The sequence below is a fragment of the Dermacentor variabilis genome, chromosome 11 (assembly GCF_050947875.1).
Source record: "Dermacentor variabilis isolate Ectoservices chromosome 11, ASM5094787v1, whole genome shotgun sequence".
NCBI lineage: Eukaryota > Metazoa > Arthropoda > Arachnida > Ixodida > Ixodidae > Dermacentor > Dermacentor variabilis.
The window spans coordinates 13,574,482-13,862,839 of NC_134578.1; the positions used below are offsets into that span (position 1 = coordinate 13,574,482).

The following is a 288,358-nucleotide window of genomic DNA, read 5'->3' on the forward strand; positions in this document are numbered from 1 at the left end:
CTCGACAACTATCTTCTTTATGCATCGTTGTCTCTCTTGTAAATATTCTGAATACATCTTTATGTGTGACTTCTGCAACGTAACAATATATTCGAAGGTAAAGTATCACAGGAGCAGGATCTGGAAGTATGACGCACAAATAAAAATATGTTTACTCCGAAGGCCACGGCGGAAACATCAGTTTAACAAAGAAAATTACTTTCGCTTGGGCTTCGCCCCCCCTTCTGTATATATATATATATATATATATATATATATATATATATATAGCCCTGAAGCTAAAGATTCCTTTTAAGCAGTAGCTTTACCTCCGAGGTAATTATTTATTTGATTTCAACATTCAACACTAAAACAGAATGAAAAGGTAAAGGACGGTTTAACTCAGGAGCTCCTATCGTAATACACGTGACTAGGGAGTCATTGTGCTCGGCAACTACTGCACCAAATTTAGAGGGGTTTGTAAAAAAATTTTCAAATCCACTCACCGTGGGAACATTTTTTTTATTGATGCCGCTATTTTTTTTACAGAACGCTATTGAGCATTAGAACAAATTCACAAAAGTTTTAGATGGGCGAGATTTGTCGGGTTTATATACTCTAAAAGCCGCAGTTTACAGAAATGAGACATCTTTTATTTGAGTCATGGATTTGACAACTTCTTGCCTCAAACAAATAGAAAACCTGTGTGAAGCTTACTGATGTTTGAGATATTTTTGCAGGAAATTCAGTGTTCTAAATGAAAGTCCTGCTTCCCACAGTTGCTACAATTCAACTCTCCACAACGCAACAAATGTCACTCAGATCGGTACAACGCTTGCAAAGGAAATCTTTTCTGCGTTTTACATGTATTAGAACGTACATGCTCAAAAATAAAGCAAACAAATAGGCGTAAATATATATTTTACACCGTGTGGACATGATGGTACGATGACATGCGAACGCTTTAGCGCAGTGCGTTTCAAGCTCGCGCATGTGCGCAATAACATGGTGACGTCACTGACGAAATAATAAGCAAAAGAAAAACGCTGATGAAGGAACACAAGAATTGGTTGACGAAGTCTTCTTGGAAGCCCCGAGCGTCCGGTGAGTCCCAGCATTGAAGCGTAGATCCGGCCCCTGAAAAAATAGAAACAGTGATTAGAAATTCGTGCTAACGTACTGTTGTGTTCTTAGCATTACGTCATCATTAGTAACAGCACTGCTACGAGAAAGAATAGCAGGGTGCACTTAATTCTTAAGGCATTTTTTTAAAAGTTAGTCTAGTAAAGACGGAGGAAATTGTTTTCTTTTTTGCTGTGCCTCGGTTTATAAGAGATGTTTTTCTAGTGAGCAAAGAGTCAGTAAATTCGCCTAGAATCGCCAAACGCGGGCGCTTCTTGTCGGCAGGATCGGCGCTCCATTTAAATGCGAATAAAGATTTATTTTTTAGAGTAAATCCAGCTTAGTTTGAGATTTCGTGTTCTCTTGTTTGATTATTTTGCCTGTCTCAGTCATAGAATCGTATCAAGCAGATCAGTGAAGCAAGACAATACAAGCAAAAGCAACCCTGCTTTCTACGGGTCTGCGCATGCGTGTCGTCATTAGTCAGCATAACGTGAAATTCCGAAACGTCTCCTTCAAAAGCGCAATATGGTGCAATGTGAACAGCGGCCCCAGAACGTCGGATAGAGAACTTGAGGGTCGAGGCCACCGTAGTTGCGGGTAGAATCGGCGATATGTCCGAAAACAGCATCAGCGCGAGAGTTGCAGCTCTGTGCGAGATAAAAATTTGTGGCTCCTACGTGGTTAGGATGCCGGTTGGAAGTTCTCGCGTTATTCCATTGCATTCGAAGGTATGTTTCTGCGCATATTAAAAAAATATTTATACATGTCTACTGCATGGTGCTGTTTCTTTGTAGCATTCCCCTAAAAAATTGAATGCAAATGACACCGATAGCGGCACAGAACTATGAAACAGTTTCCACGTGCAGGCTAAAAATGAACTATTCCTTTTCCCGAAAATAATGTGCGTCCAATCAATGCCTGCATTTATACTATTTCATACATCGTTCATTCCACCTGGTGATGCGGGTAAAACAAATTGAGCAAAGTTGTTTTCTACCGCATGATAACGTATCTAAGCTGAAAAATATGTTCAACTGCTGCAAAAACAGTATTTTGACTCTTTCCTTCAAAGAAAATGGACGTCGTAAGAAATTTTACTTAAGGAAATAGTGATTAATACTCAGAACAAGTGATTTCCTTTATTGTCCAGTCAGGGAATGCGCGTTTTAACATCTGCTGATTGGCGGACACTTTAAGAGATGACCCCAGCATACGTTGGGGATAGGAGTGGTCCAGTAATGTGGAAAGTTGAGCTAGTTGGTTATTTATCACCATACCTTGCTGGTGAAGCGGCGCACTCACACGGACACAGTGAAGACTGCGTGTCTTGTGTGTCTTCACTGTGCCCGAGTCAGTGCGCTGCTACACCAGCAAGGTATGATGATAGGAGAGGTCTGTTCTTTTTTACGTAAAGCCAACTCTATAAACACAATATCATTCAGAACAAGTGGAAGTAAGGTTAACATATCTAAAGAGTATCACGAGGGTCGATGCTGGCTTAGCAATTCTAGACGAATGCACTGACTCTTTGCTCAATGCAAAAAAAAACATCCTGTATAAACCGAGGCAGAACAAAAACGAAAAACAATTGCGACTACGACGCAAAAACTAGCAACGTTCTGTTTACTCGTCGAGGAAATAATATACAAAGGCTCTCAACATAGACGCCTTTAAATATGTGCCTGATTTTTTTAGGTTTGTCGAGTGGAATGCAAAAAACTACAGAACTTTTTGCATTTATCTCACTTTCAATAGCTCTGTGCTCAGCCTTCTCAGCCCTTAGAACGACAAGGCCCAAATGTCAACGCATTTAGCAAAGCAGCAAGCAGCGAAACAGCATTTTAAATTTCTGCTTTCGGTTTTCACTCCGCCGCCACCGGTGAATAGCCAGCGAGGTTCCGACGACGCCACGGACTGGAAACGACCACCACGACGCCGCCGGTCGAGACCGACACAACGCACGCCTCTGACGCCAACACCCACGGCCTCCGAGATTGGAGTGGTGCACTTTCGTGCACGCATCTCGGTTTCCAGGAGAAAAAAATAAAGCCTACGGCCCGTTCAAATACTGGCGCAGCCACGTCTACTAACTTCCATGGAAGACGCTGGCACGGCTCATAAGCATCACTCCACGTGCTCACGCACGTGCTGACGCCGATAAACGAGCAGGAAGAGAATAATTCTCTCGAAGAAAGGGAAAAAAGGTAAGTCTGTAGCCGATGAAAATATTCATTCCAGGAAGGTAAAATAGGTTCGCTCTAAAGCGCCGGTTCTTCGCATATATCACTACCCGCGCATGCGCTAAAGATAACTTACTCATTACCTAACCGAACGCGCACAGAAAAAAATTTGCGAAAGAAATGAAAAACGCCCACGAAAATATCCTTTTGCGACGAAAAATGAAGTGCCTCGAAAACGCAGGTTCTCCGCATATGTCAGCCCCCGGGCATGCTTAGACGCCGTTTAACGCGATAAATTAACTATTATGCACAGAATAATTTTCCCACAAATATTGAAAAGATAGTAAGCATATAGCCCATGAAAATATTTTTTTCGACGAAAAATAAAGTGTCTCGAAAGTGCCGGTTCTCCGCATATGTCAGTCCCCGGACATACGTAGACGCCGTTTAAAGCGATAAATAAACGATTGGGCATAGAATAATTTTCCCCCAAATATCGAAAAAATGGTAAGCCTATAGCACCTGAAAATATAATTTTTTCGACGAAAAATAAAGTGAGATGAAAGCGCCGGTACTCCGCAAATATCAGTTCCCGGGCATGCGTAGACGCCGTTTAACGCGATAAATAAACGATCAGGCAAAGAATAATTTTCTCCTCAAAATGGAAAAAAAACACTACGCCTATAGCCCATGAAAATATCACATTTTCGAGGAAAAATAAAGTGTCTTGAAAACGCCGGTACTGCGCATATATCAGTTCCCGGGCATGCGTAGACGCTGCTTAACGCGATAGAAAACGATCAGGCAAAGAACAATTTTCCACCAAAAATGAAAAAAAAAACACTAAGCCTATAGCCCATGAAAATATCACTTTTTCTACGAAAAATAAAGTGTCTTCAAAGCGCCCGTACTCCCCATATATCAGTCTTGAAAACGCTAGTACTGGGCATATATCAGTTCCCGGGCGTGCGTAGACGCCGTTTAAAGCGATAGATAAACGATCAGGCAAAGAATAATTTTCCCCCCAAAATGGAAAAAACACTAAGCCCATGAAAATATCATTTTTCCGAGGAAAAATAAAGTGTCTTGAAAACGCCGGTACTGCGCATATATCAGTTCCCGGGCATGCGTAGACGCCGTTAAACACGATAAAAAAACGGTCAGGCAAAGAATAATTTTCCCCCCAAAATGGAAAAAACGCTAAGCCTATAGCCCATGAAAATATAATTTTTTCGACAAAAAATAAAGTGTCTTCAACGCGTCGGTACTGCGCATATATCCGTTCCCGGGCATGCATAGACGCCGTTTAACGCGATAAATAAACAATCAGGCAAAGAATAATTTTCTCCCCAAATTTGAAAAAATACTAAGCCTATAGCCCATGAAAATGTCATTTTTTCGACGAAAAATAAAGTGTCTTCAAAGCGCCCGTACTCCCCATATATCAGTTCCCGGGCATGTGTAGACGCCGTTTAACGCGATAAAAAAACGGTCAGGCAAAGAATAATTTTCCCCCTAAAATGGAAAAAACGCTAAGCCTATAGCCCATGAAAATATAATTTTTTCGACGAAAAATAAAGTGTCTTCAAAGCGCCCGTACTCCCCATATATTAGTTCCCGGGCATGTTTAGACGCCGTTTATCGCGATAAAAAAACGGTCAGGCAAAGAATAATTTTCCCCCGAAAATGGAAAAAACACTAAGCCTATAGCCCATGAAAATATCATTTTTTCGACGCAAAATAAAGTGTCTAGAAAGCGCTGGTACTCCGCATATATAAGTTCCCGGGCATGCGTAGACGCCGTTTAAAGCGATAGATAAACGATCAGGCAAAGAATAATTTTCTCCCCAAAATGGAAAAAACACTAAGCCTATAGCCCATGAAAATATCATTTTTTCGACAAAAAATAAAGTGTCTTGAAAACGCCGGTACTGCGCATATATCCGTTCCCGGGCATGCATAGACGCCGTTTAACGAGATAAATAAACAATCAGGCAAAGAATAATTTTCTCCTCAAATTTGAAAAAATACTAAGCCTATAGCCCATGAAAATATCATTTTTTCGACGAAAAATAAAGTGTCTAGAAAGCGCCGGTACTCCGCATATATAAGTTCCCGGGCATGCGTAGACGCCGTTTAAAGCGATAAATAAACGATCAGGCAAAGAATAATTTTCCCCCGAAAATGGAAAAAACACTAAGCCTATAGCCCATGAAAATATCATTTTTTCGAGGAAAAATAAAGTGTCTTGAAAACGCCGGTACTGCGCATATATCAGTTCCCGGGCATGCGTAGACGCCGTTTAACGCGATAGATAAACGATCAGGCAAAGAATAATTTTCCCCCCAAAATTGAAAAAACACTCAGCCTATAGCCCATGAAAATATAATTTTTTCGACGAAAAATAAAGTGTCTTCAACGCGCCGTTACTGCGCATATATCCGTTCCCGGGCATGCGTAGACGCCGTTTAACGCGATAAATAAACGATCAGGCAAAGAATAATTTTCTCCCCAAAATGGAAAAAACACTAAGCCTATAGCCCATGAAAATATCATTTTTTCGACGAAAAATAAAGTGTCTTGAAAGCGCCGGTACTCCGCATATATAAGTTCCCGGGCATGCGTAGAGGCCGTTTAAAGCGATAAATAAACGAACAGGCAAAGAATAATTTTCCCCCGAAAATGGAAAAAACACTAAGCCTATAGCCCATGAAAATATCATTTTTTCGACAAAAAATAAAGTGTCTTGAAAACGCCGGTACTGCGCATATATCCGTTCCCGGGCATGCATAGACGCCGTTTAACGAGATAAATAAACAATCAGGCAAAGAATAATTTTCTCCTCAAATTTGAAAAAATACTAAGCCTATAGCCCATGAAAATATCATTTTTTCGACGAAAAATAAAGTGTCTAGAAAGCGCCGGTACTCCGCATATATAAGTTCCCGGGCATGCGTAGACGCCGTTTAAAGCGATAAATAAACGATCAGGCAAAGAATAATTTTCCCCCGAAAATGGAAAAAACACTAAGCCTATAGCCCATGAAAATATCATTTTTTCGAGGAAAAATAAAGTGTCTTGAAAACGCCGGTACTGCGCATATATCAGTTCCCGGGCATGCGTAGACGCCGTTTAACGCGATAGATAAACGATCAGGCAAAGAACAATTTTCCCCCCAAAAATGAAAGAACACTCAGCCTATAGCCCAAGAAAATATAATTTTTTCGACGAAAAATAAAGTGTCTTCAACGCGCCGTTACTGCGCATATATCCGTTCCCGGGCATGCGTAGACGCCGTTTAACGCGATAAATAAACGATCAGGCAAAGAATAATTTTCTCCCCAAAATGGAAAAAACACTAAGCCTATAGCCCATGAAAATATCATTTTTTCGACGAAAAATAAAGTGTCTTGAAAGCGCCGGTACTCCGCATATATAAGTTCCCGGGCATGCGTAGAGGCCGTTTAAAGCGATAAATAAACGAACAGGCAAAGAATAATTTTCCCCCGAAAATGGAAAAAACACTAAGCCTATAGCCCATGAAAATATCATTTTTTCGAGCAAAAATAAAGTGTCTTGAAAACGCCGGTACTGCGCATATATCAGTTCCCGGGCATGCGTAGACGCCGTTTAACGCGATAGATAAACGATCAGGCAAAGAATAATTTTCCCCCCAAAATGGAAAAAACACTAAGCCTATAGCCCATGAAAAGAAAATTTTTTCGACGAAAAATAAAGTGTCTGCAAAGCGCCCGTACTCCGCATATATAAGTTCCCGGGCATGCGTAGACGCCGTTTAACGCGATAAAAAAACTGTCAGGCCAAGAATAATTTTCCCCCCAAAATGGAAAAACGCTAAGCCTATAGCCCATGAAAATATCATTTTTTCGACGAAAAATAAAGTGTCTTGAAAGCGCCGGTACTCCGCATATATAAGTTCCCGGGAATGCGTAGACGCCGTTTAAAGCGATAAATAAACGATCAGGCAAAGAATAATTTTCCCCCGAAAATGGAAAAAAGCACTAAGCCTATACCCATGAAAATATCATTTTTTCGACGAAAAATAAAGTGTTTGAAAGCGCCGGTACTCCGCATATATAAGTTCCCGGGCATGCCTAGACGCCGTTTAAAGCGATAAATAAACGAACAGGCAAAGAATAATTTTCCCCCGAAAATGGAAAAAAACACTAATCCTATAGCCCATGAAAATATCATTTTTTCGAGGAAAAATAAAGTGTCTTGAAAACTCCGGTACTGCGCATATATCAATCAGTTCCCGGGCATGCGTAGACGCCGTTTAACGCGATAGATAAACGATCAGACAAAGAATAATTTTCCCCCCAAAATTGAAAAAACACTAAGCCTATAGCCCATGAAAATATCATTTTTTCGACGAAAAATAAAGTGTCTAGAAAGCGCCGGTACTCCGCATATATAAGTTCCCGGGCATGCGTAGACGCCGTTTAAAGCGATAAATAAACGATCAGGCAAAGAATAATTTTCCCCCGAAAATGGAAAAAACACTAGCCTAGCCCATGAAAATATCATTTTTTCGAGGAAAAATAAAGTGTCTTGAAAACGCCGGTACTGCGCATATATCAGTTCCCGGGCATGCGTAGACGCCGTTTAACGCGATAGATAAACGATCAGGCAAAGAATAATTTTCCCCCCAAAATTGAAAAAACACTCAGCCTATAGCCCATGAAAATATAATTTTTTCGACGAAAAATAAAGTGTCTTCAACGCGCCGTTACTGCGCATATATCCGTTCCCGGGCATGCGTAGACGCCGTTTAACGCGATAAATAAACGATCAGGCAAAGAATAATTTTCTCCCCAAAATGGAAAAAACACTAAGCCTATAGCCCATGAAAATATCATTTTTTCGACGAAAAATAAAGTGTCTTGAAAGCGCCGGTACTCCGCATATATAAGTTCCCGGGCATGCGTAGAGGCCGTTTAAAGCGATAAATAAACGAACAGGCAAAGAATTATTTTCCCCCGAAAATGGAAAAAACACTAAGCCTATAGCCCATGAAAATATCATTTTTTCGAGGAAAAATAAAGTGTCTTGAAAACGCCGGTACTGCGCATATATCAGTTCCCGGGCATGCGTAGACGCCGTTTAACGCGATAGATAAACGATCAGGCAAAGAATAATTTTCCCCCCAAAATTGAAAAAACACTAAGCCTATAGCCCATGAAAATATAATTTTTTCGAGGAAAAATAAAGTGTCTTGAAAACGCCGGTACTGTGCATATATCAGTTCCCGGGCATGCGTAGACGCCGTTTAACGCGATAGATAAACGATCAGGCAAAGAATAATTTTCTCCCCAAAATGGAAAAAACACTAAGCCTATAGCCCATGAAAATATCATTTTTTCGACGAAAAATAAAGTGTCTTGAAAGCGCCGGGACTCCGCATATATAAGTTCCCGGGCATGCGTAGACGCCGTTTAAAGCGATAAATAAACGATCAGGCAAAGAATAATTTTCCCCCGAAAATGGAAAAAACACTAAGCCTATAGCCCATGAAAATGTCATTTTTTCGAGCAAAAATAAAGTGTCTTGAAAACGCCGGTACTGCGCATATATCAGTTCCCGGGCATGCGTAGACGCCGTTTAACGCGATAGATAAACGACCAGGCAAAGAATAATTTTCCCCCCAAAATGGAAAAAACACTAAGCCTATAGCCCATGAAAAGAAAATTTTTTCGACGAAAAATAAAGTGTCTGCAAAGCGCCCGTACTCCGCATATATAAGTTCCCGGGCATGCGTAGACACCGTTTAACGCGATAAAAAAACTGTCAGGCAAAGAATAATTTTCCCCCCAAAATGGAAAAACGCTAAGCCTATAGCCCATGAAAATATCATTTTTTCGACGAAAAATAAAGTGTTTGAAAGCGCCGGTACTCCGCATATATAAGTTCCCGGGCTGCCTAGACGCCGTTTAAAGCGATAAATAAACGAACAGGCAAAGAATAATTTTCCCCCGAAAATGGAAAAAACACTAAGCCTATAGCCCATGAAAATATCATTTTTTCGAGGAAAAATAAAGTGTCTTGAAAGCGCCGGTACTCCGCATATATAAGTTCCCGGGAATGCGTAGACGCCGTTTAAAGCGATAAATAAACGATCAGGCAAAGAATAATTTTCCCCCGAAAATGGAAAAAACACTAAGCCTATAGCCCATGAAAATATCATTTTTCCGACGAAAAATAAAGTGTTTGCAAGCGCCGGTACTCCGCATATATAAGTTCCCGGGCATGCCTAGACGCCGTTTAAAGCGATAAATAAACGAACAGGCAAAGAATATTTGTCCCCCGAAAATGGAAAAAACACTAAGCTTATAGCCCATGAAAATGTCATTTTTTAGAGCAAAAATAAAGTGTCTTGAAAACGCCGGTACTGCGCATATATCAGTTCCCGGGCAAGTGTAGACGCCGTTTAACGCGATAAAAAAACGGTCAGGCAAAGAATAATTTTCCCCCCAAAATGGAAAAAACGCTAAGCCTATAGCCCATGAAAATATAATTTTTTCGACGAAAAATAAGGTGTCTTCAAAGCGCCCGTACTCCCCATATATTAGTTCCCGAGCAGGTTTAGACGCCGTTTATCGCGATAAAAAAACGGTCAGGCAAAGAATAATTTTCCCCCGAAAATGGAAAAAACACTAAGCCTATAGCCCATAAAATATCATTTTATCGGCAAAAAATAATGTGTCTTGAAAGCGCCGGTATTCCCCATAAATAAGTTCCCGGGCATGCGTAGACACCGTTTAACGCGATAAATAAACGATCAGGCAAAGAATAATTTTCCCCCCAAAATGGAAAAAACACTAAGCCTATAGCCCATGAAAATATCATTTTTTCGACGAAAAATAAAGTGTCTAGAAAGCGCTGGTACTCCGCATATGTAAGTTCCCGGGCATGCGTAGACGCCGTTTAAAGCGATAAATAAACGATCAGGCAAAGAATAATTTTCTCCCCAAAATGGAAAAAACACTAAGCCTATAGCCCATGAAAATATCATTTTTTCGAGGAAAAATAAAGTGTCTTGAAAACGCCGGTACTGCGCATATATCAGTTCCCGGGCATGCGTAGACGCCGTTTAACGCGATAGATAAACGATCAGGCAAAGAATAATTTTCCCCCCAAAATTGAAAAAACACTAAGCCTATAGCCCATGAAAATATAATTTTTTCGACGAAAAATAAAGTGTCTTGAAAACGCTGGTACTGCGCATATATCCGTTCCCGGGCATGCATAGACGCCGTTTAACGAGATAAATAAAAAATCAGGAAAAGAATAATTTTCTCCCCAAATTTGTAAAAATACTAAGCCTATAGCCCATGAAAATGTCATTTTTTCGAGCAAAAATAAAGTGTCTTGAAAACGCCGGTACTGAGCATATATTAGTTCCCGGGCATGCGTAGACGCCGTTTAACGCGATAGATAAACGATCAGGCAAAGAATAATTTTCCCCCCAAAATTGAAAAAACACTAAGTCTATAGCCCATGAAAATATAATTTTTTCGACGAAAAATAAAGTGTCTTCAAAGCCCCCGTACTCCCCATATATCAGTTCCCGGGCATGCGTAGACGCCGTTTAACGCGATAGATAAACGATCAGGCAAAGAATAATTTTCCCCCCAAAATTGAAAAAACACTAAGCCTATAGCCCATGAAAATATAATTTTTTCGACGAAAAATAAAGTGTTTTGAAAGCGCCGGTACTCCGCATATATAAGTTCCCGGACATGCATAGACGCCGTTTAACGCGATAAATAAACAATCAGGCAAAGAATAATTTTCTCCCCAAATTTGAAAAAATACTAAGCCTATAGCCCATGAAAATGTCATTTTTTCGAGCAAAAATAAAGTGTCTTGAAAACGCCGGTACTGCGCATATATCCGTTCCCGGGCATGCGTAGACGCCGTTTAACGCGATAGATAAACGATCAGGCAAAGAATAATTTTCCCCCCAAAATTGAAAAAACACTAAGCCTATAGCCCATGAAAATATAATTTTTTCGACGAAAAATAAAGTGTCTTGAAAGCGCCGGTACTCTGCATATATAAGTTCCCGGGCATGCGTACACGCCGTTTAAAGCGGTAAATAAACGATCAGGCAAAGAATAATTTTCACCCGAAAATGGAAAAAACACTAAGCCTATAGCCCATGAAAATATTTTTTCGACGAAAAATAAAGTGTCTTGAAAGCGCCGGTACTCCGCATATATAAGTTCCCGGGCATGCGTAGACGCCGTTTAAAGCGATAAATAAACGATCAGGCAAAGAATAATTTTCCCCCGAAAATGGAAAAAACACTAAGCCTATAGCCCATGAAAATGTCATTTTTTCGAGCAAAAATAAAGTGTCTTGAAAACGCCGGTACTGCGCATATATCAGTTCCCGGGCATGCGTAGACGCCGTTTAACGCGATAGATAAACGATCAGGCAGAGAATAATTTTCCCCCCAAAATGGAAAAAACACTAAGCCTATAGCCCATGAAAAGAAAATTTTTTCGACGAAAAATAAAGTGTCTGCAAAGCGCCCGTACTCCGCATATATAAGTTCCCGGGCATGCGTAGACGCCGTTTAACGCGATAAAAAAACTGTCAGGCAAAGAATAATTTTCCCCCCAAAATGGAAAAACGCTAAGCCTATAGCCCATGAAAATATCATTTTTTCGACGAAAAATAAAGTGTCTTGAAAGCGCCGGTACTCCGCATATATAAGTTCCCGGGAATGCGTAGACGCCGTTTAAAGCGATAAATAAACGATCAGGCAAAGAATAATCTTCCCCCGAAAATGGAAAAAACACTAAGCCTATAGCCCATGAAAATATCATTTTTTCGACGAAAAATAAAGTGTTTGAAAGCGCCGGTACTCCGCATATATAAGTTCCCGGGCATGCCTAGACGCCGTTTAAAGCGATAAATAAACGAACAGGCAAAGAATAATTTTCCCCCGAAAATGGAAAAAACACTAAGCCTATAGCCCATGAAAATATCATTTTTTCGAGGAAAAATAAAGTGTCTTGAAAACGCCGGTACTGCGCATATATCAATCAGTTCCCGGGCATGCGTAGACGCCGTTTAACGCGATAGATAAACGATCAGGCAAAGAATAATTTTCCCCCCAAAATTGAAAAAACACTAAGCCTATAGCCCATGAATATATCATTTTTTCGACGAAAAATAAAGTGTCTAGAAAGCGCCGGTACTCCGCATATATAAGTTCCCGGGCATGCGTAGACGCCGTTTAAAGCGATAAACAAACGATCAGGCAAAGAATAATTTTCCCCCGAAAATGGAAAAAACACTAAGCCTATAGCCCATGAAAATATCATTTTTTCGAAAAAAAATAAAGTGTCTTGAAAACGCCGGTACTGCGCATATATCAGTTCCCGGGCATGCGTAGACGCCGTTTAACGCGATAAATAAACGATCAGGCAAAGAATAATTTTCTCCCCAAAATGGAAAAAACACTAAGCCTATAGCCCATGAAAATATCATTTTTTCGACGAAAAATAAAGTGTCTTGAAAGCGCCGGTACTCCGCATATATAAGTTCCCGGGCATGCGTAGAGGCCGTTTAAAGCGATAAATAAACGAACAGGCAAAGAATAATTTTCCCCCCAAAATGGAAAAAACACTAAGCCTATAGCCCATGAAAATATCATTTTTTCGACGAAAAATAAAGTGTCTTGAAAGCGCCGGTACTCCGCATATATAAGTTCCCGGGCATGCGTAGAGGCCGTTTAAAGCGATAAATAAACGAACAGGCAAAGAATAATTTTCCCCCGAAAATGGAAAAAACACTAAGCCTATAGCCCATGAAAATATCATTTTTTCGAGGAAAAATAAAGTGTCTTGAAAACGCCGGTACTGCGCATATATCAGTTCCCGGGCATGCGTAGACGCCGTTTAACGCGATAGATAAACGATCAGGCAAAGAATAATTTTCCCCCCAAAATTGAAAAAACACTAAGCCTATAGCCCATGAAAATATAATTTTTTCGAGGAAAAATAAAGTGTCTTGAAAACGCCGGTACTGCGCATATATCAGTTCCCGGGCATGCGTAGACGCCGTTTAACGCGATAGATAAACGATCAGGCAAAGAATAATTTTCTCCCCAAAATGGAAAAAACACTAAGCCTATAGCCCATGAAAATATCATTTTTCCGACGAAAAATAAAGTGTTTGAAAGCGCCGGTACTCCGCATATATAAGTTCCCGGGCATGCCTAGACGCCGTTTAAAGCGATAAATAAACGAACAGGCAAAGAATAATTTTCCCCCGAAAATGGAAAAAACACTAAGCCTATAGCCCATGAAAATGTCATTTTTTAGAGCAAAAATAAAGTGTCTTGAAAACGCCGGTACTGCGCATATATCAGTTCCCGGGCAAGTGTAGACGCCGTTTAACGCGATAAAAAAACGGTCAGGCAAAGAATAATTTTCCCCCCAAAATGGAAAAAACGCTAAGCCTATAGCCCATGAAAATATAATTTTTTCGACGAAAAATAAGGTGTCTTCAAAGCGCCCGTACTCCCCATATATTAGTTCCCGAGCAGGTTTAGACGCCGTTTATCGCGAAAAAAAAACGGTCAGGCAAAGAATAATTTTCCCCCGAAAATGGAAAAAACACTAAGCCTATAGCCCATAAAATATCATTTTATCGGCAAAAAATAATGTGTCTTGAAAGCGCCGGTATTCCCCATAAATAAGTTCCCGGGCATGCGTAGACACCGTTTAACGCGATAAATAAACGATCAGGCAAAGAATAATTTTCTCCCCAAAATTGAAAAAACACTAAGCCTATAGCCCATGAATATATCATTTTTTCGACGAAAAATAAAGTGTCTAGAAAGCGCCGGTACTCCGCATATATAAGTTCCCGGGCATGCGTAGACGCCGTTTAAAGCGATAAACAAACGATCAGGCAAAGAATAATTTTCCCCCGAAAATGGAAAAAACACTAAGCCTTATAGCCCATGAAAATATCATTTTTTCGAAAAAAAATAAAGTGTCTTGAAAACGCCGGTACTGCGCATATATCAGTTCCCGGGCATGCGTAGACGCCGTTTAACGCGATAGATAAACGATCAGGCAAAGAATAATTTTCCCCCCAAAATTGAAAAAACACTCAGCCTATAGCCCATGAAAATATAATTTTTTCGACGAAAAATAAAGTGTCTTCAACGCGCCGTTACTGCGCATATATCCGTTCCCGGGCATGCGTAGACGCCGTTTAACGCGATAAATAAACGATCAGGCAAAGAATAATTTTCTCCCCAAAATGGAAAAAACACTAAGCCTATAGCCCATGAAAATATCATTTTTTCGACGAAAAATAAAGTGTCTTGAAAGCGCCGGTACTCCGCATATATAAGTTCCCGGGCATGCGTAGAGGCCGTTTAAAGCGATAAATAAACGAACAGGCAAAGAATAATTTTCCCCCGAAAATGGAAAAAACACTAAGCCTATAGCCCATGAAAATATCATTTTTTCGAGGAAAAATAAAGTGTCTTGAAAACGCCGGTACTGCGCATATATCAGTTCCCGGGCATGCGTAGACGCCGTTTAACGCGATAGATAAACGATCAGGCAAAGAATAATTTTCCCCCCAAAATTGAAAAAACACTAAGCCTATAGCCCATGAAAATATAATTTTTTCGAGGAAAAATAAAGTGTCTTGAAAACGCCGGTACTGCGCATATATCAGTTCCCGGGCATGCGTAGACGCCGTTTAACGCGATAGATAAACGATCAGGCAAAGAATAATTTTCTCCCCAAAATGGAAAAAACACTAAGCCTACAGCCCATGAAAATATCATTTTTCCGACGAAAAATAAAGTGTCTTGAAAGCGCCGGGACTCCGCATATATAAGTTCCCGGGCATGCGTAGACGCCGTTAAAGCGATAAATAAACGATCAGGCAAAGAATAATTTTCCCCCGAAAATGGAAAAAACACTAAGCCTATAGCCCATGAAAATGTCATTTTTTCGAGCAAAAATAAAGTGTCTTGAAAACGCCGGTACTGCGCATATATCAGTTCCCGGGCATGCGTAGACGCCGTTTAACGCGATAGATAAACGATCAGGCAAAGAATAATTTTCCCCCCAAAATGGAAAAAACACTAAGCCTATAGCCCATGAAAAGAAAATTTTTTCGACGAAAAATAAAGTGTCTGCAAAGCGCCCGTACTCCGCATATATAAGTTCCCGGGCATGCGTAGACGCCGTTTAACGCGATAAAAAAACTGTCAGGCAAAGAATAATTTTCCCCCCAAAATGGAAAAACGCTAAGCCTATAGCCCATGAAAATATCATTTTTTCGACGAAAAATAAAGTGTTTGAAAGCGCCGGTACTCCGCATATATAAGTTCCCGGGCTGCCTAGACGCCGTTTAAAGCGATAAATAAACGAACAGGCAAAGAATAATTTTCCCCCGAAAATGGAAAAAACACTAAGCCTATAGCCCATGAAAATATCATTTTTTCGAGGAAAAATAAAGTGTCTTGAAAGCGCCGGTACTCCGCATATATAAGTTCCCGGGAATGCGTAGACGCCGTTTAAAGCGATAAATAAACGATCAGGCAAAGAATAATTTTCCCCCGAAAATGGAAAAAACACTAAGCCTATAGCCCATGAAAATATCATTTTTTCGACGAAAAATAAAGTGTTTGAAAGCGCCGGTACTCCGCATATATAAGTTCCCGGGCATGCCTAGACGCCGTTTAAAGCGATAAATAAACGAACAGGCAAAGAATAATTTTCCCCCGAAAATGGAAAAAACACTAAGCCTATAGCCCATGAAAATGTCATTTTTTAGAGCAAAAATAAAGTGTCTTGAAAACGCCGGTACTGCGCATATATCAGTTCCCGGGCAAGTGTAGACGCCGTTTAACGCGATAAAAAAACGGTCAGGCAAAGAATAATTTTCCCCCCAAAATGGAAAAAACGCTAAGCCTATAGCCCATGAAAATATAATTTTTTCGACGAAAAATAAGGTGTCTTCAAAGCGCCCGTACTCCCCATATATTAGTTCCCGAGCAGGTTTAGACGCCGTTTATCGCGAAAAAAAAACGGTCAGGCAAAGAATAATTTTCCCCCGAAAATGGAAAAAACACTAAGCCTATAGCCCATAAAATATCATTTTATCGGCAAAAAATAATGTGTCTTGAAAGCGCCGGTATTCCCCATAAATAAGTTCCCGGGCATGCGTAGACACCGTTTAACGCGATAAATAAACGATCAGGCAAAGAATAATTTTCTCCCCAAAATGGAAAAAACACTAAGCCTATAGCCCATGAAAATATCATTTTTTCGACGAAAAATAAAGTGTCTTGAAAGCGCCGGTACTCCGCATATATAAGTTCCCGGGCATGCGTAGAGGCCGTTTAAAGCGATAAATAAACGAACAGGCAAAGAATAATTTTCCCCCGAAAATGGAAAAAACACTAAGCCTATAGCCCATGAAAATATCATTTTTTCGAGGAAAAATAAAGTGTCTTGAAAACGCCGGTACTGCGCATATATCAGTTCCCGGGCATGCGTAGACGCCGTTTAACGCGATAGATAAACGATCAGGCAAAGAATAATTTTCCCCCGAAAATAGAAAAAACACTAAGCCTATAGCCCATGAAAATGTCATTTTTTAGAGCAAAAATAAAGTGTCTTGAAAACGCCGGTACTGCGCATATATCAGTTCCCGGGCAAGTGTAGACGCCGTTTAACGCGATAAAAAAACGGTCAGGCAAAGAATAATTTTCCCCCGAAAATGGAAAAAACACTAAGCCTATAGCCCATGAAAATATCATTTTTTCGAGGAAAAATAAAGTGTCTTGAAAACGCCGGTACTGCGCATATATCAGTTCCCGGGCATGCGTAGACGCCGTTTAACGCGATAGATAAACGATCAGGCAAAGAATAATTTTCCCCCCAAAATTGAAAAAACACTAAGCCTATAGCCCATGAAAATATAATTTTTTCGAGGAAAAATAAAGTGTCTTGAAAACGCCGGTACTGCGCATATATCAGTTCCCGGGCATGCGTAGACGCCGTTTAACGCGATAGATAAACGATCAGGCAAAGAATAATTTTCTCCCCAAAATGGAAAAAACACTAAGCCTATAGCCCATGAAAATATCATTTTTCCGACGAAAAATAAAGTGTCTTGAATGCGCCGGGACTCCGCATATATAAGTTCCCGGGCATGCGTAGACGCCGTTTAAAGCGATAAATAAACGATCAGGCAAAAAATAATTTTCCCCCGAAAATGGAAAAAACACTAAGCCTATAGCCCATGAAAATGTCATTTTTTCGAGCAAAAATAAAGTGTCTTGAAAACGCCGGTACTACGCATATATCAGTTCCCGGGCATGCGTAGACGCCGTTTAACGCGATAGATAAACGATCAGGCAAAGAATAATTTTCCCCCGAAAATGGAAAAAACACTAAGCCTATAGCCCATGAAAAGAAAATTTTTTCGACGAAAAATAAAGTGTCTGCAAAGCGCCCGTACTCCGCATATATAAGTTCCCGGGCATGCGTAGACGCCGTTTAACGCGATAAAAAAACTGTCAGGCAAAGAATAATTTTCCCCCCAAAATGGAAAAACGCTAAGCCTATAGCCCATGAAAATATCATTTTTTCGACGAAAAATAAAGTGTTTGAAAGCGCCGGTACTCCGCATATATAAGTTCCCGGGCTGCCTAGACGCCGTTTAAAGCGATAAATAAACGAACAGGCAAAGAATAATTTTCCCCCGAAAATGGAAAAAACACTAAGCCTATAGCCCATGAAAATATCATTTTTTCGAGGAAAAATAAAGTGTCTTGAAAGCGCCGGTACTCCGCATATATAAGTTCCCGGGAATGCGTAGACGCCGTTTAAAGCGATAAATAAACGATCAGGCAAAGAATAATTTTCCCCCGAAAATGGAAAAGAACACTAAGCCTATAGCCCATGAAAATATCATTTTTTCGACGAAAAATAAAGTGTTTGAAAGCGCCGGTACTCCGCATATATAAGTTCCCGGGCATGCCTAGACGCCGTTTAAAGCGATAAATAAACGAACAGGCAAAGAATAATTTTCCCCCGAAAATGGAAAAAACACTAAGCCTATAGCCCATGAAAATGTCATTTTTTAGAGCAAAAATAAAGTGTCTTGAAAACGCCGGTACTGCGCATATATCAGTTCCCGGGCAAGTGTAGACGCCGTTTAACGCGATAAAAGAACGGTCAGGCAAAGAATAATTTTCCCCCCAAAATGGAAAAAACGCTAAGCCTATAGCCCATGAAAATATAATTTTTTCGACGAAAAATAAGGTGTCTTCAAAGCGCCCGTACTCCCCATATATTAGTTCCCGAGCAGGTTTAGACGCCGTTTATCGCGAAAAAAAACGGTCAGGCAAAGAATAATTTTCCCCCGAAAATGGAAAAAACACTAAGCCTATAGCCCATAAAATATCATTTTATCGGCAAAAAATAATGTGTCTTGAAAGCGCCGCTATTCCCCATAAATAAGTTCCCGGGCATGCGTAGACACCGTTTAACGCGATAAATAAACGATCAGGCAAAGAATAATTTTCCCCCCAAAATGGAAAAAACACTAAGCCTATAGCCCATGAAAATATCATTTTTTCGACGAAAAATAAAGTGTCTAGAAAGCGCTGGTACTCCGCATATGTAAGTTCCCGGGCATGCGTAGACGCCGTTTAAAGCGATAAATAAACGATCAGGCAAAGAATAATTTTCTCCCCAAAATGGAAAAAACACTAAGCCTATAGCCCATGAAAATATCATTTTTTCGACGAAAAATAAAGTGTCTAGAAAGCGCTGGTACTCCGCATATGTAAGTTCCCGGGCATGCGTAGACGCCGTTTAAAGCGATAAATAAACGATCAGGCAAAGAATAGTTTTCTCCCCAAAATGGAAAAAACACTAAGCCTATAGCCCATGAAAATATTTTTTCGAGGAAAAATAAAGTGTCTTGAAAACGCCGGTACTGCGCATATATCAGTTCCCGGGCATGCGTAGACGCCGTTTAACGCGATAGATAAACGATCAGGCAAAGAATAATTTTCCCCCCAAAATTGAAAAAACACTAAGCCTATAGCCCATGAAAATATAATTTTTTCGACGAAAAATAAAGTGTCTTGAAAACGCTGGTACTGCGCATATATCCGTTCCGGGGCATGCATAGACGCCGTTTAACGAGATAAATAAAAAATCAGGAAAAGAATAATTTTCTCCCCAAATTTGTAAAAATACTAAGCCTATAGCCCATGAAAATGTCATTTTTTCGAGCAAAAATAAAGTGTCTTGAAAACGCCGGTACTGAGCATATATCAGTTCCCGGGCATGCGTAGACGCCGTTTAACGCGATAGATAAACGATCAGGCAAAGAATAATTTTCCCCCCAAAATTGAAAAAACACTAAGTCTATAGCCCATGAAAATATAATTTTTTCGACGAAAAATAAAGTGTCTTCAAAGCCCCCGTACTCCCCATATATCAGTTCCCGGGCATGCGTAGACGCCGTTTAACGCGATAGATAAACGATCAGGCAAAGAATAATTTTCCCCCCTAAATTGAAAAAACACTAAGCCTATAGCCCATGAAAATATAATTTTTTCGACGAAAAATAATATGTTTTGAAAGCGCCGGTACTCCGCATATATAAGTTCCCGGACATGCATAGACGCCGTTTAACGCGATAAATAAACAATCAGGCAAAGAATAATTTTCTCCCCAAATTTGAAAAAATACTAAGCCTATACCCATGAAAATGTCATTTTTTCGAGCAAAAATAAAGTGTCTTGAAAACGCCGGTACTGCGCATATATCAGTTCCCGGGCATGTGTAGACGCCGTTTAACGCGATAAAAAAACGGTCAGGCAAAGAATAATTTTCCCCCCAAAATTGAAAAAACACTAAGCCTATAGCCCATGAAAATATAATTTTTTCGACGAAAAATAAAGTGTCTTCAAAGCGCCCGTACTCCCCATATATCAGTTCCCGGGCATGTGTAGACGCCGTTTAACACGGTAAAAGAACGGTCAGGCAAAGAATAATTTTCCCCCCAAAATGGAAAAAACGCTAAGCCCATGAAAATATCATTTTTTCGAGGAAAAATAAAGTGTCTTGAAAACTCCGGTACTGCGCATATATCAGTTCCCGGGCATGCGTAGACGCCGTTTAACGCGATAGATAAACGATCAGGCAAAGAATAATTTTCCCCCCAAAATTGAAAAAACACTAAGCCTATAGCCCATGAAAATATAATTTTTTCGACGAAAAATAAAGTGTTTTGCAAGCACCGGTACTCCGCATATATAAGTTCCCGGGCATGCATAGACGCCGTTTAACGCGATAAATAAACAATCAGGCAAAGAATAATTTTCTCCCCAAATTTGAAAAAATACAAAGCCTATAGCCCATGAAAATGTCATTTTTTCGAGCAAAAATAAAGTGTCTTGAAAACGCCGGTACTGCGCATATATCAGTTCCCGGGCATGTGTAGACGCCGTTTAACGCGATAAAAAAACGGTCAGGCAAAGAATAATTTTCCCCCCAAAATGGAAAAAACGCTAAGGCTATAGCCCATGAAAATATAATTTTTTCGACGAAAAATAAGGTGTCTTCAAAGCGCCCGTACTCCCCATATATTAGTTCCCGGGCAGGTTAGATGTCGTTTATCGCGATAAAAAAACGGTCAGGCAAAGAATAATTTTCCCCCGAAAATGGAAAAAACACTAAGCCTATAGCCCATAAAATATCATTTTTACGGCAAAAAATAATGTGTCTTGAAAGCGCCGGTATTCCCCATAAATAAGTTCCCGGGCATGCGTAGACACCGTTTAACGCGATAGATAAACGATCAGGCAAAGAATAATTTTCCCCCCCAAATGGAAAAAACACTAAGCCTATAGCCCATGAAAATATCATTTTTTTGAGAAAAAATAGAGTGTCTTGAAAACGCCTGTACTGCGCATATATCAGTTCCCGGGCATGCGTAGACGCCGTTTAACGCGATAGATAAACGATCAGGCAAAGAATAATTTTCTCCCCAAAATGGAAAAAACACTAAGCATATAGCCCATGAAAATTTCACTTTTTCGACAAAAAATAAAGTGTCTTGAAAACGCTGGTACTGCGCATATATCCGTTCCCGGGCATGCATAGACGCCGTTTAACGAGATAAATAAGAAATCAGGCAAAGAATAATTTTCTCCCCAAATTTGTAAAAATACTAAGCCTATAGCCCATGAAAATGTCATTTTTTCGAGCAAAAATAACGTGTCTTGAAAACGCCGGTACTGCGCATATATCAGTTCCCGGGCATGCGTAGACGCCGTTTAACGAGATAGATAAACGATCAGGCAAAGAATAATTTTCCCCCCAAAATTGAAAAAACACTAAGCCTATAGCCCATGAAAATATAATTTTTTCGACGAAAAATGAAGTGTCTTCAAAGCGCCCGTACTCCCCATATATCAGTTCCCGGGCATGTGTAGACGCCGTTTAACGCGGTAAAACAACGGTCAGGCAAAGAATAATTTCCCCCCCAAAATGGAAAAAACGCTAAGCCTATAGCCCATGAAAATATAATTTTTTCGACGAAAAATAAAGTGTCTTGAAAGCGCCGGTACTCCGCATATATAAGTTCCCGGGCATGCGTAGACGCCGTTTAAAGCGATAAATAAACGATCAGGCAAAGTATAATTTTCTCCCCAAAATGGAAAAAACACTGAGCCAATAGCCCATGAAAATATCATTTTTTCGAGGAAAAATAAAGTGTCTTGAAAACGCCGGCACTGCGCATATATCAGTTCCCGGGCATGCGTAGACGCCGTTTAACGCGATAGATAAACGATCAGGCAAAGAATAATTTTCCCCCCAAAATTGAAAAAACACAAAGTCTATAGCCCATGAAAATATAATTTTTTCGACGAAAAATAAAGTGTCTTCAAAGCGCCCGTACTCCCCATATATCAGTTCCCGGGCATGTGTAGACGCCGTTTAACACGGTAAAAGAACGGTCAGGCAAAGAATAATTTTCCCCCCAAAATGGAAAAAACGCTAAGCCCATGAAAATATCATTTTTTCGAGGAAAAATAAAGTGTCTTGAAAACTCCGGTACTGCGCATATATCAGTTCCCGGGCATGCGTAGACGCCGTTTAACGCGATAGATAAACGATCAGGCAAAGAATAATTTTCCCCCCAAAATTGAAAAAACACTAAGCCTATAGCCCATGAAAATATAATTTTTTCGACGAAAAATAAAGTGTTTTGCAAGCACCGGTACTCCGCATATATAAGTTCCCGGGCATGCATAGACGCCGTTTAACGCGATAAATAAACAATCAGGCAAAGAATAATTTTCTCCCCAAATTTGAAAAAATACAAAGCCTATAGCCCATGAAAATGTCATTTTTTCGAGCAAAAATAAAGTGTCTTGAAAACGCCGGTACTGCGCATATATCAGTTCCCGGGCATGTGTAGACGCCGTTTAACGCGATAAAAAAACGGTCAGGCAAAGAATAATTTTCCCCCCAAAATGGAAAAAACGCTAAGGCTATAGCCCATGAAAATATAATTTTTTCGACGAAAAATAAGGTGTCTTCAAAGCGCCCGTACTCCCCATATATTAGTTCCCGGGCAGGTTAGATGTCGTTTATCGCGATAAAAAAACGGTCAGGCAAAGAATAATTTTCCCCCGAAAATGGAAAAAACACTAAGCCTATAGCCCATAAAATATCATTTTTACGGCAAAAAATAATGTGTATTGAAAGCGCCGGTATTCCCCATAAATAAGTTCCCGGGCATGCGTAGACACCGTTTAACGCGATAGATAAACGATCAGGCAAAGAATAATTTTCCCCCCCAAATGGAAAAAACACTAAGCCTATAGCCCATGAAAATATCATTTTTTTGAGAAAAAATAGAGTGTCTTGAAAACGCCTGTACTGCGCATATATCAGTTCCCGGGCATGCGTAGACGCCGTTTAACGCGATAGATAAACGATCAGGCAAAGAATAATTTTCTCCCCAAAATGGAAAAAACACTAAGCATATAGCCCATGAAAATTTCACTTTTTCGACAAAAAATAAAGTGTCTTGAAAACGCTGGTACTGCGCATATATCCGTTCCCGGGCATGCATAGACGCCGTTTAACGAGATAAATAAGAAATCAGGCAAAGAATAATTTTCTCCCCAAATTTGTAAAAATACTAAGCCTATAGCCCATGAAAATGTCATTTTTTCGAGCAAAAATAACGTGTCTTGAAAACGCCGGTACTGCGCATATATCAGTTCCCGGGCATGCGTAGACGCCGTTTAACGAGATAGATAAACGATCAGGCAAAGAATAATTTTCCCCCCAAAATTGAAAAAACACTAAGCCTATAGCCCATGAAAATATAATTTTTTCGACGAAAAATGAAGTGTCTTCAAAGCGCCCGTACTCCCCATATATCAGTTCCCGGGCATGTGTAGACGCCGTTTAACGCGGTAAAACAACGGTCAGGCAAAGAATAATTTCCCCCCCAAAATGGAAAAAACGCTAAGCCTATAGCCCATGAAAATATAATTTTTTCGACGAAAAATAAAGTGTCTTGAAAGCGCCGGTACTCCGCATATATAAGTTCCCGGGCATGCGTAGACGCCGTTTAAAGCGATAAATAAACGATCAGGCAAAGTATAATTTTCTCCCCAAAATGGAAAAAACACTGAGCCAATAGCCCATGAAAATATCATTTTTTCGAGGAAAAATAAAGTGTCTTGAAAACGCCGGCACTGCGCATATATCAGTTCCCGGGCATGCGTAGACGCCGTTTAACGCGATAGATAAACGATCAGGCAAAGAATAATTTTCCCCCCAAAATTGAAAAAACACAAAGTCTATAGCCCATGAAAATATAATTTTTTCGACGAAAAATAAAGTGTCTTCAAAGCGCCCGTACTCCCCATATATCAGTTCCCGGGCATGTGTAGACGCCGTTTAACGCGGTAAAAAAACGGTCAGGCAAAGAATAATTTTCCCCCCAAAATGGAAAAAACGCTAAGCCTATAGCCCATGAAAATATCATTTTTTCGACGAAAAATAAAGTGTATAGAAAGCGCCGGTACTCCGCATATATAAGTTCCCGGGCATGCGTAGCCGCCGTTTAAAGCGATAAATAAACGATCAGGCAAAGAATAATTTTCTCCCCAAAATGGAAAAAACACTAAGCCTATAGCCCATGAAAATATCATTTTTTCGAGGAAAAATAAAGTGTCTTGAAATCGCCGGTACTGCGCATATATCAGTTCCCGGGCATGCCTAGACGCCGTTTAACGCGATAGATAAACGATCAGGCAAAGAATAATTTTCCCCCCAAAATTGAAAAAACACTAAGCCTATAGCCCATGAAAATATAATTTTTTCGACAAAAAATAAAGTGTTTTGAAAGCGCCGGTACTCCGCATATATAAGTTCCCGGGCATGCATAGACGCCGTTTAACGCGATAAATAAACAATCAGGCAAAGAATAATTTTCTCCCCAAATTTGAAAAAATACTAAGCCTATAGCCCATGAAAATGTCATTTTTTCGAGCAAAAATAAAGTGTCTTGAAAACGCCGGTACTGCGCATATATCAGTTCCCGGGCATGCGTAGACGCCGTTTAACGCGATAGATAAACGATCAGGCAAAGAATAATTTTCCCCCCAAAATTGAAAAAACACTAAGCCTATAGCCCATGAAAATATAATTTTTTCGACGAAAAATAAAGTGTCTTGAAAACGCTGGTACTGCGCATATATCCGTTCCCGGGCATGCATAGACGCCGTTTAACGAGATAAATAAAAAATCAGGAAAAGAATAATTTTCTCCCCAAATTTGTAAAAATACTAAGCCTATAGCCCATGAAAATGTCATTTTTTCGAGCAAAAATAAAGTGTCTTGAAAACGCCGGTACTGCGCATATATCAGTTCCCGGGCATGTGTAGACGCCGTTTAACGCGATAGATAAACGATCAGGCAAAGAATAATTTTCCCCCCAAAATTGAAAAAACACTAAGTCTATAGCCCATGAAAATATAATTTTTTCGACGAAAAATAAAGTGTCTTCAAAGCGCCCGTACTCCCCATATATCAGTTCCCGGGCATGCGTAGACGCCGTTTAACGCGATAGATAAACGATCAGGCAAAGAATAATTTTCCCCCGAAAATGGAAAAAACACTAAGCCTATAGCCCATGAAAATATCATTTTTTCGAGGAAAAATAAAGTGTCTTGAAAACGCCGGTACTGCGCATATATCAGTTCCCGGGCATGCGTAGACGCCGTTTAACGCGATAGATAAACGATCAGGCAAAGAATAATTTTCCCCCCAAAATTGAAAAAACACTAAGCCTATAGCCCATGAAAATATAATTTTTTCGAGGAAAAATAAAGTGTCTTGAAAACGCCGGTACTGCGCATATATCAGTTCCCGGGCATGCGTAGACGCCGTTTAACGCGATAGATAAACGATCAGGCAAAGAATAATTTTCTCCCCAAAATGGAAAAAACACTAAGCCTATAGCCCATGAAAATATCATTTTTCCGACGAAAAATAAAGTGTCTTGAAAGCGCCGGGACTCCGCATATATAAGTTCCCGGGCATGCGTAGACGCCGTTTAAAGCGATAAATAAACGATCAGGCAAAGAATAATTTTCCCCCGAAAATGGAAAAAACACTAAGCCTATAGCCCATGAAAATGTCATTTTTTCGAGCAAAAATAAAGTGTCTTGAAAACGCCGGTACTACGCATATATCAGTTCCCGGGCATGCGTAGACGCCGTTTAACGCGATAGATAAACGATCAGGCAAAGAATAATTTTCCCCCCAAAATGGAAAAAACACTAAGCCTATAGCCCATGAAAAGAAAATTTTTTCGACGAAAAATAAAGTGTCTGCAAAGCGCCCGTACTCCGCATATATAAGTTCCCGGGCATGCGTAGACGCCGTTTAACGCGATAAAAAAACTGTCAGGCAAAGAATAATTTTCCCCCCAAAATGGAAAAACGCTAAGCCTATAGCCCATGAAAATATCATTTTTTCGACGAAAAATAAAGTGTTTGAAAGCGCCGGTACTCCGCATATATAAGTTCCCGGGCTGCCTAGACGCCGTTTAAAGCGATAAATAAACGAACAGGCAAAGAATAATTTTCCCCCGAAAATGGAAAAAACACTAAGCCTATAGCCCATGAAAATATCATTTTTTCGAGGAAAAATAAAGTGTCTTGAAAGCGCCGGTACTCCGCATATATAAGTTCCCGGGAATGCGTAGACGCCGTTTAAAGCGATAAATAAACGATCAGGCAAAGAATAATTTTCCCCCGAAAATGGAAAAAACACTAAGCCTATAGCCCATGAAAATATCATTTTTTCGATGAAAAATAATGTGTTTGAAAGCGCCGGTACTCCGCATATATAAGTTCCCGGGCATGCCTAGACGCCGTTTAAAGCGATAAATAAACGAACAGGCAAAGAATAATTTTCCCCCGAAAATGGAAAAAACACTAAGCCTATAGCCCATGAAAATGTCATTTTTTAGAGCAAAAATAAAGTGTCTTGAAAACGCCGGTACTGCGCATATATCAGTTCCCGGGCAAGTGTAGACGCCGTTTAACGCGATAAAAGAACGGTCAGGCAAAGAATAATTTTCCCCCCAAAATGGAAAAAACGCTAAGCCTATAGCCCATGAAAATATAATTTTTTCGACGAAAAATAAGGTGTCTTCAAAGCGCCCGTACTCCCCATATATTAGTTCCCGAGCAGGTTTAGACGCCGTTTATCGCGAAAAAAAAACGGTCAGGCAAAGAATAATTTTCCCCCGAAAATGGAAAAAACACTAAGCCTATAGCCCATAAAATATCATTTTATCGGCAAAAAATAATGTGTCTTGAAAGCGCCGGTATTCCCCATAAATAAGTTCCCGGGCATGCGTAGACACCGTTTAACGCGATAAATAAACGATCAGGCAAAGAATAATTTTCCCCCCAAAATGGAAAAAACACTAAGCCTATAGCCCATGAAAATATCATTTTTTCGACGAAAAATAAAGTGTCTAGAAAGCGCTGGTACTCCGCATATGTAAGTTCCCGGGCATGCGTAGACGCCGTTTAAAGCGATAAATAAACGATCAGGCAAAGAATAATTTTCTCCCCAAAATGGAAAAAACACTAAGCCTATAGCCCATGAAAATATCATTTTTTCGACGAAAAATAAAGTGTCTAGAAAGCGCTGGTACTCCGCATATGTAAGTTCCCGGGCATGCGTAGACGCCGTTTAAAGCGATAAATAAACGATCAGGCAAAGAATAGTTTTCTCCCCAAAATGGAAAAAACACTAAGCCTATAGCCCATGAAAGTATCATTTTTTCGAGGAAAAATAAAGTGTCTTGAAAACGCCGGTACTGCGCATATATCAGTTCCCGGGCATGCGTAGACGCCGTTTAACGCGATAGATAAACGATCAGGCAAAGAATAATTTTCCCCCCAAAATTGAAAAAACACTAAGCCTATAGCCCATGAAAATATAATTTTTTCGACGAAAAATAAAGTGTCTTGAAAACGCTGGTACTGCGCATATATCCGTTCCCGGGCATGCATAGACGCCGTTTAACGAGATAAATAAAAAATCAGGAAAAGAATAATTTTCTCCCCAAATTTGTAAAAATACTAAGCCTATAGCCCATGAAAATGTCATTTTTTCGAGCAAAAATAAAGTGTCTTGAAAACGCCGGTACTGAGCATATATCAGTTCCCGGGCATGCGTAGACACCGTTTAACGCGATAGATAAACGATCAGGCAAAGAATAATTTTCCCCCAAAATTGAAAAAACACTAAGTCTATAGCCCATGAAAATATAATTTTTTCGACGAAAAATAAAGTGTCTTCAAAGCCCCCGTACTCCCCATATATCAGTTCCCGGGCATGCGTAGACGCCGTTTAACGCGATAGATAAACGATCAGGCAAAGAATAATTTTCCCCCCAAAATTGAAAAAACACTAAGCCTATAGCCCATGAAAATATAATTTTTTCGACGAAAAATAAAGTGTTTTGAAAGCGCCGGTACTCCGCATATATAAGTTCCCGGACATGCATAGACGCCGTTTAACGCGATAAATAAACAATCAGGCAAAGAATAATTTTCTCCCCAAATTTGAAAAAATACTAAGCCTATAGCCCATGAAAATGTCATTTTTTCGAGCAAAAATAAAGTGTCTTGAAAACGCCGGTACTGCGCATATATCAGTTCCCGGGCATGTGTAGACGCCGTTTAACGCGATAAAAAAACGGTCAGGCAAAGAATAATTTTCCCCCCAAAATTGAAAAAATACTAAGCCTATAGCCCACGAAAATATAATTTTTTCGACGAAAAATAAAGTGTCTTCAAAGCGCCCGTACTCCCCATATATCAGTTCCCGGGCATGTGTAGACGCCGTTTAACGCGGTAAAAGAACGGTCAGGCAAAGAATAATTTTCCCCCCAAAATGGAAAAAACGCTAAGCCTATAGCCCATGAAAATATAATTTTTTCGACGAAAAATAAAGTGTCTTGAAAGCGCCGGTACTCCGCATATATAAGTTCCCGGGCATGCGTAGACGCCGTTTAAAGCGATAAATAAACGATCAGGCAAAGAATAATTTTCTCCCCAAAATGGAAAAAACACTAAGCCTATAGCCCATGAAAATATCATTTTTTCGAGGAAAAATAAAGTGTCTTGAAAACGCCGGTACTGCGCATATATCAGTTCCCGGGCATGCGTAGACGCCGTTTAACGCGATAGATAAACGATCAGGCAAAGAATAATTTTCCCCCCAAAATTGAAAAAACACTAAGCCTATAGCCCATGAAAATATAATTTTTTCGACGAAAAATAAAGTGTTTTGCAAGCACCGGTACTCCGCATATATAAGTTCCCGGGCATGCATAGACGCCGTTTAACGCGATAAATAAACAATCAGGCAAAGAATAATTTTCTCCCCAAATTTGAAAAAATATATAGCCCATGAAAATGTCATTTTTTCGAGCAAAAATAAAGTGTCTTGAAAACGCCGGTACTGCGCATATATCAGTTCCCGGGCATGTGTAGACGCCGTTTAACGCGATAAAAAAAACGGTCAGGCAAAGAATAATTTTCCCCCCAAAATGGAAAAAACGCTAAGGCTATATATAGCCCATGAAAATATAATTTTTTCGACGAAAAATAAGGTGTCTTCAAAGCGCCCGTACTCCCCATATATTAGTTCCCGGGCAGGTTTAGACGCCGTTTATCGCGATAAAAAAACGGTCAGGCAAAGAATAATTTTCCCCCGAAAATGGAAAAAACACTAAGCCTATAGCCCATAAAATATCATTTTTTCGGCAAAAAATAATGTGTCTTGAAAGCGCCGGTATTCCCCATAAATAAGTTCCCGGGCATGCGTAGACACCGTTTAACGCGATAGATAAACGATCAGGCAAAGAATAATTTTCCCCCCCAAATGGAAAAAACACTAAGCCTATAGCCCATGAAAATATCATTTTTTTGAGGAAAAATAGAGTGTCTTGAAAACGCCTGTACTGCGCATATATCAGTTCCCGGGCATGCGTAGACGCCGTTTAACGCGATAGATAAACGATCAGGCAAAGAATAATTTTCTCCCCAAAATGGAAAAAACACTAAGCATATAGCCCATGAAAATATCACTTTTTCGACAAAAAATAAAGTGTCTTGAAAACGCTGTTACTGCGCATATATCCGTTCCCGGGCATGCATAGACGCCGTTTAACGAGATAAATAAAAAATCAGGCTAAGAATAATTTTCTCCCCAAATTTGTAAAAATACTAAGCCTATAGCCCATGAAAATGTCATTTTTTCGAGCAAAAATAACGTGTCTTGAAAACGCCGGTACTGCGCATATATCAGTTCCCGGGCATGCGTAGACGCCGTTTAACGAGATAGATAAACGATCAGGCAAAGAATAATTTTCCCCCCAAAATTGAAAAAACACTAAGCCTATAGCCCATGAAAATATAATTTTTTCGACGAAAAATGAAGTGTCTTCAAAGCGCCCGTACTCCCCATATATCAGTTCCCGGGCATGTGTAGACGCCGTTTAACGCGGTAAAACAACGGTCAGGCAAAGAATAATTTCCCCCCCAAAATGGAAAAAACGCTAAGCCTATAGCCCATGAAAATATAATTTTTTCGACGAAAAATAAAGTGTCTTGAAAGCGCCGGTACTCCGCATATATAAGTTCCCGGGCATGCGTAGACGCCGTTTAAAGCGATAAATAAACGATCAGGCAAAGTATAATTTTCTCCCCAAAATGGAAAAAACACTGAGCCAATAGCCCATGAAAATATCATTTTTTCGAGGAAAAATAAAGTGTCTTGAAATCGCCGGTACTGCGCATATATCAGTTCCCGGGCATGCCTAGACGCCGTTTAACGCGATAGATAAACGATCAGGCAAAGAATAATTTTCCCCCCAAAATTGAAAAAACACTAAGCCTATAGCCCATGAAAATATAATTTTTTCGACAAAAAATAAAGTGTTTTGAAAGCGCCGGTACTCCGCATATATAAGTTCCCGGGCATGCATAGACGCCGTTTAACGCGATAAATAAACAATCAGGCAAAGAATAATTTTCTCCCCAAATTTGAAAAAATACTAAGCCTATAGCCCATGAAAATGTCATTTCATTTTTTCGAGCAAAAATAAAGTGTCTTGAAAACGCCGGTACTGCGCATATATCAGTTCCCGGGCATGCGTAGACGCCATTTAACGCGATAGATAAACGATCAGGCAACGAATAATTTTCCCCCCAAAATTGAAAAAACACTAAGCCTATAGCCCATGTAAATATAATTTTTTCGACGAAAAATAAAGTGTCTTGAAAACGCTGGTACTGCGCATATATCCGTTCCCGGGCATGCATAGACGCCGTTTAACGAGATAAATAAAAAATCAGGAAAAGAATAATTTTCTCCCCAAATTTGTAAAAATACTAAGCCTATAGCCCATGAAAATGTCATTTTTTCGAGCAAAAATAAAGTGTCTTGAAAACGCCGGTACTGCGCATATATCAGTTCCCGGGCATGCGTAGACGCCGTTTAACGCGATAGATAAACGATCAGGCAAAGAATAATTTTCCCCCCAAAATTGAAAAAACACTAAGTCTATAGCCCATGAAAATATAATTTTTTCGACGAAAAATAAAGTGTCTTCAAAGCGCCCGTACTCCCCATATATCAGTTCCCGGGCATGCGTAGACGCCGTTTAACGCGATAGATAAACGATCAGGCAAAGAATAATTTTCCCCCCAAAATTGAAAAAACACTAAGCCTATAGCCCATGAAAATATAATTTTTTCGACGAAAAATAAAGTGTTTTCAAAGCGCCGGTACTCCGCATATATAAGTTCCCGGGCATGCATAGACGCCGTTTAACGCGATAAATAAACAATCAGGCGAAGAATAATTTTCTCCCCAAATTTGAAAAAATACTAAGCCTATAGCCCATGAAAATGTCATTTTTTCGAGCAAAAATAAAGTGTCTTGAAAACGCCGGTACTGCGCATATATCAGTTCCCGGGCATGTGTAGACGCCGTTTAACGCGATAAAAAAACGGTCAGGCAAAGAATAATTTTCCCCCCAAAATTGAAAAAACACTGAGCCTATAGCCCATGAAAATATAATTTTTTCGACGAAAAATAAAGTGTCTTCAAAGCGCCCGTACTCCCCATATATCAGTTCCCGGGCAGTTGTAGACGCCGTTTAACGCGGTAAAAAAACGGTCAGGCAAAGAATAATTTTCCCCCCAAAATGGAAAAAACGCTAAGCTTTTAGCCCATGAAAATATAATTTTTTCGACGAAAAATAACGTGTCTTGAAAGCGCCGGTACTCCGCATATATAAGTTCCCGGGCATGCGTAGACGCCGTTTAACGCGATAGATAAACGATCAGGCAAAGAATAATTTTCCCCCCAAAATTGAAAAAACACTAAGCCTATAGCCCATGAAAATATAATTTTTTCGACGAAAAATAAAGGGTCTTGAAAGCGCCGGTACTCCGCATATATAAGTTCCCGGGCATGCATAGACGCCGTTTAACGCGATAAATAAACAATCAGGCAAAGAATAATTTTCTCCCCAAATTTGAAAAAATACTAAGCCTATAGCCCATGAAAATGTCATTTTTTCGAGCAAAAATAAAGTGTCTTGAAAACGCCGGTACTGCGCATATATCAGTTCCCGGGCATGCGTAGACGCCGTTTAACGCGATAGATAAACGATCAGGCAAAGAATAATTTTCCCCCCAAAATTGAAAAAACACTGAGCCTATAGCCCATGAAAATATAATTTTTTCGACGAAAAATAAAGTGTCTTCAAAGCGCCCGTACTCCCCATATATCAGTTCCCGGGCATGTGTAAACGCCGTTTAACGCGATAAAAAAACGGTCAGGCAAAGAATAATTTTCCCCCCAAAATGGAAAAAACGCTAAGCTTTTAGCCCATGAAAATATCATTTTTACGAGGAAAAATAAAGTGTCTTGAAAACGCCGGCACTGCGCATATATCAGTTCCCGGGCATGCGTAGACGCCGTTTAACGCGATAGATAAACGATCAGGCAAAGAATAATTTTCCCCCCAAAATTGAAAAAACACTAAGCCTATAGCCCATGAAAATATAATTTTTTCGACGAAAAATAAAGGGTCTTGAAAGCGCCGGTACTCCGCATATATAAGTTCCCGGGCATGCATAGACGCCGTTTAACGCGATAAATAAACAATCAGGCAAAGAATAATTTTCTCCCCAAATTTGAAAAAATACTAAGCCTATAGCCCATGAAAATGTCATTTTTTCGAGCAAAAATAAAGTGTCTTGAAAACGCCGGTACTGCGCATATATCAGTTCCCGGGCATGCGTAGACGCCGTTTAACGCGATAGATAAACGATCAGGCAAAGAATAATTTTCCCCCCAAAATTGAAAAAACACTAAGCCTATAGCCCATGAAAATATAATTTTTTCGACGAAAAATAAAGTGTCTTCAAAGCGCCCGTACTCCCCATATATCAGTTCCCGGGCATGTGTAAACGCCGTTTAACGCGATAAAAAAACGGTCAGGCAAAGAATAATTTTCCCCCCAAAACGGAAAAAACGCTAAGCCTATAATAGCCCATGAAAATATAATTTATTCGACGAAAAATAAAGTGTCTTCAAAGCCCCCGTACTCCCCATATATTAGTTCCCGGGCATGTTTACACGCCGTTTATCGCGATAAAAAAAAACGGTCAGCCAAACAATAATTTTCCCCCCAAAATGGAAAAAAACACTAAGCCTATAGCCCATGAAAATATCATTTTTTCGACGAAAAATAAAGTGTCTGGAAAGCGCCGGTACTCCGCATACATAAGTTCCCGGGCATGCGTAGACGCCGTTTATCGCGATAAAAAAAACGGTCAGCCAAACAATAATTTTCCCCCCAAAATGGAAAAAAACACTAAGCCTATAGCCCATGAAAATATCATTTTTTCGACGAAAAATAAAGTGTCTAAAAAGCGCCGGTACTCCGCATATATAAGTTCCCGGGCATGCGTAGACGCTGTTTAAAGCGATAAATAAACGATCAGGCAAAGAATAATTTTCCCCCAAAAATGGAAAAAACACTAAGCCTATAGCCTATGAAAATATCATTTTTTCGACGAAAAATAAAGTGTCTAGAAAGCGCCGGTACCGCGCATATATCAGTTCCCGGGCATGCGTAGATGCCGTTTAACGCGATAAATAAATGATCAGGCAAAGAATAATTTTCTCTCCAAAATGGAAAAAACACTAAGCCTATACCCCATGAAAATATCATTTTTTCGGCAAAAAATAGAGTGTCTTGAAAGCGCCGGTACTTCGCATATATAAGTTCCCGGGCATGCGTAGACACCGTTTAACGCGATAAAAAAACGATCAGGCAAATAATAATTTTCCCCCAAAGTGGAAAAAATGGTAAGCATATATTGCCCACAAAAATACTGGTTTAAGACACGTTAAAAATATAAAGGAACAGGTTTTGAGTGCCATAACGGATTTCTTCTTATGGTGCACGCCGTAGCGGAGGACTCCGCAAATTGCGGCGACCTGGGGTTCTTAACGTGCACTTAATTCAATGTACACGGCTGTTTCCTCATTTTGCCCCCTTAGAAATGTGGCCGCCGTGGCCTGGATTCGATCCCGCAACCTCGTGCTCTGCAGCCCAATACCATAGCCACTCAGCAACCTCGGCGGTTTGTTAGAGACGGGTAAAATATGTTCTGTCGAATTCGCTAGTCCGTCTTGTATCTTACTCCCTACGCAAGCAGCCGGACGGCGGTTCCCGCGAAAAGTATACGATTAACCACAAATTTCTTTGCTAAAAAAAGGACGAACGGTAAGCCTACAGCCTGTGAAAATATTGGTTTCAAACGGTTAAAAAATTTAAGTATGGTGTTTTACGTGCCAAAACCACTTTCTGATTATGAGGCACACCGTAGTGGATGACTGCAGAAATTTCGGCCACCTGGGGTTCCTTCACGTGCACCTAAAGCTATGTACACAAAATTTTCCGCATTTTGCCCCCATTGAAATGTGGCCTCCATGGCCGGGATTCGATCCCGCACCTTCGCGCTCAGCAGCCCAACACCATAGCCACTGAGCAACCACGGCGGTTGGTTACAGACGGGTAAAATAAGTTCTCTGGAAAACGCTAGTCCGTCTTGTATCTTACTCCCTACGCAAGCACCCGGACGGCGGTTCCCGCGGAAAGTAAACGATTAACCACAAATTTATTTGATAAAAAGACGAACGGTAAGCCTACAGCCCATGAAAATATTGGTTTCAAACAGGTTAAAAAATTTAAGTATCGTGTTTTACGTGCCAAAACCACTTTCTGATAATGAGGCACGCCGTAGTGGATGACTGCAGAAATTTCGGCCACCTGGGGTTCCTTTTCCTGCACCTAAATCTATGTAGAAGGTTGTTCCCGCATTTTGCCCCCATCGAATTGTGGCCGCCGTGGCCGGGATTCGATCCCGCAACCTCGTGCTCTTCAGTCCAACATCATAACCACTGAGCAACCTCAGCTTTTTTTTCTATATTACCTTTTGATATACATTTTACAAATAACAACGGCAGACAAAATATAGGTCAATATCCCTGACCATTCCGCTAGTTCATATGTCTTAAGATGGCTTAATTTCGGCCAATTGATCAAAACAATAATCCGTTGCGGAGGATCATTTAGTGCTTTATAAAATCTCGTATATAGATAACCGCTTGTAGTAATAGTATCTTGCAGATTGTACATCCATTCTTGTTCTCTAGATGCTGTGCATGCACATCGCCATGAACATATCTCTGGGCATACCCTCTGGTTCAGCACAAGGTAAGTACCGAATTCCGAAAAGGCTTGAAGACAGGTCTTTTCTTAAAGTGTTTTGAAGTGTACCCCATAGGAACATGGCGTCACGGCAATCAACAAAAACATGTTGAATTGTTTCCAGTTTTTCACAAATTGGGCAGCTGTCAGACTATAGCACGAAGAGACATTTTCTCTGTAACCATGGCTTCACAGGGAGTGTACCGGTATGCAGTAGGAAAAAGGAAGATTTCATTGATGGTTTCACCGGCATTCGCTTAATACCCTTGAGGACGTGACGCTCAGGGCCTAGCTGGTACAACCCATGGTACACAGGAATCGGCAAAAGAACATCAAGCAGGTCTTTGAATAGACGCTTACGTGCCACAGTTCATTGGTACCTGGAGGAGACCTTTGACCTACAAATCTGCACAAGAGGATACAATTTCTCGTAGGTAGCGAGATAAGACTGCTGGTCTAAAAAAATCACTGATACTACGCAGTCTGGTACGGAGTCTTGTAATCGCTCTTCGATTACTGTTCGAAGAAAAGCGTCAGCCTGTTCACTCAAGAAGAAAAAGCTCGTCACAATCTGCTTGAAAAATAAATGGGATATTCCCGAGCAACCCGTTCCTGACTTTATGAAAAAGGCTGCAACGGCGCATGTGCTTCCAAGTGAACACCCAGATATAAATTGCAAGGACGCTACACAGTTCTTTGTACAGATACTCCAGTAATGCTTATGACCTGTAGGAAATAATACAACTTAGCAGTTAGAAGCATATTACAAACCGCAGCTCTTGATAACACAGAAAAATTGTCCTCCCTATTTTTCTGTTTATAATTTAACTCTTCTTGCTGCATCTGCCCAATAGTCCTCGCTATCCTGATAGTGTTTCAGTGGAACTCCCAAATAGCTATCAAGAGTGTTGCTCCATTGTATGTTGCATAACGTGTCTGGAGCGTGTTCCCAGTTGCCATGCCAGAAACCAAAACATTTTGGCCAGCTAATTACAGTTCCTATTGCTGTGCGAAAATCCTCAGCCTTTTCTACAACTTCACGCACGCTTTTTTCATCTGCGCAAAAGGCTGCTATATCGTCAGCATAAGCAGGGACCTTACCTTCACTGCTGAAATAAAGTGTAGCCACGAATACTCGGATTCGCAAGTACTTTTAAACAAAAGCGTTCGAGGTAAATATTAAAAAGGAGGGAGGATAAACAGCATTGTCTTGCAGATGTTTCAACGCAAATACTTCCTCTCAGTTTCTTGTTAATCACAAGCTTCGGGGCACATTTGTCATACACCATTTTCCCGTCATCCAGAATTACTGATCCTACATTGACGTGGTTCAGTGTAAGGTACAGTATTTCGTGCACGACTCTGTCGAATGCCTTATTCAAATCAAGTTGAAGCATAGCAACTCGATCCTGCATGGCATCGCAGCATTCAAGAACGGTTCTTGCTACGTGGATATTTCTAAAAATGGATCTTCCTTTAATTCCACAGGTCTAAGTGGACCTACAAGAGACGTGATTACACTTCGTAAACGGCGAGACAAAACTTTCATGAACACCTTGTAATCAGTATTTGCTAAACTCATCGGTCAGTATGCTTCTGCTGAAACCAGTTTCACCGGGTCATTAGTTTTCGGAATCAGTATGACGTGGGATGTCGGAAAGGATGGTGGTGTTAGTTTCTTTTCATAACAATCTTCTATAAGTCGGTGCAGAGATTCTGCCCTTTCACTCTTGAAGAACTTGTATACAGCTGCACCGAGACCATCTGGGCCAGGTGATTTACCAGGACTGAGATTGTCTATCGCCTGCTCAACTTCTGCGACTGTTATTGGCCTTTCAAGTGACTCTTTTGTCTCGTCATCAAGACTAGGCAAGAGTGGCAGAAAAACACATCGAAACCATTCAGTATCGCATGCTTTATGACTGAAAACTTTTCCGTAATATTCAACAAAGGCAAGCTCTAATATTTCACTCTCTCGAGTAACGTCGTTTCTAAAGCTGACTGTTAATTTCTTTCGACCTTGCATGTTTCTTCTCACCGCTGAGCAAGCGCTTCGTGGGCGTCTCACCCAACCATAGCCGCTCGCACCTCGACCTTATCATTGCGCCGTGATACTTTTCTGCTTCTATTTTCTCAAGCTTCGCCTTTCTTTCTTTTATTTCTTCCAAGAACAGCCCGGGCTTAGCATTCTCTGCGATAACAATGTAATCTGACGCGCTACGCAGCTCCTTTTCTTGTTGTTTTTCTTTTTGTCTTAAAATGCTTGCTCTTTCCAAAGAGGCGACTTTGAAGTCGCATTTGAACTGTTCCCACACCGGTATAAGATTACATGTTTGATTCCACTGTATAATTATTATATATTCTTCTATCTTTGCAGCAAAAATTTTGCAGTAATTTTCTGTTCAATTTCCACAACTCCCAGTTGAACTTCGACACTTTCTTCTTTGCGCCTATAGTAACCATGACTAAACAATGATCTCTAAAGCTAACATGCTGCGTATGGTACTGGGAACACAAAGGTACATTCTCAACAGGCACATAAATTCGGTCCAATCTAGCATGAGACACATTTTGAAAGTGAGTGTATTTTGCTTGGGTCTCATGCGTCAACACTAAGCCAAGATCTTCGAGTTCATTCTCCTCGATCATCACTCGTAATACTTCTGCCCTTTTATCGCAATATTTCTGTTATTGTATCGATCTTCAGGTCGACATACGCAATTGAAGTCACCAATCAGTAAAACACTCCTTTCGATTTCTGGACAAGGTCGCACGGTATGGAAAAAAGCTTTCCACTCATTGATTCTATTCGGTGCATAGACACAAACAACACGCCAGGCAATTTCAGCAAAAACAAAATCGCAAAACACTAACCGGTCATTTCCCCTACCAGACACTCATTCAATGACGCCAATGCTTTTTCGAATAAAGATACCACAACCACCGGACCTACCAACTGCACGACTCACGCATACATTATATCAGCTACGGAAGCCTTCAACCATTTTATCAGCAAGTTCCTCAGTCTTGATTTCGGTCTTTTGGACCACTAACAAGTCCATATCATTTTCTAAGAGAATGCGACTTAGTTGGCATTGCCGTCTCCGCGCAGATAGACCTCTTGACTTAAAGATTGGGATACGCAACGCATTTTTAAAGTTTACTGCCATAAGAAGTTGGGTTTATTGCCAATATTTTACTCTCATTTTTACTTCAAACATTTTTTGCTTCAAGTTTTTACTTCAATTTTTACTTCAAGTTGTTTGCACATACGCTTCCGTTCCAGGATATTAACGCGCGCGAGTACTCCGCGGACTGAGCGGGATCGTACAAGGGAAAGCAAGAAAAAGAAAACGCCGCCGCTGAGAAGGCGGCTGTGTTCAAATAGTCCGTCGGGCTGCCGCAAGGTCTGGAAGTTGGCTTGAAAGACTGCCGTCTGGACATTGCAGCTTTTGTGGGAAGTTCTCCTGTGCTTGTCCCATCACCTCTTGGAGAGGTGTGTCCAGTTTCCTCTCGTGTCCTCTTTGCAGGTCCGCTGCCAGACGCTGCCATGTCGACATCGGTAGAAATTTCCTCTGTGGCTTTCGTTTTGTCAGGAAAAGTATCGCTGGTGAGGTCTTGGGTGCTGCTTGATTCTTCTTTCGGTGCGTTTAGGCTCCCTACGGTAGCAAGAAGCCCAGGGTCTTCCTCGCGGCTCGGTTCCTTGGCGTCTTCGCCTGGGGTGTGCAGAGGCACTGCTGTCTCCGTCTTTCCCTCTTCGCCATGTCCTCTGGTAGCCTCTTCTGCGTCCATCACGTGCACGGAAACCAAATCCCTTCGGACCAGACCTGCTTGGCTGGCGTAAGAGTGCACGTACAGCGTCTCGTCGTAGCTGTAACGACGACTGAGCCAACAACGTGGAACATGGAACACGGCACTCGCGACGTATGTGGCCGATGCCTCGGCACCGGAGGCAGCCTGGAGCGTGGGCGAGTGCGACGTCTTCATCGACACGCACTTGACGGGGCAAATCCTCTACCGCAACGCCCACTTTCAGCTTCAACGTTACGGAGCGTGTTGTCGACCCTTTATCAATGCAGCCATTCACCCTCCATTTTTCTCTGGTGATTTCAGTCACCTTTCCAAAGGCCGCGAGAGCCGTTCGCACATCGTCGTCCGGTACGCCATGAAGTAGCCAGTAGAGCTTCACACGTACGCCATGGTCGCAGGGATCTATAACCACGCAGCGCTCGTTCTTGACATTGAAGGTGTCTGCAGCCGGTATCTTCTTTCCTTCCTCGCCCTTGAACCTCACTGCCCGCAGGTGATTCATTTGGCAGGCCCCGAGGGCAACCACCTCCGGCAGCAGTGAAAGACGGTCGACAGCGTCGCGGAAATGCTCTAAACGATACGGCCTTTCCTTTAGGCAATCGTGCAAAAAAAGCGATATTCAAAACAGAATCACCTGTGGGCAGATGCGGCAAAACAACCTGATAATTCTCAGCCGGCTTTTCACAAGACCTGATTCCGCGGCCATTGACCGCTGTAACCGCGGCGAGGGAGCACGTTCTTACACGACCATTCACTGTGGTGGCCGGAAGTGGAATATAAGTTCGCTCGAAAGCACCGGCTCTTCGCATATGTCACTCTCCGCGTATGCGCAGAAGCTAATTTACGCGCGATAAATAATCGAGCAGGAAGGGAATAATTTTCTAAAAAAAAACGAAAAAGAAGCGGTAAATCTACATATAGCCCATGAGTATATTAGTTTTAGCAAGGTAAAATAAGTTCGCTCGAAAGCGCCGGCTCTTCCCATATATCACTACCCGCGCATGCGCATAATCTAATTTACACGATAAATGATCGAACAGGCACAGAATGATTTTCTAAAGAAAAGAAGAAAAAACGGTAAGCATATATATACCCCACGAAAATATTCGTTTCAGGTATGTAAACTAAGTTCCCTCGAAAGCCTTAGTTCTCTGCTAAGGAAAGGTCGAATGCAGATAAGCCAAATGATATGATCGAGGATGTGCTCTTACTAAATCTCTACACACTCCTTACCTACCTACCGCTGATAGGAATTACTACCTGCTAGCGTACGGTAAAGGCTCGCTGTCACTTATGCATTTGCGCAGGACCCTCCAAGCCGAGCCGACTCTCGCATTGAGGGAGACCTTGGCAGCTTGGACGGCTCGCACAGCTCGATGGCCTCCCGAGAGGCCTCGCGGAAGCACGGAGTCATTCCGTGCGCGCTGTTGCATCGGGACTCTCTTTATTCTAGTCTTCCTGGCAGGGAGACGGACGTGTCTCTAATTTTGCACGCGCACTTACAGGAAAACACGTCACGTGTACGTTTCATGGACGGAATTGCGTGATACGGGGGCATCGCATGAATTGGGCAATTTTGCTAATGGTGATGCGGGGTGGTATCCACTTGGAAATTTTTAAATCTAATGCTGAGTATGCAAATGCGTAGCTACAGGCAACGTTATGGATAAAGTCGCCTTATATTTGTATTAAAGAAAGTTTGTGGGGTCTTACGTGCCAAAACTTAGTTTTCTTGCTGATTAAATCCTGCCTGCTTTGCATATGTATCTCTTGTAGGTTGTTACGATCGACCTGCGGGGGCTGGCGATCTTCGGAGAAACGACCTCCGAAGCCTTCCCACCCCACTGCAACAACTCGCTTTGCAAAGACGACAATGCGCCGCGTCAACAGCCGTACGGCGCCGGCATGTCTAGACGCGGTAGGCGGATAAATTATTGTTAGTGGATTTGCCGTCGCCTTCACGGTTTGTTTGGAGCGGGGGAACTACTGGAAGAAGGTGTTTTGCGGTGCGGTCTCACAGGCCCCAGAAGACGTCAGTCAATGGACAGACGCGGCGGCCACTGTCTGCGGGGCGAGCTCTGGGGTCAAAGAGGCGCCTGCTCGGGTCAAGACCTCTGTGTGCGAGAACCCACCCCCTCGGTGTGTTCATTGACACCTGTGCGGAAGTGAATATGAAAACCTTCTCTCTCAAAGGCGGGTCGGCTACGATGACTTTGTACGCTCCGATTGATCGAAGGTTGAACGGCCGTTTTACCTCACCTAGGATCTAGGGAGGACAGAGTGTATTTAAGCAGCCGCTGCCAGCTGATTCGGTGTGCATTCTCTTTCAGTAATGCTAGACTGATGAACTTTATCGTTCTCCAGCATTCATGTAGATATTGTAAATAAATCCCATATTCCTCGTTCTTGATGAGAACAAGTCTCTCCCTTCAACAACGTCCTCAGCGTGGATGAGTTGGACGACAGCATGGGCCAGCTACCATCTCTTTCATGCCAGACCCCAATCCTTACAAGGTGCGTATGACTTGTTCTAGGCCAAATGGCTAGTGCCTCCTATTGCTTTCTTCGAATTTCGAATAAAGACAAGCTCTGTGTTATTGGGAATGTAAAAGGTGTGATTTTACATCTTTTTCCTGTTGTAAAAGGTGAGCCCCACGCCAAGCGTATCTGGCTTTTCAGTATTACTCCTTCCATTAACCATACGCACTGCCTCAAGATTTCAAGTGTACCAGAGAGCTCGAGTAATGCGGACAATGTATTAATCAATAAGGAGGGAGACGTTAAAAATTGAATTTTAGGTCCATTAGCTTGCTTTCAATATTGTACATAGTATTCACCAAGATGACTTCTAATAGAATCAGGGAAACACTTGACTTAAGTCAACTTCAATCAATTCATGAGGCTGGCTTGAGGAAGGGATATTCCACAATGCATCACATTCATGTCGTCAATAAAGTAATCGAGAAATTTGCGAAGTACAATCAAGGCCTATATGTGACATTTCAGATTATGAAAATGCACTTTCTTCAGTGGAGATACCAGTAGTCACGGAGGAATAGCAGAATCAAGGAGCACGGGAGGCATACGCGAATAAATTGGGTGATATCAACAAAGATTCTACACTTACCGTAGTTCGCCACAAGAAAAGCGGAAAATCACCTATCAAAAAATGGATCTGGCCAGGAGACGCCATCTCTCTAACGCTATTCACTGCTTACTTAGAAGTACTCAAGCTAGTAGACTAAGAAGGCTTGGGGTGTGGAAAACGGCAAATATCTCAACAACCTTCGGTTTGCAGGTAACGTTGTTACAACTGATCTCCCGTGTTGCAGAACAGGACGAATGATTAAAGACCTTAACTGACAAAATGCTTGAGTGGGGTTGAAGATTAATGTGCAAAAGACAAATATAATGTTCAATAGCTTGGCAAGGAAAAAGAAATTCGTGATTGTCAGTCAACCTTTAGAACCAGTGCAGGCGTACGTTTATCTAGGTGAATTACTTACAGGATCCACTGATCACGGGAAGAATATTTACAGAAGAATAAAAATGAGTTGAAGTGCATACGCAGACACTGCCAAATCCTGACTGGGAGAATACAGGGACCAAGGTTAGGTCCACTGCAACAATGAGTCGGCGAATGAAAGACCTGAGAACCGTACAGATCAATATCAGGAGCAGAAGAAGCCCTCTTTTATTCTCCTCCCTTCCCTCTTTCTTTTTCTAATTTCACAGCTCGCACCACGAGGCACGAAACACGGGCGCCGGAGCACCGTATATAATAGGCAGCCGGCGAAGATGATGACGGCTGCCAGAGGAGCTTACTATTTTCTTTGAAAAGAAAAGTGCACAATAACTGCATTCATCCTTGCTAAAATATGCAACAGAAATATGGAGGTTAACAAAGAAGGCCGAGAGCAAGTTAAGGACTATGCAAAGACGGGAAAGCCTTAGGTGCCTATGTTTGCGGTGACCTTGGTGAAACAGCGCCGTGACGAAAAATTACCGACGCCGTAAAACACATCGAGAACACTCGGACTGACGTCACCCTTCTCAAGGCGGTTCTGGTAAACAAAGTAAATTAGTAGCTTCGAAAAAAGAATTCCAATGCAGTTCGGTCCGGATGGGAATCGAAGCCAGGCCTCTGGAGTGTGAAACGAGCACGTTTCTCAGTAGCCACGACTGCTGCACGGTTCTGGATCAATAAAGGTGTGCCTAGTGCGCGCCCGATTGCACACGCCACCACCGCAGCCATCTCCCTCACTGCGTACGTCATTGGGCGCACGTGACGTTGCGGCGGAGGTGGCGCCACGTCATGAGTTCATAAAGTTGAGTGCGTTGATGACGTTCAGATGTCTACAAACGGTATAATGCTTTCGCATTCCCACGCGTAAGTAGTCTGAAGTGTCTGTCGAATTTTAGGTTTAGTGACACCTGGTCGCGCCAGGCGCTGTTGCGCAGAAAAGCGGGAGCGCACGCTCTGCGCATTGACGTCACAGTCGGAGAAGCTGCTGCGGCGGCGGTTGCCGGCGGCGAGCGATGGAGGAGCGTGGACTCTACTCTGGCGTGCGAAGACGGCGGCGCATGCAAGTACGCCACTGCGAAGTAAGCGCGTGCCGCTGCGCCATAGTGAGGACGTCGCCTTAGTGCCTCACGTGCACTTCCCATAGTGGCTCGTTATGTCTTGCAAAGAAGTCCAGCCCGGATTGCATGACTCAATGCGCTACCAATGCGTCTGACAGTCTAACCCCGATTGCATAACTTCATGTGTTACATAATGTACAGCTGGCTTCGACCTTCTTGTGTTACGAGAGTGTAACACCTGCAGAACTTTTCTATTTCACATTAAGAGAAAAAAAATATGGAGCTTGGCAGGCCATGTAATGCGTGGGGCAGATAACCGATGAACCATGGGAGTCACGGAATGAGTGGCAAAGGAACGAAGTCGAGAATTGCAGAAAATTAGGTGGGTTGACGAGATCAGCGCAAGACAGGGGTAATTAGAAATCTCTGGGAGAAGCCTCCGTCCGGCAATGACTTAAATTGGGCTGATGGTGGACGTGTCTTGATGGGAAATAAATTTTATTATTGTTATTATTTTTACCAATTACTTAACACTCCGATCTGTTTATGAGGCGCGCCTTAGTGGGGCGCCTCATCTTGACCACTTCAGGTTCTGTTACGTGCTTTCTTAATTTCTGCACAGCCACATCACCGTATCACGTTTCGCGGCTTCGGAGATTAACGTGAAATTCAAGCGTGTATTACGATTCGGCGACACTAAGCAATGTCATGCTGGCCGACAGGTTGCACTTGCTGTGACGTAGTTACTAGCGCGAACAAGACTAACGAGAAAAAGTGGGACAGGACACAGCGCTAGTGGAGCGCTAGAGGCAGATTGAGCTGTGGGAACGTAAACCGCGATAACGGCCTAGCTGGCCAAGCTGCTGGCCAACGAATTGACTGCGGTTGCTGCATCGTTCCGGTAGCGGAAGGGGCAATGTGTTCAGGTCGTACCCATAAGGACGGTGGTCGGATGGCGGTGCCAGCATAGTTAGGAAAAAAATCACACCGATGGGTGTGACGAGGCCCGAACTATCGTTCATGAAGGGCGGACATAGTCAAGTGTTCGACGAAAACTCGTCTGGCGAGGAAACATATTGGCGCCAAGAAAACTTGCACTCGCCAAGAATAAAAGAAAAATAAAGAACGACGTTTCAGGCCCCGTACGGGTCCCTTGATCGAAATGAAGATCTAAGCATGGGCGCGCAGCTATTTATGGGCGAGGTGGCGCAGCGTGCGGGTGTATATCTCGGAAAGGTTACCCCGCGTCCTGTTTATCGTCCGTCTAGTTGATTGAATGTAAAATTATTCTAAAAGCACACTGGCAGATAAGTGTTTCTCCTTTCTGATGATGGCTGTCAAGTCCCAGTCAGCGCTGTGTCCGGTTAGTTCGTGATGTTCCGCCAGGGCGTTCGCGGTTATGTGGCCCTTGGAGACTTCATTGTGTTGTTTCAAGCGGCGTTTAAAATTTCCGCTCTCGCCGATGTACGACACGTCACACTCCTTGCATGGTATCTTGTAGAACACTCACCGGTAGTCCGTGTGCTTCAAGGAGTCTTTTGCGCGAACCAACTGTTGGCCAAGTTTTCGGGAAGGCACGTGGGCGATTTTAACACCGTAGCCCTTAAAAATTCGTGCAAGGGCTTCGCTTGTTCCCACTGTGTAGGGCACCACCGCGCGCTTCACTGTTTCTTTCGCCGTTTCACGGCGGGGCTTCGCTGATTTGCGCTACTGCGTTCTGAGCAGTTGTCGAGGGTAACCATTCTTCGACAGGTCCCTTTTCGCAACCTGTAGCTCTCGCTTACGTTTCGTGGGGCTGGAGCAGACGCGGAATGCCCGGGAAGAGAGTGCTGCTGCGACGGATCGCTTTTGCTCAATTGGGTGCGCCGAGTCGAAGCTCAGGTACTTTCCCGTGTGCGTTGGCTTTCTTTACACCCTATTCCTCAAGCCGCTTGAAGTCCTCTCTACGAGGACATCCAGGAAGGGAATTCGCCCATTGGTTTCCTCTTCAGCCGTGAACTGTATACTCGGCTTGAAGGAATTTAGGGGTTCCAGGAAATTTGTTGAGTGCCGGCGAGGGATAATGCAGAAGAAGTCGTCCATGCATCTTAGAAAGAGTTTTGGAGTCGTCCCGAATGAAGAAAAGGCGGCAATTTCCAGATCCTCCAGAGTAATGTTGGCGCAAACGACGGACACAGAGGCTCCCATCTCTGTGCCGAATACTTGCTTCTAATACTCCTTGTTAAAGACGAAGTAAGTATTCTCAAGGCAAAATTTTAGAAGGCGGCGAATTTCGTGGGTCTCGAATGGCGTGCGTTCGTGCAAAGAGGAGTCAGCCTCGAGAAATTTTCTGCAGCACTCGACCGCATAGTCAACAGGCAGTCACGTAAACATTGAGTTTACGCCAAAGGGGATCATCACTTCGTCATCGTCAATGCAGGGGCTTGTTATTTGCTCAATGAACTGAGCGGAGTATTTGACTAAAGTGGACGCGAGTCCTGCAAGTGGCCTAAGAATACGGTGCAGGTAGCCGGACAGCTCGTTCCTTTGCCACCGAAAGCACTGCGCGTCTCTTGATGCCTCTCAACCCTATACGCTCGAGTCGAGCATGCTTTGTTGATAGCAGGACAGCGCGGCGGCGCCGAGGGCGCCTCGAGTGTCCAATATGTGATTGCTAGAGCTATACAAACGCGCACAGTTACGCGGTGTCAGGCACAGAGGTTCCATGGCAACGTACCGCATCGCCGACGCACCAGGGGGCGGACCCGGCGAGGGCGCCGTCGTCAGCGGACGCTCGTCTTGCTCGGCGGCCGTCCGGCCGTGCTGCCTGAGCGGGTCTGGGGCAGCGGCAGCAGCGACGGCTTTCGCGCCCTCCACACGTGCCGTTTCTCGCAGAAGTCCGAGATCTCGGGCATCGGGAACTTGCTGCAAAGCGGCGGCGGTGGCAAACATGAACCAGAGGACCAGGTCATAGATCGCCAAGCTCTGCACTCGCTCGAGGTAGCAGCCATTGCTATAGCAAGTAAGAGTTTGCGCGACTACACATCTTGGAGGCACATATGACGCGCACTAGGCTTCACGAACCAATGTATGTATTGGTTCGTGACAGGGTTATACCGGGGTTTCTTTAACTTGAGCCAAGGAATAAAAAACAAAGATGCCGTTTATACCGGTGGTTGTAATCCATGTCTCAGGTTAATTTTGTTCTTTTTTCTTTTAATCCTTCGTTAGCTTGAGGCACGGCTCAGAGCGCTACAGTACGATAGCGCATGAGCACAGTGACGTTTCTTTTTTACATTTCGCGGGCTTTCTTTAAATGCCAGGAAAAAAAAGCAACACACATGATGTACGTTACCAAAACAAAATGGGTCGGTTGGTTCTGAAACCCCTTCTGCAACGTAAGAAATACAGTTGACCCTCAATAATATTTTTGTGTAATTCATATTAGTTAACTAATTAGGCGGTATAATAAACAAACGTTCTTAGGAGCGCCACATGAAGGAAAACAATAGGTCGTTGGTTTCACCCAACTAAAGTTTGCCGCTTTTCGTTATCACCTCCGCTCAAGTTATGTGAAACAACCGCTATAGTAACCGTATCCATCTAATGACGGGTCCGGCAAGCTCCAATGCGCTGAAGCGGTGGCTTAACGATGCGTAGCGTAGTACCGGTGTCAAACGGCCACTTACGATCGCGATGGAGCCCGCTATCAAGGACGTAATTCTCGACTTCGATTGGCTCTCTCTTGTAGTCTGCGCAAAGGAGCCAATCGTGCTTCCGAGAATTTCGATCCGAATCGGGCTCGATCGCCATCGAACGTGCGCCGTGCGACACCCGTATAAGAAACATCTTGAAACATATTCCAGTGCAAACAGACGACCACAAGAAAGGAGACACGTACACACAAGCGCTTGTGTGTACGTGTCTCCCTTCTTGTGGTCATCTGTTTGCGCTATGTACGTGTCTCCCTTCTTGTGGTCGTCTGTTTGCACTATGCTATGTACGTGTCTCCTTTGTTGTGGTCGTCTGTTCACGCTGTTATACCCATATGTCTCAAGATGCACCAACTCGCCCAAAAAGAAGTATTGATAAGAGACGTCGTCGTCGCGGCTGCTCACATGCTGCCGAATCGGCGGTTGATGGCGATGAACGCGAGGCCTAGCGCCACGCACAGGCACCCGACGCAGACGTAGGCGATCGCGATGAAGGGGTTGCGCGACCCCATCCACGACGCGTTGGACAGGATCAGCCGCTTGGTGCCACCAAACACGGTCACCGGGTACCCTAGCCGATGAGTTCAGGAAAGCGTCGAGAGCATATCGCCGGAAAAAAAAATATCGAGTTGTGGCTTAGACTGAACGTCACTGGTGTTATCATCATTGAACCGAACTCCGGATATTTTACCCGGAGGCTTTATTTAAGGCAATCGGGGAAGTAAAAGTATATTCGGATCCACGCACATATTGGAATCTCTGTGAAGCAAACGTTTCTTCAAGCAATTGATAAGATGCGTCAAAACTTTCTTCGAAAAGGCGCTTAGAACGAGGGACGATGTGAAGAAGGGACACTTGCAGAATACACGCGCCGGCTGCTGCACTGTAAAATAAGTTACACCCCTAAAAGTAAAAAGAAAGTTTAAATCAATCTATTACTCACACCTTTACACCCCTTTTGGGTGTAAGGGCGGAAGTTATAGACCTGATGTACACCCTTATTCAATTTTAAGAGAGTAATTTCTTTAAAGGTAAAAAAGAAGTGCAAATAGGTCTATAATTCGCACCCTCACACCCGTTTTAGGTATAAAGGTGTGAGTTATAGACTGATGTACACCCTTATTCAATTTTAAGAGCGTAGTTTTCTAAGTGTACTGAGCATCTACTGAAAAAACAAAGGACAGGTACAAAACAAACATACAAAACAGTGCGCCGGCGCCACACGGGTATACTCTTCACTTCCTGTACCTTACACACTATATTAACATGAAGTAGTACGTACTCGGCCAGTTTGCCACTACTGTGAGCTACATAACTGTAGTCGACGCGTACGGGTATGTTTATTATCATCATATGCAAAGTGGGATCTCATGAAACGTTTCAAAAATTAAATTCTGGAGGTTTGCGTTTCAGAACCACGATCTGATTGGGAGGCACGCCGCAGCAATGGACTAGGGATAATTTTTCCTCACTTGGAGATCTTTTACGTGCACCCAATGCACGGTACAAGGGCGTTTTTTGGCTTTCGCCCCCGTCGAAACGCGGCCTCCGTGGCCAGGATTTGATCCCACGACCTGGTACTTGGAAACGAAATTTTGGTGTTTATGCACAGCAGAAGTCCCACAGCTTTACAGTCATGCAGCGTTTGAGGCACTACTCCGTTCCTAAGACATTACGGAAATGCAAAAAGAAGTTCAAACAGATGCGCACTGCTAGACGTCGAAACAGAGATGTCACGAGGACGATGTTTGTCGCGGGCGTAATTGTGCGGAGAGGTAGGTTTTTACAGAACGAGGTGAATGAATGCAAAGTAAGAACAGTGGTGAGTTGGGCGACTATTGAGCCGCTTAATTCCTGCGTCTTTGGCCCAACATAAACTGGCAGGGGCGCTTCCGTACGCATCGAACATTTAATGGGGCACACAACGACAGTTCTTTGACAAGCACGCGAGTGAAGAACAATCGCTGTAAAGCAAAGCCGGCTCCGTAGTGCCAGGGCCAGTCGCCTACGCGTTACCACCCCACTTATACCCAACCCTACCCGGGAGGACTGGGACGCTGCCCTGCTTGGCTGCTCCCACCTACGCGTCCAAAAGGCCCTCGTTGAGCGCGCTCAGGCGGCGGCTATACCGCCACTGGGGTCCCGTGCTAGGGACTCCACCTAGTGTTTGTTAGGGGCGGCACCTTCGTGGTGCCGCCCCTAACAAACACTCCCTGCCCTCTTTGTGCGACCACTAAAAGTTTTTCACCCCCACCATTGCGTTACCAGACGCTGCGGCCAAAGCGAAACACATTGGCTCCGAGTGAAGACATCAGCGAAAGGATACGGTAGTGCACCTCGAGGTAGTACTCCCCTCGAGGCATCACCCGAGTGAACTCGCCCGTGCTGGCGATGCGACCGTACAGCTTTCGTAGCGATGGCAGCGCCGCCGTACGCATCCACACCATGAACGCCTCGTTCTGCAGGCCTCCGGGCAGCTGGTCCACGGGCAGCGGCCAGTTTGGAGGCTTGACCGTGCCAGACAGATTCCTGCCTGCACAAGGAGCGATTGATGCCCTTAGCCTCGAAAAAAAAAACACTTCGCAAGATTTTCCACGTTTATTCTATTGCCTTTTCATCGACAACTCGCACAGAAGGTTCAGGCTGTCAAGAAAATTTCCTCTGGCAGGAGCGAGCCAAGGTCCATTCGATTCAATACCTTTATATTTTTCCTTTACGTCAAGGGAAAGGAGCATTCATTGGCATTTACTAGAATTAGTAGCAAGACGAGGTGACTGCTCCTCCGACACAATGGCAATGGACATGACGGATATATAGCCACAATGAATAATGACATGCTGGTGAAGAGGTGCAATAAATGAAAAACAATTACTCTAACGTAAAGATATTAGACGCAACTTTCTATGCCTGAAAACAAGGCAAACAAGAAGAGTGCAGCCCACGCACAATATACATTACATTAGACGTCTGGCATCAGAGGACTGTTAAGAAAGCCTGCGCGAAAAATAACCCCGAAGAAACAGCACACTTTCCACTCAACACAGTAACCACAAAGATGTCTCGCAGAACGTTTACCCGTATCGTTGCTACAGACAGTACAAAGCTGCCCGTTTGACGGCTTGGCCATGGCCAAGTATTTTTGTCTACATCGGAAACTACAAATCTCTCAAAATAGCCACCTTTACAAGAAGAGCTCTTAATATTCTATTGAGTGGTATTGCGAACTTGCAGAAGCAAGAAGCAAGCTAGGAATCCACATTAAGCAGTTGTCAATTGGCCAGTTTGTTCGTGTGCGACAAGTACCTTCATGTGCGCGGCAAACCACTTCAAAGGACTGTGTATCGACATTGCATTGCGCTTCATTAGGGAGCCTAGAACAACACGCTTATTCTCAAACGAGACTCCTGCGATGTATGGAAGCGTGAAGCATGGGCATGTCGCAATTAAAAGCTCTACGACCACGCGATATCCACAATGAAATGGACAGCACACCTCAGGTTCATGTGTATCTTTATGTATTCATGTATCGAGATAACGAACTATTTAACCCTTTCTGTACCGCAGGAAATGAAAAGTGTACCAGATGCTTACAATAAATGACGCCTCACGAAGATTACACTTGTCAGTGGTAGAGCTAGGGTTAACAACGAAACAGAAGAATATGCAAGACTTCCTTGCATCTGCTGCTACTTTGTTGTGCGCACACAAATCCACGTTGAGACGGTGGGCTTTTTCGCATGTAAGTGCATCGCGTTTCCTCGCTCCTCAAGCACGAGTCCTTGCATCAGCAAAAGTGAAAAAAGTTGCCGTTTCAAAAAAAAAAAGAAAGAAAAAAGCCGGAGGGCTTACTTATCGGGTTTCTGAACTTCCGCTCGCGGTCCGAGGGCCAGGAGATGTTCTCGGTGGAGATCTCGACATCCCGGTAGTTGGATCCCGCTCTGTACCTGAGCTTGAACGTGTCTACGAAAAGCGCGCGAAAGAACGTCGTCGTTTTGAATGCGCGAAGTGTTGCCTTTTCAAAAAACCGGGCCGATCGCCCCTTTCTTTTCGGCCAGGGTTGTCCTCTCACCGTTGAAGAGGCTGTTCGCGATGGCGCCGCAGGGGAAGATGGTGTAGCCGGTCTTGGGGTCCACGTCGTACGGCTTGCACACGTAGCGCACGCTGTGTGGGAAACCCAGCAGCTGCTTCTCGTCCCGCGACTGGACGTAGAAACGGAAGTTCTGGTAGTAGCTGGTCAGGCCGTAGTACACGTTCACCGTTTGCTGCGCAGCACAGGAAACGGACAACGAGGGGCCTAAGTACGTCTACCAGTGTAATACTGCGAAGAGTGATAAAAGGAGATGCATTTCGTTGGCATAACCAGCAAGATTACTTTTATGCGTCAGTCTTGCGGTTTGAAAGTACTCAGCATTTGCGCATACTTTTTTGACAAGTCACAGTTTAACTTACTCCCACCGTTTCACCAGGCTGATGAGCATCTTATTGCCAGTCGATGGGTCCCTTCTACGAAAAAGTGCAGTCGAAAAAAAAAGACCTTCCTATTGTAGCGACAAATTGTTGTGTTGTATTTCATAACGTAAAGCTGTACACACGACAGAAAATGCTAATGCATCGATATGTATTTGTACGAAAATCTGTCAGGCTGGCGTTATAACAAAGGCGAGTCTGTCATAGCGGCAGTAGTTTTTTTCGTGAGAGAGATGTTTCCTTGTTACGATAGAGCGAGTTCTCGTCGCGACCGCAGAAATAATTGTCTTCGCTCCAATACGATAAGCGTGAACCCGAATTTGTTTTTTTCTAGACCCTTCTTCGTAGTTATTTTGAACCGGTTGGACATGTGTAGGTGATTACACCTTCTGCCGTGAAAGTCAATGAGGTGTCATGTTAAGCAGTAGGCATAATACGACGGGGTGCCCGTGTCTAAAAATATTGTGACGGGGATGAGGCTGGGCAAAACAAAAGAGAAAATGAATTTAGGTAATATATGCAGAGAGAAACGGCGGAACAGCAAGCGCACGAGCGCTTCTTCGATCCCCGTCTTCATATACTTGCTTGCGCCTTCTGCAATGTACGGGAATGACTTGTGGCAAGATGCCTGCTCGAGCTGTCGAAACTTATTGCAGACTCATTGTAACCTGTAGAGAATTTATTAGAACCTTCTTGATACTTGCTAAAATCAGTCGAAAACTCCACGCCGCAAGATGACACGAATGAATAGTACAATCACACTAACTTGAAAACTTGTTTGAAACTTAAAGTAATCTGCTTGAGACTTGTTGGAACCAGTTGAGAACTAGTTGGGACGCGTTGGAAACTTATTTTAACCTGCTTGAAATTTGTTGGAATCTCTTGAAAGCATTCCTTCATTTTGTTCTTCATCTCTCTTTATTTCACATAGAATTACTGAAGCTTGATACTTGTTGAAACTACTGACAAACTTTGCTGCCCCACAAGAAAGTATGAACAAACCAGCCCAGCAACGGTAAGCTGAAAATTATGTAGAACTTATTGGAACCGGCTTGAAACTTCCTGGAAGCTCTTATGAATTAATAAATTGTGATTGAAGCTTATTATAACGTCTTCTAACATTATTGGAATGTTGAAACTTGTCGGGACTTGTTTCACACTTCTCGATTGCGATTTGTTGCCATCTCGGATGACACGCGGAATGACAGCACGCGTTCGTTTCGGCTTTACGTTCAAGCTGTCGCCACTCACATGGAAGTCTTCTGGGAGCGTGATGATTTCGTAGCACACGCAGCTCTTGGTCGGCTCCTTGGCGATCACCGAGGCGCAAGTCTTATTGGTGTTCACCTGCCGGCACTCGGTGTAGTCGAACTGGTACTCCTGCAGCTGCGCCCAAGAGGAGCGCGCCGTGTGCAACATGCGTGAGGCGATTGCTCGAAGACGCTTGGAGCCTGGATACACTCATTACGCGGCTGCTTGAAAGAGCTCGCGTGATACGTTGTATCAACGAGGGGAAAATATCCGCTAGTGTGTGCAAAGCATCATTAAAGTGGCACACCGAGACCGTCGTTTCTCCAATTTCTTCCATCTTGTCTTAGCATGTTTCCGATGCCCTAATTTTCAAAAGCAACCAATAAAATTGCTTTGATACGCACAAATAAATTTAGCCTACGCATTGTTTAAAGACTTATTGCAGGCTTACTTGCCTTCTTGATGACTTGTCCTGATCGGTATACTGTACAAAAACGAAGGTTGTTAAGCAACCTATTTCCTTCCGTTCCATGTAGTTACCTTAAATAAGATGACTGAAAATGGTTGTCCAGTGAAACTGTTGACAACAGCTGCTGAGGCGGATATGCAATGCTTTATTGCTTTAGAGTAATGGTAGTTAATGTGGTATAATGGTAGTAATGGGAGTAAGGGTGATCTTGGCAGCACGCCCCCGCTGCTCATATTGCCGTTTGTTCTCCCTTTCCATTTCCTCACATTCACGCTGCTCCTCGGGAGTCCTAACTATGTGTTGCCTATATAAGTGCTGCAACAACAATGAAATCAATTTATAGGCTGGTTCTTTTATATATGAAAGGCTAGTGACGTCATTACCCATGTCCCAAGGTGTCGTCGACGTGGCAGCTTGCGCAACAGTAATTTTTACCGTGAAACGTATGCGGGGAACGCTACATGCTTCGCATTGTTATCAGGTTGCGCCTTGTCAATGATGATGTGGTTTAGGTGCTTGTTTTTGCTTGCTCTGTATTGAAACAAATTCTACGCTCTATGTTGTATGCGTAATACCAAAGTATGTATCTACTTTACGCTTCAGTCACAATAGGCTTCTCTAATTGCTGAAGGATTTTTTTCTGTAAGGACACGGCGCGAAAGATCCAGAGCAACTACAGGTTGACAGCCTCGCCATAAAACAAATTGCTTGCTACAGACATTAGATGACTGCTATTGATATTATTCGAAAAAAAGTAGACGCTCATAAGTCGACAGGGTGTCGAAAGGCAATATACAGATTTTTCAGAAGCACGTAAACGTCCGCAGATTTTCCACAGCATGACTAAAAAGTTGTGAGGAACTCGGAAGCGTGAAGCTCGGACGTCTGTAGCCTCGGCCCTCCGAACTGCAGCCTTGTCGTGACATCTAGTGGGCGCGGCACGAAACAGAAGCGTTTCGTCCGAATCGCTCGCTCACCCGACTCGTGGTCAGGAACACGGCCACACCGATCGGCACGAAGATGAACCCGGCCAGCAGGAAAGGCATTGCCGCGTTGCCGGCGTTTAACACTGGCGTCCAGCCGGGGAGCTTCTGCTGCCAGAAGGGGCGGTCTGTGCATGCGTACATCACACATAAATTTGAGGTCGCGCACAAGATGCTGCTTCATTGGTTGAAAGCCTTGTCTATACGCGTCGCATTTGGTTACCTACGAGTTTTTAGAGCGAAGCTCTTAGGCGCCCATTCCTGCTGCGAGAGTCGGCGTAACCGAGCGAACGAGCAGAGCGAAAGATGAAAAAGCGAACGTGGAGAGGGAGATGAAAAGACGCGAGCCGCGAACGGCGAAGACCAATGAGAGCGGCCCATTCAGTGACGTTCGCGCGGGTAACTGGTGTCATGCGAACCTGCTCGATGCGTACTCGCATCTGGTCTCAGCCGGACCACTCGTTTTGTAGTATCGTCTGCTCGGGTCAGCTCTCACTCCCGCGTGTTTGGTTTGCTTGGCTTGGTCTCGTTGGCGATTGCTTCGATTGTCATGGTTTGCGATTGTCTTGTAATCTTACTGTACGCGCGATACGCATTGTGTAGCACTTTCCGGAAGCGACGCGGCACCCACGATTACACTGTAACCTTCGACGAGTCATGTATAGAAACCGACACACTCGACCCGAAGATCTGATATTCGACGATTGCCGACACTGTTACGTGCCTCTCTCCAATTCTTTACCTCAATATATCGCGAAGTGAAAGCACGCATAGAGCTGCTCTCGAATCTTTTGGGATATTGTTAATGAATACTGTTGGGCTAGCCGACGGATTTTCGAAAGCTGGGACGTATAATTAGGTGCAATAAAATACAATGCATGAAAAGAAGGAGATAAAACAGAGCGCTCCGTCTTGTTTGTTACTTCTCGACTTTTGCTTTTTTTATGTCTCAGCATTGAATATTGAAAATGTGTGCTAGTGTGTGTCTTCTTATTAGGCACCTAGGCCATACATTGCGCCTGACTATGCCCAACCTTTCTGTTGTAGCTTATGTTGTGCGACTTCGGGCTTAGCATTGCCAAAGCCCCTCCACAGTACTTCCGCTAAAAGTCGTATGCCACTACGCCACCACGGCGCGTTAGGCGATTAACATTCTTGGACTATTTCAGCAACTGTCCGTCCGTCCATCTGTCTGTACGTTTGTCTGTTTGATGTCGGTCATTCTGTCTCAGACAGAGTGACCGACATCAAATATCCACCTCAACCCACCTTAATCCTCCTCCATCCACTTTATTCCATATTAACAAACCATAATCCACCTTAATCCTTCTTAATGCCCATTAATAACCTTAATCTACCCAATACACCCCAGTACACCTTAATCAAATTAATTATCGATAATTAACTTTCCTAATCATTATTATTCTATTATACGTGGCTGGACATGCTTTGGTTCGCTTCTGGCCTTCTTTGGGTCACATGATATTTTCTGTACCTCACAACCTTATTTTCGAACATTCAGATCGAAGGGTCTCGCCTTAAGAAAGGTAAATTAGGCTTATGGATCTAGCGTCCCAAACTTCAGTGCTGGTTTTGGTGGATGCCGTAGTGAAGGTCTGCGGATAGTTTTTGACCACATAGGATTCTTTAAAATGGAGTTAAGTGTAAACATACGAATTCTTTCTTCATAATGACTTTATTGACCTATGGCCTCGCAGCAGGGATTCAAACCAGAGACCTCGGGATCAGCAGCATAACGCCACAGCTTCTCACAGCCGCCGCGCCGCTCAAGCAGCAGAGTCGAACGGAGAGATCGATCTTAAAGGTCATTGAAACAAACTGGCCCTTTGTTTCGAATAAGCATGTCCTGGTTCGCCCAAACAGTTCATAGTTGGAGAATGAAATAACAGTAACAGGTTCTCCAACGGTTAAAAAGAAAGAAAAAGAAGACCGGCTGGCAAAAAAGCTCCTGTTGCACGCACTCAAAGCATGTATAGGCGTGCAATAGCACTTTGACATTTCTGACACAGAAGCATGCTTGTAGAAGCTCGTCGAAGTTGACGTTTGCTAAAGATGGGCTTTGAGAGATGAGAACGCTCCAGAAGGCGTCAACAATTAGTGTTATGATCTTCTGCATGTTCGACCGCAGTCAAAGCAAGCCGGTTCGAAACACCGACAGCGACTTACCAAACGAAGAAAAGTACCGTACATTTAATCTTTATTTACATAATCTTTTCCCTAGCCGCCCGCAGTCTGACGCAACTGTTCTCTTCTATCGATGATCTTTTGTAGAGTGCAGAGACTATATTGATGAATTTTGTATGCCACTTCTGAACTTTTACTTGTCAGTGTGTTTTCAGTATTGTGCAAGCGTTACTTCTTTACCCAGACGCATTTTGCCTATGACCCCGCGAACTCTGTTGCCAAATTTTAAACGTCCTTGTGTCACCGCTGTAAAGTATTTTAATTGCGGGGCAATACATAAGGAATCTGCCGATTCCAGCACAGTACAGGATGTAGAATTGTTAGGTAGGGTAAATGGCAGTGATCATAGGTTAGTGGAGTCTAGGTCTTCTCTTCATTCGAAGTGAAAAAGTGTGAAACTGGCTAACCTAGACGCTGTAAGGGCAAAAGCAGACGAATTCAGATTGGTGCTCGCAAACAAATATGCAACTTTATAACAGGAAGCTGAAGATAACATAGAGGTAATCAAAGAAACGTTAACTAGGCTGACTTCAGAAGCAGCAATTGAAGTGGGAGGTAAGACACCAAGGCAACCAATAGGTACATCATATCATATTGACCGCAAAAAAGACGGGGACACAGGGAGAGAACACATAAACAGCACGGTTCTCACCCTCTGTCCCCGTCATTTTTGCGGTCAATATGATATGCAGTAAATACCAACTAGGCCAAAGTGAAGTAGTTCTGAACCAATAGGTAAGCTGCCCCAAGTAACAAAGAACCTAATAAAGAAAGGACAAAGCATGAAAATGTAACTCAAGTGATCAGTTATAATTCGCTGAACTGTCAAAACTGATCAAGAAGTAGTAAGGGATATTCGAAATTGTAATGTGGGGAAAATTGAGCAAGCAGCAATAAACGCCAGGAGCATGAAATGAGCGGCAAAACTTGGCACAAAACAATGCAAGATGTATGCAGCGAAAGGTAAGCAGGCTAATCTATTCAGCAATTTCGTGGCTATAGTAAAAGCAGCTGAATAATATGATACTGACCTGTACAGTATACCCAGAGCAGCCACGCTACCTTCATTCGAAGCAGAGATGAATAGGTTACAGAGGTTCCTTATATAACTAGCGATGAAGTTTGAATGGCATTGCAAGGCATGTGACGGGGAAAAGCGGCAGGAGAAGATGTAATACCAATTAATTTAATCAAAGATGGAGGAGATATGCTTGAAAAGCTTGCGGCCCTTAATACACGATGGCTCACCACTTTATGTGCAACAGAGAGCTGGAAGTATGCCAACATTATACCAATTCAATACAAAGGAGACGTTACAGGATTGAAGAAGTTTAGGCCCATTAACTTTCTTCTAGTATTGTATAAAGTATTCACCAAGATAATTATCAATGGAATCAGTACAACACTTAAATCAACAAAAAGAACAGACTGACTTCAGGAAGGAACATTCTACAATGGATCTCATCCATATCATCAGTCACGTAATTGAGAAATCTGCGGATTACAGTCAACCTCTATTAACGGCTTTTATAGATTATGAAAAGGAATTTGATGCAGTAGAGATACCAGCAGTCACGAAGGCATTTTGAATGAAGGAGTACAGGAGGCGTACCTGAATATCTTAGAAAATATCTACAAAGATTCCACAGCTACCTTGGGTCTCCACAACAAAAGAAAATTGCCTATCGAGAAAGGGGTCAGGCAAGGCGACACAATCTCTTAAATCATATTCACAGCATGCTTGGAATAGAATGGAAAACTTTATTGACTTTTTTAAGGTTTTAGCGGGTCGAGGCCGAAGTCTTCATTCTTGAAGCTTGGGTCCTCTTCAGCCATGGATGGGCCCCTAGTCCAGGGCTCCACTGAGCCGGGCCGCCTCGCACGCATGCGCTATCTGAACACAGCATGCTTAGAATTTTTCAAACTATTAGAGTGGAAGGGCTTAGGAGTCGGGATCAATGGCAAATATCTGAGCAACCTTCCGTTTGCAGATGACATTGTACCATTCGACGATTGTACTGGAGATGAATTACAACAAATGTTTCAGGGCCCTAACCGAGAAAGTGCGAGAGTTATTGGGTTAAAGATTATCATGCAGAAGACAAAAAAGTATTGATCAATAGCCTGATAAGGAAGCAAGAATTCATGTTCGCTAGTCAGTCTTTAGAACCTGACGTTTATCTAGGTCAATTACTCGCAGGGGACCCGTAACATGAAAAGGAACTTTAAAAGAATGAAGATGGGCTATTAAAATGGGTTGCAGTGCATGTGGCAGACATTGCAAGATCCTGTCTGGAAGCTACCACTATCAGTGAAAAGAAAGATGTACAATCAATGCATTTTTGCTATGCTAACATGGGGCAGAAGCTTGGAGTTTAACAAAAAAAAAACTCAAGAACAATTTAGGGACCAAGAAAATGCGTAGGACGAAAAATATTAGGCGTAACGTTAAGAGACAGGAAAAGAGCGGTGTGGATCAGAGATCAAACGAGGATAGCTGATATCATGGTTGATATTAAGAGAAAAAAATTCAGCTGACCATGCCACGTAATGCGCAGGGTAGATAGCTGGTGGGCCATTAGAGTTACAAAATGGGTGGCAAGGGAACGGAACCGCAGTCTAGGACAGCAGTAAATTAGGTTCTGTCATGAAATTGCGGAATTTGCAGGCGTAAGTTGGAGTCAGCTAGCACAAGACATGGGTAATTGGAGATCGCTGGGAGAATGCTTCGTCCTGAAGTGGACATATAGGATAGCCTCCTGACGCTTCTTCTACTGATGATGAGAAATGAGTGGGGACTATGGCTGCTATGGAACGCTTCTATTTAACCTAACGTTATCAAAAGCTGGACAACTTGTTATAGTTTAGCGGAGCTGTCGAAAACAACGGGCGTCCATGTACTTTTTCTATCAGCCGTCCTCTTGGATGACGACTGACACCAAAATTTCAAGTTCGGAATCCGAAAGTTTGAAAAGGCAAGCTTTCTTTGCCTCTTCCTTTAACTTTTTCACTGCTGATGCTGCTGTCTTGCACGCCAAGTAAGGGGCGGGGGGGGGGCGGAGTTAGAGCGCGTTTAAAGACGGGAGGAGCGTGGCAGAGAGGAAAATTGACGCGAAAAACTCGTTTAGACTTTTCAGTCACGTTGCATGTGCACGATGTTCTTTGGAGCTGCCAGGGCGTTGCCACATTAGCATCTTGACAGCTGTAAATGTCTGTGACTCCTTGCAAATGCATTGCAGAAGCTGCAGCGCTTACTCTTCTACAAACGGGAACCGTCCAGATGGGAGGTAAATAGGATGATAGATAAAAGTTAGGGAGAACAGGCGGAGAATTTGTAGAACCAACGTAATAGCGGGCTTGGCGGAGCAACGGAATTTAAACACGCATGCGCAGAACGCTAAACGACCCAAAGCGTTGAACGTACGCACGCTATTTCTCATATTCTCACCATCCTTGCCTGCTTTGCGTAGTTTAAGTGCTCCGTCTAGCAATTTTCGCAGAAAATTCTGTGGGCTCTAGCTATGTGACTGCATAGGGGCTGCCTTACGGAAATGGAGCACCAAGGAATCTAAGTGCGGCTGAGCTAGGCTGCTTTATTAGCTGACGTAAGGCGGCATACCGCAATGAAGGCTCCGTTATGAAAGAAGGGCTTAGGGCGGAATGAAGCACTAAGGCAGCATTTAATCGAGGATTTCTTGGCGCTTCATTATCCTAACGCAGCCCTGAAGCCATATATTCTCTACACTTGGTGATCTTGACCTGCGCTGGTCCGACTTCGGACGTAGACAACAAGCAGATTAGAACAACGACAAGTTGCGCCCATCGTCAGACGCTAGAGGTAGGCGCCGTCTGCGCTCACCGATGGGCCTGTGACTCTTCTGCTGTGGGTTACTCATCGCTCTGGAATGGTTGTTCGCTTCTTCTTGATCTTCCTCTTCTTCGAGAACGGGCAATGCGTGCGCAAAGCGCGAGGCGTTTCCCACTCTTCTTTTTTCTTCGAACAGCCTCCTGAGTCTACATGCCCCTGTAGTGTTGGTCATTTTCTTTGTACTTGACCTTATAAAGTTTATAGCAGAATTTTTAAATCATATGAACAGAGAGCAACTGTACGGACGCTAGAGGTGTATTCACGCCGCCGTCACGTCGCCCCGCTCTCGACTGTATATAGGCCGCGCACGCAAAAAGTGTTAGGGGGTCTCCAGAGACGCGGAGCGCGTTTGAGTGCAAAAAAAAAGAAGAAAGATGTCGAAGCGAACTCAGTGCACCGACGAAGCTCCGCCCAATCCTCTCGGTAGTGGAGCTAGCACAGCGTTCAGCCGCCTGCTGTTGGCGGGAGAGCCCTGCTCATGCGCACTAACGTGCGTGCATTGACCAGAACGGAACGGACAATAAACGTCAAGCTAACGCTATATTGTTTCACTGAGCGCCGCCGAGCGCCATCGAAGTGTCACGCGCGCAACAGCACTCGTGGTGCTCCCCCTACACGCGTGCGTTTTGAGACGCCTGGTAGTAGTCGGGGAGCTGTTCGTTCTGCATAGAAGCAGTTGGCTAGCAGGCTGCATCGCGTCAATGTGTTGCACCCGAGTATCGTTATAACACATTACAAAAAGTCCAAACGCAGCGCTAAACCTGCTACCACCGTCGATGCTACCTAAACTAATGTTATAATAACTATAAATCTAACAACTAGTAATTGTAAAGAGTAGTTCGCAATCTAAAGGTAGCCTCACTTAGGGTTGACTGTATTCTCAGTTAGTTTTTACAACGCACTAAAACATGCTTCTGTGTGACTCGGTGGGAAACTTTCAATCAATTATTACAGTGGTCGGAGCTCCTCAGTGACTGGAAGACGGAGAAGGTGGTCCCAGTGCCCAAGCCGGGTAGTTGACACTAGCCTCACAACTACAGACCCGTTACCTTCACCAGTTCGCCGCCTCAAGGTCCAAGTACCAAGTTGTCGCACCAACATAGTACGCCAACTTATTCGTACTGATGGCTGCTTCGGAGTAGAAGCGCCTCCCTGGATTCGTTGCCAGACATATTGCCCACATTTTATTTAAAAGCGGTATCGCCAACACCGTGTAACTGCACATACTGGCCGGCCCAAGATAAACTGAACCCAACGGAAGTAGACTATGAAGTGGACACATGAACTTTATGGTGATATCATACGAGTGGGTGAATGTCAGTGAAAGACCATCGTCTCTACAGGTGTCTGCAGGTACTGCCGGAAATGTTGACGGCCAGGGTACTCGCCCAGTTTGACCCGTGTTCCTGCGTTCTCCATTTACTTTGTGTTCGGTTTATCTTGGACAACCCAGTAGACTGTACAATTTTTGCATGTGTGTGCTGAAAAATTTTTTACGGCTTTTCAATTTTGTTGAAGACAACTTCATAACGGACGAGCAAGAAGAGGCTCACATGACCTCCTGAACAAGGTCAGTCGTCTACTTCATTGCTCATGTTTGGACAAGGTGCCTTTTGAAGCCCGGAACAGCTCCCCTCCTGGTGGAACTCAACACCAGAAATCATGGACTCTAACAACGAATACACAACAGCCATCGGCCGCCGCATGAGGAAGAAGATGCGCTGAATGTCGAGCGAGCAGACTTGATATACATTTTCTTTATTTTATGTTGTATCAGAATGACTGTTTACTGAATCGTATTTCATTCGCATTAATTTATTCATCCGAATTTTTTTTCTAAATTGATTCCCTGAACACATAAAGTCTGCCCGACTCTTGGCCGATCCCGCAGAATGGGTGTGTGCCAATGACTTTATCATCATCATCATCATCATCATCATCATCATCATCATCATCATCATCATCATCATCATCATCATCATCATCTAACAAGATGAGCAGCAATCGTTCCTGGTTTCTCACGTGCCCGCATTCGGCGCCACACTACCTGAACTCACTAAGCAGGTAATTTTTATCACAAGAATTCAAAAGTGCGGCCCCTGAGCAGATCTACAAAAATACGGATCAACGTTCTAACAAACATCCTGACGGTAGACTAAAGAAATGTTCAGCTATACTATAAAAGTCAAAGATTATTCTGACATTAAGCGCGATCTCCGTCCTTTGCTCTGCGGACGGTGATTGTCTGTCTAATGAAATAATTAGGCTTTTCGCGTACAGTTTAATGCGGAAATCAGCGTTGTACCCGAAAGAAATCTAACACTTGAAGAAGGAAGAAACGAAGAAAAAAATACTAACATTGTTTACTGAAAGATTCTCGTTGCATCAATAAGTAATGCAACGCACCGTAACGCGCCACTGCCGAAACAAGAATGCTGAAGGGCCTGTTTCCATTGTTTCCGAGAGTCGTACGTCGTGTTTACTTGTAATCCTGAACAATCTACGTCGGAAAGGCAAACAACGCAGACACCGCAGATAGATCCTCTACCCAGTGCCTCTAAAATCAGGGAATAAGCCAAGTAAAATGAGCGGTGCAATATAAGTCCAGAGGCATGATAAATTTTCGACAGCGCATACCGTGGCGACAAGCGAGCCGAAGCGAAACCATTTTTTATGGTGATTTCTAGGAACGAGACGAAAACAATCGTCGCGAAAAACTGGGCCATTCGCTTGAAGGAACACTTTTACAAAGCTATATCATGCAAATCGTGTTTCTTTAATCTTGTAAAACACGGATGCTGGTACGGGCAGGAAGCACGAATCGGCAGCACTGGAACACTTGCGTAAGAACATCCCGTCTTGGCTCGCGTTGTTACTTACAGAACGTGTTCTTTGCTTGCACGATGTGTAAATACGAAGCAAAATGTCTTTTTTTATTAAAGCTTCTCTCGACCATGTTTATAGTGGCTAGGCCCAGATGACAACACGCACGCACAAATGTGCAGGATGAGAATTCCCGAGTCTGCCTGAACGCTTCATTGGGTAAGAATATGTGTTGAGGCTTCATTTGTTGCTTAAGGGGTGTGTTCTTCGTTCGCAGAAAATGTATATCTAAAAGAAATTGTTTTCTGAAGCCTTTGGAGCGTGTTTACACCGGGCCCAGATGTCTACACGCAGGCGCAGAAAAAGGTAGCACGGCTCGTGCATGCTTCATTACGTGAGAACCTACCTGCTAGTTTCACGTGTGCTTAGCTTGGCACGAATTGTAAATTCAGCGTTTAAAATTTTTTTTGAAGCTTCTTGGGCCGTGTTTACGGTGGTTAGGCCTAGATGGCTGCGCGCACGCACGGACCCCGAAAATGCAGGATGAGAATTCTCGAGTTTGAAATGATTTACTGCGTAAGAATGTCTGTGTTGAATTCATTTCTTGCTCACAGGATTTGCTCTTCGTTTCTACAAACCGTAAGTTAAAAGTAAAAAAGGTTGCTAAAGCTTTCGCCGCCTTGTTTACGCCGGTTAGGCCTAGTTAAAAGCGCGCACAAAGGAATACAGAGACAGAAAATGACTCGAGAAAAATTGATCGTACTTGGAAGCATATTAGCCTAAGCTTACATATGACAAAACAAAACCGCTTACGCCCCTGGGCTGCTGTGCGAAGCCTCCACAGTACTTCTTTGCATATTAACCTAACATGCATGAAAGAGGCCATTGAATAAACGGCACTGTTTTTTAAAGGTTTGCGCACCTCTTGAGGAGCTGTTTACACATTGTGCCGATTATCTAACGAGGACGATAAGGCGACTCAGTGACTGAATGTTTTGTTAGTCAAAACCTAACAAACAGCATATGGGGAAATTAACACTTTATTTAACAGAAATGTAGAAATTATAACGGAAAGGGTAATGAAAGTTGATAAAAACAAGTTTATTACGCTGCTGGGAGGAACAATGGGTGTCCGGCTACCGACGGCGGCAGGTTGTGTTTTCATCGACTTTAATTTGGCTTTTCCTTAACATTTTCAAAATTCCTTTAAAAGCAGCATCTATTTCTCCCTACGTTTTGCAGGGTTTCGTTGTCTCTCGGCTTCATGTTGTAGTAGATGGTTGCTGAACAGTCGAATGAATCTACTTTGAAAATCTTTTTTGAAGTTACAAATACGGGATGTTTTATTTTTTAATTAACATAGCTTTTAAATATCACCCGTGACTTTTATCACTATTCTACTTCTTGAGCTAGATTACTCTCTGAGGTAGAAAGAATTTGCTCAAAAATTTAAAGTGACCATTCATTAATTAAAGATGTTGCTAATTAACTTTTAACTTTTGAACTAATTACATTACGCCATATCTTGCAATTTGCGAATTGTAGCCGGCGACCAAATCATCTCCACTTCAAACGAATTCTGAGGATGACATCAGGCAGTTGTGTTCCAGTATATTTTGAATATCAGTGCATAAAGAGGCGTTTTGGTGAAAACAGTGAAATAGCGCATTCTTGACGCAAGTTTGAAAGCGCTTATCTTAAAACTGGTACCAGCTTCCAAATCCATTCCAAAGGGACATGGTTTGTGAAATAGCTGGATTTCAATTCGTGTGCTGCAATTGGTGCGATAAAGTAATTAGTTGAAACGCTAGCTGGGGAAGTTTTGGTAATCGGCGAATTATGAATGTTGATTTTCAGTGTAAGTAGTGTGTACCTCTTCGTGCATTCCAGCTCAATAAATATACTTGTTCTAAACGACATAGGCGACCTTTAAAAGAAATTTTTACGTTAAAATAAAACACACGGTATACACCTACACCTTCGCCCAAGTTACATAACCCCGAAAAAACATCTTTGGGAGGTGGTGGTGATAAACTTTACTGAAAGGGGGAAGGGTAAAGGGGGACGTGGCTGAGGGATAGGGCTCAAGTAAGGCCCTGGGCCTGCTTGGTGTTCTCCGCGCAGTCCACCAAGCTGTCGGTTGACGTCCCCGGAACTGAGCCAATTGTAACGCAAATAATACGAACACATATAACAGAAGACCGAACACAGTAGCGCCTGCGGTGTCTGGTCACGTGTTCTTTGTGTTAGTTTTATCTATGCTACAATGGGTTTATTAAGTATCAACGAACCATAGTCCAAGAAAAAGGTTACTTCTGTAGCTACAATTTCGCGACGAGACTTTTAGTAGAGCTTTCCGGATCGCCAACGCGAACTGGTTTGGCGCCACCTGACAGACAAAAAGTCAAATCACTTTCGTTGCCATGGTGACGTCTTTTGTTAAACCTTGCTCCGCCCCGCAGAAAAGCAACAGTTGAAGTTTCTAAGAATGGCAGAACATTGCCAGAAATTTGTCAGCAAAGCGACATAAAACTAAGCAATTCATTTTATTGCTAATTTGTTTACCAACATAGTTAAAAATTATTATTTTCGGGGCATATCAATGAAGCGCGAGCAGCAAGGGTCGAATACTAGTCGAAGTGAGTTGCATTGAAAATAGTCCTATTATTACCATAGTTACGAAAGCCATGCGATACCCGCAACGTGAGTAAAACCATTGACACCAAAACGTCTTAGTTTCGACGAGAGCCAACCAGAACACTTCATGCTGCTTTAGCATAAAAAAGGAGCAGCAAGGAAATCACGTCACCCTACTACTTAATTTCCGTATAACCTTCGGCGCATGTGCACATTTCGACCCGCCGTTTTATATCGTGGGCAACGGGCTTTCGTACACCACACTAAAGCTACATAAAACCGCAGTAAACCAGGTGACGTGTCTTTCACCTAGTTGCATCGGTAAAAAAAAAGAAAGAAGAAATAAAATCTCAAGGGAAAACATGTGATTGTGAAGTCGAATAAAATTTCCACACACTGTTTGAGAAAGGAAGCACGGTGACAACATTTATTTTCCTTCGACAAAAAGTGTTGGTTCCATTTCAACAGCTCGTTCGGGAACACGAAGAAAAGTCTTATTGACGAGACACATTTTTAACCACTCTCAGTCTCGCATCTTGCGAACTCATGCGTTATCAAGCCAGACAGAACAATGAACCTTTACAAGTGCACGAAACTGCTAAGAAGTCACTCTGCAACGCCACATCACAAAGGTTAAAGGGTGAAATATACGTTAACACTTTAACGTTGAACACATGAAAGGCTGGTATTGCGCTGTAAGTGAAAAACCCCTCATACGCAACACAAAAATTCACTCTCCCGCATCAAGAAATTGCAGCACACCTTTATTTATTATTCTGCCGTTGAAAACAACCTATCACTTGGTCATTCTGTATTCTTTCTAATCAAGTCCATCACAATTGCGTCATTTCTAAGATAGATTTAAGTAAGTTATTTTTACCAAAATATGTAGGCAAATGCCTTAAATCTCATCCTTATACCCACCATCTACAGACAACTCTGGCTTCAGTAAAGAACTGAAAGCACCGAGGGGGGGGGGGATAGTTTCAACTTGCGGAAGCGTTAAGAATTACTAGTGTAGCAAACAACGGCAGCATGTGCACAATAAAATATCCACCTTCAACAGCCAACTCGCGTTATCCTTTGCCGTAACTTTGCACTGGTTCAGCTATACATATACAGCTTTGTTGCGGGAATACCTATTAGAATATATTTTATTATTCTTTTCTGTTGCGAAATTCAAGTTGTGAACTTCAAGTTTCCTAATTTTTAAAATATAATATCCGTCAGGCAAGAATAATTTTGTTGATGTGCGATATGTTAAAATATAACAAGCTTAATATGTGTCAAAATATTCTGCCTAGTCAGTTTAAGGCCTATGCGAAAAAAATTTGCACCGTATCATCAGATCACAACAGGCATTGTATTGAACAATATGAAAAACTTCTTTCTTGGTAGGGCGCACAAAAACGCTAGAAATGTGTGCATAAAATATTTTCTGCAGGAAATTTAACCGTCTTTGATAGAATTGTCTACACAGAAAGATTTTCGAACTGCATTTAACACAACAATCTTACAATAATTAACAGTCTATCACTTCTGAATGTATAAAATACCAAGTCCCCGAGGGCAACATCTTTTTCACATCAACAGTTAACTTTTCTCATTATACATTTGCTTCTCAAAGTGTTGTTTCAATATGACGTAGCAACACGTAGAAATGTCATAGAAAGAATGCTACCACAAGTTGGGCACATTTCAGGACATTTCATGCCTTTCAGAATGTTTCTTATAAATATAGCGTTTATACTGTGTGTTTATGCTGTTCTCTGCTCGTTGATTTCACCTTTGTGCCTTAAAAAAGTGCAGCATCATAACCTGAAGTGTGAAGCTACTAATAAGTTTGTCGCGGTTTTTTCCACCTTCGGTTGTGCGCATGGCTTTAAGTAGTTGAACATCTCTTGCAGAATAAAACTCCACTGATCGGGCATTATGGGTGGCTATAAGCAAATATTTTTAACCAGATGCCCCTGTCACAGCAGACAATTGTTTTGTAACGTAAACGAGCAGAAATACACATTATGCATTTTACTGTCTCGAGATGTGCTATAGTGGGAACACTTTCGCTGGAACCCATAACAGAAAGCGTGGTAACCCGCCGTGGTTGCTTAGTGGCTATGGTGTTGGTGGTCTGCTAAGTACGAGGTCGCGGGATCGAATCTCGGCCACGGCAGCCGCATTTCGATGGGGGCAAAATGCGAAAACGCCCGTGCACTGAGATTTAGGTGCACCTTGTAGAACCCCAGGGGGTCTAAATTTCCGGAGTTCCCCATTACGGCATGCCTCACAATGAGGTCGCGCTTGTGGCACGTAAAACCTCGTAATTAAAAAAAAATCTTGCCCACAGATTTGTTCCTTTGGCTGTAACGTTCGCTTGTTAAAAAAACGCACCTGTTTACCGAAACAAGTACGCAGCAGCGCACGTGCTCCTTGCGCAGACTATGATTGAAAGAAAATATTACATGCGTTGGAACATGAGATTTGTAAGCGTAAAATAATGTTCTCAGTCTGAATACGAAGCGCACGAACGACGTAAACTAACCTGACCAGCATCAGTGTAGCAACGATGTGACAAAAAAAATTGTGCAATTCAGAGTTTACCGTAAGCAGTGCTTTCGCGTAAACGTGAGAACACACAAATCGGGGAAACTAGTTATGATCGGGCACCAAGGAAAGACGTTAGATGCTTCTAGACTCCTGAAATACTCTTTCAATGCTATTTCGTTAACTTTAAAAGAGTGCTAATAGGCACGATTGGATTTATTTGTGACAGTTTGACAGTCCTCTGCGTCATATAAAGCACATAGCTCAGTTACTTTTCATTTGGCTCCAGATACATTTCGCCACCGATGACGTCAATGTCACTTCACAGATTTCAGGCTATTTGGGCGTATTCGGGCTGGACCCTTTTGTGCTCGAAAAGCGCATCAAAGTTTCCTGTCTTAGCTCGCTTTTGACTGCTACAGGTAATGCACCTCTTCATAGCTAAAGATAGACCAGAACTGAGCAGTAGCTCTCGAAATCTCTGACGTCATGGGAAGCTCATCCGTAAAATTCAGGGAGACGTCGTCCTCGCGCTCTTGCTGGCGTACAAAGCCTCCTATGGTGAAAAGACTGATCCGTCAGCGATACCGTAGGTGCATCCTATCAGGCCACATTCACTTACTTTAAATTTTTATAAAAATTTTGTGTAGTTAACCGTGTAATGCCAAACGTACGTATCTATTATGTTAACATGAGTTGATACGTCAAAATTATTTATGCCCAAGAAATTTAACGCGTAGCCTGTAAGAGTGCTTTTCGATACGTGAAGAGCGGGTTTTCAGTTATACATAGTTCAGAAGTTCGCCAGACCAATAAGTAACTAATTAATAATTGTATCAAGTGAAATTTTATTCAAATGTTATTATTTTGTTTTTCATGCAATTTCACTCCCCATAGCCAGAGATAGCCATTAAAAATTGTTCTAATATTCGTTCATGTGGCACTGTGGTCACTACAGGGTTTGCAGTGTCCGTTTGCATACACGTGGTACAAGAAATACCAGGAACACTTCACCCGTCGCCGTCACCAATCTACTTGGGACATCTGGAGAACAAAAACAATGTGCAATTACCCAGCGATCTACAATTACTTTGCTCTTTTGTCAGACGTTTCAATCTCACCATTCCACATCACACCCTCTACTTCTGCCTTGAACTTCGTTTATCTCCCTTGGCACCCATTTTGTTATATTATTGGACTACTGAACATGTGCTCAATGCCCTGAGTGATGAATAGTGTCCGCTTACGTTCACAAGGCCAAGCGCAAGGACACAACTGACCCTGCAAGAAACCTTAATTGTTGCCATACGTGGGAATGTGTCGAACAAAGTTGTACTGAACACTATCACATTTTTTAAAAGAAAAAATATGCACAAAATACCAGAAAAAATACCATATGCACTATATCCAATAATTCTTATGAACATATGGGTATCTGGCATAAAAATCCGTATGTCCCCTTACAACATTTGGCACGCGTCTTATACGTTCCATGTCGTTATATAAACATATAAATCTCATATCAAAAGCCACGTGTTCTCATATATCACATAGGGCATGTTACGTGTGATTATACAGACTTAGAATCCCACATAAAAGCCGCATGTTCCCATATATGAAAAGACGTGTCCAGTGACGTAGCCAGAAATATTTTTCGTGGTGGGGGGGGCAACTTCTTGACCGGTGCCGAGAAGGGGAGGAAGACGTGGTGGGCTGGTAAGGCTGCATTCTAACGAAATAAATTATTTTGAAAGGGGAGGGGGAGTGGTTTGGGGCATGTTCCCGATGCACCACTACCTGGCTACACCACTGCATGTGGCTATATATGAAACATGTCTCATATATATGCGGTCCCATATGGCATATGGGAACATACGGGTTTTCCATGCCATCAGCTTATGTTTATATGGGTTATGGGGCACATGCGACTTTTTCACGGGGTCAGTCTTTGTGCCCGTTGGTGCCGTTTTGTGTTAGGCGGTACCCGTCATTAATGTGAGAACTCAGGGATTCAAAAGGGCGATGAAAAAGTCTACTTGGTTGCTGTAGCTCGTTTGTCCCTGTTTTTATGTCTCCGGCATTTTTTACAATGCGCCAGAAGAAAGCATGAACTTGGGCAGACCCGAATCTCGAGAATAATGTGCAAGATCACTCAAACGATGAATTCTGGCAATCAAAGCTGTTAGACACGCACAGGTCGCACAAAAGTCAGTAACAAATGACGAGACGAAAGGTGTACTGTGGAAACGCACGACCATAAACTGGAAACGAGAACCGGAGTACAAATGGTAGGTTTAATACGTTAGGTAAGGAGATCGGTGGTAGGCAAGTATAGCGAGCAGCGAATGGTGCCATGTGATCAAGCTCTTGTCTAAAATAATTACGCTTGCTCTGAGTTTACGCTACAACTGCACGTTAGGAGGCGTGAGTGCTGACAATATTAACTGTTGCGCGCAGTGGGTAGCTTCAGTATGGAAAAAAAATCGCAGTTTATTCCGAAAGGCGAAGCGTGCATTGCGATAACAACTTAGTAGACATCTTTAAAAGTCATACGAAGTAAGGATAGTAGTTTTATCAGCCGTACAAACTTGTAAACACTCACTTACTAAGTAAATTAACAAGTAAGATGCCGCGCGCGCACAGGAAAACGTGAAAACATCTCGCTGGATGACCACAGAAACCCGCTGTCAGAACGCTGCAGTGAGGAATCTCGGCAGCAGCAGCGAGCGAATTGACCTTCGTGCGGTCTCTCACCGTCAACGCGAACGAAATGTTGAAAGCACAGCGCATACGAAGCAACCGGCACTAGGTGCACTTTCTCAACATCGCAAATCGCTTTGAAGATGAGGCCTACGCGCGGGCGCGCACGTTTCCCACCTCGCAGATGGCTTTTGAGATACGGCGGCCGCGCCGTAACCAGCAACCGCCGGAGTAGATCCCCGTCCCTCCCTTCCCCCCTCGCCTCGCTCGCGACAGAAGAGGGGGCGTTGCCGTCCCGCCTTTTTTCCTTGGTGCACCCAAGATCGAGCCGCTATCGTCGGCTGACATTCGCAAGCTTTCCCTCGCACATACAGCGTACGGCACGCAGCGACGATGTTATCGTGTTTGCACTTTATAGGTAACATCACGGCGACGGCGACGGCAGAAATGCGCTTGGAGTGTCCGCAATAAAAATAAAATCTTAAGCATTTGCAGCGTGGAACCTTCAAATCAAGCTTATGTGAAAAGGAGGAACGCTTTATTTAGCAAAAGCTGAACGAAATATGAATTTGCTGCACGCGAGCGAAAAATTGCAATGCTGGTGATTGTTGCAAGAGTGAAAATTATTGGGTATTATACTGTACAATTTGACTTTTGCAACGCTACTCTCCGGAACTCCTGCCCCCACTTCACATGAGCAACTTGGCTATTTCTTCAAGCTAGCAGAAAGCTACAAAACCCGATTCTGCAAAACTACGAAACTACTAAAAATTTTATCTTCCCGCTTTGGACGCCGTTAACACATGCAGTCTTCTGTATTTTGGCATTTGTCCTTAGTAAGATTCAAATTTAAACCTCTCATAATTTGAAAAAGTTTACTGCTAATTTTCATCATCATCATCATCATAACTATTTTTATTTTCACCACTGGATACAAGTTGAAAAAGGGTGAGCCGGAAAAAAAGCCGAAATTTCTTCGGCTAATTATCAAACTTTGCGTAAAGATTCAGGATGTTTATCAACGTATGATTATAGCAGTCATTAAAACTAGTCGTGTTTAACACATTTGAGATGAATGTTCTGTTTAAGCAGTTATGCGTTTCGCATGTTTCTCACTGAGGAAATATAAGTTGCCTTCGGACCCTTTATGTTACGAAAACAAGCCTCGCAGAAAGTTGAAAGGTGTCAACTCCCAACGCTTGTGAAATCCGTAAAAGAAAGCAAGGAACAATTCGCTCCGACCACCACCGATATGAGGAATCAGCTTACGGCACCCGAACCTGGCAGTACCGCAGCTAGTGCGATCCAAATCACCTATATGCAACTTTGCATCGGACGCGCTATATTGACACTTCGCGGTTGACACACTCTGCATACGAAAAAGCGTAACATCAGTTTCCATTCCCTTCCGGGCCGCAGACGGCATTCTGTGCCAACCCCCAGAGACACTCGCAGCGCGCGCCGATTGGCTGAATGGGCAGAAACGGAACTGAAGTCGTCACCCCTGCCCCACGTTTTCTACGCTTTAGTTCACATGCGGACTTTCTGTCAAAATTTGTAACTAGTAATTGGAGGTTATAGTTGAGCTTGGACCACTCTGCCACGACGCAACGTACTGTAAGTTATTATGCGTCGAAACAAAAATTACGTGGAGTTTTACAGACACCTAGCAAAAAAAATCTGGAAGGAATATTTATACGATAACACAAAGGGCAGTGATTTGCTCGTCTGAGGCCCGAGCTGGCTGCCTGAAGACAAAGACCTACAGGTTGAGGCAAGGTTTTGCTGCAGAAAAACAATAAAGCGGAGACGACTCATCATATTGTAATCGAATGTCAAGATGCCTGGGACACTTTGAATGATGCTAGAGAGAAAAGGATCTCGCTGTACTTGCCATGATGCTGCAACGTCACAGTAACGTAACAGCTTACTTGTCCACAACGATGGGACACAAGAGGCAGTTCCAGTGACTCCCAGAAAAAGCAAACATTTGGAAACATACCACGAACTATGAAACGCCAACACAAGGAACATCATGTATAGGAGCACGAAAACACTTTTGTAGAACCTTTTACATTCGTGATAACGAAAAAGTGTGGTTAGAAAGCAAACATAAATGAATAAAGAGCGCCTGAGGATCGACGACGATTATTGACAGAGACATTGCTTTGACGTCAGCGAAAGCTGAGAAACGAGTCCTGATCGCCACTGGTTTTAAGACACGCATTTCGTGTAGTTGACACATACCTATATATATATACATATATACACCGCAGAATACTAGGCGCCTGGGAAGACTGTGTAATGGCTCTGGTCATTCGCTAACACGCAGTGATCCACATCACGAACTGCGTCCGTTATTTAAAAAGCATTGTATAGTAAAGCTGGGTAGTTGAATGCCTTTATATCCCAATAGCATTGCCATGAATGCTATGGAGTATTTCCTCTGTTGTTTGGCCTTTTCTTTTGATTTACATCTGCCGCCGACTCTCGTTACTGCATTTCTCTATTTTACTGCCGACTCACAGCAGTATTACTATGTGCCCTCGCAATTCCTTTGCATACTGTCACGGAGTTTCCTTGAAGGGTTGTGGACTCTGTCAAGCAGGTGGCTTTTCGTTTGTCACCTCAGCACCACTGTATTTTTTTTATGTCCAAAATAACTGCTCGAACTCTTTCAAGCGTCAAGAGTTACGTTGACACTTCAGGTACAGTAGGAACAGCCGCTACAAATTTGGTCGTTTACGCTTTGTGGCCACGTAACGTACGAGCCCGCTGTACGTCAAACACCATTAGGTAGCCGACCGAAGGAATTGCATTGTCTTCAACTTAATTTTCAAGCACGCATCTGCTAATGTCAAATGATGTCAAATCTTGTACTTTCGTAACATCGGAGTTATTCTCACAGACTGCAGGATTTTTCGACTAAAAGAAAAGCCATCGCAGATGTAGCGCAATACATCAAAGCCAGTAAAGATGCGTTTAATACTGTTCTCACACTTTTCAGAAGTTCTAGGTAACCATAAATTAGACTTTAGGCTTTAGACGATTGTATCTGCTCGAAATCTACTTCAGACTTTGTGAGCTCTTCGGTGCAAATCCTTCGTTATAACAGAATTTTCTTCAAACGTTTCGAGCGTTATTTCATTGTTAATGCTGAATATGGATGGCTAACGTCGCTTTCATTGACAACGAAATTAGAACTGAGGAAACCCATCATTCACGATTTAGTGTCAAATGCTGAAGGTGGTACTGTGGCAGGCGTTTCAAGTTTTTGCTGACTCCTCGAAATAGTTACACATTTCGAAGCCCAGGTGATGTTTGCCTAAAAATAGGGTTTTTTTCCAAAGAGCGGAGTTCCTGCTAGAAACGCCATTGCTTTGCCACTGTGTCGGCACTTGACCTTATACAGCAAATTAGTGTAGTAAGGTGGTAACAAAACGTCATACTTTCTCTCAAGCCGTGTAGCAGACACGTAATTTCACTACCGCTCGTTCAGAGAAGACAGTTGGGCTAGTTGCTAATTACAGACTTAAGACACCATTAACTATCGCGAAAAAGATATCGGACGACAGCAAAAAGCACATAGCACAGAACGCTAGACTTCAACTTGATGTTGAAGTATAGCGTTCTGTCCTGCATGCTTCTATCAGCGTGCTTACAGTGCGCTTACAAGTACAGCTGAGCTGCGCTACAATGGCCACATTGTAGGTGCAAGGCTCATGAGCTTGTTAACCTCGCATGCTGCTGTTTCACTTGCGATTGGTGTTGTTTCTGTGCAAAACTACAGTCTTCGCCAAAAGTTTTTAGCTCGAATAAGGAAGTGCCACAGTAGTATTTTGCGCTCTAAACAGCTCAAACGTTTCAGAGGCCTCAATGCAGGCGTGTAACTCTCATTATCAGTCCAAGGATAATATAGACTACTAGAAAAGTCTCATTTAGGGCTCTCCAGGCACCACTGGCATGCACTCACATCGGCAAGCTTATAATGAAGAACTCTTCCTCCTATTGTCACACCATCCAACTTTCTGCTACCAAACGTGGATGTTTTACATCTTTTGATAATAATTCTTTTATAAACGCTAAACAGACCACCGAACAGTCAGCTTCAGCACAGCTTGTCCTACTCGGTGTTACCGAATTCCTCATAAATATTTATTAAAACAATCTTTCTGAGCTAGCTTGTGCATGCTTTGGACCAGTATTGAGGTGCAGAATAGCGGACACGTACGATGACCATGTAATGGAAATTAATTTACAGGAGAGAGAACCTGCCACAGAGGGTAATTTAAAGGGAGCAGACAATGTTAGACAAATACATTTAGGAGACAGAATTGATGACAGAGCGATACATTTATTTTTATGGAAAGTCAGCTTTATCATACTCCGGTGGACACTCGATTGAATGTTATTTCTTGTCCACCTTAACATGTGGCGGATGTATATACTATCTATTTTCTTATAAGGTAGTTCTAGGCAATAAATTAGAAATTAGAAGTGTGCTCCGGCCTATGTCGTCTCTTTTACAGTCGGTGTGCTCTATGCGACATCTTTTATCTATGTGGCATTTACTTGCTGTCTGGCGTCATTCTCGTAAATGTTTGCTTGCTCACGTTACCATCCTCAGTTCACGTTCGAGATTTTTGTTTGTTTGTGTATTGGCTTGTGGTAACCTCAAACGTTTGAGTACATCCGCGAGTGGGGGCAAAGTACGTGGGTTGTATTTTGTTCCTCTTTACTATCATTATTATTCGCATCATCAGGATCTACAGCAACACAAATAAGTGTTCTGCATACTTTTGGCGAACATCGTACATTAGCTTCCAAGCCACGTATCCAAGTCAGGCAATGCAGGAGTAAATACATGGCTTTATGCCGCTAGGAAATGCATTGCTGTTTACCGAATACATGGACACCGGTGACGTCAATGACAGTAGCAGAGCTCGTGGCGTCACCTTGTGACAGTTTTTTTAACCTCAATGCTTTACAAACAATTTTGCGCTGCGTAGACATTCTTGCATAAGATGAAAAAGTCCACTGTACGCTATTGATTTTCCGGCTGACGTCTCTTTATCAAAACATAGACAAAGCATGGTCTACGCAATTATAGTTATGTGTGCTCATCTCAATGTCAGTGTAACAAGAAGGTGCCACGAGCGCTGCCGCTAATGTGCGCGTCCCTCGTGTTCCGGCATTCCTCAAAGTGTTAGAAAATAAAACTGCCTAGTCATGCCGTGCCTGCGGTTTGTGTTTTCTAATACTGCATGTGATTGTTAAAAACCAGGCAGTGTAGCTTTTTTTTTCATACAACGCAGAGCCGTTACAAGAACATTGGATCCTTCCTATGGCTATTTTCGGTATCGCACAATTCCTGTTCTGCTTTCTTTGGCTTCGAGTTGACAGCATCCTTCTCTACACAAATGAAAGTTAAATGGCAAATTATGTACACGTTAAAAACGTTTCACATTCACTGACGTGCGCAGATAGTCCCGTGCGCATTCGGACTGACACCCCGGTTGAACGCATCTGGCACTGCCAGCACTCATTCACTCATCAAACGTCGAGTGACTCCGGTGTCACACCGCGTGCTCTCTTTGAGTTCATTGCACGCTCACAACCAAGTGCGATCTTGCGATCGACGCTCCAAACGAGCCACAGCGCAGTTTGGTCGCTCAGAGTTCTTGTGCTTGGACAGCAATGACGACTACAAGACGAAGGCAGCATAGGTCTTCACTGGGCATAACACATACGCTTGCCTTCTAGACAGCACAAGGCCTAAATTCTCGAACCATCGAAATCACGCGTATATGCTGAAAGCAGTGTGTTTCAACATATTTTGTGATTGCATTTTGTTTGCCACGCGACGAGCAGTTGCCAGTGTCACATAAAGCTTTTCTTTAAAATCCTGTCAACAATAATCACAATTAAAAGAAACAAGCAAATTACATAGGTGACCATCCGGCAGTGTTTTATAACTGGAAAGCCCATATGCGTTAGAACCATCCGATTCGTATAGAACTATGTGTCGGAAACATGGCTCACTCCGACTTCTGCAAACAGCCGACGGCCAGTTCGAGACAAGCTGGAAACTTGTAGGGTGAATTTGCCGTTAGAATTACCACGCACTACAAATCCACACATCTGAGGGCGTAAACTTGTCGCTCAGCAGTTATCGGTATAATGCTTTTGTGCGTTTCGCTTTATGCGGCGTGCCTAGCAATTTCAGGAATGCGCCCCCAGTGTGATGACTCAGTGACTATGGCATTGTGCTGCTGAGCACGAGGTCGAGGGTTCGATTCCTGGCTGTGGTTTCCGCACTCTGATTTGTGCGAAACGTACAGGGTGCACTTTAACGAACCGCAAGTGGGCAAAATTAGGTCGGGGCCCTCCTCTACAGATGGCGTATACCACGCGGCTGCGAGGCACTAAAAACCTGATGATCTAATCGTGCAGCAATACCATGCGAGTCTCAGCGCTCGATAGCGCTTCCGACAGTGAACTACCGGAAGCACCGTGTTAAAGAAAGGAAACGCACGTAACATTGATAACGATTACCGTTGCGTGACCAAGTTACTTCCTGAAACCATCGGCCTAAAATATTTCAGAACGTAGTGTACTAAGTCGAATCGTATGGTTTTCGCGAACACGTGATTTCTTTTTCCGCGTTTCACGTTTGTGGCCACTTCGGAGGTCTGCAATGTGGCAACGTTTAACACGTGACGCCTCAGCTTAGGGCGTGTTGGCCTTGAGTGTCCAGAAGGTGTCCCACACAGTCACGCACTTCACGCAAGTCTGAAGCGAAATGCGAGCGAATAGCGCCTCCCAGGCGCACGCACTCCTTTCACACGTAACTGACAGGCCTCAGATCCATCATGATCAGTGTCCTGGTGCACGCCGAGCAGTCCGTTTCGAGCGGCGGCAACGTCGTGCTCGCACCGGCGGGCCTCAGCGTCGACGCCGTACCGCACCGACTCCGATGGAGAGCGCTGGGACTCTCCCCCAGGAAGTCGGCGGACATCCGAGGAAGCAGTTCCTTGAGCATGCGCAGAAGGGCGGCCCGGAACTCGGAGTTCCGGAAGCCGTACAGGAGCGGGTCCACTGCGCTGGCTCCTAGGCCTCCGAGACCCAGGTAGAAGGTGGTCTTCTGGTCGTACGGCTCTTCGGACGCCGCCTCGAGGACCATGAAGGCGACCACGGGCGTCCAGAGCATCGCGAACGTGGCCACAGTCAGAGTCAGGGTCCAGCCGTAGTGGCGATCGGGAGGCAGCGCCGTCCGCAAGTTGCCCTCCACCGAGTAGATGGCCCTGGCGTGCCTTCGGGCCACGACGTAGACGTAGACATAGCTGCTGGTCATTACGGCAAGACATGGCAGGTAGAGGGCGCACAAGAGGAAGATACGGACGGGGATGGACACGAGCTTGAAGCTGCACGGCGATTTGAGCGGCGGCAAAGTGAGCAGAGGCGTACCGGAAACCAGGATGGCGTAGGCCCAGATTGCTAGCACAGTGCGTCCGGCCGTTCGGTGGGTGATGAGGTTGTTGTAGGTGAGCGGTAGGGCCAGGGAAGTGCAGCGGTCTAGCGCCACGGCCGCCGAGCTGAGCATGGCCACGCCGCTGAACTGCACGAACAGGCAGTAGGGGAGAAGACAGAGTGCGGAACAGCGGATTCCGGGCCGGGAGAACTCGAAGTAGAGTCCCGGCGGAAGTAGGAGACCGATGCCGAAGTCGGCGCTAAAGAGAGCGACCAGGAAAAGGTTGCTGGGAGTTCGGAGTCTCTTGAAGCGGTACATGGAGAGAAGGAGAAGGGCGTTGCTGCAGAGGACGACGGGAGAGAGAAGGAAGACCAGCAGAGCGGCGAGCGCCACTTGAACGGGACTGGTCCATGCGTTGGGTTCCACCAGCTCGCCGGCGACGTCCCAGGGTGAGCCATCTGTGGTCGGCGTGGCATTCCATTCCATGGTTCGCTCCTTTTATATATTTTTCAGTCTCGGCCGTGCAGGACTTGCGGGCCCTTGCCGCCTCGATTCAACGACTCGGCGGGCATCGGCCTCTGGAGGAATGGCCCCTCATGGTATCTTGCACCGGAGGCCTGCGAACAACGAACGAAAAAGAATTGTGCCGTTATGTATTTAAATAAATTCGCTTACCAAGATTATGAAGGTTTGTACTAAGGTTAATTCCTAGAGAGAAATCTGGCGCTGCGACCATTCTTCTACCGTTGGAATCGTGGGTAGCACGTGGGTTTCTCTATTCATCGTGCACGTGTAGTTTGGATCTTTGTCGCGCTCGCACTAAATAAATTTCCAAGTAATCGCAGTTTGCCAACCACGGCAAGGCAACGAGTATCAATCAACACAAGTGTATATGTATATTGAGTGCGCGTATTTATAGCGAAACGTATTGTTGAAAATAACCAATTTGCAAAATGACAATGCCGTTTGACGCAACAATTACGACGTCTAGAGAAATCCACATGCTACCCATATCGTTCACATGCTGGCTGAACCGTCATAGTTTCAGCTCACGTAGACACTAGCTTCCGACCTCCCTCTTCTGGTCATGTTTATAGAAAACTATACAACCTAAACGCGTACAACTCAGTTTGTACAAAAAGAAAACAGAACAGTGAACGAGTGCTTATAAGTTCCATCAAGATGGAAAAGAAAGTTTCGAAAACGCCCAACGTGCGAGGTGCCTTACAGCTGACAAAATAATATTTCAGGCGGCAGAAAATATCGCGCAGTATGTGTCGCGGTTATCTTTCGCAAATGTCAGTGCGTAGCCGGCTTGAGAGCTGCCCAATGTTGCACAACCACTGCAAAATCTTAAAAATAATCTCAGCAGTCGCTGAATCTTCATTGCGCAAATGGCGAACCGCTCCTCCGTCCTGCCGAGAAAGCAGTACGTCTGCTGCGGAGAGCAGACGATGCTGCCACGCATGTATTTATACGTTTCAAAGAAATTCCATGCATTTGTATACGGCTGGCTCTCGCTGAACGATGCAAACTCTCCACTCTCCGTTGAGCAGAGCAGCTCATTTTTGTTGAGGTGTGTAGACTGCACAGTTGGCATTGAATCTCATACATCTTGCACACAAATTCTCAAAACGGAAACCCCCAGGACTAGAAGGCGTAGAGAGTACAGTCTCTGTATACCGGCTGTTGACAGAAAACGTTCCAACATAATAGTTACTATATCAGGTCACTAGGGTATCAAACCATTGATGCGTTTCCGTTCTGGTCAACCTACCTGTCGTTCGAATCTCATTTCGCTCAATCCTTTTCCAGGGTTGTGTAACACACGACTCACCTCAGGTTAGCTGCTGATTGTGTTGCCCCAGATTCTTTCGGAGAGTTCAGGGAAAAAAGAAGCAGCGGAGAAGAACCTATAGCGCCACTTCTGTACTAGCATAGACATCCAGACGATGTCTCGCCTACGCGCTTGCTCAACAACCATGGCCTTGACTTTCTGAAACCCGGAGACATATGGGCCGCTGCGAGTATGTGCAATTCATAGATAGGCAATGGCGTTATCAGGAGCGATCAATCACCGTAACTGGAGAGCATTTTCTCCTGTTTCGACTTGATTTTTAAGGCATCCGACGTTCGGCGTATACCCCTAGAAGAATTCGCTGCAGCAAAGAGCAGACGTAGTAGAGAAAAAAAATCTGAAGAAACAGTTCAGGAAGAAGGTTCACGCGTAGAACGTCAACTGCAGCGATCGGTGTCAGCCGGCAATTCATCGTAAGGCAAAGCACGCGGTGGCGTGGAGCCCGCAATTCCTGGAAAACTAAAGTGCTTGCTAGGGCAACTTGGGGCTTTGTTTTTGTAGCTCAGCAAAGTGCTCGGTGGTAACACCACTGTTACGTTTCTTGTTTTTTTTCTTCCATCGTGAAAGCTTAAACTTAAAGAATGTTATGAGAAGAATCAAAATAATGTGGGCGTTGAGATGATGGCACATTGAAAGAAAAAATATGCGTGGGTTTTATTTAACCCTTTACTGGGACTACTTTTTCAGATAGCAAGTTCTAATGTTCAGCATCTTCTACTTAATGAAATGCAGGTACTTCATCTACTGCTGCTTGTAGCCGTCCAATGTTTAGCGCACGGATACCACGCGGCGCGCAAAAATGAAGCCAGCACGTTCAGGGAAGCTCTGGAACGAAGTAGATGAACAAATAGCCTCAACGTCCCCTGAACATAAATACCGGCGCGAAGTTGTTGCTAGAACAGAGTGGTGCATGACATTGAAGAGAAGGGGTTTGCAATATGTTTTCTTTACCTTCCAAAATGAGATTCCGGCACAGTCCCCTTGTCGCGTTCAAATGCAATCGTTCCGAGAGATCCCAAACCAGAAGCATTTGCATTCAAGCAGTATCAGTGTCGCATCAACACATTCATCGCGGAATGCACCTTGACAGTGTAAAGCGAACAGTTGCAGGAGAAACATTTCGTAAACGTGCAGGCTGATTCGACTGACAAACTAGGGTGCTATTTCCGATTCGTTCGCAATAGCAAATATGTTCGTTTAAAAAAGAAAGGAAATGCCGTACATGGAGCCTGCTGATTTCAGTTGTCGGCGAGTGAAGAATGTTACAAACTATTTTTTTTTTCTCGGTGGCATTCCTACCAAATCAAGGCGGTGACGCCGAGCACGGCGGAAGTGTCTGGCGTGCTCGCTGCTTTCGTAAGGCTGTCGCTTCCCGTTTAATCTCGCTGGTATACGTTCGACTGCGTTACTCTTTCAGGAAGCATCCAGTAATATAAAGTTAAGGACCTTAAACTCTTCAACGCGACTACCTTTCTTTGGGAACGCAATTTGCGATGCGTGTGCGTGTGCGTGCGCGCGCGCGCGCGCGCGTGTGTGTGTGTGTGTGTGTGTGTGTGTGTGTGTGTGTGTGTGTGTGTGTGTGTGTGTGTGTGTGTGTGTGTGTGTGTGTGTGTGTGTGTGTGTGTGTGTGTGTGTGTGTGTGTGTGTGTGTGTGTGTGTGTGTGTGTGTGTGTGTGTGTGTGTGTGTGTGTGTGTGTGTGTGTGTGTGTGTGTGTGTGTGTGTGTGTGTGTGTGTGTGTGTGTGTGTGTGTGTGTGTGTGTGTGTGTGTGTGTGTGTGTGTGTGTGTGTGTGTGTGTGTGTGTGTGTGTGTGTGTGTGTGTGTGTGTGTGTGTGTGTGTGTGTGTGTGTGTGTGTGTGTGTGTGTGTGTGTGTGTGTGTGTGTGTGTGTGTGTGTGTGTGTGTGTGTGTGTGTGTGTGTGTGTGTGTGTGTGTGTGTGTGTGTGTGTGTGTGTGTGTGTGTGTGTGTGTGTGTGTGTGTGTGTGTGTGTGTGTGTGTGTGTGTGTGTGTGTGTGTGTGTGTGTGTGTGTGTGTGTGTGTGTGTGTGTGTGTGTGTGTGTGTGTGTGTGTGTGTGTGTGTGTGTGTGTGTGTGTGTGTGTGTGTGTGTGTGTGTGTGTGTGTGTGTGTGTGTGTGTGTGTGTGTGTGTGTGTGTGTGTGTGTGTGTGTGTGTGTGTGTGTGTGTGTGTGTGTGTGTGTGTGTGTGTGTGTGTGTGTGTGTGTGTGTGTGTGTGTGTGTGTGTGTGTGTGTGTGTGTGTGTGTGTGTGTGTGTGTGTGTGTGTGTGTGTGTGTGTGTGTGTGTGTGTGTGTGTGTGTGTGTGTGTGTGTGTGTGTGTGTGTGTGTGTGTGTGTGTGTGTGTGTGTGTGTGTGTGTGTGTGTGTGTGTGTGTGTGTGTGTGTGTGTGTGTGTGTGTGTGTGTGTGTGTGTGTCCACGCGCAACCTGCGTCACTACGTATTCCATGGCTACGCTGCTATGCTGAGGACACCGCGTTCAAAGCTAACCGTCGGGTTAACTAGGGTCACTGTGTACGTGACGAACCTCTCCGCTCTTTGACGAACCTCTTTCACGCCAGTTTTGGTGACTGGATATGTGACACTGGGTACGTCTGCTCTTCAATGAGCCTCTGTCACTAGAGGCTCATTCGCGTGGCCCCAATTCCCCGGAATATGCACCCTGACCGTCATAAAGGTCGACGAAAGGCAAGAGTGCAAGCCCTGGCTCACCTATTTGGCGATGACAAATCAAACACTCCAGTCCTATACACCGACGTGGCCCGCTACCCACAGAAACGTGCCCTATGTCTGGTCGTACTAGATAGTGCAGACATTCTGAGAGCTTCGGCCACGCTCAACACTGTGGAAAGTGGCACGGCGGAAGAGGCTGCTATTGCCCTAGCCATCGTACACGCTTCAACCATGCCGGCGCCGGATAGACCTATCACAGTGGACACTGATTATCAGACCGCCTGCAGGACTTTGGCACAAGGGAGGGTGACACCCTACACACACCGCATCCTTACATCATTACACCCCACAGCGTTACACAGGGCGCGTATCGTCTGGACACCTGGACACACCTCTCTCCATGGTAATGAACGCGCTAATGCGGTAGCCCGAGAGCTCGCTAACCGGGCGCCATTGGAAGAGCTGTCCAACCCAGACGACGCACCGACAGAACCACTGAACTACACTGAAACTCTACAATATTACAGAGATACCAGGAGACACTTCCTGCCGCCACATTATTCCCTTAATCGAGAAGATGCCGTCGTGTGGCGACAGCTTCAAACTAATTCATTTCCCTGCCTCTTTTATCTTCACCTCTTCCACCCCACACAATATCCCTCATACTGTCCCTAATTTTGGAGCAAAGCCCACAGTATATCATTGCACCTGGGAGTGCCCACAGCCTCCGGGCTACTCCTCTATTCCTCCACCTTCCCCTTCCTCCTGGGAGACTGCGCTGACCAGCTCAGACCTGCAAGAGCAGCGACGGCTGATCCGGCGGGCACGCGGAGTGGCGCGAGCCAATGGGGCCTTGAACTAAGGGCTCCACCCTGCGAGGAAGTCGCCCAACTTATGATAAATAAATGTTTTCTCTCTCTCTCTCTCTCTCTGTCACTATACATGTGATACTTTTCATAATAATCCTCATATAAAACAAACCATCGATAATGACGCGCTCTTTATAAGATGAATTGTTAATTGAATTAAAATGGCCAATAGTCTCCAAAGGATGAATGCGCCGCCAATTCTTCTGTTTCACGTTTTTGCCCCTACTTATTTTTCACAACTACTTTCCCCTCCAGCTTCTTGTCTAGAATTTCACATTTCCAGAAAATGGGCTTTCCTATTTCCTTCTTCATTTTACGTTCTTCACCGTCCTTTAGTGAATACTAGTTCTGAACAGGTGAACTGAAAAACAAAGGAATAAGGAAGACATACAGAGACGTCGCTGTACAAGCAACTCTGAGATGCTAGTACAAAGACGTCCTTGTCTATCTTAGTAAGTATTTCGTTATTCAGTTAAGCTGTTCAAAACCCGACTTAGCTATGAGCCAACTAACTTAGTAAAACACTATTCTGATGGTTCTCTAGTCCTTGGTAATGGATATATTAATGCACCACAGTCCTTTCGTAGACTGTCCATCAACGTCAAGTGTGTGTATGTTTAAGACTACGTATTTTCACGCGTGTATGCTCAAGCATCTTGAACATGTAAAGAAATTCCATTGAGGTTTACTCAGAAATTGCACGAGACAGTTGCACACGTCTCTTTAGCAATGTGTGTGTGTAACCGGGCCTGAGACAGACGAAATAATCCTTGCCTTTAGCCTTGCAATCTAAGACTGCGTGGCCGTCAATGTATCGGATGCTGCCAAGATAGATAAGGAGGGAGGAGGCAGGCGACCCCCCCCCCATTTTTTTCTTGGGTGCACCAGTAGTTAATACATATTTCAGATAGATGATATATCTGTAGCACGTGTTAAAAGATAATCACTGGGTGTACTCTATGTTACCTGGATGTGCACTCGAGAGAGTACACAGCTAGGTAACGCAGAGCGCACGCAGAGGTAACATCCTGCCGTGAACACAAAGGACACATCCTACAGGAAGAGATAAAGCTCGTTTCCTTGAGTTGTACGAAAGGATGAGTAAACATACGGTAGACACAAAGTATGTTTTCTCACGTTCACATAAAGGACAAGGAAACATAAATGTCACGACCATTTTAAAGGGGTTCCTCTGTGGGTAAAATAATGTTCAATAAATAAACAAGTCAGCAAGTAAACAAAAGAAATGAATATATAGATAAATTATTATTCTGCTTTAAAATACCTGACATTTCTTCAGGAGAGCGTTATTGAGTATTCTAGTATCTTGACCGCAGTTTTACATAGGAACCAAACATTTAATTTGGCCACGTCACAAACATGTGCGCCATGGCGCATGAGATATTCATGAAGAACTGAAGGCGCGGCGCAAAAATGGAGAAAAGAGAACATGACAGACATGTCTGTGAGTCTGTCATCTACACTATACCCTCTCGCTGCGTCACCATAAAATGTTTATTTTATTTAGCCATTTTTGTTTACACTTTTCGTTGCCTCAATACACTTTTTCGCAAATAGTCTATTGAACGTCATGTAATACTCCTGCTAGCAGCTCCACACTTCTGGATTTTACCGGGCATCTCACGCGCCAGTGAGGAATCCGAATCCCCAGAGAACTGTCAACACGGTTAGACGATAGCAAGCGTCTTTTTTTTGACAAAAAAGAAAGGAGACAAAACGACATTGCAAAGGAGGCGCGCCAGACTGCTACAGCACCAGCAAGAATAGCTGAAAGCGGGCTTATATAAATGCCACTGCATTTAATACGAGTTCCACGTCGACTGCAAATAGAAATAACGCACGCCCGTCTCCTATCCGAACCACCGCGAGGTCTCGCCGAACATGCTTTCCGCCTAGAGCTTTCCTATCTGTTTCCGTTTTTTTTTTCTTTATCTTTCTGGTATCTGCAGTGCCATAAATAGGGCCGCTTTATCGCGTTCTCAGACGCGCGAATGATCGCCCGCAGCACCTTTTCAGTGCAAATAAAGCGCGCGCGTGCGCGCTTTGACCGCGAGAAACTATTTCAAAAGAATACGACTTTGCCCGTGCACTGCGTGCATTCGAAGCGGAGCAGCTGGAAGTCCGCGAGGCGCGAGCTGTTGGCGCATTCTGAGAGACCGAGAGAACGCCCCGCTGGCGACAGCTTTCGTGGCCAAAGAGGAGCGAACGAAACAGAAAGCGACGCAATAACAAAAAAAAAGGTGCCACGTCAAACAAACTAGCGGAGCAGTAGGAGACGACGCCGGCAGAACCGAATGTACCGGAATGCTTTTCAACGCCCACGCTCTGCTCAGAAATTTCGTTCTCTCTCTCTCTTTCTCACATTTTTTCCTCGCTCGATATTTAAGATTCCTTGAGAACACATCAGAAACAGCAAAACATGTCGTTCTTCCCGCTCCGCTTTCTCGCAGTCTTCATTCGTTACTCTTTTCTCTTTCTTTCAGTCTTGATTCCTTCTTTCATTTATTTATTGCTTCTTCTTCCAACCCTCGTTCCTTCATTACTCTCTATGTTTTTCTGTCTTCCTCCCTCTATTCTTCCTCTTTTCTTTCTTGCAGGGTTCCTTCTCTTGTTTTTGTTCCTTCGATTTCTTCTTCCTTCGATTACATTCTGATCTTTCCTTGCGTCTTCCTTGCATCTTCCTTCCTTCATTCATTTCTTCACATATTTTTCTTTTCTGCCCATTACTTAATTCCTAACGTCCTTTCAGGCTACGTTCCCTCTTCCTTTCCTCTGTTTCATTTCCTCTCACCGTTCTCCGCGACTCGCCACGGTGGCTTACCGGCTGTAGCGTCGCGCTAACTTCTGCAGGAGGTCGCGGGATCGAATCCCAGCCGCGGCGGCCGCATTTCGACAGGGATGCTAAACGCAAAGGCTCCCGTGTCCGGTTCACAAGGGAGCGCGTTAAGGACTCCCCGCGGTGATCAAAATTAATCCGGAGACCCACCTCCACGGCGTGCCTCATAAGGAAATCGTGAGTTTTGGCACGCAAAACCCCAGAATTCAATTCAATGCAACCGTTCTCCGCTCCGATGCGGCAATGCAGTTCCGTTATTATGTCATTGCGTACTGTTAAGCTGCAGGTCTCGGGTTCGATCCCCGAGCGCGGCGGCCGCATTACGATGAGGGCCGGATGCAACGACGCACGAGTATACTTGTATTTAGGCTCACGTTAACGTACACCGGTGGTCCAAATTAATCCACACATCCCCAATACAGCGTGAGCCGTGATCACATTGTGGTTTTGGCACGTAAATTACCAGTTTTTTTTCTTATTTCGGCTAACACGCGGGTGCTGCCCTCGGTGAAATGCCTAGGGAACGCAAATACTGGTAGCAGCAAAACGCAGCGTCCAGCGATACGGTCATGTAGATGGCCTATCGTGCAAGCACACGACTCATTTTTGATATGACAGCAACCGTTGCTAAGGAACAAGAAACGTAAATGAGCAAGATAAATTCTAGAAGCATTACAGATGGGATAAGAAAAAAAAAGTGCCTGAACTTAGGGTCAAATTAGTTTCGCATAGCACGCACGGCACACATAACGAAAGCTTAAAATTTCGGTAAAAATGTGACGGTACGCTTTGACTTGAGAGGCTACGTTGATGAGCAATATTGTAACCCTTTATCCACGATGTTCTATTAAGGAGAAAGTATATTTTTATATCGGCACCCCTCGATGCACAGGATTTTCTCACTTGGATCTTGTTGTTGCTGTAAGCCTCCTGCTGTAAGTTAATAGGCAGCGAGTTAATTAATCAATTAATTAATACATGTCTATGCGTTCGCGCACTCGCACTGTATTTATTTGTTCGGTCAGATAAGCGTTGTCATCTGATAATGGACATCTGCTCTTTTACGCCTAGCGCAGGACGATGGCCTGCTCCAGCGGCCTGCAATAATCACTGATGATGTGTCAGGTTTAATGGCGCAAGCCAAGTCCTGGTCAGTCCTGGTACGTCCTGGTAGTCCTGGCCAGCCCTGGCAAGAAGTGGCCGAGGCCACTTCTTCTCCCATATGCATAAGCATATCTTCCTTTATGCATCTTTTTCTTCTCCTGCTTAGTTCGCCGTCTACTACGTCAGTTGGATTAGGTGGATCCAGAAACGCCACGTGTTCTAGGTGTTTCCGTCAAAGCTACTCTTCCAGTGCAGCTACGTCTCTCTCTCTCTCTCTCCCCCTATATATATATATATATATATATATATATATATATATATATATATATATATATATATATATATATATATATATATACAGGCTGTCCGGGTATCATGCACCAAGGTGTAAAAATATCCATGTGTGGATAGATCCAAGGTGATGCCGTTTGCCGTCGCTTGGAGATACTCAGATTATTTTTGCATTCATTTTTTGCATAGTGAATCCTTACCAACTAGCCCCGCTTTCTGTCGTTCTAAGCATAACTCTTAATTAAGCTTCTCCAATTATGTAATCGGATGAAAAGTGTCAATGAGAAAACTGTAGAGCAAAAAGGAAAACTCCCGATACAGATATCTGCTGATCATTATGTTCCACATAACAGTGATTTCCCAACCGTGAAAGGAGCCCGCGAAGACACGCAAAGTGTCTCAAGCTCCCAAATCTCGCGACACTTCTGCGTGCATTCGCGGGCTTCTTTCGCGCTTGGAAAAACACTTACGTAGCACGTAATGAGCCACAGAAAACCGTATCGGGAGTTTTCCGTTTTGCTCTACAATTTTCTCATTGACACTTTTCATCTGATTAGATCATTCGAGAAAATTAAGACTAATTATGGTATTAGGCAGAATGGAAAAAACAATCTGAGTATCACCAAGCGACGGCACGTCACTGTCCAGATACGTGGCATTTGCATATCTTTAAATATTGGTGCATGAAAGCTGGGCACCCTATATATATATATATATATATATATATATATATATATATATATATATATATATATATATATATATATATGCGGGAAAAGGACGACGAATCTTTGCGAAGACATATTTACATAAACTTTTCGGCTGGCTGACCAGCCTTCGTCAAAGTACAGGCTGTTCCACGAGCCGAAACTGTTAAGTAAATATGTCTTCCAAAAAGTTCGTCGACTCTTTCCTGCATATGTTACGTCAGGCCCTGCGTAATGCACTATGAAGAAACTATATATATATATATATATATATATATATATATATATATATATATATATATATATATATATATATATATATATATATATATACAAGTAATTTCCCCTGTGTTGTCCTTGGTGTCCTTATTTGTTGGCTTCTTATGATATGAATAATAAAAGTCGGGCCCCTCAGTTAACCTCCTTTCTTCTCGTCCATACTATATATGTTTTTCTAAGCTCTCCCATCCCCCATCCACCTCTACCACGTGCCTGCCTTCCCGCACTTCACAAACATACCCCCCTTTTTTTCTCCACTCCGACAGTGTTAATGCTACCGCATTAAAAAGAAAAAAAGAGCCGACCGAGAAGTGACACCACGAGGAGCACGCCACCTCCTGCCGACAGCCAAGCTAGTACGTGCGGTGTGCTCGTCGCAGCGAATTAGCACCGCAATTCCTGAGCGATTATTTTCGGTCGCGCCCACGACGGGGCGTGTATGCTTTAGGATGGCGTCAGAGACACTCGGCTCCCTTCCTACGCAGACCTCGAGGGGACTCTCCCGATTCCCAGGTACCCGTATTTAGATGCTCCAATACAGATTGCAGCATGCGCCTTTCCGGATAGAACTTAGCGTAGGCGTAATCTGCAGCGCTTTCGTAGCACCCCCGTTTGCTAAAGCTGGCGTAGCCGTCGCCAACATGCCTGCGAGGAGCCCGAACACAGTCGTTCTAATGACCCCTCTGGTAAACGGCGGGAGAGTACAGACAGCCGGCCGCACTCAGGCTCCGTTACGTCGCCAAAGTCAAGTCTGCACTGTGCGGCCACCACACCGCAGCCGTTAAGGCGTGCTCCATCATCTACGAGGAAATCACGGGGTTAAGCGCGCCCTACTCTTGTCGATAAAATGATTTCTTGATTTGTGAGCGCGCTTTCAGCTTGGTGCCAACTCCTCCGCCGCCCATTGAAGTGACAGTAAACCGAACAAATGCTTTTGTGAGGCAACCTGCGGACAATTTGAATGAAATTTATTCTACTTGAGAGAGAGAGAAGCTTAAGTTCCAGCGATAGTATGGCAAGCAAAATTTTGATTTAGGATCTACATTTCTTTTTTACAAAAATTGCCGAGATTTGGTAAGCTTGAAAAATATATAGAAGGACGAAGTTTACCAATCTGTAACTCTGCACCAAAAGTAGTTGTGGCAGCGCTGGAAACTGCATGTGTTGCAGCATCTATAGCGGACAAATTTGGTTATGAAGTTATAGCTTACATGAAATTGTTACAAGTCTTACGAAGATTTAGCAAAAGTCTTATTCACAAATTAGTAGTACAATTTAGAGGGGTTTACGATACATAAATATTGGCCGCTTTAGATTTTTTTAGGTGCAGTTTACAGAATTGTGATATAATTTTCTTTTGGTGAGTTATGCAGTTGCAAACTTCGTAGATTTTCTTTAATTTCACGATCCTCAAGGCTTTTTATAATAAATATCGACGGTTCAAGTTATAGCTCAAGAAATTCAGTGAAGGGGGTTCCCGATAAAAAACGTGTTCCGCCATATCTTTTTATTTATATAGAAGCCCCCGAGCTGCAGCTTAGGGAGCTTTAGCGAGGAACACATTCTAATTTGCCCATACAGCCGCATATGTAAAACGCAAAAATGCCGTCATTGACAACGGCTGAACTGGCTTAAATAAAATTTATTTCGCTTAAGGGAGAAAACTCCATTGTACCGCCCATGAGAAGCATTATTAGGACGTCACAGTCTTTCTTTAAAAAAAATTAGGAAATCGGTAAGATTATGAAAATCTGTACCAAAAACAGGTGCCGCGGTTGTGTAAAGTGCATACGTTGAAGCGCTACAAGTGTGAGTTATAAGCGTGATGTAGATGTGAAGCCTCATTTGAAGCGTTCACTAAATGTTACAGAAATATGATAAATAAAGAAATTTACGAGAAAGTTCAGAAGTCTGTAACTCCGCCCTTCAAAAAAGGAATCACCATTCCGTACATTGTGTGTATGTTAATTAGCGGAAACAGGGCAAGCATTCTTTATTGGCTTACAGCTTACGCGAAATAATAACATAATTTACCATTTACTGGACTTTTCTTCACCAAATGATCTCATATTTCACTGTATTTTATCGTTCCGCCTCATTAGACCATCCTTAAAGGCATCGGCGTTGTACGTAGTCCTAAAGACACTTTGTGCCCCACAAACTCGCAGCTACAGTGTTCTGCACAGCGTCAGTGTGGTACACAAAGCAAACATTACAAAAAGCAACAAGCCAGACTCTTCTACGGCAAAGCGACACCACAGTTCATTTAACTCAAGCTGTGTTTTGTACTGTCTCTTCTCCATCCTTTCGGTCTCATTCGCAAAGTTGCCACAGCGCAATTTCTTGCGACTGCAGAAGTGTGCGCCGGTAATATAACTGAATCTAGCCAAACCGAAACTTCAGCACATGAAAGTTACAACAGCGCTGACTTACGATTACTGTACAAAGTCCTGAGCACCGTCTTGGCAAAAATGATGCCCTCCTTCCATGGAAAAAGTTGCGAAGAAAAAAACCTGTATTAAACTTAAATGACACGAAAACTACAACCTAAACCCATTTCGCAAAGGCCGGACGCCATTATATCACTGGTCGCTGTCTGAGACACAGTTCCAGCTGTTATTGCTCGAACTTCAAAGCTCGTGGTGTCGCTTTTCTTTTTATTATTCGCATTTGCTTGCAATTTCATTTTGCGCCCTTCAGATCCCGGTATGAGTAAAAGTGCTGTGGATTTCATGATGTCGTCTGGCACCCGTTGTCCAGACGGCACCTGCAACGCGTAAACGAGGGCATATATTTTTGCCATTGCCAGCAGACGACTGACAGCAGAAGAACGATCTCGATGCCAACTCGAGTCTCCTTCAATGCCTTTAGACTTTCTTATTACGCTTCTCAAAGGAGTTTCTCATGTTTTAGAATTTGGTCACATCAGTGCGCCATTTTTGGAACTACAACGCCGCCTGCTTTGAGTGCGCAATTTCGCGCGTGACGCAACCTGAAGAGATATCTTATGCCGCGACTCAAATGCTGTTGATTCGGATCTGCGTCGACGCTCAATCTCTAGAACTGGCAGACGTTAAGGAAAGTTGCGAAAACTGGTCACTAGGTCAGTGATGCGTAAGTAACCCAACGCTGTCGCCATCTTCGCAGTAGTAGTTTTGCGAATGACATCTTTATCATTCATGGTGTCCACTGCTGGAAGAAGTATGAATGCTTCCGAACCGATAATCGGCATGTCTGACGGTACTGCGGGCGACATCTGCTGCTCAAAACAGGAATATGTCGCTAACATGTTGCCCTGCTGTCTCTGATGTGCCTTGTTGAAACGATATCTTTCAAATTAAAAACCTAGACAACTGATAGACTGTCCTTCCAGAGGATACTTGTGCCCCCGTACGTGCAGTCCGACATCGCTCCACTCCCTTCAACTTTTCTTCTCCCTCCTGACCCCCTTTTGCACTCTGTGTTTTGTTTTTGTTTTCAGGGAATTTCTGCTCTACTGGAAGCGCCGAAGCGCGACTTTACCTATCTTGCAGTCATTCAAGTGACACTGTAAATATATATATATATAACCGAGAAAACGGAATAATTTTCACATATTTATTTTTCTGGTCCATGACGTTATGCATGCGCTGCATTAATCAACCGCTCACCCCTCACCTTCCTACTTCTTGAGCTTTGTATTCTGTGTACATTAGATTTCGTGTGTAACAAAACAGCTAATGTGTGTTGTACACGTGGTATGCCTTTGTGTATTTGTAACTTCTTCCCCCGTTATTTTGGTTATTCTGCACTGTTGTTCTACTATCCAGTTGTTGATTCGGCATAAAATTTTCGCTATTTATTTAGCATAACTATTCACGACACCACTTGATTGTATCAACCCCCTCCCTTCCTCCTCCCCACCTACTAACATGTAATATGCTCGTCAGGGGCCTATAGGGATAATTCAAAATAAAAGAAAAGAAAAGAAACATAAGAGAATGCATGAGGCAAGCATCCATCACTCTTCGGCGAAGCTACGTTTTCCGATGCACTTGAAGTCGCACGTTTACGCTTGTGCCTTCCCCCCTCCCCCTTCTATTTCGTCTACATACTTCTTCGTTGTCACTGCTCGCGCTATTGTATCTTTGACAATTGATGCTGCAGCAACCGGTTCATGCACTTTCACACTTGGGGAAACTCCACCATAGCTGTCGTCATTTATGCAGCCCTCTTGCGACATTGTTATACGCGCTTTCAAGTGACAGCAGCGCCACGGCGCGGAAACTGCGCAGCAAACGTTCGGCCACCGCTCGTCTCCTAATCCTCCGAGGGGATTTGGCCACTGTTACCCACGAGTGGGGGATAACCGTGGAGACGTTGTATATTTCGGCTACAGCGGAAGTATATCTTACACAACAGCCCGCGTCCTCGAGGAGCTGGATCAGAGGATTCGCGAGTTACCTCACTTCCTGATGCTGAAACGCGGTTGTTTACTGCGAGCGACAGCTACTTATTCTGTCACAGTAAATCCGACCAACGTGGTGCTCCAGCTGGAACATATGGCTCACGCCCGCAGTAGTTGCCAGAAGGAACGCCGGTCGTTTATTATCGCGTCTTCCTCCCCCTGAACCTGTTTTAAGAACTTTTCCTTCCCACATGCTAGGACATATGCTACATACGCTCACGTGACAATGAAGAGTGCTGGCCGGTAAGCAAAGGCATTCAAGCGGACGACAAACTTGGAAAAAAAAAGGAAAGCTTTCAAAAAACGAAGTCCGAAGCATGCGCACGAATACTTGGCCTTGCACACTCTCATTTTATAGAAGGGATTTTCCTTTGCCTCGCATTTCTTATAAACTTCAACTTTCACGCACAGTAGGACGCACTGGGGCATGGCTGCATGAACACTTCTAGTTTCTCTTAGGTGCCCCCAAAGTAGGTGAAATCAACCTGTAATGCTATACAGTGATGAGTCACCGATGGGTGGGACTGGTGTTCCACTACCGCAGCCCAGTGCTCTATAACCATTAGGCCACGATCTCACGTGACCGCCTTGTCCGTGCGTCACGTGCCAGTCTCTCGCATTCTTCCCTCGTGACAACTTTCAATTTGAGACGTTGTGCTACACGACACTGCCTTCGAGATATACCCACGTTTTCTTTTGTCGGTTTTCTACAAAGTGTGTGTACACTAGCAGCCCACCTGTAATGTTATCGCATAAAACATTAGGGAGTTTACTGTTCCATCTCTAAGGGCAAACTCATACGTGAGAGGTACTTGAATTTCTTCGTTTCGCAGCGATAAAATGTTCTTGCCGACATGTTGAAGTGACGTAATCATTTAGTAAATATTCACAGCATTTTTTTATATAGTGAATGTATGCTGTCTCATTGAGAATTGTTGTAAAGTCGAATTAGGCTTCGAGTGGAGCCAGTTGACATGACATCGTTTCGTTTCGTGCGCTATACTGCTACACAAAGCCCCCTCCCCCCCTCCCCCCGCCCCCAGAAAAAAATTCAAAACAAACTGACACACATTCACGCAATTTGCACAGGTGTGTCAACTTCTTTTTCCTTGTCCTTTGTGTAACTGTAACGCAGTAAACGGAACGATGCTGTAACGCGCTTGAATTGACTCCCTTCCATTGAAATACCATATAAGATAGTTGAAAGTCTGGGCTAGTCTCTGTTTCTGCCTACCGTTCTTTGTCTTGGGCAGCATCCTTTCGTAAGCGTTGCTATCGAAATGGTCCAGCAGCAAATTTTTACTTCGCATTCCGAGAGAGAAAGAGACAGAGGAGAGGGGAAAGGCAGGGAGGTTAACCAGAGGGGAAGATCCGGTTTGCTAGCCTACGCTGGGGAGAGAGGGGAGGGGGAGGTAAAGTGATAACAAAGTAGAGATAAAGAAAGAAAGGAGCGTAGACATAAAATCAAACTGCACAGCGGGTTATGAGGCACGTCGTATAGTGGAGGGCGCCGGAGTAGCCTCGACTACCAGTGGTTCCTTAACGTGTTCCTAAATTAGGTAACGCGAGATTTCTTTTTCCTCCTTTTTTTCCCGCCGCCACATAAAACGGCCACCGTGGCTGGAAATCGAATCTACGACCTCGCGCTGTAAGTGTTTGCACCATTTTATTGTAGAAAGTGGTTAGCCGTTTGATCGGGCAGTCATCTGCCTATACCCTTAACGATACCTTCCCCCCTTAATCTATTTATTTTTCTATGGCAGAAGTTAAAAGATGTTAAAATGTGTTAGCACATGTCCTATGCTATTGCACAGTAAGGAATTTTCGCCAGAAATTTGTGGTGTCTTCCCCCGAGAGCCTTCTGATGACACAGTAAAACCAGTTCGGAACAGAATGAATAGCTGAAATCTCTCGTTCTCCGTTTTCGTTTCGTTTCTTTTTTTTCGTTTCTTTTGCGTTTTCTTCGTGAAGAGGAAGCTTGAACACACGGCGGATAAAGAAAGCAAGTGCGGCACACTGTAAAATAATTTACACCCTTATTTACTTTTAAGGATGCAAAAATGGTGTAAGGGTGTGAATTATAGACAGATTTGCGCCCTTATTCATTTTTAACTGTGTAAATTATGTTACGGTGTAGTTCGGAAGGAGATCACGCAATGCCCGGCAAAGATCGTGATCACACTGGAGACAAGGTTCCAGGCGACAGACTCAGTTGTTTTCACCGCGTAATTTAATGGACTTGGAGCAGGTCGGTAACAAGGCAATGAATATTAAAGACGGTAGCACAGAGAAAAAACTGTGGACGTTGGCCTGAGACCTAATTCCGCGACGCCACCGCGAAATGTTCTGACGCCAAGTATATTAGTTGCGAGCAAATCATGGGGAAATGGCGGGGAGCGTGACCAAAGACAAATAAAAAAGAACAAAAAAGAAATAAACACAAACAAACAGGCGAAGAACCTTTCGCAGGACTGTTTGTTTCATAGGCCTAAACAAAAACATGCTGGCTCTCCCGTAATTGGGCGTAGACGTAAGCATAAAATGGCTAACGGCAAAGCAGATTGCTCGGAGGTGATACTGTAGCCGTAATCATAAAATGGGTGCGGCGAGCGTTCGCAATGTCGCAACCCACCGCACCACACCCCACCACGCCGCACTGTGCACTGGTCCACGTGGACGGAATAGTTTGCTCTCCCAGACCTAACCTCATCGGAAGTCTCGTCTCGGTCAAACAGCGATCCGCGGTAGCGTCCTGAAAGGGATTCCGTAAGAGTCCACCTGGTGGACGTGTCCGTTTCGTCTGCTGCTGAAATGCTCATTGGCTGTGGCGCCTCGCTTCTGCGGGCGCGCAGCCCAGCCCAGCCAATCAGAACTTCAACAGCACACGGAATGGACATGTCCACTAGGTGGACTCCTACAGAATACCTACCCAGGACACTACCGGCTTGGACGCGCTGCCGGACGCTACTGGCGTTGCCGGCGCGCCGGACGCGCCGCGGAACTCACGGACCGCTGGCGTTGAAAAGAGCAAAGGCAACTCGGTCTCCGTGCCAAAGGATGACAATCAATTGTATGGTGCCCCGTATCTGCCTTTTAAACGGCGCTATCGGAAATGACAAATGAAACTTCAGCGTACTAGAAGTTACAGCTTGAGTGATATTGTAAACAAACATTTGGAAGAACTCGGAAGCAATATTTCTTTTGTAACTTATTTCGGAAGTAAATAGCGTATGTAACGCGGTCTTGACCGGTTGCCCGGACGATCTCGTTTTGTTCTCACAACTTGCCCGGTTGTTCTCGTTTGAGTGCCATGATAATGGCTCTGGGTTTTGGACCAAGGTCAATTGAAGGTAGCCGACAACGGGCTAAAAGCATTTCATGCTTAATAGTACAGCTTAAAGCCAACAGGCACAACAGAGACAACAGCAAGCTGATTAAACTCGCGACTAGTTTATTTGTTTTCCTGCGATTCTTCTTGACGGTTACTTGTTTTTTGCCTACTTTTGTTACCTTTGATTGCTTCGTTTCGGAGAATAGCAAAGTAACATACAGGCACATAATAGGCGTCCACACACCTAACGATAGCATCTTATCAAGCCCCGTAGGTATCTTGATCTGTCGGGCAAACAAAAAAAAAATTAAGCAGAGGATAGTAGTACGAACGTTCCACTGATGCAAGCAGCACCTCGGTTGTTTATGATAGGCTTCGCGAAATTCGCACTCGCGCGGAAGAATAAATGCAGACGTTGTCGTAGATCTCACAACGAATGCTTTGCGCTTGCTGACGTCATCGCGACCGCCATCTTGAGCTACCAGCACAACACGAGCGATGACACGAAACACGTGCGTTGCGCCAAGCGACAAACTGATAACAGCGTGAATCCGGTGAAAAACATTCACGGTGAAAAAAAAAAGAAACAGCGTACGCGCGGTAATATGGGGAAACTGACGTCATCGTGACCGTTACGTTCAGCTACCAACACGGTGAGAAGCTGCGTAATGCGTCGCAAGTTGAAATAGTACCACATTCTCGTAGAGTAATCATCAAACACGACTAGCACAACATTTCGTCGTCTTGCGTGCTCTGCTGGAGCCACGCAGTACTTCTTGCTGAGCGAGTGTAGCATTGAACGCTCCCTAATTTCGGCAAGGTAACGAATACAAGTGAACGAAGGAATTGGCGGATGAGTGCATCAAATACAACTCAAAAAGCCAACTGTAACCAAATGGTACTTCGGCTAAATAGGTTTAAATAAGTATGTTACGTTATCGCCCTAACAAACTTGTTAGGCTGGCGCTTGTTTCATTTTCTGACCAATGGCATCTAGATGCCACCTAAGCAGATGACGCATGCACCTGATGGTTAGCCGATGTGACGCGCGCAAGGAAGGAAGGAAGGAAAAAGTGGAGAAGGAAGGCAGAGAGGTTAACCAGTGTAGCGTAACCGGTTTGCTACCCTACACATGGGAGCGGGATGGGGGGGATGAAAGATGGGAGGAGGAGAGAGATAGAGAGCACATAACACAGCAAACACATCGTCAGTTATAGTCCGTCACTCTTGCGCGGTACGCGACATCACTGTCACAGCCGCTTGTCCAAGCCCGTATCCTTCATAAACCGAAGTAGTCCCTGCGTCGCCTTCAGCTGCGATGTCTTCTGTCGGCGATATGTGAAAATGGTTGCAACTGACAATGGTCTATTGTCCAGGTGCGCTAGAACGGACGCCATGGACTGTCTCTGAACATTATATTCAGGACAGTCGCACAGAATGTGTTCCAGCGTCTCCTCGCAAAGACAGGCATAGCAGAGAGCGTTGTCGGCCATTGTATCGAAATGTCCTGGAGGGCAAACAGACGTCAGTTGCTATAGGCCGCCAACTTGGGTTCCCGTATCGACCACCGCCGTTTACCGCACTCCGTGCTCCCGCAGCAACGTCTCGGCTCAAGAAAGGTGGGAGCGTTGCTGCAGCGAGCGCTTCACTTCCGCCGTGACGGCGGAAGTCGAGGATTGATGTACTTCCGGCTACGCGGCCCGGACCCGACCGAGAATGGAATAAGCCTCTCCATACATTACAGGCAATGCCGACGAGAAAAGCACGACATTCAACGATACGGAAAGTCGTGCGAGGAAGTGGGGCGGAGAGGGGAGGGGAGTGGCGACAGAATTACGTCTGCAAGAAATATTATTGAAGCGAGTATATTGGAGCCACAGTTTTCAATGCGAAAGCATTACTTAGCCCATTGTGCTACCCTGCCGTCGTCGGAAAGATGTGGCAGAAAAACGGTAAAGTAATTGCGTCATCTTCATCTTACAAAAGAAATCCCTCAGAGACTCCTCCGGGAGTTGTCCGAGCATGCGCAAGAATTGTGCCACTTGCTCATCTCCCCGTCGCCCGGTGCCTTATTCAGTGCTATGAAGCTAGATCCCACCAGTATACCGGTCGGATACTGGTGGGATCAGTATACCGTGAAGCTTCAAGTATACCAGATCAAGCTTCAAATATACCGGTCGGACGGTAGACCGTCCGCAGCGACACGAACCGCTGCGGACGGCGGCGCAAGGTGAATTGATGACGCAAGCAAACTTTTGTACGTGGCGACGCCAGGTACGCTCGTGACGTTCCAATAATTATAAGCCGTTATTGCTCTTTAGCGCCTTATCCATCCGCGTCGAGCCATTATCAGCCGTGATGAGTAGTCGTACTCCGGTGGCGGCCGCGTATGGCGCAAGCGCGCGGGCCCTATCTTGAATATGATCTGCGATGGGTACAGAGAGCGCCGAGTGCTGATAGCTTTGTGCGCGCCGTGTCCTCGCCACGTGGTTCGCGAAGGTGGCGAGGCTTTGACGAAGGTCAATTCACTCGCTGTTGCGGGCTCTATATCGAAGGCGAACGTCTTACGTGACGGACGGACGGGATTCCTCGTTAGGTCGGCACAGAAATGCTTACGCATTTAAGAAGTCGCCACGGTGAGGATTCGATCCTCCACCCCACCGCCCTGCTGCCGCTCCGTAGCCGAGCTCGCTAAGCACTGCGCCACCGTTGCAATGCGCCTACGTTGCAACAGGCGGCCTTGATAAACACCTTCGAGGCTGCGCACGTGGCTGGGCTCCGCCTGGCGGGCGATTCACCAGCTGGCGTTGGTGCAGTGGCGTACAATGAGACGTGGCGCACAATGTGAACGCCAACACAGGTGACATACTTTGCCTCACGGAGACACGGACGGGGCCGGATGACAAGAGGCGGATCATGGGACACTAGTTCGTGTGCACCGCTCAGTGACCCGACAACGTTGCCGCCCGCGCAGCCACACACGCCAAGACAGGACTTCACCTACGACCCGTCCAGATCGGGCACCGCTTCGACGCAGACGGGGAGGTGTGCGCTGTGCAGATCGTCGAAACGGGACCCGTGGCTGTGTGCGTATACGGGGCGCCGAATCTGTCTCAAACAGACGCGGCAGCGGCAGCGTACAGGAATCTGCCTTCGGCTACTACGCTGCGGCACGTCCGTGCTGGTCGTAGGAGACCTCGACCATGACAGTAAAACACGTTGTGGGGCTAGTTGGTGCATATCTTTCAATGATGGAGCGCCAAGAATGACAGCAGACTACGAAGGAACAAAGACAGGACAAGGCCCTACGTCTTGTCCTGTCTTGTACGTGCGTCCTGCCCAGGACGCACGTTCAACGTAGCAGCACTCAGCAACATTTCGTCGGAAGACCAAACTCCCGCATAGCTCAGCGACACATTAAGCGAGGAGTAATGCTCACGCATTCCACACATAATAAGAATTGCTTAGGGGTCTCCATAGCTTTCTCTTTTTTTATCCTCCCCTGTCGTCAGCGAAGTACCCCGTTGGAAGTGCTCCTCTAGCTTTCATTGGGAAATACCGGACATTCTTATCGATCTTATCTGTGCCGATCTAAGTATGCTCTCATGTGTGCTTTTGGTAGGATCAAACCTTAGCCTAAGACAAAAAAAGAAGAAACAATCGTATAAGCAGTTCCGGCTGAATGTAAAAAGGGATAGCGTTTTCACTGTAGAAGAGCGGCGAGGAGATCAAGTGGGCGTCATTAGACGCTCGTTTGACACGTAGTCCGTACTTTACCGGTATAAGTTTACCCAATTGCAGATTATCGCGCACCTCGTACTTTTTGTTCAGGGCCGATCTATAGAGCAATGCATTCTTGCTCTCAAAGACCGATTCCCTCGTGGCAGCAACTGACTTTCCCGTTGAAAGCGCCTGGCTGGTATACTCCGGGGATATATGTATGGAAATGGGAAAAGAATGTAATTTTTTTCCTTTATATTTGCTGTCGACGTATCCACACCATAGAGAGTGCAGTTTAATTTATATTCTAAAGGTGTTTATTTGGCAGAGCTCGGGAGCAGCGCAACGTCGACGGGCAGGGCAGTCACAGCTTCCAAGCACGAGAGCCGTTGCTGAGCAGGAGCGCTCGACCCACTAGCGTTTAGAGCCAGTAGCGCTGAACCCACTAGCGTCTCTTCTACAATCTCTTCGCTACAACCACCCCCCGGGAGCGAGAAGGGAGCCGTCCGGCGACCTAAGAGCTCGTCACTATGAGCGGGTCGTAGTAAGGCTTTAAACGGTCGACATGGACAATGTCTCGTCCACGGCGGCGCATGTCTTCAGATGGCTCAACTGGTTCGATGACATAGTTTACAGGAGATGCGCGTTCGAGAACACGATAAGGGCCTTCATACTTAGGGACCAGTTTTGATGAGAGGCCAGGGGCAGTTAAAGGGACTGAGAGCCACACGAGCGCTCCCGGATCGAAGGTGACCGTGGCAGTGGCGTCACCACGATTGCTCCTCCGGCGCTCTTGATCCTCGGAAGTAAAGGCCCGTGCGAGGTCGCGGCACTCTTCTGCATGTCGGACCGTGTCAGAAATAGGGACGTACTCGGATGCATCCGGCCGGTACGGAAGAATGGTGTCGATGGTGTGCGAAGGGTGTCGACCATACAGCAAGAAATAGGGGGAAAATCCAGTGGCGCTCTGCGTAGCGGTATTATACGCGTAGGTGACGAATGGCAGAATGGCGTCCCAGTTCGTGTGGTCGGAGGCAACGTACATTGAAAGCATGTCGCCGAGCGTACGGTTGAAGCGTTCTGTGAGGCCATTCGTTTGAGGGTGGTACGCCGTAGTCGTACGATGAACAACGTGGCACTCTTTGAGAATCGCTTCAACTACCTCCGACAGGAAGACGCGTCCGCGATCGCTGAGCAATTCTTGGGGTGGACCATGCCGCAGGATGAATCGGCGAAGCAGGAATGATGCAACATCGCGCGCTGTAGCGGCTGGGAGAGCGGCGGTTTCAGCGTATCGGGTAAGGTGATCTACTGCCACAATGGCCCAGCGGTTACCAGCCGACGTCAGGGGAAGTGGTCCATACAAATCGATGCCAACGCGCCCGAACGGTTGGGTAGGGCAGGGTAGAGGCTGCAGGCCAGCTGGCGAGAGGTGGGGTGGAGATTTTCGGCGCTGGCAGTCGGGGCATGAACGAACAAACTTTTGAATGTAGTTGTACATTCCTCGCCAGTAGTAGCGTCGTCGGAGGCGCTGGTAGGTTTTGAAAAGTCCCGAATGCGCACACTGGGGATCAGAGTGGAACGATGCGCAGATTTCAGAACGCAGGGTTCGAGGTACAACTAATAACCACTGGCGGCCGTCAGAGGTGTAATTGCGTCGATGAAGCAGGTCGTCGCGAATGGCGAAATGGCGAGCTTGACGGCGCAGTGCACGAGTGGTTGGCTGCGATGACGGATCAGCAAGGCAGTCTAGGATGGAGGCAATCCAGGGGTCCTTGCGCTGCTCAGAAGCGATGGTCCCAATGTCGACGGAAGAGACGTCAAGCTGGGATATTGCGCAGCAGGCATTGTCGTCTGGCAAGGGAGAACGTGAGAGGGCGTCAGCATCAGCATGCTGGCGTCCGTTGCGGTACAGTACGCGGACATCGTAATCCTGTAAGCGAAGCGCCCAGCGGGCGAGACGGCCTGAGGGATCCTTCAATGACGACAGCCAGCATAGTGCATGGTGGTCCGTGACGACATCAAATTGGCGACCATACAAATAGGGCCGGAACTTGGTAAGCGCCCAGATGATCGCCAGACATTCTTTTTCCGTGACGGTGTAATTGGTCTCGGCTTTAGTAAGCATACGGCTGGCATATGCCACAACATATTCAGGAAACCCTTCTTTGCGCTGTGCTAAGACAGCGCCGAGGCCAACACCGCTGGCATCTGTGTGTACCTCAATAGGTGCCGTTGGATCGTAGTGGCGCAAAATGGGAGGAGACGTCAGCAAACGACGGAGCTTAGTGAACGCCTCGTCGCACTCGGACGACCACGAATGGAGAGGTCCGTTGCTGCCAAGGAGCTTCGTCAGGGGTGATATGACGGCGGCGAAATTGCGAATGAAGCGCCTGAAGTAGGAACACAAACCTACAAAACTGCGCAGTTCTTTGACGGACGTCGGTTTAGGAAATTCAGCTACGGCACGAAGTTTGGCTGGATCGGGGAGGATTCCATCCTTCGAGACGACATAACCTAGTATCATGAGCTGCCGCGCTGCAAATCGGCACTTCTTTAGGTTCAGTTGAAGGCCAGCGTTCGCTAAGCAAGTCAAAACATGCCGTAGGCGTTGAAGGTGCGTGGTGAAGTCAGAGGCAAAAACAACAACGTCGTCGAGATAACATAAGCACGTGTGCCACTTCAAACCGCGGAGGACTGTGTCCATCATGCGTTCAAAAGTTGCTGGCGCATTACAAAGTCCAAACGGCATGACGTTAAATTCGTATAAGCCGTCGGGTGTGACAAAGGCTGTCTTCGGCCTATCGACGTCAGCCATGGGTACTTGCCAATAGCCGGAGCGTAAATCTAGAGATGAAAAGAATTCTGCTCCTTGTAGGCTATCGATGGCGTCATCAATTCGCGGCAGCGGGTATACATCTTTGCGAGTGATCTTGTTCAGGCGGCGATAGTCTACACAGAACCGTACCGAGCCGTCTTTTTTCGTAACAAGGACGACAGGGGATGCCCATGGACTGTTCGAGGGTCGGATCACTTCGCGGCGAAGCATATCGTCCACTTGCTCATTAATCACACGACGTTCCGTGGCCGAGACGCGATATGGTCGTTGCCGCAATGGCGGTTGGGAGCCAGTGTCAATATGGTGCGTGACAGCAGACGCTCGGCCCAAGGAAGGTTGCTCGACATCAAAAGAAGAACGAAATTCTTCTAAGATGCGCAGAATCTGCGAACGCTGAGGTGAGGTGAGGCCATCAGCAATAGATGAATCGAACACACCTGTGGGCAAAGGGTCGGACGTCGCGAGAGAACCGAGCGTGTTGTAACAGGCGCAGGACGTGTCTTCGGGAACATCCGTAATTTGTACGGCGTCGATCACTTCCACGTGGCCAAGACATTCGCCTTGAAGCAGCATCACAGGGTATGAGAAGGGGTTATAGACAAAAATAGCTGTGGAGCCCTGTTTGACGTTCACAGTCGCAAAAGGCAGCAGCAGACGTTTTCGAGTGTAAAAGCGGCCTGATGGAGAAAGTAGTGCGATGGCGTCAGAGAGGCTGCTGCAATGCATTGATACAATCACTGACGAGTTGGGAGGAACGTTGGTGTCGTGTCTGACGAGTAGTTTGTTTGCAAAAGAAGCATTATCGGCTAGCGTCATATCTGAGAATGGCGACAGTTCTAGTTCGGCCCGTGCGCAATGAATGACGGCATCGTGGCGGGCGAGAAAGTCCCACCCCAGGATAACTTCGTGGGAGCACGAGGAAATCACAATAAATTCGACGGCGTATACAACGTCCTCGATGAGAACACGAGCGGTGCACGCCGCAATCGGGTGAATACGCTGTGCGCCTGCTGTGCGGAGGGCGAATCCAGCAATGGGCGTCGTGACCTTTCGAAGGAAGCGACAAAGCTTTGCGTCCATAACTGATACAGCGGCTCCGGTATCCACGAGGGCATATGTGCGCACACCGTCAACTAACACGTCTATCACATTGGTCGGGCTACGTTGAGGACTTCCGCGTTTCGACGGCGTCGCAGCCCTTGCCTCATGGACTGCGACAATTAGTTTTCCTCATCCCGAGCTTCGGGACGAGGCCGCATCGGTGATGGGGAGCGTCGGCGTGGAGAAGTTGAGCGGCGGATGTTGGCGGACCGGCGGAATGGTGGTGACGCAGCCCGAGGTTCGTCGTCGTAATAAGGGCGCGGAGAACCCGCCATAGAACTTGGCCCATAAGGTGTAGCGCTAGGTGACTGCACGCGACTACAGTAGCGTGCGACGTGGCCTGCATAGCCGCACGCAAAACATATTGGTCGATTGTCCGCTGTACGCCACCGAGTCGTTGCGACAGGTCCCATCCATGTGGAAGGACGCGTTGGACGTGGCGCCTGGTGAAGTGATTGCATAGCAGGCTGTTGTCGGGGCATAGCGAGGACTTCGGCGTACGTGAGAGGTCCCCGTTGAGGGAGTTGTTGAGGCTGGGTGACGACTTCCGCGTAGCTGAGTGGCACAGCCGTCGGGATCTGTTGGGGCCTGGCCATGACTTCGGCGTAGCTGTGAGGCGCAGCCGCAGGAACACGCTGGTGGTGCTCAGGCAAAACCTCGTGCAGTTCTTGCGCTATGACGCGGCGAAGCGGAGGCGCAAAACTTGGCGTAGGCGCGTGTACCGACTGCGGCTGTGCAAAATCCATCAACGAGAGTTGCCGGGCAACTTCCTCGCGGACGAACGCCTTCATTTCTGCGAGCAACGCTGCCTGGGTGGACATGGCAGCCAGCGGGTGTTCGTCACGCGGTAGAGATCGACGGGTCAGTGACCGCTGCCTGCGGAGTTCTTCATAGCTCTGGCACAGTGTGACAATTTCAGCCACAGAGCGTGGACTTTTGGCCAGCAACATGTTAAAGGCGTCGTCTTCTATGCCCTTCAGTATGTTTCGGATTCGATCAGACTCCGCCATGGTCGAATCGACTTTCCTGCATAGATCCAGGACATCTTCGATATAACTGGTGAATGTTTCGCCTGGCTGTTGAGCTCGTTCTCGCAAACGTTGCTCGGCACGCAGCTTGCGAACAGCAGGGCGACCAAATACATCGGCGAGGGAAGTCTTAAATTCCGACCATGTCTGGAACTCTGCTTGATGGTTGTTATACCACAGGCTGGCCACTCCAGCGAGGTAGAACAGAACATGGCTCAATTTGGCTGCTTCATCCCACTTGTTATGGTCGCCTACCCTGTCGTACGCCGTGAGCCATTCGTCCACGTCAGTGTCGTCCGCTCCAGTGTAGATAGGAGGGTCGCGATGACGAGGCACCCCGGAACACGCAGTGGGTGCAGGAGGAGGCGTTTGCTGGGAGGCGTCTTGGGGCATGGTAGATGGTAGGGTACGGGACCGGAGTTCCAGGATGATCGTCTGAGGTTACCCCGCACCTCCACCAATTCTAAAGGTGTTTATTTGGCAGAGCTCGGGAGCAGCGCAACGTCGACGGGCAGGGCAGTCACAGCTTCCAAGCACGAGAGCCGTTGCTGAGCAGGAGCGCTCGACCCACTAGCGTTTAGAGCCAGTAGCGCTGAACCCACTAGCGTCTCTTCTACAATCTCTTCGCTACAATATATATATATATATATATATATATATATATATATATATATATATATATATATATATATATATGTGTGTGTGTGTGTGTGTGTGTGTGTGTGTGTGTGTGTGTGTGTGTGTGTGTGTGTGTGTGTGTGTGTGTGTGTGTGTGTGTGTGTGTGTGTGTGTGTGCACGCGCGATGATGAACAATATACGCGCAGATGAATGTCGAGGACTCGAAGAGATGGTGGCCGCAGTCTGTTCAGAACATAATGCGCCAACGGTATAGCCTGTAACAATCCGAGGGCGCCTAAGTACTTATGAGTTGTGAACGCGAAAGCATCAATGTTCACCTCCGAACGCCGCTGAGCGGTCTGTCGAATTTTGCGCTGCGAGTAATGTACCACAGCGGCACGCGCTGCCCGAGCCAGCAAGCAGCAGCAGCCTGCACTGCCAATGCCGCCCGTCACCGACGTGCTGCGCGACCAGAGACCGAAGAAGCAGCAGCGGCCACCAAGGCCGGCGGGCGGGCGCAGCAGCTAAGCCCAGTAGGGGTGAGAGAGAGAGATCGAGAGATAGCAGGCTCTGGAAAATGAAGCGTACGTAAAAGGTTAGTGCCACTATTTGTTGTGAGCGATGCACATAAAGATACAGAAACCGTTATTATGACTACCATCGATATCGATGAATTTAGTTTACGTAAGGCTAACACTACTGCTAGAAACTCAGCCAGAAATGGGGATGAGTAGTTCGGAATCTTAATTGAGAATGACCAGTCTAGAGCAGGCAAAAAATGCCGATTCCAGATTTTTCTCCACGCTGTGAGGCGTCTGTTGCAATGACTGTATGTATACCTAACTACTCAATAAATGATCTTGTAATAGTCCATTTAATATGTTATGAGAGAAATTTCGCATTGTTTGGGTAGATCTTACCATAGAGGAACCGGCACCGAAGAAGCGAGCCATCGAGGCCACGCACACGCAAACAGAAAACGATCGCATCGACAGCCTCGAAGCGAAATTCGAAGCGACATTCAGCAAACTCGAACAGCTAATCACGACAAACATCGCAGCAGTGACAGCACTGAAACAAACAATGGAGACCTACCGAGCCGATAACACGAACAGATTCGCCTACATCGAAAGGACCCTACAGCCGATGGTAGGCCACCCGACGTTTGCGCCCCTCTTCGCGCATCATCCACCCAACCAGGGAGCCCCGTACACGGCAACGCAATCATGGCCGCCAACGCAACACCAGCAGCAGCAGGTGTAACCGCGTGGCAGTGGAACTGTCGCGGCTTCGGAAGGAAGAAGGCAGTCATCCAACAGCACATCGTACATGCCGCGCACAAGCCAGACGTTATACTACTACAAGAGACACTAACCGACGCACCGTCCCTCCCCGGCTACAGAGTGCACAAGGGACCGCCCGACGGCAGAGGCCTGTGCACCCTGGTCAGGAAGGGACTCACGTTCGTCGAACATGAGCTGCAAAGCAATCTCAAGATCGAGCACACACTGACCGAAATCATCCCTGGCAAGAAGAGAAAAGGAAGCATATTTCTGCTCAACGTCTACAGCAAGCCATCTCAGAGAAAACAGAGATTCAAGACATTACTGCACAGAGCCAGCACCGCAGCGGGCCGTAACACCCTGATCGCGTGCGGAGACTTCAACGCGATGAACCCTGCCTGGGGCTACAACAAGTACACAGCAAAGGGCCGCGACCTGTACCAAGACGCCACGGAACTCGACTTTACCCTCATCACGGACCCGACACATCCGACGAGAATCGGTAACTCCGTGTCCCGGGACACCACTCCAGACCTCACGTTCGTCAAGAACGACATCCGGGGCGCGATCACATGGAGAAACACGGGGATCGACCTAGGCAGCGACCACACCATCGTGGAAATCGGCATACCGGAACACAACGACACCAGCGTCAAAACACACAGATGGATAGACTGGGATGCCTTTCGAGACGCCAGAAGCCAGAAGAGCGACGGTGACGACGAGATCGAAGACATTGACTCGTGGACGGCCGAAATCACCAAGAGCGTACGCGACGCGACCAAAGAGATTGAAACGGGCGCGGAGATCGACAAAGTAGACAGCCGGTTTGCGCATCTCATCGAGGCCAAACAGTCGATACTAAATCGCTGGAGGAAACAACGGCTTAACCGCAGACTGAGAAAGAAGGTGGCGGAGCTGAACCGAGCGATCGAGGATCACTGCCGCGCTCTCTGCATGCAACAGTGGAACGAGATCTGCAACGCGGCAGACGGGCAGATGCATAGCGGGAAGACGTGGAACCTACTGCGGCACCTGCTCGACGAAACGAAGACCAAGTCGCACCAAAGGGACAGACTCGCCAAGCTCATACATCGGGCGGTCTCAGCACACGGCGTCGACGAAGTCACCAGGCGCATTAACGACAAATACCTGCCGACTACACCTACCGAACAACACGCGCCGTACAGCGGCCTGCCTAACGCGAACCTCGATCGTGACATCGACGTCGAGGAGGTACGCGCGGCCCTGCACGACCTCAACAGCCGGTCGGCAGCCGGCCCGGACCTCGTCACGAACAAGGCGCTCAAGAACCTCGATGACGGCTCGATTGAAAAGCTCGCACAATACTACAACAAGTGCTGGAGAGCGGGAGCGCTGCCAAAGCTGTGGAAGACAGCCAAGACCATCCTGATCCCCAAGCCGGGGAAGCCGCCGGACACGGATAACCTCCGGCCCATCTCGCTCACGTCCTGCGTGGGCAAGGTGCTGGAGCACGTCCTGCTCAACAGGTGGCAAGACTACCTGGAACGAGAAGGGCTGTACCCGGCCACTTTGATCGGCTTCAGACAGCATCTCAGCACGCAGGACGCGATGCTGCAGCTCAAACACCAAATCATCGATGATGGCGGCAGCGCCCGCGATAACAAAGCCATCCTAGGGCTCGACCTGCAGAGCGCCTTCGATAAGGTGAAACACTCGGCGATTCTGTCCCAAGTCTCCAAGCTCAACATGGGGGAAAGATCCTACAACTACATCAAGGACTTCCTCACGGACAGGACTGTCGAGCTACGAGCAGGCGACCTACAGACGCAAGAGAAGAAGCTCGGGAGCACCGGAACACCACAGGGATCGGTCATTTCGCCAATGCTGTTCAACCTGGTAATGATCGGAGTGGCCGAAAAGCTCGGGTGCATCGAAGACGTCAGGCACACCATCTACGCGGACGATATCACGATATGGGTGACCGGTGGCAGCGACGCCCACATCGAGGGCGCGCTGCAAGCCGCCGTCGACGCAATAGAAGACCAGCTGGAAGGCACCGGACTGAGATGTTCGCCGAGCAAATCGGAGCTTCTCATACTCCCACCTACCAAATACAGCAGAGGCAAGACTAGACAACGCGAAAACGAAAAAATCAGAATCGTGACCAAATCCGGCAACGTAATCCCCGAGGTCGGCAAAATTAGGATCCTAGGCATGGTCATCGAAAAGCACGGAAGGAACGGCGAAACCATCACCCGTCTCAAGGCAAAAACAGCCAACGCGATTCGACTCCTCAAACGAGTCACTTCCAGAAAGGCTGGCATGAGAGAGGAGAGCCTAATTAGGCTCGTCCAATCTTTCATCATCGGCCACGTCGCGTACGTTGCAGCCTACCACAGATGGCTGCAACACGAACGAAACAAAATCAACGTGCTCATCAGAAGAGCGTACAAGACAGCGCTGGGCCTGTTCGAGTCCACAAGCACGGCCCGCTTGTTACAACTCGGGCTACACAATACGCTCGACGAAATAGCCGAAGCGCAACGGACCTCTCAACTGGAGCGGCTGTCCATGACCAAAGCCGGGAGGAAGATACTGGACGATCTGGGAATAAGACGCTCGAACGAGGTGGAGATGAAGCTCCCCGTCCCCGAAGAGGTCCGACGCCAGACCAGAATCGACCCCATACCGAGGAACATGAATCCCGAGTTCAACAAGGGAAGAAGAGCGGCGAGGGCCAAGGCTCTCATCGACCTGCATGCCAACGACGAACACGCGCGGTACGTGGACGCGGCCGAATACCAACGGAACGCCTTCGCAGCGGTCGTCATAGAGGCGTCAACCGGCGCCACGAGGACGGCAGCGAGCGTGAGAAGCACCGAAGCGGAGCAAGCGGAGGAGGTAGCCATCGCCCTGGCCATCGCCGACGCAGACTGCCACACGGTGCTGAGTGACTCAAGACAGGCGGTGCGAAACTTCGCCAAAGGGCGAATCTGCAGGGAGGCTGAGCGCGTACTGCGAGCGGTAAAACTAGACGAACGAAAAGTACGACTCAAGTGGTTCCCGGCGCACGCGGGCGACGCGTCGGAACGCAATGAGAACCATAACGAGACGGCACACGCCGCGGCGCGAGCGCTAACCAACCGCGCCCCGGCGACAGACCGTCCGACATGGTTCGGAACCAAGGACCGCATGACGGATTACAATGAAATCACGAAGGCCTACCGCTTGGCTCGCAGGACTCTTCCACCCCCGCACCCGAGACTGAGTCGAGCGGAGGCGGTAGTACTGAGACAGCTCCAGACCGGATCGCTACCGAGCCCGAAACTGTTAAATCGCATGTACCCCGAGACATATCCGACAGATATGTGCAGAGTCTGCCGGAGGGGGACCGCAGACTACACGCACATCTTGTGGGACTGCATTAAATATCCAGAAGACGCTAACTCAAGAGCACTCCCACCGCGGCTCGAGGCAGCCGCGAAGAGCTACGACCGAGACGATCAGCTCTGGGCCGTCCAGCAGGTCCTCGAGGCGCTCGAAAGGCACGGACCCAGCGAGCCGGCAACGGCGAGCGGAGACCCGCGCCGAGTAACGGCACCTTCGAGGATGACGTAGGCCCTCGTCGGGGCGCGCGAGCGCCCAACTGCAGGCATAATTAAAGTTTCTCCAATCCAATCCAATCCAATCGCACATCACAAATAGGTGGCACCTCGAAAATATGTGCATTCAAGGGGTTTATCAATGTTTGTACAAAGACCACTTACGGTGTGTGAAACCGGAGGCGGTGTACTCCGATAAATAATGGAGGCTGTGCTATGAATATGTTCTACAATCTTATAATAGGGGATTAGTACACATTTAAAAATGTTTGCACCGTCAGCAACCGAAATCTACACAATATTGAGGGCAACCTGACTTCTTGATGTAATACGTTATTAAATTTGGGTAATCCGCAGCACAAACGCAGGACTTCCCGCTAGATCAGAACACGGGAGCGTAATTTATAAGCTGGCGCACAAGAAAACAGCACACATCCAATTTCTAAAACGGGCCGCACATACATTTTAAATGTCATTAGTAGTGGGTACTCCACATCGGCGACCGACTGTTGCATAGCTTACGCTGCTCGCATAACTGCTCCCACTCCTTTCTTAACTGTGTGGTCAATATGGCCAAGGCAACTGAGAGAACCGTCGTAGACTACACCTGAGTACTTCACTGATTCCACTTGAGGTATAGCCTAGAGACGGTTGGATAGCGATATGCTAACGGGATTATTAAGGGGGAAAACCTATATTGAGCCTTTTCTCACGTTAACTGAAAGGTGAATCTTGTTTAATCAGGTTGCTATGGCGTAAAGGTAATTCTGTAGTCGATAATATAAGGAGTGATTATCACTGTCTGATGCATAGAAAGCAATATCGTCTGCGTATACATATGTTTGTACATCTAGATGCCGAGGAATGGATCTCTTCAGAACGTTAAATAATAATGGAGAAGTGACAGCTCCTTGAGAACACCTTGTCATTGATTATGTATGCGCGAAGAAAAGCCTTTTAGAGAGCATCAGAATGTCCTCTCATTTAAAAATTCGCCTACCCAGTTTACAATATTTTGGAAAATCTAGATTTAAAATATATCCAATAAAATAACGTATTCTACACTGTGGTAGGCTTTGCAGATGTCTAGTGTCACAATAGCACCGATCTGCCTTCGGCGCCGCGCTAATTTTATTCTGCTTTCTAAGTTTACGTGAGGATTCCAGATTGAACATGACGGTCGGAATCCAATTTAACAGGGATTAAGCAATACTTTTTTTCTCTACAAACTTAAGCATACGTGCATATAGGATGCTTTCAATTCATTTCACCAAATTTGAGGATAGCGCGGTTGGTCTAACGTTATGTATTGTATATCTTTCTCTATAATTTTTAAGAACTGGAATTATTTTAGCAATTTTCCATGCAGATGGCGTCCACAAAAACCTAATTAAGTGATTTACAATAGCTAAAAGCGATCATGAGCTTCCTTACACAAAATATTGACCATGGGACAGGTTACCCCATCTGCGGCGGGAGCTGAATCTGGCCGTCTATCCGCCATTTCGGCCAATTCTAACATAGTAATTTCTGCAAAATTATCTGATGCCCTGCATACGCTAGAACAATTTGGCAAAACTGAAGAAAATCTGATTTCTAATCCATTCGCGATTTCTTTTAGTGACTGGTTCATTTCATTACTACTTAAGATTGTAGAATCAATGTTAATAGAACGCGGAAGAACTTTCCTACTGCGAAGAAAACTGAACGCGCGTTTATTTTTATTGTTAGATAGGAAGTCAAAATGATTGCAGTCGTATTCGTCTTTGGCTTTTGAAAGTCTATGTTTAAGGACTGCTCGAAAAAATTTATAATCGCTCGAATTTTGGGGACTCTGGTTGTGTAATAATCTTTTCCGTGCGGCTTTTCTCTTTCTGTAATCCCGAGCGCATTCGCCGTTCCACCAAGGCTGCATGAATTTCTGTTGTTTAGAGGAATCTCAAATTCTGCTTTTTTTTGCGAGAATATTCCAAAGCGGTACAGATAATCGTAGTTTTTTCCTCAGTGCACGTGTCAGACAAAGATGAAAGAGCATTTCGTAAGAGTTTTTTAAGAATATTGTAATTAATGAAAATTCGCAGCTGATCACTCATAAACGTTACAGGGTGTGCTACTTCAAAAATTACTGGAAGGTGATCACTGCCTGTCGCATACTCAACAGTTGACCAAAAAGATACGGAGACACTCGGACCACAGAATGTAAGATCTATTGCAGAGTAAGATCTACCCCACATAAACGCAATAGACCCCGAGTTTACAGAGGTTAACCCATTGTCCAATGACCAGTTCCATAATCTGGTTCCACACAAATCTGTTTTAATCCCCATGATATATGGTGAGAGTTGGAGTCACCTGACAGTAGGATGACCCGTCCACGAGAACTAAGAACCCTATCCAGTGTGCGCGTGTCCAGCACGCCAAAAAAATGCATTTAGTGTGGTAAAGGGGCAACATCCAGGGAGATTCAGCTGTATCGCTAGGATTTAACATCATCATTCGTCTTCTTCAACCTCACTATCTGCTCCACCCTAATGGAATAGCTGCGTAGACACTTCACACTTTGCTTCCGTTTAATTTGTCTTTTTGTTTTCAATTTTGGCGTAGCTTGTGAGAGGTACAGTGCACATATATGAAGATTGCATGATATTAAAGTTGGGACCTTTGCGGTGGATAAACCTAAATATTGCACAAGCTGAGCAGACGGACAAGTTGGGCTTGTTGGTTGAACGTAGCATCAGGCTACATCGCGGGAACCGACGGAGACAAAGGGGGCACATGAAGTACACAGACTCAACGCTGCATAAATAATGAGGTTTCACGTTACATATAGCATGAAAGTAAACACATCTGTAGTTTAGTACAAACTGCTTGACTGAAGCTTTGCTTCACATTGCTTCCAACATGTGCGTTGGATGCGCATATATTTTGTTCTTTTTGTGACTGGTGTGTCGTCTGCGAAATGAGTTTGAAGCGCCTGCACAGTCTTGAAGCTATTAGCAAACACGATAACGTATGACTACAGAATTTCAGAAACAATATAAAAAGCAGGAAGAAAGTTAGGGGAAAACAGAGAAAAATAGGAAATAATACAAAGAAAAGAAGAGATAACTGGAGAATTCGCCGATCAGAGGTCGTCTGCACACTCGTCTGCATTGAAACGTTGCCTTGGGGGGCTATTCTGGAGGGAAGAGCTGTTTTATGGCACGTCGTGCTTTACTGCAAATTCTAGAAGGCGTGTGTGCGATCTCAGAGGCCATGTTTACGTTACATAGCTTTCTACAGTAATTACTAGAGGAATTGTGGCGCTGCTATCGCTCGGCTGCCATGAAAATTATGGTTAGAGCACGAATTTGCTTGATCTCCATTCTCCTGGCTAGAATCATTCTAGCGAGTTTCCTTAATGCGCCTTATCTGCCTTAATGTGTCTAAATCTCAATGAAATCCTATACTTCTAAATGTAAAAGGCAATAAGACTACAGGCGAGCAGAACTATTGCGAATCGTTGCAGTTATAGTCCGATAGATGGTCTCCAAGCGCACGCCCCACAAACGGCTTCCTATGAGCAACAAAACCTAATCCTGAAAGCTATGCCTTTGCAGGCTGCATGCCCAGGAAGCGATTCCAGGAACCGGAAACATGCCACGGAAGCCACGTTTTGGACACCTTTTATCCAAACATGGAAGGCAGCAGGAGCATGGCCTTCGAAATCAGTTCGTGTTAGGCAGTGGAAGCCATCGCTCGTGCATGCATATATATCTGTACAACGTCCAAAATTTCTTCAAAATTAAAAAAATTACGAAGTGAGATGCAAATACATTCATTCAAATGCTATCGAAGAACAGCAATGCTCGCAGCTTCCGTAGACATTAGCGCCAGAGTCCTGTCTATGCTCCATCGAGCAAGTCATTTGAAGTACTGTGGCATCGGCACGACTCCTTAACCAATAGGAAGGCCGAATGCTCCTCGAGATGTATTCATCCGCGCCACGTCGTCTGCTCAGCGGCTGCTGACTTCGAGGTATTAGACGTGCATGAGCAACGGTACGTTAATTTTATTTCGTTTCACAGAGGCGGCGCGTGAGCTGACGTTTTCGAAACGTACCAACCTGTCGCGCATCGGTGTAACGCATCATGCACCAAGCAAAAAAGTGGCAGTTTCGGCATAAAGGCGAAGCTTCTATACATAGTACGAACGTACGTCACTCAACGATACTCCGCGACTTCCGGTTTACGGCAGCGCCATGTTGGCGAACCTATAGGCATATGCGCGCCCCTGTTGATAAGGTACCCCAAGATGGCGGAAAGTAGCGGAAGCAGGCGACAGCAGTGAATGTGACGTCACGTGCATACTATGTATTGCGATAGCAAATTATTAGACAAGTATACGAACTAAGGATAGCAGTTTTATCGGCCGTACGTATAAGCTTGCAAACGTTCGCTTACAAAATAAATTAACAAGCACTGTGTCACGTGAGCACATACAAGCATGAACATATCTCACTCGATGACGGCTATGACTCCAAAAATGCTGGCGTGAGAAAGTGAGGCAGCAGCAGCAGCAGCGAGAGAATTGACCTTCGTGCTGCCTCTCGCTTCAGCGCGAACTATGCGGCGAAAACACAGCGCACGCGAAGCTATCGGCACTCGTCGCACTCTGTCTACCGTCATCACAGATGGCTTTCAAAAAAAGGCCCGCGCAGTCGCACACGGCCGCGCCATGCGCAGCTGCTACCGGAGTGAAACAGTGCCTTGAGCGCGAAGGAAGATGGCGCGCTTCCTCCACGCTTTCCTCCCTTGCGCACGCGAAATCGAGCCACCATCGTCGGCTAACTCTCGCCCACTTTCACTCGCACATACTGCATACGGTGTGCGGCCACGATGTTATCTTGAACTTTATGCGGAACATCGCGGCGGCTACGACGAAAAAGCGCTCGGAGTGTCCACGTATTTGCTATCGCAATGAAACTAAACTGTCTAATCCTGCCCTTAACCAGAGCGTTACGCCGGGAATTATATTCTGCTGCACAACCACATTTGCCTGTGCACGCTTCCTAACTTTGGCGGCGCTGCAAACGACATGAGAGATGGAGTGTAGTAATTATGTTCGAAAATCTATGGTCCGCATTGCGCGTGCCGTCTGCTCACCGATGAGCACGTGCAAGGGAAACGTTACGCCCCCGCACCTTCTCGAGCTGCACAGCAATCGGCAACGACTGTTTGCCGAATGTGGCTCGCCTGTATCGGTTGGCTGCGATATTTCGAAAACGCGAGCTCGCGCGCCGCCTCTGCGAAACGGAATGAAATTAACGTTTTTTTTAAAGCGAACGGCGACAGCGGACGGCATTTCCGGGGCGCCAAGGCGCAGGAATTGCCGAGAGGTCTGTAGCTCGGCGTCTGTGGAAGTTTGAACGATACGCGATTTCCTATCGGGAAGCGGCGCACAGCCATTAGCGGCACAGTAATTCTCTTTGTTGCAATTATTATTGTTTTGGAGGGGTAACAAGTCGTTTTAGCTCTAACTGGTTAACGTGGTACGGGTGAAAGACGATAAATTTCGAACGACAAACAGAATGTTTTATCCAAGTACCAATACACAATGCATAATATGTGCTACATCGGAGTATTGTTATTATTATTATTATTATTATTATTATTATTATTATTATTATTATTATTATTATTATTATTATTATTATTATTATTATTATTATTATTATTATTATTATTATTGTTATTGCTGTTTTTGTTGTTGTTGTTTCCGATTACTTCTATACTCCTCACTGGTGTGGAATGGCGCAAGCAATTCAAAAAGCATTTTACTCGAGCGTGTGCGGAAAGCGTTCATGAGTGCACATACACAAACATCATTTTCTGGCCTCACGTATCAACAGACCTTCAAGTTCTGAATAATCATCCTCCACTTCCGTCTCTTAGCTACAGACGTATTCCTATGGGTACTCTTTTTGCACGAAATCATTTGTGACACTGGCACACGTTCGGATCTACTAGCTTCTCTTTCACTGCAGTTTCCGCAGAACACTATCAGGGAACACAGTCACTTCCACATTGCTGCCTCTTTAAGCAGGCACTCGCCTCTCCGCAGAATGCAAAGTTTGCACAACTGTCGTTTTCTCTATTTTGATATATGTCAAAACGTGTTGTCTTCTTTCTGTTCCGAGCTTTACATTTTGTATTGAGCCTAGCTGCACTCTTCTTCTGTCTCCTCATAGTTTCTCTTTTTCGCGTACGTGTTCTTCGTCTCTCAATAGTCTGTTATGGCTGCATATGTCGTTCGTCATGTAGCTGTCTACCCAGTTCTCTTTTTTGTTGTTGCTTTTTCATTCTATTTCATCATCATTATAATAATCATCATCCTATCATTTATGTCTACTGCAGGACGAAGTCATATCCCTGCGATCTCCAATCACCCCTGTTCTGCGCTAGCCGATTCCAGCTAGCGCCTGCGAATTTCTTAATTTCATCACCCCACCTAGTCTTCTGCCGTCCTCGACTGCGCTTCCCTTCTTTTGGCAATCATTCTGCAACCCTAATGGTCCACCGGTTGCCTAACCTACGCATTACACGACCTGCCCAGATCCATTTCTTTCTCTTAATGTCAATTAGAATATCGGCTATCCTTGTTTGCTCTCTGATCCACACCGCTCTCTTCCTTTCTCCTAAATTGCGCCTAACATTTTTCATTCCATCGGTCTTTGCTTGGTCCCTAAATTTTTCTCTAGGTTTTTTATTAGCATCCATGGTTCTGCCCCATATGTTAGCACCTACTCTATTCTATACTATTTATTTATCCTATAACAATTAGTCGTAGTTCTTTTACATTCTTACTATCTTTGTTTTTATTTTTCCGTGCACCAGCACCCATATCTCAGTGCTGTTCCTACGGTCGTTAAATAAATTATTGATCGATTGAGCGTTTAGTGTTCCTATTATTATCGAGAAAAAAGAACATTGTACGACTACTTGTGCCAACGACTCTACGCCTGGTAGCTGTAACTGATATAGCGACGATTACATTAAAGCACCGGACCGATTAGTTCGTAATTTTTTTTATTGAATCCGTTTAACGTGCCCAAACAACACAAGAGCAGCGAGAGATGCCGCATTCTTCAGAGAGCGTCAAATAAATTCTGAATACCAGAGGACTCGTCGCAGTAGCCCCGCGGCTATGGCATTGCGGTACCGAGTTCTAGGTGGTGAGTTCGATCTCGGTCGTGGAGGACGCATTTACATGGAGGCGAAATTGAAAAAAAAAACACAAGAAAATGTCGAGTTTACAGTCACAGAGCCATTTGAAGCCAGAAGGATAAAATCTAGGCAAATCCACGTACCTCCCATAACTCCCATGCTGGTACAATCGCTCCCATTTCAGCTACCCTATACAGTAGCGCCAGAGTTCCCTCTAGTGATTATTGTGTGAAACTCTATGACAAGGGGAAAGCAAGACTCGCACCCCGCGCGAGGAATGGCAGCGCGAGGATGAGGACCTTGGTTACGACGAGGCACGACGGCGAGGCCGACGGCGACGCGAAACGCGGGAGCGGGTGCCAAATAGCTTCTCTTTAAAAATAAAAGAACGATCGTGTACTTTGATTTAGGGCGCTCGTTAAGAACCTCAAGTGGTGAGACCTAATCCGCAGACTCCGTGTATTGGCCGAGAATGCTCGGTTCCCGTTAGTTTTTTTTTATTCGATGCGCACTCGTTCGACACGCCTTGTCGTGGCTCTGCCTGCCAGAGCGGGAACATTAAAACCTACCGCCCCCTCAGACACTACGATCGCATGTTGCCCTATTAGCCTTCCGGCTTCAACCCGGTTACGCAATGTTGATTCCTTCCTGCACGAGTATAAGAAAAAAATAAAGCAATCTCGACTCAAGTCGACGTCTACGTGATACGAAGCAAGTTTAATTGGCTCGGTAGGGAATGACTCTTGTGAATCACTTGAGCGTTCTGTGGCGAACGGGTAATTCATTTTTTTGCGGCGCCTTGCGAATTGACGCGGAGTTAAGGGGCACGGTGTTGTTCGTTGTCATCGTCGCCGTCGTAGTCATACCCAGTGACACAAGTCGGCGTCGAAGAGTTTCTTTGAAGAGCGGCCCATACCTTAGTTCCACATACAGCGGCAATCGGCTCCCATTTATTAGGCTGCGCTGTCTTTGGGATGAGCCGAGGAAGGCGGCCGGATGACCGCCACACAGTCTTTAGAGAAAACAGGGTTGAACAATGCCGGGAATTCTTCGCAATAGTTATAGGCACGATGATGCCGTTCATGTAGAAAGTAAGCAAGAACACCGTGCGCTTTCGTTCTGGCTTAGTGCGCTTGTGGCTGCACTACCCCCCCCTCCCCCCCCCCCCCGCAACGATCGCGCGAACGAAGCGAGACAGCGTATCATGACGTCTCGGTGTGTCCCGTCTCTTAGGTGGCACCTACACTTGTTCCTAGAAACAGGCATTACAGAAAGTTATTTGGGTCCCCCCGCTTTGGCGCTTGCACATCATTTCTTTTTCTGTGGTTTAGAGGGCCCAGTACCTTCATTTACCACAAAACCAGCCGCGGTATATAGACCATTGGTAGGGCGTCGCGCTGGTGTGCTCGAGGTCGCAGGTTCGGTGCCATCTGCTGCGGGGGCTGCATTCTGACCGGGGGCAGAATGGAAAATCGCTCGTGTGCCGCATATTTAGTGCACGTTAATAAACCCCAAGCGGTCGAAATAATTACAGCGCCGCTCACTACGGCGTGCCTCCTAATTGGATCGTGGTCTTGGCATGTAAAAGAGCTTACTGTAATTAACTATACTTTCAAAACGATGAGAAGTAAAAAACAAATGTCATCTCAGTACTCATTTAACTTCCGGACAGCCCAAACACCATTAAAAAAGTAAGTTGCTTCCTTATATTTCTGGTCACGGAGAGTAAAAAAATAAAGGAAATTTTACTTCAGGCATAAATTAGTTACAACAGTAACTGATTAACTTGCAATTGCTTGTCTGACATATCTACAGCTGAAACTTCGCTACAGGGCATTAGGTACACTACCATAGAGTTTTACGTTAGCATTCCCGCCCCTACATCGGTGTCTCGAGGTATCAGACTCGGCGTAACAAATATGCCACGTTGGGCGTTAGGTGTTGGCTGCTCTCACAAAACAGAAAACAAACAATATTTTCTTTTTTTGCGAGCAGTGTTTTGTTACAACCAAGCTGCGCGCTATAGAGAAACGTTCTCACGGACACACACACCGCACGGAGAACTCGTTGATCGCCTGTAATCGGTATACGAGTGTCTGTCCTTTGCGCGCATCCTTTTAGCTGCAGGTATGTCTGAAAGCGCGTGTCCTCGTAGTAGCCCAACCGATAACCGCTGGCGCGCGGAGTAAACAAAGGCAACGTGTCGCGATGGCTCCTATTGTGCAGTGCCAGACTTGCGTCGTAGACGCTTTCTTCTGTGTTTGTTTTTTTTTCTTTCTGAGTAACCGTAATGACGGTGCCCAAGTTCGTCACGGTGCTCGCAAAGAGACCAGCCGAACAAACGGAGACAGAATTGACGCGTGACACGCCGGACTAGACATTTTTTTTTTCGCGAGGCCCCGTCGTACGAGCCGGGCATTTCTCACATAGTTCTCCCGCATACAGATAAGCGAATGCAACAGCATTGCACTAATGTTTCTTCGTCAACAGCCAGGCTCGCTTCCCCGTTCTGCAGTGTGGACGGAAGTGCTGCAGATTTGTCACTGCCACCCAGGCGCGTCGATAACTCATTGGACGCCCACTGGTATAGAAAATCCGATCCGCGTCAGTGGGTATACACTGCTTCGCTTCGGCGCAGCAGGTCCTAAAAGATGGCTCCGCCCTAGTCGTCCTGCGTTGAAGCCCTGCGGTGAAGCCTGCGCCCGGGCTGCGATGTTTGCGATGTCGAGGGGTTAAGGGAATTCTGGTAGAAGCCATAGATAATGATTGTCGAAGACAGAATGAACTTTTCTGACAGATCCGCCGGAATTCCGCTGAGTTGCGGTTTTCCATTTGCGAGGTCATTTATTTGGACACAGCCTGTGTTCTGCTGACAAAAAAATTCAATTCCAAAAGCCGCACAGACGTTCCAAGCCAACGAAACAAAGTTTAGGCTAGTCCATGTATATGAACCGTCGTTTTCGTGCAGCTTGAACCGCAATGTTTGTAGCGCCCACGGACACTTAGCACTGCAGCTCCCTCTGGTGATTTTCGCATGAAACTTTATGGTATTCTCTCTGTACTACAGTGTTATCGCGCAGTACTATAGCTACATTCTAATTCACTAGAAAATGAGAACAATGTTCTAGCTGATAGAACTAGTAAACAGCTTCTTTAAACATTTTTGTACCTTTTGTACGAAATGGTCCCGCATTGGCCCGACAAGCGTTTGCACTTCTGCCGTGACTGATCGAGAAAACAAGAATGAATGAATGAATGAATGAATGAATGCTGTAATAACACCCCCCACCCATATTTTTTATATGCCTTCAGGTTAACGTATGCATACACACTTGCGCTTCTCCGCATGCAAAAGCCTTTGATTTCATCACAATCCTCCGGGTATACGATTCAAACATTTTGGTCATGCCCTTCTGTGTTACGCTCCAGACATGGTGCATCGGCACTCCAGCTGGAGCACTTCAAAACTTTCATATCTCTCGCGAGGCGGCGCGCTCGAGGTGGATTTCGAAATTCAAAGCTCTTATGCACTCAGGGGACGAGAGAAAATATTCCGTTGCAGAATTCGCGTATCCGTCTCCTCTCTTGGCGACTCTTTGTAAATGTAGGAGGTCCACTATGCATAGTTCCGTCTTTCTTTGCTCTTTCTTTTTCACCAACCACTATGTGCTTTTCAGTTCAATAGTTCGGCGCACTTTCACCATCCAGAACCCTCTTTTGAGGATCGAAAATTATGCAACGCTTAAAAGCAAAGTCTCGAGAGGGCAAGATGAATCTCAAAAAAAAAAAAAACGAGACTACATTCTTTGTTCTTATAGTTTCAGTTCTGCGACGACAACTTTTTTTTTTTACCTTCGACTTCTGATTCATGTGAAAAGCGGCCGCTGCGGATTATATCAGCGTGGGAATCTGCGTCGTAGCTCGGTTGTCCGCGAACAATGTCCACCGACTAGTTTGCCTGAACACGGGAGTTCTCTTCTCGAACGTCGGGAGTTCGGGACATCAGGCGTACGAGTGGTTCTCGATTTATGCGGCCTTCCACCAGTGCCATTTTTCAAAATTATCGATGATGAGCTAGCGTGAACTATTTGAACTGTTCCCAGCAGGCATCACTTTCGCGCCCATTATTCTACCGATCAAAGGATCGCATTGGTCGCGACAATGAGCTCAGCTAATGATACACGCACATACAAGAGAGAGAGAGAGAGAGAAACTAAGAGGGAAAGGTAGGGAGGTTAGCCAGGACGTGCCCGGTTGGCTACCCTACACTTGGGGAGGGGAAAAAGGGAAGAACAGATGAGGAGAGAAAAGAAAAAATAATAGTCAGTCATTCACAGTCAGTCGCAGAGTCCTTCAAGAAACGCAGAAGGGCTTTTGTGCCCTTTTACATGCAAAAACGCGTTGGCAATGGCCCAAGAATTTTTTCTTCTGAGAGCGCTCTGTTGTCTAGCGGGTGGAGTTTCGCTTGTAAAGTACGTCGTCGAGTCGCACATAGAAATTGGTGAAAAACTAGACTGGCTGAATTATGTAAATGAACACGAGCATGCGAGATCGGGAAAAAAAAGGGGAGAAACAATTGATTGAAGAAATTATTCGGTGCACTAGTTAGCCAATGTATTGATTGACCAATCAGCGATATTGCTCCGTGTTTCACGTATGTATCGTGTTCCTAATTTATTCAATAACTGCTATCATTGCTGAACCTTCCATGTACATTTTCATTAGATATATTTAACGTGTTACTTAAGTGTATTGCGGCGCCTTCTAGTGGTGCAAAATTTGAGCAGGGAGGACCAGATAAGCTAGCATTACCGTAATTAATCATGGTCTACTTAGCTTGCGCTCTAAAGTGTCGGCAGTGGCTTAATCGTTAACGTGAAGCTCAGTATCACTTTGTTTTTTCGACAAAAAAAAACCCCCGCAACGCAAAGATGTGTCAAACGTGTTGTAGTTCATTCCTTCCTTCCTTATTTTTCCTTCATTCCTTTCTTCATTCATTTCTTCATTCATTCTTTTATTTTTTTCCTCCCTTCCCACCTTAGGGTGATACCGGGCCTCGCTCGGGACACTGTTTCGAATAATAAGCGCCTCTCTCTCTCTCTCTCTCTCCATTTCTTCCTTCCTTCCTTCCTTCGTTCCTTCCTTTCTTCGTTAGTTTATCTCTTTCTTTCCTTCTTTGTTTAAAGATATTGAGTCGCCATAAGCCACGCGATCTTCTTTGGTGGAGCCGCCAAGAAAACACGGGGCTTCTGTATTCAGCCGACGTAGTCTATAAGGTCAACTGAGAAAAAAAGTAGCCAACGACAAAAAAAAAAAAACGCTATGAGATCAACTAAAAAAGAAAAAGACACCAACAAACAGTACTATAGCTTGAAGAAAGCATCCTTCTAAACCAAATTGCGGCGCTAGAACAATATAGAAGTTTCGAGAGGGCTGTGTGTGGGGGCTGGGGGTAGAGAGGGTGCAGCGCAAGCGCCGTTTCGAACAGGACGTAGCACAAGGACGAGGGCAAGAGGGCAAAAAACAACAAAGAAATTTGTGGGTAAAACGAAAACAGCGACTCCCGAAGACAGCAGCACTCGACTCAAAACGCGGCAGCGAACGGGTAGCAATTTTCGGCACACGACACACACACACAGAGAGAGAGAGAGAGAGTGGTCGAGAATGAGCTGTCCACGCTGTATGTGATGCTTCAAACGAAATAGGCCTCGTCCAAGCACTGAACGAACGAAACGCATACATGAAAACAGCAGCGTGCGAACACACAGACACGTACACACACAAAAACACACAAGCACACATTTTACTTCCCAACGCTTCGGCCGGGCCACGGCCTTCGTCAGAGGACGGAAGCTCTGACAAAGGTCGTGCCACGATCGAAACATTAGGAAGTAAAAGTCGTTGTCTTTTTTTTTTCGCACGTGCGACCACTTCTTCTCCTTTGTGCATAAGCAGATCTTCCCTTATGCATGTTTCTTTTTGTTCTGATTAGTTGGCAGTCCACTTCGTTAGTTGGATTAGGTGGATTCAGAAGCACCACGTGTTCTGGGTGCTTCCGTCAAAGCTACTGTTCCAATGCAGGAACGTCTATATATATATATATATATATATATATATATATATATATATATATATATATATATATATATATATATATATATATATATATATATAGACGTTTTCATCCACTTTCACTTCCATTAATTTGTAATTTCTGTATGTTCAATTAGTAAGTGGAACAAGTAATTTCCCCTGTATTGTCCTTGGTGTTAGTGTTTGTTGGCTTCTTATGATATATATATATATATATATATATATATATATATATATATATATATATATATATATATATATATATATATATATATATATATATATATATATATATATATATATATATATGCCAGAAGGAGTCGGTAGTGTGCCTGCTATGGTGTGGTCTAAAGAGAGAGAAAGCCGCGGACGAAAGGGCTAAGCAATGCGCAAAATGTAGACGCCGAAAAAAAAAAAGGTACAGCAAACTAACGCGCAGGCCGAGCGTCGCAGAAATGCCATTTCTGCCGCCGCCGCCGCAATGAGGCGAGAACGCTGCCAGACGCAGGAATGCGCGAACGTTCCTCCGCGCCGGCAAAGTGTGATAACCGCCGGCATTGTACGTAATAAATATAGAGACAGCAGCAGACGGAACTGTACTAGCTCGACACAACCAAACGCAATGTAACGCACCTCAGCACAGCAAAATACAACACAGTGCGACTCAAAGGCACACGCCACGCACGGGAAAAGAATAAATGCCTGCGTGAAAAATGCGATGGAGCAGCAACGGTGCACGTCTGAAGTGTTGCTTGACAAAAGAAAGCAAGCGTTATCGTTTCTTGTTTCGTTTTTATTTTCGTTTTTAAACACACGCGAAACTGAAGCGCACACAAACAAGCATGTAGCGAAGCAAGCTGGCGACACCGTCCGGCTCACAGATGAGTACGCCTAACGCACTGTTCGCCTGTAGTATCGTAGAGCCATCTGGAAGCTGAAGCTAGTGTGTTTGCCAGTCGGGAGTATACTTGCAGAATACAATCCGAGAATTTTAAAGGACACCATGCATAAATTACGACCTACACTGCACAACAGCGGCTTCTATATATTTCAAAGGCACATCTGTATACCTTTACCACAAGCCAATTTAGTGCCTATAAATGCGATCATATAATCCCGAAATTAGAGGCCACAAATCTATAGAAACGTGCATGTGTATTAGACCGTAAGAACTTTCGGTAACTTCTAAGTTAAAGGCATGGGCCCGGAGTAATCAGGAGAACTGCACGCCTGTTGCTTGCCTTTCTCCGTTACAGAATTAAGTCACGCTTGATAAAACAGAAGCACTGTACAATGACGCAAGAGATGCTCAGGAGCAACGTTTTGCCGGCGAAGTATGCCAAGCTCATACCGCAAGGCTGGCACTATCAAAATCATCCCCACCGGTACGGTCTACACCTCTAATGCAGGTTACGTTACTATACGTTACCAAACAACTTCTAAATTATATGGCTACACAATATGTGAAAACGCCCACCTTGAGCAAACCTTGCCGTGATAAGATTGTGACTATAAACCAGTAAGCGTGCTCTTTTGCGACAGTGACCATGGCTATATATGTAACATTCTTCTCAGCGGATGCGTGTGCACATGTATGCAAGTGTGCGTGAAATATGTGTGCGTCAGTGTGTATGTGTGATTACAAGTGAGTGCTTGCCAGCGTTCACGTTTGTGCTTGACAGCTCGAACGCCTGCGTTCGCGCATGATCATGTGAATGCGTGTTGGTACAAACTTTTGTTTGTGTCTGCGTTTCCGTACTTATGTGTGTCTCCATGCTTTTGTGTGTGTCTGTGTGTGTGTTCCCTGCAGGTGTGCGTGCGTGCACGCCTGTGTGTGTGTTTTTTTAATATCTGCCACTCTCCTTGTTCGGTGTAGGTGTGTGTGCGTGTGTGTACGGAGAAATTTGCGTGCCTCTGTGTACGTGCGTGAGTGCTTCTACGCGTACGTGCCCGCAGGCTTGTTCTTTTCAGCCTCCCGTACTAACTTGAGCAACGAACTCTGCAACGGGTGATTTTTTAAGCTTTGTTTCTTGGAAGAACGAAGATATTGAACACGCGTCGTCTGCTTCATTCCTCCGAACCCAGTAGCAGAAGACACAAAAAATTAATAAAGGCCCACACTGCGACAGCCGATACGAAACAGACGGCGGCGAGAAGACGGCAAGCAGTGCGCTAGCTCCCTAGTATGTACACGCCTGACCACGAGCCGAGCTCTTACAGTGCGAACTTCCGTCGCAAGATATTTTCTTTTCGAAACTTGACATATAGAAAGGGAACGTCAAAACAAAGTTTCAAATAAAGAAAGCGCTTGTTTACGGATAATACAGGAAAGGTAGAGAAATTGATCAGGTCAGGAGAAAATTTATAACGAGTTCTTGTTCAATACATCGTTTATGGCAGATCCGCCAGCTCTGCAGTAGTCTGCAACTTAGCGGAATGTTGCATAAAGAGTAAAATTGTTATCCGCCAGGGAGATGCATGAAGGCGTACAATGGTACTACACAACAAAAAAAAAAGCTATTAAATTTCTTTTTAGCTCCCTCTATACTCATGAGTAAATGACAATGTTCATTGTCATGAAAGCAGAGCTGTTCGTCTTCGCAGCGGTAAATCGTTGAGTCATTCAAAGCGCTGCTTGATGTTAAACCAATTCGTACATCAATGAAGACGTTACCCCTCGACTTCGAAGTGAACAACGCAATTAACCCTGCGCTGTCGAGGAGTAAGTTGAGTGAACGAAGGGCCAGAACATTAGGCGACAGTGAACGTGTCCGCTTTGTTGCATCTCCTATGTTGCATCTATGTTGCCTATGTTGCGTAGGAGATGCTACATCTCCTACGCACGTTGATGACGTAAAAGCAAGCCAGCGTGCTGCACCGCGAGCGGTCATTGCTCGTTGACGATGACGTGTGCAAAAGTCACGTGCGTATTTCACTCGCCGCATGACCCTTGACGCTACAGTGACTTGAGGTATTGCCTCGAAGGCTCCCCATACATAATAATAATACAAAAAATATATGATTTCGTGCTTACTGCTACTCTCTTCCTGCTCAAATTTCGCAGCAAGATCGTATTCTGTGGTCAGGATCGTTCAATATAATGCTTGTTGCGTTACTTCGCAGGTTTGTACCGGACCGCGTGGCAAGTTGTGACTGTGCTGTTTGAGGTTATAGGTCTCAGTGGGACGCTGGCGGGGCAAAATGCGAGAACACCCGCGTACTTGGATTTAGGTGCACGTTAAAGAACGCCAGGTGGTAGAAACTATTCCGGAGTCCCTTACTACGACGTGCCTCATAATCAGATCGCGGTTTCGGCACGTAAAACCCCATTATTATTTTTTGTGTCTCTATAAATTCATCCTTTCATTCTCATTTGTTATCGACGTAAAATGTAATAAAAAAGGGCCAAAGGTGGTTGCTTGCTGCAATCAATGCAACGAAAACATGCGATAGCATCATCGCTTACACGCTAAGAAAAGTTTACACCCTCTGGAGTGTATATTTCCCGCGCAACGATGATCGTCATCTGTCTTGCCCACATGTCCTTTCTTTAACGCTGCGAGCCCGGTACTTCCAATTAAAAAACGGCATGCGCGTCATCATCATGACAGAGCATTCTCGACAGGAAAGTAACGAGCGCAGCGTCTTCAAGAAAGGAAATGCGGGCAAGACAGATGAAGATTATCGTTGTGTGGCAAATACACACTCCAGAGGGTGTTCATTCTTTAGAGTGTATATTTTTGCAACCGTTCTACGTAAGCAGCTCACTTTAATATCGTTGCGCAGATGAAAAAAGCTCACTACTCGATCATGGATGTGTCACGTGCTCAGGCGCAGATGGCGCCGCCATCGTCGTGCCATGCATGATGCAATCGGAGCTAAATTTAGCCTCGCGCGGCGTCCAGAGAGGGCGTAGCACGGCAGGACGTTTGTCCATCCGAGCAGAAGTAGTGACGCTTGGGAGAGCTCACCGCGCCGTATTTATTTCTTTATTTTATTTATTTATTCATTCATTCATTACGAATACTGTCAGAGGCAAAGGGCATTACAGAAAGGATAGCAGGTATTATTTATCTGTCTAAAAACTGGCGTTCGACAGAAGTTCTAAAGCCTACAATTGTGAAAGGCGTTGTAAAAAATTAACGTTTGTTCGGCTATGCCCCATATCTTTTACGCGATATCGTTTGGACACTAGAACGAAAGAAGCAAATGAAAGCGCAACGTGCGAAAGAAGATGTGGAAGAGGCAGTCTCGTGACCTTCGGCTTGATGATTTCACGCTGGCGTCCAAACGTTTAGCAGAAAAAAAAAACAAAGAGAGTGAATGTCAGAGTAACTACAACGAGGTTCTCTCCCCCCCACCCCGTCCGTCCCATTTAACCTCTCACCCTTTAAAGAAGAGAACAAATAAAAGCAGAAAAATGCTATGCTGGAAATTATTCAGGCACACAAATGCTGAAATTCGAATAAAATATCTCGACGCTAGTGCCACCATATTGGACAGCTTGCAAGAAGCCAAGGAGGTAGGGCGGCTCTTGCGACATTGGTTTCTGGGGAACAGGACGTCGCTAATTCGCGACGCCTGTCGTGGCCCTTCGCAACACGCGTTCCAAAACGAATTTTCGGCCATCACTTACTCATGCCGAAACCATTAAGAGATCTCGTAAGTACTCTGCAAACAATGTGGCGAAATGTCAGGGATTCCTTCGTTGCACAACAAACCGGCTCCCGCTAACCCTGGCGTCGCCCTAAGCGAGTATTGGTACAACACTTCGGACGTGTCGTATATATTTTGCTTTTGTTTCTTCTTGCAATTAAGGTTCAAGCCTTTCAAACCGACGAAAAAAAGATAAAGAATACTGGAATGCGCCGGACTACTTCAAGTATCTTGCTTTAATACTTCTTTGTACAAGCGAAGCACACAAAATCTACGTCATCGACACGAGAAAGTCGTCATGACGTAGAAGCGCGACAAAAATTGCCTGACGCATTTTTGCGTGACATAGCGCAGAAAACTGCCGCGTCATCCGGCGCGCCGAGGACACGCCTGTCGAAATCTCTCGCACAGGGCTCGGCCTTACCGGCGGTTCGATGCGCCTATACCGGCAGCAGCTTGTGCTCGCGCTCGCTGGACCGTCACAGAACGCGCGTTACAATTCAGCGGTCGCGAAGAGCACAGTGTCTTGCGTCGTTAACGGTGGCAGGCACATGTACGTACAAATGCGCGTGTCGATTAACATGCCGGCTCATTTACGCTCGCGCAGAAGTAGAATAACCTCGTCCGACACCTCGTATACGTTGCAATAGACACTGTCTTCAATCTCTTTCACAATTACCTCGATAGCGATTGCACACACAAAAAATATATCTGATGTATGTTCTTCACTGCATCAAACGAACGGCGTTTTTACGCGTGAAATGTTTTTTCATTTTCATTTATTTGTTGTTTGAGACATACAGCTGTCTCAGGTGCTGCAGCAAAAGGCAGTATTCTTGCCTGACAAAGGCTGCAGCACCCAAAGCATGTTGACCCTCTGAAGCAAACAACAGCACAACAAGTGTTACAATTTTCGAAATATGATAACATATTAAAAACGATTAACAATTCGAATCTCAATCAGAACACGTTAAAAAGGAAAGCAAAACAATGACATTGTGGTACATAAGGAAGTTATACAATAAAGCAGCGAAGAAAATACGTTTTAACAGATTTCTTGTACCTCAAGCTTGATTTCAAAGTTTGAAATTGTTCCAGGATTGTGGGATTATTCTTTAGTAAGGTTGATATTTGAAAGTGTAATGCCTGTTTCCCGTAGTTCGTGCGAGTAAGCGGTATAGAGATTGGGTCATGTCTCAGATTATACGGAGTTTCTTTGGTGGCGAAGGTCTGATTAAACTGTATGCGATCAGCTTGACGGAGAAATGTCAGTGATTATTATTGATATATATTATTATTATTATATTATTATTGATATAATATCAATATATATTGATATTGACGAATATTATTGATATATATTAATAATATTCGTCTTTCTTTGCAGTTCTCTTTATTTGTCGACATGACGTCCGCGCCAAGTCGTAGAGACACGTTCATAACGCATTCCGATACTTCGGCTCGTAGAAGCTTTGCACAATACCTTGGACCACGTCCAGTAATAGTTCTCGCAAGGTCCCTTCGAGAGCAGCAGCTACGCTAATAGAACAGTCTCTTTGTCTTTGCAAACAACACACTGTGTGGACAGTTGGCAAGTGAACTTATCAAAAAGCGCCGTCTTCAGTCAAGGTATATAATCACGGGCCAATCTGGAGCAGACGGAACAGAAGTCATAATAACCGTCTGCAGGGGTTCCCTAGACCAGAAACCCATAAGCAGACGAACAAGAGAAAAATGCAAACACAAGAAAACCTCGTTTCATCCCGAAACGACACGAGCACTGATAAGGTAGTGGTTGTAATTTTGTTATTTTCGCCGCGCAAATTGTTATAAGGGTCTGAGTATTTTCGCGCACCCACGCAGTTCACCGTTGAGCAACGGCAACGGAAATGAATCTCGTCCTATCGTCTTACTGGTTTACGCAGTTATCATTTAACGTGAGAACGAATCTCTACGCCTCTGTCTGCAAGCAGCAATAACGAGCAAACAAAAAGTACTGCCGTTTATCGGCATTTTAGCCTTTACATTTTAATAAGCGCACGTACGCTAAAAGTGCTCAGTAGTGCTTTGCGCCCGCTGTAACGTTAAGCGGCTCCATCAAACCGGCGAACTTTCTTCGTGGTCATAATCGGTCGTTCGTTTATTGGAAGCAGCCAGCGTAAGCCTTCACATCCTCGGGAGTAACTGACAGACCTGCAATATGCGCGCCCATAAACACTGGCGTCGTACAAGCAGTTAATATTTGAGCGAGGAAGCGAAGCGGTCGCCATCACCACCCGCAGCAGTGCGCCATCATACGAATACAGAAAAAAAGGGCGACAAAAAAAATAACAAGTCAGGAAACGACAAATCGAAAGTAGGAAAAGTTTATGGCATTACCGAGGTTTGCTGGCCACCCACGCCAACAGCGGTGCATCTCCTTAAAGGGAAAGCACTCAGAAAAATAGGCTAGCTTTATTAGTGAATCATCATTTTCCAATACCAATGAAAGCCCTTCTTGCCGAGGCGCTTGATAAGTGACAGAAGGAGGAAAAGGAATGGCGGGCGACGCCATATTGAAGTTGTCGCTCCAGCTTGCCGTGACGTTATGCGTTTCGACGGTGCCTGCTCGGAGTAAAAGTAATTCTTTATCGGTAGCCGCATTGTAGTTTGTAAGAGACAAACACTGGAACTCGGCAAGTTTCGCCAACTTTCATCACGCCTCCATAGGCCCTGATGCGAGAAAGTAGTTTGGAATCCGTGACGTCACTGACTTACCAGAGCAGAAGTTTCGATGCAAAATTTAAAGAAAAAATGGAAGTTTGGCCTTGAATTTTTTTTCCTTATTCAACATCTTGCCAAAAAATAATACAAACAAGAATTTTGAAAAAAAAAGACATTTATCTCATCAAACATATTTAGTATCTTGAGCGTCCCGTTAGGAGTAAATGTCTACAGCATCACGGAGGTTCGAACCGCAGTAGCTTAGCCACGCAGACGAGCTAGCGCGTCAGAGAGTAACTGTTCTTTCAAATCTGTTCTGTTGTGCGAAGTACGCGTCCGTAATCGAGTGTTCGTTGAATCGACAGGAGAGGTACACATGCCGAGAACAATTACGCGACATCTGACGCCCGTCAGAGGCATGCAAAAGCGTCCGCAACCTTTCGAAAAGTCGGTCGCGCCAAAGTGTGCCAAATGTCGTCGTAAGCTATAACGTGGCCGAGTAGAGCAACCCCAACCTGCAGATTCTAAAGAGGTGCGCGAAATTAGTGTGACGCGATACCTTTGCTGCCCAAGTGAAAGTCTCGTACCCACTCCGATTCTTTTTCTTTCTTCATTTCCTCCTTTCTTAATTAACCCCTTCCCTGCTGGTAGTCTTCGGTATTTTTCTTTATTTCTACTTATCTTCAGCTAAAACTTCTGTCCTCGGTTCCTTCCTCCTTTTCCTTTTTATGTAATCTCCGTTCCCACTATCTACCTATCTTTAGTTCCTGGCTTCCTGCTTTTCGGCTCCTTTGCTTTTGTGTGATCCACACTTCCCTGATTCGATCTTTAGTCCCCCCCCCCTCAATTGATTGATTTTCTGTTTTTGCTTCGTTTGCCCCTCCCTTGTTAGTTTTCTTCTTCTTTACTCCTCCCTTATTTCCTTTTTATTATTTCTATCTTTCCTTTATTACTTCCTGCTTTCCCTGATTCTATCTGTCTTGTCATCTAGATCTTTTTTTGCCTGATTCCATCCCATTTTTCTTCTCTTTTATACAGTGTCTGCCTCAATCTCCTCAAATTTTCGCTCTTTATTTCATTCTTTCGTCCGCTTTCGCCACATTTCTGCCTTCTTGTATCCTTTCTTCTTTATTTCTTCTTTCCTATGGCTGCTCCTTTGAGCTCATCCTTATTTCTTTAACTTATATTTTCCTTACTTCTGTCATTCTTTCCTGACTTAATACATTTTCCCATTCTTGCTTTTTTGCTTTTTGCAGTCATGAATTTGTTACCTTCCTGTCTTCCTTTCGAACTCATTACTTCCTTCATTCCCTTACGCCTTGCTTATCCCAAACCTCATTTTCTTAATTCCCTAGCCAGATTTCTCACCCTTCCTATCGTAGCTAGTTCTTCATCCCTGCATTATTTGTTTCATCTTCTTCCTTCCTTTGGCTTCCTTCGTTACCTTTATTCTTTTCTTTCATTTCATTATTCTCTCCTACTCGTTTACTCAATGCCTTCAACCTTTCGTTCTTTAATTCCAACATCTTTCTTTGCTCTTTCACTTCTTTCTTACATTGTCATTTGGTTTCGTCCAATTCATAACTTTTTTACATTCCATCATTCAATCCATCCTTCGTTTTTTTTCAGAATTGCTGGCTTCCTTTATATCTTTTTGAGGGACCTGCTCGAGTTCTGCAGGAACACGAAGCGAGGTGGCAGGGCAAGCCTTCCTTCAGAAGAGAATCTTTGCGCTCTCATGCATTGTTACTTCCATCATACTATCGCATGTTTTACCACGTTTAACATTATTAGCACATATATTTAGCGCGTTAAAAGTTTAGTCGTGCGTATGCTCACGCGTGTGCATGTTAAGCACGTTGAAGATGTTGAGCGAATCTGTTTACAAGCTTAAACTTTCTCTCTGAGCATTACTATGTCTTCATGCGCATGCGCGTGTGTTTAGCACGTTTAGGATGCTTAACAAAACCATGCTTAGCACATTTAAGCTTCAGTTCTAGGTTAGCACCTGCGTTCTTTTTTCCTCTCTTTTTTCGTTGTCCGTGCAGTTCTTTATTGTGTCAAGGCCGCAAACATGGAAGGTATTCTTGCAGCCTTTACGCGATAAAACAGTCATGGATAAGTTTGCTTCGCCCATTTGCGAGAAGATGCAGACGCCGCAGGTTAAATTAAAGCAAATTATGGAGTTTTAAGTGCCAAAATCACGATACGATTATGAGGCACGCCGTGTAGTGGGGGACTCCGGAATAAATTGGACAACCTGGGGTTCTGTAACGTGCACCTGAACGGATGTTTTCGCATTTCGCAGCCCGTCGAAATGCGGCGATCCCGCGACCTCGTGCTTAGCATCCCAACACAATGGCCCCTAAGCAACCACGGCGGGTTTCGCCGCAGGTTGTACGCATTGTTTGATTATGTTGGCTCCGTTTCTGGCTTCTGGCTATTTCAGGCGGCTCGTTCTTTCCGCTCGTTTATTACCTGCTCAGTACGGTGTCTACATTTGTTAAATTTTTTTTTTGCTCACTTTGTTTTTCACGACAGAATGCCACCCGCGGGCACAGTAATTCAGGATTCGCCAGACGTAACAGATACGCAAAAGAACTTGTTTTCTCTTTTGCTCTTAGATTTGGTCAAAACCATACATTCACAAATGGTGAATACGGGCACTCTCCTGAAAGTACAAGAAGCAGATAAGACGTCGATGCGAAAGTTTGTAAACATCCTCGTCGAGGGATCGTGGAATTCGATAGCTCCGCACTTAAATTATGGGAAGAAGGAACTTTAAAGTGCCCATTGAATTTTCTTTCTATTTCTCTTTCTTTTCGCGCTAAAAATAAGATCCACACCAGAAGCGAGATGCGCAAATGCTTTGGAAGTCAGGATCGCGATGTAGGGTAATCTCTTTTTGGCGCACGTAGCATGTTTGGTACTTCTGCGCAGTGCCTCGGGAATATACTGTTTCCTATTGCCTTTTTTGCGGTTTTTTATGCGTTTGTACCATTTTTTTAATATGGGAAATGAGAAGAACTGAAGAGGAGAAAGGGAGATAAGAAATACGCAGTAAATATATGTACAGTGGTTTGAAATGAACATAAAAAAAATGAACGTAAACAGATTGCGGCCGATGCAGACGCCGAGGACCATGACACTTCATATAATGATATTGCAAAATAAAACGGCTTCAAAGACAAAATAATGTGCTTCTTTAAACACCATTGATAACCTAACATCGAGACAACCGCCTGCAGTAGTTCGACTGGCTGTCGTCGTCGTCAAGCAGTTGTGAGCAAACTTCGTGAGCAAGCTATTCGGATTGTAACTGCGACAATTAACTGCCCTGCGACAATTATTTTGCCCTCATACAGCGAGCGTTGAATCAAACTTTCCTAACAGCCTTCCTGAAGCTACCGATTCGGAACCATACATTCAAGATCATCTTATAATGTGACTTTAAACCTCTCTCTCTCTCTCTCTCCCTCTTTGTGTGTATATATATATATATATATATATATATATATATATATATATATGGCTGAGTAAATCACGCCAGCCCCGGTAGTAAAATGAAGAAGAAAAAGACTATGGTATGACGTACGTTGGGTTGGCACTGCATATTTCACTGACGTTACGGCTGGTCCACAGCCTTCCGGCTGTGGACCATATATATATATACATATATATATATATATATATATATAGATATATATATATAGATATATATATATATATATATATATATATATATATATATATATATATATATATATATATATATATATATATATATATATATATATATGATGTCCTAGCTAACGGTAGGGAAGCTGTTGAAAGTGCAAACGTAATTGAAATACTATGGTACAAGATACGACTCTAAAGTTTACTGCGTTCGGTCATCTGCACCTCTCACAACATCACATCGCAAGTCTTACAATCGTATTTCGACCTGTGATTTCTTAAATATTTCTTTTCTTCAAACAGCTTGGCTAATGTTAGCTGAGCCACACGGTATACTGCGGTTGCTGGTTTCAAACATTTTGTTGCTTTCCCAAGCTCGTATGTGGGTCGTAGGAACTCGGTAGAAGTTATTAAAACTGATGAAGCTCTATAACTGGCTTCCTTAGAATTTAATGCAGTGCTTCTCTACCGATAAAAAAAAATTAGCTATATGCTTGAGCCGATGCCATCAAAATTTTTAAAGTCGAGGTGAGTTCGTGCGTAAAGTTCAAAGTGGTGTCACCTTGAAGCTTTCTGTAAGGAAGTCAAATCGCACAAAGTATATGCATGCTCATTCGAATACTTCGGGTCTTACGCGATAGATTTCTTTGAACGGTTTCCTTTCTCTTCCCGTTTTTTTCCTTTCTTTTTGTACACATGCGCGTCATCGGCACTTCCAGAAGCCAGGCCAAGTTTTACACGCCATCGAAAATGCCTCCGGCTCCTCCTTGCTTCAAACAATTTACCATAGCTCCTCAAGAACGTTCGCTTCGCACAGCGAAGCCAGCGCCACTCGAAATTTGCATGCGGGCAATTAAAAATCGCCCCCTTTTCCTCGCACGTGCTCGTCACGCATTGCGCGTGGATGCTCCGACAAATTGCCTGCAGCCAAATCCCGCAACCTAGCGCGTTTCCCAGCGCCTCGCCGCATTCAGCGCAACGGCCGCCGAGCTGGCAATCGGAGCCCCCGGCAACCGTACTCCAACAAGCGAGGCTTCCTCCCCCATCGTACGTCGGGAATCCAGAGACAAAACACCACAAGTCGAACCGCGGTTCAAACGACCGACGCGGTATGGCCACGGCGCGCGCCCACGGCTCCCCCGAGGCCACTTTCATATCGCGCCAGGAACATCTGTTGGGTTTTCGCCCGACGCCGCCAACCGCGGCCATATTGTTCTTCCGACGCCTTCGTCTCGCTTAGAACGGAGCAGCGTTGTTTGGGATTCAGCTCTTGTCAGGCAGTCACGACGCAGCAAGCGCCCCCTGCACGCCACTCGTCTGTGGCCGTTCACGCTTGCCTCAATGTCGTCTGCTCTCGGAAAGCAGACGGCAAAGCAAGCGCCGGACGTGTGGAGGGATGTAAACGTGATTTGGCGACTAACGAATGAACACTTCTTGAAACTCGGCGCTACTTTCTCCCGTGGACTGCAGCGAGTGCATTAAACTATGGCGTTGCAGTCATCCCGGCACTGCACGGAATTCGTTGAGACAAGAGCTTATGACATTGCGTTACGTGAGGGGGCGCTTGCAACTCTGGCGATGCTCTCCTCCCGAAGCGTACGCCGTTGGCATGAACATTTTGCTCGCTGGCGCAGTAACCGTACGGTCCGGTCACGTGAAACCCACGCATTCGTCAGAACTATGTTTCTCTTTATACATTCGTTTCATCAACTATTGCAGTTACTTGTACCCAAGGATGTTACTGGTCCTGGATATTTATTGTTAAGCTCTGCCTTCATGTAGATCACCAGCATAAAATTCGGTGAAATAAATGGAAATAGCAATATGTTGCTACTACTAAATGTGTTCGAACTGTATGACTCGACGTAGCTGCCGCCGGTCATCCGTATCGAACTCAAAAAGCCTAAAAATCACAGGTCAGAAACCAGGTGAGACAGTTCGACAAAAAGCAAACAAGCAATGGAACGTTATTTGTTTGATATTTCTAATACAGTCAATAATTACTTAGGTATTATTTTTGTGAGCTATCCACAGCTAAACACTTCACTGCAATATATCGAAAGCGCAACTGCAAGCTTCACAATAGGTTTCCCCGCGCCTAAATCAGCATTATTAGGGGTCAAACTTAGTGTAGTATGTATGATGCGGTGCAGATAACAGACTGGAAAATCGGTCATTGTTTTCAGAAGCTGTTCGTTGATTTTCGATTGCCTAAGTGGCTGACTATGTTTTGGGTCCAAAAAGCTACATGCCTGCGGTGAGAAACACTGTCCTTGGAGAACCCAAAGTTGTTGCATACCCTCAAGCTAACTTGAGGTGCTCAGGGCCACGAGCGTTCAGGTAGTTCGTGAACATTCGAATGACGATGCTGAAGATTCAACCAATGACAACGCGCCTCGGCACCACAATGCCGTAGACGCTCAGCTGCCGTAACCGGGTGCGAAAAACAACGGAAATAAATAAGCGCCTAGTGCGCTAGATGAGTCTTTTCCTAATCTTGACCTAATTATTCAGAATCACCCGTGGCAGACAGCACAACTTCACAATTACAGCTGGACTACTCGAAGAGGCAACATGGCTTGCACAAGAAATTTCTATGTATAATCAAATATTGAAGCTAATTCTATTATTTAACTTCATAAATTCCGACTTTAGAGCAGGTATTGCGATTTCAGAACTGAAGCCGGCGAATTCCCGAGAGGCACGTTCGATTGGGTCGAATTCCGAAACTATAGCATCAGCTTTGAGATATGCGCATTGAAAAGCCTATGGAAAAAATTTCACTGTTCTCCTTCCCTTACTTTTCCAAGAAAAAGCCTTGCTAAGCAGTGCAGGGCTATTTAAGTAGAAAGACCAATGCATTTTGTCGGCCGATTCGGGTATGCATAAGCTAGAAACTCCAGGAGCCAGCCTCGGTATTTCTTCTAAGTAAACGCACCTTGTGAACTCACTGGCTCCAATTCGTGAATTGTAACATGCACTCTAAAAGTTACCTCAAATCCTAATTCACGTAACTTTGTGAATTAGTCCGTCGTGTATTTATGCTTTTTCGTGAAAGTAATTCCCGTCTGTTCGGGTAATCTAACGAAATTTGGGTTTAACGTTCAAAAGCAACGCACAGACTATGGCGTCGAAAGCGGCGTCATAGTGGAGTGCTCTAGATAATTTTGGCAGCACGGTGTTTCTTAACGCCAATCTGACTCTAAGTACACGAACGTTTCCGTGAGAAGTGCCCTGCAGGTGCTTGCCGTACTGGAGCCGCTTATCGCAGCTCTTTACTGTAAAGCTTCTGCTTGGCGCCTCTGCTGCTCACGCAGGGGAGGCCCACACACCAGCTTCGTCTTCGCGCCTTTATACGAAGGTGCATTTGAACTAGTGACTACAGACAAGAACCCGGCAGTGGCTTCATAGATGACATTTCTTAATGTTTATCATCAGAATCTTAACTTGCTTTCACCGTTGCGCATCCCTGTTTTTTTTGTCATCATCATTCCTCGTCGCACCTATATGCCCCGTTTCTCCTCCCCCTGCGCAGAGTAGCAGGCTAGAGCGCGCTAGCTCAGGCCGACATTGTCTTCCTTCAAATAAATTTCTCTCTCTCTCTTTCTCTCTCTCTCTCTCGCGGCCGGAGAATAGATCGCGCGACCTTGTGCTTCGAAATTCAGCGAGATAAGACGTAACAAAAACGTCACAACAACAGCCGAAGCACCAAGAGCAGAAGTTAGACAAATTCGTCTACTAACCGTAACCCCAAGGTAGTTCAAACGACAGCAACACCACAGTTCCCTGTAGTAATTTTTCTAGGGAGCTATGGGTTCCCTCATATGGGTTCCTACATAGAACGTAAGTGTTGTAAATGCATGCGAGGATCAAAAGTTATCATTTCTCTGCTTCATCTAGAGACGACGATAAATAAAGCCGCAGCTGCATCCTTGCGAAACATCAAGATGAAGATGGCGGTCGTCGTATGTATTATAGAACAGAGGGGAACCAACGCCAACAGCGTTTTACAGAAACAAACTATACCGTTACGAGGGCGTCCGTGGGCATGCGCGCCTCACCCGCACACGTGGGCAGGGGACTGCGAGCCTAAAACGACAATTCGCCGGAATGCATCCCCAAACGTTGCGTCATAACGAGGCAACTCGGCGCTTCAGAATGAGGCCATCGTTTTTTTTTCTTTTTTCTTTTGCGGGGCGCGTGGCAGGTACCCGGCAAGGTCACGTCTTGATCATCGCGATGCTAAGAAAGGCTTTCTTTTTTTTTTTTCGAGCCATACCAAGCCGAAGAACGAGCCACCACGGCGAGTGCCTTCAGACGTCGGCAGGAATGTCCGTGACGGCCATTTTTGTGAGGGCGCGATCATGGTGATGGCTCGTGGCTTCTTCATGGGGAGAAAAGAAAAGCGCTGGCGTAGCGGCAACGCTTGTATTACGCCTGTGCGTGGAACGTACTTTATGAGAGGACTTCTGGTCGTTTAGTAGGTGCTGAATTGGGTTGGGTTCTGGGCTATGTCATGACGTTCTTACTGTTCCGCTTTTGCTCTCTCTTGCGGTTGCTAAAAATAGCTGACGCGGACAAGACGCATGCCTCGTATTTGGTGCGTTGCTGGTGGTCTGCTAGGCTAGTGTAGACATTACAGCTTCCGGAGCCTCATTATAGCAGCGCATTAGGTACTATACGTGGTGTGCCGAAGTTAACTCGATTCCTAGCGTAAGCGTACTTGTCCAGACGACAACCACTGTCGCTTGAACAGACTTTCCTGCTTCGATAATTAGTCATTGGCCTGAGTATTCTTAAATGTGCTTAACGGAACTTCTGGATGTTTAGCAGGTGCTGAATTGGGTTAGATACTGGGCTAATGTCATGGTGCTCATCCTGCTTCTGGTTTGTTTCGTTTTGGTCCTTCTTGTCGCTGCTCAAAATAGATGACGCTGACAAAAGCGCACGCCTTGTCAGCGGCGATGCACGGGGCTTGTGTGGACACTAGCTTGCAGACACTCTTTATAGCAGTTCATTAGGCGCGTGGTGCGACCGAGTTGAGTATATTCTTTGCGCATGAACACTTTCTCGGGCGACAACCACGAGCTGTCACGTAAGCAGACATTACTGCTTCAAGAATCAATCATAGGTCTTACCAAGTCTTCCTAAGCGAATGCTGTTTATTTTGCGATTCTGGTGCTTGCCTGCAAGACTTAGTATGTCTCAATTATTTGCGTGACTTGGCTTCAAGATTAAGTCTGTTCGATTAACTTATACAAGTTAGCTTTAATAATGAGTGTGATCTTGCTTGATTTTTCATGCTCGCCCACTTCGTTAGATGCATTTATGTCTCAGAACATGTGGCCAACGCCATTTTAAGAGGCTAAGCATCTCCTAAACATCGCAATTGAAAGCAATTATCATACCTAAGCGATAGTCTTGAGCAAAGAATTTGCTCAAGATTAACAAAGAAACACGAGGATTATCAAAAAACGAAAAGAATAACACGGGGACCGATGAAAGGAAGACCAGAGAGGACAAGCGCTCGTCCTGTCTGGTCCTCCTTTCATCTGTCCCCGTGTTTTTTTGTTTTTGTTTTTTGTTTTGTTTTTGCGCTTCAAGTCAAATATGCGTTCTAACAAACTGGCCAAAATTTCAGCTCTTATAGAAGAGGAAAGCTTCGAATCGGCAGAGTTCTGATAATGAGTTGTAATAACTGACTTGAAAAGTTGTTGCGTCACTGAGCTCTCCCGGGGTATCAGGAGGTTATAACCGTGGACGGCATTTGGAAGGGACCCTATTCGATCTTGAACCTCGAAATATTACTTGAAGCGTTAAGCATTTCTAGGTGGATATCGATTACCACGACGGAGTGCATCATATTTGTTGTGAGCTTACGCCATGCGTAGCATGTGAATCGAATTAGTGTTCCTTTCTCTGGCTTATAAACCGTGCCCCGTGACCTGACAATGTACTCACTGTTGAATTTTTTGGGGTTGTTTTTATTTATCAGAATATAACAGCTACAAAAAGAACAGATTGAGGGAACCCAGAAGACCAACACAATTCCCCTGTAAATAATGATTTAGGCAGTCTATAAACTATATATAGACAGTCTATGGTCCTATAAGAATCCTGTAGAACTGTGTAAAACATGATTAGAAAAGAAGTATATAAGAAGTCTGTAAACAGCATATAAATTGCCTACTGACTTATACTGTGTATTGATTTGATTTTCTCTAAATCTTTTTGTCTGTGAAAATCTTATGGGCTGATGATGAGAGGTGTCAGTTTCAGGTTGAGCTATTCGTAGTCTATGCAGGCAGTCTAGTTAAGAAAGTTACGATGTTTACGTCTCTTGGTATATTCTTTGTCCATAGACTGTCTATAGAGAAGTTTATACCAGTTGTCTATATACAACAGATAGTTCGTAGACAAATTTCTATAGACTTTCTGTTGCATGTCTAAATACAAGCCTGTAAATGAAGTCCACGTGTGGCAAGAAGATTGATCACATAAATGACGAAGCTCTTCATATAAACAAATAATTCAGTTAACTACACCATGGTACAGTCGCATTATCATACCCACATGACTTACAATATTTACTCTCATTGTTAGAACGGAAAAGAGGTACAGAATGTTTCATGTAGAACAATGCAAACGTGAACAGTAACTTCAGTTCGGACGTATTTCTGTGACCTGACTTAAGTGGGATTCTTCATTGTTGCTTGATTTCACTGTATTTATGTGACAGGACGTGAACGTTTTCATGTCGATTTGTTGTTGTTATCACTCCTATGGCCGTTCTTTCTTTTTCAGTGCTGGCATTGTGATAGCATTATTTAAACTGAGCATTATTGTTCTGCGCAAATGAATATGACCAGCACCATTCAGAGGCGTTAATATCATTTAAAAAACAGAAAATTGCGATGATAACTTTTCTTTTTGAACTTTCAAGAACAGCGCGCGAGCGTGCGTTGTTTACCGAGGATCGACGTGATAACTGCACCGCGTACCATTTGTATTCGGCGTCCCGTTTCTATTTCAGCGCCGTGATTAAAGCGCCACAAGAGAACGTTTACTCTCACCGATTTCACCGCTCTTTGTTATGTCGGAACAACGAACCTACCATATATGCGCATGAGCAACGGACGCTGCCGACCCAGTTTCTTCGCACGATTAGTAACCGGTTACAAAGTGGTAAGGTTTATTTATTTGTTTTTTATTCACCCTACTATCACAAACGCGCAGCAGGCGATGGTGACCATAAATACACAGTAATGGGCGCCCACAAAAATGTTGAATAAACGTACAACGAAATACATTATGCATTACAGTAGGAAAAACACCATCGCGACACGCTTGCACGGAACCGAAAGCTTCGTCAGCGCGTCGGCAAAAAACAAGGGCAAACTAAGCATTTCTGGCCCGGTTATTTTGTGCCCTGCTCGGCATAACCACTCCCGCCTACGTGACCTAAGCTTTTTAAGTTTTTCGCAGGTTTTGTTTTGTTTTTCGGCCTCTTGGCTCGTCTTTCGGCAACTCGCATATACATGTACCTACGCGAATGCGAACCACGACCTTTTACGAGCTAGCCATTCCCAGTTGCGTTGTTTTGTTGTTGTTTACGGAGCCCTCTCGTCTTGACTTGGATTGGCCCGTGGCTTACGAGACGGCAAACGTTGAACGGCGCATCGAGTCTGCTAGCGTACCCGCTTAATACGTGTGTTCCCAAATCTCCTCTTTGAAGACGAGCCCAGACGGAAACGCAGACGTACATTTCTCTGCCGTATTAGATAAGCAGACGGCAGTCGATTTTCGCCAGCCATTCTGTTTGTCCTGTAAACGACATAAAAAGGAAAGGCGCAGCTAACTGTGGCACCGTACGCAGTCTGCTTCCTTATTCACAGGGTCTGATCACACTGTCTGTCCGGCGTAATTTTTTTTAAAAGTGCCATGCATGGGCTTTAGAGGAATGGAAGCTGGCTATAAGGTCAAAGCTTCCTTCCTGTGTAGCCTTCTCGAACGCCCATAACGCTTCTCGTTCATTTTCTCCAACGTTGAAACTGGCAGACGGATCATTAGCCCACGTCTGCTTCTGTGTGTCTGGTTTCGTTGTGGACGCCAGACTGCCGCACACCAGCGCACCTCACTTAACTGTTTTCCTATGCAGCGAAGAAAACTGCTGACTGCGTCGAAAACGAGCAAAGCCGGACACGTATATTCCAGGGAAGGTCGGGCACATTCTTCTACACGTCACGGTTCACTCCGTCTTTTCTTTTTTATCTATACTTCGTCTGGCTCGGATTCGGCGTCACCTTGGCTCGCAAACAAAAAGTCCCAACTCGTCTCGCCACTAGGGCTGGGTAACTGGTGCCCGGTACGCTTGTTTTAACGGCTCATGGTCGCGACTGGTCAGCCCGAGCCCCCTCCCTCCCTCCCTCCCTCCCTCCCCGTACTTGCACCAGCAGCTTACGCGACGAATCAGGCAAATGAAGCAGACGACGCTATCGCGCATTACTGAGAGCGCGCCGACCGAAGTAATTAAGTGAGCTAATTAGAGTGGGCGCGCCCTCGCTTCGTTCAAAGCGTGTTGCGATGCAGTTGCGTTCAGTTTACATGAAGCTTCGTTTGCGTGTTAAACTGCGCCATCGCTTGCGCCGTACTTAATGAACCCGTCACTCTACAGCGAAGTTTGCATTATATCCGTTGTCGACGAGGTTTCGCTCACAAATTCCTCGGGGACGACCAGTTAATCCTGAAACACTTTCTCCTCACCGCCGACACTACCGGCATCTTGCGGTGGCGTTGGTGAATGGAATATCACGCAGCAGTCCTTGCAAATGATGCGCTCCGTCCGTGTCTCTTGTGTCGTCTGTTTGGCGCTTTAACACTTCAGTAACATGCACCAAATAGCCCCCAAAAAAGTTCCGTGATATCAATATCCAGCGATTGATACGAAATGTAGATCTTTACTTCACGACAGTGATTGAGCGGATTTGTGACATTACAAGGCAACAAGATAAGGAGTCAGGCTAGTAGCCTTCTTTTTTGTTTAATATGAACATTGCAAAGTCATTGGTGCCAGGGCATGTACCACCCCCCTCCCCATGTAGAACATGTTAATCGGGGTCTTTGATGTATTGAAAATAAATTGATCAACAGAACTGACAAGATTGATGCAGATGTTTAGTTTGACAACATACATACATACATACATACATACATACATACATACATACATACATACATACATACATACATACATACATACATACATACATACATACATACATACATACATACATACATACATACATACATACATACATACATACATACATACATACATACATACATACATACATACATACATACATACATACATACATACATACATACATACATACATACATACATACATACATACATACATACATACATACATACATACATACATACATACATACATACATACATACATACATACATACATACATACATACATACATACATACATACATACACACACACACACACACACACACACACACACACATACATACATACATACATACATACATACATACATACATACATACATGCATGCATACATGCATGCATGCATGCATGCATACATGCATACATACATACATACATACATACATACATACATCAACGGTTATATATTCGTCTGCACGTGCTAAATATGGAAACCCCACGAGAGAGAGTTCTGTCAGAATAATATATTTGACGGTGATCCCTGTGAATAAATAGCACAGGCCCTATCCCTTTGAGGGTCGATTTTTTTCGCCATATGCGACCACCCAGGATGGATTTTTTATTGCAGGTTTCAATTGTTGTTAGGGACCTATTTCGAAAAAAATTTGACGCAATTTTTCTAGGGTGACCGTAAAGTGAGAAAAAAATACTTTGCTTTGGTATATATGTACTCTTCATTCATGAATAACAACAATAAAAACGGAAATAAACTTATAAGAATTAAACATTTGATGCATTTTTATACACATCGTTGAAGGCCTTGAAGATGCGCACACGAGAATATTTCGCAAGACTCAAATGTTCCTGCTCTTACAAAAATATCGAACATGTACATCCGTAGCGTAATCGAACTGCGTAGGTGCGCGCACTCAAGAAAACTGTAATTGTATGCCCGTCAAAATAGCACAACGTGTGACAAACTTACGCTAATCTTCACCTTATCGCCAACCAGAGGCAATTAGTTTTAGCGAGTGTAAAAAAAAAGCAACGGAAACGCATGCATGGCGGCATCCTTCCTATGGGCACCCCCGTGAGCACTAAGAAAAAGAAATGGGCATGGGCAGGACATGTAATGAGGAGGGAAGATAACCGATGGTCATTGAGAGTTACGGAATGGATTCCAAGGGAAGGGAAGCGTAGCAGAGGGCGGCAGAAAGTTAGGTGGGCGGATGAGATTAAGAAGTTTGCAGGGACAACATAGCCACAATTAGTCCATGACCGGGGTAGTTGGAGAAGTATGGGAGAGGCGTTTGCCCTGCAGTGGGCTTAACCAGGCTGATGATGATGATGATGATGATGATGATGATGATGAGCACTAAACGAGCGAGAAAGAGGCGGTAGCCCTTTGAGCGATTAGTAACGAGATAGCCATCAGCTTTGCAAGCGCAAGAAGCCAGGAAACGGGCTCTAAAACAAACCATGCAACGAAAACCAAGAGAGGGAGGCGCGCGAAAAATATTCCCTGTACTCCCGCATAGTGGCAGCACATGACAGAAATGAAAAAGGAAATTGGCGCGCTTTTTAAACGTAGAGACGGCGCCGTACATATACGGCATCAACCATATTTGGACTTTTTCGCGGCGCCGTATATTTACGTCATTGACCCTCAAAGGGCTATACCGGTAGCCGTCACAAAAAGCACACGAGTTCGCTTGAGATTGCTCGAGTCGAGCCTAACGAAAGCGACTATAGGTCGGTGCCGGAACGAGTCGCAGCCTTGATTGGCTGTACGCCCACGGTGCAGTATAGTAGGGACAGAGGCGCCTTCTGCCGACGGCGCACCGACCCAAGCCAAGCCTGATCAAGACGGCAAGCAAGGCGGTATGATTTAGGTGTCCGCACGAGGATGTCGTCCAAGTCTGATCAAAAGGTGAGTGACGGGACTCAGGAGAGGTTATGGGAAGATTTGATGCCTTTCTTCTTCTTCCGTCTTTTTTCTCGCGCGGCGAAATTTCGCAAGAGCAACGCTGTCTGCAGACGCAGTGCGGAATTCCCCAAAGTAAAACGCACGGGAAGACATACAAGCTCCCAGCTGCTCACGTCTTGTTCATCGCTCGAGGCGGTGAAGATGAAGACAGCTCTTTTATCCACGGCGCGGACGACCCAGATGCGTAAACGTCCGCACGTATGTAGCGTGGTATCATCATCAACTCCATCATCACCACCGTCATCTTTATCATCATGCTAATTCACGTCCACTGTGAGGACGACGACGTCTCCCAGCAGTATCCAATTATCCCTCTCTTGCGACAGCTTACGCAATCCCATGCCTGCGCGTTCCCTAATTTCGTCCCACCGCATAACTCGCTGCCGTCCGCGGCTGCGCTTCCCTTGGCACCAATTTCGTAATAGACCACCCGGTTATATGCATTACAATTTGCATGGCCTGCCCAGTTGAAATCTTTATTTCGGTTCTAAATAACAATATTGGTTACTCCCGCTTGCTCTCCAATCCACATGGCTTCTTGTCTTCTTGTATCTTAACGATCGCCATGTGTCGTGAAGTTGTGATATGAGCTGCTTCACATGGGCTGACGTAGATGTACACAGGACGCTACTTACCAGCGCAACTTGCAGTTCACTCTGACTGCATCTGCGCGCGACACCAGAAGGCAAATTTGTATTGGTTATGCGAAGCCTCAACTTCCAGTACTTTCATCACGTATACGTCAAATTGTAATTACGAAAAAAAAAAGAGAAATACAAATGGCGGCGTCCCAAGGCGTTTGCCTGGCCAGATATAATTCTTGACCTGGTTAGCAGTTGCCGAAATAAGTATATTTGCCGCTGAATATGCCCAGGCGTAAGGAAAATAAAAATGAGCGAATAAAAGAAGACCAGCGCGACGACACTAGTACCGTAGTAATCTGGTACGCTGTTACGAAGCAGCGAATAAACAATAATTTGGAGGATATTTTTTTTTATTTGCGGGGGGGAGGGTTGAGGGCTCGCACGAACAGCTCTATCATCGAGCGAGGCGCTGACGATGCGCCCGAAGCGCACACCTGTCTTCGCTACAAAAAAAAAAAAAAGAGAGAGATGATATATCCCCCGTGACCCGTCTTGCGGCTTCATATTCTCCGTTTCCTTTTGCTTATTTTTCACAAACCAATCCTACAATCTATACTCATTTCCATTTGGGTCGCACTCTACCAGCTAGGTGATGGTCCGTAGGGTAGCGGAACGATAATTACGGAGCAGAGGTCTGAGCACCCGTGGCGCCTTCTGCAACAGCGGTGCGAATTCGCTTACACCACTGTATTCGATTAAACAAGGTGCGAGAAATCGCGGGCGCTAGACGAGATGAGAAAAAAGATGAAGCATTCTGCGTTCGCGTAATAAACCCGGTATATCATCGTCATAAATTATAACGGAAACGCAGTGGGAGGGGCGCCTGCTTTGATAACTGCCATTGGGTGTTCTGAGAGGTGTGGCGGAGGCACCGTTTCTTCTTCTTCTTCTCGGGTCGTTATTTGGAGCGACGCCTCGTGGCTCGACCACTATGGGCAATGAGTCGTTAATCATTTATGGCTGGCGTAGGCGCGTGATCTGCTGAATGGAAGGCGCTGGCCGTTTTCTGGCGCCCGTCGTACGATCTTGCGGCTATGCTCTCCTTTGCGCAGACGAGCAGACGACGGCCTGCAGGGAGTGAGGCGTCGTCGTCTGCTACTTGGTTGCATGAAGAGGCCTAGCTTCGAAGGATCTAGTTTTTTGTAAGGATGAATCAGATACTTAAAGATGAGTTGCTCTCTCACCCATTGTACGTAGCATGTCGTATTCGTAATTCCCCAAAAGTTGTACTGCTTTCTGGCACGATTTGACACTCATTCGTATCAAGAACCTCCAAGGACCGCCGTCTTGCATCCACCGCTGCCATATCTAACAACGAGAACTTCTACACAGCCACATCTGTACATAATTGTTTTTTTTTATTGATATGATATAAGGAGATGTTGGCGCACAATTTAAGGCGCCGGCTACTCCTCATCTCTTGAGTGGTTCCGTCATACATCGTACAGGGTTCAAGGTTACATATCAAACAGTCTTTTCACACAAGCACCAGGACTTATCACGCAACGTTTCCACAGGAAGACTATGACGTAAGGAACACATGGTACATACAATATATAAAGTAAATGCCTCCACACTTATGTAGATGAAAGTCTCAAAAGTACAAAAGATATTGTCGCCTAATAACACATTGTCTAGTCAGCGGGTGGTAGATACATCATGTAAATGCATTATCACATACAGTCTCAACAAAACAGTCAACATAACATAATTCACAAACAGATGGATATATACAGTGACAATGAAATGAAGGGAAAAATGAAAGCGCTAATAACGTCCAGCAATGCCGCTGTCTTCAAGAAAAGTCTTTAGTGCTTTTAAAGCACTCTTCTGCAAGGCCGTGGTTGGCCAAGGGCCCAAAAGTTTCCTTAAACTGAAAACCCGCCGTGGTTGCTCAGTGGCTATGGTGTTGGGCTGCTGAGCACGAGGTCGCGGGATCGAATCCCGGCCACGGCGGCCGCATTTCGATGGGGGCGAAATGCGAAAACACCCGTGTGCTTAGATTTAGGTGCACGTTAAAGAACCCCAGGTGGTCAAAATTTCCGGAGTCCTCCACTACGGCGTGCCTCATAATCAGAAAGTGGTTTTGGCACGTAAAACCCCAAATATTATTATTATTAAACTGAAAGGTCTGCGGTCTAATTTAATTAGCGCTGATTTAAGTAGGCTTCTTGGTGTGTCGTGATGTGGGCAATCTAGAAGGAGGTGATATATATCTTCGTCTACAAATCCACAATCACATTCGGGGGTTTCCGCACGGCCAATTCTGTGCAAGAAATGCTTTGTGTAAGCAGTGCCTAGCCTTAATCGATGAATAAGGGTTTCCATAGTTCTATCTAACGACAATGAAAATTTGAATTCAATAAATGGATCAATATGGTATAAGTCCGAGCTCTTAGAATTCTGGTCAAACCAAGTGTTTCTAGATAATTTGAGAGACGTTGAGAGCGTAATTCATCCTTTGATATTGGGAGCGGAGCCGTATCATCTTTTAGGTGCGCTTGTCGTGCTGCTTCATCGGCTGCTGTGTTGCCAGGAATGTCGCAATGCCCTGGTATCCACTGGAATGATATTGCATGTTTCGCTTCGCTTGCCTTTGTGAGGTTTTTAAGTGTTTCATATATTATACTGTCACTGAGTGTTTTCCCCTTTGTGTTGCAGAGTGATGTTAGAGCCGCCTGTGAATCACTGAAAATTACCCATTTTTGCGCATCTCTTACTGACAATATAAATTTTATCGCACATAGGATTGCGAACAGTTCAGCCGTTGTAGACGAAGTCGCACGAGATAATTTAAATGATTCTTGTTTGTTGAGGTGCGGTATAATGAATGATGAAGTTGAAGAGGTTGCTGTACTGGAGCCATCTGTATAGACGTGTGTGTATCCTGAATACCGCATATATATCTGATACAGCGCTAGTTGTTGAGCAGCTCGAATGAACATACCTCTTTTGCTGAATATCCCATCTACTGACAATTCGATTTTTGGAACTGTAAGCAGCCATGGAGGATATTCGATGTCTGAGTTCCAAAATTCATTTCTTGGCAATATGTGAAGATGTTCTCTAATTTCTATATGAACATAACTTCTATCTCGTTTCATTATGTCTAGAGCCAATGGGTGGTTTTTATGCTGGGTTTGAAGACGGAAATAATGCCGGCATGTTTCTGTAGTTCGCATAACTGGAAATGGTGATTGGCGAGCCTCAGCTATTACAAGAGAACTAGAAGTCGCTCGTGGAACTCCTAGACATAGGCGTAGTCCTCTAGCTAAAAGTCTTTGAAGTCGCTCTTCTGACGTGTGGGAAAGTCCGTGTAAGATGGGCGCGGAATACGCTACTTTTTGTCGTATTAATGCATTGTATACAGTTAGCATGGACGATACTGATCCGCCCCATGATGTGCCTGCAAGTCTGCGAAGTACAGTCACTACGGCATTGACCTCGTTTTCGAGTTTCTTTATGTGGGCTGCCCAGGATAGCTGCCTATCAAGTATTATGCCTAGAAATCGATGCTGTGTGACAATCATTAGAGGGTGTCCTTCCAGACTAAGAGTGAAATTTTTTAACCGCCTTCGAGTGAAGGGCAATACAGCTGTCTTTGCGTGTGATAGTACCATTCCTCTCTCTCTCAAAAATTTGTTGATTATATTTATGCCGTCTTGCAATGCCATTTGAAGTAGTTGAGTATTAGACCCAGATGTCCAAATACACACATCATCTGCATACAGTGATAATTTTAACTGTGATGGCAGCCTTCTGGTTAAATCAGCCATGACGCAGTTAAAAAGGAAGGGGCTGAGTACGCTTCCCTGTGGTACTCCCTGTTTGACTAGATGTTCAGCACTCTTTCCTTCACCCGTCTGAACAAATATTTTGCGACCTGATAGAAATTCAGAAATCCATCGCAAGGACCTGCCAGACAGACCAAGTTCCAACATGCTTAGCAAAACATGAACGTGACTAACAGTGTCAAATGCCCTCTTGATGTCTAGGAATACTGCTATAGTCATGTTCCCACGTGCACGCTCGTGCTCCACACAGGTTACTATATCTAATATTGCATCCATTGTGCATCTATGTTTTCTAAAACCTACTAAGTAGTTGGACAGCACATTCGTTTCATTACACCACCACTGAAGTCGCGCGTCAATCATTTTCTCCATTACTTTGCATAAACAACTTGTCAAACTAACAGGGCGGAAGGATTCAAGGCACAAGGGCGTCTTACCAGGTTTTAAAATTGGTATGATTCGAGCGACTTTCCAAGAGTCAGGTACCGTTTCCTCTATCCATAAGTTATTATAGATGTCTAAGAGAGCATTTGTACCTGTCGGTCCGAGGTTTCTTAGCATATTGTACGTAATGCCGTCCGGCCCAGCAGCGGACTTTTGGCGACATGATGCAATTGCACATTGAAGCTCGCTTAATGTGAAAGTATGATCTAATTGAGGATGTTGGGCCCAGTAGCAAGCCGTAATTTTTCGCTTAGCCAACACTACTGAAACATCAAACTCTGCACATTGCGATGAGAAAGCAGGTCTGGAAATAAGCTCACAAAATTCATCTGCAACTATTATTTCACACGTGTCCCGTGCTACAGCGAGAGCACGAAATGGGAAGCTCTGTGTTACAGGTCCACTTAAAGAACGAATTACTAGAAAAATTCGTGGGACAGCCGTGTGAGGAGACAGCGTGCCGCAGAAATCGCGCCAGCGCCGTTTGCCTAAATTTTCCAATCGTCTGCGCATTACACTGTGTATTTTCTGAGCGTTTCTGTTTTTGTGCGGTGCTCTGAGTTTTCTGGTTTTTGGACATTTACGGTTACCATTGACGACGACTGAGTAACAAGACGTCGGGCGAAGGTTCAACGAGCCAGGCGCCTTACAGGTACGACACTTCTTTTTCTAAGGACCTGGCCATTACCCTGCCGCTACGGTGGTCGGAAGCCGGGAACATCGTCACGAGCCTTATGCTCGTCCAAACGTGACAAGCCATATGAATGATGTACATAATTGTTCTTGCTCCTTCTCTTGTAAAGCTTTCATGCGATTGGGGAGTATATGTCGATGAGTTAAAAAAAATAGACCTGACATTTCCTGTTAGACTAGCGCGAGCGGATTTGTGAAGCTGTTCGGTTACAATTCGAATCATACTTTGTCTCTCATGAGTAATTTGGCGGTAGGTGGATTGGTTCCTCTCTCACCTCGTCTGGAAATTTTTCTATTAATAAGTTACCTATACGATGGCAAAATTTCAACCAGGTTCCTCAACGTAGCATGCACCACATTGAACCACAGGAGAATGCGTGAAATGAGAGAACCACAACCATAAGGTACTGCTTCGTGGGTACAAGCTAGCGCTTTAAGTCGGCTCGCAGATGCGTCGCGTCACATAGCAGCAGTTTCCTTCCCTCGTGCTAGAATCCGCTGGTGGCAGCTAGCGCATTGAGACGCTATATTACAATGCGCTGCCTTCGAGATCGGCCCACTTTAACCATTTCAGAGCCTTCGGGATCGCCCCAGGTTGCAGCTGAACTGCTGGTTATAAGGCTTCATCGCCCGAGTGTATTAAATCAGTCATCGTGCCATCGTCGTCGTCGTGCCCTCCCCTATGAGACGCTATATTACAATGCGTTGCCTTCGAGATCGGCCCACTTTAACCATTTCAGAGCCTTCGGGATCGCCCCAGGTTGCAGCTGAACTGCTGGTTATAAGACTTCATCGCCCAAGTATATTAAATCGGTCATCGTGCCATCGTCGTCGTCATGCCCTCCCCTATGAGACGCTATATTACAATGCGCTGCCTTCGAGATCGGCCCACTTTAACCATTTCAGAGCCTTCGGGATCGCCCCAGGTTGCAGCTGAACTGCTGGTTATAAGGCTTCATCGCCCGAGTGTGTTAAATCAGTCATCGTGCCATCGTCTTCGTCGTGCCCTCCCCTAGCTGTTGTTTTAGACCACGCAGGCTCGCTTCGCACGCGCAAGCAATTGCTCGCCGCCACAAAGACACGTCGCGCTGTCGGATAACACTTTTCGGAACAAATGACGCTAGATGCAGCAGGGTAATAAGATAAGCAGGGTAATTTGACAAGCAGGGTAATAAGACATGTTGCGCTGTCAGAAGACACGTTGGGAAACAAATGACGCTCAATGCTGCAGGGTACGAGACCAGGATAGCTGGTGATCCATCTGGTTACAGGTCTCGTTTTTCGCCTACTTTGTCTGGTACGACGCTGTGCAACAAGATGCGAGATGGCCAGCTACCTTCAAAGGAATTTTGATAACATTGCATGCTATAGCGCGTGAAATCTGCATTCTTTTTCTTGGTGCATCGCAAACTCTCTTTAGACTGCGAAAGTGTGTGTATATATATATATATATATATATATATATATATATATATATATATATATATATATATATATATATATATATATATATTGTCACAAGCTGTCATGAACCACGCCTGCCGCGGAGACAACGAGAAGAAAGAAGAGAACGACGTTGGCCAAGCTGCCGCGAGACCGCTCTTCAACAACCGCGCCTATCAACCAGATTCATCTGGTTCTGCGTTAAACACCTCGTGTGTAACATTTGGTGGAGCTGTGCGGGGTAACTCCCACGACCTACAACGGAACCACCAGCACTAGAGCTACGCCGAAGCCGTCGCCTCGCCGGACTTTCGCCGTCGCGCTCAATCATGGCTACAGAGCAAAATACCCTCACCAGCAGTGCCTCGGCAAGCCCAGTCCCTATCCAGCACTACCGAGAGCCACGCATGTTCTCGGCGAAGGCAGAGGAAGATGTGGATGAGTGGCTAACCCATTACGAAAGGGTAAGCCAATACAATAACTGGAATGCTGCCAGTCAGCTTAGGAACGTTGTTTTCTTCTTGGCCGGCACGGCGCTGGTATGGTATGACAACCACGCGGACATGCTAACTACATGGACACGCTTCGTTGAGGAGATCAAAAAGTGTTTCGGTGACTCGGACGCAAAGAGGAAACGTGCGGAACTCACATTAGCCCAGAGAGCTCAGGTACCCGGCGAGACTTGCACTACCTATATCGAAGAAATTTTGAAGCTGTGCCGAACCGTGAACCCTCACATGACAGAGGAAGATAAAGTGGGACACGTGGTAAAAGGAATAGCGGAAGACGTGTACAACTTCCTCATTGGTAAAGAGAACTTGCACACTGTATCAGAACTGATACGGCACTGCCGTACGTTCGAGGCGCTGAAGACTCGCCGAATTACACCAAAGTTTGGACGGCTGGCCAATGTAACAACTGTAGCAAGTGTTGACACGAGTCCTCCGCTCCCAGACCTATCGTCCGCCATCCGCCAGATAGTCCGCGAGGAGCTACAGCGACATGACGACCAGGCACGTTGTGCGGCGCCACGTTACAGCTCCTCCGTTTCCCGAGACACTCTTTGGGAACCCCCTTCGGCTACTTGGAACCACTCGGTGAACGTCGCGGATCTTTACGGCTCCAGAGACGAACCGCATTACATTACGACCGAACCACCACGCAATGATTCGCCCCCTCAACGTTTTGATCCACGCCCACGCAACTTTCGTCCACGAAGACTCGCCGCTACCTACGACTTTCAAGGGGAAGAGCCTCGTTACCCTCAACCGATGTCTACGGCAGAATACTTCAACCCGCATTCTGAAGTTCGCCCTTCGCCAGTGTGTTACTGCTGCGGCATGCCTGGCCATATAGCTAGGTACTGTAGCCGACGCCGAGCATCGAACTACGGATCGTCAGCGCCGACTATGCGGTCTAGCGGTCGTACACTGCGCACTCAGTGGCCAGGAGACTCCACTTCAGGAAGCCACTTTCGAGAGGACCGATGCAGCGCCCAGGAGACCTACATTGGAGAAGAAAGAACCCGGAACCGCTACCGCTCCCCTGCCTCCGACCGTACTCTGACGCCACCACCAGCCTTCCGAGCCTCCCGATCACCATCCCCTCGGCCGCGATTCACGTCACCATCGCCTCGGCGCCGTTTCGTGTCGCCCCCGCCGGGAAACTAGCCAGCGCGGCCGATGGAGGTGAGGTCGCTGGAAAATGTGTGCTGCCGACTCAACTGCCTCCAACTATTTTCATGCTAAAGAATAAGGTTCATGTACTGATTGATGGGGTCTCTACAATGGCTTTAGTCGACACGGGAGCAACGGTCTCGGTCATGAGTGTGGGGTTTAAAGGCCTTCTGGGACGCAAGGTTATGTTTCGTTGGGACCAGTGCACAAGTTTCCGTGGAGTCAGTGGTGAATCATTATACCCGGTTGGTGTGTGTAACGTGGATGTGTCATTGGGTGGGAAAGTTTTTAATGCAGAGTTTACTGTTCTTCCTCGCTCCTCGCATGACGTGATTCTGGGGATTGACTTTTTGCAATTGTGTGGTGCGAATGTTGACTGCCGGACGGGAGAACTCAGTGTCGACACCAGTGTTTCACCTGTGCTCTTTGAAGGTGAAGCTTGCCCGGAGAGTATGCTGTGCGTGTCTGAGGATACAGTTGTGCCCGCCTTATCCGCGATGCGTGTTGCCGTCGCCTGTTCATCTCCGGCTCCTATCTCGTTCGACGCTGCAGTGGAACCTGTACATCGGAACTGCCTCAAGAAAAACGTGTTAGTTCCGCACTGCGTAGTCTCAGTGACCAATGGATGTGCGGGGCTGTGGGCGCTAAACTGTTCCACTGAAGCGGCAGTGCTACCTCAAGGCCTAAAGATTGCCACGTTTCAGGAAGACTCGCCCGTATCGGTGGCAGTACTTACAGAGCTCCCCGATGGAGGAGCAACCAGTGTCTCTAGCCCCGGGAGCTCGAAGATACTTTCCATGATTGACAAGTCACTCAGCGATCACGAGCGTCGACTTTTGATGGCCCTGCTTACGAAACATACCTCGGTATTCGACTTTGCGCAGCGCGATGGCCCGCCATCAATTCCTGCGTCCAGAACTCGTCACCGCATCAACACAGGAGCCGCCCAGCCAATCCGACAAAAACCCTATCGTGTATCTCCGTCAGAACGCAAGCTAATCAGCGATCAGGTCCAAGAAATGCTATGCAAAGGCGTCATTCGAGAATCATCTAGTCCTTGGGCAGCACCCGTGATATTGGTGAAGAAGAAAGACGGTACGTGGCGGTTCTGTGTTGATTACCGTCGCCTAAACGCCGTCACTAAGAAAGATGTATATCCGCTCCCACGAATTGACGACGCCATCGACTGTCTCTTTGCGGCATCTTACTTTTCCTCAATCGATTTACGGTCAGGTTACTGGCAAATTCCTATACACAAGGACGACAGAGAAAAGACCGCATTTGTAACACCCGACGGACTATTCGTGTTTAACGTGATGCCTTTCGGGTTGTGTAACGCACCTGCAACGTTCGAAAGGTTCATGGACACGATATTACGCGGCTTAAAATGGGAAGTTTGCATGTGCTACTTAGACGACGTTGTGATCTTCGGGCGAACGTTTAGTGAGCACAACAAACGTTTGGATTTGGTCTTGAACTGCTTGGAGAAAGCGGGCCTTGTGCTCAATTCAAAAAAATGCCGTTTTGGGGAACGACAAACTCTTGTGCTAGGCCATCTCGTCGCTAAAGAAGGCATCCGACCAGATCCACAAAAGACTGCGGCCGTAGAAGCATTTAGAGTACCCAACTCTGTCAAGCAGTTAAGAAGTTTCTTGGGCTTGTGCTCCTATTTTCGCCGATTCATTCCCCGGTTTGCTGACATGGCTCATCCCCTTACACGCCTTCTCCAAAAAGGCGTTCCCTTTGAGTGGACTGCAGATTGCGACTCATCGTTTCGCCAGCTCAAGTTCCTGTTGACATCCCAACCAATTCTTCGGCACTTTGATCCTTCATCACCAACTGAAATTCACACCGATGCCAGCGGCGTAGGCATCGGCGCTGTGCTAGTTCAGCGTGTTGACGACAGTGAGCACGTGATCTCTTACGCTAGCCGGTCCTTGAGCCGCTCCGAGCGCAACTACACAGTCACCGAACAAGAGTGTCTGGCGGTCATCTTCGCCGTGCAACGGTTTCGTTCGTATCTCTATGGGCACCCCTTCACTGTGATAACAGATCATCATTCGCTATGCTGGCTTGTGAATCTGCGGGATCCCTCAGGACGACTAGCGCGCTGGGCCCTCCGTCTACAGGAATACGATTTCGTTATTTGCTACAAAAGTGGCCGGCGACATGCTGACGCTGATTGTCTCTCTCGGATGCCACTTCAAACAACTGAATGTGATGCGGACAATTTTGATGAATACATCGCTTTTGTGTCCCCGGAATTTCCGGATATGGGTACCGTCATATCCGAGCAGCACAAGGACGAGAGCTTACAACCGCTCTTCGCGGCAGCACAGGAGTCACCTGCAGGCAGTCGCTTTCGCCTACGTGATGGCGGCGCGCTGTATAAGAAGAGCTACTCGACCACCGGTGCACGCTACCTTTTAGTTGTCCCCAAGAACCTTCGCCACCAAGTATTACACGCCATGCACGATGACCCAACTTCCGGTCATCTTGGTTCCACACGTACACTCTACCGGGCTCAAGAACGTTTTTACTGGCCTAAGATGCGGAAAGACATCGAACGGTACGTCGCCAGCTGCTCTCAATGCCAGCGCTACAAGCGTCCGCCACAAGCGCCACATGGCCTGCTTCAACCAGTTCCCCCTTCTAGCGTCCCCTTTGAGCAAGTTGGTATAGATCTTCTGGGCCCTTTCCCGCGATCCTCCAAGGGTAATCGTTGGGTTATCGTTTGCGTAGATCACCTTACCCGCTATTGTGAGACCGCCGCATTGCCATCGGCCACAGCTACAGAAGTTTCTATCTTCTTGCTGGCTAACGTTATACTCCGACATGGACCTCCTCGCATAGTAATCAGCGATCGTGGGCGACAGTTTACCGCGGACGTGGTTGAAGAAACCCTTCGTCTGTGTTCATGCAGCTTCCGCCATTCTACGCCCTACCATCCACAAACTAATGGTCTGGTCGAGCGCACAAACAGAACGCTTGCCAACATGCTATCCATGTACGTCGATTCAGCACACAAGAATTGGGACAGTATCTTGCCTTTCATTACCTATGCCTTCAATACCGCGAGACACGAGACCACTGGTTACTCACCATTTTTCCTTCTGTATGCTCGTCCGCCGCGCTACACCCTCGACACCATATTTCCCTACTTCGCTCATGACAACGAATCAATTGATGAGATCCTATGTCGAGCAGAAGAAGCGCGACGCCTCGCTAGGCTACGCACCCTAGCATCGCAGGACCGGTCCAAGATCCGCTATGACGGGCGTCACCGCCACGTTTCCTTCGATCCTGGGGACCTTGTGTGGCTCTGGACGCCGTTGCGGAAGCGTGGCTTGTGCCAGAAGTTTCTCGCCCACTACGTCGGCCCTTACGTTATTGTGGAGCGCCTCAGCGAAGTGAACTACCGCATTGCACGTCTCACGAGCAGTGGACGACGCTCGGCCAAGGCTGAAGTGACGCACGTCGCGCGTCTGAGGCGTTACAACGCACGAGATGACTGACTCGCCCGGCGGGCTTCGTCTGCCAGCGGGGAAATGTCACAAGCTGTCATGAACCACGCCTGCCGCGGAGACAACGAGAAGAAAGAAGAGAACGACGTTGGCCAAGCTGCCGCGAGACCGCTCTTCAACAACCGCGCCTATCAACCAGATTCATCTGGTTCTGCGTTAAACACCTCGTGTGTAACAATATATATGTACGTTTACTTTGACAACAATGGTTTTATTCTTCTGAGGGAGATTTTGTTTTTTGTTTTTGTTTTTTGGTGGAGAAATAGAAAAACAAACTTGCAAACATAAATTCCGCGCCAGAATCTCAGTGCTAGCACAGTGTTCTGACGTATAAATTTATTTTCAGACACTTAGATAATTTTGGCGACGACAAACTTATCCAAAGTTGCTGCATGGGTTAAGCCTTTCGTCATTTCAGAATGCGACGGAACCGGCAAACTACAATGTATACATATATAGCCAACTGTAAAACGCTGTCCAGTCGATGACGCCTCGGTAACCGGGTTTAGAAACTTCAGGGCGCTGTCGGCATCCGTCTTTCGTTACTTCCTTCTTTTCTGACTTATAACCAAGCGTTCTCTAACGATGTTTTGCTGGTGAGAGACTATCGTCTTCTTCGCCTGCGGTGTATACTTACCTCGACAAGTGCCCGTATTTCAGCGTTTGCGCACCTAGACACAACCTGGCTCATCGCGCCTGCTTTAAGATTCTTGAAGATACTCACCTAGTTTATCTTTTATAGAGAGTATCTATCTATCTATCTATCTATCTATCTATCTATCTATCTATCTATCTATCTATCTATCTATCTATCTATCTATCTATCTATCTATCTATCTATCTATCTATCTATCTATCTATCAATCAATCAATCAATCAATCAATCAATCAATCAATCAATCAATCAATCTATCTATCTATCTATCTATCTATCTATCTATCTATCTATCTATCTATCTATCTATCTATCTATCAATCTATCTATCTATCTATCTATCTATCTATCTAATTATCTGATTTACTTATTTTATTTATTTTATCAATTTCTTCGTTTTAGGAATGACGAGATCTGAAACTTACTGTCATTTGTTACCGTTTTTTCAGTATTGTACAGTTATTAGTAAGACCAGCGGTATTTTCTAATATTTCTTGTTCTTATTGCCTTTCTCTATTCTCGACCATTTATTTAATTTACTGTTTGTTATATGTAATCCTATTCTCTCATCCCCTCTTTACTTCCCTTCTTCGTTCCACCACCTCCTTCCTGGTGGGCAGACTGACGTTGCAAAACCCTACCCGTGACAGTTGCGCCAGCCTCCTTCTTCCATTCTTGATCTGTCTATCAATTTGTATGCATGTTTTCAAATATAATAATAACAATTATCAATTGTTCACTCAATAAAGTATTTATTATAGTGCCATGAACAGCTACGGAGCCTTCGTACCGGTGCACTTAGAAAGTAATACGCAAGACAAAATGTACAGAGAAGACAAATGTCCTAGACAAAGCAATGTGACATGAGGAATTAAACAAATCCAGAAACAGAAAACGAGGAGGTGGGCGTAAGAGAGAGCTAATCACACAACAATGATTATGTAAACATCAATGCATACAAAACACAGGAAATGAACTCCGAAATTGCACAATAATAATACTAATGTTGCCACGGTACACTATTTAACGGCCTTATAGAACGTGTATTTTAAGAAGAGAGCCGAACTCGAATATTCCGTTTTTAGTCGACCCTCTTGAAAAGCGCTCGAAATATTCAGTAGTTTTTTATTCTATTTCTTCACTTGCAAATGCAGCGCAGCACCATCGCGCAGAGAAGCGGCCTTGTAGTTAAGATCACTGGAAGGAAAAACCGTGCGACACCGTGACAGAGGCCGCGTCCGGTGAGTGAAGCGATCGGACGCATGTCACCTCGGCTCCGTCATTTTTCGACAGGAGCCACGGACCAATTCGTCGAACCCTGCCAATTTTGCATCCATCGGACGCAGCAAGTTGCCCGGCACACAGGGACATCACTTTCATCCAGGTGGGCCAATTTTTCGCCAATTTAGAGCAGACTTTCACTCGTGCTTGGCGGCGCCGCCGCTAAGCCTAACGGCTGCACCGGCACCCGGCGTCGAAGAAACCGCTCTCCGCACCAACATGGCGAACTCCCCACCTCAACGCGGCTACGACCCGGAGGCCATGGCCTGGTCGACGATTCCTCAAGCCAAGGAACCCAATTCGGCAACATCGGACCAGCTCCGGAACGAAAATCTCCTGCGTCTCGTTGAGAGCCGCTCTCAGCGCCGGAACGCCAAAATGACGGCAGACGCCACAACGACAACCGGCAAGTCGACCTCACCTCAGCACGGTCCCGTCTCGCGTGTGGCCAAGGACCGCCAACTTAAACCAACATGGAGGCCCAAACCTCTCCCCAAGTTCCAACCCGACGATTTCGTCGTGATCATCAAGCCCCGAGCCGCTGTGGCCATCGGGAGTGCCTTCCAATATGGTGAGCTGGGCCTGGCCTTGCGTGCCTACCTCGGACCGCAAATGGCGGCGGAACTCAGCTTCGTCTTTTCCCGCGAGCAAAATCTACTCATTGCGAGCACCAAGAACGCCTACGTGGCGGACCGCCTGCTTGGTGATTTCGTGATCAAAGCGGCTCAGGGAGACGTGCCACTGCGGGGCCATCTCAAGCAAAATGGCGAAGAAATTTGCTACGGCGTCATCACTGTAGCAAATCAAGAAACAGGGGAAACTCTGAATAACCGTATCCAGTGGAGGCATGGCACCATCTTAGAAATTCGTAAATTTGGAACCTCCAATAAGGCTCGCCTTACCTTTGCCGGAAAAGTGAGGCCCCGGACAGTGAACTACAACTCGGAGATTGTCCAAGTGCAGCCCTACCTACGCACTATCCCTGCCTGTGGTGTGTGTGGCACCGTGGGCCATAGAGCAGACTCATGTCCAAATCCAATGCAAGACAAGTGCGGCCTGTGTGGACTGCAGGCTCCTTTCGTGGAAGGGTTGCGGGCCTCTCATGAGTGCAATCCGAAATGTGCTGTTTGTGGTGGCGGCCATGCCACAAACTCCAGAGACTGTACTGCCAAGTACCGCCTCGACACCAAGTCGGCCACCCAAAAGGGCGGAAAACCTGGCGCGACGAGGAAGAAGCCAGGTCAGCAGCAACGCGCCACCGGCGGTGGCTCAGCTCCCCGCGGTGACGTCACCAACTCCAAGAAGCAAGCGCCCCCAAACGGGCGTGACGCTAAGGGCGAACAAGTGCCACCACCGCCCCTACACGGCGGATTGGGGAAGCAAGCCCACTACCAAGGCGAGACCGGTGCCTGGGCAACTGCGGTCAAAAAGGGAAAACAGGTGAGCGGCTCGGGCAGGGTTGCCTCCTCCTGCCAACTACGCTCTCCTTCCCCTAGCTCGGCGACCGACGCCGAGCTTCACAACTTGGTAGCATCTCTCCGGGTCCAAAACGAGATGCTACTTGCCAAAATTGAAGCCTTAGAAGTTAAAACCGCTGCTCCCCCCAATCTGCACCCCTAGCAGAAGCCATGGAGAGCGACGCGGCGGCGCCGGTGACGTCGGACGCCTTTGTGGCCAATCTTGAAGCCCGTCTTAACGCCAAATTCGAGACCCTTATCGGGACGGCAATGGAACGCGTCATTGCCAAGGTCATGGAGGCCCTTCCTACCATGATTGCCCAACATGTCGCGTATCTCCCCCGCACGTCTCGCAGGGCCGGTCCTCTTAAAGATGTATCCGGCCGGCCCTCCAAATCGTCGCGTCGAGCAATTGATCTGGAAGATGATGAGGACAGCTGCCCCCTATCAGGAGCTGAATTTCAGCCCCTGGTTGCTGGCTCCGGGACACCTACCTTCTCTCCTCTAACCCCTAAATCCGAACATGGCGGGACAACCTCGGTGTAGGCGTTCCCCCTTATCTAAATTGGCATATCCTGTCACTGTAACTCAATGGAACTGCCGAGGACTACGGTCTCGTACTAAGCGGGCCAACCTTCGGCTTTTCCTTTCAACTTTTGAGCATATGCCCGCCGTGGTTGCCCTTCAAGAGCCAGGAAGGGGCGCCACCTTAACAAACTATACGACGTTTCAGCAGGACCCCTCGTCTTGTATATGCGTTCATAAAAATTATACTGCAAATATGGTCGACTTAGACCTCCACCTTGAGTTTTCCCATGTAATGGTGACTCTCCTCCCCCTCCGCAAACAGGACTCACCATTGCACATTCTAAATGTCTACTGCACACCCAAATTGCCGAATGTATCATTCTCCGACCTATTTAGCCGTGCGCTAAGAGTTGCGGGTCGGGACCCCCTCTTGATTGTTGGCGATTTCAACGCCCCCAGTCGAGTCTGGGGGTACCAGCGTGAAGAGAAACGGGGACGCAAGTTGGCGGAGCTTGCGTCAACGTTGGGCCTCACTCTTCACACGGACACCGTCCACCCAACCCGTATAGGCAATTCCGTGACACGGGATACATCTCCGGATTTGACCTTTACCCGCAACATTCAGTATGCAGACTGGGTCAACACAGAGGAAACCCTCGGTAGCGACCACTGCATCCTAAACACTACAATTCGGACCAAGCCATTAGCAAAACCCACAACACAGGCCCGACTCCCAGATTGGTCCAAGTTTAGGCAAAATTACAACACAGCGACATCTATACTCGAGCAAGGCTACCAGTCATGGTCCTAACAATTGGTTTCTAGCCTTCGCTCCACCGAAACCAAAATTCAGCTTTCCGAGGCGGTATCGGACGTGGATAACCACCTCCTCCACCTCTGGGAAGCGCGGCATTGCCTCGTCCGCCGGTGGCGCCGACAGAAGCGTAACCGCAAACTTAAGGCTCGAATTGCCGAGCTCACCCAGCGGGCGGCCGAGTATGCGGCCCAGCTCGCAGACGCCAACTGGGTGAATCGTTGCAACACGGCGGCGCGGCAGATGTCCAGCAGGAATACCTGGCGGCTCTTCCGCGCCCTTATAGACCCAACGCAGACACGCACAGAAACTCATAAACATCTACAACGTGCCATACACAGTTTTCACGGCAACACAACTCAGCTAGCGCACAAGTTACGGGACCAATACTTGTGCACTACCCAGGACCCCTGCGGATCGGCGTACTCTTATGCAGGTTCGGAGAACGCTGAGCTGGATCAGCCGTTCCAGCTCCACGATTTGCGGGCAGCCCTGGCGAAAATGAAACGTGGCACAGCCCCGGGTCGGGACAAAATTACAGTCAAATTACTCGCTAACTTACCCGACCCGGCCTACCAGTCCTTATTGGATTACATCAATTCAATCTGGCTCGGGGACGCGCCACTCCCCAACGATTGGAAAACCGCTCTGGTCACTTTCATTCCCAAACCTGGCAAGGCCATCAACACGGACAACCTTCGCCCCATCTCTCTCACCTCGTGTATGGGCAAACTAATGGAGACGATGGTGCGTGACAGGTTGTCCGAGTTCATGGAAAATCAACACATCTTCGCAGACACCATGTTCGGATTTCGCCCGCACAGGTCCGCACAGGATGTTCTGCTACAACTCAATCGGGACATCCTTGACCCGGTCGAATGCCCCCACAACGATAAGGTCGTACTCGCCTTAGACTTGAAGGGGGCCTTCGACAACGTTACTCACGAGGTAATACTCACCCATCTTTCACAAACCGGCTGCGGACGCAACGCGTTCAGATACATTCGGCAATTTTTGACAGATCGTGACTCCTACATTAAAATCCAGGACACTGAACACGGTCCCTTCCGACTTGGAACCAGAGGAACACCACAGGGTGCAGTGCTGTCTCCTCTCCTATTCAATCTGGCTATGATGCACCTGCCGGCCCAATTGGGTGCTGTCGCTGGTGTGCAGCATGCGCTGTATGCCGACGACATCACCCTGTGGGCCACGCAGGGCTCACTCGGAGACATTGAGGCCAACCTGCAACAAGCGGCGACCATAGTGGACCGTTATGCTCGCCACTGTGGCCTGCAATGCTCCCCTCAAAAGTCTGAATTTGTACACATACGCCCCTCACCAAAGTGTACAGCCAAAATTGAGCTCTTTCTGGAGACAGGACCAATTCCTGAACACACAGAAGTCCGGGTACTGGGGCTTTTCATTGATCAACATAGACGGTCGAACACTACCCTGGCCCAGCTCCGTAAGGTGGGGGACCAGGTGGGCCGCATGGTCCGCCGGGTTTCCAACAAACGCGGGGGGTTGCGGTGCAAAGACGCCTTGCGGCTTGCGCATGCATTCGTGACCAGTCGAATCTTATATTCGACTCCTTACCTCCACCTTCGGAAACAAGACGAGGATGCACTCGAAGTCATCCTCCGCAAAATTATTAAGAGAGCCCTCGATCTCCCCGTGAACACCTCCAACCAGCGACTCCTGGGTCTAGGTATGGTGAACACGTTCCGGGAGCTCCGAGAGGCTCACTTAACTAACCAATACACACGCCTCTCTAAGACACTGTCGGGTCGCCGCCTCCTTGCCCGATTACACATCCAACACACCACCCTTATGGAAGAGCGAGTGCGACTCCCCTTCGAGTGGAGATGCGCCCTCCACGTACGCCCTCTTCCTAACAACATGACACGTGAGGACCATAATGGTCGGCGCCTGGCGCGGGCGGAAGCCCTGGGCCGCCACTATGGGTCGAAACCCGGCACTTATTACGTGGACGCCTCCGGCCCCCACCATGGGGGATGGTACACGGCCGCAGTCGTCCACCAGTCCAAAACAGTTAACGGGCTTACATTTCGCGCCCGCGACATAACTCATGCGGAGGAGGTCGCCATTTCACTGGCTGCTACCCACTCTGATTCCAAAACAATTATCTCCGACTCGCGAGGGGCCTGTCGGAACGTCGAGCAAGGCTGGGCTAGCCTACCGACTACTTCAAAGTTGCACCTACACCGGGGACCCCGCTCACAGGAACATAGTATGGGCTCCTGCTCATATGGGTCTCGAGGGGAATGAGGCAGCCGATGCCGCCGCCCGCGCGCTCTCTCTCCGGGCTTCCTTTCTCGACCCCCTAGATCAGGATCTTGAATTCAATCCCGCGTATTCTTTTAAAGACATTGTCCTGCATTATCAATCTGGCCATAGCCTTTACCCTCGCCCGAGTAAAGGTCTATCTAAGACGGAGGAGCGGCTTCTACTCCGTCTCTATACGAACACTCTGCTGTGCCCGGCAGCACTCAAACATTTTGATCGTTCTTTCACGGGCAGTTGTCCGCACTGTGCGGAGACGTCTTCGGACATCTACCACATGGTGTGGGCCTGCCCATCTAACCGAGCTATTCCCCTCACCCCAACCCCACTCGGGAGGACTGGGAGGCGACCCTGCTCGGCTGCTATGACCTGCAGGCCCAAAGGGCCTTGGTCGAGCGCGCCCGGGCAGCGGCCGGGGCCACTGGGGTCCCGTACTAGGGATTCCACCCAGTATTTTAAGGGCCGGGCCCCTAAGGACCGGCCCATGTGCGTGCCTCCATGTGCTTCTCGTCTGAGAGCAATAAAAGTTTTTCAACAACAACAACCGTGACAACGCCGAAGCGCAGACGCGTCCTTTCGTATCGAGATTCCACGGCTGACCGTGGTCGGGAAAAATGCGCCTACGAGCGAAGCCGCTGCGCGCGCCCTCTCGCTTTTCGCAAGCGGCGTTAATGGCGGCAACCGTTCTCCCATGCTCGACCTCAAGCGTAACGACAACAGTGACCGCGACGCGAACACTGAAAAGGAAAATAAAAGACGAGAAAAAGGCTGGGCTAAGCCTAACGACGTCGGCAACAGCAGCCGAGGGGCCACGGCACGGCGTGTTGTATGGGAGGACCGAAAATATCCGTAGCGTACCACGGGTAGTCTCGTAACCGCTCGCGCATAGCGTTCGTGATTTGGAGCGTCTGTGTGCAGTTTTTTTTTTTCATTGTTTGAAGAAAGGCCGCGCCTGCGGAAGTACATGCCAGTGCAGGCGGGAGAGAGGGATGAAGATGAAAGAGTAAAGCAGAAGGCAGGGAGGTTAACCAGAATAACGTCCGGTTGGCTACCCTACACCGGGAGAATGGGAAAGTGGAAAACAAAGAAGACAGGGAGAGAGAGAGAGAATGGCACATTCACCGTGCATGCGGTTTCGATAGTTAGTGCTAGCATAGCAAGCGTGTGGTGGCGGCTGTTTTTAGCAAGGTCGCGCGAAGCGGTAATGACAAGAGAGTGAGTCACCGGGCGCGTGGTGAAGGGTAAGCGCGACTGCTATTCTTTCTTTTTTCGTTTTAATATTAAAGCCAAGTGGCAACGTACAGGCATTGCTGTGTAGGATATATATAAAGTGCCACGTGACGGGGTACGCCAACATCCGGGTCCCTTGATCTTCCGAGTTCCGGCTGCTGCTCGTGTTACCCGATTTAAGCGGACGCTGCATCATCTGCAGTCGACACCTCGGTGGCGCCAATGGATCAATGACTCCCCCCTCTCTGCCCCCCTCCCTAGCTCTAAATGCGCTTCCTGCAATGTTGCCGCGGAACTTTCACGCAATGTAAAACAAAGCGCAATGAGCCAGGTAAGCAGATCAGCAACGCGAACGTACGATAGGGTCCGCTAATAAAAGCAACACCTTGCTGGTAAATAGGGTCAAAGTAATTGGAACATTGCACGTTTCTTTAGGGGCGAAGGGGCGGGACGGGGGAATGAGGGGGCATAGTTTGTGTGAAATTGCAACCATTCGTATACAGCGTGAGCAGGCAAGGACAAAGCACGCTGTAAAATATTTTAGCTCCTATAATTAAAAACAAAGGCGTAAATCTGTCTATACCTCAAACACTTACCCTCAAACATGGTGTAAATGTGTGATTTATACACTGGTGTACAGGTATACTTTTTTTCATTTCTAATGCTGTAAATTATTTTACAGAGTACGGGAAAGGACGGTGCGACAGGGCACTGTGCTGTCTCGTTGCATTTTTTTTTGTGTGTCTGCCCATCCTACATGTAGACGCGCAAATAAAAGCAATTCGCACACGCTCCGAATTGGAGCACGCTGCGAACGACGCTCGATCCGATGCAAGTGTAAATAAACAGCGAGATGTCGCGCAAACTGTCCACGTGGGCCGGACTTCACGCATGAGCCATCGAATTTCTCGCTTCCCTTCGAGGTTGCTGGATGGCGTTGTTACGAAATTCGGTCACAGCCTCCTGTGTTTAAATGACTCTTTTCCGGACCTGTATCTTGCAATGAAACGCTACACTTTCGCGACAAGAAAATGTCAGTGGTAGGACGCGACAGGAACACATCTACGCATAAAAAAATATGAAGTGGAACGCTTTGAAAGTCACGTCTCACCGGTTATTCATCACGGAGTACATATGTTAATTTTCCAACGTATGTAGATTTGTGGGTATTTTCCTTGTCAGGAATACTGCATCAAAAGCTGCGGATGCGGTCGAAGAGCCGCTGGGAGGGGAAAGAGCATGTGGAATATAGAATGTTGAATTAGTTGAAATAAATACTTGCGTTTTACGCCCTACAACTGCGGCCTGATTATTAGGCATGCCTTATAATCGGTGGAGGGGGAGGGGGGCTCGCAATAATTCGCCCTCCCTGGTGTGCGTTTTTTTTAACGTGAGCCTTTTAAATATACGAGCGTTTTAGGCATTCTGCTACAGCTGGAACGCGGCTGCCGAAGCCGGGAAATAACTCGTTACGTCAAGCCCAGCAGTTAAATACGCTGCAGAAAAAAAAAACACTAGAATTCATTAAGTACATGCAGTCTGCAACACAAGCGACTGATACTGAAAGTTTTTGCTGCGTTTTGAGATTATAGACCACAGTACATGGCGACCCCTGGCGACGTGTCAATAGACGATCGTACGCCTTCAACATAAGCGGGCTTGACGGACGGAACTATATCTTGCGACGCACTTTAAAAAGCGTCTGCAAGACCTTCGGCACCCACGGTACACAAGTGAACTCGAGAAATGCATTGAAGACACCTGCCGACTGTAGTCGGCATACCTGCCGAACCTCCCCGAATCTTTCGCAAAGTTTACGAAAAATTCGGACTCGTTTAACGATTCCACAAATATTGCGCCAAGTTTTACGAGAAATAAATTCTGGTCGCGAAAGTGTTTGGCAGATACCAGGGGCTACTTTCTTCGAGCACGTTTGCACAGACCAGTTACACGAGCGAACGAAATCAGCAACAGCAAACTTCAGATTTCAGGTTGTGCAAGTTCGAGCCGATCCATCTTCTACAGCACCACTTTTGACAGGGACAACCACGTGTGACGAAACACGGGACATGTGCTGTTGACTAGTCATGTCAAAGCATGTTCGCTTGTCCTTGTCAAAAATGATGCAGTTGAAGACGGCAGCAATAGCAAACTTCATGAAAAAAATTACTGTGATACAAAAACAATGTCTTCGTTGTCAGTGTCTGCTGTTACAGGTTTTCAGCTGCTTATTCGCTGCATCCAACGGCTCTTAAGGTCTAAAAAAGCGTTAGTAAAGCGCGCATGCATCTCTGAGGAGGATGTGTTCAGAGCAAGCTGTAAAGGAAAAAGAAAGATCCACGCAACTACGCGCCCCCCTCTACACCTTTAATAAAGTGCGTATGTATCCCTTAAGAGGCGTGTGTTCAGAGCAACCTTTAAAGAATAAAACAACTTCATACAACTGCTCCCCCCACCCTCTTTCAATGTCACGTCTAAGACATTTAGCAGTTTCTTTATATTGACAGTTTGGCAGGTGTGGGTAAGAGAATGATACGCCAATTTTGTACATCGCTTAATTAAGGCAGGCTCTATTTTTAATGAATCTTTGATCGCCGAGGCGACGTGACTGCGGCACAGAGGGGATACGGGTGGTTCGCCAATCCTAATGACGACGTCGCATGCACTAGTCAAGGGCACCCGACAAGCTTACTTCGAATTACTAGTACATAATGAAGATTAACAACATCCTTGGTGGGCGTGTAACTAAATTCTGCCATGTTGTCAAATCCGTCGTGTTCTTAGTTCTGATTGGACGAATGAATTGCTCAAACAAAGACAAGATGGAGTTGGCAATGCTTGGAGACTTCTCGTCTAACGCCGTGGAATTATGTATCTTTGCTTTGGAAAAGCAATTTATGATATGTTTTGATCGGTTGAGTTGTGACTGACTGGATTCGTCAACGTGTCTGAAGGGTAGCATGGCACAGCCAAGGTATTCACTTGTGCTCAAAAAATGCCGCAGCCTGCTGTCTTAAGCTAGCAAACTATACGTCTGCATTGAATGACCCACGTGACCTCGACGATTTACACACTGCGAGCAGATGACTGCAATCTGGCAACCCGTAACCTTATATCCCGACGCATTATTGTCAGGGTCGGCAACTCGCGTCTCATTGTCACCAGCGAAGCCCTTGCAGTATTGCCAAAACACACAGAGACGTCGCCGTACATCCGCCCATCATTCTGACGCTTCAATTAGGCTTAGCAGTGCATGACCTCTTTTATACACACCAGTGTTTTGCTGTCATTTTTTTCTCTCCTTTCTCCTTACACTTCAGAGCACGTGAGTCGCGAAACAATGACTCATCGTCGGCTCGGCTTGACTCGGAGCCCTGTGTAAGACGACCCAGTTTTCGGACAAGGTTCCGGCAACCTTGATGCCTTTTCTGCAGCGCGTCGTGTCAGCTGACCCGGATGAAAGTGCGAAACTGTCGCGTGCACCGTTGCTCTCTTGTTTGTCTCTGCGTTCTTCACCTTTTTTGCGGCGACATTTAGGTGGGGCGAAAACAAAGGCCGGATGCCACTTTCGCGAGGCTGATTTGTCGTGCCTTTGAGGCGGAAGCCAAGTTCGGGTCGATGGATAAGCCGTTATTTGAGCCGCTTGGCTTTTATTTCGACGACAAGGGGGCGGGGGGCGAAAGCGACAACTTCTGCCGGCTGAATTGCGGTTTCGCTGCCGCAGCCGCCCCCGAAACTGGGTGGCAGGAACCGGTCGCACTTGGCAAAAAGCCGTTCCAACCGGCTTTTTCTGCCGCAAGCTGTATTGGGCTGGTTGGGCAGGATTTGGGGCCCGGAAAGAAGGAAAGTGACGTTGTTCTCTTCACTGCTTTTCAATTTCGCCAGTGACGGTCACGTAGGGATTGTTCTGCGGCCACCTCTTTGCACACGAACACACACAAGCACAAGCACAAACTGTGGGCGTCATGTTCGCGACCGGACAGCAGAAGGCACCGACTGTTTGTACCAAGATAAGCTCACAGCGGCAGGGGTACGGAATTTCCGAACGCGTCTGCCACAGGCTGGCAAGGATAGACTTCCTGTTGCGCGGCCCGATGTAGTAGCGTACGAGAAGATCAAGCGAGCTTGAGAGAGTGCCAGAAAACTTAGCAATGTCCTGCATGCTCCCACGTGACCACCTTCTGCGTACATACACTTCCTCCGAAAAGAAACTGAAACTGGTTCGTTGAAAAGGCTTTGCAGTAAATCGTTGAGAGCGTATCTTAGGTTTGCCAGTATTTATTCTGGGGTTTCGACGGACGTGTTCTTTACTGAACGCCGAAACTGAAAAGTCAAAGACATCATATAAGCACTCCTCTGAACAGTCGTGATTCCTTGAACGACATCGCCTGCTGTGAGCAACAGTGCTGCCTCAAAAATCTTCGCGAGCCTGCACAAGCCAGCCCACAGTCTCAATGTATGCGGTGTCTCAAACTGCACGACTGCAAGACATCGGCAGAAGCAGAGCCCAGCCACACGGAACAGAACAAGTTGCGCAGGCTGCTTTCTGAGACGGAGCGTGGCGTTGCGTCAGACACATTCAGCGACAATGCAAAGGGATCGATCGGTACGGACTGGCTTGAACCGGTTTTCGCCGTCATGCCCTCTGTCAAGTCCTTTAGCATATATACCGTGTTGCACTGAAGAAGTGGCTATACGCCGCTTCCTAATTAGCCTGCTACGCTGTTGAAGCTACGCAAAAAATCCGCTCGTCAAGAAGTCAGCACGTTTTGTGGTCAAGCCTGCCCAGTTTTCAAAGTTGCATTAAAGTAGCACTGTGTGCGTCTTTTATTCGTGTATTTGACCAAATGAAGTGTAAATAATGCTCGCGCCTCCGCTGGTGATATCATTTCTACACAATAAGAAAAGTGTTTTATGGCCAAGTGGTTTAGAGATTCACGTGTGAATTAAAAAGGCTTGGGTTCTACACCTTGGCCAGATACTTTTCGTTCCTCAATTTCTTTCTGGCCATTTAGAAATTGTCCTCGCATGAATATTACATGGCATCATTTCAGCTTCATATTAGATGCGTGAAATTTCATGCGACACCACAAAATAAGAGGTGTAGGTAAACGCTCTATGTACTCGCGATATGGCTATGGGAAACCAGCTCTGGAGTTTCGAGCTGACACACAGCACTCCTTGAAGACCTCGCGCGCATTCTTTAGTCATACAAACAGGGAAAAAAATGGCCAGCTGCGGGGGAAAAAAAAAGAAGCTTGAAGGCAGTCGTTATTCCTGCACGATGAACTACCGCAACTAGAAAAAAGCCGTAATCTATCCCTATTATTCTATTGCTTCTCGTGAGAATTGTATCCGAGCACGAACGACGGCGACGTTGGATTCAAGTAGGATCGCACGCCGTTTCAACTGTTTCTACAGCTTCTCCGGCAACGTATCCGTGGGCATTTGATTTTATCGAAAGCGAAAATTACGGTACAAAGGTGCACAAAGCAGAAAAAAATACATGTTTTCAGTGCGACAATATATACAGCCGGCATTCTTTCTGGGGGCTCTATATAAGAGTAATATTAGCGCCAGCCGGCGTATACAAATGCCCACTTGGTTTCCAGCGATGCGTGATGTCTTTGACAGTGCCTGGTGACAACGAAAAGCGAGAAAATGACAGTGCTAATCCTACGATCTCACAGTTAACATGAACGGCGAAAACTTTGTGTTTAATGCGCATAAACAGAGAACCGGCGCTGCACCGGCGGGTGACACAGACATTGGTTATAAGGCTTCTATATTCCAGGCAAAATGACGTCTGCTAGAGTAAAGTGACGCGTAATGTTCGTATTATTAAAAAAAAGAGACTACGTCCACGGACGAGCACTTAGCACCAACGAGAGCTCCGGTATACAAGTCAAATTTAGCTGCAAGTTCATGGCAACGACGGTGAAACGGATCGTCCGTTCTCGCATCGCAGCTGGCGGCGCCGCAAATGTTTTCTTCTTCGTGTGAAATTATTGCGAGGAAAGGGTAAAGCGGCAACGACGGTAAGAAAACATTGCTGCTTGAGGAGCGTCGGCGGTTCGTAACGAAGAGCCGTCATGCTGCAGATTCAAATTTGCGAGACGGAAAAGGCCTAGCGACGATATTGGTGGCGGGCGATCGGCGGCGGTGAGGTTGCATGCCGGCGACGCCAGAGCGTTGCCGCGGCCACTCCTCTGTCGCTGGATGGTCACGTCGGTGTGCTGCAGAGCGATCCTCTGCGTGAGAGGCAGACCTCGCCGTTTGCCAGTGAGACCGCCATCGGTCGGCGAACGGCGAGTTGACGCATGATGCTAAAGCCCAGACCACACGCACGCTTGCGGACGCGCGCAAGCTCGCGTTCACACGCCCGCGCATGCGCAGACGGTGCGGCATGGCTCGTACGCGTCGAAACGCGGCGTGGTCTCAGTGACAGCTCCTCTCTGTGCCCACGGTAAACACTGGCAAGGGACGCGCTCGCGCGCGCGTCCCTTGCCCGTGTTTACCGTGGGCACGGCCTGCCGTGCGACACCGTGACTGAACTCCTGCACCCCTCGGGCTGCCCTTCACGCCACAGGACACTTCTACGTGCGCTCCTGACATTCGCCGAGGCTGTCGGCCTCGCCGACCGCCTTTAGCTTCATCACATTTCCGCGGCGTGCTGCTGTTTCTGGTGCTCTTTCTCTCCCCCTACTTTCATTCCCTACCCCCTGTGCAGCGCGTTTGAGGTGTCCTCTGCTGAGAGACAGTTACTGCGTTGCACTTTACCCCAACCTTTCCTACCCATATTCAAGAATCTCTCTCTCTCTCTGTTATCGCGCGCCTGGCTACGCAGCTACGGCGCGGAACGTTCAACTCTCAGTGAAGCAGAATAATATCATGCAAGACAGTGCTTATTCTCTCCTTCTTACGTTGATCTAACAGCTATAAAAATTTAACATTTACGTGTATAGATACTGAAGCATATTGAAATACTGACGATAAAGTACGAAACGGCGCCTGCCGAGGAGTCTGTCAGGAAGCCCAGTGAGCGCGCGCTGTCGCGCGTCTTTGTGGATGCAAACCGCCAATACTCGCGAGGCGCGGCAGGCGTCCGCAAGCGTACGTGTGGTCTCGGCTTAACGGGGATGCGCTTTCAATTCCCGTACTGTGGACACCATACGTTTCTCCAACGAAATCAACGTCACTCTGCTTACGAAGGAACAGTCTCTATTTGTCTCTGAAATTTGCAGAAATGGAACAAGGGATCGCTTACATGGAATTTCGACGGCGACTATACCTCACTTCACTCGTAAATTGCATTTCTCTGAAACCCTGAACCTCCGTTGTAAGGGGTCGCTTTCTTAGTGAAATACTTAACGCGCACAACTGACAAGGACACAATGAAGAGGGACACAGGAGCGCTAAATATTTCACTATGAATTCGTACCAACTCGCCCAACTATCAGTTCTGCTATCGCTTTCTCAAGCTAGAAAACCATTTGCTCTGCGCAATCCTCGCCCTTCTCGAATTATTTCACGTCAAATGCGTTCCTACAGTGAGGCGATCCATCTGAAACATTACCGTACAGTGGCATAGCCCGGGGAGGGGGGGGGGGCGCTGAGCTGACGGGCCTTCAGCTAGCCCCCGCCCCCGAAATTTGTCCGGCCGGTGCCCTGCTCATTTTTAAGCCTGGCACATCGCGTATGAACAGAGGCGCATATCCTTCGAATGCCCGCCCCAGACAAGTACAGGATGGCACACGCCTTCGAGCAGACCAAGGGTCTGCTCAATGTAATAGTTGTGTTATAATGCACCACCCACAGGAAATTTAACATAGAATAATGTGACCTAAGTCCCACCCACCCCTCGAAATGCAACCTTAGCCCCCCTCCCTCCCCCGTCTCCGAAAAGAAATATGGTTGCTACGCGACTGGTACCGCATGCATACGATCAGCGGTATACGCTTGCAGCAGCTGGTGCACGGCTCCCATGCAGTTTTCTTCGCAAGACACTTCAAGGGCGTTCTTCACGAGTTAATTCGTCCTCGATGGTCGTAGCCTCTCAACTGTTTTTAATATTCGCACTGAGAGAAAACAAAAAGAAAAACTGAACAAACACGTTAAGGTTACCATTTCGTAAAACGTAAAAATTAACGCGCTCCCTGCGGCCTCGCGTACGCCTGGGAGACTGAAAGTTGCGTCGCTTTCTCACTTACGGCACTAAGGGCCGATTTTCACGAGCTCCCCCTGGGCAGCGCTGGTTTTCCATAGTGCAGCCGTATATGGTGACGTCACGACACATAGTTTCGGTTTTTCGTGGAAATCGAAACTGCTTCGTAGCTACAAGTATCATAACACTTTATATACGGGGCTCGGACGTTGGAAAGTATTTATTATGTACGATGTAAAGTGTTTGGAGGTGTCTTCGGCTCAGACTTCGTGTAGCCGCAGAAGACCACGAGACGCTTTTTTTTTATTCTTATTGCATAGAAACAATGTCTCTGACGTTGGGGCGAACATAATGTGTTATATTTTTTTCTCTGCCCTACGATCGTCTTCATTACTTTCGAGAAGTATACACTGTTGCCAAGGCTTCCTGCTTTTTCTATTCCCAAGCAGCAGTAACTTTGTCTTGCTCCTCGACAGAACATACTGATTATTTCTGGTATCTGAATCTAACGGTGTCATGACCGATGCTCAAGAAAAGTGCGATCATCAACACTAGCCCCACACTGCGTAGAACGTAGTGTTGCTATCTGTTGGGGTCACATAAAAGAAACTGCTTGTACAACTTCACCAGCAGCTGAGGAAACCAATCGAGCAAGAAGGCTTCGTGCGTCCACGACCTATGATCGCAGTTCATGCCAAACAATTTTACTCCTTTTACGGAACGACGTTTTCTTAGTCTCTATCGCCATGTATGGCAATAATGTTGGGCTCTATTGCAGAAGCGAGCTCCTGGAATCGAAAGAGTTAGGAATATTCTACCAACTACACCTTAGCTCTCTTTATTTGCGTTTACCATCGGCAATAATGACCCGCCGCTTCTAAACGAGGCTTTAATGGGACTGACCACTGGCCAGAATGTGTTGCGAGACGTTGATGGAAATTATATGACCATGATTTCTAGTGACAGAACCCAGCACGCTGTTCGCGAGTTAAGTGAGAATTGTAATTTTAAGCTAGCAAAGAAAGTCTCAAAAACCAGTGATTGGCGAGGCCTGGAAGTGAAACCTTAGTACTTCGGACGCAGTTTATGAGATTACTGTGAGTAAGTTGGTTGTTTTTATGCACAGCATAATTATTGCTTAAAATTGCGGCTGCTATATAATTAGACACTTGCGGTTCATACTATATGCTTCGGAAATCGTGCATGGCTAAGGCAACACGCTGTATTGCGCATCATGCGTGAAAGCGCGGTTTCGTTTTTGATCCGATTGGTTTCATTTTGACTGGTGAAATACCAGAGCAGTTGGACAGGAAGCCACGAAAACACGTAGCTATTGTTGCAGACCTACTCTAACACTTCGGAAAACATGAATCGCAGGAACATCGACCTGATAAACAAAATAATACTTCCTCACAGTTACGGCCGCACTTGTTGTCTGCCCCCCACCAATTCGAGCGTATAATCGCTGTCGCACTCACCTATCACCGTTTTCAGCATGCTTCCAGTGAACGACTACATTCTCACTGTAGATTGAAAAATTCTGATAAAAAATGTTCCACGGCGTTTTTCGCGTTACCACTTCATTATTAGACATTCTAACCGGTAAGCTTTCCATTACGTTTTTTCTTTAAATAGGTACTATAAAAATTGGGTGTCAGTCCCTTTAAGGAATCCACGAGTTAAACGACGGTAGTTTACGACCTAATGCCTAAAGTAAGGACGCAAAACTGACAATACGCCTCGTGCCTTTCAGTTTTCCAAACTTAAACCTGTCGGCCCTCACGGACAAGTCAGGCAAAAAAAGCCACTTCCTAATTGGCTCCTAGTTGCACCCAACTGGCTGCGTCTACTCACCTCATGTCGAGCAAGCGCTGTATCGGAACCAACGTGCTGTCTCAAAGAAGTTCTAAGCCGAACTTGTGTCGTTACCCGATTTAATGGTTTCGTTTGTTTTACCTCGACCAAAGCTGACGAAAAAGTGCGATATCAAGATGCAGGTAATCTACCAGAGCCTGATACATTTGCCAAATCCCGGCTTCAAATAGTGCCACTATAGTAGGTGGAGTGAATCTGCGACTTCTGTTTTTATAAGACTTCTGCTCTGACAAGGGACATCCTCCGTTTCATCCTCTCCGCTGTGCAAGCGGTAGGCTTAATTATTGCTTCCAACACAGGCCTTCAGACCACGACTTCCCTTCTCCCTTTCGCTTGGACTAAAATAATACAAACGACTTCAACAACAATTACCGATCCTGTAGTCCACTTTCTATATAGATTGCTTTTGCCCGTTTCTCCCAAGCGTCTGCAAGAGAAAAAAAAAACGTTCGGCTAATCACTCTAATACGATTTCAACATTCCCGGCTTCCTCTCCGTTGGCGGAATCCTGCCTTCACTCCCAAGCGACGAATGTACAAGCAGCTAACACACAGTGAACACGTTATTCCCCCCCTCCCCCCTGTATTAGTTCCCCGCCAACAGCCCCCCCACGCACCGATCCTCCCGAAAGCAAACACTCTAAGAGAAAAAGCAAAGGAATAAAAACGGTTTCGCCCGAAATCGCCGCCTTTCGCTTAACCGCCATCGCTTCTGGCTTCCGTCCGCCTGCGTGGCGCTAGATTCGCTCGGTAGGAATCGGAGCGCTTCTCGTGGCCAGTGCGCCATCAGTCAATTAACGTCGTATCTCGTGGGTGCCGTACAAGAGTGTCCGCGCGCCCAATCTGCCTCCCGCGAAGCCTCCCCGTCATCTTCTCTCCCCATTTCGCTCCTCCCCCTCTTTCCATGTCGCGCGTCTCGTCCGCAAACGCCCAGCGATATAGGCCCCCCTCCCCGTGTCACAACGCTTCCTTTCTCTGCTGCGGACGCTGGATTGCTCGCGTCCTAGAGGATTGTCTCTGCACGAAAGACAGAAACGGTGTCCTTTCGGCCAAATACAGCACGGGGATTCGCTGTAGCGAAATGTTGCTCACGCAAGCCTTTCTTGTCTTCCTTTCTTGTCATTATTGTCTTTCTTTTTTTCTGTTGGTTTTCGGTCTCCTTCATACGTAGATGACTGCGTCCGAATAGATTGTATCTGCTCGACGGACAGGAGCAATGTCCTTTCAGTCACCTATAGAGCAGGCTTCGCTATAAAGAAATAGTTGCTTACGCTAGCCTCTCTCTCTTATTTTCTTTCCTTTTTTTCCTTTCTTCCTTTTCTGTTGGTTTTTGTGTGCTCGACAAAGAGAGGACCGCATCCAGGAGCTTTTATCGGCGTGAGAGATAAAAAACAGCAATATCCCTTCAGACACCTGCAGCGGAAGTTTCCGTACTGTGAATAGTTGTTTATATCGGCTTCTTATTTCTTCCTTTTGTTGCTTGTTTTCTGTTTCCCTAATCAAGAGATGGGCAAGGCTGAATTGCTTGTCTAGAAAGGCCGGAACAGTGTCCATTCAGCCACTTATAGCGTCCATTTCGCTATAGCGAAACGGTGCTTACTCTGGCGTTCAGGCGTTTCCTTCTTGTTTACGAACACGTCCGAACGGATCACGTCTGCATGAAAGACAAGAATAATGTCACTTCCGCTCACTCGCGTGAGGATGTCGTTTACAGACCGCAGTGTAACTTGTACACTAATGACGTTCTTTTTTTTGCTGACCCTTTGTTTTTCCTTTTTTTATTTTTCCTTTTATTCCGTTGCTAATCAACTTGACTTCGCTTTCGTCCGTGGTTCCGGGTTGTTTCTTCAGCATCCGTATTGACATCCGGGAATTATCTGGGACGTTACTGTAGCTGCTGTCCGCTCTTGGAGCCACGAACACGTGGCCACCTAATCGGTTTATTCGTCGCGCTTTTGTTGTATATTCGGCAAGCGATGCCCATGGTTTAGAGAGCAAAATAAGCGTCTCTATGAGACGGTACGTGGTGAGGATTTGTACGACTAACGGCGGAAGGAACCACCATGAAAAAATTTGGCGGTCGCTTAAGCTTCGCCTTTAAGAGTGGAACACGATAGCTTTCAAATACCCCTGGCTGCTTCTCATTCTTCCCGACAACCGCAGCTTTCTTACGGAGGCGCGAAGCCGAGCTCGATGCTGTTGTTGCAAGGAACCGAGCGGACCGCCCCGCTCGAGAAAGGGGTTTCGGAAAAGGGGTTTTGTGTTTGGGTGTCCACATAGCAGAATTACGTTTTCTGGTATATGCAAATTACAATCCGACGCTATCGTGCCTGCAGGTTGTGTTTAGGTTGTACTATACGATTTTTCTGACGCTTCTTACTTTGAAGAATTCAATTAGTTCAGTGACGCCCCTGCGTCACGCGGAGGGCCTGCGTTGTTGTGGTTCGGAATGATTTCTTCTCGCCAAGCGACGTCCGACGCCGACACCGGAATTTGTGCGACAGGGGGCCCTTAACGCTCTCGCGTTAAAAGACGACAGAGAGGCACGGCTGGCGCTAACCTCCAACTGGTTTGTGTCTATCGATCTCGCGCGCGATTAGCAGCAGTGAGAGTGTGGCCCCAACAAGGTTCCGGTCACGAGCCTTATCAGTACTACTGAGCCGAAACTGAAAGGGCGTTTTTCATTTCTTTAGCTGTACGGAAAGTCTATTCTTACGCTTTCGCATAAAAGAAAGACGCGCAATGCGTGAGGACTAATAGATATCATTTTTCGTACAACTTACAACCCACTTGACTTGGTAAACTGAGCTTATCTGAAGCAAAAAAGAGTTTACAATCTGCGAGTTTTGTTTTAAAGCCTTCCTGGTACTCGCCCATTGCTTCATTCTTGCCCGCTAAGTTTAACAGGCTACGTCAGTGGCCGAAACCGGAAGTTGTCGAGCTCATAATTATGTTTTAGACCTTGAAAAGGAAACAAAATACAAGACACAAGAATTGCCTAAAATAAATGACTTGTCCATTTTTTATCTCGATTCTGTAAATCACATGTGGCTTACTTATAAAGAAGGATATGCTTTGACTGTAGGCCTGGGCTACAGGTATAGCTGTTTGCCTTCTATGCATTTGTGAAGCTCCAAATGCGGGAGTCATCGCAGCTGTCGTTTTCGAGAGCGCTGACCGCAGCTCTCTAGCATTGTAATATGTTTCATATAAACTCATTATTGTCATCATCAGATAACACAGTTCCGAACCTTGAGATGAAGCTTTTGAAGAAGCAAGAAGGAACTCCTTGCAAGAGAAACCAAAATCCATGGTTAACACTTACCAAATAAATAACTGATTATTTTAACTAATCAACTACCGACTTCGACAAGGTTGAGTTCGCAAGGCGCGTCCACTAAGAAGAAATTCTCGGCTTGGTACCAGTTCCAATAGAGCTCTATGTGTTGCCAAATAATGCCAACGAAGTACATTGGTGTTAGAGCTAAATTTATCCTGTATACCACTTAGGAAATCAACTTGTTTAAAAAGTGACCAGCCCACATAATTTATCAGTCGGTTGGTTCGTCGCCCGGTCAGTGACTGAAACACTTCTACATTAGTTAAATAAAAATGTGGACTTTGAAAAAAGTCGAGCCTAGGTTAATGCGCTGTAAAAAAAAGTGTCTCCGAAAGAAGAGCAGCGGTTAAGATTTATCTTTGTAGCACAGAGGCAACAAAGATAACGTTTTGCGATAACCAGCCGCGTAAGTTTTTGCGTATCTGGTATACCAAAGCATCATTCCCGCTGCGAAAACCAGTTCGAAGTCAAAGAGACGAAGTTCATTCAAATTCGTGTAGTGTAGTCCATCATTCCCGTGCTGGCTGAGCCGCCATGCTTGCTGCACCGTATCGAGATATGAACGCTACGTTCCCTTTTGCAACTTCTGCGAAGAAAAAACTGGCGCTATTTCCTTAACTACCAAGGGAAACTTTTCTTTAAATGATGAGAAGTGTCAAACAAAAAAAGACAAGCTCCATTTATTTATTCCTTTCCGCTAAAAGATTGCAATAAGAGGAATGTATATAGCGCGTTTACTGGCATTGAACAAAAATAGCAAGCACATCTTGTATTATCTGTTTATCCGTAGTAAAAAAACAAAACATTACAACGTAGAGCAACATTTGCCATAACGAGTAATTTTACAGTCATCGGCAATTAAGAGGCTACAGTCATTCAATGAAGCTCCCGTAATGTCAGCGCCGTGTGTATGGCGATCTCAGGAATACAAGAGAGGCCGTCATCCCCTGGTTCCCTTTGCGGTTCGCTTGTCGTCACCTCATACAGCCTTGACTGCACCGCCCGGAATCGGCAACATAAGTTGTGGGGTTAAGAGTCCTAAAAACCGCGCACTCGTTTACGAGGGACAGGTCAATCAATGCTGGGCGCCGGAATAAATCTCTGGCGTTCTTTACCGTACAGCAGGAAGAACGTTCCCCGACCTTCTTTTTTTCGCGTTTCAATTTTATCGCAATGCGGTCGTCGCAGCCTGCAAAGGAATGGTCTTTCTCACGGGACTTTTGGAGTCGTCGTTTTCCCCGCAGGGCCTGCGGCAATCAGGAAGGGGGCGCAACGACTGCTGATTGCCTTCGGGCGAGACGCGGGGCTCTTCGACACCTGGTGACGCACACAGCGACGCTCACAGGAGGCTCGGGCGGAACAATTGCCGGCTACGTATGCCAGGATGACCGCACCTGCTGCAACACCACCACCACCATCGATCCCTCGTCCTCGTGCTGGGCCGCGCAATGTCCCACCGCCACCACGTCGGTTGATTCTCGAGTCGCACTTACAGACGCTATAGCGCCAGAGATCCCTGTGGTAAATAGAGAGTTTCAGATTAGGGTACGCAAGCGGCTTGCGTACGCACGAGCTAGGATCTACGGCACTGCTCATGCGCATAAGGATGTGGGCACGCGCAGTATACCGTGGTCCCTAGTTCTTGCGCACGCAAGCCGCTTGCGTCCCCTAATCTAAAACTCTCCATATTTTTTTTTCTTGCAGGAAACTCTCCGGCACGAACGCCACGCGTAGCACTCTCGGCGAGGTCAAACGCGGCGGCGGGCCCCCGGGATGTGCACGGGCCAGTCGGAACCGGACGCGTCGGCGTTGCGCCCTACTTGCTGGCGCCGAACCGCTTCGCGCCGGGCGCTCTGCGTACACGCACGACGCCGAACCTTCGAACCTGGTGCCGTGCCGTGAGCACGCGCGCGCGCGTAAAACGGAACGGGCGTGCGCTCGCATCAATGGGACCGAGTGACGACAGCGCACGTGGTCGTTCGCGCCACGTGGTTTTCGAGGGGACGCAGCGATTCCGCGGCGTTCCGGCGCAGCTGTGTCGGAAACCGCCGACGCGCGTCGGCGGAATTGGCCCATTCGGGCACCGGACGCGCAAGCTTTCCATGCTGATGAACAGCAATGCCAGATCACGCAGAGCAGAGGAACGGTATCCTGCCAGGAAACCTTACACGTTTCACGGTGCTCTCCTAGACAGCTCGCTTATTAGCTTCAAGCGAGCCATGAAACCGACGCGCTCCTCTGATGCTGTTCGGAATGGCGTCACATTTCTTTCTATATAGCTAGCCCAAACGGCTGGCATCGGCAGATCCCGTAGGAAGCTGAAATAGCCGGAACGCCGTGTGGCTGGAGGCCTGGCGCCTACAACCAGCTCTATATACTGAATAACAATACATCACTGGTGAATTCTGTATTTTGATTCGATTCTAGGGTTGTACGTGCCCAAAACCACGATTTGGTTATGAGGTGCGCCGTAGCGAGGGACCTCGGAATAATTTTGACCGCCGGGGGATCTTTAACGTTCTTGGCGAATTCTAGAGCGACAATATTTGGACAAGGGTAGAATCTCGGACGACTGGGTAATTGATGGCATAACGAGCCCAGCGCGGAATGCAGACACCAGGCTGTCCAGCACCGTGTGTGTCTTTACTTCTGTTTGCCCGTCTTCCGTTCATTTCTTTCGTTTACGGCTAGACTTTATTGCGCTTTGTTAATGCCAAATTCGCGATGTCTAAAACTAATTAGACCAAAAGCTGAGGCTAGTCAGGAATTGTACACACAGTAGCAGGAAGTCGTGGAGCTTCTCTTTCACCGATTATACATTTACATAAATATACACGAGGGTTACAAGAGAATACGTACACCGCTTGACAAATCCACCTTAACTCAGGGTCAAAGTAAAGTAGGGAGGGTAGCGTAGGGTAGGGTACGGTATAGGATGGATGGATGGATGGATGGATGGATGGATGGACGGACGGACGGACGGACTGGCGGACGGACGGATGGATGGATGGATGGATGGATGGATGGATGGATGGATGGATGGATGGATGGACGGACGGACGGACGGACGGACGGACTGGCAGACGGACGGATGGATGGATGGATGGATGGATGGATGGACGGACGGACGGACTGGCGGACGGACGGATGGATGGTTGGATGGATGGATGGATGGATGGATGGATGGATGGATGGATGGATGGACGGACGGACGGACGGACTGGCGGACGGACGGATGGATGGATGGATGGATGGATGGATGGATGGATGGATGGATGGATGGACGGACGGACGGACGGACGGACGGACTGGCGACGGACGGATGGATGGATGGATGGATGGATGGATGGATGGATGGATGGATGGATGGATGGATGGATAAACGGGCGGACGAATGGACGCTCGCTGTCTCATGTCTGCGGCACTGAGTGCACATAGGTGAGTTGGCGCACAGAATCGCCAATTTATGTGAGTTGAAAGATCAGGCTCACCGAAGCTGCTAGTCAGCAGCGGAGTTAAGTTGAACAACTATGCACATCTCGGGGACGCTATTATTCTGGATGATTTCAGATTCCGCCGTATCATCAAGTTCGCAACCTTGTCTGCTCGGACTGGCCTAACATGAAAGCCACGCTCTGTCTGACTAGGGTCAGAATGCCAGCAGGGTGAAATTCGACAGCGTTCCCATTACCACCAAAATGACTTTTTCTTGGGCAAGTTGGTGCTTAGATTTCCTAGGTAAACTTTGTGGCACAAAATACATTTCTTGAAAAGGGACAGAAGAAAGGAAGACAGTGAAGCGCCAAACCAACTGTTTAATGACGGCCTGAAAAAAAATGCATGGAAGAAAAGACAACTTCCGCTCATGTGCGGGCAGCCACGGTGTGACAGAACAACGTGGTCATGATAACATAATTTGGATAAAGCACATTTCTGCGGAATATAACACGATAGATGTATCGCTGACACCATCAGACCATTTCCTTTTAATATAAAACGCTTCCAACAACTCCCTCACAGTTTGGTCCATACTTTTGCCAAGAATGAATACTTGCTCAAAGCATGGCGTACAACGACAGGCTCTACAGTGCGCAGGAGTGTGCGCCTTGTCACACTTACCGATACTATTAGCGTTCTCCCTCAGTTGGCACTTCACTGTCTTCCTTTCTTCTGTCCCTTTTCAAGAAATGTATGTTGTGCCACAAAGTACACCTAGGAAATCCCATTAGCACACCGTGCCATCGGCGAACCTAGCTGACACTGGCTCTCAACATGGGGCCTCCGCTGTCACTCGCGGCGTTCTTTCATCGCGCTAACTCCAATGACAGCGAGCAAATCAAACCAAATTTGCGCGCGAGCGCCACTTCTCCCAACGATATCGGTATATGACGTAGAGAAAGAGCTGAGCATTGAGAGTCACAGTGATTGTCTGGATGTCTTTGCCCATGTATCGTGCCCTTTCCATCATCATCATAAGCAGCAGCAGCCAATTTTTATATCGACTGCAGGAGGAAGGCCTCTAGCTCCGTGCGATGTGCCCTCTTGAGAACCCCTAAAGTTAACGCACATAGCGCACACAGCAAGCGTCGGCTTCCAACCGACGTCCGCTTGACGTTAGTAGACAACGCTGGTTGCGTTCTGCCCCTTTCTTTACTGCGCTCTATTATACGCTTAAGTTGACTAAAACCGACTGCACGGCTTTAACCACTACCATCGCTGCGATGTGACCATAGACAGCCAACTTGCGCAAACATATTTAAGCAGGATGAAAAACGAAAGCGAAAATCCTTACCCCGTGCTAACAAGCCCTATGCCAAAACAGTCCTAACCAGAATATCGCCAATATAAACGTTCCTGAAAGTAGCCCCGTCCGAGTTCAACTCTCAAACCTTTTTCAAGCGCTAAAAAGGGGCTTCGCGTCTCAAGCGTCGAGAGCCACGGGCTGTTTCCTTCGAATGCCGTGTTTGCCTAACGGCTCGAGTCCTGTTTGGCTAACGCATTGGACACTGTGTCTCCTTCAGCTGGGTACCCAGAGAGTTCATTGCGAAACCCATGTTTGCATAGCCCAGTGCGAGCAGTAGGCCAAGAACGTTACGCGGAGCTCTGTAAAGAAGCTTTTTCTCGGATTCTGACCCTCTCAAGTCAGCCAAAGTGTTCTCGAACATTTGCGTCGCTCTAAAACGGATGACCGGGCTGAAGGGGTGTGCTGAGGCAGCAAGAAAAAAAGGCGCTGTTTGTTCCAGAAAATCTGGTGCCATTGCTTATGTTCAACAGTAAGAAAACTGTTTCAAAGGGTTGTTAGCCGCTCAACTTAGTACAATCGTGCTAAAAGTAGAAAGGGTGAAAACAGATTAACGATACTGTGACCAACCAAGTGTCGCTCTAAACCTGACGACCGGGCTAAAGGGGCGTGTTGAGGCAGCAAGAAAAAAGGCGTTGTTTGTTCCAGAAAATCTGGTGCCATTGCTAATGTTCAACAGGAAGAAAACTGTTTCAAAGGGTCGTTAGTCACTCAACTGATTACGATCGAGCTAAAAATAGAAAGGGTGACAACAGATTAAAGATACTGTGACCAACCAAGTGTCGCTCTAAACCTGACGACCGGGCTAAAGGGGCGTGTTGAGGCAGCAAGAAAAAAGGCGTTGTTTGTTCCAGAAAATCTGGTGCCATTGCTAATGTTCAACAGGAAGAAAACTGTTTCAAAGGGTCGTTAGTCACTCAACTGATTACGATCGTGCTAAAAATAGAAAGGGTGACAACAGATTAAAGATACTGTGACCAACCAAGTGTCGCTCTAAACCTGACGACCGGGCTAAAGGGGCGTGTTGAGGCAGCAAGAAAAAAGGAGCTGTTTGTTCCAGAAAATCTGGTGCCATTGCTAATGTTCAACAGGAAGAAAACTGTTTCAAAGGGTCGTTAGCCACTCAACTGATTACGATCGTGCTAAAAATAGAAAGGGTGACAACAGATTAAAGATACTGTGACCAACCAAGTGTCGCTCTAAACCTGACGACCGGGCTAAAGGGGCGTGTTGAGGTGGCAAGAAAAAAGGCGTTGTTTGTTCCAGAAAATCTGGTGCCATTGCTTATGTTCAACAGTAAGAAAACTGTTTCAAAGGGTTGTTAGCCGCTCAACTTAGTACAATCGTGCTAAAAGTAGAAAGGGTGAAAACAGATTAACGATACTGTGACCAACCAAGTGTCGCTCTAAACCTGACGACCGGGCTAAAGGGGCGTGTTGAGGCAGCAAGAAAAAAGGCGTTGTTTGTTCCAGAAAATCTGGTGCCATTGCTAATGTTCAACAGGAAGAAAACTGTTTCAAAGGGTCGTTAGTCACTCAACTGATTACGATCGTGCTAAAAATAGAAAGGGTGACAACAGATTAAAGATACTGTGACCAACCAAGTGTCGCTCTAAACCTGACGACCGGGCTAAAGGGGCGTGTTGAGGCAGCAAGAAAAAAGGAGCTGTTTGTTCCAGAAAATCCGGTGCCATTGCTAATGTTCAACAGGAAGAAAACTGTTTCAAAGGGTCGTTAGCCACTCAACTGATTACGATCGTGCTAAAAATAGAAAGGGTGACAACAGATTAAAGATACTGTGACCAACCAAGTGTCGCTCTAAACCTGACGACCGGGCTAAAGGGGCGTGTTGAGGTGGCAAGAAAAAAGGCGCTGTTTGTTCCAGAAAATCTGGTGCCATTGCTAATGTTCAACAGGAAGAAAACTGTTTCAAAGGGTCGTTAGTCACTCGACTGATTACAATCGTGCTAAAAATAGAAAGGGTGACAACAGATTAAAGATACTGTGACCAACCAAGTGTCGCTCTAAACCTGACGACCGGGCTAAAGGGGCGTGTTGAGGCAGCAAGAAAGAAGGCGCCAGAAACGGCACCAGAAACCAGAAACCAGAAACCAACGGCACCAGAAAATCTGGTGCCGTTGCTTATGTTCAACAGGAAGAAAACTGTTTCAAAGGGTCGTTAGTCACTCAACTGATTACGATCGTGCAAAAGTAAGAAGGGTGAAAACAGATTAAGGACACTGCGGCCGACCAAATCTAATCTACCTAGGACTCTTTCTAAGGATCAGAAATGCTCAAAGAGGTTGCAGATGTTATGGTCGGCGAAAGCCGACGCTCCTGCTAAAAGTCGAAAAGTCAAGGGAGCATTGAAAGAGTAATGATCGAGCTCGCGTGAGTCTCTTGTTAAGGATCAAAAAGGTTAAAACAGGTTGAAGAACTTGTGGGGAACCAAGCCGAACGCTTTTCATGAAGTTTGAAAAGGGAAGACAGCTTTGAAAGAATTGTGGTTGGCCATGCTTACAACTCTTACCGAACACCTAGTAGTTCGAAGTAGTTTGAAAGGGCTTGTTATCGAAGCAAGCCTGGTGCTCTCCTCGCCCCCCTTCGAAAAAGAAAGGCAGCAAATGTGAAACGAGCTTGAGCAGGTCGGTTAGGCAACCGAATCTGGTGATTCTTTAGCGAAAGGTAAAAAAGGTGAACAAAGCATGTAGAATTCGTTGTCTACCAAATGTATCACAATTGCTAAAGTGCGAAAGAAGGTTTAAATAGGAGCACTAAACGTCATTTCATTGCTCACGGAAGCGTTGAAGGAGTAGGGGTCTGCGAAGCTTAGTACTCTTCCCTATGGATCAAGTAGGTCGAAGAAGCTTGAATTTATTTGCAGTCAAACAAGTTCGATGCTTTCCTTAAACGTATGTGCAAGGAAAGAGAGGTTCAAGAGGTCTAGTTGACCAACATTGGTGGGCTTTGCTAATGTTTAAAAGGTCTAACTAGAGAGCGTATAGAAGCGGTATAGTCCACCAAGTCATTTCCTTTGTCAACCAAGTGAAAAAACGCACGGAAGTGCTTGAAGAGGACGTAGCTCACCAATTCGGTCCTGTTAGAGGCCAACGAAGCTGAAACGATTTGAAAGTACGGTCGCGTAATCGCCTTCTTCAAGTGATAAATTGTTTGTAAGGAACAATAATCCCCGTTGGAGGTATGATGGGGAACACCAAAGTGTGCATTTATATCTATAAAAAAGGGAGTGTTCGTTCAAGAGGCCTTGACGACTGAATATTTGTTCCGATCACGAAAGTGTTTCACCAGCACAAACTTCTAGCGTGAAGGCTACTTGTTATACGTTGCCCCCGTCTTGATTCAAAACACAACGTGCGAAAGAACACGCTTTGCTAAGAATATGAAGATTATCGTAAACTTACCCAATATTTATTTATACACAGTTACGTAAAATGCTAGTTTAATTTTCCCTATGACTTCGTAACTTATCGTTGTTGTTACTAGAGATCGAGTCCTTCGGCTGGCCTTGTCCTTCTCGCAGATTTAGTAAATTAATGATACTGTAGATACCAACTACAAAATCGCTACGATTAATGACACGCGACACACGTGATCGAGAACTTTTGCTAAAACTCGTTTCACCACCAGAAAAGTGCAGGCGCTACGAAGCACTGCTGCTGAGCATAAGTACACGGGTTCGACTCTCGACCGAGGCGGCCGCATTCCTATAGGTTCGTATAATGCGAAAACGGCATTGTGCTTAGACTTATGCGCACCCATTAACAACTCCCAGGAAGCCAAAACTATTCCGCAGAGGGGCTAAATTACGTCCTTTTATCTTTCATAACCAACCGTGTCCATTTCCAGATTACTGATTACAACTGATTAGCATTTGCGACGAAAGCGCGCCTCACCAAGGACGCCACGTTAGGCTTAACGAAGCGGGAGCAGTTAGGCTGCATAGTCGCTATATCGCGGAGCCGCAGGCGTCCTGACAATTCTCGGCCGACTGGAGCCACGATCACGCATGCGCGCTCATATGCACACACACAACGCGCGCTCGCACAGATCGCCCCGCTCTATTCGCGTGCAAAACTTATCGCCCGCGTACGCATCGATAAACCGCACCTCGCCTTAACTTCCGATCGTTGATCCGAATGACACGCGCATCCACTGCTGTCGATGGCCGCGTTACGCGACCCCCTCCAACGGGCGTGAACCGCGACATAACTCAATGCGGCCGCTGTAGAGCTGGCTTTAAACTAACAGTGAAGATAACGAGATTCTGTGGTTTGGAGTGCGCCATTAGAATCCGCGTAAGGGTATACTTATGCTCTCAGGAACGGAGGAAGCCTAAAAACAGTGAAGAAGAAACTAGGAATTGGCAAGAATCAGATGTATGCGTTAAGAGACAAAGCCGGCAATATCATTACTAATATGGATGAGATAATTCAAGTGGCTGAGGAGTTCTATAGAGATTTATACAGTACCAGTGGCATCCACGACGATAATGGAAGAGAAAATAGTCTAGAGGAATTCGAAATCCCGAAGGTAACGCCGGAAGAAGTAAAGAAAGCCTTAGGAGATATGCAAAGGGGGAAGGCAGCTGGGGAGGATCAGGTAACAGCAGATTTGTTGAAGGATGGTGGACAGATTGTTCTAGAGAAACTGGCCACCCTGTATACGCAATGCCTCATGACCTCGAGCGTACCGGAATCTTGGAAGAACGCTAACATAATCCTAATCCATAAGAAAGGGGACGCCAAAGACTTGAAAAATTATAGACCGATCAGCTTACTGTCCGTTGCCTACAAAGTATTTACTAAGGTAATTGCAAATAGAATCAGGAACACCTTAGACTTCTGTCAACCAAAGGACCAGGCAGGATTCCGTAAAGGCTACTCAACAATAGACCATATTCACACTATCAATCAAGTGATAGAGAAATGTGCAGAATATAGCCAACCCTTATATATAGCTTTCATTGATTACGAGAAAGCGTTTGATTCAGTCGAAACCTCAGCAGTCATGGAGGCATTACGGAATCAGGGTGCAGATGAGCCATATGTAAAAATACTGGAAGATATCTATAGCGGCTCCACAGCCACCGTAGTCCTCCATAAAGCAAGCAACAAAATCCCAATAAAGAAAGGCGTCAGGCAGGGAGATACGATATCTCCAATGCTATTCACAGCATGTTTACAGGAGGTATTCAGAGACCTGGAGTGGGAAGAATTGGGGATAAAAGTTGATGGAGAATACCTTAGCAACTTGCGATTCGCTGATGATATTCCCTTGCTTAGTAACTCAGGGGACCAATTGCAATGCATGCTCACTGACCTGGAGAGGCAAAGCAGAAGAGTGGGTCTAAAAATTAATCTGCAGAAAACTAAAGTAATGCTTAACAGTCTCGGGAGAGAACAGCAATTTACAATAGGCAGCGAGGCACTGGAAGTCGTAAGGGAATACATCTACTTAGGGCAGATAGTGACGGCGGATCCGGATCATGAGACGGAAATAATCAGAAGAATAAGAATGGGCTGGGGTGCGTTTGGCAGGCATTCCCAAATTATGACCAGCAGGTTGCCATTATCCCTCAAGAGAAAAGTGTATAATAGCTGTGTCTTACCAGTACTCACTTATGGGGCAGAAACCTGGAGGCTTACGAAAAGGGTTCTACTTAAATTGAGGACGACGCAACGAGCTATGGAAAGAAGAATGATAGGTGTAACGTTAAGGGATAAGAAAAGAGCAGATTGGGTGAGGGAACAAACGCGAGTTAATGACATCTTAGTTGAAATCAAGAAAAAGAAATGGGCATGGGCAGGACATGTAATGAGGAGGGAAGATAACCGATGGTCATTAAGGGTTACGGACTGGATCCCAAGGGAAGGGAAGCGTAGCAGGGGGCGGCAGAAAGTTAGGTGGGCGGATGAGATTAAGAAGTTTGCAGGGACGGCATGGCCACAATTAGTACATGACCGGGGTTGTTGGAGAAGTATGGGAGAGGCCTTTGCCCTGCAGTGGGCGTAACCAGGCTGATGATGATGATGATGATGGGTATACTTATATCTAGGCTGCTACCGCTCTAGAGTTCGCGTCTATATGGGGAATATTTACCTGGGAATGTTAATCTATAGGGAACGTTCTATAGGGAGCGTTTATCTAGGGTAGGTTTATCAACTGAGTCACCACGACGAGTATTCGCTCATAGAAAGACACTAAGAAGCAACACTGAATCAGTTTATACCGATAAGATGTTCTTTCGACCCTCTATGATCGTTCCTTTGGCGTGAACAGTGTCGATTATTACTGGAGAAAATCAATGACGAACTTCTTAAGCTTCTTGTATACACTCGTGCAGAAACGTAAGCGCCGGTGCGTCAGTGTGACGCCATGAGGCCATGGATATGAAACCGTTTTTCCAGCCTTCTGGCCCTTTTAGACGGCGGAAAAGTTATTACAACTTGCTTAGTTGAGTTATTGCTTCCTCTATATATAGTCACAGTATACCTTCGTTTATTGATTAATAATTTACTATCATCAACGACAAGCAACGCCACGGAAGTGAGCAAAACATCACTCGCTGCAGCATCTACGCAAATTACCTCTAGTTTTTATAGCGGCGTCATTATCAGTATCACCGTCATCATTCTCAGCCTATCTTTATTTGCCCACTGGCAGAACGAAAGCCTCCCCTCCCAGCGATCTCCAATCGCCCGTCTTGTGCCAACTGATCCACATCATGCCTGCAAATTTCCCCAATTAATCACACCACTGAATTCTCTACCTCTTCTACTGCTCCTAATTTCTATGGGCACCCATTCCGTAACTAAAATACAGCTGGTCATCTGCCCTACGCATTACTTAGCTTCCCGGCTCCATTTTCTTTTTCCTTTAATGTCGCCTAGAATATCGGCTACTGCCGGCTTGCTCCCTGATCCACACCGCCGTCTTCCTGTCCTTTGGCGGACTTTTTTAAAGTCCGCCTAAATGTAAGTACATGGGCCATTTTGTAGTATTTCGATCGGTGCCATTGAAGCGCGGCCACTGTTGCCGCATCGCGTACTCGAGGTCGAACCCGAGACCTTGGGCTCAGAAGCGCAATGCCGTAGCCACTGACCTACTTCGGCAGGTCTGAGAACGTCTGGTTCGTACGAGCGACTTTGACTCTAGTACTGTCCGTACACATCTCTATGCCCTCTCTCCCTCTCCCTTCTCTCTCTCTTTTCCTCTTCTCCCTTCCCCTAGCGTAGGATAGCCAACCGGACTCTTGACTGGTTAACAACGCTACCTTCCTTATGTCCCCTCTCTCTCTCTTTCTCTCTTTCGGCACGATTTTACCAACATTCCTGTCACGATAAGACCGCCCATGCTTTCTTTTTACTGTAGAAACTTATTATAATACATATGAGCTTTAGAAAATATTTTTTTTCTCCCTAGCCTCAGCTCGTGAGATTCAATCTAAAATTCTGAAAGATGGGAACAGGGAATTTTTTTTTTGCTCGGCAGCCATTTTGCAGCTTTGATGATGATTGCTGTACTTAAAAAAGAAAGTTAAAATCTAGTAACCGTAGGAGGTAGATATTCAATTTGTGTCGTTCACTTTATTAAAGATAATTGAATTGCAAAACCGAAAAAAAAAACGCAACTCAAGTGTTAGGTTTACAGCTCGGCAACTAAGCAGTAAAAAAAAATTATTTCTCGATTTTGTGAACCGCACCTAATGCATTTAAAGCGGACGCATTTGATCACGTGGTGTGTAACTGATGTATTATGCACCGCTCTGAAATACACCAATAATTGGTGAGTAGGACTTTTGCGGAACTCTTGGAGACAATGTAACAATCTCACGTCGGCTGTAAACTCATATATAGTTCTTTTTTTTCGATTGAGATATTCTAACGTGCAGTTTACGGAACTGCGATATCTCTTCTTGATGCAGAGTTATGCACTACTGTTCCTTTTTTAACTTACCAATTGCCACAAATATTCGTAAATATTTCATAGGCCTTGATCACAATTCCGCTTGCTATAGTCATTAGAATATAACATCCTCTCTCAAGTGCAGCACACTTAATTCAACTCGATCAAGTTCTTTTCTCATAAAAATCATTTGTGTGTTTCACGTGTATTTGAATATAGGCGGCATCGGGGTTGGTTCCGCGCTAAACCGTAGCCTCGGCACTATTCGTTCCGTCACCATCATTTGTCCGCGCTAATAGGGCGTCGTCGCTGAGCTTTATTAACACGTACTTAATTTCCTCGCGCAATGCGAAAGCACAGGAGCGTTCCCCATACTTTGGGAATCTCGGGAACTACTAGTTAACGGGTGTGTTTGGTCAAGAAAGCTTTCGCAAGTCGCACTTGCGGCACCTCGCCGATATACACGGTCGGACACAATCAGCTTCGTCTCGAAACCCACGGGAACGGCTGGGTAGGGGCGGGGTGGAGAGGGGGGGGGGGGGGGGAGTTGTACGAGGCTTGGCCGATTTCCCGACAACTGGGAAAATACTGTGCCTAGAGGGAAGAAAAATCCATTACGTCTCGTTGCTGCGTTGTTTCACGGGAGCATGGATCCCACTTACGTAATCAGTCGCGCCTCTTCGGATGTGCCTGACCGAAGCGTCGGTAGCAGAAGCGACGATGTTAACAAAATTACCCCGAACAAGATTGTAGTTCTTTGTTTTTTATTGGCGACGACACCATTAGATAACGAAATCACCCCGAAGAAGCTTGTTGTTTTTATTTATTGACTGCGACGCGAGGAGAAGGTTGGCTGTTGAACAGCCCGCTGTCCCGGAAACGTCAAAGAAGCAGACGCAACAACAAATTTTCACAATCGCTTTAGAGTGATAGAACCACACCGTGCATACACTCTACAAACATACTAAAAACTTCGAGATGAGGCAGCCAGCATATATAAATCGTGCTTAATTATTACAGAATATATTCGGCGCCTGTGACAAGCAGACGCATAGTCGCTGTTCACGTTGAAAAAGCCAAGTTCAAGGCAAAACGCATAACTATAGTCATTAACGCGGAGAAGTTTGAAGGAGATTGTGCTTCTTTGGATTAAGATAGCGGATACTTCCAACAGCCGATAATTATTGACTCTTGGTCACAGCGCTGGCATAATTGGAACATCTTTTGATCGCCGCATTTTACAGTGAAAGAATATGGAGCTATTGTATCGGCTTATTTTAAGGATCACCGTTTAAAGCGACAGACGCTGATGGCATACTAACAACGAAATAGAGTTAAACCAGATAAAATTGAATTAAATAAATGATACAGACCTCATCGCACCAGCTTGGGTTTTAATGGTCGTGTTTTCCAAAGGTGGAAAAGTCGCCACGCAGGATTTGAGAAGAAATTAAGAACCGCGCCGTGAAATATGGAAGGCTTAACATAAAACGCCAACTGCAACTAAGTTTCACTCCGGCTAAATGGTGATAAATTAACGGTATCCGTTTTTGAAGCAACTTTGGCAAAGCTGCAGGATTCGTAATTGTCTAATTTTCTTATTACCAGCCTTTAAACAGCGCCTAAGCAAATGACGCGTGCTCCTGGTGGACAGCACGTATACTCGTAGTGTAAGTCCCAGCTCGACACCTCCGAGATTTCTCAGCGCGACACCAGGTAGCCACATGATCTCGGAGGCCGCGTTAAACAGCAGCGCACTCTAGGTCATGCGTCACTTCCGGCGAGCGGTAATAGCGGTGTGTGTGTCTCAACCAGACCTACGTAGTACAAAAAGGCTGTTTGTGCGAGCTTTCGGTTACGTTCTCTATCGTAATTTCAAGCCTAAAATTTTGTGTTGGAGCTCCTGTATATCTGCATTATCTAATAATATGCTTCTGGCGTACCCCTCAGCTCTATGACAACCACGTATTCATGTACTGTCAAATAAACGGATTGTAGCATCGTCAATATCATTGTGCGAAAGTTCGTTGCAGATTGCTTTTGATGGGAGCCTTTACCTCCGGGCCAACTCCGATTTGTTGTATTTCAGAGAAAGGGCTACATTTCACCGGCTGTAGGAAGCAGAGTTTAGATTCAAGACTTTAAATTTTTTTTGCGAAAATTGCCGAATGGCCGCAACATAAAAGAAAAAGTAAACCACAGCTACAACTCCATAACTGAGTACCCAAAACAGATATCGCTGTTCTGTAAGTTTGCTACCCGTTAAAGCGTCCTAAGCAGACAGCTGTTATGTGGAGTTTACAGCTCGCGAAAAAGTGTGTTTAAAAAGAGTTCCACTCATAAATCAGTATAAATTTCTAAGCCGTGTTCGAAGTAATGATTTCGTCCGCTTTAGTTGTCTCAATGAGGGTAGTTTACATAATGGCGAAATTGCAATTTAGTACTGAGGTACAGAGTTGAATACTTGGTACTCCTGTTATCTCTTCAAGTCGTCTATTTTCATCAATTTGTTTATTAGAAATTTATGGTCTAAAGCAAATATCTGCCACAACAATCGGAAGATTCCAACTGTATTTTTCTTTTAACTGCGAAAATCCTCATAAAATTCGGTGCGGTGGTTGACGAGCAAAACGAGTTCACATTTGCATGCATACAGATTGGAGCTGACGCAAAGCCTCCTTTTACTAACTTATTTGAGTTATCCTCTATAATATTTATTTCCGGTAAACGCAATTTCCTCCAAACGCACATCAGCAGAACATAGCACAGAATTACAGCCTTAGTAAATATATTTATTTTTTGCTTACATTCATTTGTAGTTATTTTTTAAACTACTTTTGTCTCTGCATTATTGCGCCGGCATTCAGACCTTAGGAATGTTCCTGGGCCAGTGAATAAAAAATCGACAATTTAATTGCTTGATCGATAGAATAATAATGGTCTGAGAGGGAGAAATGAGATGGTAAGGCTAAAAAAATTAAATAAATTGAAAGATTTTGCCGTGTAGTGGGGAGGTTCCGGATTAATTTTGGGAGCCTGGTGTCTTTTAAGGCATACCCAATGTATAGGACACGGATTTTTTTTTTCAATTTCGACCCCATCGAAATGTGGCTGTCGCGGCTGGGATTTCATCCCGTGCCCTGGGGATTACTAGCGCAGCTCCAAAGCCACTACGTCCCCATGGCGGGCGTGGAAAAAGTAGGGAGGTTAACCAAAACACCTTCTGGTTTGCTGACCCACATCTGGGGAAGTGTACGGCGGAATAGATGATGGAAGGAACAGTGGGGAAAAAAAGAAAGGCCCAATAAGTAAATATGGGGAGGGGGGACGCTTCAAAGATGTGTAGTCTCTCCAACAGCAGAGTCGAACGTGAAAACGTTACCGGCTTCTGGCGTGACGACCGCATAGGCCTGCATTTCCAGGATTGGATTATTCATTTTAATAGCAGTAGTCGAAGTAGTAGCAAAGGTAATGGGATAGCAGCATCAATAGTGGTAGCGGCAACAAAAGTAACAGTGATTGTTCAGCTAGTGGTAGTAGTTAACTGGCCATGTCCGCAGCTATGCGAGTGTGTTAACATTCGTGCTTACTCACACGAAAAGAAAGCGTGACCACAAGCCAAAGGAGGGCGCAGGAGGACAAGGACCAACGGCGTTAAGACACTACTATATCTTGGGTCCGATATACAAAATGCTCGCAAGAAAGAACTGTCACCTTACCGACATAAGGCAAATAGCACGAAACTGCTATACGAACGCCGAACCTAGCCGAGGCGAAATTGCCACTTCTTCAAATAAATCCCCTAGGTATCTCCGGATACCGACTTCTGTCTATGGCTCTCTCTGGACCTTATTACTGTTTACAAGGAGAGACCCTGGCAGACCTCCGGTTTTCATCAAATACAAAAAATATAATAAAAAAGGCTAAGAGCAGGCACGACACAGACTGGCCAGCCACAGATGTGAGGCGAAACTGAAGCCCTAAGATCTTCCGCAGGTTTCCTTTGCGGTTAATCGCAAATGTAAAAATCGGTGTCCCCTTACGAAAAAAACTGATAAATGTCCGGGCTTGAAGCGCGATACGCATTTCAGTTATTCGAAAACGTAAGAAGGGGCTTGTCACACATTAAGCCGGCTAGAAAACACGTTTCTCTTTCTTTCTTTCTTTCTGTCTTCCTTTCTTTCTTTCTTTCTTTCTTTCTTTCTTTCTTTCTTTCTTTCTTTCTTTCTGAGGAAGGAAATAACTACGTGACAGAGCGCTGCGCAGCATGACTGAAGCCAAACGAGTCTTCCCAGCGCGTGATCGCAGCACGTGCACGGCAGACCGCGCGGTCGGTTTTAGCGCTACATGTCCGTCAGCGCTCTTAAGGCAGAGCAGCTGGTTAAAACTATACCTGAAACCAAGCATCCTCGGCCACTGCGCCGAGAATCGGAGGTCACGTGTTCAGCTGAATTCAGCTTCTAGAGAAAAAATCTAAGGGAATGGCTTCACAGAGAGTACGCTTGTCAAGACTGGTCGGGCGACGCAATGCTTCCTCTCGTTTTCTTTCCTCCGTGTATGTTAGCATAGAAAGAGAAAAGAAAAAAAGTCTGAAGAGAGCATCATCGACTTTTTATTGCGGCCAACGTACGCTTACTTCCGTTTGGGCAAACATGGCAGCAAGAGCCTTTTCCGAGAGCTTACACCTCCTGATTGCGAAACAAACTCGCTTATATATATATATATATATATATATATATATATATATATATATATATATATATATATATATATATATAATGTTCTAGCTCAAATCCTTATCGCATCGACAGCTGTGCAATGCCGATCCTTCCGGTACTCTGAAACCTATTTCTGTTTTCGTAAGCTCTCACCGCGTTACGTGCGAGACAACGCCGTTGCCGGGTTCTGGAGCCCGGCTATTGAATTCACATTAGGCTTATAAAGACAAGGCGTAAAGATGCCCCGGCGCCGCGTGATCGCTACCCAGGCGTGGTCGTGTGTGCGAACAACATGGCCCGGAAGTAGCTGATTTATATGCGATGCGATGGGAGCCGGAAACGGAGAGCAACAATAGAGAGGATTGTGCTTTTTTCCCCGGCAAGTCGTCACGTGACAGCGATCACTTCCGGCTGTAAGGCAGCCTCGAGAACTGCTTCACTAATGAGGAAACTCGGGCGAAGCGGTCTCACACAGTGGGTAAATCACAGCGCATTGTACGGGTGTCAGACAGTGCATTTTCAATTGCGATCGAGCCCGATGGGGATCAAATTTTTCGACATCGATTGGCTCTCTTGCGCAGATTGCGGGAGGAAGTCAATCGGGATCGAGTATTATGGATAGGGACGATCACAGAAACAAAGCTCCCTGAGATGTGCGCTTCCAACAGATCTGTCGGCACGCAACACACATACTTATAGGCACATGTTGTGTATACGTATATAGAAAACAAATAATAAATGGCGCAACCTTCATGGCTTTGCGCATGCGCAGAAAACGAATTCTATTGTCAATAGTAAGGTAACGGAAGAAGTGCTCCCACATCGCTCTCCTGCTAAATTGCATTAATGAAGTGTGTTCAGGGACTTAACTGGTCAAAATCCCGATCTAATTATGAGGTATGCCGTGGCCGGGGGACTCTGGACTAAGTTCGATCACCTGGGGATCTGTGGCGTGCACCTGAATATGAGTTCACGAACGTTTTCGCATTTCGCCCCCATCGAAATGCGGCTGCCACGGCCCCACGATCGAACTCTCCAGCTTCTCGCCAACTCGGTCCATCGGATCTGCTTACCTTGCTCCTCCGGCTGGCGACATGTCGCACCGTGCACGCTCGATACGCGTTCTTATTCCAGGTATGCACGCGGATCACTGCATTATGTAAGGCCGCACCGCGGTCGCCGGTTGCGCGATGCGGAAAAGATATTCACCACCGCACGGGATATCAAGAGGCAACGAACAAACGAACTAAAACAAATACGTTGGGGAAGCGGTAAACGGAACAGGCGCGCATTCTCATATTATACTCGTGTTACGTCGTGCAGCCTAAAGTCAACACGGCATACGTTGGTGTCATTGTCACCGCAGACGTGCGGGTAAGGTGATGGCCGTCAACGAAGATGCCGCATGCTCAAACTGAGTCTCTTTTTTGCTGTATTTACTGTTATTTTTATACGTGCTGCATGGAGAGGTTGGTTTCATGGGTGAAGGCGGTTACACCCTCCTTGCTTGAGTCGCATACAACGTAGGCTTCAACTTTTAACACGATAGGCTTAAGGACACCGTGTCGCAAATAATCCGGTGTCGCCATCTTGCGTCGGACGTCGTTTGACGAAATATCACACCGAACCACAACCACGCAGGACCTCCGCATGGCGCAGAGGCGTTACTGAACTAATTGAATTCTTCAAAGTAAGATGCGTCAGAGAAATCGTAAAGTACAACCTAAACACAACCTACAGGCATGATAGCATCGGATTGTAATTTGAATATACGAGAAAACATAATTCTGTTACGCAGAAACGCAAACATAAACCCCGTTTCCTGTGTTTCTAGCATTCATAGAGCGGCGCGGTCCACTCGGTTTCCTGCAACAACACTATCCAGATGGCGCTCGCCTCCGCGCGTGCGCGGCCCATGCAAGAGGCCGCGTTTCTATCAGAAAGCTCGCCTTCGTGCACAGCGGTCGCTGCCAGCGTTTCCCGGTAAACATTACGGTTACGTAAGCTGCAGTTGCCGGGAAGTGTGAGAAGCAGTTAGGGATCTTTAAATGTTATCGGGTTGAACTCCTAAAGGCGAAGTTTAAGCGTCTTCCAAATTTTAAACTGGAATAAAAGATAGAAAGGAATCTGCCCTTCTGCCTCAAGCACTTTTTCGGCATACTGAAATCACAATAGAAAGGAGATTTACCCATTATGTAGTGAGGCTTGTGTGTTTTTTTTTTCGATTACTCATGCAAAAGATAGGAAACGTAGGATTGAGTTGTAATGAAAAATGCAGGTGTTCTTTTGCATTCTCTCTCTCTCTCTCTCCCTCACTATGTGTTGAATTTAGAACGGAAAACAGATTATAGTTACTTTATAGTGTGGCCACTCTCTTTCGCAACGCTCACGCAGCTTTCTGAAAAAGCAATTTAGCCCTTGTAGGGATATATCTATGTCGTTGTTTCACCTTACATCATCACAGTAACTTCTATGACTTGACCTCCTCAAACCCAACAAGATCCCGTTGACACGACGCCTCTTAAGGTCAGTTCTTATTGTGAAACGTCCCCTTACAGTTCTGATAAAATTACTTGCTTGATCAGACGGCACGGACACATGGTCACACCAGCAGCTCCTTGCATGTGGACAAAAAGTCCGTTTGTCCATTTGTCCAGGTAAATCTTCTTTTATTTATCTAAACACACGGACACAGGTTTACTGTCTCAAAGCGGTTCCTCGCTTTCAGTTTTGATCCTTTTGAGCGGAATCACCTGAAGTATATACTACACATTCATTCTCCGTTGCCGGTGACAGCGCCGCGGTAAATCTCGCACTTAGTGTAAGTTTTCACGCTAACTGGTTGCAACGAAATGAATAAACGCATGACACATAGCGTTGCTGCATCTGCCTTTATGTTAACCAGAATATACTGCCTCATAATTTCAGGTTTATGTTCAAGAAGTATGAAAGCCATTGTGCACGATGGGATGACACTGAGTCTGAAGAGGTTATGACTATCGGAAGCATTAATTTCATGGCTACCGGGAAATCCTTTTTTTTTTTTTGACGCCTTCTTAGGAAGCAGCGCTATTGTTTTCGTTCCCTCTCTCTCTTTTCTTACTGGCTCTTTTATGCAGAGAGCTCAGACGGTTGAGCAAACTCTTAGACCTTCGTCTCAAGAGAATCTTGACGGCCGACCTCGCGTCGACACCGCGAGATCACGTGGCCACCGCCTACGTCAGGAAGTTGCCCTATGACAACCACTGCATACACGTCCCGCGCGAGAAGAGCTCCTGCAATTAAGCACTCGACATGGTCAACGTGAACAATTCTAATTAATATTTAAAATTATTTTTGTGCACATCAGCGTGTTATGATTGATACTGTGCACGCCAGAAAGTTTTCGATACAACTACGTTGTATCTTTGAAGCACATCGCACAAAATGTGCGCGACATTTTAAAAGAAGCACGGCGCATGCCAACCTTTGTGATGTCCAAACATGGCGACAATTATTTCTTTCGGCATGAAAGAGCTACACCGTTTGATGCCAATTAATTTTTTGGTATGAAAGAGCAATCCCGTTGGAAGGTGAAAGCCACGTATCACCAACAACTAAAAGCCAGCAACAGCCTTCTTAATTCAGGGCTACCAGAATTGAAATGTAAAAACAAAATATTGCATTCAGTTTTGAGTTTTCGCGTGCCAAAACCACAATCTCGTTGGGAGACACACCGTAGTGGGGGACTCCGAGGTGATTTTCACCACTTCGGATTCTTTAATGTGAACTCAATTCACGCACGCTATACGAGCGCTTCTTTCTCGTTTTGTATTACGCACCCGTCGGAATGCGACCGACACAGCCGGGGCCGAACCATGGACCTAGTCGTGTTCAGCTGTGCAACACCATGGTCACTGAGCTACCAGCAGGATAGATTACCTGAGATGTCCGCGAAAGATTAGTGGCATTTCCCGGAATTCCGCCTCTTACACAATATGCCTGTGTATATTTGGAGCAGAAGTGAATGACAACGTTAAGGTTATCGCGATGCGCCGGGGCTTAAACATTCAGTTGTAAAGTTATAGCAGGACGTATAAGAGGCTTCATATATAGTATTGGACGTCTCCCGAGAAGTTGCTTCTAATTTAGGTTCGCTAGCTCGTCGCTAAATAAAGGTGGGTACGCGAACGTCCTTTGCGTTCAACTACAATCGGAAAGCGGCCGCCGCTGCCGGAAATCGAACCTGCGTGACCTCGATCGTGTCAAATTACCCCTATCTCGTGCCAGCTGACGTCCCCCATCTTACGCTTGCAAATTTCCCAATTCCAGCAGACAACACAGTTGTCAGTCATTCTCGACTGCGCTTCTCTTCTCTTGGAACGCACTTCTGGTTGCCGGCGTTACGCATTAACAACCCTGTTTAAGCTCCATTACTCTCCAATTTTATCGGCTACCCCCATTAGCTCTCAAATCCAGACCGCTGTATTCCTGTCTCTTTTTCTAACGATTCGCGCCGTATCTGCTGCACCACGCGCGCAACTCGCACCCGTTGACACCGTATAGGCACGTCACGTTGCGAGCAAATAGCAACCGTGACACCACTCCGGGTATTGCCGTCGGCAAAAGCCACTTCCGAAACCCCTGTCTGAATCCAAAGGGTACATACGATACCACCGCCACACAACCGGCATAAAACATAGCACATCCTGCGCTTACGTAACCCTACAAAGCAAGCAATATACATTACGTAAACATGTCAAACAAACTATAGCCTGCCAGCGTACACGCCCTTGCGCGGGGGGAGGGGTGCTTATTGTGCGCATTGCAGCGATCGCTGGTACAGTGTTACGGCCGAGGTTGTTGCTATTCGCTGCGCGCCGCTGTCACCGCTGTCGCTAGGCGGCGCTGGCGAGCCGTTCGCCAGCTCGGCTTGGCTCGGATTTCGACAGCGCTCGCGCGACGCCCTCCAAACTTCGCGCTTGAGCGACGTCGCCCCGCCGGGCACGCGTGGAGAACGTTGGCGCCGCTTCACCACCTCCCGGCACCTTGCGGGCCACGTCCGCGGCAGCGGCGTTGCGCCGATGCCTGCTGCGACGCTGTACAATGACGCGAGTGTACACAGAGATGTACTGCGTCATTGCGTGTCTGTCCCAAGAGCAGTTTCGATTGCGTCCGCGGGTTTCTGACACTTGTCGAAGCCGCCTGAAGGGCCCTCCCCTCCAGGGCCCCCTCTCGCTCCTTTGTCGGCGCGACGAGTCGAGCCCGTGGATCGCTCGACGTGTTAGCTATGTACGTATACCGCATTTACTCGTATCTAGGGCGGCCTCGATTTCTGGCACTCTTACAATCTCGTTTCCGCGCGTGTTCCGCAGTGCTCGTGGAACGTGTTCGCGAAATCTTCTCACTCGCTAAATGGGGCTTACGTTGAACGAGCGTGCGAGTGGACCCCGAGCATCCGGCAGATCAGAAGATAAAACGATTGCTTTTCTGGAGCGCAAATCGGGCAATGCTTCAACGACCACGTAAAGCAAATTACATTTATTAACCAGTTAGCGTCAGCTACGCTCTTACTCCGGCCCACTTGCTGTACTGACACCGCGTGCTCAGTGTCAGTGCGTCAGGGCCTGGAAGCAAGTAATCATTGGAAAAAAAATGAAACGAAAACACAGCGACTCTGCCGGCACACCACGCATTTCATGCGGTCGAAATGGCATACCGTTAAAGTGAGCAGCAGCGCTGTGCGGCTGCGGAATGCAATGGCTAAGATACAATATTCTTGGCGATAGCATTAGCGGTGTGCCATTCTTCCACCTCCGGGGGCTCCCGATGAAATCTTAAAATCTAAGCCGACCTGGCGGTTTCACAACTCACGTCACTAAAGAAAAAGAATTATAGGCCTAGGTTGAAGAAATACGGTACGTCTCGACGGCAAAAAGAAGAATAGCTGCCAGTAACGCCCTTCGTATAAACGAGCATCACGTGGCTGCCTTGTCACTTGGGGCTGCTTGAGATCGGTAAAGAGACAAGGCGAGCCACGCTTGAATGGCGGCCGGGACGGTTGGATAAATATTGACGGAGGCGTGTAGCTGCGCAGCGCGCCTCTCGGATGAGAGGCGAAGGATACCGTTACGGTGAAAGTGCGACGAAGGCTATATATACGCGTTGCCGTTACTAAATTCGGTCACTACGATTGCAAGTGGGCCCAATGTGATGAAAACGCGCGGCAGGCTTCAGCCCGTGAGGCGAGGCGTGAGCAGTCAGAATCAGAGTGCTCATGAAGTTCACGGTATATAGAATCACGACGTAGCGTAAAGGTGCAGGTTCATCCAACAAAGAATTGTCTTCCAGGTTCGTTGCCTGCCTGCCTTGCTACCTGCCAGTCAGCAATCGCTACTGCCGCGTGACACGTTGCTTCCACGTGTTTGCCACATCACGCATTTGTTTCGTCATCATGTTCACCCCCTTACGGTCATCTACATCTCCTGTCCTTACATTTGCTATTATATTGCAATAGCACCCATACCAGCACGCGAGAAGCTTCACGCCGTCTGTGCCAACATGCTGTGCCGGGTGAGAGTGCGATTGTACGGTCCGGGCCAACAAGCCCGTCGTGCCCGAGTGGCCGAGCGTATACGCGACCCCCGTACTGTGAGCTTCAAGCCACGTGGTCTACCACGGTTGCCAGGTCGAAAGGCGAGCACGCGAGAGCGAGCGGAGAACAGAGTTAGGAGTCACGCGATGTGCTGACATTTGGAGGCGCGGCACGAATGAAACGCCGAAGGGAGCGGCAGCAGGGAACGTTCACTTTAGTATAGCTCGCATTCTCCCTGCTGCCAGTGCTTTTTCTTATCGCTCCAGCGTCGCCAGCGCGAGTGCTCGCGGTCATGGCGTGAAACTCTTCACCTTTGTTCCTGGACGCATGTCACCACGCTTGTTCGGTTAGTACAATAATATTTACTGCAATTTATACTACCCACAAAGCTACGAGTCTTAGTCTGGTATACTTTGGTATAGGTGTCAGTGCTTCGTCCTTCAACAAAACTGCGGGTGTTTTCCCTTTCGCCCCTTCCGGAGAAGCACGTGGGAAGCAGGCGTTCAGGTCGGCCGCCCCACTTCGCCTTCATAAGAACATCTCTCTCTCTCTCACACACACATGCGCACACGCATGCATGTACACAACAAGCAGTCGTTCACTTTCATTGTGAAGTGGGCCGTCACTATAGGACACGGCTATACGAAAGTTAATGTACATGCGCAGCTCCTCCCAGTAAAGTTCTGGAGTGCGCCTGTACAGTACAGTTCCAGAGGATCGTTGCCTTTTCATTGAAGCGGTGCAACAAAGCGCGCTGTTAGTGAGAGCAACAGCGCAGGGACTCCTCATCGTAGGCGCAGTAGTCGCAACCAGTCTTTGTATCGCCCACCCAGAGCCGCAGCTCCATGCGCGGTGCCAGCGCAGCGGGAGAGCCCATCGCCGACGCCGTTCCGTATCGCACCCGAATGCGTGGCGCCACGCGTCATTGGCGCGCAGCAGTGGATGACGATGCGACGCGCACCGTTGGCGGATGCAGCCTCCGCGGCCAGCCGACGGTACATTGGAATAGTTGCGTGCAAGCAGCTCGCTAGCAGTGATTGAAAAGAGCACATGCAGGAGTGCGGAAAAATTTTTATACAACTCCCTTTAATTGGACATGTACTTTAGTTGAGGAATATGAACGTAGCTCTTCTCTTAGATTTAGGAGTACGGTGCAGAACTCCGGGTTGCCGGCGTGGGTGCAGGGCCCTTCCCTACAGCACCTCTCGTATAGCCAAGGCATTGCTTTAGAATGCTAAACTCAGCAGATCTGCCATTTAACCGAGCATTGATTCAAACAGTGCATCATTCATTCACTCATCAAATCAATCAATGATGAAAAGAAAAAAAGTCGTAGTTTCGCGCGAAAGGCGAAGCATATCGGTTGCGATAGCAAATTAGTGGGCAGCTAGATGAAGTAAGGATAGTAGTCTCATCGGCCGTATAAACTTTTAAACATAGCCGGGCTAACTAAATTAACGAGCACGGTATCACGTGCGCACAAGCAAACCTGAACACATCTCACTCGATGACCGCGGAAACTCGTTGTCAAAACGCTGCAGTAAGGAAGCGCGGCAGCAGCAGCGAGCCAACTGACCTTCGTGCAGCCGCTCTCATCAACGCAAACTAAAGCCCGAAAACACAGCGCAGCCCGGACTCCGTACCCGTCGCAGATGGCTTTCAAGATACAGCGGCCCGGCCGGGCGCACGCGGCAGCCTTCCCAACCTTCGTCCCGAAGCCTTGCGCGCGACGGAAGGCGGCGCGCTTCCTCCCCGCTTTCCGCCGCTGTGCACGCGAGATTGAGCCGCTATAGCCAGCTCATCCTCGCACGCTTTCACTCGCACGTACAACATACGGCAGGCGGCGACGATTTTATCGCCCTTGGACTTTATACGGCACCTCACGGCGACGCCGACGGCAGAAATGCACCTGGAGTGTCCACATAATTTCTATCACAGTAAAAAGCGACTTTCGAAAATAAGCTTCCCGACTGGAGAATCAGCGGAATAAGTACTTTTTGGTAAGAATAGAATATATTTTAGTAATATCTTAGTGAACAAGAGATGCCCCAGCGTTTCAGCACATAAATAAAGAGAAGGTTCAGGAATAAAAGTTCTGAAGTCTCTGCGGAAAAAAAGGAAGGATTTGTTGACAGATGTGAAATGATGCGAGGAAGGCACAATGCGATATATATCGCAGGATGCCTAGACGTGGGTCTATGGTAGAGAAATCGACCACACATTGCGTCGGCCGCCCTTCTATCAGCGACATCGGGTTGTCACTGCGATGTGTGCGTCTTTGTGCTTAAGCCTCAATGCGATCTTCCTTTCGCTTGTGTGTGGCTGCATGTTCGTGTGTTTGTTTGTCTGGCCGGGCGTCTTGCTGGCGTTTCTACAAGCGAGTAGTCAGAGGGGCAGTTGCATCGGAGCGAGTTTCGTGGGCCTCTTCGTGTTGTCCATACAAAAGAAATGCCTAGTTTCTGCCACAGCCATTTCCTAACTCGGGTCGGGCCGTTTTTTGCTGTTCGCGAAGAAGCGAGCGGAGCAAACCACGAGTATCGCACAAAGAGTGAGCGCGCAGATACAGTTGTGGGCAATTAGCGTTAGGACATACCAGTCGGCCCTGTCAAGCGTGAATGTCATCCAAATCTCCCTCTGCGTATAGCTTACCCTCCGAAGAAAAGAGTGGTCACTTCCCAACATAGTACACTATAAAACTTGTCCAACGTAAGTTACAATGAGTGGAAGCTTTTTTGCAGATATGGCACACTTAGTTTAGGGATCCGATACGGAATGAGATTAAGATAATAGTTTAAGATTAAGGTGTTCTACAACGTTAATTAGCTATGAATTAGGGTTATCATGATCCGCTTGCTTAGTAAAACGATATTATTTGCGTAGGGACAGCGGCGGAGGCTTCTCCGAGACCCCTGCGTTGTTCGTCTCTATTGTGCCGATACGTAAAAGGCTTTGGCCGAGTTTCCTAATACGTTTACATACCCTCAGCATATCATAGCTCTAGCACATGAAAAGCATTTCTTCTCGTGCATTTTATGATAATATTTTTTTTGGATTCAAGACAGCTGCACACGAAAAGAGTTGGATACTTGCCGAACTATACAGCGGTTAACTTCCCACGGGTTTGGCGTATCCGGGATCTGGGTACTTTGTAACCACTTCCAGGGAAAAAAGTCAACCGGGTGTCAACACTAAAGAAGGCAAGGTCGAAGTAATTGACCGCGAAATACGATACGCATAAGATGCGATATAAGTGGATAATTAGCACGACAGAGAGAAAGAAAGAGACAGAATGGGGAGATATAATCAACATTTAATCTTAGAATCATTTGAACTACTCATTTAAATCATTTGAACTAAATCATTTGAACTTAGAATCATTTGAACTAAAATCATTTAAATTTCACGGAACACGAAATGTGAGATAAAGCTGAATATCTGCGCAGTCTCACAAAGCAGCGTAGTATTTGTATTTGCGCCCTCTGTCAGTGTACGGGAACACCATCGTGATGTACGGTCTTACTAACTTCTGTTGCAGGCTGCTCGGAGATTGAACTTTTTTTGAGATCCCGTGGTCCGCAAACGCTTGCAGTTGAATGTACTTCGACCTTGTCATCTTTAGCGTGAACACTTAGTGGACACTTTCATTTTTTTTTTAGATTGCAGGAGTCACGTAGTACGCAACCTCCTCGCTTCTATTCCACCATGCGTTACAATTGGCATTACCCACCATTCCGACGGATATTCAATAGAATAATAAGTGACGTAGTAAGAAACTGTGCCATTCTTCCCACTGTACCCAACTTGCTCCGAGCTGTTTGAATGAGGCGATAGAGCGGGATGCGCTCTCTCAGGCCCATGCCTAGCTCGGATCGGTCCCCAGGCCTTCGTCCCGGTCAGGTGATACGTGTGCTGCTCTTCTCTGTGCCAGCGCTACAAGGTCGGCCGTGTTCAAAATCGGCGCGCGACGCTTGGATGGAGCCCACGCTCCTCCTCACAATACCACCCTCCCCCTCTCCCCAACCCTTTTCAACGCCCACTCTCTCTCTCCCGCCAGAACCCCGAACAATGGCAGATCGACGCCACCGCGGTTGACTCGCTTTTATTTCAATTTGCCCGGCGAGAGCTCGCCGTGAAAGTCGCGCACCGATTCGAGACGGATATGAGCGGTCTCTTTTTTTGCGTTTCTGTGTGTGTGTGAGCAAGATTTTCAGAAAAATAAAAAAAGGAAATTATGCAGAATCGATGCACATCCTCGGATTCTATCTGAAGCGAAGCATTCGTGAAGCCATAAATCAAATGCTGTACATTTAACCATTTCCTTCCTGCGTCTTTGGCGTGACGAAAACTGGAGCGAAAACTAAAAGCATTCATTATAAACAATAACTCGTATTGTCTGTTTTTATTTTCTAACTTTATTCTGTCTTTTTATACTGTCATGCTGTTAACAAGTGTCCTTATCACTCACACTCTATAAACACGTTTTGATATCACTCTTAGCGCTCATCGGTGCTACTATTGCTTTAAGCATTGTATACCATCATAAGTATCTTTAGCACGAGGCCCCGATACCGTCTTCGACAATGGGACCTCCTTTTTCTGTATTTTTACCAATAAATAAATTATCAAATAAATTATGAAATGCAGCTGCTGGCAGGATGGAATTATACGTGCGATTGTTGCCTAATGGTTATGGAGCACCGGGATGCTGTGCTGGGGGACTGCGGTTCCATCCCACCATCGGGCACGTGATCCAATGTTCTCTTTTTTAAGCGTGAGCTATTCGGCCAGACAGCAGCAGTACCCAGAGGGTCAGGAAAGTTTTGCCGTGTTCGCAAAGAAAAACTTCGCCTTTAAGATTGCGTGCAGGTGTCGAAGCTCGGTCGAGTTTGGTAACGGCTGATTTTGATGGCGTGCACAGCACACACTGACTGATTGGAGAGTGATTAGGGGATGCAAGCCGTTGAAATACTCTCTATTGAAATGCAGGATACGCAAGGAGTAAAGAAGCGCTGACTTGCAAAGCGAGAAAGAGAGAACAAAGGGAAGAAAACCTGGTTAACCAGAGGGTATATTAGTTTGGCAACCTTGTGGTGTGTGACGGAAAAATAGCTACGAAAAATGAGAGAGAAGAAGGAACAATATGAAACTAATGCAGGGTGCTGGCAAAGCATGGGGACCAGCGAACAAGCGAAATTATCGAGGATAAGATGATTAGTAAGGTTGGCGATGTGTGCTTCAGTGTATCTCCCGCTGCGCCCTCGAAACGCAAATTCGTACACCTCGCCTGGTTTTGAGGTGATTGTGGCCAGGTGCTAGAAACAAGAAAGTTTATGTGTAATAACGATTGCTGTTCGTTTTTTTTCAGCTGGTGTACAGCATTCTAAAAGGCTAATAACCTTGCGGATACGGTCAGCGCCGTACCGCAGAGCGCTTCCATGAAAGTGGCGACGGCATGCACATGCGCATAGAGCATTCCCTCGCCCTAGCGTGGTGTGCTAGGCTGTTCCGGTAAGCTTCACACAGCCCCTGCAGCTTATCTGCCTCCAGCGCAAACAGAAACGCGTGCTTCTGCGTGCACATTGGCAACGATAAGCGGCTGCAAGCGATATACGTGGGCCGGTATATATGCAGGAGGGGTTGCGTCGCATTTGTCGGAATGGCCTAGCACACGAGCAAAGCCCCTTAAACTTCGCAAAGTAGCGACACTCTCCTCCGCCGCCTTCACTCCTCGTTTCTCCTCTCTTTCACGCTCCCTTCTCGACCGTGGCGCCGCCTAAACTGCTCGAGCGTAGCAACGGCGCCAGCATGCGCTCCTCGCCGCTCCGTAGACGCTTCTCGAGCGAAAATGGCGCTGATCCACGGCGCGAGGGCCCACGTGATACAGTGAGGCCAATAGCGACGCGGCGTCGGCCAGAGCGCGCGAGGAGGAGGCGGCATTCTTCAAAGCATGTCGCTACTTTACGAAGTTTAAGGGGTTTTACAGACGAGCACTTGGGCACCATGCAGGACGCTTTGTGCGCTTGCGCTTTCCGTCGCTACTTTCGCATGTGCGCGATGCCTTGCGTTGCGCTGACTCAACAAGCCAGTGTTCGCGCTCCCGTCGACAATGACGAATTTTTTTTAGGGCTGTGACATACTCACTTCTTCATGAAAGCAGAATTCGTCGGTATATAGTCAGCGCTCTTTCGCTACCACCCTGTCCTTTATTGCCCTAAGTATGCGTGCGCTGTAAAAAAAAACACCATCGAAATGAAACCAAAACAAATATGAAATGTATTCAGGAGGGCTTTAAGTACCGCAACCACGATTTCAATATGAGGTACGTGGTAGTGGGGAAACTCCGCATTGATTTTGACTACCAGGGGTCCTCAACGTGCCCCCAATGCACGGGACAAGGCCATCTTGCATTTTGCTAGTTTCGCAAATTAGCCGTAAGGAAAGGAAATGCCGGCAATACAAATGACGATTATTGTTGTGTGACAAATATATGCACCCCAAAGGGAGCAACTGTTTTTAAAGTGTATAGATTGAGTTTCACCTCTGGTTTTTTCACTTTGAGGGAGTAAATTATTCTAAAATCGTGTTCGCTTTAATTCTCCTTCGCGCGCTCCCACCACCGGCCAAGCAACTCGACAAAACGCAAGCGGTCGCGTTTCGGCGACTTCAGACAAATACATACCCACACCCAAAATACATTAACAAAATCACAGGGGGCAGGGAAAGCGACAAATGTAGGCTCTGTTCAGAAACAGGAACACTCACACACATAATGTGGGAATGCACCTCGCTCCCGTTCTCTCATCCCCCCGTCAGCAGCGAGACTGACTGGACAGCCTGGCTCAGTTCCGGGGACGTCGACCGACAACTTGAACTGGTGGACTGGGCGGAAAAGGCCAAGCAGGCCCAGGGCCTTACTTGAGCCCTAACCCTCAGCCACGTCCCTCTTTACCCTTCCCCCTTTCAATAAAGTTTATCACCACCACCACCATTGCCCGTTGGCCTCCTCTTTATGAACGTACATGCATATGCCTCTTGCGCGAGTCGCAGTGATTCATCCCATCGCGCAGTGCGGACAACGAACAAAGCGTACGGCACGTGTCGAGATCGCATTACGGCGCGCGAGAGCGTGACAGCGCGCGCTCACGCGACAACCCATTTCCGCAGGCTTTCGTGAATGAGCACAGCCAATCGGAGCTTGCTTTTTTTTCCTCTCCGATTCCGTAAAGCAATCATGCGTGGACTTCGCTGCCGGGGCTCCAGAGATCAACATCCGTTTGCCTGGGCGCCACTCGCGGCCTATGCGCAGGGCCAAAAGCGTAGCAGTTTGGTCGAGTTGGTACGTTATGACATTTTCAGGCTTGCAGCGCAGCTCAGAACAAGCAAAAAAGAAGGTGGAAGGGGTAATGAAAAGGAACGGAGAACAGGGTGAGGGCCGTCAAAGCAGTCCTGGAGAGGTGTATCATTTAGCCTAATCATTACTCTTAAAGTGGGCGAATGTTCGAAATTGCGAACACTAATCGGCTATTCAGTGCGCATTGAACTTGGGAATTAGTTATTCAACATTGTCGAACACGTAAGGGATAACCACGCTTGTCTTAGTCTCGAAGGAAAGACCACGATGAAAAGCACCCACCGCGGTATAGATTAGTTGCTATGGCATTGTGCTGCTGAGCTCGAGGTCACAGGTGGGACCTCGGCGGCCGTGTTTTACGAGGGTGAATGCAAAAAAAAAAACAACACTCGAGGGGTTAGACTTAGGTGCAACCCCATGTGATCAAAATCAGTCAGTCAGTCAGTGTTTTATTTTCAGGAATCAATCAATTCGGAGCACCCCCTTCCTTTCCCCTTTCCCCACAATACGGCGTGTTTCGTAATGAGATCGTGTCTTTGCAAGGCGAAACCCCAGAATTGTCTTAAAAATTTAATTGACGATGAAACAGTTTAACTACTGAAAATGGAAAAGTTCAGATATACAAAATAATGGGGCTGGCAGGTTAAAAAAAAAAGCAGGGTGCTCGCTGAGCTGCACAGCCACTGAACCTTGCCTTGCGCATGTGTTACGGTGTACATTATTTGCACTATGGACGCAGGCTGTCACGCTCATGCACATTTCTCGCCGAGCTCACGACATCGCGGTTCAGTACGAAATTATGAATCGGATTTAGCCGAGGCCGCGCGTTTCATTTCGTCTGAAAACAACACCGTGCGCATTTTTTATAGCGTAAGACACTATATCGAGGTTCAGCCCGGCGACACCACTCCTTGGGGTATATTGCAGAAGGGAGTGCAGCAGCAAACGACTAAGCCAACATCTGCTAAAATTAATGTCTGCGCCTTATGCCCTATAGCGCTGCGGCGTCGTCGGAGGCTTCAAGGTGTGCTAAGGATATCACAGAACGCCTCTTCAAACTGTCGCGGCAACTTCGGGGCTTCCTCGACCATAGTGACGTCATTCAGCCTCACTTCGTATGTTCTGTGTAGCTCGGTCACGTGTTCTCTTTGCCACATTTCGTATACATCATTACGTCCAACTGCACATAGTAGTAACAGGTTAGGTGAGCCGCAAGGCAGACGTCCTCAGATTTGATTAAAAATCCTTTCTCTATCATTTTATCTATCTCTTACATTGGGTTTCTGTCAACTGCGTTCATGTATCACATGGCGCTCGGAATTTCACTGGAATTCTGAGTTTCCGCAGAAACGCCGAAGTTAGGGTTAGCTGTAATTTCCACCATGCAGTTCATTGTCATGCTGATTTTAAGAGCCATGCTATTCCAAACGCAATAGGCATGGTCGTGTAGCAAGTTTCCAGAGTCACTGCAGAGACACACTAAATCAGGACACTGATAGAGTACACCTCTCCCATGTTGGTATGAAGAATGAAGTTGGCTGGAGGACAAAAAATGAAGCCTTTACTTAACTATATACACATTTTTTTCATTTCGCGTTCAAACTGCCGCATTAATGACATCAACGTGACGTAAAAAACTTAAGCGTTTTTTATGTGTGCGTTGTCACTGAAGGGCGTGTTTTAACAATGTTCTGTTTTCTTTCTTGTGGGCTGTCATAGCACTGCATGTACTGATGTGTTCGTATCAGGAAAGTGCGTATAAATATGGACTTTTACGTTCGGCATGTCGTTAGTGAACTAATTTTCCAGCCTTCGGGTTGTATTTGGTCCCTTAAGAATGTTCACCATCAATATTGCGTACAAATGTCCTTTATTAAAACACTTCGCACTCGCTACTTTTCAGTCATGACCGCTATGTCCCGCTAATAACCGCATGTTGTTCTTGGCCTGAAAATGAAGCTACCGGGAACGCAGCGTTGTCACAAAAAAGAACCACACTCAAGGCAGATGACGAGATAAGCCTCAAGGTGCACCGATTGAGAGGTGTGAGATTTCCGTTTTCCAACTTGAAATGGTAGCGATTTCCCTAAAGGTTCACGGCTCTTAATAGTTAACAATTCCTCAATTCCGAGTAGAGAGATAGATCCACGTCATTCAATTAACAACAACAACCACCACCACAACAACACAACTCAATCTTGACTCAAGACAGGGCGAACGTAATCCATCGGGGCGAGTTCGAGAACTCCCCAAAAGATGGAGTTGCTGCCGCTAAACTGCACCAATCACTCCCTTAGTTTTCAAAACGCACCAATGCAGGCGTATATTATTGTAGACCGGCCTATAAATGTAGAATCATCCTTTTCCTGCGAAATTAACTTGGGTAACACAGTCGGCCACAAGACTGCTTCTCCTATTTTGGCCCTTGGCTGCGCAAGCGCAAGAAATTGGAAGACACAGTCGCGCACAATCAAGTATACACCACCCCGATGATACTGCCGCGGACCCCGGTTAACAAGTCCACGGAGAGCCGGACGTTCCAGAAAAAGGTCACAAGAAGCTCGTCTATTTTTAAGCAACGCCGAACCCAATTATGTTTGGCACGTACAACCTCTGTAGTTGGTTGCTCGTGGTCCCTTGGCACAAACCCCCCAAAAAACTACAAAAAACGACATATTTGCAGTTTCGCACGAAGTGTGAAGAAACCATATCCTATCTAGCGCAATATTACTCTCTGTATTAGTGTTCCAGACCGGTCATTATGCGAAAGGGTACGCCAGAAAACGTTGCCGGTGGCGCCACCACTTTTTCTTGACGCGTGGGGGACGGGTCAATGATCTTGTGGTGATGGTGACGTGACATTAAATGCGTTTGCACTATGTGCGGTGACGCGCAGTAACGTTAGAGGGAAGCTTTGCCTTAGAAGGCTTGTGTATCTAAATAAATGTGAACGTAAAATTCATTTAGCTCGGCATTTTTTAAAAATTACGCTAAAATCTTGGTTTTTACGTGATAAGACCACGATCTGATTATATCATTCATTGCACCCAATTCGATTAGGCTTCTTAGATTGAAAAGGAAAACGAAGGTTAAAATATAGTGACCGTAGGAAAATATTTCAATTTAAGCCATCAATTTTTTATAAAAGTTTTTTAACCTTGCAGACAGACAGACAGACAGACAGACAGACAGACAGACAGACAGACAGACAGACAGACAGACAGACAGACAGACAGATAACTTTAATTCAAGCTTGCAGAACTTTTAAAAAACTCAAGCAAAAATGTTTTCCTATTCCTTAATTCACCAATAAAGGAAAACGATATAATAATTCCGCAAACTGCAATTATTGAAAGATTCTAAACAGGCAGAATTCATGTAATTACGATGCTCCGAAATATGCCGCTCATTTGTGACATTCGCGCTTGGCAAATACTGCGGGAAAAATTCGGCGCCACGAGGAGTAGGGGGATTGGTTACGCCCGTGCATGTATTTCGGAGGCTACAGGGATTCCCGTATGTCCGTGTGGTTTCATCTCTCTTTATAACTCCTTCGCCCTTTTCGGGGTGGTCGGACGTTCACCGCCGATACATAGGCGCCGATGCAAACGGGATGTAACTTCACGCGAATTCAATTTCTGGCCGCGTCCATCTCCCAACGCAAAACTTTTACCCGCGATACAGTTCACTGTAGTCGGTGTTACAGCCCAAGAATTACAATATTACATCTACGCTGTGAAACTCGAACGCAATTTGCATAGATGCGCCAGCCAATTAGGTTCGCCTTTTGTTTGGCATCGAGCGTTTTCGTGCGTTTAAAACAACTGTTTTCACCGCACAGATCGGTCTTTGTGTCCCTGGTATCAAGACGAAACCAGACGGCCTGGTGCAAATTTTATGCGTGATCTTGGTGCCACTGCTAACATTTTAGCTTGATACAACTAGCTTTTGTTTTCCAATTAGCCTGGCATTTATATTAGCGAAGCTAAGTCATCAGGCTCTGAGCTGACTCTCGCAGGGCAGGCTCTCTTTCAGAGCTGCTGAGCGGGTGCACAGCATTTTTGTTGGAGGAGCGTGTTTGGAATAGAACTACTGTGGAAGCTTGACTAATATGGAATAATGATCATAGAACCCATATCTTCGCTGTGGCTGTAATGTGTTCATGAACCCAGGGAATCATCGGTCATGCATTTGACAGCCGAGTTAGACAAGAAAAATTAAGTATTTCGTTCAATAGTTTACCATAGGTACATCTTCTTGATGTGTTCAGATGAAAGGAACATGCCCAAGCATGGAGCTTGTATGAATATAGCTTTATTGTTGACTTTAAACCGAAATTAATTTGTAAAGTAACTGTACAGCAAAACTGGCACCAGCTGCAGGGTTCTACATATTGATCAGCTATAGTAGCTTGCGTGGCGCCACACGGCCTGATTGAAATTATCTCGAAACATGTGTGTGTTAACATAGAAAGTCGTGCCGTAGGGCAACAGCTTTGCGGTGCCTGCAAGTTTACGGGCTGTTATTCCTCTACCTAGGCAATTATGGCAGATACGTTGTTTACGAACGAAATTACACCGTCCGCGCCGAAAAGCCTTCTGCTGTCGCCATAGAGATATTCAGAGTTTCTTCGGCAAAATCTGCTCATTTTCCGGTTTTACACTTGATTCTAAATAGATGAAATCACTTCAGCTGTGTTAGTAAGGTACACTTCTACAATACAAAAAAAAAGTAAAAAAGTTATTAATACCGAGAGAAGACACTTCGTAAGCCAGAACAGGTGCAACAACGACAGACGGGTGTCCACGCCGCTTTGATATTCCCGTGAAGTCATGGGTTTTGACCGCCTCGTCTGGGGCCTAGTTGACTGCTTATTGGTAGAAAGGGACTATACATTGTGTTCTACAAGAGACAAACATCGAACTTAGAAAGTTTCAATAACGTTTATTGAGCCACAACCACCTGTATGCGAAAAAAAGTACTTTGAAATCCGTGACGTCTAACTGACTTACCTGTTGCGATACCTCAGCGCGATATTCGAGAAATTGAACTCTGACCTTCGCTTTTCTTTTAATATCCACCTGTATTACCGCAAAATGAACTAAAATTGAGTTATTCAAGAAGATTTTATCTATCTTAACTGGTTTATCGTTTCTTTCCACTGCTTGTTTATCGAGTACCTGTTTTTCAGTTTCTCAGTTTTTCACGTGGTAATTCTCGGTGATGCAAAACAATAGTGCCGATGGCACTAACACTCTCCATCTTCAACGAACTTTCGCACTTTGCCATTTTCGATGCTGCAAGTGTTTGCGGCGAATTGCGCAAGATATCGAACAACCGAAGCGAATGCAACCAACCATTAATTACGCGTCCACAACGAACGGCGCTGCTGTACACAATCCAGTAACGTTGTAACGCAACAGGCGTCAGCTGGTTTAGACCTCCGAGCTAGCCTGCCCGGGCACCGATTCCCGACAATCTTCCAAGTTTAAGCGAGCACAGAAGCGTTATCATCGAGCTAACTGCCTACATCGTCTGAGTGTTTCTTTTTGGTTTCGGGGGGTTGGTCAACCCCTAAACCAGTCACCATATAGGTCAGCGTATATATGTACACTTGCTGTGTACAGCTTGCAGTAGCACAAGGCGAAAACGGGCTTTCTTTCTATCTTTTTTTACGGCGCGCTTGCAGGAACCTGAGGTTTTCATACATGCATACGACATGCATGCGTATGCACGTCGTATGCCGTGAATTACTGTGGTGGTGAGCAGACGACACGGAGCAGATGGACAGCTATTAGGAGGTAGGAATGGGGTATTTGGCCTTCCTATTGGCTAAGGAGTCCTGCAGCTTCCACGCAGCTGCAGATGACTTCTGAGATGGAGTATAGTCTCACAAAGCTGCGCACTCTCAATTTAGTGGACACGGGCTTTCGCTGGGGAGGTCGAGGTCGCGAGCTTGATGAAACCATCACTTGTGCCAATGAGAAGCCTCCCCTGCAACGTGCACAATCTGAAGATCATTATCAGAAGCCTATTTTCGTGTCCATTGCAGGACGAAGGCCCCTTTTCCCTGCTATCTCCAATTATCCCTGTCTTGCTCCAGCTGACTCCAACTTGCGCCTGCAAATTTCCGAATTTCATCACCCCACTTAGTTTTTTTTTGCCATCCTCGACTGCACTTCCCTTACCTTGGCTCCCATTCTGTAACTCTAATCACCCACCGCTTATCTACCCTGCGCATCACATGCGCCTGCCCGGCTCCACTTATTTATGCTTTCGCATCAACTGGCCAATCTCGGCGTCTGTCGTCTGGACAAGCGAAAAACGGCGCCTAAATTCCCATTGGCTGCGACGCTACGTCACGAGCGCGCCTCGACGGAGCAGAGAGGGCGAAAGTTAACAGCTGCTGCCACGATAGCGCGCCAGGTGTTGCGCGAGGGGAGAGGGCATACAATGCGACGTCACGTCACCCTCGCAAGCCTCTGGTATCCGCGCGTTCTTTGACCACACAAGCTCTCGCCTGCGTTTTAACTGCGCCTCCGTACGGCCAAATAAAAACGCGCCCGGTGCGCTGGCGAAGCGTCTCAACGCATTCGCTTGGCCGCGAGTTCATAACTCGAAGAACCGCTCAGCGGTGTTCAGTTGGACGTTAATGCTTTAGCATTCACAACTGATCCGAGTGCTCAGGTCTCCTTGTTTTTAACGCGATAACGTTAAAGGCCCCGTGCTGCAGAAAATTCGGTGTCGGACGTCGTTGAGGCAAAAACATTTTCGAACCACCCATACCCAGGCCCTCCATGTGGCACAAGGAAGCTACTGAACTAATTGAATTTCTCAAGCTAAAATACGTAGAAAACTCGTAAAGTACGCCTTACACACAACCTACAGACACGATAGCGTCGGATTGTAATTTTACTGTACGATAAAACATAATTCTGTTACACGAAAACTCAAAGAAACTCATTTTCCAGCGTTTCTACCATTCATAGACCGGCCACGGCGTCCGCCACTTGCGCGCGCCGGTGAGCGAGTATCTCGGAGGCCACGGAGAGGCGCGCCCGGTTACTTGCAATACCTCCAGCCTCCGCCGCATTGCGGCCCACGTACGATACAAGTGCCTGTTGTGTTTATACCGAAATTTCACTAAATGTGCTCGAAATTGCTTAAATATAGCGAAGGCAAGATAATTAAATTATTTCCTCTTGATGCATCTTACTGCAGAGACATAGGCTTCAAAATAAATCGGTGCAGTAGTTAGACAAATAAATATGCCTGTTAGACTATAAACATTTTCTTCAAGATTGATTTGCAACTGATTACATCGACGACTTGATGCGTACCATCTGAGGAGCTCCATAACCCTTTCCGTTTCCACAATTGAAAGAAAATTGACGCTGCTAATCTTTACCACGTAATCAGTTCCTTTCAATTTCACAAGGAAAAACGAAATCGAGCTGTCAAAGAGCAGAACAGTCAGGCGCATAGTACATGTAAAACTCTTGCTTGGGCTAGTTGGTTCATGCTTGAAGTAGTAAAGGCAAGGCGCAGAAGACCAGGACTCAGGAAGAAGAACACAAACGACAGGACCGGCGTAGTACATAGTACATGTGCATGGGTGACGTCACTGATTGTGCCTCACCGGTAGGCCGGGATCAAGTGAGCATTTCTCATCACACCACGACCTCACTCGCTTCATGCTTACCCGATGTTGGGGCGCAACCAGTGACGTCACTTATGGGCATTTACTAAGCGAAACACTTGCAATCGTTGGCTGTTAGTTTCATTTTTGTGCCTGAAATTTGCCGGAATTCATTACTCTGTAGAATTACCGGCGTCAAGTTTTCTTTTTTTTTTTAATTCTGGAACAGGTTACGAGCTCCTCTGGTGGCGCTCTTCAAATCTTCCATTGAGACCAGTCACCTGGCTCTTCTGGTTCAAAAAATAATCAGTCTAATTTCCATAATTGCTTGTTTAATAAGTACACAAGGTCGTTTTCCAATGTATACCCCTGTGGCAAAAGCAATCAAGAGAAAATCATTTCAACATCTCACCTTTCATATTTTTTAATGAAATTTCAAACGCATTTAGGTAAACGCCCGGTACAATTTTATTACGTGCATGTTTCGTGTTTGTAATGTTCTATGACTTCTGATGCATTCGCATTTCTTGTGCAAAGAGTCGCCGACAAAATCTCTAGGTGTCAGCATTTTCCTTAGTCACGCTATTAACCAAGAACAAGAACTTGCAAACTAAATCATACGTAAAGGCTAAAAGAAGAAATTATTCACCCAAGGGCAACTCTACCACCACGTGTTTAGTTAACTACTCCAATTTGTGTTCACTTCGAATCAATTAAATCATTCTGAATTACGCGTTGTTCTGTAATTTCTACACGGCGTCTGTGTTATCTTTGTAATAAAAATGTTCGCCACTGATTCCCTGCAGTGCAAAAGGATTGTTGCTTGACCTGGGGTATTATTTATACGGTGTGCTTTTAACGCGACAGCGTTAAGGAGCTCGTGTCGCAGAAAAGCCGGTGTCGTCGGCGTCGGTGGTGTTGGCCGTGAGCGATAAATCCCGGCAGGCACTTCATGAATAAAAAAACAACTTTTTTTCTAGAACATATGCAGAATCTTGGAATATCGCCTGTAACAGATAGCGTAGTTGTAGTGATGGAGATATATTACTCGAAGCAGCGGGTACTACTCGTAGGGGAAACCAAAAATGCACACTCGACTAATTAAACAAAAAAATATCGCCAACCAACTTTTAAATTAATTGCTTTACGGCACGCGTTTCAACTTCCTAATCGCAGCTGGAGAGTTTGCAAGGCATATCAGCTTGGAACGAATGCCGAGGACTGATGGCGCTGGCTTCGCGAGATGCGCCTCAAACTTTCGAAAAAGAAAATTCATCATCTTTTCGTTTACTTTACCACTTTCATTTACATTTAATAAGCCGTGTTTACGCAGCGAAGCACAAAAAGTAGCTGGCACACCTGTGTAATTTTCGCCAACATTGAGAATTGATGTCTCGAAACTGGCGACATCCAGAAAATTCATTCGAGCGCACACGTGTGCGCCTTCCGAACTCACCAGCTGAAATTCGTAAATTACAATACGTGCCTTAAAGTAATTAGTTGATGAGTAAATTAGTGAATTTTCGGGCATTTTCGTACATTCATTTTATTTTCTCGCCCAGGTAAGGTCCGCTTCTTTGAGTAATACCGCTCAATGACTAGAATTATGCTTTCAAAAGGGTGGCTATAGCTGGGCTAGCTGGAAATACATTATTAGAAAAACTTAGAGCGCAATAAACACACAGGACGTAGAAAAGGAACCCCACTGTGGTGTGCGTTCGTCTTCTACGTCATGAATGAATGAAACCATGTTTATTTCACATTAGAACGTTATGTGCTTTAGCTCTCTAAGTTTTTCTAGAATTACGCTGTCTGCCGCAGGTGATATTTAAGAATTCTGTTTAATCTAAAAAAAAGACTCGGTATATACTTTGAAGGTATATTGTTTTTGCAGTATCACTTTGCACGTGTGTTTCATGCACACGTGTTTTTTTTATGTACATATCGAGGTACGTGTAGCGAATTACCGGTGCAGCGGACACATAAGTAGTCAAGCTGAATAAGTGGGGGGTTCTTTTTTTTTTGTCGGTGCCCCCTAATGTTTACGTTGCATGAAGGCGAAACGAGGTTCCTGGCTGAAGTCACGTGATACGCCATTTACGTAGGAAATAGAGTATTACCAGCTTCAATAGGTGCCAGGTCACCGTGATGAAGGTGCAGCCCTGAATGTCGACCCGCGGCACTGGCGACGTTATAACTAAGAAAAACTTATTACGTAGGAAAAGCCATAACGGCATTCTGTCGGAGTGCTAGAAATCGAAACGCAGTACCGCTTTTAGCGAATTTTGTAATGCAAGTGAAGACAAATTAAGAACCGGGTTAATGCATTTCCGCGCGGCACCGCAGAAGTTGCTTATTATACCCACAGAGGCTGATGGGTTTACACGGGGGAGTGTGGAAAAAAAAAGGATTCTTCAATTTCAATTCACGGCGTTTTTGAGCGGGCTGCAATTCCAGAGCGCAGCTGCTGTTGCTTTAGGATTGCCGCCTGGCCGGCTTCGAGAGGAAAAAAATATGGGGTGTTACGTACCAAAAGAGCGATCTGATTACGAGGCACGCTGAAGTTTGGAACACCGGATAGTTTCTGGCCACGTGGGATTCTGTTAAATGCACGATCATTTTTTTTTTTTGCCTCCATTGAAAAGTGGCCGCCGAGGCAGGAACCATACCCGGGTTCAGCAGTTCAGCGCCATAACCACGGCTCTAGGGCGGAGAGTCCTGACTGTCTTTCTTCCGTCGGCACAGCAGGTTTTTAGCTCCCGGTTTTATATAAAGCCAAGCAATAAATTTTAAGCAGGCAAAGTTGGCGTTCGGCGCGTCGACACTTTTGTTGCTGTTATTTTCGTTGTATCTTTTTTTTATACAGTACTGCTCACAAAGCACCACCCCCACCCGCGTTTTTTTTTTTGGTGAGCCTATTGCTTTTAGACAAATGAATGTGTTTATACCTCTTATCTATAATGTCCCATTCCCCTTTCCCCCACCCCCAGTGTAGAATAGCAAACCGCGCACTCGTCTGGTTGACCTCCCTGCCTTTACTGTCCTTGCTTTCTCTCTCCTGACTGTCCTTCCTTGTCCTTTCGCATTGCCATTCGTCCATCACATGGGTAAACAACCAAAGCAAATAAGCCAAACGAAACAAAACATGCCGCGCCGAAGTGACACTGCTCTGTATAAGCACGCCATAGGTGGTTAAACTCGGCTAACAAAAAAAAAGTTTCATTGCAAATCCTTGTATACCAACGTTCGACACTCATACTTGTTGACGCCTACAGCTGGATCAGGAAGTCGAAAATCTCTATTTCCGCATTTCCTTGTTGCAGCCGCAACAGTAACCACAGGAACACCACACTAACTAAAGGAACACCGAGTAGTGATAAAAATGGCAACGGCTGGTACGCAACGCGACAGCTATTCATCGCGAGGATTGGACAAATCGATATAAAGAAAACACTGCCCGCAGCGAAAAGTATCTGGCGTCGTTTGACAAGTCGCCGACACACACGCATTACAACTCGTGGCTGCCCGCGGCTTAGTGAAGGAAAGTCAGCCGTGTGTTGTCGTTCTTATACTATGCATCTGAAAAATTATATTATGTTGTTTTACGTGCCAAAACCACTTTCTTATTATGAGGCACGCCGTATAGCGGGGAACTCCGGAAATTCCGACAACCTGGGGTTCTTTAACCTCAACCTAAATCTAAGTACAGGGGTGTTTTCGCACTTCGACCCCATCGGAATGCGGCCGCCGTAGCCGGGATTCGATCCCGCGACATCGTGCTCAGCAGCCTAACACCATAGCCACTAAGCAACCACGGCGGGTCTACTATGCATCTGGCCTTTGCAGTTTTATCACTCTACCATTCAACGATAAATGACAGTTTAACCGGCCCAAACCACAACATTGACGCTTACAAAACAAAGTTTGCAAAAGTCGAGTCATAGTAGCGGTAGAATTCTTCAAAAAGCTTTTCATTCTCTAATCAAAGAGTTGATTTTCGAAAGTAAGTCTTTCGCACGTATTCCTGTTAACATCCTTCCCGATATTCTTTTCTTAGATTTTATTTCCTTCGGGAATATTTGATGCCCTCATTCCGGCGATACGCAATGTTTGTAAATAAATAAAAATTAAAATAATAAGACGGGGTGGTACTGGGTATTTTTGGTGCTTGTGGGAGAATGTCCTTGCACAGCTAGAACGAGACAGGCAGTGCAGACGACACGGTGGACTATTTACTCGCCTGCTCATTCAATCATTCCTGGAGCTGTAATGATGCAATGAATTCTTTTCCAATCGAATTCCTTTTCGCGCTTGATCACGAACTAGTCCGTGAGATACATCTCCTGCCCTATTACTTTGCCAGACGGGTCATCAGCAGCGGAAACAGAGCAAACCGCAGGACAATATTTTGCATCGATAGTTAACATAGTTTTAATAAATAGCGTGAAGATATCATCGAAGAAGGAAAAATAAAGAGAGGTCTGACGACAGCCATTAGAAGGCAAGCCTAACCAACTCATCTCTTCCCTCACACGATAACCAGTGCTTTTTTTCTAGAAGTGTGCAAATGTATCTCGAAGCTTAACCTGATGTCTGTTTAAATTGGAAATTGCCCCTGACAGCTTGCAGTGATTATTTTCAAATATGTGTGCTTTGTTCAAGCTCTGCGTGTCATCTGATGCTAGCAATTGTACGATTGTGCATCTCTATGTGATACGTCGTACCAGTTCCACCGCACCTCTGCAATGCTCTCATTTGTGGGGCTTTTGCGGTGTTCCTAAACAAATAAATGAACCAACAAGCGCAACGGTAAGTCACTTCGTAACGATCCATTCATATTTCGTTCCGATTACCCTACATCACTGGCTCACACGAAGTCGTGTCGCCGATGAATAAGGAAAAAAATGCGAAAGAGAAAGAATGAAATGAATCGTTACGAACTGAGGACCCCGTACGAATGTATCGTTTCATCGTGCCGGCACAGATGTCATAAGGCGAGCTAAGTTATCAAACGTTGTCCCGATACGACTGACAGCTAGACTACGTACGTCGACAGCGCACAATCACGGTGATGACGCAGCGCATTTTTCGCGGGCACACATTGCAACAGCAAACAACAACAGCTCACCGCGCACGCCGTCCACACGACCTCGTTGCGCCGTCTTCGCCACCGGCGTCGACGGTCGGGCACTCCGAAGAACGCAAGTCACGTGTGGCCCCCATCGCCACGGGACACGAAGTGAAGCACTTTTCCGAACGCCGCGGCCACGAACGACCCGCCGCGCTACCATTGGCGCCGTGACGGCGTGACGTCATGGCGAATCACAGATCGATTCGCGCTGCGAAGAGCGCGCGGTTTTTCGGATCCCGCGTCTCCGGCGTTTCGGCCGGTCGCCTCATAGGTTGGATCGCGAAGCTGCGGACAAAAAAACAAATAAATGTACGTTTAAGAAACTAAAGTTGCGGCACTGGTTTCGGGTAAGTCGCTGTGTGTTCAATACTGGCCACTCTTAAGGGGAGCGCCGATATAAGTAGGTGGGAACGAAAAGTCCGATTTCTTCAGCCTCGACCGCACCGAATTTGCTGAAGCCTCTTATGTTTCAAAGAAAAAGCTATAACCATTTTAACAAATCAAATTTATTTAGTTCATGTGCAAGTGTAGTTTATAGACGTGCAATATCTGGTTTTGGAGCAGTGTTACTGATATCAAAATTCGGTGCTCCTTTTCTTCTTCTAATTTGTTTAAATTTAACGATCGTCGACAATTATTTAAAGGAAGCTTTCAAGCTCTATATCAGTTATCCATCGTACACGCGGTAAGAGTGTCAATCTTCCTTCTTAATTGAAACAAACTTCCTTCAAATCAGTTCAGCGGTAGCCTGCAAGCTCTTTTGCTCGTGCACGTCTTTTCATGCAAAATTCGGAGTTGGCCCCTAAATTAAGCTTCTTTGTAAGCAAAAACAGATTTAATAAATACAATGTAACCGCAGCATTCTATCAACTTTGTCAGATAAAAGTGGCTGAAATAATGTGTCAGCTAAGCACAACTACTCATAAAAAATTATCGGCAGACTTTTGCAGATGGTAGAATGCAAATTTGGAGCTTGCTTTCAGTGTGAACAATGCTATGGATATCTGTGGTGCGACGCCATCTCTCTCTCTCTTATTGTTCTTTTTCTTTTTTTACTGTGAGCTCACTGAAATGCGATCGATAATTCGGATGTACTAAATACTTCCAGCGATTGATACCAATCTTACGCGATCTCTCTTATGAGAAAAGGCCTGAAAGACATCCGGTGAGTTGCTCTAGTGAGTCTAAATGACATAAAAATGTCTGCAGAAACCATGTCACGACGAATGTCCGTGACAATGCGATTAGCATTGAAGCGCTGTAGCGACGCACCGCCTTATCAGCGCTAAAAAACGTCATCTATGAGGCGTGTACTGCAGCCGGCCTCCTCTCTCGCGCTTCCCTCTCGACACGCTACGCCATCTAGCGGTGCCGCCATGAAGTTCGCGCGTGGCACGTGTGTGAATTCAGACAAGATTGTCCGAGTACGCGTGACGTGGCTTCAAATCCGCACCAGGACCAGAAATATTTTAGATGACTTCCTCGGTCATTGAAGCGCTGCGCATGCCCAATAGCGCTTAGCCAGCGACCCCCAAGTTGGTGCGAAAGAGGTTCACTGAAAGCGGCACACAACCGTTGACTCAAGTTGGGACTCAAGTTGTTTCGACGGTTGCTTCCCAACTCAATTCTTTCAGCGCAGCCACTCGCTGCTCTACCCATTAAACCATGCACTAGCCCCCCCTTCAGTCCCGAAATACGAACGATTGTCGATAAATGTGTAAAATTTACATAATTTTATGCCAAGATGCTGGAGACTCCATAGAAATCAAGTCAAAGTGGGAGGAGAATTCCGCGCATTTTATAGAGACCCATCATAACTACATATAGTAAATAAATATTCATTTATTGTACAGTCAGTCGTGCTTCGTTTCCTCCGCAACGATATTGAATCACACGCTCAAATTACATGCACGTGGTAATTATTGGGTGCAAGCATTGCAACAAAGGAAAAAATAATTCGCACTTAGTACCGAAACGCCCCACTTCAAACGTCCCGTCAAACACGGCAGTGACTTCACTAAAGCGGTCGTCAGTATAGTGAAATAGGTGTGCTTTAGGAAAACATAATGTTCAATTTACTCAAAGCTTAATAATAATAATATTTGGGGTTTTACGTGCCAAAACCACTTTCTGATTATGAGGCACGCCGTAGTGGAGGACTCCGGAAATTTTGACCACCTGGGGTTCTTTAACGTGCACCTAAATCTAAGCACACGGGTGTTTTCGCATTTCGCCCCCATCGAAATGCGGCCGCCGTGGCCGGGATTCGATCCCGCGACCTCGTGCTCAGTTACTCAAAGCTTCATGTTCCTTGTATATTACTTGCAACCGTTGGACAGTAATGACAAAAATAAGTCGCGTCCACAAAAGCGTATGCCGTGACTGGTGGGGCTACACAGTGACCGAAGTTAGCGGGAAAACGTGGCACGCAGACAGACAGGCAAACACCGGAAAGTCCGTGAAGTATCGTAAGAGAGTTAATCACATTGAAAAAGGAGATTACATGCAACTTTGGAATCTAAATGTCACAAAGCTTGTTTGAATTAGTGAGGTAGCAGCGATAGCAGATGGCGCAAGCACAGCTGCACTGCCTGCATAGGTGTTCCTTTCGGTATCGCGCGAACAATGGCCGTGTACATGCCACCACATTATTTTACGGGACACATGATTTGCCAAAAACATCCCAGTTTCACTATCAGGGCGAAGCAATGAGTGCAATAGCAACATGTTAGAGTATTACACGAAGTGTAAGGCTCGTAGCTGTACTGGCAGTATAAAATCAAATCTAGTTTATTTTTGCATACAAAAATGCAGGGAGGCCTGAACAAGAAGCAAAAACTAGTTCACTTGACGAAGTTCACTTCACAATTGAAGTAAACGTAAGTTGACTAAGTAAAAACGAGCTGTTGTACTAGTACTACTTGCTTTAAATCCTGCGATCGGACAATTTCATTTATGTTTATTAATTAAAACCAACGTCTTTCTTAGCGAACTTACCCCGCCCCCACCCCTTTATCGTATCGGTTACGTTTCAAACTTCTTTCCTGGGGACGTATTTCGGATGATAACTTTCTGCGATGCTGTCCACTTCGCGTAACGTAGTGCTGAACCAGCCAATCAAAGCGCGCCTCATGGCCGAGGCGATAGTAACTCCGAAAGTGATCGCCCCAGAATACGTCCCCTGGGCTTATCCCGGATGTAGTGCCCAGCTGCACGAATAAAATTACATAATTTTAAGGTTTGGGCTCTGTATAATGGGCAGTTTTAATGTATAAGTCTTAAAAGATTGAAGTTGAAAGGCATGCGCTGTCAGTGTTTTGTTTCATGACATTCGTATGTGGGATGCCATTCTTAAAATTCTGAGGAATAATTTTGTCAAGAATTTAAGACCTGGTTTGGACAACTTTGGTGATAGAATAGTGTGGCAATATACTTCGCATATACCGTATGTAATATAGCATGGCGTGGCATATAGCCTACATACATATAAATCTATACGGAACCTCACGGCGACGACGACGGCAAAATTCGCTACGAGTGTCCATATAGTTGCTATCGAAATTTCTGCGAAGCATGGACACACACCCTCTGGGCTTAAAGTTCCAGCGGGTAGTAGCACCTACCCATTGATACTTTATATTAGAAGCGTTGTTTCTTAACACAGCCGAAATTCACATTCGCAGTGCTAGTCATGTTCTTTAAACTATTGTGGCCGACTGTGCCTCGTATGATGCTTGTTGAGGCAAAAATGTTCGTGAGATCTGCGCGCTACAACTAACTGCGACGCACATTTAATCATGTTTAAGGCTACTATACCCTTAGTGTCACAGCGGCACATACTGTAGCGCTGTGAAACCCAGAAAGTTTGGCTAGTTGGTACATTTGCTGCGACATAGTTACTAGCACTAACAATACTAAGGAAGAAAGGTGGGACAGGACACATCGCTAGTGTCTAGCGCTCTATCCTGTCCCACCTTTGTTCCTTAGTCTTGTTAGTGCTAGTAACTATGTCACAGCTAATGGCCGAAGTTCTCTATTCCGGCACCACTCCCTGACCCAAGTTGCTGTCTACTCGACCAGAAAATCAGCACCCACAAAGCGTGGTGTGTGTGGCGGGGGGGAGGGGGGGCAGCATGGTGGTAGTTTGGGTGAGTTGGTGCCGTTTTTAAAAACTGTGCTAGCGCAAGACAGAAAAAGAAGTATCAGAATGTCCCTTACCTCCATTGAAAATGGGGTGAAAAGGTTTACCTTTTCAGCTTGTTAGGGCAGTTGCACCTTTGAATGCGGCAACAGAAGGTCACAGCTGAACGCTGCGCTTGATTTTGCATAGCTGGCATACTTACATACATGTTAACTGACATATTTTCCACACCAACATGGTATTCTACCCATACAGCAGAGACTTGTCCATATGGATGAATGGATGCAAAACTTTAATGAAGGTCCTGAGGTACGCGACTCAGGGCGCTGGGGGCCGCTCCCACGTTGGGACAGTCAGGCCATGCCCGACCGCCGCATCGTGGGCCCTCTGGATAGCCCATATGCCGTAAATATTTTCAGCATTTGCGTTCAGCATACCGCAACCACGTGGTGCAAGTCGACCTCGCAAATCTAGCACTCCGAAGGGCAAAAAAACCCCAAATTTTGTCGATGACGCAGGGAGTGACGCAATCACTCTTCTCGAACAATCGATGAACTTCATCAGCGATGCTGGTTAAAGAAGTAACGGCAGGTCTGGAGACGAGCCAGCGAATTCTCATTTTCGTGATGAAAAAAAGAAATATTTTTTTCGGGGTTGTCGAAATATACGGGTTTATATCTGCGCTTTCGGTAGATGACGTGACTATGCTCGGAAAATGGCGATTCCCGAAGGGCGATAATAAGCTTGAGAGACGCAGTGCTTGAAATAGATAAAGAAAAACAGTGTTTAATACAAAAAAATATCGACGACGTTATTTATTACGCGGATTCGTCTAATCTTCGAGCGTGTGGCTTCATAAGTCTCGTGCTACGTTATTTTTTACATTTTTTTCTTCCTAAATTGTCGAGCAGTTATTGTGATCTAAACTCGGCAACGCATTAAGTATCTGCGTACGTGTGTAATCACTACGAATTGTCGCTTTTTCAATGCAATATTTTCTTGAACATGGCCAATTTTTAAAGTCGCAAAAGCCGTTCGAAGTCATGAGGGCAAAAGGTATAAGCACCTCTAAATCCATCATTTGCAAGGCTGACGCTTCGGCGATGCTTGCAACTTCCACCAACGCTATACAGCTGGACTTCCCTCTAGCAATTTCTGTAGGAAATCTCTATGGACGCACAAACTGAATCCAATATTGAATCCAATAGATAGTTTTCATTGACGCCATCGCTGCCGCCATCTTAGAGTACTGGGGCGTCGAGAAGTTACGTAAACAAGAAACGTGACAGCCCAACAGCACGAAAGGCGCGTTTGGCACCGATCGAAGAATGGATAACAGTGATAATCAGGTGAAAACACCCGCTGTGAAAAAGAAAAAGGCAAACCGGTGTAGACGCGATAACAAGGTGCAGTGACGTCATCGTGGCCGCCATGTTTGGGTACTAGTGCTACCAGAAACTGCGTCCGTGACATCATAAGAGGAGTACCTATAGGCTATGGAAGTAGCAGTTATTTGCTCTTAGGTTCGCGCAAACATTCCTGCTTGTTAATTGTCGTCGTTTTCGCCCCGGACATGTTTGCAGATGTATATAGACAAATCAGACCACTTTGGCTAGACAAATACTACTGGATGCTCTCTTGCCTGTTAAACAATCCGGCCCAGTGGCACGTCTACTAGTGGACTAGAGTGTACTTAGTGGACTGTCCATTTCTGCCGTTGCTAATTGGATGCAGCTGTGCAAGCGAGAGGAGACAAGCGGCCTTCAGCCAACCAGCAGTGGCCGAAATGGACAGTCCTTACAGAATGCCCCCCCCCCCCCCCCCGCCTGGTGTCAACCTGGGTATGTGGCAATGGGGGGTGTGCGCCGTTTTACAATAAACCGCTCGGACGCTAGGAGGAGGAGGAAAAACTTCATTTGCTATAATCGGTTAGAAATTAGCGGTGGCAGACGTTAATTTGGCTCACTTGATATGTGTGCCCCTGAGTATGCGCCGCTCTTGAATGACAAAAAAAAGTCATTTGACATTTATTTCTCTGGTGCTGGGAAGAATCAAACCCGCGTCATATTCAGGAAAGCTTGTCTGAATACATGTAGTAAGCAAGTATGCATATATATATATATATATATATATATATATATATATATATATATATATATATATATATATATATATATATATATATATATATATTCATGGTGGCGCTAGATGGCGCAACTAGGCCAGAAGGAAATGCGAGAGAGGAGCTAGGCTTTAGTATACACGCCTCACGCGTGACGTATTTCGGTGACGACAGAACGGGTGTCGCTAGATTGTTTCAAAGCTGGTCCCATTAGCATGAGCAGTCAATGTCTGATAGTTTCTACAGCAATTCCTTAACTCTCCGAAAATTTATGTCAGACAAATTGCGTTCCTTTCTGGTTAATGTGCTGCTGTGAATGTGTGCCATATCTTTGTGCGGTTAAAGAAAAAAAATAAAATACCGATAGTGCATTTTCCCTCGTGTTCTTGTTTTTTGTCGTATCGCCCGGTTCGTGGCCTTGCTCCGGAGGATAGATCGTTGCACAGCTCGTCGCCGCTCTAAGAACGAGCAGGACGAAACGACAGCGACAGAGACGACTCGGACAGAAAGCCGGCCATCAGAAGACGTCGCGTCGCCGCGATGGACAAACGATGAACCGTCGATAGTGCGCGTGCGTGCGTGCGTGTGTGTACGTATTATAATGTCACCTGATATGGTGTGGATTGAAACAGCCCACGATACCGGACACAGTGCAAACAGACGTCGGATATACCCTGACAGGGTATATACTGTGACAGGGTACTGTGACGGGCCCAATGACCGGTACCGGACATAGTGAAAACACCGGATATAGTGTGAATAAGGGAGGCCCATGGCTACGGATATTGTTGAAAAAAAGACCGAGTGTAGTGGGAATAATGGCGTTTGCCTGAATTATGGCGCTTGTTACAGCGGTTTCTTTATTATCACCAGCACGTATCTGTTCTCCATCACGGTCTACCGCCATCCAAGTACCAACAACTGCTACGTGCTGTGGTGGTCTGCGAGGAGTTCTTGAGAGAGAGAGAGTGTGAGGGGGGATGGGGAATAAAACCTGCAGTTCTAGCCTATACTTGGCAGACTTACATCGTAATTGCGGCCCGTGGGTCCGGTACATGACTCCAGGTTTCAGGAGCAGTCTAGGCTAGCAATTTACGGCACATCGGTTCAGGTGGAGTCGCCGGCCAACTGTCACCGGTCCAACTCCACTTCTTCCTCTTAGTAGGAACTAGAATATCGGCTACCCCCGCTTTCTCTCTGACCGACACTACTGTCTTCTGGTCTCTTAAAATGATACATATAACAGTTTTTTTTCCAGTCACTCAGTGCGCGGCCCTGAACTTCCTCTAAAGCCTTTGACGAAGACAGGTCCTCCTATCGAAACGTTGACCAGCCTTTCCGAGGCACCATATCCCTCTTTATGACTTTCGTACCAAAGTCTAAAGCTACTTCGGTATACTCCAAATCACTGCCGCATACATTAGTACCTGTGGAATACAGTGATTGCACACTTTATGGAAGCTATAACACGCCTCCCAATAAGCAGCTGAGGGTGACAGTATCCACCGAGCTCAGGCGCGGCCGCCACTATTCCCTGCTGTCGACCAATTTTCGCCCTACAACACAAGCGGGAGCCGGGGTGGTGTGGTGGGGTGCGGCAGGAAGGGGCAACGACACACGCCCTCTCTGCAACCTCGGCAGGTACCTCCCGTAATGGTCACTGTCCATTTCGTACAGTGATCGCAGACAGATTGACGACAGTGGCGGCGTGCAAACAACCGATGCGAGGCGGTGCACCCTTGATGTCGGTTCGCAAGAGTGCCTGCCACTGACGTGACCCGCCTACGCGGGCGGCCGACCTTGTCTAAGGCTCTCTCTGTCACGACGTCTAGAGGTCAGCGCGAGCACAGGGCGCGACGTCCTATAATGTTCTAAACTTTCTTTTGCACCCTTAAGGGTACTGGTTTGTCCATTGTCTAGCACCCTTACCCTCAAGGCTGTACAATATTTAGTTGTGCATGAAAGCGACCTCGAGCAACACCTGCTACAAGCAGAAGGTTTAGTTGAACACAGCGTTTTAACGATGGCCATCTGTGGCCGAATTCGCAAAGCTGTTGTTTCGCAAGTGCTCTTTTCCGTTGGCGGCCCTCCTTCGCTGTGATGATATTTCCAACAGGATTAGGTGGAATTTGCTCTCACGAACGATTATAGTTTGACAGCTTTTTGTGAATACGGGCATTTATGCACGTCAGGATATTTTGCAGGATTGTTTGACAGCAGTTATGGCTGTTAATGTTTATTTCAAGTACCTTTTTGCGGCGTCTACTGCAGTCATCCACGTTTATTTGCTACAAACTGCCACCAAAGAAAGAAGTCTTCATTTGTGCCCATGAACGATTTGATCTTGCCCGTTAGATGGACAAGATATGCACCCATTCATTGGTAAGGGTGCTATATTTAAATGACTCAATCTCTCCCCTCTAACAAGCAAATAAAGCACCCTTTATACGCCAATAAGATAAATAATTTAAACCATTCCTTCTTACCCATTAGATATACAACCCAACAACCTTTTATATGCCCTAAGTGGGTTAAAATATTAAAATAATATATGTTGTCACAAGAGTTTTGTTGTAGCAAGGGTTTGCTCTCGCCGCCTCTCGGACAAAACACGCCACTTTTGCCCCTCGTGGCCTCATAAGCTGGCTGGTCTTGAAGTCGCAAGCGTGGCTTACACACAATAAAGAAACATACCGGGCCTCTACGCCCACCCCAGGTGACACGTGCGCTCCGAACTGGGAAAGACTTAAGCACGCAAGAACGCGCGTTTAAAACGCGACGCTAACGAGTGTAATCCGGCTTGTTTCGCCGCGACAACGCGTATCAACTCTGCGGACCACATTGAGCGAAGCCGCAGTCCGGGGCCTCGGCTCACACCTCCTCGCTTGAGACCTGGCGTTACGTCAGCGACCGAGGCTTTCTTGAAACTGAAGCCAGGGAAACACTGTTCCAGTCCATTTCTGGTCCAAGCCGAGATTGTTGGTCCCCATGAGACACCAGCTCATTTTCCCGCGCAGTCAGGCTCGACTGAGAAAAGGAACATCATGAAATTTCAGGGATCGTCGTCGGCGAGGCCTAAGCCACGGTAAATCCCATAGTGGGTCTACGCAATGCGAGAGGCCTGCGACTGTTAAAACGCTGGGCTGGGAGCGTAGAGATAACATTTCTGTGGTAAATCTTTATTTGAAAGTAGGGCATGCAAAGTGCATATGACCAAGTTTTTTTAATGCGATTAGGCCTTCTTAGATTACTTCACCCGCTTTGGCATTCTGTCTTCTAGCTAGCCCCTGGAACATCCCTCGCGAAACAAATAAAAATAAAATTACATGTCCGACTGACATAAGTGAGAACACGCGCTCTTCTAGCCAAGAATAAAAAGTTCTACGCCTGAAAGAAGACACTTATGCAATCACACCTTAGTTCATTCCAAGTCAGATATGGTGAACTTCAATTCCAATGCAAGCAGGACAAAACTGGCTGAGGTCGGGAGGCCATGCTTAGCGGAGCTTTCTTGTGTGGCGCAAGCCTTCTTCGGTGGCGACCGAAGGTGTGGACGCTGAGGTATCGGGTCGCGCTGTGGCATATTAATACGATCAGCATTCTTAGCCTACTTCCCCCACTACACATTGTGCATAAATGTGTCTGCAGCAGTACTGTGCGTCGCTAAATCGCTTGAAAGCTAATCACATGAAGAGTAAGCTTTAACTCAGGCGCCCCTATCTAGATACATGTACAAGAACTCGTTTTTCTCGGCAACCAGTGCATCAAATTTGATAAGGTTTGTTGCATTCAAAAGAAAAACAGTCTCGCGACTGTTGGATTCTAATATTTTATTAAGGATTGGCAAAAATCACAAATTTTATGAAAACGAAACTATCAAGTTTAGAACTCTGTAACTCAGCAATGAAACATGCTTTCACAATTTTATGAATTGCATGTCATGCCAAATCTAAAGAGGACAAAAGTGATATGTCACATATGATTATCAAAAAATTTAGTTATATGGAAATAAAACTTTTGCAGAACCCTTGTACACAACGTAACGAATTCACGTAATAAATGAATTGGCAAATCTAATTTGTGCGCTTTGAATGATCTAATAGATGCCGTTTACAGAATCGCGATATCTGCTCTTGATACAGTATTATTATATAGTAAACTTGGTGCTTATGTTTTTTCTTTGAACTTCCGAATTTTCGATAATTTTTGTAACAATATTAAAACCCTAAATCGAAATTCCGCTTGAAACAGTCACTAGAATTCAACATTATTTGTCAAATGCAACAAATTTCATTAAAATGGGCCCAGTGGTTATCTCAAAAAAGCGTTTTTGCGTATTACATGTACTTGAATAGGCCGCGTCGGAGTTGTGCCCGAGCTAAAGCTTCCTCTTGACGGGAAGAGTCATCGTGAGGTGGGTCCCGTCGGAATTGATTTCTGGGATGCAGTTATCGGGGAAGTATTTTTTACACTTGCCTTCGTAGTTCCCACTGAGAAGGCAAGGGGCCCCGCGTTGTCATATTCACAGATTAAGAATATTTTCGCAAAACAATAACACGATAATGTGTAGAAGCTCACTTCTGTATATATTCTACGGGCGACAAATGCCTAGCAATAATCTGTGACTGTTATTTCAACGGAACGTTATCTCAAAGACCCATTATCCAGAAGATGGTGCCCGAGACCAAAAGATGGCACCGAGACCTCTTATACATAGATAATGGAAGCAATCACAAACAAGCAAAAGAATAATCTAAATAAAAGCAATACATAGAAATCCAACATAACACTGCAAATATGCAAGCCAAGTTTCCTCACCGAAAAAAGAAGGCTTTCAAATTTAAGCAAGAAGCAGCGACGCAGAATAGCAGAGTATTATAAACTATGATCAGCAGCAGCTGCGTCCCCAGGAAAGAGGTTTGAAACATACTCGATACGGAAAATTGGCGGTAAAGTCGCTAAGGAAGACATTGGGTTCAATTATTAAACATAAATGAAATTGTCCGATGGCGGGATTTAAACAGAGGATCCCCAGCACAACAGTTCGTTTTTACTTAGCTTGCGTTTACTTCAAGTCTTACACTCCGTGTAGTATTCTAGCATGTTGCTATTGCGTTCACTGCTACGCCCTTATGGCGAAACTATGATATTTTTAGCAAATCCCGTGTCCAAATCTCCAAAGTTGAGTCAGTCAGTCGGTCGGTCGGTCGGTCGGTCGGTCGGTCGGTCGGTCGGTCGGTCGGTCGGTCGGTCGGTCGGTCGGTCGGTCGGTCGGTCGGTCGGTCGGTCGGTCGGTCGGTCGGTCGGTCGGTCGGTCGGTCGGTCGGTCGGTCCCTTCCGGTAATTTGATTCCATGTGGACAATTGGGTAATATAAAGAGCAGAAGCTGAGCTAAAAACCTTGAAACTCCACTTCTTCGTCACGCAGCATTTATGTCACTGGTCAGGAAAGCCCGGTATCCAACAATATATTACGATGCGCGCACCGCGCCTTTCAAACCCGAGTTCTCATTCAAGCCTTCAGAGCTTCTTCGGTCAAGCACGCAAATCCGCTTTTTTCGCAGCCATTGCCGAAATACCAATAATGCAACGTTCAGTGGAAAAAAAAAAAAGAATCACACAGGCGGAGAAAAGCTCCAGCTCTGGTAGTACAGCGGTTCACAGCTTTTCAAGTATACAGAAAGAGCCATTTATGTAACGGCACACCTGCCTTTCGCAACCGAAGGATCCCGACGAATTGCTCCCGGTTCGCTCGGCCCGCTTTCGAAGCTCCAAAGACAGGGCCTTACACGACACACGCGAGAGAGGCGGCAGCTGCTATGCGAAACTCAGCGCTAGCTGCGCTTCTTCATTGCTACCACCGCATTCGACGCAAAAAATTACGGCATTGTTTTCTTTCCTTTTCTTTTTGCTTCATCTACAGAATCTTTTGTGAGGTGGGCTTTATCACAAATGAGCGCTTGGATTGTAAAGGCACCGCCGATGTTAAAGCTAGCATCTCTTTTATGCGCGCGAGTGTTCGCGTGCCTGTGCGTTCTATATATATATATATATATATATATATATATATATATATATATATATATATATATATATATATATATATATATATATATATATGTAGTCCTAAATAGGGGTACGCCCGCATGTATGAAAACAAAATCAACGTTGCCCCTTTCCTCTCTCGCCGCATGTCATTCTGCCAGAAAATGCTGCGGAAATTGGTGGAACGCTCCGGCTGTCGCAATTCGCGTCGCTGTTAAAAGCCGAGCGGCCAGCACAAAAGTGCGCGCGCGAGTGCATTTCGGCGTTCCGCCCCCGTCATTGGTCCTCGGTGTTGGAAAAGAGAAGTATACGGTAGTTGCAGTTGTCTTTTGGGGTCACGAGCTGTGTTAACTTTCGCATTACCAACTCGCAGCATTGTTCGCTGGCCTTTGAGCAGCGCTAACTCCCCGATGCGCCTGCGCTATTCGTCGCAAACGTTGCCCACGTCGTCCAATTGCCTTTCAACCGGTACTTTATTGAACGCCGAACTGCAACTTTATTGAACGCTGCAGAAAGTCTACAGAGACGCAACGACACGTATAACCAATTTCCTAAGGGATAACCAGCGCTCCGAGATAACCGCTTCCCGCCTAACTTATCCCTTGCAAGAACTGCAATTGCAAGTTGCATTTTAGTAAAAAGTCTATTGAAAGCAACTGAAAGTCGCTAGAAACTCAACAAAATTGTCATAGCACTTATAATCTTAACAACAATCTTTATGGGAGATATCCGGGGTCCAGGATAAATAATCCCTCGCATAATTTACACACAGGATCCTGCTGTGTTTCAACGAAATCTACATTGAATGCAAGTGAAAGTCAATAGAAACGCAAACTACTTCCTATAACAACTTTCGCAAGGAGCAGTCTTGCTCCGAGTGCTCCACCACTGTGTGCAGACGTTCAGAAACTTTCACTAAACATTTTGGAATACTCGTAGCGAAAATATAAAGCTGCAGTCTCAGCAGCCAGTAATGGCCGCGAATAATTCTGGCGCTCAGCGCAGTTATGGCATTCTGTCGTTGCCGGCCAAGGTCGCGGGCACGATTACCTGCCGTCCTATGTGGCACTCTCGAAGATGGCTTTCTGATAGACCGATCCAGAACAATGCTTCCGTTTTCAGACTTCTGTGGAACGTCAAAGCGGCACAGATAAAAGGTAATCATTAAAACGTTTGTGCTTTGTGGGGTGGCTTTCACGAAATCTTACTCATTTCGCATTGGAATGGCGGACAACGCTCTCTGCAATGCCTGTCTTGCGACTGTCCTGAATATAATGTTCAGCGACAGTCCGTTCTAGCGCACCTTGACACTCGACCATTGTCCCTCGAATTGATTTTCACATACGGCCGACAGAAGACATCGCAGCTGAAGGCGACGAAGGGACTACTTCGGTTTTTGAAAGAAACGGGAATGGACAAGCGGCTGTGACAGTGATATCACGTACCACGCAAGAGTGATGGACTCTAACGGACGATGTGTGTATGCTGTGCTATGTGCTCTGTCTCTCCTTTCCCCATCTTTCATCCCCCCATCCCGCTCTCATGTGTAGGGTAGCAAACCGGCTAAGCTAAACTGGTTAACCTCCCTGCCTTTCCTTCTCCACTTTTTACTACCTTCCTTCCTTTGTGCTATGTGCAACTTGTACGAACTCTGTTACGCACTAGTGAATTTATTGTCGCCCTCATTTGATTTTCTGCTGCAATTGAATACCACGCATGGTTTTCGCAAGCTGTACGCCGTCTTCCGAAGCTTGGGTGTAGCTTTGGAACAGGGGAAAGATTTATCAGTAAAGCAATCAACTAATCAATCGATTATTCACTTCTTCAGTCAGTCAGTCGGTCGGTCGGTCGGTCGGTCACTCACTCACTCACTCACTCACTCACTCACTCACTCACTCACTCACTCACTCACTCACTCACTCACTCACTCACTCACTCACTCACTCACTCACTCACTCACTCACTCACTCAAATATCCGGACAACGTTTACATGGAGTATGAAAGGGCATACAAGGCTTAGCACTCTTACTTGCTGCACGTCTTGTCGGCACCTGGGAATCAAAACTGCGTATACAGGGTCTTCAATTTTAAACTAGCAGTATTTCCAATCAAACGCTATGCTAGCTATACAACACCTACTTTTTCGGCGGTTTATCTCCTTTGGCGGAATCAATCTTCGCAACAGATTAGAGTCACGAAATGTATAATTAGAACGTAATTATTTTCTGCACATCGCGATGATGGTACATGTTTATGTTTGAAATGTTAAAACAATAGCATTTGAAACACCTTAACTTTGTTTGATTCTCCTAGAGCGCATCGCACTCATTTAGCTAATTCCGCATTAAGGAGCGTGGATCTCGACACAACAACAAGCCTCCAATGTGACTTATAGGTTACTGCTTGTGGCATATCGTCTGCGAGCTCGGCGAAGGTGATAACAGCTGCACTTTTACTATTTATTATTCGTTATTGCATTCCCCACTGGGGATGTTGGCAGGGTGGGCCAAAAAACAAAGCTGATTACAAAACTTGAAAGAATTTTTTCAAATTTATGTGTCTCAAAACATGACTAAGTATGCATCATCCCGACCAGACGGGCTACCGTCATACTGTCAACTACAAGCAGATTTTGGGTAGGTCTAGCATAGCGCTTATATAAAAATTACCAGTTGTTTAACTTCGAAGAGCCCTTGAGGCTCGTCGGGCAAAACAACGAACGCTTGTAGGAAAACCGAACCACCCGTGTGTGATAGAACTGCGTCAGACATCTTGGCGTAGGCTAATTTTGAGAGCGCAACAAAAAAAAAGGAAACAAGATAAATGTGGCGCTGACGTTTTTCGTCGTGAAGTCGGGTTGTAATAATAATATTTGGGGTTTTACGTGCCAAAACCACTTTCTGATTATGAGGCACGCCGTAGTGGAGGACTCCGGAAATTTTGACCACCTGGGGTTCTTTAACGTGCACCTAAATCTAAGCACACGGGTGTTTTCGCATTTCGCCCCCATCGAAATGCGGCCGCCGTGGCCGGGATTCGATCCCGCGACCTCGTGCTCAGCAGCCCAACACCATAGCCACTGAGCAACCACGGCGGGTAAGTCGGGTTGTAGTTTCATATGTAAGACTCAATGAGCTACCCTCGCACTCCAAAAATCCTATTTCCGAAAAGGGGGAAGGACATTTCCGCTTCCGGAAAAGTTGTGTCTGCACGAGGGGACGCATGGCACGAGAAGGATCTTGGTGAACGCATACTCTCCCACTAGCTCCCTCTGTTGTGATTACCGTTGTGCTCGCAATGGTTTCTGTCACTAGATGGCGCAGAAGTCACAAATCAAGTTCGCCAAAACATTTTTTTCTGCTTAATGCCCCTCCCCCTCCCCCCCTGGGGGCAAATGGCATGCATCTGTACATCGTGAGCTCTTTTAAGGTTTCCCATTCCGCCGTTTTTCGATCTGTAAATTGTCATTGTGCATCCGAGTCCAGTGTGCACGTCTAGCAGACGACTTTCCCCGCCATGAGCGTCTGTTTTTCCAGTCGTCTGGCGCGTGTTCATGGCTGCCGTGCGTTCTAAGCCTAACTTAATGTCAACATGGCGAGTAGAGTGGTCACGTTGCTCGAGAATGTTTTCCGAATATGGGAGCGACAAAAAAAAAGCGACGCATTCGCTCCCTTCCTCGCCATTTGGGTCCAAAAATCGAAGTGTGCATTCTGCACGGTTTTGTATGCGCAGCAGAGCAGTTTCTAATTTTAGGCTTCACGCTTATCGAACGCCACCGGGAAATTTATGTTTTTATTTTTGTCCCAACTCATCGGTGTTTCGAACAAACATACAGTGTTGCTGTCTGTCAGCATCCTGGAAATCAGCACACAATTTCGAAGACCGCGCAACACGGGAAAAGAGACCAAAAATAACATACGACGGAAACAGAAAGCTGCACGAAAATATACGTAGGTGTCGCACGAACAAACTTACACGCGTTGCCTCTGCCCTCGTTAGAGCGCCCAGTGCATTGCTTCTTCTACCACGTTGAATCTGCCTTACTCTAGAACTTCGTATGGTAAACATGGAGCGTATTGTTAAATAAATCATTCTCTATAGTTAGTTATGCTTTTTCAGTCAAAATAGTCAATTTCTGCTTTACCTTTCTGCAGCTTCATAGTATATTGACATCTTGTGGTTGTCAGTGTTTACGCATTAACCCTTGCTGCGAAACCTTTCACTGAAAAGTTGGAAGAAATCATCATCCCTCCACCCCTTTATGGATTACATAAGCTCTTCAGGCTGTAAATGTCAAAGGCAGGCTAGGACAACCACTGCTGAACCAGAACACGCCAAGCCATAGCCTGTTATCATGATCGTAACTTTCATACCGATCAAAACATCTTATGATGGCCACGTCAACAAATAAATAGCGCTCGGAACACAGCAGCGCATTGCATTTTTCCAGTGTCGACCAACAAGAGAAAGATCCTGCGCATCAAAAATATCCAGGCAACGACACCAGCTAGCTCTGCCAGTTACCGCATGGTTCAGTGAACGCAACATGCGGCGACATGATCGCCCTCGGCCCCCTGTCTTGCTCACGTGTTCGCAGCCGAAGTTGTGTTGCTGTGCTAATGCTACCGCAGACACGAACGACACACTTGGGCGTACAGGCTTCCCGCGTACATGCGAAACGCACGCAAGCACGTGCAGGTATGCACACAGACACGTGCATACAAAGACACGTGCAGATACACAGCCACTCACACAAGGGTACACAAACATACCGGCATCATGCACAGCCGCACACAGCCGCAACCCCGTACGTGCTAGCACACAATTACACACACACAGGCGTGTACCTAGGTCAGCATACACAAATACGTGCAGGCATAAGCACAGACACGTCCACACAAACATACGTACAGACACACAATTACACACACAGGCGTGCACATAGGTCCACATACACAAACACATATAAGCATACGCATAGATACGTGCTCCCGAACATACATACAGACACACAATTACACACAGGCATGCACATAGATCCGTATACACAAACACGTGCACACAAACATACGTACACACACACAATTACAAACACACAGGCGTGCACATAGGTCCGTATACACAAACGCGGGCACACGCACACACACGATAAAAAACACATCACGTATGCCCCACACGAACACGTGCGGACACAAAAGGATCCGGCAGGCTCGACCTCGGCTGCGAAGGTCCTCGCGCCGAAGCGATCTCGCCGAAGCCGCGCGTATGTCGTGACCAGACGCTCTTAGGATAGCCGACAGAGGCGATCGACCTCCCAAATCATCGCCACTTTCGTTTATATTTCTTTTCCCCTTTCTGTTCTCGCTCTTCTCTCCAGTGTCCCCATGCCTGTCACATCGTCAGTCTTGTTAACCATCGCTCACCCTCCTCTGTTGTCTACAAACGATATATAACAGCCGTAAGGAACCAAAAAAATAATAATAAAGCCTTGGCATCAACATTTGTTGGCTTTTTTTTTGTTCGATTAACTAAGATCATGCCCCTCAGTACCCTTTATTCTCGTATATATATATATATATATATATATATATATATATAGACAGATCTGCTCGTACATAAGCGTTTCCCTAATCCTGTTTTCCTCGACTTTCGGTAGCTTCGATCACGGCATAGCCAGAGTCCTTCCTTTTCCAGTTGCATTGTTTTCGTACCATTCCGGTCATTCCGCGACCGCTGGCTGTGTCGCGGTGCTTTGGGCCTGTTGGAGACGGTAGATGGCGTCCTTGACGGACGCGTGCGGTGAAAAGAGTCGGACGTACACGGAAACGGAAACGAGCGCACTCCCCCTCTCCCGCCCCGCCCACTTCCGCTGCCGGCGTGGCAGTCAATCATTACCCCCGGCTCTGTGTCGCAAATTGTGTTCCGAAGCAGACTGCGACGTTCTTCCTTTAGCTATGTCGAAGAGCTGCGTCTATGTGAGAGGTTCACATAAAGCACAGCGTTGTTTGTTGGTAGCAACCCGCGATTGATTAATTGATCGATTGATCGATTCATTCATTCATTGAATAGATAGATTGGCGGCGTCGTTTTCCATTTACATTCAGGTCACACCTATTTAGCTGAAATTCCACGCTTAAGTACCGCGAGTTTCGAGAGATGGGTTATCAGGATCTGCGATGAAGTGAATTGTCTTTCCAATTAACACCGCAGTTAGCATTTTCATTTTTTGCACACAGCTGAACAATGCTACGTGGAGCGTTAACACGATTTGCCACAGATTTTGATTACGTATATTTAGACAAGTGCTCTCAGCGCACTGTTTCTGCTATTCGAGTATTACTTAATTACTTTTGGGCTCCATGTTCCGCAAGTGGGACGTGCCTTCAAGTGAATTACTATTAAATCAACCAGTATAAAAGCTCCCTAATTAGCTAACATTCCACTACAAGTACACTCTTACGCCCAAGATGGGTGTAAGGGTGTGAATTAGAGATCGCTTTACATCCTTATTCACTTTTAACGGCCTAACTTATTTAACAGCGTTGTTCCGGAAAAAAATACAGTTTATCATCTTTTATATATTCATTGTTAGTTGCGATACTCCTTTCGCGAATAGCTAGGGCCGGCTATATGCACAGCTAAAGCAGAACATGTATTTTTTTTCTCGGACTTTCTGCTGACCTGTGCGACAGGAAAGAAGAAAAATACTTCGCGTGGCCTTCTTATTTCGCAGATCGATTTCGAGCAATTGTTAGAAACACGTCAGCACCAAGGATACTGCAAATTTTCACATTTTATTTGCTGCTCATTTTCTTCATCAGCTACAGTATTCATCGCCGCTTTGCCGTGTTCGGCTTTGCGATTGCGATCGACACAGGTACGTGACCACGTCATTTTTGTAATTGTGTTGTGTTGTGGACGCGTTTTCGAACAGCACTTAAATGGATACTGTAAGAAAGGACGAATAGCTGGCCATGGTGATCGACATTTTCATCATTCATCATTTATTTTTCCTTAAGAACCCCAGTCGGGGTATTACATAAAGGGGTTTGCAGAAGATAAGGATAGAAACAAAGATATGGCTACCATTTCTTACAACTCAGCCTGTGGATTCGTATTAAAACAAAAAAAACTAAAAAACAAAAGAAGCCAAGAGGCACACTGCACAGAAAGCAAAAAGCAAATCAGCAGAACAGTCACAATGTGAGACGGCAATCGCAAAAGAATAAAGGCACAGTGCGGTCATTATAAGGTTAGGGTTTAAGGTAATCAGTAAGCAGCTGCTTGAGGATGATGGGGTTGTGCTCATTCACATCTCTATCTGGTAAACTGTTCCGCTCTATAATGGCGCTAGGCAAAAACGATTGATTAAAGGAAAATGATGAACCATGCAAGCGCTGGATGCTGCAAGAGTTAAAAAGGCGACGAGATGTGCGGGTTGGTGGGATTAGAAGCCTTCCATGCAGTTCGGGGAATTTAAAATAAAGTCGCTGGAAAAAGCACAGCTTTGCAATTTTCCGACGCAACACCAATGGTTCGAGCCCTAGAGATGATTTAATCGCACTGACGCTTTCTTCACGGCTGTACCTGGAAGTGGTGAATTTAGCGGCACGATTTTGTATTGATTCTAACATATTAATTAAGTAAGCTTGGTGCGGGCTCCAAATAGCTGAGGCGTATTCAAGTTTACTTCGAATAAAAGTTTCATAATTCTGGTTTTCTTGTGGACAAGGGGCACAGCGCAAGGGTACGTCTGACGTAAATAAGTGATTTATTGTTGTCAGTAGCCAATTTAGTTACATGGTCGGACCAGGTCAACTTGCTGTTAATAGTGATACCGAGATAACGATACGATTCAACGGTGGATAGGGCTGTCGAGTTTAAAAAGTACGGGTGATCCTTGTTAGAGTGTTTACGGGATACCTGCATAACTTTACATTTGGAGATGTTAAGTTTCATTAAAGAGTTGGAACACCAGGTTTCTAATGAATGTAAGTCTTTTTGGAGCATTGCATGATCGGTTGAGTCTGTAATGCGACCGTAGATTGCGTAGTCATCTGCAAAAAGTCGGATATTGGATGATATGCCGTTGGGAAGGTCGTTTATGAAGATGAGAAAGAGAAGGGGACCGAGGACGGACCCCTGTGGTACTCCGGAGATGACGCTAGCAGTGGTTGAGCAATGATTTCTGGTAGCTGTGTATTGGAATCGTTTAGTAAGAAAACAACGGATCCATGACAGTGCGAGAGGGTCGAGACCAAGGCATGAAAGTTTGGCCAAAATCCGCTGATGGGGAACGCAGTCAAATGCTTTGGCGAAGTCTAGATGACGTCAGCTTGAAGTGATGAGTCTAAGTTCAGGTGAAGTTCAGTAATAAATTCAAAAAGCTGCGTATCGCATGACAAACCAGGCCGGAAACCGTGCTGATTGGGAAAAAAGAAGGAATGATCACCGAGATGACATGCTGTTTGCGAATATATTATATATTCTAGGAGTTTACAGGGAATATTCGTTAGGGCAATGGGGTGATAGTTGGAAGGATCAGAGCGGCTGCCTGACTTATATAGCGGTACCACTTTACTGATCTTCCAGTCATTTGGAAACTTTTCTTCTGATAAGTACAGGCTACGAAGAATATAGTTTTCATAATACCTTTAATGTGACTTGTCAAGTTGTTCGCAATCCTCACACCATCGATTCACTGCGTCTGGCTACCAGTACGTTGATTAGGTTTATCCTGATTTAAGAGTTTTGCCTTTAAGGCAAACTCCCGATTTCAATAATCAAATATCGTACACTCGAAGCGCAGAAATACTCATTATATAACCACCGAAATGATTTGCATGATATTTGCTGAATATGACAGAGAAAACGAAAATTTATTGACTGAAAACACCAGAATTTCGATTTAGAGTCACTTTCGATTTGAAAAAAATGCCAGAAATCGAGAAGTTTCAACAAAGAACTAAAACATGAAACTCATAAGTTACAAACTCAGCACCAACAACACATTTCGAAGTTTGGCAAAGGGACAGACAGATTTCACAAATAGAAAAGACAGACAGAAGTAAACCTGAGTCGGTATGCTTACTCAGCACTTGGAAAGAGGTAAGGGGAGGGAAAGGACAGGGATAGATGAATGATGATGAGGGTGATGGTAAGAGAAGTGGTGAACGCTTATGTACACTGGACGGTGACCCTACTAGAGCCACTCGTTTAGCTTCATCTCACGCACAAACTTGCAACAGCGCTTTAGTTGTCCACATTGAAATGGCAGTGTCATGCCATGGTCCGATAATATATCTTCCTCCGATAGTGGTTTGCTGCCAACCCTGGCGAGGGAATTATCTGATGTTTTTTCGTTCCAGCGTATATTCTGCGCAATCCCACGATATGTGTTTCAGCATTGCAAACTGCAATAGAGCCTCCAAGCAGACCAATTTGATATGCGAGTTGACAGCCTACATGCATTTGTTACAACGTGCACATAGATTTTGCAGAAGTACCACTCACAAATTAGTGGCATATTTAAAACGGCGTACAGCAAGTCAATTTTGTCCGTTTCAGATATCTCATCACGTGCAGTTTACAGAATCGCGATATATAAATATATAATTCCAGGGAGACAGTTGTAACCACATGATGTCTCAATTCTTGAGTTTTGTTTTAGCTTTTCAACATTTTTTTTAACTTATTCACAGCCTAAAGAATATGTTCCTTAGTGTCGGTAGAACTTATTTTTAACTTCTAAGTGCTACAAACCCTGTCTAATGCGGTTTGAGTTTGAACTTTATTGTTTGTTATTGCATGTACAAAAAAACGCGCTTGCATATTATATAGAGCATCAGGAAGTACCAGAGTGGGGAAACTGCCAGGGGGACCTCCTTTCATTAGTGGGTACATAAGAGTATCAGAGCAGCAAGAACAGCACGAACAAAAAAGCGCCAAGAAATACAGTCGCCAGGAAACAAGTTATAGTAAATAGAGAACAATTAGATCTGCATTAAAACAGCGCTATACAATAATATCCTAATAAATACTCACAAACAGAAATGTCTAGTACTGTACAAAAATTACGCTTTTCTACACACTACTAACAAAAAAACTTCTTTTACAAAAATATGACGCCTAACAATACAGTAATAAATGTAATGTAAAGAAAATGTAATAATTATGAAAATGTGTTTATGACAAATAAAAAGATGGTTCTGCTAAGTTTTTTTTTCATGTTGTGTTTAAAAAAGTGCAACGACCTAATGACATGACCTAATATTGGCAGGGATATGATTCCAAACTGCAATACCATAGAAGCGAAGTGTAAATTTTCCATAGTTGTATCTGATATTAGGTAAGAGAAGGTTATTGCGCTCTGAAAACTTAGTATTAGTTTTGTTGATGAGGTTATCAAAAGGAAGGCTGTGATGATATTTCACGATGAAAGAAAGGAAATGTAATAAGAGACAGCTTATGATAGAACAGCTGTTGCATGGGTAAGATGCGAAGATGCTGGTGGATAAGTAAAGAATGGCAACGAAATGAGCTGAAAGTTATTTTTATTGCCTGGTTTTGATGACGTTCAAGTGGTTTGAGATGAATTAGATATGTGTTACACCGTGAAGATAAACATTGCAGGATATACAAAGCACGATACAACGAGCTAATAATATGAGATTGGAAAATACACGTGTTTTACTGATAATGCGGATACCAAACGAAATATTTTTTTTATTAGAGAGTTGGCATGGCTATTCAATGTAAGGTGTTTGTCGACAGTAACAAGCAGGAATTTACCAATATCATATCTTGGTATAATGTAATTATTTAGCGACACAGTTATGGAAGGAGTAATCATTGTTTGGGCGTTGTGAAAATATAAACGTTGTTTGTAAAGGGTTGACTTGAAGCTGATTATCTCTGCATCAAGAATACACGTTGTAAAGATTGTTGCTAAGTGTGTCTGAAGGCGCGGTAAGCGATTTCTGCGATGAGTAAATGGTCACGTCATCAGCATACAACAAACAGAAGTGGTAAGTAAATTAGTTAGATCATTTATAAATAATACGAACAATATTAACGAGAACAACAATGACAATAGTAAGAACAACGATGTCATCGATTCGGGCAAATCCATTTTTCCGTTGCCATCTTAGCCAAAGCAACCTCTTAATTATTCCGCACGGAGCATGTTTCGCCTTGCGAGCGTCTTTGTTGTCGCGTCGATGTCTCAAGCCCTTTCAGGCGGCACCTCGATTATAACAGTGCCTAAACAATGGGCGCTGTCACTCACAAGACGAGAACGAGCCTCGCCGAGCAAGCGTTTAAAATCTCGTTCGCCTTTCTCAAAGGCGAGCGCTCCCATCGTCAAAGGTCCTGGAGGCCTCATTATCTGCAGGAGATAATTGAGGTCGATTATACTGTGCCTTTATCGACCCCCCCCCCCCTTTTTGAAAGTGTGGCGCAAATCACCCGGACAATGCTTGAGTCCTGCCGGCTGGCCGCCCGCGATGTCGTCCCACAACAATGGGGAGCGAAGTGAGGCTCCGGTTGGACGATTCGTAAACCTGCGCTCGATCAGCGAATCACGAAACGGGGCGCAGATCGCCGTTAGCCTACGCTAACGGCAGCCTCCGTCAACGAGAGGTGTTGGCTGACACCTGGGAAACTGCTACGTAACGTCTGCCGTGGTGCTTTGAAAGGCACCCAACTCTTCTTTTCTTGAGAGGGGGGGGGGGGGTTCCTTACTTTCTTTCTCTTAGTTTAAGTGCGCAAAAATCGAAAGGCAGGCCTCTTTGGGAACAGCCTTTGCCCGGAATTCGAAATACGCTAATCGGGCAAGAATTGCGAAGGAAAAGAAAGCGAGAAGCAAATATCAACAAACCCTACACCCAGGGAGACGAGTCTGAAGAGCGCAAAAGTATACGGACGTCTTCTCTCATACAACGAAGTCATGAAACACTTGGCGCGCAGATCATATCCCCCTCCTCACATAAAGCTAAACAGACCCGAAGCTCTCGTCTGAGGCTCTTGGAGATGGGGACCTATCCCAATTCTCCATTAATAAGGAAAATATTTCCCGAAGCCTTGGTTTCATACACTTTCCCGCGATGCGGTGGCGCAGCAGACTTTGAACATTTGCTCTGGCGGTGCTCCGCGTTACACAGCGACAAGGACGACACCCAACAGCGTTGGGACGCGGCTCTCCGTAGCCTCGAACTATGTAACAGACATGGGCAGTCCATCGGCGGTAGCCCCGAACTATATAACAGACATGGGCAGTCCATCGGCGGTAGCCTCGAACTATGTAACAGACATGGGCAGTCTATCGGCGGTAGCCCCGAACTATATAACAGACATGGGCAGTCCATCGGCGGTAGCCTCGAACTATGTAACAGACATGGGCAGTCCATCGGCGGTAGCCCCGAACTATATAACAGACATGCGCAGTCCATCGGTGGTAGCCTCGAACTATGTAACAGACATGGGCAGTCCATCGGCGGTAGCCCCGAACTATATAACAGACATGGGCAGTCCATCGGCGGTAGCCTCGAACTATGTAACAGACATGGGCAGTCCATCGGCGGTAGCCCCGAACTATATAACAGACATGGGCAGTCCATCGGCGGTAGCCTCGAACTATGTAACAGACATGGGCAGTCCATCGGCGGTAGCCCCGAACTATATAACAGACATGCGCAGTCCATCGGTGGTAGCCTCGAACTATATAACAGACATGGGCAGTCCATCGGCGGTAGCCCCGAACTATATAACAGACATGGGCAGTCCATCGGCGGTAGCCCCGAACTATATAAAAGACATGGGCAGTCCATCGGTGGTAGCCTCGAACTATATAACAGACATGGGCAGTCAATCATCGGTAGCCCCGAATTATAGAACAGAAATGGGTAGTTCATCGGGCGCGCGATGCGGCCGAGAGACTAGGCCTTTCGGTCTCGACGTGGGAGCGGCTCCGCCTCGGGCTCGGAAGCTAGCGCGGCCTGCAAGACCTGAATAACGTTCCTCATACCATACCATACCAGCTCCGGATTCACAGGTAGCTGGGGCAGTCACCTATCATCCCTATAATACAAGGGGGGAGAGGCGGGAGGAGGGGGTGCACACAAATTATTTCATGTGATATATATAAAAGAGAAGAAAAGAGGTTAGCCGAGGGGGCCCGATTTTTTTAATCATATCAGAGCATCGCACGCGAAATGCAAAGGTCATGGGTTCGGTTCCCACCTGCGACAAGTTGATTTTTCATCCACTTTAATTTCCATTAATTTATCGTTTGTTCATTTCATTTATTAAGCACAAGTAATTATTTCCCCTATGTTGTCCTTGGTGTCAGTGTTTGTTGGCTTCTAATGATATGACACATATATATATATATATATATATATATATATATATATATATATATATATATATATATATATATATATGTTTATACACTTCTTAAGCTTCATAGCAAAAAAGCACTCGTTTGCTGTATGCATGCGTGCATGCATGTGACCATTTATTTATTTATTTCAAAATACTTCCAGCCACTTGGCTCTTTCTACAAGGACATATCTTCAGTACATAAGGTATAATAATATCAAAGGCCCTTTCTTAAAGAAAGATGGTACAGCGCGAAGCTTTCCCCCGATTGCAAACTGAATCAAAGTCCAAAGCCAACGACCACGCAACGAACCCAAGAAATGCCGAGCGACCTGATGCTATGCATATGCGATTTAATTGCTTGTTTAGGATTGTATTTTTTTTAACTTTGAAGTTGAATGAAGACGCATTTCGTTAAGTTGCAGTGTGCCAAGGCGAGGAACGCCGTCGCGCAGACGACGCTGTACGACGACGACGCCATGAACCTCAATCTGGTCGCACTTCCTGGCTCCAGCCGAAGGCAGGACGCCAGTGGCGTAGCTAGGCCGTCTGGTAACCGGGGCCGACAGCTCTTCTGTCACCCCCCCCCCCCCCGGGTGTAGTCGAGGAAGGCGAGCATATCGACAATTTCCGGGTGTATTCAGACGTATATGACACCCCCCCCCCTTCACTGGCCCCTTGCACCCGGGGCCCACGGCCCCCCGGCCCCCCTGTTGCTACGCCACTGCAGGACGCCGATCTCGCTCTTCTACGACTCGTCCTGTCGTCTGTAGTCTGACCTGTCGTCTGCTGTCGTGCCATTTCTTCCAACATGAACCACTGCCAACTATAGACCAGCAACAAGACCCCTCAAGCGGAGCGGGCTTCGAACGCGAACCACGGCGCCGTGGGGGCGTCACTGTGACGTCATGGGTTTCCGAGCAATGCAGTGTAAATGTATACAGTTTGTCTGGGTAGCGTGGCGTTATCCCATTGGTCGAGAGCATGACGTTGTTCCCATTCTTCGTATCGGTGCAACTGCGAATGTAAACTGTAGTGTTCTGCACGCAGGTGTGTAAGTCGGCTTTCCTGCAGTGCGTTTTCGGCGCTCACGGACGAATCAGTGAAGCAAAGAAAGCGTTCGATTTTAAAAGGCACAATTTAACAGAAACTCTGCAAACACACTTACGAGAAATAACAATTCGAACTATTCCCTAACGAAAAAAAGCACGCATATCATCATGAACTATACGGCATTCGACTCGGCAGGCAAAAATATGAGGTGGGCGTACTGAGGCAAAAATAAACATTGAATCGCGTCCACCACTAGTTCAGATATATCTAAGGAAATGTTCCTCTATAATGCGGTCGTTAAACTGACTACGCTGAATAACCGGATCCGGAAGAGATTTCCGCCTCCGCCATCAACAAAATATTTCCTGTTAAAAAAGCTCGCGACCAAAGCAGCGAAGCATTTAGGACGGCCCAATTAAATCCCACTTGTACAACAGTTGTTCATACGATACCTTGTCGAAACGTGCTTGCTACGTGCACATCAGCAACTTACGTGTATCTATTTATGTTTTCATGTGTATGTTCATGTATGTGTTCATGTATGTGTGTGTTCGCGTGCTGTTGATCATGGTGTTGTGGTTCTCGTCGCCGTCTTAGAGAATGATTCTGTTTTGTGATGGTCGTTGTCGAAATTATGGTGGTGTCGGCCGTTTATTTTCTGACTCAATATTCTGAAGACAAATCGTCTGACTGGATTGAGGCCAGACCACATAATTCAGTTTTTCACGCAATTCACGCATTTTTCTTGCGCATTATTGAACGACACGCGGCTTGACCTGCCGCTGTGAAAGTCCACCTGAAAGACCATTTATTCGCACTATCTATCAATATTGTCCCCGCCTATAAGCATAATTACCTCACGGTCCATTTACCCGGCGCACTGTAGCAGGCCAAAGGAGTGGTAATCAGGTCGATCTCTTGGCGATTTCATTAACAAACTCCGCTCTTTCTCTCTACAAGTTGCTACAGTGGGTGCAACCACCGGTCGAGTTTTTCTTGATTAGGTTTTCTACTTGATTACTCACGTAGCCCACCTCCTAGCTAAGATACCACATGAGCGGATCAAAGGAGTTATAAATGCGTTGTCACCTTCTGAAGTGCAAGAAAGAGGTCAGTCGGGGTCGAATAGGAGAGATTACCTTGGGTGACCGTCAAACCACGTGGCCACACTAAGATTTTGTCTTAGTCTAGGTATAAAATAAAAGAAACGCTTGACATTTCATTCCGGATACTCAATGTTCAATGCTCAATACAGAATCCTGGAACATTTTTTTATAAAATTCATATACAGTGTAATATACAGGACAGGTAAAACTCCAAAAAGGGACATACTATCCTTATCTCACGTGCAACGTAATTTTTTTTTCTTTATAGCGCGCTTGTCCCTTAGAGAAATGTGCGTTCCCCAATACACGACTCGTTCGTGGTCCAAGGTAAATCGAGCCCCCCATTTTCATATGCGACGAGAGAACAACGAACCTTGAGTAAAAAATATTAAACGTGAATATATCGTTTTCTCGATAGCGAGCTGCATGGTAAAACATAATGGGTTTTTACTTGTTCATCTTAACCGCTATACGAGACCTCTGTTCTTTTTATTCATTTTTATTGCAGAAACATATGCACTGGGCGTGTTGATTGAAAGAATGAAAAAGAAAAAAACGTATGTAAATAGGCGCAGTATTATTACAATTTTCGCTAGCCTTTATCAGCGTAAAGCAGAGGTGAACCTGAGCATTTTTTTAATCATTTTAGAGGGTGGATAGGGGGTAGGGAGAGGGTTACAACGATGTGCCTGATAAGAATTCGCCTGACTTTAAACGACCGTTCTGCCGGGCGAGCGCTATCATAAGTTTCATAAAATATGTAATACTTTTTTTCTCGTTCAGGTATAGCATAGTTAAGTATAGGGCTCATAAAAACGGTTTTATTGTGATGTTTGGTTATTTTCTTTATCTATGCAACGTGTTGCGTGATTCCTCTGGGAGTACCATGCACCGTTTCTACGCTTTAAATAAACCCTCGAACGTTGGCCGCCATAATTATCGCTTCCATTATCGTGCACTTCTGAGAACGTCAAATTATCTCCGCGAACGTAACGGAGCATGTGAGATAGTTATAAAAATAAGATAACGCGGCACTTGACTGTACGTCGCGCATAACCACTTTCGAGGTTTATTTTTTGTTTCTTCTTAACTTTTTTGAAACGACACGATCTTAAAGAATGAATCAGCTCCTTTAAATGGCACTGCGGTCATTCGCCGTGGTATGGTAAACAAAATTTGAAATCACAAAACGAGAACAAAAGGAAGAATAGGACACAAACACGAAAGTCACTGAATACAGTCAACGACCACGAACACATTGGAAAGGTCTGCCCACGAGTCTAGAGAGGCACAGAAGAAAATGCAAGAGCTCGTAAAAACAGGCGCCATACATGTTTATATAAATATGTACACTTCTTTATATCATGTTCGCGGTGCTTGCGGGAAAGATACCAGACGGATTTATTTTTTTGTTTGCTTGCTTGTTTGTTTCATTTTATCGTAAACACGAACTATTTGAATGCCTCCGTCTGTGTTACTTGTAATAATAAATAAAAGAAAAAAAGAAACAAACAGAGAAGAAAGAAAGAAAGAAAGAAAGAAAGAAAGAAAGAAAGAAAGGAAGAAAGAAAGAAAGAAAGAAAGAAAGAAAGAAAGAAAGAAAGAAAGAAAACGAACGCGACAACTAAGGGCTGAGGAGGATGCCACGGCTGCAAGATGTCTTCACCATTTTCCTGTTGGTGCCACGGTAATATACGGATTCAATGCAGGCTTTGATTTCGCGGTAAACATGCTGGAATTCGCTTCCTATGTATTATTGGCTGGTATACAATGCGAAGCAGGCTTTGTTCTTGGTCGTATGTATTCTTTTCTATTTCGTGATGATCTCACTTCCCGACGATATTCTTTCTTATTTTTTTATTTGTGAGGACGCTCTCCGTTCTATTCCCATAGGCATATGTCTCCACACACAAAAACATCCCGAGTTCAAAGACACTCGCCTTGCGCCAAAATCACGCGTCCATTTCCTCCAAAAGCGCGTTGCGGGCAACAGTTATTCAGCGTTTTTATTTCGGTTCCCCCTAATGGGAAATCCCTGTTCCTTCGTCATCATCTTCAACAAGAGAAACTTCGTGTGTACCTTCTCTCTCTCTCTCTCTCTCTCTCTCTCTCTCTCTCTCTCTTTTTTTTTTTTTCTTGTATACTTCGAACAACCGATGGACGCAGAACGTACGCAGGAGTATCAGAAAAGTGATCAATGACCTTGTTATCGAAAGACACATACGGCCAAGTTCAGAGACGCCTTTGTTTTCAGACTTTCCCTTGTTTTTTCGATTATAACAAAAAAAGTACAAAGTGAACTAGAGTTCGCTGTTCTAATGTCTTAACGATGGGCTCCCCTCCCCGTTTTGGGAAGAGATAGATCGGTTGCGGCTTCACAGCCGTCTGCACCTCTACAGAATGGCTAACAGACGTAGACGATGTAGGGCGGAGAAAGAGAATTAGGGGTTGTTGCACTTGCCCCATGTCGCCCGCGACAAAAAGGAAGCAAAGTCTGCACGTTCTTCCGCAAAAAGCACAAGAGTTTGGGAAGGAGCAGGGAACCAGTGCATTGGTTTCCCCTTTAGAGCAAGCATCAATGAAGAAAAGTTGGTGCAGACGATGAGCTTCTATTTCCAGACAACCCGCGAAGTGTAACCAAGCTGCGATAGCAGCAGAAGCAGAAGGGAAAGAAGCAGACGGCGATCGACGCCTGGCTAAAACACACCGCTTTCCCTACGGTGAACCAAGCAACCAACCACAATGGAGAGATGTGACACTGCGCCGTCTCGTGTCGGCCGAGCGCACTTTTTGTCTTCCTTATTTTTATCTCCGTCATATCGCGCACACCTTTATTTTAGACGCGTGGTGGATGTCCTGCGGTACGTAGTACGCCTTTCTCGAGTCATTAATCCACGGGTATTGTGCGCCGATGCGCTGGGAGCGGGTTCTGAGATTGATGACCTCTTAATGATGTTGCCGACCGATAGGCGGCGCGGAGACAGCCAGCGGCTTCAATATCCCTATCGCCCACCCCCGTCTTTTATGTTTCGATTCCTAATACGATTATCTCCCTATGTCTCATTATCTTTTTTTACACCTGGGTGTTCTGCATTTTGTGGCAGTAGTACTGAAGCGCTTGTATCCGAGGGAGAGAGTTATTAACGAAATCAACATTTTTGCTTGCGAGGATAACGCCTTTGATTCTGTCCTCATGTACATGGTGATAAAATGTGATCATAGGGACATTCAGTTTTTATTCACCTTCAAATGTGCGCGTAACACCCTCTCTCTCTTTTAATCCCTATACCCCCTCCCTACAGTGAAAGTTTGCAAACCGGACGTTCGTCTGGTTAACCTCTCTGCATTTCTTCCCTTTTCTCTCTCTCTCGTTCAAGTCAATGCTATCTAAACTCTCAATATCCCCGTGGGACATTATGTGGCCATGTATTGTGATGAGCTATGACTTCATGGCCTCCGAAATCGTAGCGCACTATTGTTTGCTAAATAACAACTTCAATCACGGAGACCATGGGTCGATACATTAGTTTAACATTACACGTCGCCGACTGCTTTAACGTGAAAATTCCTTTTCCTCTTCTCCACGGTTTCACGCTCACCGTTATTTCTTCGCCAGATATATTTGCGGATATATATAGACAAAGCTTACAGGTACTTGTATATTCTTTTAAAGAAGTACCAGCGAAAGGACTTATATAAACAAACAGTGGTGACCGCCAAAGTATTGCGAGTAAGCACTCCTCTGATCTGTATAACTAAACGAAAAATGTCACATAAAGCCTGCACATACAGCGTGACGATATTTAAGTTTTGTGGTGCATACTACAATCTTTGCCCTTCCGCTGGATTATTCGAATAGGCGGACATCACTAGCACGAGAAATCGAAACACGTGTCCAACGAATTAACCAGATATCACTAATTACCTCCTCAATTAATTACGTTACGACACGTGTTGCAAGTTAAGAGTTGTAGCCGGTGAGCTTGCGAGACGTATCCACTTAAAATGAATTTACAGGATGACACCAGCGTTGAGGCATTATTTCCCAAAGTTTGAAACGAAACACGTGGTCGTTCCAGTCACCTTCGCGCTCCAGTGCATAAAAGGGGGTTTCGCTAAAGAAGTAAGTGGAACAACAGTGCATTCTTAGGGCAAGTTTGATCGCGCATATCTCCAAACTGGCGTCATTCTGGAAATTCATTTCAAGTACATAGGTCTTGCAAGCTCACCGGCTACAGTTCATAAATTGCAATTCGTGTCCTAAAGTAATTAATTGAGAAGTTAATCAGGGAATTATATTAATTAGCTGAATATGTGTTCTGCTTTCTCGTGCATGTAAAGCCCGCATCCCTGAAAAATCAAGCTCAAGGACTAGAATTATGTTATCTGCAACAGGCTATTTTTAAAAATTAGGTAATACTTGAGACTGATCACCCTGTAGGTCGGCTCATGGGGATCTGTAATGCACACAGTCGTCTTAATGGAATAGCACATTACATTCAATAAAATATTTGATTAACGAGATTTTCTTTTTAGTCATTCGGTATGCGCGGTTGTGGCAAGAGGTATAGAACTGTAGCAAGATTTGTCCTACTCCAATGTGCCTGCACCTTTAATAGGAAGCTTTAGCTCGGGCCCAGCTGCGGTGCCGCCTATTCAGATGTATGTAAAACGCAGAAACGCTTTGATGAGATAACCGCTGGGCCGAGTTTAATTAAATTTGTTGAATTCGATAGAGAAAGTTAAATACTAATGACCGCTGGAAGCACAATTTTGATTTAGGATCCCTTTCTTTTAGAAGAAAACTTTGAAATTTGGTATTCGAAAAAAATGGAAGCACGGAGTTTACAAATTTCTAGCAATGCACTAAGAGCAGATATCGCAGTTATGTAAGCTGTATCCCTTAAAGCATCCCCTGTAGAGAATTCTTATATATACACTTATATCTCACGTGAATTAGTTGTATTGTCTACAAGGGTATTGCAAAACTTCTATTCACTTATTAGTGGTCTGCTTGAGGGCCATGTACACTACACGAATTTTGTGCGTTTTAGATGCACTATTGGATGTAATTTACAGAATTGTTATATCATTTTTAAATGCTGAGGTCAGCGTTGTACACTTCATAGTTTCGTTTTCTGAAAATTTGAGACTTTCAACAAGTTTATCAAAAATCAATTCACGTGCAGTAGCTGCCGAGAAAAACTATTTCTCCTTTCCCATTTATTTAGATAGGTTCGCCCGGAGCTAAATCTTCCTCTTAAATGGAGATGATCACCATCAAAAGCGAAGAGGAGTGTAGACCCTAAGGAGTAATCAGATTATTTATCTCGAGAACCTTTTGAAGCACAGCGAAAAGAACCAGTGCGCATGAAAGCTTAAGTCTTGTGTGTTTGATGGCTTCGCTGATTGAATAAACTCTTTAGAACAACCTTCCCAGCTAACTGTCATCTGTCTATTGACAGCATGCAAACGCGAACGCATGCTCAGATAAGGACTTTCCTTAGTTTATTGCTGTCGCGACAAATGAGTGAATACGCGCGTGCTTCGTCCACCCACGAGGTCCCAGGCTGAACGACTGACAAGTCGTGGCTGCTCGCTCGAAGTCTACACCTCCAGCTTTCCCGCCTCCTACACGACGTGCTAACGACCCCGCCGCGCTGAGCGCGAGAAGATGACGTGGAGACGTGGCGGACGCGCTAACGGACGTTAACTGCGTTACAGCGTTCAGCGAAAGGAGGCGGGCGTTCATTATTAAACGATAGCTCCCCGTTGTGCTTGGATCGTCCGTCAGCGGCGCGTCACCCTCGAAGGCGGCATCACGTGACCAGGAGGGGATCGTTTAACCCGCGTAGTCCCCGGCGACCGAAGTGTCGTTGATCCTGCGGACATCGTTAGCGGCACAGGCGACAGAGGAGGGGGGGGGGGGTCAATGTCAACCACTGGAGGGGGGGGGGGGTGTTCACGTGGAGCTTTCCAGGAAAGCGGATATACAGGCACGAGGAACCGCCCTTGCAGGACGATCGCGGTTCGGGGTCGCGCTTTTTAATTTTATTGACACGATAAAAAAAGAGATGTTGCCGCAAAAGTACGGCACCTCCTATACTCCTTGGCTCTTGAACAGCTGGTGCAACGGCACGCATAGTCTTGTAAACATTTGCATATAATTTTCCCTTTCACAATTTTCTGGGGACCAGAGTAGAATACCAGTTAACGCAGAAGCAGTGGCGTTATCGTATAGCAGTAAAAGAAAACACTGCACCCTCATAAAGCAACTCTCAAAGCAAAAATGTGAACCATGATATCACACATCATATACAGCAATAGTGCAAATAAAGAACACTCTTCTGAACAAAACTGCTAGGCGCCGCATTCGGGTTTTTTTAATGCCGTTTTAACAAAAAACTGCCACGCGATAAGTATTCAAGCTGTTGCGAAAAGCTGTCAATAACACCGCCGATCCTTGACGGAATACCGCTGTTTTTCGAGAAGCTCGCAGGTGCGTGGCCAACAGAAAATAATAATATTTGGGGTTTTACGTGCCAAAACCACTTTCTGATTATGAGGCACGCCGTAGTGGAGGACTCCGGAAATTTTGACCACCTGGGGTTCTTTAACGTGCACCTAAATCTAAGCACACGGGTGTTTTCGCATTTCGCCCCCATCGAAATGCGGCCGCCATGGCCGGGATTCGATCCCGCGACCTCGTGCTCAGCAGCCCAACACCATAGCCACTGAGCAACCACGGCGGGTGGCCATCAGAAAAGTCTCACATGCGGATACTCCGGGCTCTGGTAGAAGAAGAAGAATGCTTTATTGCACTAAAAGATATGCAAAATGACTGTGACAGCATCTGAATCCATAGCCGATATGGCTAGTTGAGGATCCATTACAAAACGGTTGTGTAAGTACAGCATCAATTAGCCCGTACAATGCTGAATATGAAAATTACAGCATCGATGTTGTATTTACACAATATCAGCAGTGGTTTGCAAGCACAATGTTAATATGGTGACTGGTAGCTCCCCGAAAGAAAGAGTCCCTTGAGCGATATTTCTCGAAGAAACCAGGATCTCGGAAAACTATTGGAGACCCCACGACGTGGCTGGGTGCGTGTGTAATATTGCGGTGGTCTAAGCTTTCATTTATTTTACTCGGACAATATTGAATTGAACTGACCGGGTGGATGCGTCACAAGTTGCGAATTGTCCGCAAAAACTACTCCGTAAGAGAAGGAAGCTTTAGCTCAGGGGCTCCTATTTAAATACATAGAAAAGAATAAATTGCTTTCTTTTTCGGCAACCACTGCAGTAAACTTGAGGAGGTTTGATGCATTTAAAAGAAAAAAAAGTTAAAATCTAGTGACTGTTGTAAGCGGATGTTTTATTTAGGCCGTCGATTTTTTTATAAATATTGTTTAAAATGACAAATTGTCAGAAAATGCAACTATCAGGTCTACGACTCTGCAACTCAGCAATGAGAAATGACATCACTATTCTGTGAACTGCATCTAAGAGTACATCTAAAATGCACAAAACTAATGCATCATACATGGCTGTCAAGTGCACCAATAAGTGAGTAGGACTTTTTGCAAAACCCTTGTAAACATTGTAACAAATTCACGTAAGATATAAATTATTATGCGGCACTTCATCGCTTTTGATATTTTAACGGATGTCATTTACAGAACTGCGGTATCAGTTCCTGGTGCAGAGTTACGTATTTGCTAGATTAATGCTTATATTTCTTTCAGGCTTAACGATTTTCGGCAAGCTTTGTAAGAACATCCACTCTTTAAATCAAAATTCCGTTTCGAGCAGTCACTTTTTAATTACTTCTCTCCACATTGCAGGTTTTCGCAGAACTATTACTTCAGTCACCGGGATTTAGCTTTCTCTCGCAAATGCAACAAATTTAATTTAAATCGTCCTAGGAGTTACCTCAGAAAATCATTTCCGCGATTTACACATATTTGAATAGGTGGCATCGGGGTTGGGCCCCAGTTAAAGCTGCATCTTAAGTGATTTCTATAGCGCTGTGGCTATGTTACTTGCACTGTATCTTATCTATCTCATTTGTCTATACTTATGCCGGCATGGTGAAAGGATTCATATAGTTTCATACATTTATTACTAGAGGGAGCTGTGACGCTAGTGTCTACAGGAGCTGCAGGTTGTGCAGTTCAGCCAACACGGGAATGCACGAATTTGCCTAAACTTCGCCCTTCTGGCTTTAAACGGCTTCGTGACTTTGCAGAGCGATCACATTCTTAAGAAAGTACTGCGGTATAAACAATTAAAGTGACATTGAAACTGTCCTCGGGCAAAATTCGAACGCGGGACCTCTAGCACAGAAGCCCTATACTGAAACCATTACGCCTCGGACACGTGTACAAGCGGAACCACTACAATTAATTAGCAGCGATTATGCGTGGTTGCATAGTCTTGTTACCCTCTTCATAAAGAAAACCATAAATTGCTCTGAAATTCAGGCTAATTTAGGCCCAGATGATGCGAATAATAAACGAAGCCACAAGAATGTCTGAAGCCCCCAAGCACCAAGATAAGACAGGCCCAATTACTACCTACCATTCTCATGGTGACTGAACCATCGCAGCGCCCGAGTTCCCACTAGTGATTGTAGGAAACTCTGTGGTCCTATATAGACCATGTTAATTATAGACCGGAATCTACGACTGCCACGCACCCGTTAGAGCAAGCGCACTTATATTTTGTGCCAGCTGCTTGCGCAAACTGAGCTGCCATTCAAATTCGACGATGGGGCAGCAGACGACAAAGCCGTGGCGACCAAGCATTCGCTTATAAAAATAATCATTGAGATAATGTTGTCTTCACATTGACTTTATGCTGCCTTCTATTAAATGTTTGTTGAAGCTCAATTGAACATAATGATGTGTTTATATTGAATTTGTGATGCGTTCTATGAAATGTCTGTTGAAGATCAATTGAACGTGACGAACTATTTTTATCAGGGTTCACGGCAGGTTGAGCGTTGTCGCGGTTGACCAGTTCCCGCAGTCTCCGGCAAAAGACGGCTGACCCCTGGAAAGCACTACGAACTCTGGTCTCGTTCAAGCCGCATTGTAACATAAAACGCTCTACGGTTAAAGTTTATTTCTTCCTTTACTTGATTGCTCACTTGGAGAAAGATATTAGCGTACACAAATTAGGCTCCATCAGCATAAATTGAAACGCACAGGAAATGACTGATCAGGGCGCCTTTTTACGCGTAATGACACGGAAGCGCGACATGCAATAGCTCTGTGGTCTGCTTTCAAGCATGGAATGGTCCCACATATACATTTTACCATCTAAAATAAGCCGCTGTAACAAATGCGGGTGAGCCTCGAAACGCTACAACTCATTGGATTAACTTCGGAATCGTTCGCACTTGAACTTGTGTTGGCAGGATACGCAACGTTGCGGCATTGCATACGAAGTTGGTTTGGCCAGGCCATCGTGATTGACGACGGCATCGCAACACAGGGCTGCCACGTACTTATTTGATGCCCCTTCTTTGCTCTTCCCTTTAATTTAATTACTACACATGTAATGCGGAAAACCTTCCGAATAAGAAAAAAAAACGGCGAAATTGGTCTACGATGTATGTCAATACCACAAATTCTGTTTTTTTTTTACGTACCAAAACCACGATTCGATCATCAGGCACGCCACAGTGGGGGACTCCGGATTAATTTTCACCCCCCCCCGGGGGGGGGGTCTTAACGCGCCCCTAATGCACGGGACACGGGCGCTTTTGTATACCGTCCCCCCATCGACACGCTGCCGCCGCGGCCGGGATTCGATCCCGCTACCTCGTATTGTTAGCGCAACGCCAAAGCCACTACGCCACCACGTCGAATATGTGGCAATGTCAACATATTACTTTGATGAAAATAAAAGTGTAATATCATTGCATTCTACTAGATCCGGGGACCTCAAGCTCCGAGGAAGAAGCTTGACGAGAAACTAAGGGCCACGCAATGAGCTATGGACCGAGAAATGATAAGCGTGACATTAAGAGACACGATTTTGTAGCAGTGTAGATCAGAGAGCAAACGGGCGTATAGCCGATATTCCACTTGAGATTAGGAGAAAGAAGCGCAGTTGTGCTGGTGATGGTCTGTCAGAGTTACAAAAATGGGTCCCAAGGGAACTGCAGTCGAGGGTGGCAAGAAAATTTGGTGGGAGTGATAAAACGAGGAAATTTGCAGTCATACGACGAAGCAGACTGACGCAAGACGGGGGTAATTGGAGATCGTCGATTGGGGAGAGGGGGGGGTGGCGGTGCTTCGATTTCCGGTCGCCTAAGTTAGGATGACGGTGACGATGACGGTAATAATGATGATAGGAGCCCGTAATAGCTGCTGTTGTAATTATCTGACGCACCCGACTAACGCTTGCGTCGTCGGTAATTGCACGAAGCCGAAGTTCCCTGTCGGCGATTCACGAAATCTCGGTTTCCTTCAGGATCTGCCGTTGACACTTGGTTGTGCACATGACGAATAGGAGATACAAGACAGTGTCAACAATATATATATATATATATATATAGTGTGTGTGTGTGTGTGTGTGTGTGTGTGTGTGTGTGTGTGTGTGTGTGTGTGTGTGTGTGCGTGCGTGCGTGCGTGCGTGCGTTGCTGCTGTCGACCGAGTAATGAAGTAATTAATTAAGCCGTTAAGTGCCCCGTTTCACAAGGGAGCACAAAATTATGTGGATACACAAGGAAGGAGGGGCTGCGTGAGGCTGTTATTGCTTTTGCTCTTCTTTTTCATTTTATTTTAGATCTAGAAACATCAGGAGATAGGCTGCCTTATAGACGGTTACACCAAAATCCCAAGTTCGTTACTAGGCAAAGCTTAAGAAAGGAAAACTAGAAAAAAGAAGATTATGAACATGCACTATACACAAATGGAAACGCTGTTATCGTGGTAGTTATATTGTTGCCTCCTACATCGGGCAGTGGTGGTATTGTAGTCGTCGTCGTTGCTGCCATCGTTCTTGCCGTAGTTGTAGTTGTTGCTTTCCTCATCATTTTTTATGTGTGTGTACGCGTGATTGAAATCGTGATTACTGCCTTCGCTGGTTGTTCACCGAAACACATCTCCCTGTAGCACAATGCCGAGACCGGCATCCCTCACAGCGCGCGTTCGCAAAATCGCACTCAACCACAAGAATCTCCGCGGGGCAGATGTGACGAGGCGTTGGCAAGAGCATTGTTTCCGATTTCGAACTGTTTTTTGAGTCGAAAGAATTTAAGCCGCAAAGCCGGGGAAGAGGGGCGGAGGGCAGAAAAGGGCGTAAACGTCATCAATCCTGGACACAAAGAGGCTAACGCCCAGGCCATCCGGCGGGACTCCGAAAAGTCGAGGGCACCCCAGCTGCCTGCGCTCGACTTGGCCTGCATAACAACCGCTCCGCGGGTCCATCGGAAGCACGCACGCGGCAGCGCGGTGGCGTCGATTATTTTTTGAGATCGTCTCCGCCAAGTGGGCCGAAACCACTTCAGCGATTCAGGAGGGAAGAGCATTAGGGAAATGAGGAGATGAAAATGAAGTCTGGCTTTGTTCGACTATCCCGTTTTTTTTTTTTTTCGCTACACCTCTTCGTCGTCAAAGCCTTGCTTTCCAAGGGAACCCCGCACCACTGAAGGGAACGGCGTCATGTACTGCGTCACTTTATCTAAAAATATCCGCCCCTCTTTTATGGTGCCGTAAATGATATGTCGGTGTCCGCCGGAAGTAAAAAAAACAAGAGAGAGAAAGAAAGAAAGGAAGCAGTAATTTTCGAAGACGACTTGAAGTCTGGATGAAAAGTGTTGCCAATTTGGGCAGCCGAGGGTACACTAATGCACGCTGCCTGCGGGGGATTTCATTGTTCGATTGTCGGCTTCAGGGATGCGTCGAGTTTGGAAGCATTACCGGGAGAGGCGTTCAATGTCGAGAGCAGATCCCAACCGGCCTTTGTGTTCCGAGCGACGCTAACTCGCCGACGAAAACAAGCTTGCGCAATGTTTTCTCTATAAAAAAAAACTGTATTGCGTGTCATAGCCAGTGTGTCCAAATGTGTCGTCTGCTCCGAAGGCTTGGGGTTTATAAAAACGGAACCAGTTTGTTTCGGGCCATTTGGTCTGCGTCTTCAAAACAGTCTGAAAGCGAGAACAGACACCGAAAAAAAAGGTGTAGGCTCGCTATCTTCAATGCTGAATTCACTCCAATCCGTTGAGATGCCTTTTTTTACACGTTCAGGAACAGGCTTTAGTCGCAGAGCTTTCGTGGAAGCCACTTTGTCATATACAGGTACCAAGTAATGCCGTCGCAGACGTGAATATCGTATGAACTCTTTCGACAGTCACTCCTCCTTGGCGAAGGAACACTGACCTGCTTTTGCGACCAGACGCAATAAGCGTCTCAAAAACCGGCACGCGCCTCAGAAGGCAAGACGTTTTGCTGGGGACCACGAGGTCTGGGGTTCGAGTACAAATTGCGTCGAGAAGATTGAAATGCGCAGAACTCCTCTCGGCTCCTAGACGCATCCTTGTCGATCGGCCCTGATCACGGGGGAGAACTAGATAAACCTTAGAGTTTCAGTTTCCAATTCTGGTTTTTACATCGCAGAGGGGCACTTCGCAAATTGACGTGTTTTCCGAAAATCAATCGTGGATCTGTTGTGAGAAAAATTGGAGGACGCTTAAGCTTCGCCTTCAAGAGTGGAACGCGACAGCGTTCCCGTCGACCCGCCAAGGGGTGTAAGACAATGGGCTACGGCGCAGCGACTACGCGCCCCGCATCGGACGCGGTGAGCGTCGAGCAACGCAGCGTTCGGCGCGACAACGAAATGTGCGCCTGAGCAAGCGACGCACGCCTGAGCCTTAGAAACAGCTAGTTTCTAAGGCAACGCCGCGTTCACTAGAGGCGCTTTTGTACCGCTTTGAAGCATCGAACTCGTGGCTCAGTGATAAGGCAACAAAGAAAAAAAAACTCGTGGCTCAGTGGTAACGTCTCCGTCTCACACTCCGGAGGCCCTGGTTCGATTCCCACCCAGCCCATCTTGCAAGTTGTTTTTATTCATGAAGTGCCTGCTGGGATTTATCGCTCACGGCCAACGACGCCGACGCCGACGACACCGGCTTTTCTGCGACACGAGCTCCTTAACGCTGTCGCGTTAAAATGTGGCATCAATGGTAAGGAGTGCAACGGACCGAGTTAGGTAGCAGCACCGGAGGTTGCGTCCGGCCTTGCAAACGAGCAAGGGACCGCTGTCAACTGGGCAAGTCCCGCAGTCTGAGCCAACCACGTTGTATTTGTACACTTATTTGTTGCGGTTACTTTCATGTTTATTTCAGCGCTCACTAACCTACGCTTCTGTGGTCACCTAGCTTGGTTCTAAAATGATATAACCATTATTACTGTTATCATAATTATTAACATTAGTAGTAACAGTATTAGCATCAGTAGAAGTAGTTGGATAGTGTAGTGTAACAGTAGTATCAGTAGTAGTAGTGGCAGTAGTAGTAACACTGAATTGAATTCTGCGGATTTACGTGCCATAACCAAGATTTCATTATGAGACACACCGAGTGGGGGATCCGAATTAACTTTTACTGCCAGAGGATCTTTTAACAAGCAGGTAATATAGTTCATCACAGCAGCACAGAAAAGAACACATATTAGAGATCAGACAGACAGACAGACAGACACCACGTGATGCTTCACTCACATACGTTCCATCATCCCTCGGCTACGATAAGAGAGAAGGCAAGGAAGGAACGCCGCCTGCAGGTGCTATAGTCGAGGCAGAGGGAAAGAGTACCCATGCCGGCAGCGAAGTTCGCCTCCGGGCAGCATGACGACGACGCAGCGTTTCAGCTCTTCCTACATCACCGAACGGTGAACCAATTTGGCACATTCTTGTGGTAAATCGCTACCCAGACGACAACTGACAATTCGCAGTGTCCAACCATTATTGCCGATAGGTCCTGGTGACGAACCCTTTAATTTACCACCGATATCTCCATCGATAGAGTCGCACACGTCCCTAGAAGATTCTGCACGCGGCTCCCACCTGCGGCAATTAATTATCTTTTCGTACTTTAATTTCCCTTTCTTGTTATTACATCTCCATTTGAACTCTTAAGACACAGGCAGTTACCCAGATTATTACTTTAGCGTCATCGTCTGTTTGCTTCGTATGCTTGTTACTAAGGAAAAAAAATTAGCTGTCCACTTTCCCTTTGAATTCTCGCTTAAGCAAGAGCTCATTTGCCATCGTCAGCCACTTCCCGTGATCGTTGGCTGGTGATGGCGTTTCTAACGCGTAAACAGCTTATTGGTCGAGACGCGTGGGAAGCGCATCTGCGGTTTTGTGTGAGTTTTGCCAGTGAGCAGACGATGGAACGGCCGCGAGGCGGATGCATCGGCTTACATATTAGCCATCTCTATACATGCACCACAAGTGTGCCTTTGGCCGGCTTTGTTCTCAACGGCATTACGCAATAAAACAACAAACGCTACTCATATATCCTCATCCCAGCGAATACTTGCCTTCAAGGCACATAACTCATGTCGTGCGAAATTTTTTTTACCCCGTCGTTTTTTTATTTCTCGCACACCTCAAGAAGGGAACCGCCTCCCCCCAGAAGCCGTTTCTCTATTAATGATAACCACGTTTCTCGAAAAGTACTAACTTTTTAGGGTAACAATCATTTTTTATAATTATTGCCTTTGCTGTTACTTAGTCGCTTTTTGTATTGTTAGATTGTTTAAATATCAATGTAACTTTTGTCTTCAATGTACCTTAGTTAGCATTGTATAAGCAGTAACTACTTGTCTATTGTAACTCACTCCACTTTTATATTTTGTGGTCATTTTGTAACCACTCCCCTATTTTGAGCCTCTAGCCCTGATGATGTATAAATAGATTAATTATTTAATTCGAGTTAGTTGGAGCTTCTTTTCTCACCATTCTTCTCACATCGCCCGGTCCCCAAACTTTTCCCGCCGACTGCACGTCAAGCACGAATGGAAGAGCCAAAATCAATAACTACATAGTGAACTCACAGGAGGACAGGCAGTCTCGTTCCAGCATTTCGTTCGAACGTTATCGTCGCAGAAGGTTGCCTAATTTAATGACCGCCAGATCGCCCCCTTGATTCCTTCTCGGAAGGCGAGAACGAGGTTTCGAAACGCAGACACAGGAGCAACAGCAAGCAAAAGAAGAAGAAGACGCCAAGAAGTAATAAAGTGTCGCCTGCCTGCGAAAAACAGACTTCGTTAACTTTAGCTTGCTGGCACATTTTGGTGGCTTCCGAAGGAAACGATCAACGCTCGAAGTCCGCGATGTAGTAACACGTCCGGCAGCTAGTTACGACTCCGTGCCTCTAAAACAGCGCACAGCTGCCGCAGCTACGAGCAGCCGTGAGAGAATACAGTTGCCTACAAAAAAAATTACTACAGGGAACTTTGGCGCTTCCGCTTCCACGGGAATGGTTAGTGCATAAGTTTGCCCGACCTTGATGCTTGTGACTTCGTTTTCTCGTGACGTTAGTGATTATGCTTCATCTTCCTAAATTTCCTAGCGCTCAGTTTTATAATCACAGCACGACAAATGGTAGTGCCCAAAACGTGGCGTCCGTGACGTACTTCCGGCTTCCGAATCAGTTCCGGTGCAGACAGCCAGCGAAAGCACAGCTTTCGAGATCTGTTTCTGTTATCTAGGGAGAGTCGAAGCTGGGGCGAGCGCTTGGACACCTACTTATTGGTATCTGCCAGCTACGCGATCATTGCAATTAGCCGGTGTCTAAAACTCGGCGCTCGTGTCGTATTTGCAGTTCTGCATCCACTTCCGCCAGATGAATCCCGTAAAAGCATAGCCCCCCAGATCGGTCTTTGCCGATCAGAGGCAACCGCCGCTGGGGCGTGGATTTGGACACTACCTATTGTTGCCATTGAAATGCGATATATTTTTTGAAGTTGTCGATTTCTAATGTCGCAAAGCCGTTTGAAGCCAGAGGACGAAGTTCAGACAAATTCAAGTATACTACTCATCATATTCCCATGCTGGCTGGAAAATACTTTCAGCTCCCGTCGACGCACTATAGCGTCCTCTGGTAATTGTTACTGCAAAGTTTATGGTAGGGGTGCTGACCAGCGCGTGGCAGGCAATTGACTTGCGCTTCACGACAAACAGTGCTTACGACAAGGGAGTTCTACAGAACTAGGGTTTAGGAGTGGGCGAGTTGGTTAATGCATTCCTAAACAGGAAGAGCGCAACATAGAAAGGAAGAAACAAGCCGAGCCGGTCAGTTGAAAGAACATAGCGCTGTGGTCAGATGTTCACAGCGCTCTGTTCTTTCATCTGGCCGGCTCTGATTCTTTCTTCCTTTCTATGTTGCGCTGTACCAGTTTCAGTTCTGCAGAAGCCCGCAAGGTGGACAGCCTTTCAAGAAAGTATAATATTGTCTCCAGCCGAGCGCATACTATTTCAAGCAACATCTCGGTGCATCACGTAATCACATGTTGGTCATCAGCCATCCAGGCACCTGTACAACAGCTTGTGCCGTTTTATTTATCATCCCGAGCAGCCACGGACTGAAACTACCTTCCCCATTATGTCATCTGCTGCATGCCATGAGCTACAGAGAGTTATCCATACGTGCTGTTATGACTCATTTTACACTTTCAAATCTGTATTTATAATACGGTAAGATGTGGTTGATTTCAGTAATATGTAATGACTCCGTTTCTTTTCTTCAAGATCTGCGTTCACTATACTACTGCGTGCGCATTGGAATCCATCTACACTGTGTAATTCGCGTAGCTAGAACCAAACTTTAAAGACACAGTGGTACACCTTAAACAAAGAAAACCCACGGCACATTATTTACAATCGTTTTGAGCTAGGCAGATTATTTTTTGAAGCTGGATTAGCTCGCAAGTTAGTTATGCTAATTATTTAAATAATTAAATATTCGCTTTAGAGCATAAGTTTCGTTCGTGAAGTCTTAGAGCGCACTGAGAAACACCTAATGAGATCGTTTGCATGCCGTTTTCTTTTACTTGAGTCTTTTTTTCTGAGCTCTGGAGAAAGTTTGCGAAACAAGAAGAAATGTCCGTCACAGCGCAAAGAGGTTTTAAAAAGACATTTTTTCAAACCTCCTCGTCACTGCGCCTTTGTACATCTGGATTGCAGTGTGCTTTGAATTGGGCTTTCAAAGAACGAAGCCTGCATGCACTTTGAAATCTGACGAGTGTGCTTGCAACTCTGTTCTGCTCCGGCCTACCTCTTATTATTTAGCGCCCGTGGTCAATTCTAATGTTGCTTAATTGAACATAGAGAGAGTAGAGAATGAACTAAACCTAACTGCTTAACCAGCTAATTGAACTTCAAAAATAATGTAACTCAACACGACTGCAAGCAATATACCGTGAGTCTCACTTCTCTAAGATGTACCACTATGATCTTGAATTTTGGTTCTAGATACGTGAAGGACCCGCTATATTTGAGTCTTACTGATTGCCCATTGATGTGTTCCTATATAATTAAGGGACGTAACATCGTACTGATGGGGTCCACCCCTCATGTGACACCATGCCCCAAAAAAAGTCTTTAAGGTAATAAAAAGAGGGGAAGTAACACACGCACACACACACACACACACACACACACACACACTCAGGGGAAGTAAGACTGTTCTTTGGAGAATGTTTGAGTAGAACACCGCATCCATACAGCCTACAGGACAGTGATCAGCGCGCTGGCACAAACGGCAGTTGGTTGGAAAAAAAGGGGGCTCTTTCACAACGGAGTTTTGACAAGAAGGGTTGCCGATATTGACAAAAAAAAGAAGTTTTCACCCCTGGAGCAATGATCTTTCCACGGACAAGCTTAAGTCCATCTAAGAGTCGAGAAGATTGCAAGGCAAGCAGGAATTAATCGGCAACACGAAGTCAGTTCTTCCTGTTGGCAATATTTCCCTATCATCAACCCGTTTTATACGTTTCATCGGAAAGCAAAAGCCAGCTGGGCTCTATTCGATGATAAAGTCCAATAACTCTGAAAAAGATGTTCGGAGCCGTCGCCATCTGCAGAAAATTAGTTGTTGTTCTTCCTGTTGGCGTTGCTGTTGATGCTGTTGTTGTTGTTGTTGCTGATGTTGTAGCTATTGTTGTTTCGAGGCAACAACAGCAACAGTTTATCTGCACTGCGCTTGCTGCTCGTATCAGAAACGTTGCCACGAGGTCACCTTAGGTGTCTCTATTCAAATACATGGAAAACGCGACAGTGCTCGCGTGTTACAACTGAATGAATATGAATGAATATTGCCGCATTTAGTAGAGCCAGGTCAATTCAACTCGCTACTGTTGTTGCAAGCATATATATATATATATATATATATATATATATATATATATATATATATATATATATATATATATATATGGCCTCACAGAATCTTGCAAAAATATTGACGATAATCACTTTAAAACAAACAACTATTACGGGGAATATTCAAAAATAAATCTACTCTAGGTAGTATCGAACGCAAAGGTGAAGGTTTGCGCAAAGGTAGTAAATCTTTCAAAATCCGCAGCGCTGTACTAAAAGTAAGGATCAAAGTTCTGTCAAGTGCAAATAACTAAGAAAACATATATACATACACAGGGCGTCCCAGCTAATTTTAGCCAGATTTTAAAAATATGCAAATGCCACGCAGCTGGACAGAACAAAGGTGTAGTTGTTTGCCGTCGTTTGGAGATGCTCAGATTATTTTTTTGCATTCCGCCTGATTGCATAATTAGTCCTAAATTTTTAATCAACTTCTCAAATATCATAATTACATGAAAATTGTCAGTGAAAAAATTGTTGAACACCATGAAAAACTCCCGATACAGCTTTTCATTGCTGAATACGCGCCACATAAAAGTGTTTTTGCGAGCGTGAAAGAAGCCCTCGAATACAAGCAAAGTGTCCAGAGCGGCCAGTCGCGCGGCAATATTACGTGCATTCGCGGGCTTCTTTGTTTACGCCAACAAACAAGATGTCTTTGTTGGCTTCTTAAATTAATTAAATTATGGGGTTTTACGTGCCAAAACCACTTTCTGATTATGAGGCACGCCGTAGTGGAGGACTCCGGAAATTTCGATCACCTGGGGTTCTTTAACGTGCACCTAAATCTAAGCACACGGGTGTTTTCGCATTTCGCCCCCATCGAAATGCGGCCGCCGTGGCCGGGATTCGATCCCGCGACCTCGTGCTCAGCAGCCCAACACCATAGCCACTGAGCAACAACGGCGGGTTTTGTTGGCTTCTTATGATATGAGTAATAAAAACCGAGCCCTCGGTTTCCTTTCTTCTCGTTCATTACATAGCGATGCCTCAAATCCGGCAGCATTAATGCCTTCAGGAAGCATGTGTGGGTTTATTGACCAGTTGCCTTCACCCAAAAAGATCACGAATGCGTAACGGCTGCGACAAAAAAGGATGTCCCACATCCGCCGTCAAGGCCGTGAGGTCTGGATCTGGCTTACACTCCCAGGTTTAGTTCTAGTAGATAAACATAAATACCCCGGACAGTGGATGGGAAAACGGCGCCGCGGTAGCTGAATTGGCAAGAGCATCGCTCACGTAATGCGAAGACGTGGGATCGTGCCCCGTTTACGGCCGGTTGGTTTTTAATCCACTTTCGTTTCCACTATATATATAATTGCTTTAATAAAATTATTAAGTCCATGTAATTTTTCCTATGCTGTCCTTTATATATATTTGAAGAGAGAACAATTACATATGAACAACTTTAAAGTAAGGAGCAGTGCCATGCCCGTTCTCAAAAACGTTACGCCTTTTCGGAACACAACTTATCGCTCCCGACCAAATTATCATTCCTGCGGGCATTCCCCCTTCTAATGCTGCCAACGTATGGAACATATTCATAACAGAAACGAGAATGCGTGGGTCTCTCACTGAAACTTTTTTTTCCGCGTCCACGAAATTAAGTCCTTTTTTCGAACGGTAACGATGCAATGCGGTGTGCTTGATCAGCCGAGAAAGCTTCTGGAAATGACGTTGCGCAGGGCCGACAGTGTAGAAGTTCGGACCCCCTCCCCATCCCCTCCCCCCCCCCCCGCTTTAAACGCTCTTTTCTGTGCGTGACGTAACACGAAACACCACCAACTACTGCAACACGAAACACCACCTAGCGTGGTCTCTAACCTTGGTGAAGTAACGCATGTTCGATGTCCTCGTTTTCCACGTGTCCAGGCTACGAGATGCCGCAGAGAAATTTCATCGCTATAGATAAAGTCACTAAAAAACGAAGCCTGGACGTCCTTATCGTGAATTCAGGTACAGAACCTCTGTGCGGTGCCCAAGGACCGGTAACCCTCTTCGAGCTGCTTCTCCGTCTCTACGTTGCCGCTAGGAGTGGTCACGGGACACAGGAAGACTTGCAAAACTTGCCCCCACCCCCGATACTCAAAGCAATACAAGGAGAAACCCTACATCCCCAATGAAGCATGAAAGAGCTTCCAGACACTTCAGAGATAAGAATCTCCACTTTGGGAAAAATCCTTCGTTGCCAGAGACCGTATGCCTAATTCAACATCTCTCTCTCTCTCTCTCTCTCTCTCTCTCTCTCTCTCTCTCTCTCTCTCTCTCTCTCTCTCTCTCTTTCTCTCGTTACTATGTCTCATCGTCCCGGGTTTCATTTTATTTTTGCCATTGGACTTCTCCCAAGCAAATTCCTTCCCTCTCGGCCAATTTGAGCCCATCAGCGAGCCTCTTGACTGCGTATTCGATCCCCCGCTATACACGAGCTCTTCGATCCCCGCTTTACACGACCCACCGCACCCTGCGATCGGCTAATCTGTTTCCTATTACGTCTGACGGCTATTCGACGCTCGGCAGTGTTCGCGAAACGAGCGGACTTTGTTTTGCTGCCCTGCTGACGACGACGTTGCTCGAAGCGTGCGCTTGGAGGAAGCTGGACGCTGAAGTCCAACGACACGTGACCAACAGTGAGATTAATAGAGCGTCGCAGGAATGGAGTCTGTGACAAGCATGACTGCAGCGTGCCGGATAATCAGAATGGTGACCCGTCTGGAGGATTAGGCAGGGAGATTAAGGGCGGGTGACGTGCGTTTATACTCGAGCTAAACGTTAAATTAAGCGTCCGGTGAAGGAGGTAAGAAGGCGCTCGTATGAATTGCCTCGAAGAATGTCTCAATCTCCACGTGCCACGTTAGATTTGCTCCGTCAAGCAAGATAGGAAATAAAATAAAAGTAAAAATCATTCGTGCGTCTGAAACAGACTTATACGCCCTAGATGTATGAGTTCTTGAAACTATTTCAGGGCTCCTCCACCTTTAGTGTCAATACATACTCCTACTCTATGTAAATATTATCTATGGCAAGAATTTATGTATATCGTTATTTTTCTCTCATTTAACAATAAACTCAAAAGAAGTTGGCTGTCGCCAGCAAACGGTGACAACTCACCTTTGTGAACCTGTGGTTATTTAATGCGAACCTAAACTGTAAAAACAATAACTTTTTCGCGCCCTGTCTTAATCGTCTAAAACAGATATTCCTCAGATTCTTTCTTTTTTTTTTGCTTAAGTCAAAATGTACAGTTAGTGTGCTCAAAGCGGAGGCACCCACGAATGCTTAAAAGAGTCGCGATTTAGAACAACGCGTGCTGGCAGTAAGTGCAATATTCCTAGCGCAGTGAATTCCGAGTCACCAGTCATAAGACGAAATTCCAAGCAGGCGGATTTTCAGAAAATTCTAAGCAGACGTCGAGAACTGCAAATGCGAGTCGTCTGCATAACGGCCAAGACGCACCAACACGTGTGCTGAACGACAAGCTAGCAGACGAAATAATGAACTGCGCTGGTAAACTTAGAGACGCAGTCTTTCTTATTCAATTAGAGCTGGCAGTGGGAGAGACGAGGAGGATGTACTATAGCGCAACAATGTAATGGCGAGAAGATTAATTGCACGTTAATCCGCCCGAATTGCCAACGAAACGCCGAGAGCTCTGGCACTTACGCAGTGAGGGACGAGACAATAAAAGGCAGACGTTCTAAATATTTCAAGGAGATTAGTTCGCTGAGAAAAGTGAAGAGGCCGCTGAAAGTAATAAAAAATAAGGAAAAGAAAGAGCTGAGCGCTGACAGATGACAGTACGTGAACAGACGGCAAGAAACTTACGAATTCTGCCGCATTGCCGCATTCACCGGAATATAGTTTGCGAACCGTTCTTCTGTTATTGGCAGTGCTTTATTTTTTTCTGTTGTATTTTAAATAGCATGAAATTTTTGTTATGAGAAGATGTTTTGTTACCAGAGTGTAGCGCGAAGCTATAAAGGAAATACACACGGGTTTCTCGGAAAGAAAGCTCCGCAGTTGAACAAAAAGTTGTTTAGGTCCGGGATAACGCGTTACTTGCAGTCATCACATGAGCTGCTATTTTTTAGCAGGCCAGCTTCGCTATCCCTAATAAAATACATGCGAAACGCAGAAATGCAAATTAATTGCATTTATTATTGTATTTGTTGTACCTCGTTGTATTGAGCAATTGCTCAATTCTACCAACTAGATGATGCAGAATTTTCATTTAGGGCTTTGTGGGCGCTTTTTGCTAAATTTATTGGAAATGGTTAATGTTATGAAAATTTGTAGCGGAAAGTTTACAAATCCGTAACTCTGCACCAAAATATATGTATCGCAGATCTGTAAACTGAATCTGTCTTGTCTGTCTGTCTGTCTGTCTGTCTGTCTGTCTGTCTGTCTGTCTTTGTCTGTATCATTGTCTGTCTGTCTTTGTCTGTCTTTCTGTCTTTGTCTTTCTATCTTTGCCTGTCTTTCTGTCTTTGTCTGTCTGTCTGTCTGTCTGTCTTTCTTTCTGTCTTTGTCTTTCTTTCTGTCTTTGTCTGTCTTTCGGTATTTGTCTTTCTTTCTTTCTTTGTCTTTCTGTCTTTGTCTTTCTTTCTGTCTGTGTCTTTGTCTTTCTGTCTTTGTCTGTCTTTCTTCCTTTCTTTCTTTGTCTTTCTTTCTTTCTTTGTCTTTTTCTTTCTTTGTTTGTCTTTCTTTCTCTTTCTTTCTATCTTTCTTTGTCTTTCTTTCTTTCTTTCTTTGTCTTTCTTTCTTTCCTTCTTTCTTTCTTTTAAATTCTATTGCGCAAAGCTTCCCGTTTCCGTTCCTTTCGGGATAAAGTGGCCACTTAGGACCGTACTACCGGTCTGGGGGTTACATTACGCAAAATACGGTATACGGCTGACCCTAATTGCATTTGCCACGCAGCACAAAACAAGAAGTAACAAGATGTTAACACGCGGGACGACGCCTTTTGAAAGCCGTTCAGCGCAGTCCCGACACGCGTTCGGCGAGTTCATGCTATTTCCTTTATCTGCCGTCCCAGCCGAAATTTCTAGAACCCGCTCGACCTAAGATGCCGACGCATACGATCACTTTCTCTTTTCATGCTTTCTTCCTGCCTTTCTTTCTTTCCTGCTTTCCTTATTTCTTTCGTTCTTTCTATGTTTTCCTTCATTTCCTCTGTTATTTTATCGAGCTCTTCAGACCCACGGTTCGGGCTCCCTGATTTATGCAAACGGTGGTTGATGCTTACTTTTGTTAAAAGATAAATGGGAAGGGGACGTAGAAGCTTCAGCAAATTCACGACCCCCTTTTCTTTTTGCGATAACGGTTCCGCGCGTATAAAGCAGTGTTCAGCGGTGCCAACTCAGCTCTCGTCAAGATGCCTCGGCACCGCGCGTTCCTTATGCACCGCGCAATCGCAGTAAGTAAGCCTGCTCGTTCCTCAAAGCCGAAAAGACTTATTTCGGGCCGGGGCTGAAATCCGCATTTCGTAAGACCTAAGCTCCATCATGTAGCTCGCTGTTAAAGCAGCGAGTATTTGGCGTTGCGTGTCGTTTGCTTTTGTTACCGCACTTCTACTGCAGCTGATGCTGCTGTCGTTCGTTTTTCTTTTAACCCCTTTCTTATTTGCTCTCTTTTCTTTTGCAGCTGCTGCAGCTACTCCGCCTCTTAGTTCATTCGCTACGTAAGGAAGGAACTCTGGCTTGGCACTCTTTAGCCGTACCTGGCCCTTGCGCCACTAAGCACCACACATTCATTCAAGAAAGGAAGTACCACGCGGTCCTGCACTTCCTGCGCGCGATGCGTTACGTTGTTACGTCATCTGTCGGTGTGCGTACAGTGCACATAGGTAGCGAAGGCCGCTACAAATCATCCTCCCGCCCTTCAACCGGTGGCTACGGCTACAGAAGTAAAATGGACTGGAAGCTTTCGGTAACATCTGCGTCACTAGCGAGCGACAATTTAACGCGGAGTAAGGAAAGAGACAGTCGGTTCTGACGTATCTATACCTTCCCGACTTTCTGCATCTAAAATAAATGACACGGCAAAGGTACGCGACGATCTCTGAGCGCAGTCATAAAGAATGTATAAGCGACGTGTCGGAGGTGTTGGAATTAGCGGCCCTAAGGAGGACTGCGTTAACGAGTTGCTTCGTTTAAATAAAGAAGGAATGAGCGGTTACTTGGGTTTCTTGTTTCGTTGTCGCTGTCGTAGTTGTGCCAGCAGCCGCAGTATAGCGTTCTTGTTTTATTTAAATGGTATGGGACGTGTGCTTGCGTTTCCTTTCTTAAAAAGTCTGCGATGTATACTTTCCTTCAAGAAAAGATGCTGCCCCATAGACGAGAGGGTATCGACATGGACAAGCGCAAAATTAGTATTTTCAGCAAGTTGGAAGTATGCCCCTGTCCGTGTCGGTAGCCTTTCGAGCGTGTCTGTCTTTGGAGCAGCATCTTGCTATTAACCCTTACGAACGTGCTCACCCAACAACAAGAATTATTGATACTATCTAGTCAAAAATACTTTGTCACGCTGATAGCGCGCACTCTATTCGTGATCAATCAATCAATGAATCGATCAACCAATGAAACTATTTTCAAGAACAAAAGAAAGGCGTTCAGAAACATTTTGACCGACAGTCTAATGTGACCGATAACCTGTACAATGCGACAGACAAAAGTATGCGCAGGTTAGCTGAGAGAAAATTTCGCAATTACACAGCAATCTTTGCTTTATTGCCTGAGAGTTTCGATCGGTCGACCTACCTTCGTCAGTGGTTACAGGCAAGTGAAGTCGTTCTGTTAGTCGCCAAAGCACCAGAGTGGGTGTGAGCTTTCTCCCTTTCACGCCCTCACTATGTCCCCGCGGCCATCCAAGCACGAAAGTATCCGGAACGCCAATTCATTTCATCGGACACTCTGAAAATCGTCGTCTCGAAACTGGTGGTCCTGAGAACTTGTTCCAAGCGGCAACACCTTGCGAACTCGCCAGCTACAATTCATAAATTGAAATATAAGCCGTAAGGTAATCAATAAAGAAAGTTGAATAGTGTTGTTATGGTAATTGTTTCAATTAAGCACTTGCATTTCTCGTAGAAGTAATGGCCACCTCATCGACTAGTTTCGCCCAAGGGTTAGAATTGTGCTACCTGCCAAAGGCAAACTTGAAAAAAAAATTGATGCAGTTAAAAAAAAGACACCTGGTGTAAAGCACGCGCATGTACAAGTGCGCTATAGTTAATATTTACCCGCCGTGGTTGCTCAGTGGCTATGGTGTTGGGCTGCTGAGCACGAGGTCGCGGGATCGAATCCCGGCCACGGCGGCCGCATTTCGATGGAGGCGAAATGCGAAAACACCCGTGTGCTTAGATTTAGGTGCACGTTAAAGAACCCCAGGTGGTCAAAATTTCCGGAGTCCTCCACTACGGCGTGCCTCATAATCAGAAAGTGGTTTTGGCACGTAAAACCCCAAATATTATTATAGTTAATATTTATATTATCTACTTAGCTACTCAATGTAAACGGAGACCACAGACGTTATAGCCAACTATCATCACAGCAAAAAATGCACGACGCTTTCAACAGCATCATTCCTACCTAGAAACGTTCGGCTATTCGCCTACATTGACGATCATCGTCGATGGTTTCTGCGCAATATTTTTACAGTAATATAGTGATCGACACTCCGCTCTCTTGCGTTGATCCCCGAACACACCTCTATGCGGACTTCCAAGAGAAGCCTATACTTTTAACCCCACAAAGCCCAACGTGTCATTTCTGATAGGCTCATAGTGATGCTCCGAACTGGAACTTAAGCGCTGGAAACCCAATTTAGAGCCTGTAGTAACTTTTTTGATATGCTGACGGGAATTTTCAGTTATGGCTAGTTCAGCAAATCAATTATGTAATTAATTACCGCAATACTTAATGTTTAATCAATGATCATGTCACTGTTTTCTTCGTAACAATACACTATCCGTGGACAGAAGCAAATGTGAACAAGCTGTTCGAATTTTCTTTGAAGTGAAATGGTTTTCGGGCTTTGTGGGGTTAGTTGGAGGGGCAGACGCGCACACTCGCATAGGTACAGTCAACTGAAAAAGTTTACGGGACGCAGGATCCGCTAAGAAGCTGAATTCTCGCGAAGCATGGTCACACAGCCTCGAATTAAATGTTCCAGCATGTAGTAGCCTTCGCCACCTACACAGTGATTCATTAAATGCGAAGTGTATTGCCTTAACAATGCAGGAATTCACATTTGAAGGGGAAACCGCATCCCGTAAACTTTTGCTGTTAACTGTACAGTTACGTCGTTCTGTTCCGCTGTGGCAGGCACGGTCAAGCACGAAGTTATAAGTAGAAAAAGAAAACAAGAAACACGTTACCAGCGAACTTAAGCAATCAACTGAGTTTTGTTCGAAGAAAGAGAATTCATACCTTTGTGATCGGTACAGAATCCAAGAAACGATGAAGCTGCAGCAACTGCTTACTTTCATTACGTAGTGCCGGAGCCCGATGAAAGATATCGTGACACAACCGCAAACTTCCGTTCGCATTTTCTTTTATTTTTGACAGGCTGTTGCCGTGGCACGTCGAATGGCGGTCAATTTTTTACGCCCCGTTTATCTCGCAGCGCAGTACGCGAATTACGTGCTCGGTCCGGGCGCTTGCGCAACCAGAAATATTAATCAGTTGAAAGGATCTCTCCGACGTTCTATATCTCTTTGTCGCATCTTCGTTTTTTCGCTTGTACTGCTTCTTCTTCTCGCATTTCTAAGGATATTGCTTCGAACCACACCTATCCCATCATCCACCCACCCATCTATCTCTTGATCGAGCTATTTTGGGGGAACCACAGTCAGCGGAGAAGAAAAGAATCGGCAAGTGGCCGCTTTCACTTATTCAAAGAGCACTGGCTTCACATTCTTCGATAACTGGATTTCTTCTTTTGTTTATTTATTATGTGTAGCAAGCAAAGTTCAAGCACTCAAAACCGCAGAAAAAAATAGCGCCAAGCATCAGAGGACCTTATAAATAATTTACAGTGGCTGTGTTCAAATACTCGCTGTAGACGGCTAAATGGACAGCTAAGCGGACAGCCTGCCATCTTAAGACTCGTTCCAACTTGGACGAAGTCGGCAAAACAGACTGCTTTGCGAAGACTGCATCGAAGTCAAAAAACGAAGTGGGCCACTTTGCGGTACAAACAAGATGGCAGCTGAGCAGAAGTTTCGGAAACCCGACGGCAAGGTCGTCTGCTCACGAGAAAATGCACCCCCGTCTTCTCACGAGCTTTGCGTATTCGACGTTATGTTTCTCAAGTAGGTTCACAGATGCAAAACGTTAAAATACGGCTATGATGTGTGCTTTTCTTAGTTTTTTTTTCTTGTTGCAATGTGGCGTCACTTCGCAGAGTCGTATTCAAGACGTATTCCAGACGTATTCCAGACGCGTTCGACTATTATAGATCGATGCTGCTTTCTTAGCTGCCAGAGTAGACTGTCTCTATTGTTGACCCGAATTGGAACACACCTTATAGAATACTTGTTCCAAGGAGCCTGTTTCGGTGTCGGTACACAGAATTTGGGTGCTTCGTGACGTCATGATATACTGGTTCCCTCGATCCCCACGTCCGCTGCGGCTGCAACACACAAGCGCAGCTTGAAGGAACGTGCTCCGCATTCTTGCTTCATGCGCCCTGTATTCTGTGTGCAACACGAGAACAAGGTGAAAGACGGCCGTGTCCGTAGCCTTGTGCACAGCACTCCATTATTGTCAATTCGACGCCCTCGCCGCTAACACGCCTTCGCTCGTCGCCGCACCCACCCGCCTTACGCCCTCTCCCCTTTAAAAGAACCCTTACTATATATACTGTGGCGAGGAAAGCATTTGTTGCCTTGAAGAAGACAAGTCCACTTGTCGAAACGTTGGCTCCTATTTCACCCTATTTTCGTTTTGCTCATCGTCTTGAATTTCCATTTCCCGCCTTCCCCCTGTTCTCCCTGTATTCTGTGTGTCTTCTGCATGTTTTGCATGTGTTACGGGCTTTTTGGGCTTCCTTTCTTTTTTCTTTTTTGAATAAGCAACGTAGTCATACCCAAGTCACCCTTACCCATATTGCTTTTTTTTTAATAAGCAACGTAGTCATACCCATGTCACCCTTACCCATATTGCTATACGATGCCGACAAATTTTGCATTGTCTCACCCCCATCATGATAATGCCGATCACACGATATCCGTAATCTAGAGGCCCGAGTTTATAATTAAATTAAGATATCTTGTAAGCGTTTCTCGACTTTCAAACTTATTACGTTTCATTCGTTTACGTGCCAAAACCGTGGGTACAGCTTTTACAATTTCGAAAATATGGTTCAGTACTTGTCTTAGACCTTCTTTGAGAGGAGCGAACGAGGCCGGGGTCCGGCCTTTATCAAGAACGCCTCTTGTTGAAGCCCCTCATTTATTTATTTATTTATTTATTGGTACCTCAAATACCCCATTTGGGGTTTTACATGAGGGGTACAAGAGACTGTCTTCATCAAGACACTATTGATGAAGGCGGGACTCCGGCCGGAATGCCAACAAATTAAACGTTTGTTTTTGCTTCACTAAGCGCGCCGGCACTTTTTTCAATACATGTATAATCATAAGAAGCGAACAAACAATAAAACCATGGAGGCGATATTACCTGCAGTTCATAATTGAATTAATGAAATGATAAATAAATGCAAATGAAAGTGGATGAACAGAAACAACAGCTACCCGCAGGTGAGATATGAACCCACGTCATCGCGTTACGCTTGCGATGCTCTTGCTAATTGAGCTACCGCGGCGTAGTTTTCCCATCCACTTTCTGGGGTATTTATGTCTTTAGTACTATATAACTAACCCTGGAAGTGTTAGCCAGCGCCACCACTCACAGCCTTTGCGGCGTATCACCCTTCCTCTCGCAGGCGTCAAGAGTACGTGAACATTTTGGGTGAATGCAACTGGTCAATAAACCTACACATGCTACCTGAAGGCATCAACGTTCCCGGATTCGAGACCCTGGCTATGTCATGAACGAGAAGAAAGGAAGTCGCAGGGCCGGATTATCGTATGATATAACTAATAAAAATTGGACCCCTCGGTTTTTATCGTTGATTACATAGCAAAGGTCTCGAATCCGGCAGCTTCGATGCCTCACACGTCGATGCTGCCAGAAACGATCCCGTGCTTTCACCCACAAAGAGCACGCACTCCTGACGCCTGCGGCAGAAAGGATGTTCCGCATCCGCCGCCAAGGTTTGTGAGTGGTGGCGTTGGCTAACACTCCCAAGGTTAGTTCTAGTAGTAACTCATAAACACCCAAGAAAGTGGAAGGGGAAAATGCGCCGTGGTAGCTCAATTGGTTAGAGCATCGCACGCGTAATGCGAAGACGGGGTATCCTTCCCCACCAGCGGCAAGTTCTTTTTTAATCCCCTTTCATTGCCATTAATTTATCATTGCTTTAATTCAGTTAGTGAGTACAAGTGATGTCCCCTTGTTTTCCTTGGTGTCTTTGTTTGTTGGCTTTTCATGATATGATTAATAAAAATCGGGCCTCTCGGTTAACCCCCTTTCTTCTCGAACCTGCAGATTCATATTTTAAAAAAGAACTCGAGCTGAGCCATTCGGCCGACCGCGTCAAGTTGCCTTCACGTAGCAATCAAGCAAGCGGCACGCCAGCGGAGTCTCCTATAGCTGACGTCACACGCCATAGACGCCAGAGGGCGCCACTCGGATCTCGTTGCTAATAGAGACAAGTAACTACGACAGAAGAAAGAAAAAACATTCGTCGGTGTGTGCGTGTGAAAATTCGAAGTAAATCGATAACGTCAGCGACAGCGAAGCTGCGTGAGTGAGTGATCCCACCCTTACGAAGTCCTATATAGTTACCTACTTGGCTTTAGCCGACATCACGAGATTTTTCAAACGTTTTTCACTTTATCTGGTGAAATTCCTTCGCTTTACGCGAGCCTTTTCAAATACTTAGCTATATCCGAGTGTATGCAATACTCCTATCCTAAGCGTTACAGCCGACGCATAGAGTACGCTGCTCAGGCTCTATGCTAACGCCGGCGTTCAGACGCGTTCGTTCTCATTGGCACCACTGGTCATAATCTCGCTGCACTATAGATTCCCCTAAGGCTAAGTAAATGAAACACATTCTGTAAAAGCGTTCCATTTACTCGTCGGAACATTTGTGGCAGGTGCGTCCGTGACCATCGCCTCTTCCTCCTGTCGACCTTCTTGCCACTTGTTAACGTCCGTAACTTTAATATTATTACGTGTACACTGTTTTGCTCTTTGACCGCGACCCAATCGGCGACGGCTCGACCGATAAGAAAATGTTTTTTACAGTGCTTGCTTGTTCACCGTCGCAACAACGTGATGATATTGTCTCAAGTAAGTTTCGCTAAGTAAGTAGAACATCGTAACCTCGTTCCGCGTAGGTTCCCGCAAAAAGTGGAATCCATTCGCGAAATTGTTCAATTTACTTGATACAGCTTATACGGAACAAGATTTAGAGTGCGCATATTTTTTCTTCATGAAAAAAAGAAAGACTCACCGATTGAAGTATTCGATCATGCCGGAATATCATCAATCCTATAGTCCCGACAGCTTCCGAACAGTCAGTCCAACACTTCCGAGCCAGTTTCACAGGAACAAGCAACGGCAGCCGAGCTATTCTCGGAGCACAAACTTTCGCGCCTCCTCTACAAAGGTCGCGTCTTTTCGAGGAAGCCGGAGATGGGGGGTTTACGACGAAATGCCCATGCGATAGCGTTCACGCGTTCTGCGGACCATGCTTTCTCTTTTGTTGTCGTTGTTTCTTTTCCTGCTTTGCTAACGAAACTTGTACACCTATACGGTGCGAGGTTCCAAACCCACCGGTCTCCCTCTAGTCCCACGGGAGCGGTCAAGGCCAAGGTCTTCCTGCTAACTGGTGTTCTTCTCGCGGAGCCGCGGACGGGACGTAGGGAGTTTGGGGAGCCAGAGAGGAGGTCGTGGCGTGTGTGGAGGCAACAGCGTGGATGAAAAGGAGAGAGGGCGAGGAGGAGCCCGCTCCGCGGGAGTACGGCTTGCGCGCCAATCGACTGGGATTCGGGTCGGCGGGGGCTCCCTCTTTGGGACAGTAGGGAAGCAGGTCTTCCCTGCAGGCAACGCGCTCCCCCGCGAACCCGCGAGCGCGAGCGTTCGGGTCCTTTCGACGCGGACACTTTAGCGGTTCAGCGGCGCTCGTCCAGTAGGGCGATTCATTCAGCCGCTGAATGATGGACTAATTATTTAGTTATATGATTGGTGTAGCTTAACCTACCAAAAGCGACACGCGAGCTGTGAGAGGTCTAATGCAGGCATGCGCATCATGGATTAGTCGAGTGTGTTAATTGTTTCACGGCAATGCATGGGCCACAAGAGACATGTCGGGGAAGGTTCGGTGCAGACAGACAGACAGACAGACAGACAGACAGACAGACAGACAGACAGACAGACAGACAGACAGACAGACAGACAGACAGACAGACAGACAGACAGACAGACAGACAGACAGACAGACAGACAGACAGACAGACAGACAGACAGACAGACAGACAGACAGACAGACAGACAGACAGACAGATAGATAGATCGTAGTAGAGAGCTAAGTCGGCGTGGTGACTTGACGACAGCAGGTTAACAAAGCTGAAACAGCGACGACGGCAGAACGGCGATGGCATGAGCAGGAATACATGACGACAACAAAATGACGAAGACGGCGGGATGGCAACGGGCTGGCGACGATGCACGATTACACCGGCATGACGAGGATGGCATGATAACAATAAAACGACGAAATAATGACCACTGAATGTTGATCACGGCGGCAGCATGAAGACGAATTGACGAAACAGTGACGTCAGCAGAGTGAGCACGTGGTAACGACGGCGGTGGCTAGGCAACGAAGGAATGATCACATTGGAGTTAAAGCGACGAAATGACGACGACAACGTAACAACGACGACGACTTAATAACAACGTTGGCATGACAACTACGGCGCTTTTGTGTTGGAGCTAACATCAGCTTTCATCATCAGCCGCTGCGGGACGCCGCTGCACGCCTCGGCTAGCACTATATCCGGTAGCAGCAAATCACGTAAAAAAACATCCAGCACCAGAAAGGTGGTGGTTTAAAACACACTCATAATAACTTTCTGCAGTTTTGTCCGACTGGGTCGTATTTATCGTCAGAAATTCTTGCATCCTGAACATATGATCGAAAAAAATTAGTGGTAAGCAAGTCGTGATGAGCCATGTCAATAAATGTTTTCTCTATATATCTCGCTTCATCTCTCTCTAAAAAAAGGCACTACATGCAGCTGCAGATATTTATGGCGTTAAGACACTCCGATGTTAATTTTGCGATGGCTTTCTGTACAAGGTCTATACCAAAGGTAAACAGCTCTCTCTCGGCAAGTCAATCGTACCTTTCGCTGGCTCACAGGCCAAGTTGGCATGTGACTCCACTAAACCCGATGTGCCGTGAAATACGAGCTTCTACTACTGCAGGAAACCTGGCCATACGCGCCAGACCCGTGGGCTGCATTCACGGGCAAGTCTGTAGCGTTTAGGTAAAAATGTTCCTTGGTTCAGGAGAGCTCCTTTGATCCGATGAGCTTAATTGAAATACCGAGTATCGACCGCAAAAAAAAAAGACCGGTATACTTAAAAATAGTGGGGTGGTTCTTGTTCGCCAGTTAAAGGTTGACCTTGGTGAAACTAGGAAGGGCAAAAGAAAACGAAGAGACACGTTGACAAAGACGTTATACGCTTGGCATTTGTCGATAGCTCGCAGTGTTCTCAGACAGACGTTTAATGGTTTAAGTCAATCCAAGCGACGAACCGAGACGAAAAGTAGTACACACTCCTTGCACACTGAATACAAGTACTTTGTCTGCACCATAACAAAACCACAATTTGGCGTCACGTCAGCTTGCAGGCGGCCTTAGTGCTTCTTACGGTTCACATCTTCGCAGTCACCCTGACGCAAGCTGCACTGACCATGCTGGCGTTGAGACCTTGCCTCGGGCCACATTGATGCGCTTGTTTATAAAGCACGGGTGAAGAAGCCAAAGGCACGTGACAGCAGAAAAATGAAGAAAGAAAGAACCACCTTTTGAAGAACTCGACGCCAAGCTCCGTTTCGTGCCATGTCGTACCAGCTGGAGACTTGGACGGCGGCAGACCGTCACGGCGAATGGAGGCCTGCGGCTGGCCGCAAGGCAATCGCCCTGGCGCAGCGCTTTCCACGTGCAAGCTTGCCACGGGTGGCGTTAGCAGAGGCCGTTTTCGCACGAGTATTCAGCGCAGTCGAACGATATCGTGGCAGGTCGCTTTCGGGTACTGGCTCAAAACACCGCTGGTGACGGTTCCGAGCCGTCAGTGTCGAGGTCACGTTCCCGAGTGCCGAGACATTTGTTTTGCTAGGCCCTTTCATCGCGTTAACCGCCCGCGCTTCTGTCAGAAAACCCAGCTGTGAACGGCGCGGCGCCGTCCTCAGCTAGGTTTTCTGAAGCCAGTCTGTTTGTACTTCCAAGCCGTTGCGGCATGTACCCGTGGTTTGCCACGCCTCTCGCAAAAGTACAGCCCCACAGCGGACCTGGGAACCCCAACCTGCAGGCGAGCGGTCTTGGGCTTGGGCAGCCCCTCTTCCTCCTTATCATTGCTGAGATCCCCGGTGAATGGATCGCCCTCTGTCGTGCTTTTCCTCTTGCGATTCTCCCTTGTTTCTCGCATGCCGTGACGAATGACCTCCTGTACAGCGGAGGGATCCATCGTCGTCTTGGAAGGAGGCAGTAGTGGCTCGATCTCCTTTTCTTGGGCTACGGTGTCGACGGTTGGGTGTTTGTCATTCGGGGCGACCAGACGTCTTCTGACGGCCGGCTTTCTGTCCGACTCGGTCTCCCTGGCAGCGGGCTTGACCGTTGTGCTGGATGCCCTTTCCGGGCGACCTGACCTGGCGAGCGCTTCGAAGCAGTTGAGGTGGCGCTTCGTCGTCGCTCCATCTGCTGCCGACGCCGTGATGACGACTTGGTGCTGCTTCCGTACGGAGTCATAGAAGCTCGGATGCTCTCCCAGGAACGTTTCGTAGTCGCCCAAAGGCGGGAGAGCACCGCCGCAGCAACGGCTGGGTGGTCGGAACGGTGGCCTGCAGTTCGCAGGCATCTTTCCTTCATCCTGGTTCTCAGCGCGGTGACGTGGTCTGAAGCGATCCATTCTCCGAGCAGCCATTCGTTGCGTGCACCGCGCGACACTGGCGCATGCGCTGACGGTCGGTTTTTCCTTCTTTTTTTTGTTCTTCTTCGGAACCGTGCAAAAATATGGCACATACCGATAGCCCAAGTTCGGCCAAAGAGAAAAGCAAATTCTCTTGTGCAATTTTTTGGACTGATAAAGAAAAACAGCAAGAATGGTGAAATTTTGACGTTCAAGGCGGATTCATTTCCCAACAGCCTTGATTTAACAACACAATTAGTGCTACGGCCAACACTACTTCGTACTGGGCCTTTTTCTTCTTTCAAAAAACGCCCTGCAGTAGCTTTGCGCCCGTTGCATATATACGAGTATCGCTAGGAAGAACTCTACCATTATAGTGTCTACGGGCGCTGCCGTCATGGTGGTTCGGCCAGTGTGGGAATGATGGAAGGAAGGAAACCGACTTTATTCAAGGT

General features: G+C 45.9%; 2 protein-coding genes across 2 annotated transcripts; both read right to left on the bottom strand.

Annotated features, from left to right (window-relative positions):
* Positions 1-883: 883 nt before the first annotated feature.
* On the bottom strand, positions 884-61,121 carry LOC142563828 (cell cycle control protein 50A-like). The gene is made up of 9 exons (XM_075674470.1): positions 61,056-61,121; positions 54,986-55,119; positions 53,540-53,674; positions 51,891-52,083; positions 51,671-51,781; positions 50,148-50,354; positions 48,227-48,392; positions 46,846-47,033; positions 884-1,116 (listed from the first exon to the last, which is right to left on the bottom strand). Exons 1-8 carry the CDS (start codon positions 61,090-61,092, stop codon positions 46,892-46,894), a joined length of 1,125 nt encoding a protein of 374 aa, XP_075530585.1. The 5' UTR covers positions 61,093-61,121; the 3' UTR covers positions 884-1,116; positions 46,846-46,891.
* Positions 61,122-66,923: 5,802 nt separating this feature from the next.
* Positions 66,924-225,630, bottom strand: LOC142564733 (adenosine receptor A2b-like). The gene is made up of 2 exons (XM_075675873.1): positions 225,378-225,630; positions 66,924-79,856 (listed from the first exon to the last, which is right to left on the bottom strand). Exon 2 carries the CDS (start codon positions 79,723-79,725, stop codon positions 78,610-78,612), a length of 1,116 nt encoding a protein of 371 aa, XP_075531988.1. The 5' UTR covers positions 79,726-79,856; positions 225,378-225,630; the 3' UTR covers positions 66,924-78,609.
* Positions 225,631-288,358: the final 62,728 nt, after the last annotated feature.

Excerpts from the sequence above, each read along its gene's own strand:
- LOC142564733 (XM_075675873.1), bottom strand. The coding sequence starts at position 79,725 with ATGGAATGGAATGCCACGCCGACCACAGATGGCTCACCCTGGGACGTC.
- LOC142563828 (XM_075674470.1), bottom strand. The coding sequence starts at position 61,092 with ATGAGTAACCCACAGCAGAAGAGTCACAGGCCCATCG. Across the intron at positions 52,084-53,539 it reads CGCTCCCAGAAGACTTCCAT|CAAACGGTGAACGTGTACTA; the intron begins GTGAGTGGCGAC and ends TGTGCTGCGCAG. Across the intron at positions 48,393-50,147 it reads CTACCTCGAGGTGCACTACC|GGTACCCGGTGACCGTGTTT; the intron begins GTATCCTTTCGC and ends CTCATCGGCTAG.